The sequence below is a fragment of the Falco biarmicus genome, chromosome 7 (genome assembly GCF_023638135.1).
Source record: "Falco biarmicus isolate bFalBia1 chromosome 7, bFalBia1.pri, whole genome shotgun sequence".
NCBI lineage: Eukaryota > Metazoa > Chordata > Aves > Falconiformes > Falconidae > Falco > Falco biarmicus.
In genome coordinates, this window is record NC_079294.1 from 57860728 (window position 1) to 58149085 (window position 288358).

General features: G+C 41.5%; 1 protein-coding gene across 10 annotated transcripts; it reads left to right on the plus strand.

The window, feature by feature from the left end:
* Positions 1-44961: 44961 nt before the first annotated feature.
* Positions 44962-184963, plus strand: SEMA6D (semaphorin 6D). 10 transcript variants are annotated; one of them, XM_056346453.1, is made up of 19 exons: positions 44962-45040; positions 171017-171173; positions 171560-171671; positions 172222-172282; positions 172394-172456; positions 172547-172648; positions 172865-172955; positions 173233-173352; positions 173811-173899; positions 174695-174912; positions 175022-175153; positions 175349-175504; positions 175587-175760; positions 176495-176635; positions 176737-176814; positions 177631-177722; positions 178067-178123; positions 179935-180102; positions 182228-184963. In XM_056346453.1, the coding sequence occupies exons 2-19, from the start codon at positions 171065-171067 to the stop codon at positions 183529-183531; spliced, it is 3267 nt and encodes a 1088-aa protein (XP_056202428.1). In that variant the 5' UTR covers positions 44962-45040; positions 171017-171064; the 3' UTR covers positions 183532-184963. The 10 variants fall into 10 exon arrangements, with proteins under 10 accessions (XP_056202428.1, XP_056202431.1, XP_056202435.1 ...); XM_056346456.1 differs by having other exon boundaries at positions 177661-177722; XM_056346455.1 differs by lacking the exon at positions 44962-45040 and adding an exon at positions 154728-154747.
* Positions 184964-288358: the final 103395 nt, after the last annotated feature.

The following is a 288358-nucleotide window of genomic DNA, read 5'->3' on the forward strand; positions in this document are numbered from 1 at the left end:
TATTTTGGTGGGTTTGAGTTTTTAAATGAAACATAAGGGGAGGACACAAAGGATGGCAATACTTGAAAGCATAAGAAAAATAAGATGGGAATGGAGAGAGTTGATTTAATTTTTCTCGCCAATTTACTCTTACTCTGTGCGAGTCCTTTTGTCTCAAAAGTTGAAATTTCCTGTTTCCCCCAGAAAGCTGTTATGAATTCATATTATTGCTTTTTCTTTTAACAATATTACCGCCTTTCTGGAAGTCTACCAGCATCCTGATAACATCACAGCTTGACACCCTACCAGAATGATGCATCAGTGATGCAGAATTTTTGTAACTTATTTTATTACATGCAAATAAGCAAGCAGTGGAAAAAGAGGCAGCTGCAAACACTACACAAGCACTCCTGTCTTCCAGAAATCTCAGTTTGCAACATCCAGTTCCCAGGAATTGCTTCCAAATATAGAGAATAATACAGAGAAAACTCTTCTATCTGCCACCGATTTTACACTAATAACAATAATCTAAAAAAAACCAACCCCAAAAAACACTGAACAAAACCAGCCATTTGTCTTCATGGAAACTAAAAACCTGTTCACACTGTGGATGAACTCATAGACCTGTGTATAATAGTACTTTTTAAGTTCCTTAAGACAGAGATATTGCTCAATATGATATTAAATAAGGACAGCTGTATGGAACCCCGCTAGAAAATTGCATCTAAATTATTCAGTATTGTAGCCATGCTTATGCTCTTTCAAAGAGACAGGAAAGATCCTGATTTTAAATTTGCTTACTGCTTTGTGCCAACTATCTTTTCCTCCTTACCTTTAAAAACACATCACACGCTTCCACGTTGCCCTCAAATTGCACTCCTCAGACGTGCACCCACATAAAGCATTTTATCACTTGCATTTTGGTGTCGTGCCATAGCTGCCTAAATAATTTGAAGTGCTGCTCAATGTTGGCACTGGTCTGTAATCCAGAAAGCACTTGAAGGGAGCACAAACCAAGAATTCCCAGGGTTGGAGGGAGATCACGGCTGTGCCACGAGCAGGGACAGGGCTCTCAGTGTGGCAAATTCAGGTTGGTGTTGAAAACTCTCAGGGAAAGGCAGGATAAATGGAGATACCGGAATCTGCAGCAGGCAAAGGCTGTTGAACATAGCAACCAAGAGAAAGCCCCTTCCACCGCTTCCCTGTGCTCAGCAATTAGAGCGTTTTGATTTCGTGAGCTGGGCAGCTGGAGCTGATGAGGCTGTGTTTTCTTTCGTGTGTGTAGGCTGAGAACTTGTCATAATCTATACCACATTTGTGTTTCTTTAGCAATTCAACAGAGTGGGATAGGACATAAGACTCGCTGGGGTAGTGATGGAAATAGGAACTGTTTTCTCTTTAACTCCTTGCTGAAGTGGCTTATTGTAGAAGTAGAGATGTTAGGCTCCGTGGGGCTTCTGAAATTAAGTGTAGTGAGGGCTTTTCCACAGCTGAAGGCTTTGGAAAATACCAGATTTCTGAAGGTTTTATTTTGACATGGAAAGCTTCCACTAAGTAGAGCCTTCAATAGCCAGGAGGGTCACCTCTGTGGAACTCTTAAGTTCAGCACACCTGTAGTAGAACTGTGGAGGGGCTTGACACCTGCTGCGTTGAGAAGTGCAGTCCTCTACAACGCTGATTTGTGAAGCATTGTGTAGCTGAGCTCCAGACAATGCAAATCCACAGGCTGCAACCCACCTGCTATTCACTCAAGGTGTAATTAGTATGAGTTTGGAAAAATCAGCAGTGTATTAACCTCATCGTGAAGTCTAATAACAAGAGTATTGCCTGTCTACAAAATCAGAGGAAACATGGAGCATCTTCTGCTGAATAAACATCTGAGGCTTTTGTTTTTCTGCCCTTCTTACAAAGCTAATGCCTTTTCCAGGTTTAAATTTGCAATATCAAATAAGTTGCTATTGCCAGAAGTCCAGGCTGTTAAAGTATTCAGCAAGATCCTGTAAAATTATTAGCGAACAGTTTTTTTTAAAAATAGGTGATATGTAATGACTACATTACATTATTTACCCTTGCACAGGGAGACTTACTCTTTTCATAGATCAATCATTTATTTTTGTTTCCTTGGGGAGAAGAACAATGGGTGGGGTTGTTTTGTGGAAAAATCAGAACTTTCTCGCTCCCTGGGTAAAGAAAAGCTGATGCGCGCCAGATTTGTGACAGGTTTGGCCTTAAGTGGATAAGGACTCTTGGCTTTTTACTGGTAACTGAGAGAGCCCAGAACTAGCCTCCAAACCAGGTCCTGATACTGAGTGATAGATGATTCTGTCTGAACTGCCTGCAGCTTCTCCTCTGCTTTGCCTGCAGCAACAGAAAGAACATTAATTTTCTGTAAGTGTATTGCTGCAAATATGACTTTAATATAATTCTCAGATGTTTGAGTAAAACCCTAATGTCTTCCAGTAATTCTCTTCTATAATCCTGTCTCACTGATGATTGTAGACAGTGACAAATGCCAGGCTGTGTCTGATTGCCATTTTCTTTGTCTCCTGCCTCCAGTTGCCTTACTGGTTTGGATAATGGAATATTCGTTGTTAGGCTGTTCTAAGTTTATTACCCTTCATCTAAATCTGGTACAGGTGCTTGATGGATAGACATAATCCAACAGTAGATCTAGAGAGCTGCTAAGCACCAAGGAAGGATGGAATGAAGCTGGAGGCAGTGACCACTGCAGCTGAAGGTATAAATGAATGTGTGCTTGTGGCTTATATGTGCATGTTTTTCCCCCAAACCACTACTTTGCCAAAGCTAACCTTTTTGCCTGTTCCTTTCCCCTTCACATATATACTGCACAGATATCTTGGTATTGCTCTCTTGCTGAATCACTAGGCTTCATTTTCTTTATTTACACTTCCCATTACTGAAGTCCAAATCATGACCCATGTGCCTTGCAGAGTCTCGATGTCCCCTGGGTATCCAAAGCTGCCCTTGCATCTCTCTTCCTTCCTGTACATGTGTTTCAGCCTATGCTTTGTCTCCCTTTTATTCAGTGTCTGTAGCTGGCAGAGTGAATATAGAGGAGGTAGATTTGCAATGAGAAAGTTTATCTGCAATGATTCTGTTATGTTATTTATTTTTTTTTTAGCATCCCTGCTGGAGAAAAATACTCAGAAGTGCTGCATTTGTGGCTTTAAACAGTGTCCCAGATACCAAGAGAACATTCATGTAGTCACTGATTAGTTGCTACTAGCATAATTGAATTTGGATTTGTAGGAAATTTTGAAGGCTTTCAGGAATGGTAGTCGGCATTAAATTACTTTGAACATTAGAAATACAAGCAAGTGCAGCTGACCATTTGCCGTTATGAAATGGCTCTATAAGCAGTACAGCATCTGAGAGGCACTACTTTGTGGGGGAAAAAAAAAACCAAACCAAAAAAACCCCAACATTAAAGGGAACAGATTTTCAAATGCAATTGCTACTAATTTCTTAGCTGCTGGGCAGAAAAATAACTGGAACTAAATTTCTATACAATCATACTTAAAAAAATTTGAAGTCAGCAGCCACTGGGAGCTTATTACTTCAGAGAATTTAATAAATGCTACTTTGTTTTTGACCAATGAAAATAATTTATCTGGCTTAATAAAGAGTGCTTTGCACTTTGCTGTCTGTGAAGAGGAAAGAGACATTGTTTAGTTACTGGCTTGTGAATATTGACTGGGTTTCATTCATTATTGAATTATTAAAATAGTTTTGCTGTTGGCCTGTAGCATTCTCCAAATATTGTCTGTGTGGTTTGAGCTATCTAAAACAAATCATTAATGTTTATTTTTCTATATTGAAGAGGACCCATTGAGTATGCCGAAGTGCATTCAACCTGTTTTTAAATTGATGTTGTCGGAATACCCTTGTTCTCTGCTGGATAGGCTTGCATGTTGCCCCATCTTTTCACTTCGCATCCTTCTGTAGTTGTGTGGTGGGAGAGATAAGTAGGGAAATGTATTTCCAGTGGGCCAAAGGACTTGAATGGAAGGCAGCTGGAAAAGCTAAGTCATCATATTGCTGAACTGAGGCGTAGCTCCCCACTAACGTTGCTTCTAGGTTTTGTGCAACTTTTTCCAGTGTTGCTTTTTTTGTGTCTCTTTTCAGACCAGAAGAATAGGGGTAAAAGGGGATTCAGACCAGTATAGCCACCAAGGGCACGGGTGTGGTGCAAGAGGAGAGGATAAGAGAATACACAGAGGGCCAGATGCTCTCCAAAGATACTTAAAACACTGAGAATGGGGTTCATGCTGTTTGCCATTGACAGAAAAGATGTCATCTCCAGTCTCACATGCACACACATCCACCCGGCTCCCTCCCACCAGAGGCAGAGTCAAAAGGGCATACATGGGCCCTGGCAGGCAGAAGCCAGAGCAGCTCTGAGCATCAACTGTTGTCACAATGCTTCACATTGCAAACCTGTTCACAACTTGGAATGTAGTGAAGACTGCAGTTCAGTAAAAAAATGAATGTTTAGAAAGAATGAAACAGCTAATTAAATTTCTACTAAGGAAGAAGTGTTGCCTTACTACCTGTAAGCACTAACAAAAGAGGATGCTATCTTTCTTTTCCAGAATTCCTATGAATATTTCTAGTTTCATGACTTCATATTTTAGGGATAGGTGGTGCTTTTTCATTGGGAACTGGTTTTGTATTTATCTGAAAGGGCAATGTCTTTTTTTCTGTTCTTGTGATATTTGTCTTGACATCTTTTTGTTGTAGCACAGTGTCATGAGATTAAAGTCCATCACCTTGCTGTTTACTGTTATTCTAACACTGGCCTTGATATCTCCAAATACTTACGGACATTGTTTTCTTGGCATAGGATTGCTCTTAGAAAAAATGAAACGATCATGCCATGGCTGAATACAGGTTTCAGTCCCTTAATTTCCATGAGCTGGCAAACAACAGGCCTTTGCAAATTGAGATACGTTAATTTAATTCACAACATGCCTTCTGTAGAACTGACATGTACTGCAGCTGATCATCTTTCAGAAGACAGTTCTAGTGACTGTATGGACGTGTTAATGCTGTCACTATTCTTCACTGAATAACGTCATTTTATGTGTGTAGTCCTTTTGCTTTTAATTGAATAATTTGGTGAATGGGAAGGGAAAGAGCTTACTTCAGGAGGACTAAGATGGCAGCATCAAGAAAATGGATTAAGCAATGGTGCTTCAGGGAGGAGCATTAGCCCTTAATATTCCTGTTATTGCTGCTGAGATAAGTATCTTAGGCTAAATTCTCAAAGGTTTGCGAAGGATTTAACCACATGTGCCATTCAAATCAAGGGGAGTCACAGAGCTAAACCCCCATGTAATGTTTTGAGAATGTATCTCCTGGGTGTTAATTTCATCATCTAAAATATATAACATAATGGATAGTTGCTGCATGAATAGAAAGTTTTAAGTCCCTCTAGGGGTTCTGCTTAACAGCACAAACCATAAGAGTGTATCTGAGTTGTTTATGAACAGAAACAGAGTCCCAGGAGTGATACACAGCTATAAATTCACTCCAGTCTGTGCCTATCTATTGTTATTTGTAATAACAGAGAGAGCAGTTTTCCTCTAAAATTACTTCCTTTAAGAGGTTTAACTGAGGAGCTCTGCTGGAAAATCAGTTCTAGTAGCTGAGGAACTTTGCTAGAGAAAAGACTCCATTTTCTCTATCAGTATTTGTGATTTTATCACACTTTCATTTTGTCCTTCGTTATTTAGTCAGTTCATGTGACTGTGCCATTTATTTGCAAATAATTTTAAAAATGCATTTTATTTACTGGACTTTATTTGATAATATATATTCTGTTAAGCTAATTATATGTTTTGTTAAAATATACTATTAATGCGCAAGCTATAAAGATGTGCCTAAGAGACCTCTTTACACAACCAAAATGTTGTGCTGCATGTTCTTTCACTAAGACATAAGAAATGAAAAACCTTATGAACTTTTGGAGAGTTCAGTTGCATCCTCTTCCTGAGAGCAAACCCAACTTAAGCCCAGTCAAAGAAAAGGAATAACCTATTGGAGTGGAAAAATTTGATTTTTAACCTTGGAATTTTCTACACCAAATTTCTGACAAGAGTTTTTATGAACATGGAATTTTATAGAACTGATTTGTATTAAAATGAGCAAATGTGGCTGTAGCTGTCATTATAGCGACCTAAATAGTAGCATATTACTTAAGTTGTGTTATATGTAGATATTAAAAAGATACTGTATTTATTCAGTGTGTGACAGCGTGCAAGGGTGCTGCTTCAATTGGTAGTGCTGGCTGGTGGGTGCAGCTGTGCAGGAAGCAAAGCTGTGGTGTGTGGGGCGGTGGGCAGGCAGTGGGCAACACTCACCAGCGTTGTGAAACAGTGGGTGGAAAACTTAGGAAAACATGGAGTTCTAGGAGCAAGGAAAGCCTGTAATACTCATAATGATGCTGGTAACGAGTCCCTCAGAGAAACAAACGGGATGTTTTACACATTGCTTCTGTATTTGGTTAGTAAAAGGCCCCAATCTTTATTCTTATCCTGCACTGGTTTTGGCTGCTACGTGCAAGAATTTACCACGACTTGTTTGACAGTATTCTGGGGAGCTGTAGTCCTGATGGTATATTTTACTTGCTGCATATACAACACTGTGGATACAGTCTTGTCCAGCATAATTCTTCTGTTACAGCATTTGGATCACCAGCAACTGCTCTCCTGTTCATTTTGTACCCTGTTTTGTTTGCTTTTGCTTTCTTGTTTCCTTTCTTGGAAAGGTTACCGAGCAGTACTTTACACGCTCTTTGGGTGAGTGAAGAGGTCTCTCCCCAAACAGTCACAACGCTGAGACTGGCTCAGGGTTTCATACCTTCAGGAAGCGCAGCAGGTGAAGGATGCACCCCGAGGCTGCTGGGGCTGAAGAAAGCTGGCTGCCGGTGTGTGCCAGTCCTGCCTGCTCGCCGCCCCAGCAGCACCGGGCTATTTCAGGTTATCGACCTGCGTAAGAAAATGGGGAGGGTAAATTCCCACAGTACACTTACTGAAATAAAAGAAACACCCAACCAAAATGTAAACAAACAAACAAAAACTAAACCCCACCAAACCTGCAACATTTTTTGAGGTCACTAACTGGGATCATACTGTGTTTGTGTTCTGCCTTTTTTTAACAAAGAAATAGTCATCAGGCCCTGCCATCAGTAGATATAAGAGAGAAGGCTTTATTTTTTATTTTTAGGTCAGCAGCGATAAGAAACTTGCATGCTTTAGAACAGATATTATTGTGTTTGGACTTCAATTTCGTCAATACTAGAGTTTTTGGTAACATGTGTCTCTGCAGTAATTCTTGAAATTCATTTGAGTTATGAATCTGTGAAGTTCCTAGTTATCAGAACAAGCTTTCTGTTACTGTGAAGCTGCATAATAGCAACACTTCTGTTCAGGTTTTCTGGCAGTTGGTTTTGGAAACTAACTGGAAAGGGTTCCATTATCTCCCTGTTATTTCTTACAGAAATGTTATTCCACTGAAATAAGTGGGCCTAAAATACAATGTTTTTAAAAACTTATTTTGGACTGCTGTGTTTAGTTTGATGGAGATTTTTCCTAAAGAGGCTTCTGTGATAGCACCACAGTTGAGTACATGTTGTAGGGAGCAGCTCTTTTAAGAGGGAGACTTTACTGCGCACACAGCAGTCTTCTGTCTTCACCCCCACCCCCCGCCCCCCGTGAAGAACAGGGAATAGAAAAAGTATAAAACCAGTAACTGAAAAGGGCAAGTTGGCGTAATACACATTGCAGTCAAAAATACATGCAGCGAAGTTTTGTATCTATATATTCAGACTGTGAAAATCAGTAAAGTAAAAAATGTCAGGTTTTTTTCTTTAGTTTTTCAGACCGGAGCCGCCCTCTGCAAATTCAAAGTGCCTAAGCAACCAGGACAGGAGCCATTCTTTATGTCTTGGCTCAATCTTGCTAGGATCTTACTTTTAAAAATGTTAGTTATTCAAAGGAGGCAGCTCAGACCATTCCATCATCAAAGATGCAGTCAGCAAAAAAGAAATTCAAGTCAGCTGAAGTCTTCCCATGCACTTCAGTGCTTGTTAGATTGGGCTGCATGGCACTTGGCATCTTGCATTTATCAAATCCCAAAGGCAAGTAAATTTCAGGAACTTGTAGAAATCACATAATCTTTAAAAGTAAAACTTATTTTCAGCTATGCAGTATTTCTGCTTACAGCCTTAATGCTCTATTACGATGCTCTTGCGTGCTGGTTGTTGTAAAGGAAGCCTTGTCTGGAGGCCACCGTAGAATTTTTAAAATGTGTCTTGAGTATCTCCACCAGTGAAGTCATTTTCCCTCATTTCTGTGAAACTTACTTCAAGTATTTTTGTGCAGAAAATAAATATTGTGATACCAGAAAACATCTGTGGGTAGCAATATTATGTTATAATACAAAAAGTACTCAAAGTTGTCCTTGTTTTTTGCAGTATTACCGTGTTTGGATGAAAACTGTGTATTCAATGGGAGCGTTAAGGCTGCTGCAGTCTCTCCTGACACTGGAAGAGCAGCAGGTGACGGAGCCTTTCCTGGCTGTGAGTAGCCAGCCCTGCTGCTGCCTATGGCAAACAGAAAGCCCTGGTCTGCACCCTGGGTCAGGAGGCAAGCGGTGCTTGCCCAAACCTGCAGCTGGGCTAGTCAGTATGGAATGGGTTTTAGTGGTCGTGTTCTGTACTTGCGTAACCATGAAAATCAGTTTTGTGTTTCTTCTTTAAGAAAAATAAAAACAACAAACCACACCAAGACAAAAAAACACCAAAACAAAAACATACCAAGAAGCCCAAAAAACACCCAGCATCCTTCAGTATCTTCAGGGCCTGAGGGAGGAAGGGTCTGCTCAGTTCCTATGAAATCCTGCAAAGTTTGGGAACTGGGCAAAGCAAATAAAGTGGAACCTCTTTTTGATGACTCTAAGACCTGTGAAGCCAAAGTTGTGCAATTGATGTGTGACACTGAAATTTCATCTCTAAACCACGGCATTCAGATTTACTTCTCTTAATTTAGGCCATTAGCATAGTGAGAAAGGTTAAGCTGACTATTATGAATAGCAGATCTCAAGAACGTGTGTTCCAAAGGCTATTTGAAAGTCTACAAAATGTGGCTTAAAGGAGCCAATTCATAAAATATTATTTGGTCTGTTTCTATGGGATTCTTGAAGTATTTCCCACTGATAACCATCCTTTGTTTACAGTTTCTAAGACGGTTTTCACTCTCTTGGAGTTCTTCCACAGTCCTTTTGTGCTCCTATTTTTAAATAAGCTCCCCCACCACCACCACCTGTTTTTTGGGTTTTTTTCAACTCCTTTTGAAAGTCTGGGAGGAGACAACAGGGAAAAGTTTGCATCTCTTAGCATACAGTGATTTCTAACCACAGGGACGGAAAAAAACCCCCACAACAACCCATTATTCCTTTTAATTAAGTTTTTCCAAATTTTGCTGGCTATTGCATGATAACCTTTGTTTTGCACAAACAATTTACTTTTGAGTTGGTTAATGAAAGCTTGCAATAGTATTCAGTACAGTGACAGCAGAGTGATTGGCGTGGAGCAGGAAATGAGATTGTACAGCAGAACTAAAAAGTGGCACAGCATTTGCCAATATTCAGTCTTCTGATTCATCAGACTTAGAAAAAAAATATTGTTCTGCTCTACTGCTCATTTATTTCACATGACTAAAATCTTAGAGAAAGTAAATAACTCTTATACAGACTACAAAAAACCCTCTTCATGGTGGTGGTTTTTTTTTTTTTTTGTCTTGAACAGACATAGTCATTCACATAATTAATAGTATTAATAAAGCTAGAATCTAGATGGATAGAAACAAAATGACAGGATTTTTGAGAAATGTATCTAAGCATGGGAGCTCATTTCTGCAACAGGAACTTGTTCTGGAATTAAATAGTCTGAGGTATTTCTGTAATTTTGTAATTGAATAGAAAAATTACATTTGAGGAAAATTACAGGTTTTGTCCAGCAATCTGTAATAATGACTCATAGCATTCTATGACCTCTGTGTCAAGATTTTTATCTCTACTTATACAAACTTTTAAATGTAAACAAGGTATCTAACATAGAATTACACTTTACACATAAAATATGCGAAAATTTGCACATCTAAAAATTACACATTTTAAAGACCTTTCCTACCTTTTTTCTTATTTTTTTTCCAAAGGGGCACAGAAAGATTTACCCCAAATATATTATTTCCTGCTTAAGTGTTGACTGTTAGGACTTAATGTTACTTGCCCAGGAGACATCTTGTATGGTTGTCATCTGATATAAAGGCAGACAGTAGTTATAGTAAGAAATGGCTGCCTGCCATTCTGTTTAAAAGAAGAACTTGTGTGATTTTTCTAAAGGGCTTAAAATCCACATTGAACCAACCTCGAAGGCTGGCAACATCAGTATAGAAAAGGAAAACCAAGTAGGTTTATTTAACAGTTTAGTCTGCCTAAAATGTGTGTGTCCAATTGTCCATCTCCTTGGAATGAAAGTGCTCGGAGAACAGGTTCTGAATTCATTCTGGGTTTATCATCGAGATTCTGCACATCCCTTAAAAGCTATTTAAGCTAAGAAATAGCAGGAGTGAAAGCAAAGTTTGATCTGATTAAAGATGGCAAAGGTTTAGATTTTTCCCATGAAGAGTACCAGAATCTACCCTGATTTGCTAACTAGGGTTCTATATTCTTTTCTTATATGGAGAAATGATCTCAAATATGTGTAACAGGTGATAAAAAGTAAGTTTGCGATAAGGTAGACATTTGGAAAGGAAAAAATCTTGAGGTTTCAAATATTAATATTTATACAGAATTAAGTCTCCCTTGCAATTTCTATCAGTTTTAAGATTTATGGTACTCTTCTTTCTCCTCCCTAGTTCTCCTAGAACAAAAAGAAAACCATTTTATTTGTCAGTGATCGCTTTCCCACACTGAACAGTATCTCACTGTGAAATTGTCATATTGAAAGTAGAATCTAGCCTGAAAAATATGCAGTGAGAACAAGGCTGGAAAAAATCTATTTTTATACTTATTCTGATCAGTTAAAGAAGTATGACTTAATCTGTGATCCATTGATCATAGGCAGCCCAGTCCATAAGCAACAAATTCACTGTGTGGTTGTGCTTACAAAAATTAACCCTGTTTCTGCAAGTAAGCAAACCGTGGTGGAAATGGAAGTAATCGATGAATAGATGAGCTTAGGCTATCTTCACTGGGCTGTAAATGAAGACCGCTGTATAAAATGGTCCCAAAAAATTTTTCTTGTTACATAGACTACAAAAAACAGTGACTTGGCATATTCCTGCTGTTGAAATGTTTAGGTATTGCAATATTATTTAAGAATGAGAAAGAAAAGTCGTAAGCTTAAAAAATTGCTCATTCTTACAGGACGCTATCAGACTAAATGGTGATGGATTTTCCTGGTAAATTATTTTTGATCCACAAGTTTTGGTTGTGGTGCTGTATTGGTGTAGTAGTTTGGTTATCTCAGGATGCCACTACGTTAGCATTTTGGTTCAGAAGCACACTTTTGAAGTGAATCTGCCAGTCCTTCTCCATGTGCTTTGATTTGCTGACAGAGCAGCTGTGAAGTGCAAACAGAAGCTCTTCTGCATGAAACTAATCCGAGGATGTGCTGCAGGTGTAGACCTTATGCCTTCTGGCTTCTAGCTGGCCTTTGGTCCATGGGGCCAGGCTGTAATGGCTCAAGTAAAACAACTCAAAGTATACAATATGTAGATAATTAGGTTCTTGCCACAAAATTTAGCATCTGATGATGTGATTAGATTGTGCTTCCATGACTCCAGGTGCACTGTGGAATTGTTCCATGGTTGTCTTCCTTCTTGGAACATACAGGTACCAGGAAGGCCACACTGAAAAAAAGAACATCCATCAATTCCCCTGGCAGTGCCTGTGAATTGAATAGTTAAGGTTTCTTGTTTCTGTACAGCTTGAGGAATAAAAAGGGAGAGTAGGCTTTTATCAGAACAAATTTTGTTTTGATGAAAATTCAACTTAACAGTTTTACTGAATCTTTTTTAGCAATCCATCCAGTTACGTGTCAAGTTAAATCATGCTCAGATGCTGCCGTTTCATTGTCATTGCGCTAACAATAATAGAAAGAGTAGAATGTGTGCAGCGTTTCCTTTAACTATCTGAGGCTTACTGTGGAGACAGTGATTTGCATGAATTGTCCCGATTTAGGCAGTTCCCTGCCTTTCATAATGGCGGCATAGTTGGTTGCTTGGTTACCTATTTGAGATGACTGTATTTTAGATAATCATTGATGGAAACATTACCCAGAAGGTGAGTGAGCAACGTGATGCAGATTTTCAACGGGCCGCAAATGTAAAAATAGATCTATGCAAGCACAAAAGAAATTGTAATAGACATATGTAATTTACATATTTGCTGACACTTGCTGAACATGTTTACATGCTGTTTGTATATGCCATATCATTGTTGTTCTTACGTTCTTAAGCTAAAAGAAAGTAGAGATTGTGGAAGTGTGTGCTTTAGATCGGCAGGAATGGTGGCAATGGATTTCCCATAAGACGTTGAGAGGAGGAGTCGAGAAGGTGTATAGAGAAATCAGACTCTTATAGCTGATTAGAAATCCATTTATTCTGAAGTTTGCAGCAGCTCAACAAATCTTTATTTTGTAAGGAAAAGTTAATTTGTGTATAAAATATAAGAAGTGCGATCTTGAGTATGTGAAATAAAAGATTGTTAAAATATTATTTCCGATGAGAGGTGCCAGCTGTTGGAGATGACATGGTGCAGCAGATTAAGATTAAACCTGCTTAGAAGTAAAGTCATGCCATATAATGCAGTGACACTTAGTTCACATCTGCTTAATTACTTTGATTATTTTTTTTAATAAAAATATATAAATTTGCTAAACACAGCTACTAATGCAGCTGTTACAATGAAATTTCTACTGGGATGATTCAAAAGAATTAAGAAGAATGACACAGATATTCCAGGTGAGCATTTTAAACTGCTTCTGCTCTGTTAAACCTCAGAACACCAGCGTGGTCAACGCTTATGATAGATAGCTTTTTCTCCCTGAAGCTTAGTCTCATAGGTTTGAGCAAAAGAAGTTTATCTCTGATGACTGAATAGAAGGGCTTGAAAAGACAAAATGTGACCAGAGGACGGAGAATTTAAAAGAAAATAAACTCAGAATAAATATGATAAAGGCAATCTCAAAACTTTTAGAGATATCTGAAGATATCTCTATTTTCTCTCTCTGGCCCATTAAATGTCCATTAATATTTAAACACTTTGATCCTCAGATTATTTTAATCTGAAATTAATTTGATTGACTTTATTTTTTAAACTGCGATGGAAATATCATTGATTTTTGCCCAGAAATACTGGTCATGAATAATTGGAGAGTCAGAATGGCGATTTCCAGTCCTTTCATGAGGGCTGACTGTTCATAGTCGCAGGCTCCGTGTTCTCCGTACAGGCCCGAGTCTCACTGCGCCAAGCACTGGGACAGTATCTAGCATAAAGACACTCTTCCTTTAAAAGATTTTACCATGTGATGAAGACTAAAGGCAATTTATAGGCACAATAAACAAAATGGATATAAAAGGGAAAATAGGATAAAATTCTTTGTGGTTGTCAACATCTTTGATTTTTGGAAGGGAGAGTCACCAGAGCATGGGGGAGAACCGAGCTATGACGACAGGTTAGTATTCTGCAATACTTCCAGAAGAATAAAGCTTGTTTTCTTGTAATTCTGTGTATTCAAAATAGACATTATTCCCCAAATTACCAGAATTTTGATGTTTTTTTCCCCTCAGGATACAAGGGTTTTTTTATTCCAGCTTTTGAGCTTTTAGGGTGTGCTCTGATTGTTTTCAAGCTTTTGTCTCGTAACTACAAGTGCAAATAACTCTGTGTTTGGCTTTTTCTTGGATGTTTAGGGGGGTTTTTGTTTTGTTTTTAAGAAAACAGAGGTTCTCATTTAATCACTTGTCTCCAGGATCTTGAGATTTCAGAAAAGAACTAGATACTGCAGACCTGGCAGTTAGAAACTAGAATTTAACAACAGAGTCCGACTAACCTAAAATCCATGAAAAAAGTGTTCTGGAAGAGGGTGAAGAATCAAATTCTAGGGGTGGCCTTAGGTAATATTATATACGAGGTAATAGTATTACATCAAAACTGGGATGTATATTTCTTTGAGCCCAAATTTCTTGAACTGTGGTTAAATCAGACGTGTACAGTTTGATTTTGTCACCCACTGGGATTGATTGATTTTTTTGTTGGCAATGTTTCGATACTTCATGTTCACATTCCATTTCAGGAAGGGATGAAAACAGAAGGTGGTAGAAGCTGGAGCTGAATATAGCCAGGACAATTCATCACCTTCAAATACACCTAAATCTTTGTGACCTACTTGTGTTATGTTAATCTTTTTTCTTCCTTGTTTAAAAACACTGTAATAATCTACTCTTCTAGTTGGCATGTGATACCTTGCTTTGTTTTCGGTCTGTACCAAGGTAGGAAGAGATTTCTGTTAAAAACGCGTCTCTCTAATCATTAGAAACCCTACTGCCATATAGCAGCTGTTTAGTGTTTTAACTGCAATAGTACTTCTGCCTTATGGGTCTTTGTATTGATTTTCCTTGTGGGAAATTTAACCCTATAATTCAAAAGTAAATGGTGGAATCAGCTGTTTACAGTGAAAGGACAACTTCTCCACCAACACTGGAAAGGGCAGCATATGTTGTGGCTGGCCTCCTGCTAGTTTTATTGATACAGTTTGGAGAGTGGTGGCTTTTAGTGTGGATATCAGGGCCAGCAAATAAAATGACTTTGCAAGTGCATCTGACATGCACTTTGCATTATTACATGACCCTGAGTATAGTTGTGGTATTGGGCAGTACTGCCACTGGGGCAGGTGCCAGCCCTGCTCCTAGAAGAGTTTGGTTATATACCATCTGTGTATGGACAAAGGTAGCGTGTTCATCTTTACTTGTATTTATGATGCAAATTTCTGATGTGTAATTTTGAATCAATTCTTGTTATCTTATTACCATTACATAGCTAATCCAGTTCCACAAGTGAGGCTGGGTTTTTTTGTGTTGCTTGTTTGGGGGGGGGGGGGGGGGGGGGCTGTTCTTCCAAAATGTTCCTCATGGGCTGTCCTCCGTTTCCAATCTCAGCAGTAAAACACTGACTTTAGTGGAAGTAAAGGTGGATTGATATCAAGTGCTTGCTCTTTACTAAATAGACCGTCTCTGTGAATCAGTAGAGTGGCAAACTTCTGCAGTGATTTAACAGTGATAATCTGCTTACCGAGTGAGGAAACATAAAGGACAGCAAATCTGAAATCACATTCTCCATCAAAATTCTAGCCCTGTAGCAAGACTCCTGATTTTGGCAAGCATCTGGAATTGTAAAGGGGGGTCCTGAAACTTTTAGTTGAGCAAATTCCCATTGATTATGATAGAGCTGCACTTTGCTAGCTCTTCATAGAGTTAGGATGCTCCTTTTTTGGTGCTTTTATATTGGAGATTACCTATATGCAGGCTTCCAGACTTAAAATATTTTGCCTTTTTATATTGCATCAGAACATTTAACAGATATGTCATTTGTTTTCCACACCAGTGTGATAACAAATGGATGCCATCATTTTTTACTGAAGGAATATTAGTATATTTATGTATGTGTGATATTAGACAGAGCGGTTTTGTTTTAGCAAAAGCACACTTCGCTTTTGCCTTAAACTCTTACCTGATTTTTAAAGCCTGAATTTACCCATCATTCAAGTCATCATGGAAGAGACTTTACCTAGGATTTGAGTCCTTTGGGCTGTATAAAAATAGGATTATAGAACATCTGGCAGCACAGTAGGAATATTTCACTCTGAGGTACAAAAATAAAACTACAAAAGATAGAGAGAAAAACATTCCTGGCAAGAAATTATTCTTTCTTTATGTTTCTTGTCTCCATCACGCACTAGCATATTAGAGTTGGAAGGTAGGGAGGCAATGAAAGAAAAATGGAGAGCATTAAAGAGCCACACCATATCATTAATACTTGGGCAGTTTTGACAGCCCTGAGTAGCAATGAAAAACGCTACTGTTTCAAAGTCTGCAATCAACAAGGAACTCAACAGGTTCTCGAAGTCAGGCCCGGAGCAGAAAATTAGAATGATCAAATGTACTTTTGAAATAACCCCCAAAGAATGTATTTTTACAAGTCTATGACTAGAAAGGGGAGGTGTTTAAAAAAAAATAAAAAATGATTTTTTTTCTAAAAAGTCTGACTTTCGGGAGTCATTCATTCACATTTTTAGTAATTCTCTGTGTCTTATTTAAGAACCTAAAGGGAGCATATACTGGAGCTGAACAAATATTTTTATGTTTTGCTAATCATGAAGATATCGCAAGGTGTGGTCTGCTGTATTTTCATTAAGACCTCATCAATCCAAAAGTAACCATTTGTGACAGTTGTTGATAGCATAAAATGGTAGCTAATGTCTTGAATATTACTTAGATATTAGTTATATGGCAATGGAGCAAAGAACCATGTTAATAATTAGAAAAATAATTGCTTAGTTCCAAGATAAAAAGCATTATAAAGATGTGAAATATTTTAAGACTTTTAGTTAAAACCTTGAAATACCCATTTGAATTAAATGAGTGGTATCTCTACATTCTGACTATATCAGCAGATATATTAGATATACGAAGAGATATATAGTATATTTCATGATTAGGAAGGTATTTTGCACCTCAGAGTTGCACAAAAATCTGGTCAAGAAAGATGAATTTGCAAATGAGGTGTACTTAAGATCATATAGCCTAATAATATCATATAAAAAACCCATTGAATAAGCAATACTTAAATAATTTATTTTAAAAAAAAAGGGCAATTCAGTTTAGGGAGAAAAAAAGCAAAACAAAACAACAACAAAAAACCCCACACCAAAAGATCCCCTAGTACCCTTGGTACATCTGTGTCTTTGAAGTTGAGCTCAACAGCCCAGGCTGAAGACTTGTTGGCTTGAGACATAAGAGCAATGCAGGGATTAGCTCCCTGGTACGTATTTTGTTGCCTGTTGGGATGACGTTTGCCTCCTTTAGCTGGTATATGTATTTAAACTTCACATTCTGAAGCTTCACTCGCAGACAGGCCGCTAGTTGTGCTATTTCCCCGTTGTTTTCTGGCTGCTTCTGCTGTCTGTGTAGCAGAGGTTGAAATGCTGTAACACAGTCTGATGACAAATGGCAGCTCTTTTTCTTGTAGAAGTCAGTATTTTCTGTGTTAAGGCGCTGCAAAAGTGCAGTATTAGATGATGACCTGCTTTGAGTTTCCTGATACTCCAGAGGCCATGATCAATTATTACCTGGTTTTGTAGCACATGGAATCTGGTCCCCTCAGCATCTGTGCCTGCACACTGCTGGCTGGTTTTACCTATTGTCTACCCTGAACGAAGGGAGATCAGAAGCTATCAGCAGGAGTCTGTGATGGTCTTCAGCGCCTGCATTTTTAGTAAGCGGGAAGCTGAAGTCTATCACATTCCTCTCGTTTAATGTCCACGGTCTTCAGGGAAGAAGGAATGTTTCCCAGTTGTGTGTTGACAGCACTAATATCTGTTAAACATTTCAATTAAAATAAGTTGAAGCAGCCCTATGTTTATTTCTGATATTGCTGGTGACAAGCTTTTGGCTCACAACCAGTTCCATTTGACAAAATGAGACCTACTAATTCCAAGAAAAAGAACCTGCAGTCACTCGACGTTCAGCTTTCCTGCATGGTTACGTTTGCTGTCTGCCAGCAACTGCTTGGGCATAATTCAGGCTAATAGGAAGGCTGCAGAGAACTTCAGCAGAGACAGCGTTCCTCTCTGCACGGTGATGATTCTGTAGGACAAAGTGAGACTTCAGCAAAATGCCTTGCTTTTTTTTAGGCAAGCCACTGTTACTCCTAGAACAGATAGGATCTTTTAGAATTATAAGAAGATTTATGTAATTTCTTTCAAATTGTTTGACATCTTTACAATGTATTAAAGACTTGTTAAGGAAAGACAATAATAATTTGTAATAGATGTAATACCTTCTTAGCAAATTTCCTTGCCATATATTTTAATTTTCCATGATGTTTCACCCACACTACTTAGAGAGCAAAATCTGAAACTGCTGTTGTAGTTTTGAATTCTTTTCAATTGAAGTTGAAAAGGTAGCTTTTTTTCTTCAACACTAAAAGACAGCAATTATCTTGAAACGAGGTTCAGATTGAATCTTGCTCATTATTACAGTGATCAGACTGCATTTTAATGCAAGCATAAAAGTTAGCATATGAGAACACTTTTTTAAATTTTAAATTTTACTGATGTCTTAAAACACGCTAAACAAGAAACAGAAAAATGTCTTTTTTCCTTTTAAGATGGGTAGGTTTAATTATTAAGCTTTTTCTTGTTAGGGGCAGTCTAAGTCTTAAATAGTCATTGTACACATTGGCTTTGGATGTGTGTGTAGATATGTATTGCACCAGAAGCATTTGCAATACCCCAGTACAGTGATGGGGGGAAAAAATGTGGGTTTTTTTCACTTATCCTCTCTATATGAATTATTTTCTATATTAGATATCATTATAACCTTACCTATTCTAACACTAAGGGTTTCTCTGCCAGGGAAGGCTGTGTGGAACAGGTGAGAGCACAGCCATTTCCCAGCTGATTGCTAAACTGTACCTGCTAAACTACCCTGTATGAAGGATATTTACTGTAGACAGATTATTATATGGGATTTTTGTGCAATTTATAGTGCATTGTAATAGTAGTTTATAGTGTGTGAAAAATTTATTAATTCCATGTTAACTATTAGCTACTTAATATAGACAAGCTTTAGTTTATTTTTAACTATTTATATTACACCTCACAGAAGCCTGTCTGGGATTGGTGTCCAAATGACCTAGATAACTGTGTGCAATTGCAGTAAACTATGATCCTCACTCATAATTGCTTAAAAGGTAAATGGTTCGTAAAGATAGATGGGATACAAAGATACCAAGTGACCTGTTCAGAGTTATACTGGAAGCGTGTGAAAAAATATCCAGTGATAGGATTTTAGATTCCAGTGGTGTAGGCAGGCTCCTCTTTGCCCTAGATACAGACAACGTAGCACTGGCTTGTGTTGTGTACCCACAGCTTTTTGCAATGGCAAACTGAGCCTTGTGAAAGCATGCTGTCTGCATCTGTCTGTCTCTCCTGCTGCCCTAGTAACTTCTGAACCAGTGGGCCAGTTTCAGTAAAATTAAGCAAAGATGTGGAGAGCTTCATGATAAGTTCTCAGTTCTTCAGATGGGGAAAAGAGAGACTGTGACACTGAGTGAAAAGCTGCGGAAGGAATTCCTGCTCACAACTCTGAGATGTCTGTTCCCTAAGTTCTGTGCCCTAACTTATGGGAGAGATCAGTCAGCACTTTGCACCTTACCAGGCAGATAAAAGCTGAAGACGCAAATCTGCAGAAAACCAGATTGCCTTAGTTCAAATGCTCAAAACTTCTCTTCATTTTTAAGCAAATGGAATGTATACATTATGGACTATTTCGGCCAGATCCTTATGCAGCAGCAGAAAGGAAGCCTGGGCAAAGGTGTATTTCAGGTCATGGCAGGTCCAACTGTCCCTTATCTTGGGATAGTAACCAGGGCACAGGCTGTGCCATCGTAATATTGCATGTAAGGAGAAGTAGAAGTTTCATCTTCTGGAGTTCATGACAACTCCAAGAAGAGAAACATGTGGAAAACATGTAGCATGGAATAAAGGGGAAAAGGGCACATGGGATTACCTTAAAAAAAATTACTCAAAAAGTAATCCAACCAAAATGACCAGTCATGAAGCTCCCATTAAACCAGACATATATAGCTTTCTAGAACAGAGCCACAGTTTCATATTCCTATAATGAGAAAAAATTCCAATGATAGGCATATATTAAACAAGTGATCCGTACTGTGGTGGAATGGTCTTGGGACAAATACTCACAAACTTGCTGAAGTGCACTGGAGCTAAATGAACATTTTCCAGAAGAGGATCTGTCACATAATTTAGAGAAATAGAAACTGGAACTGCTCAGTAAAATAACCAAGGAGACTCTTAATGCCCAACTTGTGTTCCTGTATTCATTTTTTCCAGTTTCTGTATTAATCTAGTTAAGTGAATATCCCAAAGAACTATTTTACTCACTTATAGAAGTAATATTAATAGGGAAAATTTGTGTGACTAAGCAGGTAATAAAAACATGGACTCTGAAGTAGCTTCTTCAAGACAACCATCTAAATTATCATTAACAGCTCCACCATTTCTGTTTTAAGTATTTTTCAAGAAAGGCTTTAGCATCATATAACTGTGTTCAATTTATTTATTTTTATCCTCTGCTGTTATTTGCAATTAAATTCTAAAGAGAACAGACGTTACTGTTCGAGGACTGAGTGCTAATCTTGTATTTAAAAGGGCTTTTTTCCTTGGCAATTGAGTAAGTTCAGCCAGACGTAGGATGCTGTAAAATTTCCAGAGCATCTACTCTATGACATGGGTTTTTTGTGTAACTCTGCTTTTATGGATTTTAAACCTAGAAATGACATGTTTTACATCAAAGAAATTGCACAGTTTGGGGCTATCCAGAATACTAAAAAGAACTTGCTGCAAAGTTGAATACAGGCTGCAGACTGATACTGCAAGTTTGCTAAGTGTTGGGGAAAGATCTGTTTATGAATGAACTGGTTATCTCAGTCCCCTGTATTGTTCTTTCTAATCTCTTCATCAAAACTTTTCGTAGTCATACCAGTGCCATGTTTCCAGCCTGGCTGCAATAACCATCACATCATAGTATACATGTCTTCCAATGCTCATGTCAGAATCTGTTTATGGGCATAGTTTTGCCTTCACTCTCCTTTTGTCTTCTGTAGAGGCACTATGCTATTATATCTGTGGCCATCCATAATTATGTGAACTGCTGTTTCTAGTTCAGCTGAAGTATCATTAACAGATATTTTGGAGATGCCTAAAGAGTGGCATATAAGATTTTGCAGTTACAGACTCTCAATCTAACATAGACCCGAGTGGAAAATTTTGAGGGACTTAATTTGCTGCCAAGAAAGAATTTTTGTGACACACGTGCACGTGTGCGTGTGCACACACACCCCACCCCCACCCCCCATTTCTAACCAACGTAGATCTGCTAATTTTGGAAGCGTTCTGTGGTATTTATGTCTATCTTGAGGCTTTGGCTCTGCAGCGAGTTACTCAATAACAACCATTTCTGAATACTGGTTGCAATCCAAACATTTTGGTTAAATTGGGGCATTTGTGAAAGAGTAGGAACAGGCTACAGGCATTATTTACAGAGGGAGAGGAGACAGTGGCATCATCTTTTAATCTCTGCAGAAGAGAAAGGATGGCCTGGTAGCTTAGGAACGAAGACAGTAACTTCTCATAACATCTGGACTTCAGCATCCAATTCTGTGACTGTTTAAATGTTTTGTATGGAGGCAAGTGCCTTTCAGAGAACAGCTGGAGGGCGAGGGGAAGCACAGTTTCTCTGTATTTTCCTAACACAAGGTCTCTGGACTGACCCATACTGGGACAATCCCAGCAGAACTGGAACAGTCTGTGGGCTGTGTTAAGTTGTTCTGAGCTTGCTTTTAGTCCTGGCACGGAGGACTGTCAGGCCTGCTGAGTGCCTACAGGACATGGGAAAGTTGGTGGCACGTTAGCCGCTCAGGGCGTTGCAGACCTGCAGCTGTGGCTGGTTAGCCCAGCTGCAGGGCAGCGCTGTATTTCAGAAGGGATGCATGAGTATTGGTGTTGAAACTTGGCTGTTGTCTTTTCTTGTTGCAAATATTTATTGTTATTAATGTTGCTAATATTGATTACAGATATTCTTGTTTAATTCATAAACATAACTGTAAGTTTGAATATACAAATGTGAGCCCATAAAGCCCTCAGCTGAACATGTTTAGTTGCAAGCAAACTTTTTCTTTTTTCTGTGAGGAGGTCAGAGATGCAGTAATCCCGTTGTTTCAGAAGCTATGCCAGATCCCTAGATAACGTCTGCCCGCATGAAATGCGAGATGAATCTGAGCAGGATAACAAGGAAGCGCAGCAGAGATAAAGAACTGACATTGTTTGAAAGGGGTATCCAGTATCATTTTCTAAAAGACTAGATAATGTTAGCTTCAAGCCAAACACAAAAGATAGCAATCTTTTTTTTAAAAGAGGTGACCATGTGTTTAACAGCTGATCAATTCACTACAATACAAAGAATTAGTGGGAGGAAATTAGGAAGAGTCGAGAAGCTTTGTTGGATAATCCATGTTCTTTTTTTGTGCCTTTCTAATTCAGATTTCCATTTTATATTACTCTTTATTTCTAATCGGTTGCTCTTTACTGTGCTGTTACCTTTATTTCAATATCATTAATTCATTTTGATCTTGCGCACAGTTGGTTGCAAACTGCTGTCTCTCCGTTACAAATTGATTTGTCCTTTAAATAAAAAGGGAGAGAGACAGACATGTCAAACTTGTTTCACAACGGAAATGTTGAACATAAGAGTTGGCTCCAATACAGCGTCCACCCAGTGGTTCTATGAATAAGTGTTTATAGATTGTACTAAGCTTTCAAGCCAACTCCTAGTGTCTCCTCTAATTGCTACTGGAGGAAACAAAAATGTTAGTCTGAAAAACCAAACTCTTCATTTGAGCTGTGTAAAGCTATTATTCTACTTTATGTGTAGTTTGCTAAAGGACAATAAATTTACGTGTTTAAAGAATACAGAAAAAGGATTGACTCACTGCAGATTTCCTTCCAGCTCCATTAATGGTTGACAATAACACTGGGGTTTACTTGACTTATTTTAGGGCCCTTTTTTGGTTGGGTTTGGTTTTTTTTTTGGTGGGAGTTGGAAGGGGCAGTCCATATATCCATCTTGGTGTTTTGTAGGCTTGAGGTTATCTTTTTCTGTTTTTAAAAATGTTGTGGGCTTTTTGGTGAAATTCTTGTTTTTACTCGAAAACCTTGTATCATCCTCTCTGTGTCTACATGCATTCTTTCTGCTGTTTCTCCTGTTGGTTAAAAAGGTAGAGAAGAAGAAATTACAAAAAAAATTTTAAAAATCAGAGAAAAATTGTAACAATATTGACAAAAGTAACCATTTGCAGCAGGCAAAGTAACCAGGAACAGCTATAAAAGGTCTGTCTATCTGATAAGCATTGGAAGAATGTGCAAAAACACATACTTGTGTCTAGCATACACCTTCACACAAGTGATGAATTTATATTTTTCATCATTTGCATTAAGCAGGTGCACGTGAATTGGTCCATATTGCTTTAGCTGATTGATATTGGTAATTGCCCTTTGAATATATTAATATGGGACATATACTAAATCTTTCACTAGCTCAAAGTTGTTATCTCTAAAAGTAAAACAGTTACTAAATGGTACACGGTCACTAAAAACTCTGAAATATATGCTGTAGAAGCTGGCATTATACTACAGTGCCGCTGCTGCTTTTTAAATAAGATGGGTCCTATCTAAACACACAAAATGCTGTACAGTAAAAAGAGGGGAAAAAAATAAGGAAAAATTGTATACCACCTGCTGATGTGTGAATTGGATAGCAATGCAGGAAATGACATGTGTTAAATTACTCTGATAGAAGGAAGAAAAGTTAGAAAGTAAATGGTTTATTTTAAAACACTGAATTAGAACATAGCATGTGTTCAATTTGAAATACAAAAGCTGAATTCAATATAATATTGGTCACTGACATTTAAAGTTTGAACAAATGCAGCAGTTCTAAAATTCAGAGATGAAGTAATACTCGGAGCATACTGCTATAATGTGTGCAAAGGATTAAAGATTATACTTTATTAAATTTGAATCACAAGTCTGAAAGCCTCTCAGCCTTAAAGTCCATTTGTGTAAGAGTATGCTTGCATGGATGAGTGTACTTGTACATACGAAACACAATTCGAGTTTTCTAAAGCCCCGTGGACAATGCACTTGTGCTTTCATATGCCAAGTGTCAGATACAGATCTTTGTGCTATACTTTTTATACACAGAAAAGGTAAATTTTTAACTTTACCATTTGTATGTGCTATTCAGCACAAAAACTGGAAGGTTAATTCCAGAAGCTAATATACTCATTCATGTAATATGATTCTCTCTCTTCATATGATCCTTTAATTGAGACATACTGCTATGTATCCAGAATGTCAGACTCCTATTTTATATTAGAAATATTAATTGCAAAACTTAGCAGCTTCTGATATCACATCACTAAAGGAGGCAGTCTTGGTCATAAAAGAAATAATCTCTCTTCAGAGTCTCTTTGACAACAATTTATTATGGGGAAATTGCGGGGGGGTGGGGGGGTGGTCAGGATGACACACAACAAAAACAAGTTTAAACTGGGGCTTGCTTAGGAAGAATGCATTTAGTGGCTAGAAAAAACCCAAGTGTTCTTTTAAGAATGAGGGAAGCTTTGGCTTAAAGGCTACTCTGACTTGGCACTGGAAGTAGACTTGACGACTGGAACTAATAAGAAATTAATAATAAACCCTGTAACAAAGGAAAGAAATTATAGTAATCCATATGAAGAAGCTGTGAAACAGAAAATTGAAATGGAAATTTAGAGCTGTCAGGACAACAAATTTAGTTGCTACAGCCACAAAAATTAAGTAAGTTATAGGACCAGATCACATTCTACGTGTAGTTTTGACCTGCTAGTAGACAAGGGTGGCAAGATCACCAGCAAAATGACCAAGACTGAAGTGTTCATTTACTATTTGTATTTTGTACTGAGAAGGATGCAGGATAACGTACTTTGATTACACAAAGAAAGTAAATTGTCTGAAGTCACTTAGTAAGCAAGGAAAATATTAACCATTAATTAGGTCTAAAGAATTTATACAACATCTGTGGATCCACTATTTGAATGCTCTATCCAGTTCAGAGGCCCAAAATTTTAAGTGATGCTGATGTATTAAGGAAGGTGCTGAAAAGAAGGATAAGGTGATTATAGTGTTTCCTCTCCGTGAGAAAGGCTCTTTATTCCGCGTAGTTGTTTCATTCAGCAGGTAAAATCATAACAAGAATAATCACTTAGAAACTGAAACATAATAAATTCAAATGAGAAATCAAACAGAAAGTTAACAGTAGTGCTGATTAACCTTGAACAAACCCAAGGGAGCACGGAGGTTTTCCAGCTCTCAATGAGCTGAGGTCAGGACGAGGTGCCTTTTTGGAAGATCACACACAGGATTTTAAGCTCAATATTGGAGCGACTAATGAAATGTAATGACCTGTGGTGTGGAAGAGGCCTCATGAATGCCTTTGACTTTAAATGTTCAAATTTATTAATCTTGGAGGGGTGAAGGAAGTTGAAACTCTGTGTTGGTCCCTGTAAGACAGCGGGCCAAAGCCCAGAGATCCGCCTCAGGCTGGAAGCCTGGTTATGCACAATCTGTTGGAGGGGGGCTAGCATGGGGGGCTAGCACGGGGGGCTGGGGGCTGGCAGCCCAGGGGCAATGCCATGCCAAGCTGGCACTGCAAGGACAGTAGGTAGCTGGCATTTTGAGGTGTGATCTTCAGAAGAATTTCTTTTGGTGGCTGTCCCTCGAGGTTACTCGTGCTCCTCTGACTGCAGCTTGCGGCACACTGAGGGAGCTGCTGCTCTTATGCATAGTCAGAGTCGTGGAAAACTTTAAAACAAACGTCTGCCAGCAACACATCATTTCCTGTGGTTGTCCTAGCCTTGAATTTTTCACATTGCTCTGCCTTCCCTCTTACACATTTCAAATCTCTGATCACGCTTCTTTCGCCCCTTTTATTCACTGGAGTCTAGGTTAGCTTTAATGTAGAGACCAGCTTGCACTGCTGATCGCTGCACTTTTTTTTTTCTTTTTTTCTTCTTTCTATTCTTCTTTCTTTTATTTCTGAACTGTGTGGAAAGACTAGGTCAAGTTGTTACTCCTGCGCTGGCTAGTTATGCTCAGTATGTGACATTCCTCTACAGTTGTTCTGATTATGCCCCGTCCTACTTCATTCCTTAGGCTGTGTGCAGAGCCAGATTTGCAATAGTCGCTTTTTTCCTATTCAGACAGGCAGATCTGCCCATCTTTTTAGATGGTAAGTACTGACATATCTAGAGCACTAGTAATCGGGCTTTTTACTGCTGTCAGCAGCTAGTATCATCTAACACTGTTGTGCTGTGCACCCAGCAATAAGAAAATGAGGAAACCACAGAAATACAGCTGTGTTCCAAGTAACTCTTGTTTACTACTGTGCATAAACACGCATGGCTTTTCTATTTAGATATGCTGTCTGTCTCTCCAGTGTTCTGGTAGTTTCTACAGCAGATCACAGGGAGAGCACTTTGAATTGTGTAAATAAAACTGGTTTTTCATTTCTAGCACATGAAACGATCCAAAGTGAAGATTATTTCTGACAAATTGATATGTGCATTAATGTATTTTTGCAGGGCTTTTTTTTTTTTTTAACTCAAAATGAAATGTTTTGAGGCATTTGTACAAAAATGTTTGGAAATAAACCAGAATCTTCGACTAGATTCCAGTTCTTCTGGAAAAGTGGTAAAGAAGGTACTCTCCACCCCACTCAGCTCAGTGATTCGATGCTTAACCCACAAAACAGAAGGAAAGTACAGTCAAAGCAACTGTGAAATTCTGTTTACACAGATACTGGGAGCAAGTCTAGGATGGGTAGGAGGGGGAATGTGTTTGGTTTTGTGGGTTTTGGTTTTTCTTTTTTTTCTTGGAAGCTTGTATCTGAGAAGGAAAGATGGGTTGAGACTGAGAGAATGGTGTACTGAGGAATCATAGCCCTCTGAAGTATTGCGCTCTTAGCACGAGGAAGTATAAAGGCTGCTTAATAAACGGAAGGCAATGGGAAACACACAGAGGAACAAACAATTGAGAAGCAGGTAGACCAAAACAGTAACAATGACAGTGCTGTGCCAGGGAGATGGAAAAGCAAATTGTGATTTTGGTCCCACCACAAAATTAGTGAAATGTCTCCAGAAACAGTGATGGGTTTGGTGGCATTTGGAGTTTGGTTGGGCGGGGGGGGGTGGGGGGGGGGGGTGTGGGGGGGGGGTGTTGGCAGGGGGAGTACAGAAAATATGAGAAATTTGTGAGTCATGCAAAGGTTAATATTAATCCACTGGTTGTATTGATGGTTTGAAAAAGTTATTACATGTAGAGGCTTTTATTGAGAAGGTGATGAAGTTACTTCCTACAAAATGTCCGTGTTTCCTTTTGTTGGTGGCAGAACACGTGGGGTCCTGCATCACAATGCTCTGCTCAGGAGGGGGCCTGTGCTTCTTAATTTTTTTAGTACTGTAATGATCCAGTCTGAGATAGCAATACATGTTTAGCAATTCTGATTTAATTTACAACTCAGCTAGAATATAATTATTTTCTGATTATACTTTAGATTTTGTGGTAAGACAGATTATTTTTGATGTTTGCAGGAAGAGAAAAGAATCATAACTTTCTTAACATTTATTTCTAGCAAACTGGTTTTTCTGCTAATGCAAGTAAGTAATGATTTTTTTGAGTTTGATTTATTCTAATGTCAGAATTGATTCCAAACTGAAGATAGGTAAGGGTTAATGGATTTCTTTATTACAAATTTTAAATCCTAATGGCTGCACAACAGAGTCCTGTTAATTTGTACTGATGACTGAAAAATTTGCAAATTGGCTAGTAAATATGATTAGAAAACTCACAAAATTATGCGCCATAAATGTCAGTATTCATTGACAGACACTACATAGGATTTGGGTATTATAAAGCTGCTGTATTAGCAAACAAAAACTAATGAGACACCAGCTTAGCACCATGTTTCTACTTCAAGCAGTTGTTATATTCTTGTACCTCTACTAATGCATATGTTGTGTGGTTTTTCTCTTGAATACTTGCCAGGAGTATCCCTGAGGGACACATTCAGCCTTATGGACTTTGTGCATCATACAGGACACATGGAAGGCCAAGCGTGCCTCCTGTATGTCAGCTCTCACACATCTCCTTGTCCATGCCTTTTACCGCCTGTGTCAGGACTCTGAAAATTCCTTTGCTGTACTGTACAACCTCTCTCTTCATCACCATTAATTTAATACATTTAAATATATTCAGTTCCTTTCTTTCCTTCCTAAATCTCATTCGATCTCTGAATCTCTGGTAGCATTACCAAGGCCACAAGTCTTGTCCTTTTGAAATGGCTGTACCAATTCAAAGCAGATGCTGTATGTATCTGTAGTTCTTGGAAGAAATATGTATCCCTGGTGGTTGAATAGCACATTTATCTGCTAGGCAGGAGACATCAGACAAAACACTAGAACTCCTCCACTGGTTTCTCAGGAGTCAAAGGTACAGGCAGAGGTTTATTATCTTATAAAAAGCCTGCATCTGCTCTGGTATACTGTGCATCAGTGTGGCTGAGAAGTCCTCATCAGAGGAGGTAAAGAGCAGGGGGATTTTTGGAGACAAGCCCTTCTGAATTATTCCTCTTCTGGGGCACAATTCCCCTCCTCACATTCTGATCCTACCGCTGTGTCTCTGTCCCACGTAATTCCTGGGGGCTGGTGCATGCTGCAGTGCTAGGAACTGTCACTGCAGCTCCTTCTCTGAAGCAGTAACCGCTGCTGGCACAAATTCTTGAGATAGCATAGACTCTTACGAGACTCTTACGGAGTTGCTTCCTCACTGCAATCATAGTCCACATGTTGGCCTGCATAAATGAGAAATCACAACACTGGCAGATGTGTTCCCTGCTCAAAAACCTGATTCCGTGCTGCTCTTCTGGCTTAGTCTGGCCTCTGATGCCAGGGTTGCAAGTCCTGGACTAGCAAATTTGTATCCAGCCTTGTACACCCTCTCTATCTGCTTACTCTCACAGCTGTCTTGAGGACACCCACATGCACCAAGAGCAGTGACTTCCCTGTTGCACTTAAAGTGAATTGGTTTTGACAGCTATCACTGACAAAAAAAGATGGTGCAGTTGCTATAATGTCACTTCAGGTTTTTTCTTCTTTAAACTGGTGCAGTTTCTGCATTTACTGACAGGATCCCCGCATGCAGGACAAGAGGCAGCAGTGTTACTCACCAGGATCTTGTTCATCTCAACACCTCCAATACACTGAGGTTCCCTGACCTGCAGGGTCTTAGATGACTGTGAAGCCTCTAAAGCTGATGCTAGGTTTGGTGAAGAGGTGGTCCTGTCACTGTGGGGACAGCTCTATACCATTCCAATTACCAGTAGTAGAATATGCATGTGTATACTTACTCAATAGTTAGGGCACAGTTATTTTTAATAACTTGTAATTTCTGCAAGAGATATTGACTGCATACAGGTAGCTTGGGGTCTTTGGCACATAAAATTTCTGCAGCTGAAAACAGAAGTAGGTTTACAGAGGCATTGGTCATGTATTTCACCCTTTGTGATCTCAGGGGAAAAAAACCCAGAAAACAACCAAGAGAAACCTTGGGGTACGGCTAGTCAAATATCTCTGAGTTCCAGTATGAGAAACTCATGCATGTATATTTAAATAATGGCACAAAAAGAGTAGCTTGTTATTGTAAAGCTTTTCTTTAAGCAGGGAAAAGAGAGAGCTAGTTTTGGGGGGACAATTATTTTATAGCAATAAATATCTGAGTTACCTGAGGCACAAGTTTCCTATCTTTTGGGTCACTGAAGATACTTTAATTATATCACTATATTGGGTGCAGGTGGCAAGGTGCTGGACGCTGGGGGGCTGCAGGGGCAGCCTCTGTGAGGGGTGGGCAGCACCGCCCCGGACACAGGCAGCTCCCCAACAGCCCCACTGCCAGCCACAGCTCAGCCCATCAGAGAAGCTGGTGGTGTCTCTCAAAAGGTATTTAAGAGCAGGCAAACCCCCACACAGGTGGTGAGGTGTGAGGAACAGCCCTGCCAGCACATGGGTGTAGAAGAAAAACAGGTGGGGAGTGGTGGAGGTGTTGGTAGTCTTTGTCTTTGTTTCTTACCATCCGACTCTATTTTAATTAGCAATAAATTAAATTAATTTCCCCAAGTTGAGTCTCTTCTGCCTGTGATGGTAATTGGTAAGTGATCTATCTCCCTGTGTTTATCTCAAACCGTGAAGTTTTCCATCTTTTCTCCCCATCCTGTTGAGGTGCAGAATGAGAGAGCAGCTGGGCGGGCAGCTGGCAGCTGGGCAAGGTCAACCCACCACAACTACTTTGATGTAGAGCTCTAAAACATTCTGACTCTGCATCAAATATGTCCATGGTTTCTGCTGACACTACAAGGAGTCTTTGGGTTTTATAACTTCATTCAAAGCAACACAAGAGGAAAACGAGTACAAATGGAAAATCCTTACGCTGCTGAGCTGTTTGGGGGTGAGGGATCACAAAGGGAACTACCCCGTGGCTCGTGTAGCTGCAGTTTGCATAGAGGAATGGGTCTGTCATATTGGTTGCAGTCCATGGGGGAAATTGCTGTGTTTGAATCTCGGTCTGCTCTGTTAGAGATCAAACCACAGTGTGTCTGGGAATAACGCTGGCAGGCAAGCGTTTAACAACAGAGCTAGCTTTTGTCAGCTATGCTTGAAATGGAGTCAGGGACTCCCAGAGATAAAAGCAAAAGCTGTTGCACCCAAAGAGCCACATTTATGTGCACTAACAACATACCTTCTCTGTGAACTGGTGCTGAGGGAGGCTTGCAAGACACACTAATGGTTTCCTCCAGCACTCTCACCTTCTTGGTCTGACTGAGTTCACTGGTCGCTTTGCAGTGCCATACCCGGTTGCAGAAGCTGAGAGGCAACTTTAGTCACAAGGATGAAATTCACCCTTGTGCAGCACCCTAATGGAATTTGAGGGCTGTCTTCACAGAGCCGAGCTTAACCCTGAAGGAATAACAACTTCACAGATAATGCCAAATTTCTTTTGATTCCCTCCCCACCACCACCCCCGACTATACAGTTGGTATAGGGAAGCGAAGTAGTTAGAAACTGAGGGATGAAAACAGCAAGCTACAGGCATGGGTATTACAGAAAAATGTAGTTAATAGTGTTGCTGTGTACATGAGATACAACTTCCTGATGACTCAATAGCATAATCCCATATTTAGTTAATAAATATTTGAAGAGTATTATAATGTTTTTTGTCACTTGCAGTCTTCTACTAGCACCCTAGAGATAGGGCAGCTGGTTAGATAAGCAGATCTTCCTCAGTTGGGGCCCAGTTTAAGATCAGTATTAGAGCTTCGGTGTTGCAGATATTACCTGTGCAGTTCGACCCATGTAAGGAGGGAATGCCGGGTCTGCATGTGCTTCCTGCTGATTTGCATGGGGAAAAAGTGCAAGGGTTAGAGAGAAGACTTGTAGAAATACTTTACCATTCATGCAAGCATCTCAAATGTCTTAATTTATGTATTTTTTATAGATAAACTTGATTAAAATCTTCAATGTAGGACTTTGAATCATATAAACAAGCAGATTTATTAAGTACATATTTACATATTTTAGTGAAATTAATGTCAGTGGGCAAAAAATATTATCACCTACAGTTGAATACATTACTCTTTTAAAATGATGTTTGTTTTCAAAAAAGAAGTGGAGCAGTAAGAGATGTGGTGTTAGAAGCTGGTAGATGCTAGAGTACCTTTTATTTCAGTAATGCTAGCCTTTTCTGCTTCCCCTGTTTAAAATGGTGGAATTAGATTAGTGATGTCCCTCAAAGGATACCTAAACTAATCAGGAAATATCTGAAAGAGCTTCTCTTCTCCCAAAAGGACCTAGTAGGGCTGTCCCATCTGCCATGTATTATTTGCAATAGCAAAAAACTTCTAGGACTACTTAATGAGAAAGGATAATGGAATCATATATATTAATGGTCAAAGCCTGAGTAAGAGCTGATGCCCCGTAAAACAAGGTCTGAATATGTCCTTTGGGAAATGTTTCCTGCATAGATTATTTTTTTAAAATGTATGAAGAAAATGTACCAGGCAGTACCACTTCCAGCTTTAAGGGGCTCACATGCACGTGTCAGCTAGTGAAGGCCAAACCCTAAGACCTATTAGCATCCACAGTCCACAGCTTGTACCCGTCTCATTAAAGGCAGAAGGTTTCACTCCAGCTAGATGACCAGGTCGGATATCCTTATATATCATAAATCACTGCATTCCACTTGGTTACAGCAACATGAGTTTTAATAGGTTTCTTTAACTGAAACAAATTGCTAAATCATACCCAATCCAGTTTGCTAGTGAATGCACCGCTCCTCCTTACGGTTTCTGATAGGCAAGAAAAAGGGAGCTGTATTCTCAACTTTAATCTGCCTTGTTTCAGCTTCTAACAATTAGTTCATGTTATCCCTTTCTTCACGGTATTAAAGATTGTCTTTGTAACAGGTATTCTCTCAGTTCCGGTCACTTCTCAGTCTTTTGTATAAACTTCAGCAGATAGAACCCTTGGAACACTGGAAGCCCAAGACCTTCACTCGAGTCCTCAAAACATTTTTCTGGTTCTCTTTTGCACTTCTTGATGAGTCAGGGTTCCTTGACAAATGGATTCCTCCTCTCTAAGAGGAAAAATATCTAATACTCTTTTTTTTTAAATCAGTCACCTCAGACTCCCACAGTGGAGATTTACTGGAACTGATTATTGTTTATGTTGACTAAACATAAATGATTTTCACCAGAGAATAGAGTATCTAAACCAAGAATACTACTCTCATAGTGGATGTTTCATGATGTTTGTTCGGTCCCGTTCTTCTAAAAACATTTTTAGGCAGCAAAAGAAAATCAAGATTGCAAAATCAAGCACTCAAAAGGTAATAGATGCTGAAACAAAGGTTGCCTCTTCTTCTCCTCACCTCACTCACACCTAAACCTGCTGCTTCTCCTGGCACTGGCGGCCAGCGCTACCCTGGCTGTACATCTGGCACCAGTTCTACCCAGGCCCCTCACAGAGTGTCCCCAAGACAGCCTTTCAGGACATGCTCAATGTATATATCTTCAGATTATTTAGTTTCCGGAAACTGATTTGTCTCTAATGATCTTACACAAATAGAGCTTTCAAAGTTTTTTGTGTAGCCAAACTTGCGTTCCCTTAGGAAAAACAAAAGGTACATCCTTAAATGCAACTTAAGTGGAATGTTCCCCGTACCACAGCTCTTAATAACTGTTTGAAAATGTATTTATATTGTGACATATTCAAGCAAAGTATTTTCAAAAAAAAACTCAGCTCTGGGCATAAGCCCAGCATAGAAAATTTCTCCTGTTTTCCCAAATTCAAGGAGCAATGAGTCAAAGACCTGGATTGCTTGGCCCTGCTGTACTAAGAATCAGCTGCATATTTGCAGATACAGAACCATAGGCAGCAAGAGAATTTTAACACCTGTGAAATTTAGCATTTTCCAAGATAACTGACAGCTGAATGATTTTTTTCAGACTTGTGTTTTGGGAGTAAATACCAAAGTCCTTTACGGATTTTGTAATAATGTCCTGAAAAAAATCTCAGAAATTCTCAGAATCAGCATTTTAATGAAATTCTTGCTGATAAAGTATGGATGATTCAAGGTTTTTACAAACCACTTGTCTTCCCACAGCTCCTTAGTAATTCATTGTAATTTCATAGGACAGGAAAAGAATATTCTTCACAAGGGAAATAGTAGATGGAGTCCCAGATGAAATACATAATTAGAACACCCATAACATATATAGTCTTCTCTCTTTTCACTGTTCATCTTCTTCCAAATTGCAGTTGGTTAGTAAAGTTATTTTCTTTTCTTAAGTGTGTTTTTTGTGCTGTGGCTGTCAGCTGTTTTTTCACCTTTCTTTCAGACAGGTTTTAGTACATTTTAACTCTGACAGTAACAGGAGTTCTCACAGAACATTTTAAGAAATTATGTCATTCAATTAGTCCCAATAGCCAAAGAACGAGAGTCTCAGATCAGTGACCAGGTTTGTAGTGTAGCATCAAAAATATAAAAAAACCCCAAGTTTTAAACAGGGATGTATTTTTATTAGTTCTATCAATAATTTATCCAGTGATTTCCATTACAGATGGGAGTTGTAAATAAAGAATTCCAAAATTATTAAGAAGTAACATCTGAAAATTAATGAGTGAAATTATGTATTTTATTAGAGGTTTCGGAAAGCATACTTTTCATTTACTTGTTGAAACTTATAACCAATCAAAAGGCTTGATTTGTCCCCTTACTGAACATCCTTTTACAGAGGAAGTCAAGAAAAAGCAATTCTTGGCATCAGAAATCTGGAAATAATGGAACTGTGGAGAAGGTTTCCTTTCTACAAGCTGTCCCTGGGTATGGGTGTTAGACTGCCCCAGTGCAGAAAGTCCTGTGATGATCAATGTAGTTGTGAGGTATGTCCAAAACACGTTGCTGCTCTGCCTTTGTAATTTGCAGTATCTGCCAAGATTTTCTTTTGCAGTTAGTCCTCCAGCCGTCCAATGATGGACTAGGTGAAATATGGCAAACTTCTTTTTTCAAGTTTTGTTTCCCAGGCCAGCATGTGACGCTTCATTTTCACTGTCTTGCAAATGTCACATACATTTGTTTCTTTGTGTAGCAAATCTCAAGATTTACATAAGTCAATACTTGCAGCATTCTTGAAGCCACAACAATGTACACATGTGTTGGAAAGTGGTGAATTAAAAATTATATTTGACTGTCCTTTTGTGAATAAAGATTTAAATGACTGAAAATGTTATTAATGATATCAGTGTAACGTCTTCATACTGATGTGATTAGGATGACAGGTTGACTGGTATATTTAAATTTTTGTCCCTTATTTTTAGTATTAGCTTCTCCTGAAGAAGTTTGAATTGGGAAGAATAGAATGAAGCAGAGATGTTGTCTGCGTAGTGAATTTACCTAACAGATCAAACGTTTTCAGGAGAAAACTTGTATGGAGGCAAGACAAGGTGAAGGCTTTTGCTTAGAGCAAAATGTGTCGGCAGAGTTTTAGAAAATCTGTATGTATTATCCCTTCCATATTTTTTTTTTTCTTCAATTCTACCACCTTCTGTATAATTGCCACTAAACTGTGTTTTATTTCAATCAAAAAGGTAGCTTGGGATTCTAGCTTAAGTTTCCTAGCCTGATTGCAAATACATATTGAGAAAGTCTAATAAAAATGAACTTCAAGGTTCTCAATTCTGGTCAGGTCCCAGCAGTTTATCCTGATGATAGGTAATGGTCTGGCATCATTTTAGGGGTCTGAACCAGCCTGACAGCATTGCAGGTTATTTGGTACCCTTGGACTTAGCACAAGTGTGATGAGCCAGGGTAGGAGTGTGCACATACAAGTGATTTCAGTGGTGTTGCAGCCTGAGGTTCTCTCTCTGGATACCCCTCTGCTGCTCTGGTTGGGCAGAAAGAGGAGGATCAACCAATTCTATTACTAGTGCTTTCTGTGTCCTTAGCTGAACTGCAGTGCCACCATAGAATCATAGAATGGGTTGGGTCAGAGGGGACCTTAAAGACCATCTAGTTCCAATCCCCTGCCACGGGCAGGGACCCCTCCCACCAGCCCAGGTTGCTCCCAGCCCCGTCCAGCCTGGCCTTGGGCACGGCCAGGGATGGGGCATCCACAGCTGCTCTGGGCAGCCTGTTTCTGTCTCGCCACTCTCGCAGAGATGATTTTCTTCCTGTTATCTAATCTAAATCTACCCTCTTTCAATTAAAGTCATTCCCTCTTTTCCTATCACTACATCTGCAAAACCAGTAGAGAGCCAAGGTATCCCCTGGGGAGGAAACTGTTGTGAGACACCCCGGACTCCTCCAATGGCATATTTCCATAAGGGATTACTCAAGACACTTGATTCTTACTCCGAACCTGTTGTGATTGTATTTGACAATGTCTGTATATCTTCATATTTGCACATGGGAACCTTAAGACCGTATGTAAAGATACAATATAGCTACTGTTAAAGTTTTCTTATTGGGTGAAACGTCTGCTACTACCTGATCATCGCATTTGTCTGTTTTCCTCCTGCCTTTCTGGCATGTATCTCTTGGGTTTTTTTGTCTGTTCTTTATTCTTTAGAAGGTTATTTTAAAAAATGATAGCTTTAGTGGTGCTCAGAAGGCACCTGTCACATATGGGACACTACTAGGTGTAACATGTAATCATGATAATCAGCCCCAGAATTTGAAATGATGTGGTAGTAAATGTGAAGCCTGTAGATTCACAGTTCCTCTGAAACCTGTCAGTTATCTTTAATCTTTAAGTAGAAGAGCTGAACTGTAAAAAGAGCTTCATGTGAAAGTTGCAGATTGAAAATGAATGCCTGGCTATTAAAATTAATAGGTGTCTAATAGCCAAATTATTTCAAGCATATGAAAAAAAAATCTGAAAAATACTGTTTACAAGTCCATTTTAGCAAAATTGTCTTATTTAAGCTTGTGGTACTTTATCGGTGCCATAGATGCTAAAACACATGCAAATGTGACCCATATTATGATTTTGCTAGTAATTATTTTCAGTTACTTTGTAATTATATATAGCCCTTTACCTAAGCACTTTGTAAAAATAGAGATCTTTGAAAAAGCTGAAAACGTATCACAAGGAATAAATACATCATTCTGCCAGTTCAGCTTTTAACGTAATGTGGAAACCATTGGATTAAAAGCATTCGGTATCACAGGTCAACTGCACTTACTAATCACTGCCTCAACAAAAGAGATTGACTTTGTTGGTAGCTGGCTGCAGTAAGAATAATAAATCTCTTCATAGATTGTATCTATTCAGTTCACAGCTTGATCACTACTGTTGCTCACCTTTCCTCTGAAAAACATTAATGCTCTTCGCTTTGTCCAGGAAATAGAAATTGCTCATGGAATCTCCTATTTGTTTTAAGTGAACGAGCAATACAGCTTAGGCACAGTGGTTCCTGAAATGAAGCATTGTCAGCGTGGTGGTTGCAATGAATATTTATACTGAAAATTAGAGGGAGGGATTTTTGGTTGGGGTTTTTGTGGCATTGTTATTTTGTTGTGGTATTTTTTTAGACAGCCTCTGACAGATGATTGTGCTGCTTTATGCCTTACAGTTTCTGTACTTTGTTATCTGTGAAGACTGCCATAATATAACTTTGCAGGTAGAACTGCAGGCAGGCATCTTGTGAAGGATGAGCCTCCTGGGATACTGATTGCATTACCATGCTGAACAAAATTGCTGTAACAAAAAATGTTTAGCCAAATCTCCATAGAAAAAAGTGACGTTCATTCAAATACATTTTCAAAGGAAATCTTCTGAAATAGAGGAATTACCTAAATATGTCTTTGAAATAACTAAGTATGCAGATGGAAGATGAAAAATCAAGTGTTTGCTGGCATACTATTTTGCTTTCAAGCTGCAGAGTTTTAATTTTATTAAGAATGAAAGTGATGCCCTGAATACTTATTGACACCAATATGTCTCTGTGCCAAAAAGAAAAGTCTGTCTATCTAGAGCCAGGTTTGGAATGATAAATTTGGAGGAAAAATTGGGCCTAGAGCGAAGCACTGACATGCTGGGGCTGAGGGGCATAGAGATGTAGGCATGTTCTTGTTGAAGCAAATACCCTTCTCCATTGACTTCATTGGTTCAGGCTTATGTCTTACAAAAGGAGAAAACTGCTTCAAACGTGAGCTACAGATGGTTAGTTCCGTAAAACCAAGTTTTGGAGCTGACAGTATACCCTTTTGTAGCCAACACCTAGATAAAAATAAGTTTAAATGCTTTGCTTTGATTGTGGATGTTTCTTCTCTAGCTCACGCTAGTAACTGAGTTGTAATTTGAATGTGATTATTATCATCTAGTTATGTGACCTCGCTGTCTTGTAAAGAGGAAGAAATGGTTTGAATTCAGAAGTGTTCCAGCTTACAAAATGGGTCTTGGAAGGTGCTGGATCCTTGCCTGCATAAATATTTCAGATACTGTTAACAGAGTAACATCCTGCTATTAAACAATGAAATGAAAGGTTTATGATAGTCCTTTGTAAATCAGTGGCAAGAAAAATGAAAGTACAACAAACGCTGTTAATTTAAGTCAGTTTCCAAAACTATGTCGCACATATAGGTGCATTTAAATGAGCATGTTCTAGACATGCAATTAAGTTGGTTGTGGTTCAGCTAATGAAATACGGGCATTGCTTTTCACATACATCCTCCTGAGCATTCAAACTTTAATATATTATTGTGCTTAAGGCAGGTTCTTGAAACACGGGGGTGGGGGGAGTGTTATTGCCTGTTAGTCTCAAATGCAGGAAAACATAATATTGCTATAAAACGCTAAGGATATTTTGATACAGAGGTGATAAAAGAAAAGCTGTTCAATTAGCTATTATTTTAAATGATAAATTATAGCATGTCATTCTTCTAAAATAATCAAGTAATAGCCATTCATAAAAGCGTCATGTATCATTGTTATTGGGTTTTCCATGCCTTTTGAAATAGCGTACTCTTTGCAACTACCTTTTCAGCTTTCTTTTGCAAAGAGGTTTCTCTGCCTTGCTGCTTTAGTGTACTTCCAGGGTCGTGACCGACTGGCCTATGAGTTGCATTAAATTCATGTATTTAGTCTGAAGTTTGCATCCTTCTGGAATAGAGGCTAGGTGGAGATGACAGCTAAACAAACTGCATTATTTTGGAAAGGGCTAATTCTTGGAGAACTGGGGACAGTTATGTCATGGAATAGACTACTCATACTTGAATGGAAAAGAATACAGCTTCAAATAGGTTCAGCTGTACCTGGCCTGGGCTATTAGCTGCTTTATGGTGACAGAGAATGTGGGCATTTTACCACATGCATCTGTAGTAGATGAATCAAATGCTGGAATAATTTATGTGGCAATGAATAAACATCTATTTATTTATATATCTCTTTATAAATATCTATATATAGAGATACAGTTATATTTACGTGGTTTTTAAGAATAGCATGGGACACATGCATAGGATGTTTACAATTGTGTTATAATGAATATTGAGACCGCGATTCCTACACTTTCTTGGGGATCATTAATAACTCCAGCCTAATAAAAGCATGGCCAAGGAAAGAAGAGCATCCTTGGAGGACAGAGGCAGACCTGTGGTCCTAGGCTCGTTTCCTGCTGCTGTAGGACGTAGGGGTGCTGAGGCAGGGGAGAGCTGCTATGTGAAATCATGTACCTCGCTGGGGAAGTGTCTTTACAGGGGAGTCCAGATGTTCCTGTTTAAAGCCTGTCTTTGAAAACCACCCCTTTTTCCACAGTGGGATGATAACCACAGCCAATAAAAACCTTTGTCTAAAGGGAAATGGGGAGCTTACCGCTCGCAGGGCGGGAAGAGAAAGTAATCTATAAAATGTTTCCATGGTAGTGGTTTTCTATCTCTCTTCCAGGCCTTCAGAATATTCCAGTTCAGTAATACCTATTATCTGCTTCTACTTCATTTCTTTAACTAATGTGCATTGAAAATGTTCGCTTATCTACCTGGGCTGAATGGAGCTTTATATACCATATGTATTCCTGTTAAAGGCTGAACGTATTTTTATATTACTTCAGTTTTTCAATTAACCTTGCTTCCACGTATTTTACAGCATTAAGAGCGGTTTAGTGTTAAACAGAACTCGCATCTCCTCACAACTAGTCTCCTCCCCCCGTAAATGCAGCTTTTCTATGCTGTATGAAACCTTGGCATAGCTTAGTTACATAACCAATTCAATATTGGATTTACATTATTTCTAGGAAATAACAACAGTGGTAATTTTCCAGTGTTTTACTCCACTATTAGATATACTAGCAGGTGTTGCTGCACTGAGCTGCATTGCTTCTTAATAAAGCATGGACATCAATTTTTATTCAAGGTGGATAGGTAGATGCAGCTTTTTAATGTACCTGCATACAACTACAGAAATAAAAATTATTATTATTTTGGAAAAATCTATTAAATTCGGTGCATTTACATGGCAATAGGTGAAGAATAGATTCATGAAGGAGAGGAAAAATGGTGAGTAATCTCAAATGTATTCGGTACTACTGGACTTCTGTTGTGTCACATAGATTAGTCTGTGTAAAATATTTAACTGATGTGTAAATTAATGAGTATTTTATGATAATCCATTCAGACAAGTTGACTACAATAAGATGTAAAATCAAGCATTGGGTTCATAGTGAATTATAGGGTATTATCAGTTCAACCATTGGTTACTCTTCCTCATCTCTAAATTTTTAAAAGTGCTTGTCAATGTTTGGTCAAGATTAATGTTTCTCTTGCTAAGGTCTTTCTCTTTGTTGTGCTTGATACCATCTGTGACATGTTGTTTAGCAATCTGATGTCATGGGTGCCATCACAGACCATGGTGTTTCACAATATAAATTTCACATTTAGGTAATCATCAGTTCTGTCTTCTCAGCTAATTGTTCCCCTCTGAATGCACATTTGGATTCGTCTTGAGAATATGTTTCTTTTCAGGCTTTTTAACTTAGAATTTTGACTTTTTTCTCTCATTGTCACTCTATCTTAACTACTGACTTTGCCAAAACAGTATAAAATTTTATCCGAACCATTAATAACAAAATATCTTCCTCAAAAAAATCTCCCTTCTCAGTGTCTTACAATAGTTTACTTTTGCTAAGCTTTCTGGAACATAAGTGCTCATATTATCCCCAAGCTCTCCTTGCTTCCCAGGACTATAAATTTGCCTTATATAAATCATAACGTTAGTATTCTCAGACATTGTATCAGCCATTTGTCTGCCAATGCTTTGAGGGGCTTGCTACTGCCTCTGCTCAAAACTGTATGTTCAAAAATCCTTCTGGATTGCCAGAAATATAGTAGGATTTCTAGCATGCATCTTTCTATCCCTAGAATGGACTTGACTGTGAAGAAAACAGAAATTTGAACCCAGATTATCAAATGTTCATGTCCTCACACTGAAACGTGTCCCATGAACACGAAATACTTCATATGTTTTTCCTCAAAGTACAAATCATAGGATTTTTCTGAGGTAAAAAGCACAGTGGAATAAATATCCCTGTGTCTTTTAGCCAGTTTAGACTTTGTGTCTGAATGTAAACCAGGTATTCAGAGACTTGCAGTCATTTTTGAAGTGCTGCAGCTCCATGGTAAATTAAACTCATCCACATGTCAAGTTCTATTCATCTGTGAGAGATACCACAAGTTTTTAAATAAAGATCCGATTATGACTTGGTCTAGCAAGGGTGGAAAATGCCTGGTGACTTTATTGTCTCTTCTCCCTTGGTCTCCTTGCACAAAAGCAAGCGATGTTCCTGAATTGATTGAGTTCAGCATCTGCCTTCTCTCGGAGTCTCTCAAAGCCCTCAAGACCACTATTCTTACAGATACTTTCTCTGCTTGTTGCTTTGTGCAACAAGGCATTTCTAGTGACCAAGCTGCCTTCCTCCATGGTACAGTCATTCTTTTTTCCCCTCTCAATTCTGTCAGATGCCTAGCTACTATAATTGAAATCTTTACCCACAGTGCTAATCTCCTCTTCACCACCTTTGACTCGTTCCTCAAAGCCTCTTCTCCCACCATAGTTTCTTTCTCTGAGAAGGATCTTGACAATTGCTTCCCAGTGAAATCTAGTAAATAGATGATCTTCATCTTCCAAACTCCTCCTTTCACTCATTGTTCATTCCTGACGCAGTCCTCTAGCCTGTCACAAGTTATGAAGTTTTCCAGCTGCTAGCCTTCTCTGCTCATCCACTTTATGGAGTGGCCCCATCTTATCCCTTGTTTCCTCCAGTCTGTCACTCTGTTCATCCTCTTTTCTCACACAATTCAAGCTTGCTTTAGCCTTTCACTTCTTCAAACTGTCCCAGCGTTTACCCCACGCGCCCTTCTAAGAAGCTCTCATCCCTGAACACCTGGAGCACACTACGGTCACTGCCATCTGATTCCCGTTCTTTGCAGTCAACAGGAACTGCTCAAACCAGTCTGTAATGATTTTCTCCAGTCCAATCAGAGAATCAGTGCTCCCCCTTGGACCAGGTGAACCGATCAGGTGTTTCAATATATATTTAACTTTGATAATCTTACTGTGATCCTTTCTTCTTTGGGCTTCCATGACAGTGCCCTTTCCTCCCTGTGCTCTTGGTGAAGCTGCCTTATCAGACTTTGCAGGAGTGTACAGGAAGGTCAGGTTTTTACTTCCTTCCTAGTTTATCCTTGAGGTGTCCCCCATGAAAGCACAAATTCAGCTACCATGTTAATGAGGCTTATTAGGAATGATATGGACCTCTGTACTTCAAACCTGCCTCTTCCTACCCAAACTAAAATCTGTTTCCGTGTGAATATTGAAGTAGTATCTCAAACCAAAACTAAACTCGTAACTAAAACTCCGGTCCTTATTCTTTCTGCAGAAGCCCTCTCAGTTACTCTTTCTCATGGTGTCTGTTAACAAGATGTCACCTCATCTGCCACCCAAATTCACTCCCTGAGCATTTTCTTCAACTGAGATTTCTCTTTGCCACCTCAAATCCAACTGGCATGTGAAGTCAGACACGTCGTCCTTCCTGGCCATCCATGTTGGCTTTCAGACCTCCTGCACTGTAAATTTGTTTTCTCAGATCTTGACAAACATAATCTTACCCAACTCAAATAATGCTGTTAGAAAATTCCGTTTCCTAGTTTATTTTTTTGTTTTGGCCACATTGCTTTCTGACCGTAACACTCAGGCAATATGCAACTCTCCCTTTGCTCTTTTAGGCAGCTTATTTGTCTTTTTGCTGCTTTGTGCCATCTTAGTCAGCATGAAAACAACAGCTTCAACCTCAGTTTGAGTCATGATGTCCATTTCCCCCTCAACTCTCATTTTCAAGCCAGCACCTTCATGCTTTCGCCCATCAAAACTCTTAAGGCACTTCTGCAAAAAAACCTGATTCTTCAAATCTTTCCTCAAAATGTGCCTTTGCCAGGCTGCCTACAAAAAGTACTGCTTGACGTAATGGCTATTACCTTCTTTTACTTCATACTGACCAATTGCCTTTTGTCCTCAATCCAATCCACTGTATAAATTCTGAGGAGTTTTTTTCACTGTGCATTTAGGTAGGGCTAATGCTGTAAGTCCGGGCCCATGAGCAGGACGCAGAGGTGCTGTGGTAAACAGCACTGAAGGGACCAGTAAAGGCCGGGAGGAGCTGAAGTCATGGCTGTATCCCTGCAGAACGGGCCTGGCACACGGTTCTAACAGTTAATATTTTTTGGCAAAAACACAGATATGGAAACTATGTCCGTGGCCAGATGTGCACACAGAGAGCTGCCAAAACAGAGCGGTATACTCTGTAAGCCGTGCTGTTTTCCTCAATAATGTACGCAGAGATGCTGGTCCTTACCTTGGAAAAAGTGAAACACTGAATAAACTCTGGGATCTGCAGCTATGGTTCTGGGGTGGTTTAAAGTATTGTGAACTGATGCTTAACCAGCTAAGCCATTCCCTCCAGCACCCTTTTGTTGTAATCTCTCTCCAAAGATATTAAAAATACAGAAACCTTGGCCAGGTTGTAGTTGATCTAATTTATAAAACATTTTCTGGGTATTAAAAGCTAGGGCAATGCACTAGCAGTTTTTAAATTGTGTTAAATATACTGTAAACTCCCAGAAAGAACCTTTCATTGAAGATTATTGTATGAAGATTTGAAGATTAAAGTGTCTAGATTAAAGATTAATGTGAAGTGCACTGGGAAATTGTTTGATGTATAAGGAGCTATATAGTATATTAATCGTGCACTTTTCAAAACTGCCTGAGGGATTTAGACACCCAGTTCTCTTACATGTCTTTGAAAATCTCACTCTTAGGAATTTGTTGTTATATAGTGAAAATGGTAGTATCTTCATTGGGAGCCTAAGTAAAAGAGGAAAGGAAAGGTGTGGGGACCCCCTGTATTCATCTAGGGCTTGATGCTGGCTCCCTTACTGTTCTTCCTGTTTTGAATTTGCTCTGTTGTTGTATAGAGGCAACTTGGATTTGAGTGCTATGACTTCATAAAACTGGTCTGACCCAAGAACGCTGCACCACCTGCCTATGTATTTCTTGTCATCAATTCCATTTCTTTGCTTTCACATCAAGATAGTTTTTATGTTCTCTTAAATAGAAGTAATTGGAATAATTTTTAAAATAACCATGTAAGCATTAATGAAACAAATGTATATATATGTACATATCTGTATTTACAATGTAGGATGTGTTAATTAAAAGTCAATAGCAAAAATAATTCTATGTTATACATATATTTCATAAAATAATCCTGGTGCTGGAGTTTCTCATTTTTTTTTTAATACAGAAATTTCAATACTTTAATGAAAGAAACGTTCCACATGTGGTAGAAATTACAAGTTTGCTTGTCCCTGAACTGCTGCAATACAAATAAGCTGTTAAATGCCAACTCTGAATGTTATTTTTCAGATGTTAAGAGAGATAATCCTGTATAAAACTATTAGGAGGCAAATTTATTTGAGCTTCAAAACCTCTTTGATCTGAAATGAAAATGAACTGTGCATGAGTGTATGCTTCATTAATTTGGGGTTGGCCAATTGTGTGCATTTTTGTTTGTTTCGTCCATGAGGCATCTTACTAATGCAGTTTATTAAAACAAATACTGCAATAGAATGGTTTATTTCCTGGTAAAATCTGTTGCATGGCTTTCATAAAAGGACAGTTTCTCTATAGAAAGTACCAAAATACCCTGTGGGAATCAATACTCAGGTTCACAGTCACTTGAAAAGCCAACGTGCTGGTGTGTTGCGTTCAGATCTATTTTAATGGTCTTATCATTAAACCTGTAGTAGGCATTTATAAAGTAAGGCTTCCATGGGTACTGGGAAAGTGTGATTAAAAATAATCATCTGTCTGATGAATATTTTCCTCTGACTTTTGGCAGGATCACTCAACTGAATTCGTGCCAGACTACAGGAACACTGATGCCAGCAATTTGAGGATCTTCACATTTGGTCTCAGTGGTAAGGTCTAAAGATGCCTTAGCAAACCACATTAGAATATTACCGTTTTCTGTTATTTTACACTGAAACTGTGTGAAAAATGAAGTATTTCCTCTTGACCAATGCAAGGATAGAGGGATGTAAGAATATATATTGATCTGCAAGGGATTGAGCTCAGAATGCAAGTTCTGAGCTATTTTCATCAAGCTAAAATCGGAAAGGCCATTTTTATTGTCCTCTCTACTAAGTAACTCCTCTCAGAAGGCTTGACATTGTACATTTTGAAGAATGTAACCATTTACAGAAGGATGGTGGGCAGGCTCCAGAGAGAAAGTAAAATGCACAAAAAGGAAATTCAGTGGTTTCCTCTTGCTGAAAACTGAGCAATAAGTTGTAAAATTACAAATTATTTTCCTCTCTAATGCTATCTTTGCGGTAACTAGTCTGATTGCTCAGACCTTGAGTCAGATTCTCAAATACTGCTGTGGAGCCCTTGTGAAGGTATGCAATCTCTCTGCATCTTGAAGCTCAGAATTTCTGGTGCAGAGATAAATTCTCAGCTTTGGTTAAAGAGAAAAGGAAGAGGGAACAGCTGAGTCCTGCCATACTTCTGCATCAGTTTGGAATAACTTTTCAGGAAAAATGTTACTGGGTAGTGTGGGGTAGTTCTTTAACAGGAAATCTTGTTGGTTTGTAAGTGTTCAGCTTTTGGGGGAAGAAAGTTGCAAATTTTATATTATAATATTGTCTGTGCTGATATTTTCTTCAAAATTATTCTCACCATTATGCCACATACTGCATTAAATATTTTGGGACCTTGGGGAAAGTGGGAGGGCAGAGGAGGCATACCACTGCGCGCTGTACTCCAATGGCCACTGTTAGAGGCAGGATATAGAGAGCCCTTCGACCTCACCCTGTCCAGTCATGCTCATGCTGGTTTTAGATCCCTGTGATACACATATGAAGCATCACCACTTCCAAGTCCTGATGATTCTAGGCTATTGAAGTATATTCAACCGCAAAACCTAGAACTCTTCTGATAGGGGAAAAAAAACCCCAGTATTCAGCATCCCTCTAGCAATTTATTATCATTAACCAAGTAGTTCAATAAAATCTCTGCTTCAGTTTAAAGGTGTGTTCAACAACTATAGCATTCCTATCCGATCATGCTCTTTTCATAAAAAAATGAGCATAATAATTTGTTATCATGATTCCTCAAGACAGATTACATTTCCTTATTGCTGGGTAACTGTTATGATGTTGGAATGTGTTCCTAATAAAGGACAGTATCTCCCTCAGAGCATACTGTACTAGTAACGCACTTTATTAGAAATAAAAGAATACAGCATTCATATCATGTTACTTGATCACATAACCAAGGTGCAGAACAATGGACTATCAAGGCAGTTTTGTAAGGAAATAATATGATCCTAATAACACAATTCTAAACTTTTCAAATGGTTGTTTGACACTAGTAAGTTCTGTGTGCACTCATAAGTTGGAGAGCTGAAAGTCAGTGCTGTTCTGACAGACAGAATTCCTGGAAGCTAGGAGTGACTGGTACTGAACTACTAGATCTTTTTCCCCTGGAAACAGAAGACACTAATGACCCAGTAAAGGAAAGCAAGAGAGCCTCATTTGTTCTGTCTTAATGAAGGCAAACGAAAATCCATTATAAGTCATCCAAGGCCCAGCCCTGTGACAAAACCCCTGTTCACTTCAGCAGGAGCAACATGGGTAACAAACACATAAGCACTAAGAAATACAACTGGTTTCAGATAAAGTCCTTTAGGACCTAGGAGAAAAATTTGACCAGCTATAAATACACACAGGGAGAGAGAGAAATTTCCATGTTCACGCTATCAGTAAATATGTAGCATATGCCTCAGAAGGATTAATGACCTTCAGGGCATACAGATGACCAGTTCACTTGTTCCGCAGTTACAGAGTCAAAAAATAGTTTATTATTATGTACAATTAAAAAAAAAATGTGTGTATATGGACGTGTGTTGAAGTGAGGAAAGAAGAGTGTTACTTCTTAGTGCATTTCTTTATTTGACCACCCCTTCACACTTCGTTTCAGCTTTTATATGTTTTTTTGTGTTCATACTTTATTATATTTTTTGAGGCAAGAAAGGTTTTCAATGAGTTGATGAATGTCCGTATTAAATTGGATCCCCTTTTTTAATTAAGTTCATCTAAATTTAATTTTGCAATTTTACTTCAGTAAACTCATCCGACTCCAGATGTTGAATGTGCTTTTCCTATTCCTGCTCTCACATAATTGTACCTGTAAAAGATTTATGACTTAGAGAGGCATTTCTGAACACTTTTGAGTGTTTTCAGCATATGTTTCATGGATGGCTGGTAACATGACCAATTAGCATCCAAAAATACTGCTCTGCACCCAGGCTTTCTTTTAATAGGATGTTAGTTTTATTAGCTTGAACTTTAAACAAATAATCAGTTTAAAAGAAACATTATCAAAGCATTTCAAATTATAAAGGGATATTGTGTTCAACAGACATTTTAAAAGTGAAAGAGGAGTCTCCAGAAGCTGCAGGATGCCATAAGAAAAAAATATAACCAAGAATTACTCATATTGATTAAAGAAAACCCCAAGCAATTTCTGTATGTTTGGGCCCCTTCCTTTCATTACAAGTGTGGTGGTGAATTATTCGGTGCTGTCAGTGTGTTACTTGAACTTTGTAACCATGGGAAAAATATACTTGTTTTTGGTCTTATTGGTCTTAAAAATTTCAAAATGCTTTTACTGATTTTGCTAATGCGAGCAATGACTTTGCAGACTATCACCACATACTTTTCATATTCTGTCATGTCTTCTGATCAGTGTGAATGGCTCTTATTCTATGATTTACTCTGAATTTGCTCCTTAAATCTGGGCATATCCAACAACATTTTATGCAACACATGAGGCATTATATTATGAGGCTGTGGTTCTCGTCAAAGAAACAGATACCCCAATTAAATTTTCAGGTAATATTGAAAAGACTATTCCAATTAGAAACAATAAGATGGTTGTATTCTTTTTTTTCTTCAAAACAGAATCACTTTCCTTGAGTTTTTTTGCTGATGTAAGCCCTTTTGATACATTTATTTGAAATATTTATCCATGCAGTAAACAAATCCAGTTTGAACATTTGTGTCAATTCAAGGCTCATAGGATGCAAACTGCTCTAGGCATGATTGGCAAACTGTCACTCCAGGATTGTTTGGAGGTTTCCTCAGAACAAGTAAAATTACCAGTTCCAAGCATCAGTAATGGTACTATGAATTACCTTCTCTGGTGGGTTTGTTTGGTTTTTTTTCTCTTTTATATTCTTACAAGCCTTCATAATATAACTTGATACTTACTAAAGAATTCAAAGAGTTGTTATAATTGTAGCTGTGGTCCATGTGTTAGGAAAGGGATGGACTAAGTGACCTAGTAGTTTACTCAGGAGATGTCAGTGTCAAGGCAGGCTATAGAGCAGTGTCTTTGATGACTTTCTGTAGGCAGTGGAGGAGGGCAGTCAGGGAGCTCCCTCAGTCAGAGCGGCAGCCCTGGAAATTTGACTCTTCTTTTGTGCTCAGGTTGTATCTTTCCAGTGAAGGTCAACCTTGTGGTGAAAATCTCTTCTGTGAGGGTTAGACTTGGGCATCTGTCTCATAACACATTTTACTACCGTTATTTGAGTTCATCTCTGTTTCCCAGAAGGACTTTTCTCCATTCATGAATAGAATGTGCGATTTTGCATCATTTTCATTTCCCCCGGAATTCTTGGTGGTGCTGGGTTAAAGTAACTGCAATACATAATGTGAAGCAAGTATACACTTAATGGAAGTTTTAGCAAAGCGACTGAACTGGCTTATTTAATTTCCAGCAAAATAAAGAAACAACAATCCTCCATTGGGTGAAGTGCCTCTGAGCTTGAGAGGCTTCATGTGGAAGTCTGGATGAGACCCAAAGAAGGAACCACTTAGAAATTACAAAATGACACAGTTTATGTTATTGTTAAATTGTCAAGATTTGCTATATATTTGTTGAGATGGTAACCATACAGGGTGTTTTCAAAGACACTAACTAGAGAAGGGTATGTTAAACCTCCAAAGTCTAAAGAATGCCTAATGACTGCCTGCCAGTACAGCTGAATCCTGCTGGGTAATGGGGGAATGCCTACCATGTAGATATAAAGGGGGTTATTTAGGAGACCCAGTGAGCTGTGAATTATTGCCTAGGTTGTCACAAAAAAAAAAAAAAAAGAAAAAAAAAGAAAAAAAAATGAGTTGTGAAGAGGAAAGAACGTGTACTGAGTTCTGAATAGCTTTGTGATACTTTTTTTGAGATAGATGAGGAAACTTATATACACTCTCTGCAAAAAGAGATAATCTGTTTTGTCAGATTGCAGATGCACCAGCCACCTAGATTACTGTGAAAAACCCATTAAAGAAACAAAACTGGGTTATTTTTATGCCTGACAAATGCATGAATCATAAGAAAATAATATTTGTCCAATAACTGAATTTAAGATCTGTATTGATCTGGCTTCCACTGAAGTCAGTGGGAACATTTCCACTGGTTTTAATGGGACTTGGGCTGAAACCTGGGGGAGTTAGAGTTGAGAGCTGGATTGACAGGAGAGGTGGTGGGGAATACCTGCCGAGCCCGCTTGTATTGTGCAACATTAGCACAAAGCAAGTGGAATTATAAACTGGGAAATACTTTTAAAAAAATTGTCACATAGTGTGCTGAAGCTCATAATCTGAATCCCAAATGAATACTTGGGAAAGCTATACTCTGTACTTATAGAAGGTTACATATATGCAAATAAATTTTAAAAAATGGGAAGAATTTCACCCAAATTATGAAGCTCGTCTCTCTGTTCCCCTCAGGCATTTCATCACAGACTCAGGGTAGCAGGATCTAAACGGGCTGTTGTTTCTATTATATTAAACTCATACAATCTCTGAATTTTCTGTTCCATTATATAGTAACAGGCACTTACATACTGTCATCTTCTTACCTCTTTAAATGGAGTATGTGAGTTTGCAAGTGTGGTGAAAGAAAGGGCATAGGAAATGAAAGTAACTTACATCAGCTGTGTTTAATTTTTTACAGCTACTTCCTTTAAGCAGATCTAGCTGGAAATATTGTCTTGTTTTTCAAAATTGTAAATGACTTTTCAAATTAAAGCTTTTTCTTTTTTAAATCCTGCTTTCAGCAGAATAAGTAATATTTTGTACAAAGACTGAATAAAAGGGTGAGTCTAAGACCATAGGACTGCTAAGACCACAGGAAAGAGTATTTTTCAAGGGGTTGACCTTATTTTTCAATAAAAATGTTTGAGATTTTATTGTTGAAAATGAACAGCTGGAATTAACAGGAAGAGTAAATGTTTTTTCATCTACATTTGGAGGTGGAGTAGAATTCTTCAGCTCTCTCTGTAATTGTTGGTAAGGACTTTCTCTGCCGCGCTGAGTGATTCTAATTTAAATGATTTGTTTTTCAATATGAATAAGATTTGCTTATCAGTCAGCTTACATGTAATCAACTTAAATGCAGTTTTAGAAAGAGATGAACCATGTCAATGTAATTCCCAAGATGAGAAATGAATACCTGATGAACTTCATTCTTCTAAGATAAAAAATAATGCATTCCTTTAGGTTTTTGTCTGGGGTGGTTTTGTTCCTGGGGATTCTGTTAAGTGGCAGTCATGGGGTGGGTTCTTGTTACAAAGGGAATATTCTCCACGTAATATATACACATACTTACTTGTCTTGTAACATAGTTCCATTAGTAGTGAAATATCCCCAAATATTTTAGTTTTACCAACAGATCTGTTTAAAACACAGAAAATAAGCATGACAAGTCAGGCTAGCCAAAAAGGAAGATTGGGTATTGAACAGAGGCAGTGGTAGTTCAATGTGAAATATGGGCACACACCTTGAACCATTTCTTATTTCTGAACCATGCCTTACTTCTGTAGGTTTCACCTGACAAAGGTGAATGAGAAACAATGGTCTGACAGTAAAACCCGGGCCCCAGAGAGGAGGGAGATATTTATAGCAGTAAGACAAAGTGAGGTAGTAGGGAGGATTTGATGTTACGCTGAGTTTCCTTAACTAGGCTGTGAGCTGAGATTGCAGAGTCCATGAGAGATCTTGGAAGGGGCTGCAGGGCTTTGGGTGCCTTTCGTGCAGTGTGGGTTAGTCCGTAACTGTAGTCTTAAGAGAAATATAAAAAATGGTGTTTGGGAAAGAGTATAGCAAAAAGGCAGGGCAGTAAGAAATCTTACACGACACTGTGGTGCTTCATGACTGTATGTTACATGTCCAGCAAGGTCCTCTTCCAAAATTATTCCCCTTTTTGCCAAGGTCTGAGCTAACAGCCCTGTGCATCTCTGTGTTATGGAGTGATGGGACCTTACTGTATCCCATAAAAATGGAGTAATTCTTCATTCATGAGACTTATTTAATACACAGCACAATAAATTCATTAACTAATTTCTTATTTTATTTTTTTTACTCAGTGTTCACAGTTAAAGTGCAAACAATAAATAGCAATTTAAAAAAATAAAATAAAAATAATAATTAAAAAAAAAAAACAAAACCAAAACCAAAACCAAAAACAAACCACAAAACCCTGCTGGTCCTCCAATTGTTTTTGTTACATGCTAGTGCAGAATTACTAATGAGAACATATTTAGGTATAAATAAATCTTTTATCCTCATTATAACTCCACTGTGTTCCTACAGTGAAGTCATCCACACAGATCTGCTTATGGGTTGAAAGCCTCAATAGCCTCTTTTATTTGTAATAAATATTGCATACTAATGTTAACAATGTCATTGTGTGATGTCTCAATAGAGGATTATGACTTCATGTAATGTTAGCTTGATGTCTCTTCTCTCCTGTAATGGAGTCAATTTTCCTTACAAAGGGGATGAGAATCACTTATTCAAGAAACCTTGTAACAAATATTCTATGTTAAGGTGGCACAATGAAGCTCAAAGCCTGTAAACACAGAGTTAAAGTTCAGTGCTTAATCTTAATTTACCCCTGCTGGGTACACTGAAATACACTTTAAAGTTAGAAACCCGTATTTCCCCCAAAATAGCATTTGAAGTTTGAATTACTGCATTTTCAGGTGTAATTCCACATATAGGTATATGGAATATTCCTGAAATGTGCATGACTATAAATAACATAATCATAAAAATGATTCTGTGGCACATAGCTAGTGCAAAGAGAGGATAAAATGTATTTATATTAATAAGCAAAGAGTAAAGCAATCTTCCGTCATCTGCCAGAGACAAACGGCACGTTGGGGAATAGGGCCCCAGCTCAAATGGCACTTATGCACATGCTTAACCTCAATTATGGCATCAATGGGACTTCAGTACGGTCTTAAACACCGGGGGAAAAGGGAGCTAATGCATTGGCATAAAGACTCATATTTATATAATAATGCAAAATATTAAGTAAACTGTAGCACAGTCATTTGTGATGCATGAATATAGATATCTTGTAATATTAACGTAATACAATTGGATGCTTAGCTCCTGAACGCCTTCAAAATAATTTATCTGAATGCTCGTGAGAGAAGTTCAGGCTAAGATGAAAAGCATAAATCTGCCTAACAGCTAACAAATAATTCACATAACTGTCTGAAGACATGTTCAGAATACAGGATTTTATGAAAACTAAAGGGCAGAATATTACAGCTTTTGTGAAAATACCAGCTCTTACTTGTGCAAGATTGCAACTTAACATGAAAAATAAAATTAAACAAGACTTATCCTACAACAAAACTCAAACAGAAGCTGAATCCTTCTTAGTAGAACAGGACACCTCTCGTAGGAAAAGGTTTCAGAACCAATGCTATCACCCCAGTTTTTCACATCTGTACAAAAAAGATATGTCACATTGTATAGGCCAGCAGGTACTGAAATTACATGGATACTTCTTATGGAGAAAAGAATGTGTGATGCTTGAGAAAGATAAAAATATTAGCACATCAGATCTCCAGACAAATCAGGCAGATTTACACTGCAATTGGAAGTGTTATTCTGATGAAAATATAGATGTGGGATTCGTTTAAGTGAGAAATTATTCTATGTTACGAATATGTTATTTGAGAGCTATTATTTCATTTAGTATAGTTAGGAACTGTTAGCTAGATTGTCTTATTTCTGCCAGTATAAATTTGAAGATCTTCCACTCATGTCAGCAGTCAACTTCACATTTACACCAATATTTCTGTACAGGATTAAGCGTTTCCCCTTTAGTCTGTTTTCTGAGTTTTAACTGCATATTCATAACTTTATATTTGGAGTTTCCTTTTATTTTCACTAGACTATGTACTAACTAGGAATGGTTTTAAACCACCTAGTGATGTGGATTGTGTTGGAGTGAACAAAACAGAGGATGTGTACATGATTTAGATTAGATATTAGGTAGATTTAGATTAGATATTAAAAAGAAATTCCTCACCGTGAGGGTGGTGAGGCGCTGGCCCAGGCTGCCCAGAGCAGCTGTGGGTGCCCCATCCCTGGCCGTGCCCAAGGCCAGGCTGGACAGGGCTGGGAGCAACCTGGGCTGGTGGGAGGGGTCCCTGCCCGTGGCGGGGGGTTGGAACTAGATGGTCTCTGAGGTCCCTTCCAACCCAAACCATTCTATGATTCCATGACACCCCTGGCTGAAATGGGTGATCCGTTCCCGTGTGCACAAAGGAGATCGGTTAGGAATCACCAAATATTTTTTGCCTGTAGTCACTGGGATGACATGAGCATGGGTTTGACATGCCTGTGAAATGAGGGCAGCAGTGAACAGATGTAGTTTCAGCTGGTTGTTGACGAGGTGGGTGTCAACAAGTACCGTTTCAGGGACAGTGTGCAGTGCTTTTGGTGCTCGGGTGCTGTAGATGTGTTTACCTGTGGGATGTTACCTCTGTGGTGATAGTTCAGCAAAAAAAAATCTAGACTTTGTTCAAGAAACTCCAAAAATACAGGCTTCCAAGTCTGTGCAGGGCTCACTGTAGGATTCGTGGAGCCTTAAAAATTCCCATTACCTCTGACTTTATTTTGTGTTACTTTACTTCAGTGAGGACTGTTCACCCGCTTACAGTCCAGCATGTCAAACATGTCTGCAGGGTCGTCGCTCTTTGGGACACTGCTCAGCGCAGGGGGGTCAGGCATGACAGTGCCTTGAAGTTTTAGCATGATGTAAATATTCAAGAGAAATGTGAGGCTCTAAGCTTCAGCTAGCTTTTGGATTATCTTAAATGTATTTATAAAACAGGAAAAGCACTATTTTGATCTCATTTTCATAACAAAAAAAAACTAAGGGGATTTCCTTTGAACTTTACAAATATCTGTGGAAATCATGTAACAGCTCGGCAGGAAAGCTGCAGGTTTTGAGAATTAAAAATGAGTGAAAACAGGGATTTTTGCTGAGAACACATTTCCAGTTCATGGGATGCACTTCCAACTGGACTTCAACCTGTCATAACAAGGGCCAAAACTTTCCCCTCTGTGAGGGAACCCCTTGTGCATGTTCAGTCTGGTCATCTTGGTGGACATGAAAGGAAGAAGCTGGATGAAAGGGCCTGGAGCTGTTGTTCCCTGGGTCCTGCCTCCGCTGGGGGTCCCTTCAGGGCGCCCTACAGAGCAGTGCGGTATGTGCAGTAGCCTCCTGCCTGGCAGCAGTGTCAGCCCTGGGCTGCGACTACAGCCTGCCTGCACAGCCTCTCTGCAGTGAAAGCCATGCATTAAAAGAGTCCTTGTAAACAGATAATTAACTTCATGTTTAATTATATGTCCAAAAATTGTCTGAAAATTGATGTTCCAAAAATTAAAAACTAATTCAAATTTTTTTAGCTGCTCTCTCCATATTCATTAGGAAAATCCTCCAAAAATTGTCTCTTGAATAAATAAGCCTCCACTTACATAAATAAAAGAGCTATATTTAGATTCCAGTTCAACATGCAGGAGAAATTTGGCAAATCTAATGTTTTCAAATCGATTTGATATGTGTTATGAGAATAATGTCAGTGGAAAGGTTACTTTTTAATTTTTTTATCTTTAAAAATGTGAGGGAGGAGGAAGAAAGTTGGCTTTGATAAACAGAAAGGCAATGCTTTAAATAGCTGGAGCAGAGATAAGGGAAAGAGCTTCTAAATAAATGAGGCGTGATTTTTTTAAAAAAAAATCCAAATGAAAATTGTGTATTCGACAGAACAGCTTTAAATTTTGTGAAACAGGACAGTGATATATTTTAGAGTTTCAAGTAAGGAAGCAGAGAGTCTTGCCATGAGAGAATATGTACTACATCCATGCAAAGAAGACAAATAACAATATCTAAAATACTTTCACCTTGACTAAAGAAATTCTATAAGATAGAAGTAATTTTGATTATGCCACAATAAAAGAACATCAGAATTTGGAGTTTGATAAAACTGTTCTGTTGGCTGGGAAGTTTGCCTTTCAACTGTGTTTGATGTGACGTTTGGTTCATTTTGCCAAAATGTTCCATGCCAAGTATTGCTATTAAATCTTTTATGTTGCAGAGATTTTTGTCAACAGGCACACAAGGATAGGGTTTTAAGTGGAGTTAATCATTGAACTTGGAGAAGAGAAACACTGGGGAAGTACTTCACTTACACAAACCAACCATCATGCAAGCTTCAGCCATTTCTGTAATTACTACCCTGTTTTCAGAATCGTGTAGGTAAAACATAAAATCTGGATCCCCCTCTGATCTCTACTCGTGTTTGTCTTGTAGAGCCTATTAGAAGTAGTGGATTATTAAAATAGAAAAAGCCATGTATTTGCTGCAGCTGCTGGTGTATCAAATCTTTTGAAGTCTACTTATGCAGTTGTGTCTGAGCACTTATTTTAGAAGCCTAAGAAATAACATAGAACTTTCTAAGGTATCATCGTTTTCTGACTCATTTCTTTGCAAGTATTATATCATTTTAATGACAGATTAAATGTTAATCCATTTTGCCTTCAAAAAACAAACCTTAAAAGGACCCCTATAGAATAAAGGCGCGCCTTGCCTTTTTCCCCCTGTACCCTTCAGTGTCTTCAAAACAGTCACATTTTCAAAAAATATTTTTAGTTGGTGTTCGTGGTTTCATCTTACTATTTGATTTGCATTTGGGCATTTCTTAAATGCAATGGTAAACATATGTTGGCAAGGTGTGGTTCGGTGGTTTTGTTACTAGTGTGGACTCAGGTATATGTAATCATTGAATGTAGATTAGCCCTGTAACGAGAGCTGCTAATAATTGTAGACATTTGGCAAGTGATCGCTTTCCATACCAGAAAGGAGAAGTAAGGACATACTCATACATGGGTTATACTGAGTAATGTTTAGCAGATATTACTGTGGTATTACTGAAACTCTAACTTACAATTCTTAAAGCAAAATCTACCCTCCATCACCAAAAGCAGCGAGGTGTGGTAGTCAATTATGATTGGTATGTGGGAGACAAACTCTGTGGCACAATCCAATCTAAGAAATAGATTATAGCCTGACAACAGGGCAGCTCTTGCTACCTAATGAAGCAATAGTTCCTAATGAGCTTGTCCTCCTGAACCATACAGGATAATGGATATATGCAATTCTGGACTCCTTTCCCCATTTTGCAGAACCCAGGTCCAGCTGGGAGGCACTATGGTGTAAAAGGATGAGTGCCATTTTCCATTGCTGACTCTTCGGTTAAAATGATTTGTCCTTGGGTTTCTCATTTTCCATAGCAATCACCACCGTAACTCTGCGTCCAGTGGCATTTGACTGTGAAAGTGACACCCACACTAGGGAATATGTCTAGAAAAGGAGCAGACATGACGACTGTTGCTAAAGTAGCATCATCCCTGATGGGTTTGTAGCACTCTATCCCAAACAGGGACAAAAATTTATGACATGGACCACAAAGTCAACAGACTCAAGCCCTGCACTCGCCAGGGACAGCCCTAGTCTGGGTCTGGTCAGGACCAGGGAGGGTTGCAGTGCCAGGTGGAATCCCAATCCCAGGTATTGTTTAGGAGCTGGTGGCAGGGTGTAACAAAGCCTGCTGATGTTCTTTGCCTTTCTTTTGGTATGCTAATGGATCCTCGATAAAGCTGGCATGCATTTGAGATGGCTTTGCAGTGCAACAGAAAAATCCCAGTATGGATGCCACGAGTAATCTTTCTTCCCAGATGATGGGAGTTTTACAGGAACTGTGCTAGTCCGATCTGGCAGCACCCAGAAATCCCAGTTTCCCCCGCTACGCACTTTGGCTGCTGCTGTTCCCACTTCACTTATAAGCCAACATCTCAGACAGAGCCTGCACCAGTGAGCTCGTTATAAAGCCGCAGACAAAAGTCAGGCAAAGAGTAATCCCAGTAAGATGCTGGTTAAGAAATGCCTGTGCCACTTGCACAGCTCCCTGGAGATACCAGAAGAGACATACCAGTGACTCTTACAAAACATATTGTTCCATTTCTTGTAATTTTAAAGAAGGTGGCATGACTACCTTAAATTTTGGAAGTGTGTATAAAAGGGCATAAATAACAGCTCTCTGAGCTGTGTTAAACCTTTTAAAAGTGGTATTAATCAGAAAGAATTTCTGTTTAAAAAATAATCCTTCCAGTAGAGACATGTCTGTTGCAAGTACTTAAAAATAGATCCCTTAACTGAAATTTCCAAATTAAAAGTTTTATTTCAAAATAAAACATTCTAGCACATGTGTTTTTCTGAGGAAACTGATTAATTAGACTTTCTGCTAACCTGTTTCTGCTGTAAAGGCAGTGATGGTGTGGAAGGGTGGTTCTTCCCATGCGGTGGGTGGCTCCAGAAGATGGAGCTGAAGTGCAGCAGGAGGAAGGGAAAGACCCCGACTCATCTGCCCACCCACTAACAGGAGCTGTGGCTTGTGCAAGCCCTGGGGCTTTAGTTTAAAGAGTATTTTTGTTGAGGGAGCTACCCGTGGACTCCTGCATCCCACGTTACTTTGTTGTGCACAGAACGACTGTTTGTGTGGCCTCTGTTAAATAGAAGAGCCTATGTATTTTTTTAAAAAAGGAGGAAAAAGGTCCAGTTTACTGCTCAGTCCCACAAGCATCTGTTCTGGGGACAGTGCAAGGGCAGAAATAAGGATGCAGAAAATACCTGGTTATTTTTCAGCAAAGACCTTTTTCCTCCAGGTACACAATGTGGTCTTCGCTTACTTCAGCCCAGCTGGGGAGAACACTGGGGTACGGAGGCAAAGCATGTCACCGAGGCTCCTTCAGCGGTCACTGCTGTGGAAGGAGACACTTGTGACTGTAAACATTCAAGTCTTGAGAAGCCCAAACAGTCCAGGAGTAGCTAGGTCTTGCACCCTTGTGACTCCACAGAAATCAAGGCTTGAGGGTATCGCCAAGACCTGTGCTGTTATTCTCATTTTTGCCTGCCTTGTAACATATCCAGATGTCTAACAGATACAGCAATGCCGTGCTGGCGGAGATGGGTAAGGAATATTTTTCCAAACAGAAGCAGAAACAGCTCCTCTGTAATGGCTTTGACTTACCTCGAAACAAGAGCCAGAGAAAATGCTATGTGTCGCTTGCCTATACGGTCCCTCTGAGGCTTTAACTTCGTGCACATTAAAAGGTTTTTACATTCCAAAAATTACTCCTCAGTTAAAAAGAGGGAAGATGCCCTTTGCTACTTTTGCCTAGAGCCCAATATCCTCCAACATTCCCGAGCAGCTGTGGCAATGCTCTGCTTAATGCAAAGAACATCTGGGCTGCCTGCAATTCTGGGGAGAGAAGTGTCAAAAGTGTCATAGACATCCTTGAGCAAAGAAGAATCTTTGCTTTTATTACACGGAAGTGTCAAAAACAGCATTATTGAACACCAGGTTGCAATTTGGCATGCAGAATATAAGCCTGAATAGATGTGACAAAACCCCTTCTACAAAATTGCTACTTAACATTTTTTTTTGTAGTTTCAAATTAGCATTTAAAGAAAAAGAGCAAGCAGGGAGCAGCAAGGTAGCCCTGACAATGAAAGATCCTGTTGTTCTTTTTTTGGTCCTTATTTCACATCCTCGCTGCTGTCCACTGAGTGACTGAGATTGATTAAATCATTGTCATCATCAGTGAAATGCACTGCATTGATCCAGCCTCGCTCACAAAGCCAGCCTATGTGACGCAGCTAATTTGGCATAATTGAAAGTTCCAGCTCCAGAAGGTCACTGAGCTGGATTCAGGATACTAGTTATCGTTTTGTCCTTGGAATAGGGTCACCTTTCCTGATCAAATATGATGGTGTTGTGTTGCACTCTTAATTGCTTTTTCATGGTTTGCATAGGATAAATCCAAGCTTTCACATTTTGATTGAATTTTTGTGGTGGACAGGAGATAATTATCACCTTTTTATGCTAAATGTGTTTTTTTTAAACTCTGATTAGACCAAAACATGGGATTGAGCTCTTGTTTTTCACTCAACTACAATTCTACTAAGAAAACCCTCAGATCAGGACAGCAGATGTCTTTAGATAATGATGGCAGTGTGATAAACATCATCAAGTATTTACAAAGGAAAATTTGGCACTAGTTAAAAGTTTGTTGGAACAGTGTTGAAGGTGATGTTCCTCTCTTCTGTTACCACATCTCTGTTTCCCACATTCTCCTCTTCATCTCTGTTTTCTGCTGTTCTGTCCTGCAGCGTGAATGCTGTGGTTGGGATCTCAGGCTGAACCAAGTTTGAGACCGTGGAGTTAAGTAAACTCCAAGGTCACACACAGAGAACAGAGGAGCCGCATCTGACTGGGTTGTCAACTTCTTAGTAATGCCAAGTGTTTCAGCTGAAACTCCTCTGAACAGGGTCCAGTTTCCTGATGAAAGGTTGTGCCTTCAGGAAAATGGCCATCAAGCCATTTGCTTCATGCTTTAAGATGGACACCAAAATCCCACGCCACTTTCAAGATGTGTGGTTGATGTAAGCAGTGCAGTATGAATATGCATATGTAAAAACTGTTTCTCATAAAGAAAAACAGTCAAACACTGAAGTGTTTGGAAAAAATGTTTCTTTGTACTTTACAGAATCCAGTGGGCAAAGCTAGGAATTTAGATAGGTCTTAAAAGCTGTGTGATTGCTTTGTTGGCCCTTTGCTCACAGCGAAATTAGCAATATCTCGTATTTCTTTCCCTGTGTTCACTGTTAAAAAGTCAGCATATCCCAATAGCTTCCATTGCTTCCCATTCCAAGTGCAGGTCAAAATGCCAGCTTTCTAATGGTGAATGTCATGTATAATTTATCATAGAAAAAAGTACTTGATAAAATCTCTGCAATACTTTCTTCTTGCTTTTTTATTCAAATAAGGGGTTTTTTTGTGTTTTGGGGAGTTTATTGGTTGCTTGCGTTTTTGGTTTTTGTTTTTTTGTTTGTTTTTTTTTTTTTGGGGGGGGGGTTGGGGGTGGGGGGGTGGAAGCATGCCTCCTATCAGCTATAAAGCAAGCAACAAAGAAAATGCACCAAAATGCTAATGTAGTGGTAAATAAGGTAAAGGACAACTGTGGTACTCTTGTGGGATGCTGGCTTGACACAACATTTTGGTAATGGAGTAATATAACTTAATTTCTGAGTTGTTCAAAGTGATTTGTGAGGGATTTTCATAAAGCAAGCAACGTAGAATTGTTATGAGTTTGGTGATACAACATTTTTTATAATGATGAACAAAACAGTGACTAAAGATAGTTGGCTTATTGAAAGAATTTAAGATGTAAAAAGCCAATAAATCTTTCTATAACGTTTTTAAAAATCTAGTGTTTGGACATATGCACAGAAATAGGAGGTAGATCCATCTCGAATACGTAACTCTCTTCGAAAATAAAGGTCTAATCTAGGCCAAAGGGAAATAATAAGCCATAATGCAATAGTTCTGATTGTTTTATGTTTTGTAAGTCTTTCAAAAGTTTCGTCCTAGCAGCTTTTATAAGAAAACTTACAATCGACAAATCCCAGTGGGCTCCTATTTATAGTATCCTAATTTTCAAAGAAAGCAAATCAGGCAACAGTTTTTAACATGAATAATATTGCTCCCAGCATTCTGCCTGCAGCCCACACATTGTGTTTTTTGGCATGATTGTGGCAATTAAAAAAAAATAAACAGATCTTTTTAATATTTTTTTAATACATAAACCATTGCAGTCAACGCTGACACAGCTGGCAAAGAAACTCAGTGAAAGGTAAACATTCTGCTCAGAATGTAACATAACATATTGTTGCATTTGGTTGTTAAAATGTAATCTTCCTAAAATAATATTTTAAAAGTAAGTTTGGGGGTTTTATTTTTTTTACAGAGTTTCTAGTGTATTGCTATCTGATTAAAAAAAATAACCTTTTAAAGAATGACACTTATAATACTGGATATTTCAGTCAACAGCTTATTGAATTTTTTAAAATATTCTTACCAAACAAAAATCAGGAAAGAAAATGAGGTATGATGTTTTATCCTTCAGCAGAATGTAATAGTCTGAGCTAGTAAAATCAATTTCTTTTAATAAAATTCTGTCAAAAGCAGGAAGTTAAATAATAAATGTCTTCAACTATTTAAAAGGAAGAAAACTTCCAACAGAATGAAGATTAGTTTGTGACTTGCTTCAGCAACAACAAAAGATTGTCTAGTTCCTTGACCTAATTACTGCGAGCATGTATGAGCTGAGGTTACGGACTGACATATTTCACTAGGGAAAACATGCAAAGGTGTTTCTTTTAGGTGAGGGCCATAGGGAAATAGTTAGCTGTTGCACTGTCTAGAAGTTCTCTAATTTATTTTTATTTTATTTTTAAAGATCATGACTTTGTGTGATCATTTATGATTAAGAAGCTGCCCTCCCACATTTTATTCCCTGTTGGAGGCAAATGCAGGGGCAGCAGAGTGGGGCTGGGTGCACACAGGATCCTGGTGCTCCCTGCAGGGCTCAGGAGGATTCTTAGCGAGAGCCAGGGGGTACCTGTGTGTTGCAGACCCTCCAGGTGTGCTGGTGCTCCCAGGACGGCTTCGTGGGAAGTGTGCATAAACAAACTAGCGCAGAAAGCACTCAGTATAACCCTGTGGAAACTTGTGGACATGTTGAAGCTACACGCACCCCATGTTGCGTGGCAGCTCCGCAGTTACTGAAAATCCTGCTGATGTTTGCTGGCCTGGCAGGTAAGAATATGAGGTACGCTGTTTTGTGCTGGCTGGGCAATGGAGCAGTGTTCTGTCTCTAGCCATCTGAGTGTCCACCACAAATGGTGTCCTCGTCAGCTTGCCTGTCACACTTCAGTTACGCTTGAAATGAATTTTTGAAGAGATCAAACTTTTCCTTTTACTCATTACCGGTACATCTTTGGTATTGAGGTCTTCCAACTCCCAGTTGTTTCTCCTTTTCTCAGACTGAATTATAAAAAGGGCAGGTGTCTGCAAAATAGGTATCTGTCCTTTTATAATCTAGTAAATAGCCCTCTGGGTACAGAGTTGGGAGTATATGGATTTTATAAAAGCGACTGAATAGTCATTTTTAATGTGTATGACATGAGATGAAGAGAAGCATTTAAAGTTTAGAGCAGTCTTCAGTAGAGAGGAAGATTATCTGGTGCATCCTATTGTTGATCTTGGCATGTATTTCAGATGTTAGTTGTGGACTTCACAACACCCTCGGGGCAGTTAATAACAGCTAAACAAGCATTGACTCTCCCGAAGTCAGGGGAGTTCTATCGGTGTGAATCCAGGGGGTTTGTTGTCTTTATGTCTCATCACAGGATAAGTTAAAAATAATGGTGCAGTAAAAGCAGTGTAACAGAAACGTTCTGAGGTCTGGTTCTGCCATCATTCAGATCTGTTACACCAGCACAATTGTGAACCAGCGCAACTGAGACCAGGACAATTGTGAACCCAACTTGTCCTCCCTGACTAGGACAAATACCATGCCAAAGATTTTGATTACAATAGAGATATATTTTTTTTCCATTGGAAATACCACAATTAAAGAGGAAGAGAACTTCTGGGGTGCAAGGGAGAATCCTGGAATTTTTGTCTAACTAGACTTTTTAACAACCTGTGCCTCACTCTGTCCATGGAGATAATCATACCTGGTATCATAGCATACAAATAGCCAAAGACTAGGAGCACGATGTATTCCGTGTGAAAAGTCAGTTGCCCTGATCTGATCCTCATATAAGAAATGAAGGAAAGCTTTTCCAGATTCAGCAGGTTTCAGTACAGCCTGAACTGTTAGCTGTTAGAATAGGAGTATTTGGGGACATCCCACATCAAGTTTTCTGTTGGTTTCTTAATCTTGATAGATCAGCCCGCGCAGCTGTCCCAGTGTGCATGTTGGTGGATTTGAGAAGTCATACGCTCCTGACTGGGGTCAGTCTCTTGCTGCTCTTACTGAGTTTCAGAGGAAGCTCCTTGCCGAACGCAAAACCCAGACTTGATGAGTGAATAAAGTGAACTATGTTGTATCAATCAATTATTAAACTATAGACCTCCAGGATCAGAACAGATGAAAATTTCATGTACCCCTGTCTATGATTGGCAATACTTTTGGTTCAGGCTTTCTGAGCCATTGATACGTGTCCATCTGCCTTCTGCTGGTGTTCTTGGCAGCCCACATAGGCCTGTACACAGCGAAAGGTCATCTCTAGTAGGTAGAGTTGAGATGAACAGATTCTCACCTGTAGCTCTTCCCTGGGAGTGTCAGCTGAGCAGGTTGGGGTTCCCAGTGTGGCTGCTGGTGTGCACATGCCCGTGATGCACAGCAGGCTCTGCGCTCCCAGTCCAGCCCAAAGTCAATAGGAAAAGAAGTGCCATGCGATGAAAGAATTGAAATCTTTCGTGATATACAGCACTATGATTGTTATTGTGGACCCTGTATTAGGCCCATGTAAAATGAAGTTGTTGATGTTAAACACAGAAATATCCGGGATAATTTTATGTCCATTCAAAATAAAGAGGTGGAAGGGGAGGAAAAGAGGAGAAACACAAGGGATCGGTGTTTGCTTAATAGAAAAAGACAGCATCTGTAGGGAGAAAATTATAATTCTAAGTTTTTTAAGACTATTACAAAGAGTAGAGAATAAAAATCGAGTGAGCTGGAAAAAGTAGTAAAATCTATAAACATTAATTCATAGTGTGCTTTTTTGAAGTATATGACATTTTTTCCCACAAACCCGCTAATAGGGTTCTAAATATCAGTGAGAATAGCAAATTGCTTTTTCCATCTCTGGGATCTATAGCTTCACCTCTACACTTGAATAGAAACATTAACCAAGAGGCAGATACTTCTTTCTTTTGTTTATGCTCAGCCTTAGGAATTTTTCTACTGAAATCAATTATTAAAATGTTTATTAGTAAGTGTTAGATATTATTATTATTACATTATTATATGTAAGTGTTAGAAATGCAACTCTGTTAAACACATACGTATATATATCTTGAATTCAAGTGAGATATTTTTGTCCAGATTTTTTTGCCAGGTAACAGAATTTGGGAGGAGAGACAATGTATAACTTCATATTTACTCGGTAGATACTGTATTCATTAGGACATTCAAATAATTTGATATCTTTTAATTTTCTTTACATAAGAGAAAGCAGCAGTTGGTTCTTAAGAAGAAACAGGTTCACACAGGGTTTATTTCAAGTGTTATAGCAAGCATGGGGTTTAATGTAAAAGCTTCTAAAAGATCACAGAAGAAATGTACTAAATGATTGCAGGAAGTAGAACTCCTGGTGCAACCAGACTTCCAAACACTCTTCTGAATGAATATAGGTCTCTGATTAATGAAAAATATTCATAATACCTACCTGAGGTTTCATATGTAGTTTTATATATGCATGTAGAACAAGACAATTTGGGTGTGTATTTGAAGAGAGAAGACAAGACCTTAGGATTAAAATATGTATCTTGGCTTGTAATGTCTCTACTAATGTCTGTTTCTTTACTTCTTTGCTATTGTCTGCTTTCTCTATTGTTGTCACTGGTGCTTAGGAAAGAGAAGTGTTATTTCAGAAATTTCAGAATGAATTAGCTGAACACCATCTCTGTGTCAGATGTGCAAGGTATCAGCACATGGACTGATGTTCACACCAGGTGTTTTGAGTGCATGTGTTGGACAGAAGAGGATCGAGTGCCCATAGCACAATACTCTGCCTTAGAGGGGCAAAGGTTAAATAGACCCACACTTCCGTGCCTCCTTTTCCCATGGCGCTCTGGCCAGGAATGGCTTTATTCCTAAAGAATGAAGACACAGGTCTTGCTTGTTAGGCTTTTGGGATCATAACACCGAATATAGTGAAATAGGCCTTAAGTTTTTGGAAGCTGGGAAGATTTTCTTCAGACATCTTCCTGTCTGAAGAAAGGATTACACACCAGAGAAATGTAAATCTGTTTTGGTTTTTCTTCTTTTTTTTTTTTTCAAATTTCCCTTAACAATTCCACCATATCAATTACTTTGCTCCGATGAAACAAAATGCAGTTTCCTCTTTCTGCTCCCTCTGAGCATCCCTAGCTCTGAAGTGGAGCTGCCCATCCAGCTGGCAGGGTGCTGACACGGGGGTGCTACTGCTCCAGCAGTAGCTGGTACCTTTGCATTCAGCTGAGATCCCCTGGTGACAGCCAGTCAAGCTCCGCTGGATCCTTCGTCCCAGATACAGACCACAATCCATGAAGCAAAATAGTTCAAAATACTGTGTTGCCCCTTACTCTTTTCCTTACACCAGTGGTGCCAGCTTGGAGTACTTCATTTTCATGTGCATCTCTGTTTTTCACTCCATGGCTTGTCTAATGAAATACTTTAATGAACATGTAAAACACTGCTCTTCTGTGTCTCTCTCTCTCCTCAAAGCGTCGTCTGCTGTGATGTCACAAGAAGTCACTCACAACCCGGGAGAGCAGGGTTCTGTGATAGCCAGAATGAAAGGTGGAGATTTTTGTTAAAAACTTTCAGATGATTTTGGAATCATTGAAGTGTGAAATAGCTATTTCGTTAGCTTACGATTTTTCTACACATAACATTTATTCTTCATCATTCCCTGTTTTTGCTTGTCATTGCTATTTGTTGCATCTTGCTTCAGATGAAAGTGTAAACTCTGAATAAGCCTCATATCTTCTTGCTCACTGACCTAGCACCGTAAAGCCAATGGCAACATTAGTGGAAATATTAGTCAGCCCTCTGAAAGAAGGCATAGGCAAGCAATACCCTTCTCAGTATGAACAGCCACCTGGCATATAGGTATGGTTCATACTGTAGTCCAGCACATTTCTTAGGAATTATATTCTGTGGAGTGTACTTTATTGTGCATTTCTTAGAATAAAGCTATTACCCTATAGGCCAAATTAATACATCCACATTTTAAAAGGAAACTAATCATTTTGATTTAAACCCTCTGGTTTGTGTTTGCAAGACTGGAGAAAATTGAGTCTAATATGAAACGCATGATTATAAATCCAGTGTAATAAACATTAACAACAAATTTCTAAAGGCTACCCAGAACTTGCAGTAACGCCCTCTATTTTGTTCTCATTTATGGCGATGATAATACAAACAAAATCCTTACAACCCTGTGAGTGGGCTTCCTCTGGGCTGTGATCAGAACTGGGGGTTTTGTTTGCATTGATTTTTGACCAACAAGGAGCTCCCTGATGTTGTGCGAAGGCCGGGCGGACTGAAGGCACGCTGTGCTTCTGCAGGCAAAGGCACTCTGGAGTCAGTGCTTCCTCGGAGCAAGCAGTGGCAGGCTGAATTTTGTATCCCTGAATTAGCTTCTGGGTAGATCTCTGTAAGCTTCTGGAAGGATAAGTTTTAAATTACGCGTATTTTGTTAGAAGCTGTGCATGCCAAAATACGCCCTTCTCTTTGCTTTCTTCACTGTTGCAGTTTGGAAATAAGTAGCGCAGCTAAAAATGTCGGCTTTTTCGAAACTGATAAAGGATAAGTATCATGGAAGAATAAGTTTATCATTTCTGTGTGTTTTTCATTTAATTGCCAAAACATTTAGCCAGAATGAAGGAAAAATATTCATACCGTATGGAGGCTATGAGATGAGCGTCATTTTAAATACCCATCCCCTCTTTTTCATCTCGGCTCTAAGGAACAGGCGTAGTGTAGCAAAGGAAAGTGCAAGGCTGGTAGGCTCAGCTGTATTTTCAGAATACTGGACACATTGTATGCAGCCTGGCGCATAAGCAAAACAACAAAAAAAAAAGTGAACAGACATTCTAACAAAAATTAATAATTCTCAGCCAAGGGAAGAAAGCGTATCTGGTGAAACTACAAGATAGGAAGGATATCAGTATCCTGCTCTGCCAGATGGAAGGAAGATGGGGTTTGGATCTACTATGGCTTTCTATACTTGGCCTGGAAAGTGCAATGCTGTGTGTGAAACTGCCAGTTTGCTGGTGCATTCCCATGCCAGAGTCTCTCTTGACACTACTCAAAAAGGAAGACATTTATTTAAGTGAGAATAAGAAGAGAAGACCCCAAAGATATGGGCAAATCCCCCTATATGTTAGTCTAAGTATATTGTAAATATCACAGGATCTCTTTAGAACAAGAACCATCTCTTTTTTTTTTTTTTTTTCTTCTTCTTTTTTCTTTTTTTTTTTTTTTTCTTTTTTCCCCCTGCCTCAGTACAAACCTTGGGTGAGGGAAGGTTAATCCTTAGCGTTGATGCCCAGTTTAGAGATACCACGGTAGGGAGTGGCTCCTTCCAACCTAATTTTGTCTAGATTAGCCCAAAGGGACTTCTCTGCCCATAGACCTGGACTGCTTCTCGTCCAGCAAAACTCAGTTAAGTTTGCCGATTCGATGGGGGAGGTACTCCTAGGGCACTGGTCAGGACTGGGACTTTTCAGTATTACAGTAATACAAATAAGACATTATGTTAGGAGGCTTTGAAAGAGAAATCTTTGACTGTATTGAGCAAGTAATGATGTTTGATGTACCTCCAAGGTGGCAGTCAGTGGGTGAGCCTTGCAAAACTCAGCTGCTTCTCTCTCAGCAAGTTTCCGCCTGGTAAACAGTGCCTTTGTTTTCTGTTTATGTGGGCTCTGACGCCTTAGATTTCCCTTTGATGTATGAGTGAATCCAGTGCTTCAAAACAAAACTCAAACTAGAGCTGGAAAAGCATACAGGGAGAGAAGAAAGAAAGGAAAAGGAAAATGTAGTTTTGAGTATCGCTATTAATAAAGCTGGTGAAATGATCTGTGCGCAGGCAGGATGATGGCGTACTTGCTGATTGTGGCCATTTGGGGCAGTTGAGGCTTGCGGGTATACTTGAGGTTGCCTGAGGGTTTTTCTGTTTGCTGGCATCCACATGGATGTGAGCAGTGGCAACATAAAACTATAAAAATTATGGCCACTGACTCACTGACCAGAAACAGTCTGATTTGCACTGACTATTTAAAGCGTGCAGTTGCGCGGACGGTGCCTGAACAGCCTGTCTGTCTGTAAGCAGCTTGAAGGCAGAACTTTGTTCGCAGAAAGTGTCTGTTAAATCACTGAATGCAGCAGCTAATTCAAGTAAAAACAGTCATCTGGTTGTGGACAAACCGCAAGCAGACAAACGGGTCAAAGACAGGGCTGCCTGTGCACGGAGGGGGGCAAAGCAACCTGACCTCTCCTGGCTGGGAGAGAGGAGGCTTTTTTCTTTGCACCTGTCCTTCCCGAGGCTCTTGACCTCCAAGGATCCTTTAATGAATTGGTTATCCCATACGGAAGGGGAACTGGGGGGATATGCCCTCTGCTGCTGTCACATGTCGGTCTGAGACGGAGAGGCGAGGCGGTTCCCTGGGTTTGGGGTCCGGCGAGGCAGGACAGGCTGCCCTTCTCCTCCATGGCTCAGAGCTGTGAGGCAGAGCCCAGCTGCACCGGCCTCAGTTTGTCTAATAAAGTTTTGTACTATAAATGGATCAGCCAGTTGGGACTGGAACCACGATCCTCGGGGAAGCTTTCAACAAATCTGCTTTGAGTTTCAAGTTGCGGTGAAATATGAAACGAGGTGGGTTTCGTGCAGTTTCAGGTTTTGTTGAAAACCTTTCAACCAGCTCTAGTCGGTAGCTGTTGCTTTTTCGGTTTCCTCCCTCTAATGTCGCTGCTATTTCCAGCTGAATGCACCTCAGGTTAAGGGGAGTTAGGAGAAGGGGTGGAAATAAAAGCCCCTGAATGTGACTCCACACGCTGGGAATGGAGAAAGAGTTCAGGAGGTGCCCTCTCCCTGTTAAATTCCTCTTTTGGTCCCCCTTCCTCAAACTTCATTTTCATATGGAGATTTTTGGACTGTTTAGCTAACTGTGATAATAGCCCTATAGATCATCTCCTAACTGGCTGGGGCGAGTGGAAAAGGAGCCCTGCAGACTCTGTTTGGCAAGTGGACAGGAGACCTGGAGAAGCAGTCGGATTCCCAGCTGGCCCGCGGCGCTCGCAGCCGGGAGAGCAGCCTGCGTGCTGCCTGCCGCGGGGCCGGGAGGCGAGGAGGTGCTCGGCTTCCCAGCTGGCGAGGGGAGCGCGAGGCCTGCAGAAGTGGGCTGCTTTCCGTTTGGCTTCACAGGTTGAGCGAGAGGCCAAGAAATGAGGTTCAGTTCCCATTAGCCTGTCTGGTTCTTGATTTGCTTCCTTTAGTTAAAAGAGGCAGAGAATACTGATGATGTTTTGCCAGGCACAGGATTGAAGCTGAGTGGCATGGAAGAATAGAGACTTAAATAAGCACAGCTCGCTGTCTCCACTTGCTTTTGTCAGTTCGTGTAACAACCTTGCTGCCAGCAACCTTCCTTACTAAACGGAAGAAAAAACAGGGGTCACTCAGAGGTGATTGTGCAGTTCTTAGGGTTGTTTTAAATTATTACAGAACCCTTTGCATCAGTAGAAACCCATTGTTAGCCTAAGCAGTGCATTGGTGGTTTAAATATTTAGGAAAAGATTAGAATTTAGTGATTCCTTCCTAGGTATGTTGGAAAATATACTCTAATAATTTGCCTGTTAAAAGTTTATTTTAATATTTCACAGGTATTTTATGTGCAGACAATTTAGGCTTCATCCCCCCTGAAAACATATTTGTAGCATATTATTTTTTTTTTAATACACAGTAGTTATGGGAAGGACAACAATAGGTCTTCTGTTAATATGTGGCTAGCTCCATTGTAAAACCTGATTTATTTTTTTCCTTTCCCTTCATTGCCTGTAGTTATTCCTTTGGAATTTGTGGTCTGTTTTTTAAAATCATTCCTGATTTCTGTGCCAGTCTTCACTGGAGTTTGTAATAACACACTGTAATTTAGGCAGCTCTCTGAAGTCCCATGTGTAAAGTTATCTGTGTAGCGCTTACATGATCAGAATCCAAGACAGCCCCATTTTCATTGAGTGCAAGATATTAACATTTTAAAATGACTTCAGATCCGTGATTCAGTAAAAGGCAGTGGAACCTGAACTTCAGGGCTCTCCACACTGCAGGCAGCAGCGCGTCTGTTACCTCACTTTTAATGCAGTGCTAATAGCCAAGGCAGTGGCAGCACATACTTCAGCTGAGAAGCACCCAAAGCCTTTGGAAGCTGTGAGCAGCCTGGGTTGAAGTTTGTGCTGATGCAGCTTCCCTTTTGATGTCCGAGTTGGCCAGTGAGCCTCATCCAATAATGCCTTCAAAGGGGCAGCTTTCAGTACCCGTCTGGTCCCAGTGCAGGGACAGCATGAGTTGCTTTTGAGTTTTCCTATGGCTTTTTAGCAGGTAACTTCCATACATGTACATAGCCAGGGCTGCTCTTACACTCAAACGCCCTTTATAGTAGATGCTCTTTGACACTAGTCTCCCAGTCTCAACACACCACAGCCAAAGCCAGGGCCGTCAGTGAACTCACAAATGCAGTCAATTAGTGGGACACTCGTAATCTATCAGCTCATCTTGGGAACTGTGTGTACCTAAGGACATGTCCCCAGGGCCCAACACAGGGTTCCATGAAGATAATCCAAGCTAGTTCAGTTACTGCAAGCAGTATGACCAGCTTTCCCTGGCAGTCCCCCTGGGCTCATTAATTGTGTTGTTTCCTGTGGTCTGTGGGTCCTGAGTGGGCTACTGGGCCCTCATCTTGGGGGATGACTCACTGGTAAGGACCTGCGAGTTTATTCATCAAAGCCCAGTGTCCTGAAGCAGTTTATCAAGGAAAGCTGATCAACCAGCTAGCATCCTCTGAACCATGGAGGGGGGTTGCAGAGAGCCTCAAAATGTAACGCTATGTGGCTGAGACAGAAGAAAGGCAATATACTCATGACCGAGTTATGGCTGGAGGCCCAGTAATGAGGTTAAACCACAGTCCAAAACAGGCACTCTCGAGCCTTCATTGAACCCCATCAGCATATTTTTATTGAAACATATCACACCTAAGAGGTGCATGAGCAACTTGCTCTTTGCTGATGACACAAAACTGGGAGGAGCGGCTGATGCACCAGAGGCTGCGCTGCCCTTCAGCGAGACCTGGGCAGGCTGGAGGGTTGGTGGAGAGGAACCCCATGAAGTTCAGCAAAGGCCGGTGTAGGGTCCTGCACCGGGGGAGGAACAGCCCCACGCACCAGGACAGGCGCAGGGCTGACCTGCTGGAGGGCAGCTCTGTGGAGAAGGACATGGGGGTGCTGGTGGGCAGCAAGTTGCCCATGAGCCAGCAGCATGCCCTGGTGGCCAAGGAGGCCAACGGGATCCTGGGGGTGCGTTAGGAGGAGGGTGGCCAGCAGGTCGTTGAGGGAGGTGATCCTGCCCCTCTGCTCTGCCTTGGTGAGGCCGCAGCTGGAGCGCTGTGTCCCGTTCTGGGCTCCCCAGTTCAAGAGAGGCAGGGAACTCCTGGAGAGGGTCCAGTGAAGGGCTACGAAGGTGATGAGGGGACCGGAGCATCTCCTTTATGAGGAAAGGCTGAGAGAGCTGGGCCTGTTCAGCCTGGAGAAGACTGAGAGGGGATCTTAGCAACGTCTACAAATACCTTAAAGGCAAGTGGCAGGAGGATGGGGCCAGGCTCCTTCCAGTGGTGCCCAGCGACAAGGAGCACGAACTGAAACGCAGGAGGTTCCATCTGAATATGGGGAAGAACTTGTTTCCTTTGAGGGTGACGGAGCACTGGAAGAGGCTGCCCAGAGAGGCTGTGGAGTCTCCTTCTCTGTAGATACTCAGAACCAGCCTGGATGTGATCCTGTGCAACCTGCTGTAGGAGAATCTGCTTTAGCAGGGCGTTGGACTAGATGATCTCCAGAGGTCCCTTCCAACCCCGACCATTCTGTGACTTGAAAGCATTTGTGGTCACCTTTTTTCAGGAAGCCAGCTCCAATGGTATTGCAGGAGGGAAGAATGCATTACCCTGGTTTTGCTCCACTGGAGAACTGGTGTCCTTGCACCACAAACACAGGGAAAGAGATTCCAGGGGAATCGATTCACCAGGTTCCTACTTTACCCCCTAAACTGGACTCCCCCATCCACTTGAGGAAAATGGGTTTGTATATCTCAGCATGTTCTCAGTGCACAGCTCACCCGCATAAGGAAACATGTAACTGGATTGCCTTTACTGTCACAAAATTCCACTTTTTCCATAATCAGTTTTAATCATAATATTTATAAGTTGGTTCATTTTACTTTTTTTTTTTTAATAACAGTTGATTGCCACATTATATAGGCAATAACCTATAAACTGGAATTGTTTTACACTCATAAAGGCTTAAAATAGCAAGTCTAATTTGTTTATAAAAAAGTGATAAAAACCAAAGACAATGCCCCACGCTGAGACTTTGTACACCACCTTTCATTCTGTAGTACATCTTTATGGCTGCGTTATAAACCCCTCGTAAATGGGTTTTGTAGTAAAAGTGCTGACACAACTTTAACTATAGAATCTTGAACAGCAGCAATGCAATAAAAGATCAAACTGTAACGCTAGAATATAAAGACAGGCTCATGATATGCAAAAAAGAGCAAAAGGTTTTCAGGAGTGATGGATCCTAATACAAAGATTCTAGATTTGGACAAAATAATCTGACAAAGTCTTAAACCAGCCCTTGGAGCATTTATCACTTGGCTCTTAGACTGCCTGCCCGGGAGGCACTGGGCTGTTGGCGTACATTGATCATATCCAGAGAACTGCTGAAGCTCAGCTCACTCTAGAGGATTTCTGTTGTCCGCTTCTGGCACGAACAGCTGACTGTTTGTGAACAATGGTCAGTTTGCACTGCACTAAGCAGTCAGTAAACTAGTGACCTGAGAGAAAAGTGCTTCTGTAAGGGGCCTTTAGTGAGGCAGATCCAGTGTAAGATGTTCCTGCAGCGATGCAAGCTAGTTGCTGTCCATCCATGTTCTTGACAGCAACTAAAATGGCATCCAAGTCAATAGCAGCTGTCTGTGTTACAAGAGAATCCTTCTGGGGTACCATATGCCAAACAAATTTTTACTATTGCTTCACATTTGCCAGATTAAAGGTCTGTTTGAATTAGTGGAGATCATGAGAAAAATTAAGAGCTTAGCCAAAGAAAGATATAGACCAATTGCGTATTGTGATGGAAATGGCTGGGAGGCCCTTTTGGAAGTGGTCTGGCTGTGTCAGGTCACTTTGTTGTTGTTCAGCTTGGATGCACCTGTAACGCAGTGTACCTCACACAACTGAAAATCAATTTGTTCTCTTTCAATTCTAAGCTACCTCTCAAATTAAGCCCTATAAAACATTTCAAATAGAACAAAGAAAGCTGGCTGAAATAATATTTCATCTTCTGAAATAAGGATTTGTCAAAGCCAGTGGCATTACACTTGGCCAAGGAGGACACTGCTCATTTGAAAGGCTGTTGAGAATCTGAGAGCTCATAAGTTCAAGTCCATCTGCTGCAGACTTCATGCACTACTAGCCATTACAGTAGCTTGACAATAATCTCAGCATCATCTTCTATTCCAGTCACAAAGGGCTGTCAAAAACCAAATAGTAGGAATTACTATAAACAGCAATGATTCAGTCTCAATGGCAATGGCTCTCTATATTCTAGCAATGTAATCTACTGCTCTACCCTTAAATTGGATATAGCATATGAAGTCCGTCAGCCATGCAGAAAGTGAAAATGTATATTGTCAAGGCCTTTTCTGTCTGCGAAACTGCTGATGAAGAGTCACAAAAGGAGTTGTAAATGCCCTAGAAGAAATTCCAAGTAACATTAAAGTCACAAATAGCAAATTTGACAACTCCCTCTGGACCAAGAAACTGCCTTCAAAAGTTTTATATTAGCTTCATGCATCATTGTTATAATTTATTAATGTACAATTTTTAGTTTTTTCAGACTGTATGGCTGGGGAATGGTAACTGTAACTTCTTTTTCATGATAAACAGCTGTTGAAAGGTTTGCCATATTCCCTCCTCTTATAATTAAAAAATGCATGCATTGCTTTTCATGTTCCTGTTTCCCCAAAAGCATAATAAGATACTATATTTATGATTTAATCGATGAAACCTGTTCTCTGTGGATATTACTACATTGTTTAGTTTGCTAATGTGCATATTTGCACCTAATCTATTAAAAATCTGATATCGTGGCTGCATTAGGGCGTATCCTGGGTGTAAGCCATCTTTAACTCTTTGGCTTTTTCAGTATTCAGTAATTCTCTGGCAATTCCTGTTCATCTTTGATTACAATCTCAGGAGCTTGGAAGAAAGAGAGAAAATTGATAGGCATTAAAAATACAGAATTTTGAAAAGGTCACCTGCTAGCAGGATTAAAACTTTGATTCCACCTGCTCATTATGAAGACTGTACCAAACATGAAGTGGTATAACTTGAGTCTGTTCTTCCAGCAGCCGTTGGTTTATTTGACTAGCAAATGCCTTATACCATTCTTACGGCAGTCTGTGTGCAGAGAAATTTTTGCCCTGGCTGGGTACTGAGTACACCAACAGCTGATGCATGTGCAGTTCTAAGGAAGGATCTTTTAGATTGTCCAGCCCCTGTAGCTGCTGAAATTTGCAGTGCAGGTCTGTTCCTACCCCCTACAAGTACAGTACGTGTCTTGCAGTTTTGCATCTGAATTTCTCCATGACCCGTAAGAAGACACTATTTCCAGTGCCCGTAGGTGTATAGTCTGTGCTTGATTTTTTGTTCATCTCCATTTAGCACCACAGCCAAAAGACCATGGTGTTGTTGCTATGAAATATGTTGGAATTATAGGATCCTTAATTTAATCATACAATAACATTCAACACTGGAGTTATTCGCAGCATTCCTTCAAAAGGAAACCATTGTTCAGTTAGAGGCCTGACTGAAATAATTTAAAAGTTAATTAAACGTAATGAACTTCTTAATAGCTATTATAGGCAAATTCTTCATTTAATCTTAAGTAACTCTCTAGGGTAGATTCAAGTAAATGGTAGGGGAAAATCTACAATTTTCTATTGAATTCCACCCAAAGTATTGTAAAGGCTAGGTAGTGCATGTGTTAGATTATTCCCACTAAATTCAATGACAAAAAATCTTGATTTTATTTCATCTTTTGTGTACCAGTTGTTACGAACAATCTGCTTTTTGGTAATAGTTATTTGAAATCCTTATCTCTCTTCCTGAAATAGTGCTGTTACTGGCAATAGTTGATCCATGGTACAGTGTGATTTAGCTACTGATACAAAAATGTAACACTTTTCTGCTTCCCTGCATCACTGCACATAACGCTTTCTGCTTCCTTTTGTGCCTCCCTCAAGGATGGATTCTTGTACCCTTGCAACCCCTTACTAGTGTAAGGAAGTTCAGGAGATAGCCTTGAGGATTCTTGCATTACAAACCCTGTTGTTTATATACAAGCTCACATTGCCCTCAAATAGGGAGCGAAATTTATCAGTATCAGAGAAGTGTTAGAGAAGAAGGCTTCAAAAGATAACTGAAGGAGAAATGGAGTCACTACATAAGAAAATATGCAGTGGGAATGTGTGTGAGATATGATAGGGTGGCAAATGTTTTTCATGTGCTTGTTTTTAAGTAGCTTTCATTTCATGATATCATTACAAAAACAAAAGGTGGAACAAGCCCCGCTTTGGGGGTTTGACATTAAGTCATTGTTCTGTAAAAGCAGTTAACTAATATTACCATCCACAGGCTGTTCCAGCACATAGCATTACAATGATACTGGAGAACAAAGATAGAAGTCATTTTGCCTTCTGTTCTACCATAAATGAAACAATTTAAAATGTCTTGGAATGTTTGCCCAGTACCTTAAATCAGCACAGTAACAGCAACTATCTTAATAATTTCCCAGCGACAGATAAAATAATGGTACAAGCAAACGTTTGCTGTCTAGGCATTTAGGCAATGGTACTAGCGAGTTACGATAAAGTGAAGTAATATTACATTTTGTTTTCATGGCACTGGCCTCAGGAATTGCTGTGCACCCTGCAACTCCATCCTCTACCTGCTCACTCACCCTAGTGCAGGGGTCCTCAAACTACAGCCCACGGGCTGGATACGGCCCCCCAGGGTCCTCAGTCCGGCCCCCGGTATTTACAGACACCCCCCCACCGGGGGTTGCGGGGGGGAACCCAAGCAGCCGCAGATGACTGCCTGCCACTTCATCCACGCACCGGCCCCCTGGTTAAAACGTTTGAGGACCCCTGTCCTAGTGCATCAGGTCTAATCATCTGGCGTATGCAACCGAGACACGCTGGCATTGCTGGCCATAGTTCATGTTCTATTTACACTGACCCAAATTTGAGGTAATCCCATTGATTTCACTCGCCCAACAGCAATTTAAACTGCATGAATCTTCCAGAAGTTTATCTTCAGATCAGGGGCCTAGCAATGTTGTCAAAAATCTTTAAGATTTATGTGGATGTTGCACACATTTAGGCTGTGTCTGGGACCCAGCAAATTTTGGTTATCCTGAGAGCTTAAAGTGAGTAAATGGGAGAAGCAAGATACCGTTTCAATTTTACATGACTTCATAGAGACTGTGTCTTGGGTGAGGACTACCCAAGTCTGAATGTAGCATGGAGATCATAAAGGGTTTTAATTATGTCACTGTAAAGCAACCTAGTCAGAAATAGGATTCTCCTGACACTCCAGCTATGTAAGAAATCAGTATTTTTGTTTTCTTGAGTATTATGGGTAAATCACAGAGAAGCTAGTAGAGATGCACAACTGAATTAAGACAGTTTGGCATTTTCTTTTCCACATGTTTTGGATGTTTATTGTCTTGGACCTCATCGCTTCCTTTCTTCTAGCATCTGTTACTACTTCAGAGGGGCAGGAAGTACAGTCTGCTTTGATATGAGCTCCATTCTGTCTTTATTTTAGAAATTGCTACATCACCAGTGGATACAAAAGAAATAAAGGTCATAATCTGTTCACAATTGCAAGTTAGGTAAAATGACTGAAAGTATTCATATAAAAGAAGGTGGCTTTGGCCCTATAATGAAGTAATAAAAAAAAATAAAGTGGTACAGAGATTCAGGTATTTAAATGACTATCTAGAATTTTTATCTGAGGAGTAAAAAAAAAAAAAAAGTTTCATCAAATCTATTTTAGTGAAAATAGGATGAGACTCTGAGCTCAACTGACATGAATTCTGTAATCTGTGAACTAAATTATTCCTTTACTGTCAAAGGAGCATCTGACCCTGCCTCCTTATTTCACCTCCCACCACCCTCCACCCACTTCCCAAGTGAGACAATGCATAGCTCACACCTCTGCATAACTGGAGGTGCAGAACACATCAGGAATACCCCAGCGCATTTCTAAAACCCTTTTGTAAGTATCTGTCATTCTTTAATACATGTATCCTTTGCTGATGATCGCAGAACAAATAATTAAGTGCACTAATTGGTATTGTGATGATGCTTTTGTTTAAATATTTAAAAAAATAATAAGTAATGCTTTGAAGTTCTCCTTTGGTTCTCCCTGTTCTTCTTTGCCCTCTCACTAAAACCACTTCTGCTGCGTACTCATCACTTATTTTATTCTTTTCCACAGTGCTCAGTCTCCTTACTGTCATTCTCCTACCTCCATCCAGTTCACTTCGAGGGTTGCTGCTCCTCCGTGTAGACTGTCTGTGCTGTGCTCAGGGCAGGCAGAGCTGCCGTACTTTGGCAGTGCGATGTGCACATTTGCAGTGCACCCCTTGGGAAGGCCAGGATGAACTGTATTATCTATCCCAGGCAGAACTGGGCACATTTTGATCCAGTTAGCTGGGTGTCCAGCCTCACAGGGCATTTGAAGGCAGAGGAAATTTTTACATCAAACGTGCAGGCACTCTCAATGATAGTTCTGGGGGAGATGAGTTTTCTCAGACAGTTCCGTCTGCCATTCAGCTTCTCAGTCCTGCCCGATTGAAGTCTAGCCACCCATATGGTATGAAGATGTCTGGCTGGGCATAGTTGCACACAGCTGGAAATTGGTTTGTCTTTTCTCACCTACTTTCCAGAAGTTTCATCCTGATAATGAATAACCTGGGAAGAGTCCTGGACCAGGTGAGGGCTTTGAAGGTCAAGAAACAGATGCTCAGGAAGAACCCTCGTTAAATACAAACAGAGCAAGACTTTTCGATGAATTAAATTAAAAGCCCACGTAAACATCAGGGACTAATTAATGGTGCAAGAAACACAATAACTGCCTCTTTGCACATGTGTTGCAGAGTGCAACCGCACAGCTCGCAGCATCATAGCCAAGGTCCTGCTCAATGAATCCAGCGTTCAGTAAGAAACTTTAGAATAATCCCTGCTCTTGGCTTTCCACATTAAGAATTTTACTTGTGTGGAGCAGGCAGCTGAACCTATCTTTGGGCACTTTTCTAAGCTTGGTGTCAATGCTACAGACAAGACAGAGACTGACCACGCCACTGGGAGGGGGTCTGGAGGGTGACGTGCTGTTTTGTTTCTAACTTGGTAACGTATCACTTTCCCCCCACCTGCACTTGGGTGCCATTGCAAGCAGCTGAAATGAACAGGCTGATGTCAGATTTCCAGAGCTAATTTGTGGAAATACGCAGTATAGTCTTGATTCTGGAACATGAATCACACAAGAGAAAATATGATCTCTCTCTTAACTGAATGTTTTTTCTAAGAACCGTGATCCAGAAAGGAATATCACCCAGTTACCGAGCCGTAGGGCTTTCTTGGCTTACATCTCATGGTCTCCCCATCACGTAGTGATGTGAGCCCATAAGCGTGGTTTCAAAAGCTGTATGATTTCAGAGTGCTTTGTTCCTTTCCCTATGGTTTTATTCTAGGTGAGTGCACATGAGCAATTACAATTCTTTCTGCAGATAATTGGCATTAATGGTGTTCTTAGTTGTAATTATGAAACAGCACTTTGACTGCTCATACAATGGCTGTAGGTACAGTAGTGTCAAGATCCCCTAATCTGGCTCTAAAGCCATTCTTTCAAGCTGAGCTTTCATAATTGCTCTGCCGGTACATCATTTTCCCATATTCTACCCTCTAAAAGAAAAGGAAGCATCCACTGGACTGTGGTGTTAGTCATTCACGGAGTAAAAACTATTTATTCCTCTTAAATGAATGTAGTTCTCATATTGGTTTACAGTATACATTACTCTGACTGTAACTGCTTTACTACATTTCAAATGCCTATTTCAGTAGGTATGAATCACAGAAAGTACTGACAACTTGTTAGAATTGGGTCTATAAACAACACTTTGGTTTTAACCAGGCCTTTGGAGGAGAAGATACAAATAATACAGTGCAAACCCTTTATACTTCTTTCTCGATTTACCCTGAATAATGCCCAAACTAATATAACTTCTTATTATTTCCAGTTGTTTTACACAAAGGCTGTTATATTTAAGGCCAGAATATGTGCAGCATATGTTAAGCTATTTATAGATTTACAATTACCTCATCAGACAGAATCAGGCAGATGGTAAACATTACTACTAGGCATAAGTACATTTAGAATCAGACATTTAAATAAATTCAGATCTGTCTCAAGCTTATTTAAAGGGTTTTATCTCTTAAGCCATTTGAGGTGTCTGGTTATGCTGAGTATATTTGTATCACGTTCGGATATCAGGCTGTATGACCAGCAGCCTATAGATAGCTGTAGAAATCAGTTTACATTAATTCTTGTTTTTTGAACCCGACACAGGCAATTGAACTAGTAAGCCAAATTAATGTGAGAACAAAGAGAATAAAACTTCTAGATTGAAAATGACAATGGCTGACTTCTTTTATGGTGTTGAAAGAATATACAAGCTTCAGGGAACGTCAGTTGGTCTCTCTCTAAAGCTGAAAGACTTAATATAGAGATTAAAAAACTGACAAAGATACATGCCAGAAGGCCAAATTATAATCTTTCAACTTCAAAACCCCAGGCTATGGTGGCTTTTCACATGAATCTTACAGGAGAACAAAAATAAGTGTTTAAACTAGATCTGAGAATTGAGTGAGCACTTTAGTTGAATGTGATTAAGGTTCCCCTGGACAGCTTAAAAACATCTTTGGGTTTTTCACATTGTTATTTTTAGGCAATTTAAAAGTATATGTACAGTTAAATGGTGTTGATAAATGAAACCAAGCAGTCAGAAAAGCAGACTTTGTCATTTCAATTGAGCTACCTGGGTTTTGGGGTTCTTTTTTTAACTGTCAGGACTCGTTTTCTGTGTTTCTCCAAAACTCTTCATCTGATGCACTGTGATACAAACCTGCTTTTTCTTTGGATGGCAGAGAAAGAATACCATGATCCAAATTCTACCCTTTGTTACTACAGTGCTAATCCAGAGCAATGCAATGGAAGTCAAAGCAATTCCTTCAGAACAGCTGCATTGTAGCTGGAAACAGAATTTGGCCTGAGGTCTCTTCAAAACAGTCTGGCCCAGGGGCCCAAAAATGCAAACAAATATGAAATGATGTATCTAGAAAACCCCTCTGTTAAGGTAAATAGCATCCCCCCGAACACTGGCTGCAGGAAGGACATGCAGGACTTCCACGTCAGCGCTGCTGTACCATCCTCAGCTGTGCAGCAGCTCATACAGCAGTGTGAGCGCGGTCCCGGGCAGTGGAGCCTGCTGATGCCCTTGGGCACGGCCTTGCAGGCTGCAGGGGAAGAGCCCTTCCAGAAGGGTCCTGGCACCCGGCAGGGAGAAGCTCACAGCTGCTGGTCAAAGGTGGCTATACCAGTAGTCCCAACCCCAGCCAGATCCAACAAGCTACTGACACCTGCCAGCATCTGTCTATAACGTCAGTTTAGGTTAATCTACAAGGTGCTTCGAGCCACTGCCGCCAGGCGCTGAGTAACGGAGGCGCTCCGAGCGAGCCAGGAGGTCCTCTATGCTGCCAGTACTGGAGCATGGGAGAAGGGTTGCACGATATCCACCTCCATGAAACAGTTCTTGCAGTTATGTCTGCTGTGTCCATCTGTGCTGCCGCAGACACTCTTCTTCGTCTGCCTCAGATAATACATTTTGTGCTGGTAGCTGCTCTATAAAATGGACATCCACCAGGACATGCCCATGGGCTGGAGGTATATTTAAATGAACATTCAAGTCTCCCGGCCTTTCACCCACTGGGGTTTTTTCAGTGCTGGACTTCACTGGTAAGTCCAGGATGAGCTCCACTGTCTAATTGAGGGGTAATGCTTGTACATGTCTTACTTCAGGTATTTTCTGGGACTCTAATTACTCTTTGAAAGTACCCCAGAATTCTTAGGCACAGAGTAATTCTGCACCTAGAAGAAAAGTAACAGTGATGTATTTGCAACCATTTCTAAAACAATTATGGGAATTTGCCATGGTAATTGCCACATAACTACTAGGGTGTTGGATATTTCTTTTTCCAATTTGCCATGTAACTGTATTCCAGAACCTAAGCTTTTTCTGTAAGTCTAAACCTTTAGCTTTAGCAGTTGACAAGTAAATCTTTGAAACACTAGACATATCTAAATGTCTGAGAAGATAGTGAGCACTGTTGTGGTTGTACAGGGGTATGTCTGAGAAGGGTGATGAGGAAGAAGAGCATGGGTGGGGACACCGCTCTATGATACGGCAGTCCCTGCATCTCTGCACTGTCCTGTGCATACCTGCAGAACATTACTGTGAACAGTCATACAGAATCATAGAACAGCCCAGGTTGGAAGGGACCTTGAAAGACTGTATGGTCCATCCAACCTTGTGCAGGAAAGGAAGCCAAGATAAGATTTTCTAGCACCCTGTCCAACCACATCTTGAAAACCCTCCAGTGATGGGGACGCAACCATGTTCTGGGGAGGTAGTTCCCATGAATGATTGCTCTCACTGTAAAAAATCTACTTCTTATATCAAGTTTGAATATATTTGTATTATATATTGATACAGACTGCACAGGACACAAAGCCATCCTAAACAGCCTGTGGACCTGCCCATTCAACACCAGATACGTATTACCATCACTCTTCCTGTATGTTATGAGATAACAAATAAGATACATTTATTTGGTCCATGAGTATGTTAAATCCTAGACAGAATTGAGTCTGAATACAAATAATCTTCATACTGCAGCAAGTGATAAATATAAATTGTTTGTCCAACACTGTCATATCTATCAGACTCTATTGTTAAAAATACAAAGTTGAGTTAGTGTGGAACGCACTAATATGTTTAGATGTTATGCTTGATTTCGTTAAAAGACTTGCAGGTCTGTCTTTGGATATATGGAATTGTCTGGGGACTTTAGACCATTTTATTCCATACAGCATTAACATGCTAAACCTAATCTCTGCTGCCAAAGATGAAAAGTGAACATAACTCTTATTGCAGGTGGCTCAATCCTCATTCCTTGTGTGAAATTCACTCTGGTCTTGTATTGCTGTACTTCGAAACTTCCCCTTCTTCTTCCATTGCCTTTTTAATAACTGAAACCATATCAGGAGAAGCAAAAAAAAAAAAAAAATTAATAAACTTCTGCAGATAAAAGAAGTAATAATAAGCTTACCTTCACAAAGCTGTCTGATAGCACAGATAAATCATTGAGAAATAGAAAGCATAGTGTAGTCTTGTTAATTATAAATGAATTAATACTGCGTGTAGTCAAACACTAAATATTTGGGTTTGTGATCACAGTAAAATGCAATTACTGCTACTGCAGTTTGTAACTATGGAATCAATAGGATCACTGTACAATGTTCAGAAAGCTTTAAGAGATGTAGTTTAGAGAGTCATATTTTATAGTGGTCAAGTTATTTCTGATAAGAATGCTGTGTTTTCTTTGCTGGTAGGAAAGAACTTGCTAAATGGCTAAACTATCGTTCCTTTCTTCATGTAAATATGATCAGCTCTAATTTAGAAAAAGCTGGTCAGTAATGTGCAGTCTTGCTTTAGTAAGTTGTCAAAATAATTGCTAAATGTAATTAATCATTTAGGTCCTTGATGTGTTTAGCCTGTTTCTTATTAGTTGCTTTGATTTGTTTTTATGTAGTTAAGAGCGGGCTACTTTGATCTGAGATTGCTCTATTTCATTCAGTATCTTCAGCTTCTAATGAGTGTAATTTTAGCGATAAAAGCGGTTCCTAGCCAAAGTGTTGTATCAAAGTCTTTATAAGGAAATAAAGGAATGTGCTGTTTGTGAAGAGAGCTAATCTTAGTTTTCTTTATGAATCTGGAAGAGAAAGGGGGGAAGTTACTCTAGTTGTCAGTAAACTGCCAAGGGCCATTTAATCTGAGCTTTTGAATAAGAACTCTGAAGAGTACAGAAAGGAAACTTTCTGTTCATAGACTCAGAAGTTTTCTGAGGAGTATAGAAAAACTATTCATGGAGAAACTGAAGGAAACATTTGTATTTTATCAAGTAATTATAAATACTTAGAGTAGCGTTGTGTAGCATCTGGACTATATTCAATACAATATAGTTTTGAAGTGTCCAAACCCAATAACTGTTTTCAAAGGCGTTCAGCTCGCTTCTAGGTCCTTAAGTGAGTGGAAAGTTTGGAAATCTGGCCAATGGTGTCACACTGAGAACTTCAAGTGGCTAAATGCTTTGAAAAGTCTGTCCTTCATCTTGTGCCAAATGGGAGGTGAACTCTTTTGATAATTTGGCCTAGGGTTTTGTAGTTAAAAGTTTGGTTGGAAGTCCATTTGGAAAAGTGGCCTTTAATGAATTTCCTAAACTTACTTCCTAAGTTTTCTCTCTTACCAAATGCAGTGATGGGAGCAGGAAATCTTCTCTAATGCTGAGTTTTAAAACTAGGGATGTTGAAAAAAAAAAGCTGTTTCTTTTCAGTTTTTCTTACAAGATACACACTGGAGACTAACTCTTCCAGTGGGGGCAGCAGTAAGATGCTGTAGGATCATTTTCAAACAGTGTACATTACTTTCTGAATTTCAAGGAAAACTTATTTTTTTCACAATTATGCTGGCTCCATGCAGAGCATAAAGCATAAATCAGGAGAAGAGTTCGCATATTTCGTGTGTCAGCTGCAGACATGTGCAAGAACAATTTACAGCAATTCTGGGACATGAAGCCAGAAAATATACCTTTTGCCTCCAGCAAAAACGTTTGATTCTAAATGAAAATTGGTGAGAAGAGATGAAGGAACAAAAGATCTGTGAGCAATCTCTTCGCACTCTGTCTGCCACAGAATCTAGGGAAAGTCCCTGGAGATACAAACAGATATTGCATGTCTTTGCACTATGCACAGCCTTTTGGTTGCTGCTGCTGAAATTCTTGGTGCTATCTTTTTGCCAAAAAAGGTCTTGTACAATAAAAGTGGCTTACGGCTCCTCTACTCACCAAAAGTAAGATTGCTTAATGCTGGCAGGAGAAAGCTGTTGCTGTGCCATATAGGCGCCTCACATATGAATTTTGTCGTATGCATGCAATACAATGTAGATGATACAACACTAGCTGTGTGCTGGAAAGTGTAACATGGCACACACATCAATTTTTAGCAAAAAAAAAAAGCCTGATGCTGTTCCATGTTCAGATGTAATAACTCATTGTACAGGTGCAAACTGAATGTTCCTAGTGATAAGCAAACCTGTCCTAGTTTTCAAGGCTGAATGGTAACTTTAAGATTAACAGCAAGTCTATCTCCTGAATATATTTCTGTTTATCTTGATATTTCACTGATGATACTGGAGTCATCAAAAAAGGGGAACATTCAGCCTGCCGTAAGGAAAAATATGTGACAGGAACATGTCTTGCAACACAGAGATTTCACAGCTGAGAAAAGTTGAGCACAGTTCCCAGAGGCATGGCTTCTTTTCAGAGGCCTGAAGACTACAAGACTACTGCTTCATGTCCCAGTAAGCTGCACATGCAGCAATAAATTCAGCCCTAGGATGGGTGATTCTGTTAATTGGGAATGGCAGGCACAATGGGGCTATGATCACAGTCACGTTAAAGTGATGCATACTGACTGGGCTGAAAAAACACCCACATCAGGACAACCCCCTAGTGACATTCCTCATTTTTAAGGATATCTGAGAGGACACCAGTAAATGTGTTCCTCTGTTTCCGTCACGATTACTAAATAAGCTAATTAGAAGTATTAGATGTAGGCTATGTGATTGCTAGAGATTTAACAGCACCTGCAAATAGCTGGATGAATAGAGGCGTGTGTTGGCCTGCCCTATGTATACGGTAAACAGTAACCAGAAACTTTGCATGCAGTATGCAAGCACTGAATTTTAACTGGATCAAGAATTAAAGGCTGTGTTTAAAATGGTCATCAAGGAAAACATAGACTGGTTTGGAGCCCATTTCTTATGTACCTTGTTCCATGAGGAAACCTGAAATGTCCTGATGGTTAGAACAGGCTGCCACAGCAGAGTTTTTCCAGTGCATTTTTATTTAAAACTTGAGCTACTGAGTGGTGACGCAAGCAGATGTCTGTAGAATTTCTGAAAGGGTGGAAATTGCAACACCAAGGGCACGACTTCATGATGATTCGGGAGAGGGGGAGGTGGGAGTCTCTGAAGCCAGCCATGCCTGTGGAAACACTGTCAAAGGCCCAGTCTGCGGCTCAAAACGAAGTAGTTTGACATTTGAATAATGCATGTTTCACTACTCTATCCTAATACATCTTGCTCAAAAAATTATGATTTGCAGAGGTGAAAACAGTAAAACAACAGATAATTTATTTGCAATGTAAGGTAAAAACAGTGAACGTATCATGATATTTAGGTAAGTATCATCAAACTAGTTAGCTGTGGGTCTGTACAGTAGAGCTATGTTACAGAATTTCTCTACAGCAAAAAGTAATTTTATAAATAGATCGGTGCCATTTCAGGGTTATTACTTGACAAGTGCAGAAATTTGCAGAGCAAAGTGGTAAGTTCTCAAGTGACAGCAAGTCCTGCCTCCCTGGGAATGTGCGTTACAGCAGGCACCTTGCTGCAGGATCGCACCGTGACCCAACCTACTGGACAATGCTTATTCTTACTCTTCCTCCACTCCACTTCTGTAACTTTCAGTTGTGCATAAAATTAGCATTAGGTGGCCATGGCGGCACCCAGGGCTTTGTGAACAGGCTACCACCGCACATCTGACTGTTCATACTACATGATGAACCGGCCACAAGATGAGCCCCAATGTCAGCTGGTACTTGTAGGTGGCCACAGCCCCTCAGACCCAAGTACGCTCACAGCCAAGGTACGAGTGTTGTTCTGGGGATAAGGATGCCCAAAGGTGGGTCAGAGTAACAAGGCTGGCAACTAAGGGTATAGCGCGTACGTAGTCTCAGAGGCCATCTGTCAGTGAAGTGGTGTGAGACCTGGGATCCTTCAGCAGGTTCTCTGTCAAGCCCAGGGACCTACAGTTCTTCCCACAAGCAGGGAAGGACCCCAGCTTCTGTAACACAACATGAATGCGTTAGTGGTCTTTTTAGAATTGCAATCGCACCACAGAATAAATTAGACTGCATTGTAAATTGATCTCATGCCTAATTTCAAGCACATGAGTAATCCCGGTGAAGAGTTCCGTGCTTTGTAGAACTGGTGTCTTATAAGAGGTTTGTTTTTCTGGGAAAGTTTCTGCTGTTTCATCTGTTAAGTTAGCTAGATTCATTGATGCAAAAACAATGGAGCAACTATAACTTCTTCCAAGTAAGGACAGCAGTGTATAGTGCACAATCACAATGTGATCTTTAAACGCCAAAGCAATTGTGTCAGGAGCTAAAAAATCAAGATGTTCCCATCTCTCCCCCTCCCAAAGAAGGTAATTCAAAAGAAGCTGGATGGTTTTGCTTCTGCTTTTCTCCAGGCTATGCCAAGCATGAAAAATTTCAGCATAAAAAGTTTTTGAAGGTGTTTTAGAATGTGCAAAATGACAAGGTAGAATGAAAGTGTTGTCTCAGTCTTAACTCTCAAATCTTTATTAAGTTACATCTTGAATTTCTTTTTAATTTCTGGTAACTGCAAAGTGTCAATGTTGGAGTTTTAAATTATAAATAAAATGTTTGGTTTGACATATTTAATAAGATCTCATATCAACAGCCTGTCTGAATTGTTAATAGTTACCATAGCAACTTCACAATTTTTCTCTCTATCATTATTTGCAGCCTTTGGTCACATAATTTTAAAAGTTTGGTTTCTGTGATAGCATAGCTTAGTTGCAAATTTATTCATACCATTCCTTTTTTTTTAAAGGGCTACCCATTTCTGTCTCTCTGCAGAAGTGTCAAAGTTCCTAGCAGTTAAAAGCAAACTTGCTGTCACTTTTACAGCATTACACAGGCAGTGGCTAAAATAGTGGTTTGGGACTAAGCAGGAAATGAGCTGAGTTTGTGGTGTATAACTAGCTTGTGGTTAACTTTGATAACCTTCAAAAAGTCCCACGTCTGAACTGGGTGATTTCCAGGTTTAGGGTTTAATGTCTGTAGATTTTAATTTTCCATCTATAAATATTTAAAGAAACAGATAAGTCTCTGTATGGATAATTGCTTTTTCCCCCTTTTCTCACTGTTTTATATGTTAAACTGGATATTTCAGAGAAAGAAATTATCTTCCATATGTAGGTATAGCACCTACATCATGTGGTACTTACCTCCCCTCTGAGTCCCTCTCTTGGTTCTCCATCTATCAACCCAAGGTCCACATACCCAAGAAAAGATATATTTTTTTCTCTCTCCATGATGTTTCATGGATGTAGAGATAATTTTTGGTACTCGGGACAAATTATCATATGTGATTAAGGGGGAAGATTTTGCAGTAATTAAAAACCACATTTGAAGAGGTTTTGCTAAGCTGCTTTTGTCTAAGGATACTTGTTTCATGCCACCCGAGAGGCTTCCAGTTAGTTGACCTTTATGGGATGTGTCATAGTCAAGCTTTCTTTTTCTGGGCTTTTTTTAAAAAAAAAAATAAAGGAGTAGGGAAAGGTGGTGGTTCTTTTGTTTTGATCTCTTTTGTAGGGTATTATTGGTAATTATGATGCATTGATTGAATAAGAAAGGGTTTAAGAATTAATCTGTGAGATTCACAAATTTTTCTTTGGACACACGCCAACAGTGAATGGATGGCTGTAACTGAAAGCAAATATGTGAAGCAAATAAATGGCACAGTCAGTAAGTTTTGCTTTCTATTTCACCTCAAATGATCTTTTTTTGGCTCTATTCCACTCCTTGGGGTGACAGCACACTCAATCCCTTTAGTTCTTACATTTTTCAAACCCCATACGCCCCCAAATGTGTCAGTACTTACATCTAAGTAAGACAGTTCCATTATACATACTGCTTCTGGCATGTCCCACAAAATCCTTCTGTATTAATTTAATCTTGCCTTTTATTCTGTGTCCTTTCATCTATGCCTGCCATCTTCCAATAATGACCTCAACATCCATACACCTCTTACTTACTCCATCCACTTCTCTCCCAAGTATTTTTATGCTTTTGGACAAAATGATCACAACATGGATGCATAAAGTCTTCAACTCAGCCACGTGGGCAATCTTATCCTAATGATGCCAGATTTTCTTTAAAGCTTTGACTTGGCAATGTTTAACCATTTTTATAGGTAGCAATGTATGAAGTCCATAAATAGTTATAAAAGCATCATATTTTCTTTGTATTTTTCCTCTAGACATTTGTCTACACAACGATCTCTTGTTTGTGAGTCTTAAGGTAGGATTAAATCTTTTAATAAGCAGCAATTGCCTGGCACATTGTGTCTTCCCTAAGACACAGAAATAGTAAGAAATATAAATACATTCAAGGCACCTTCTCTGCTATACACAATAGCGAATATATGTTTTAAATAGTCCTAGAAGCATTTGAAGGCAACTCAAAAGTCCTGCATTAAATGTTGTACTTGTTAGCACATGTTGCAATAAACTTTCATTGCCTAGCTGTTTTTTACTGGCCTCCCACTGAGACATTAGATAAAACGAAAACCGAAATGAGTCCCACTTTACCAAGATTATCAAGATTGAAGGAATAGTCAGGTACTGCTTCTTAGAAGGGTACATTGCTGGAGGGAAAAAACCCAGAATGACCTTGAACTGCATTGCCTGTTGCTCGCTCGTTCTGTTCCTCCCCTGGCAGAAGTCCATCTCAGCATCATTGCAATCTACCAGTGGGTGCTGCTATGGACACCAGCAGAAAAGAACCAAGTGTGAGATAGAGAAAAGGCAAAGACAAAAAAGGGAAACCCTTGACTGAAACAAAGAGCAAAAATGTGATGGGTGCTATGGGTACTAATGGAACAGCTCTACAATTTCAGTTTAAGTCCTGCCACAAACAAGCGTTTCTACTGCGCTTCCAAATGTGTTGAAAAAAAGCTCTAGTCTTTAAATAGCTAAATGTTACATCTGCAAATCATCTGTGGAAATAATCCATCTGTATTTTAAAATGGAGAAGTATTACCCTCATATGTTTCAAGAGCTCAGGCTTTAAACTGTTGTACTCTACAGCTGTATTCTCCCAGTCCTCCAAAAGAACAGCCAAGAGTGGAATGAGACAAATGAACTCAGGTTTGCTTTGCATGTATTTTGTGAAGTGCTGCTCTGAGCACAGACACGGAAGAGTATCTGAGTATTTTAACAGATCTGATCTTTTTTCTGAATATCTTCATTCTTACAGCTGCTTTCCCTTTAAAATCTTCACATAGGAAATACTTTCTGTGTCCGTTGAAATCTGTTTCCTTCTGCACCCTCACTCACAAGCCCTTTAAAGGATTTGTTGGTTAAAAGACTATGCAGTAATTACTTGTTGATAAGATAGTGTGATAGATGAGACTATGTGTAGCTCCCATCCAGATTTACCACAGAAAAGTACAGTTCATGTTCGAGGGCATGTTGAAGATTGTTTTCCAAGCGTAAAATCCCACAGAGCTCCATGTATCGAGTCTTGTAATTTCATGTCTTAAAATAGCTTTGACCAAAAAAAAAAATTGATGTGGGTCAGCTGGCCTGCACTACACAGAAGAGGACTATCAACAGCCTGTTCTCCTCTGCCCTCATGTAAGAATAAAAAGATGGGGCTAGATTTGCAAGACCAGTCTCAGCTGCAGATGCAGGAGCCATGGAGATGGACTCAGCAATCACAGAGTGGTTGAGCTCTGTGAGAACCTAATGGTGGTGGGGTGGGTGTGTTGGGGTGGGCAGGAGGGATGAGGGTAGCCTGCGGTTTGTCTCTCGTTCCGATCTGCCTGCTCTGCAGTCATTTCTCGAAGCAATAAAGTTCACATGTTGCAATTCCAGCTCATCCATATATCCAAACTCCTCTGTAGTACCAACATCCCAGTGCCAGGCAGCATCCGGGGCTTCCTCAAGGTGAATCTGCAGGCAACAGTCATTTCAACACTAACGTCTTGCTAGTGCTAGTGCTGCGTTTGGGCTTCGCCAGCTTCTCCCCAGGGGACTAACCCGGCGCACAGCTAGCGCTGGCTCTGCCGAGCTCCAGCGTGGCAGGAGGCAGCGCACGCAGGCACGCACGACCTGCCAGGGGCTGCGCGGTGTGGCACCACATGGCACAGTACTGGTGCCTGCTGCCTGTGCCACAACAGCCTGATGCCTGCTGGCTGCCACAACAGCCCAGTGCCTGCCGCCTGTGCCACAACAGCCCGGTGCCTGCTGCCTGTGCCACAACAGCCCGGTGCCTGCTGGCTGCCACAACAGCCCGGTGCCTGCTGGCTGTGCCACAACAGCCCGGTGCCTGCTGGCTGTGCCACAACAGCCCGGTACCTGCTAGCTGCCACAACAGCCCGGTACCTGCTGGCTGTGCCACAACAGCCCGGGACCTGCTAGCTGCCACAACAGCCTGGTACCTGCTGGCTGCCACAACAGCCCGGTGCCTGCTGCCTGTGCCACAACAGCCCGGTGCCTGCTGGCTGTGCCACAACAGCCCGGTGCCTGCTGGCTGCCACAACAGCCCGGTGCCTGCTGCCTGTGCCACAACAGCCCGGTGCCTGCTGCCTGTGCCACAACAGCCCGGTGCCTGCTGCCTGTGCCACAACAGCCCGGTACCTGCTGGCCGTGCCACAACAGCCCGGTACCTGCTGGCTGCCACAACAGCCCGGTACCTGCTGGCTGCCACAACAGCCCGGTGCCTGCTAGCTGCCACAACAGCCCGGTGCCTGCTGGCTGCCACAACAGCCCGGTGCCTGCTGCCTGTGCCACAACAGCCCGGTGCCTGCTGCCTGTGCCACAACAGCCCGGTGCCTGCTGGCTGTGCCACAACAGCCCGGTACCTGCTGGCTGCCACAACAGCCCGGTACCTGCTGGCTGTGCCACAACAGCCCGGTGCCTGCTAGCTGCCACAACAGCCCGGTACCTGCTAGCTGCCACAACAGCCCGGTGCCTGCTGGCTGCCACAACAGCCCGGTGCCTGCTGCCTGTGCCACAACAGCCCGGTGCCTGCTGGCTGCCACAACAGCCCGGTGCCTGCTGGCTGTGCCACAACAGCCCGGTATCTGCTAGCTGCCACAACAGCCCGGTGCCTGCTGGCTGCCACAACAGTCCGGTACCTGCTGGCTGTGCCACAACAGCCCGGTACCTGCTGGCCGTGCCACAACAGCCCGGTGCCTGCTGGCTGTGCCACAACAGCCCGGTGCCTGCTGGCTGCCACAACAGCCCGGTACCTGCTGGCTGCCACAACAGCCCGCTGCCTGCTGGCTGCCACAACAGCCCGGTGCCTGCTGGCTGCCACAACAGCCCGGTGCCTGCTGGCTGTGCCACAACAGCCCGGTGCCTGCTGGCTGTGCCACAACAGCCCGGTACCTGCTGGCCGTGCCACAACAGCCGGGTACCTGCTGGCTGTGCCACAACAGCCCGGTGCCTGCTGGCTGCCACAACAGCCCGGTGCCTGCTGCCTGTGCCACAACAGCCCGGTGCCTGCTGCCTGTGCCACAACAGCCCGGTACCTGCTGGCTGTGCCACAACAGCCCGGTACCTGCTGGCCGTGCCACAACAGCCCGGTGCCTGCTGGCTGCCACAACAGCCCGGTACCTGCTGGCTGTGCCACAACAGCCCGGTACCTGCTGGCCGTGCCACAACAGCCCGGTGCCTGCTGGCTGCCACAACAGCCCGGTGCCTGCTGGCTGCCACAACAGCCCGGTGCCTGCTGGCTGTGCCACAACAGCCCGGTGCCTGCTGGCTGTGCCACAACAGCCCGGTACCTGCTGGCTGTGCCACAACAGCCCGGTACCTGCTGGCCGTGCCACAACAGCCCGGTGCCTGCTGGCTGCCACAACAGCCCGGTGCCTGCTGGCTGTGCCACAACAGCCCGGTACCTGCTAGCTGCCACAACAGCCCGGTACCTGCTGGCTGTGCCACAACAGCCCGGTACCTGCTGGCCGTGCCACAACAGCCCGGTGCCTGCTGGCTGCCACAACAGCCCGGTGCCTGCTGGCTGCCACAACAGCCCGGTGCCTGCTGGCTGTGCCACAACAGCCCGGTACCTGCTGGCCGTGCCACAACAGCCCGGTACCTGCTGGCCGTGCCACAACAGCCCGGTGCCTGCTGGCCGTGCCACAACAGCCCGGTACCTGCTGGCTGCCACAACAGCCCGGTGCCTGCTGGCTGCCACAACAGCCCGGTACCTGCTGGCCGTGCCACAACAGCCCGGTACCTGCTGGCCGTGCCACAACAGCCCGGTGCCTGCTGGCTGTGCCACAACAGCCCGGTGCCTGCTGGCCGTGCCACAACAGCCCGGTGCCTGCTAGCTGCCACAACAGCCCGGTGCCTGCTGGCCGTGCCACAACAGCCCGGTGCCTGCTGGCTGCCACAACAGCCCGGTACCTGCTGGCCGTGCCACAACAGCCCGGTGCCTGCTGGCTGTGCCACAACAGCCCGGTGCCTGCTAGCTGCCACAACAGCCCGGTACCTGCTGGCCGTGCCACAACAGCCCGGTGCCTGCTGGCTGTGCCACAACAGCCCGGTGCCTGCTGGCTCTGCCACAACAGCCCGGTGCCTGCTGGCTGCCACAACAGCCCGGTGCCTGCTAGCTGCCACAACAGCCCAGTGCCTGCTGGCTGTGCCACAACAGCCCGGTGCCTGCTGGCTGCCACAACAGCCCGGTGCCTGCTGGCTGTGCCACAACAGCCCAGTGCCTGCTGGCTGCCACAACAGCCCGGTACCTGCTGGCCGTGCCACAACAGCCCGGTGCCTGCTGGCTGCCACAACAGCCCGGTACCTGCTGGCTGTGCCACAACAGCCCGGTGCCTGCTGGCTGCCACAACAGCCCGGTACCTGCTGGCCGTGCCACAACAGCCCGGTACCTGCTGGCTGCCACAACAGCCCGGTGCCTGCTGGCTGTGCCACAACAGCCCAGTGCCTGCTGGCTGCCACAACAGCCCGGTGCCTGCTGGCCGTGCCACAACAGCCCGGTGCCTGCTGGCTGCCACAACAGCCCGGTACCTGCTGGCTGCCACAACAGCCCGGTGCCTGCTGGCTGTGCCACAACAGCCCGGTACCTGCTGGCTGTGCCACAACAGCCCGGTGCCCGGCTCTGCGAGCTGTCCCGAGGGCGCAGCTGTAGGGGCTCAGCTGTGCAGGTGGGGCTGGCAGTTCCTGCTGTCTTTCAGGCTATTTTGATCTGAAATTGATTAGTGGTTTGGGGGTTGGGGGGATTTTTTTATATTTTTTTTTTCCAAAAAAAGTGTAGGAAATCGATTTGCAAATTAAGGTAAATCAAGCTGGCCTGCTACATTATCCATCATTTTGTGAATAAAGTAGACATATATTGATTTACATTGTATCTTCAGGTAGCTCTTTGCAACTCAAAACTATGTGTGACTAGATAGTAGGTGTCTTGTTCTTGAGGACATAAGTTCTTCCTTAGGCTTTTCATATCTTCTTGTGTTGTTGATTGCCTTCTGTCACATCCCTTCATGTTACATCAATTCCTGTGCCAATGTGACTGAAGGTCAACAAAATAATATTACACAGTGGTAAAACTAGAAGGCAAATACGCCTGTCTTTGGATGAAATATTGTACCTACTATCAGCTCAGATAGTGAACAGTCAATCCCAGTTTAAGGCAGATAGTTAGGATTCTGTTATCTGCTAAAAGTGGGTAATTTTCTTTAACCTTGAACCCTCCATGGAGACTGAATACCTGTCCTCTCTATCTCTAACTGGTACGCTGCAGCTGTGGCCAGTAGTTTTGTACATTTTCCCCCATCAGAAAAAGATAAAGGAAAAATAGTTACTGCATAACAATAATCATCCCACCTCCCAGCCCCAGCTTCCCAGGAAGGGTCCGAGCACAGGTGCAGCATAGCCCAGGCAGCTCGAAGAAGCCTTAGTGCAAAGGAGGGGGAAATCTGTCCCTTTCTGCCAGCAAAAGAACAGGAAATTGGGCAGAATGGTTATCATAAATGCATGCTGGAAATGGAAAACAGTTTGCAATGATGCTTCCACCATTAGGCCTCATTCAGGAGCAATCTATAGCACAAAAGTCATTTTGGATGATTGCTTACTTATTTTTCTGCTGTGTGTGCATTAGGCAGAATTTTTAATGTGTGCGTGGTAGGTTCTTTGAGGTTGGGTTGTTATCTTTGTGTTCTTGCTTTGTTTTGGGTTTGGTTTTTTTTTCTGGAAGCGGGAAGGTGGTTGGTTTTTTTGATGTGGCCAGTGCTTTAAAATAATGCAAACAAGCCTGGTGGACTTGTTGGTAGTATACATAGGTCCCCATAACGTAGGGTGCGTGGGTAGCCCCCTAGCCCAACAAGATCTAACACCGCACCTTCAGGAGTCAGGCTATTTTTCGAATTTAGTACAGTCTAGTTTCAGCCCTTTTTTTCTCCCATCAGCCAAAACAGGCTTCAGAGAAGCCCCCCACTCCACGTGCAGTCCCTCAGCCTTTATAGGAACCACCTGACCACTTCCCACCCAGAGCTGATCATTGAACAGAGCTGGCTGGCCCCAAGCCCTGTGGCTCATGAGGCAGACCACCCCTGATACACATGCCTGTTTCTCAAAACAACATACGTTTTTTGGAGGGGGAAGAAAAATTTAAATGAAAGATGGCAAACGCTAGAAAAAATACCAAGCTCCAAAAGCATGTATATATTTTTAGAAGCTGTAAGCCCTTGACGGATGTTTTTGGAAGGTAGACACATACAGCATCTGTGCATACATATCTGTGCACAGACAGGCACAAGTGCATGACGACACTGGTCAGGTTCCCATGAGGAGACACCAGGTGAAAAAAAACCAGGAATTGTGTAATCCTGCTGGTGTTTGAGACATATAGATATGAACCTGCTCATCTCTTTCCATTGTGTACTGCTCTAACACAACGTCATGTGTGGGTTCAGAGAGATGGAGTCAAAATAATGAAAATTTGCTGACCTGTCCCACTCATTCCCTCTGTTTCTCATTCTTAGCACTGTCTTTCACAGCACCGATATGGGTTGGGAAAGCTGCTTTTAGGTACTAAGAGCACAGTATCACCTTCCTTTTCCTAACCTAGTGATTTTCCCATTTCAGCCTTAGTGTTCTCCTCTTTGTATGGATTTTCATCCCTATGAGGAAGAAAAAAACCCAAAAAACCAAAAAAAGCCTATAATTTCTGTATATATTTTGTAAAATAGAAACATCCACAGTTAAGAAAACTGTCAGAGTGGTTCTAATACTGGTAATACTCCACTAAAACAGCCAGGAATCTGAGAAAAGGACAGGTTTAACAAGGCCATTTGCTAACTCTAAGAAAAAAGAAAAGGCAACTAAAAGAGTCAGTTAAAATTACTTCCAAAGTGCAAAGAATACAGGAGGTCAGTAGTCAACAAAATGACATTTTGGCTATAAAGAGTCTTTATTGCACCTTGCTCCTGCATCACATGAGGAATGATAAGGGCTCTTTTCAGTGGGAATGTCAGCTTCGCTTCTCTTTCTCCTTTTTTCACCTTGTTTTAAGTGCCTTTCTGCTGTGATTCTTCCATGGAGGGGCCTTGAGTTGTCCCTGGTTACTAGCTGATACAACTTTGCAGAACATCATTTCTTTTTTGGACTGTGAATCCAGAACAACCTTGAGGCTATGTGTGAAGATTAAAAGATTTTTCCCATCCTTGTTCCCCTTTTCCAGTAATCTAATATTGCATAAGGCCTTATGAAGGTATCACAGAGCAGACTTCATCGGGGTGTCTCTCTAAGAGTAGTAATTGCTAAGAACAAACTGGTAAGAGAGCAAGTGGGGAAGTGACAGAGATCCTGAGGTAACCCATACTGGAACATCTTGGTTCTTTTTGCTGGCAAAGTCAACAAAAGCCAGTTGTTCCTTTTTTTTTCTTTTTTTTTTTTTTCCCCTTTTTTTCCTAAAGGAAATTAAATGTAAAAGATACGTTAGCTCAGCCTTAAAGCTGAGATTTAGACATGTTTTCCAGTGTTACGATTCCCACAGCAATTGTAATTCGACTTCACTGCACATTCTACTGTAAGGCATAAAAATTAACATCACACTGTATACAGCAGAATATATTACCGTAGCACTCTGTGAAATACTGTAGCAATTTGAGAACGGCATTATGTTGTGTCTACTCCAAACTCTTGAATAAGTGTGGAACTTCAAGCATTAATATAGAAGTTATTTGGTCTTGGCTTATGTTTACAGTCCACAGTCCCAGGTTAGCCAGATTTTGTACTTCCATGTAACTTGCAGCACATGATTTTTGATTTTTTGTTTCTTAGGGATTACTCAAGCCATTAAAATCACATGCCAGCTTAAATACCAACCTCCTGGGACCAAGGCCATTTCAACTCAGGGATTATTTGGGCAGCTGCTTATATCTTTTGAATCTTTGACTTTTCAAGCAAAAATTTCCTGTCCTTGGTGGCTTTTTTTTTTTTTTATTACATTTGAAAATTGATTTTAATAAACCTTGAGTAAAAAATGGTTCATTGTTTTTGAGAATGAGGTGAAGCAAAAAGGTCACTTTTCCCATTATAAAAATTGCATGTGACTGTTATTGAACAAGTCGAAAGCCACAGCAGTTGGGCTAGGAAGCTTAAATCTGGCAGGGAGACAGGTGTCTGGGGGAAGAGGTGCCTTCAGCTGTTCCGGTAAAAATGTGTTTTGCTTTGCTGAGCGCTTGGAAACCATTGCTCACTCACACTTGGTAGTCCTTTAACAGTGGCCTTCATTCTGTGCTGATGTTCCAAAAGCAAATGGGCTCCATGGCTGGTGAACAAGAAGACAATTAATCTTGTAGGGAAAAGATGATAAATTTATGTACTGGAAGAAGTAAAGATGCATGTCATTGCACCCACTTTTACTGCTTCTTCAGCTCTCCCTTACACTCAATCTACTGTGACATCAGGCCTTATGCTAAGTATGATTTTACACTATATACCTGCACCTGGCACGTCGCTCCCACTAAAAAGGTATAAAATACTGTAGAGTGGAAGTTTCTTGAGATTTAAGCCGCTACTGTACTGCTCTAAAAGACTGAACTTAAAAGTATTCTTTTATTCTGCATCAGTAAACTGTGTGGTGACTCTGCTGGTTTTGTCTGGGACAGAGTTAATTTTCTTCATAGTAGCTGGTACGGGGCTATTTTCTGGATTTGTGCTAGGAACAGCGTTGATAACAGAGGGATGTTGCAGTTCCTGCTGAGCAGTGCCGACACAGAGCCAAGGCCTTTCTGCCTCTCACACCCCCACCAGCGAGCAGCCTGGGGGGCACAAGAAGCTGGGAGGGGACACAGCGGGGACAGCTGACCCCAGCTGAGCCAAGGGGTGTTCCAGGCCATGGAACATCGTGCTTGGCCTACAAAGCTGGGGGAAGGGGAAGGAAGCAGGGGGATGTTCAGAGTGATGCCATTTGTCTTCCCGAGTAACCGCTGCGTGTGATGGAGCCGGTCTTTCCTGGGGATGGCTGAACACCTGCCTGCCCATGGGAAGTGGTGAATGAATTCCTTGTTTTGCTTTGCCTGCATGCGCGGCTTTTGCTTTACCTATTAAACTGCCTTTATCTCAACCCACGAGTGTCCTCGCTTTTACCCTTCTGATCCTCTCCCCCATCCCAGCGGGTGAGAGTGAGCGAGTGGCTGCGTGGGGCTGAGTTGCTGGCTGGGGTTGAACCACAACACTCAGAAGCTGTAGGCAGTTTGTAGACCAGTTAATGATTTTGTACTTGGTACACAAGATATGGAAGCCCAGGTTTTCAGAGCAGAGCCTGTTACTGCAGCGTGTGGAGCCAGCTGGTGCTCTGCTGAGAGGACTGCTGGTTTCTGCATCTTTTATTATCACAGAGTACATATTGTAGCCAGAAACACCCCTGCCTGGACTAACTTCATTTATCCTTCTGGCCTTGAAGTGTGTGAATATCCTGGGGGATGCATACACATCGCAGCTAAGACCGCTGTACATGTGAGTAACACCTGGTTGTTGATCCCGGAGTCTGTTCCTGGTAGCACTGGCAGGGGCCAGCAGTCTCACTGAACCTCTGAAGGGTTTCCCCCCGCCCCAGCACCACAGGGATGAGCCCTCCTGAGTCAGCCCAAGGCCTTGGTGACTCTTGAGGACACAGGGGGAGCACACCCTCTGGGAAACCCCCTGCCAGCGGGTTTGCCATGATAACCTCCCACAGCCCTAGCTGCCAAGGCAAAAGATGAAGGAAGGAGCACAGGGGTTTCTGCAGAGGGGCTTGTTGCAGTAGATTCAGGGCTGAAAGCGCAACGTGTGGGAATTGTTGGGTCTGGGTACGTGAGCCCTTTTCCATTTGCAAAAGCATCTTCCTCCATAACGATCACCAGCAAACAAATAATTCAAATATTTCTTCATGTGTTGTCTAGGAAGTTAAAGCATGAAGCAAAACTATGAAATGGAAAAATTAGAAGTTTCCAGTTAGGTTTCTCCACTGAGAAAGAACAGACAAAGTGTTTCAGCGGTATTTTAGCCCCCCAGTGAACCTACAGACTGCAGAGTTCATGAACAGATGAACAAATAGTGCTTTTCCACAGTGGAATACAATGTTTTTGGAATTACAACAGCATATGAATTTAATGTCTCTAAGAATAACACATTTTCATGACTAGGTAGATATAGAGAATCTGGATTTTTCAGAAAGGGCTGAGAACACAACATAGTATAAAAGAACAGGCTCAGAAGGAGGTTTGTAGCGCTACAGGCAGTTTCCTCTGGAGACTCCTCAGAGCTTGCTCCTGACAATAGTGGTAAATACGATATGATTAAATAGATGCCAGTTTGAACTCTGCTGAGGCTGATAAAGGTAAATAATTATTGTGATTTGTGTTGTTCGCAGTCTTATCTGCAGCAGGCAACCCCCAGCCTCATGTGCCAAACGTCTGTTTAAAGAGCCAGGTGCTCCGAGGGCTCCCAGTGCTCGTCGCTGGGGATGAGCCCAGCGCGTAAGGAAAACCTTTCCAGGGGAGCTCTCGCTGTGGCACCCATATAGCAAAGACAGGAAGGCTCTGGCTTGCAGTCAGCTTTCTGGGAACAAAATCAGAAGAGATAATTATCAGAAGAGATAAAATAGTTGTGGGTCTAGATGATAATAGTCGACAGCTTTACACTCATGTTTTTCTAACTATTCTGCAGTCTCTTATATCTGCCTTGACTGACAAAAAATTGTTCGATCACAATGTCCTAGATGGGATTAGTAACCCACTTCTGAGGTTGTTTGAGCAAGGAGTTACCACATCATTGAAGAAAAAAAAGTTATGACATTTACACATTTATCCTAGATTTTTGCACATTTCTGATGTTTAAGCTATTGTTCCCCTCTCCAAACTAGTATTGGGAAATCATGACCAGTAACACTGTCCAAAAAGTCATGTGAGGTTAAAATTGCATCTCCACCATGTCTTGACTAAAGCTGATGAAGCAGAGTGTTTGGCCATGTGTAGCAGTTCTGTTACAAGCCAGAGTACTTGCAGGCATCTACTACTAGTGCACTTCTGTGGGTTAGGCATTGAACTCAAGTCATACCTCCACGTTGTGGTTGTGAGTCTTTTCCCTAGAAGCTTTTTTGACATCACCTATTTTTGAAGGGATTCCATCTGAAAGATTTCTTCTAGCAGCATTTATACTGTAAATCAGTGTTAATTCCGTGGTGCTCTAAAATGCATTGGTATATAGTATATATAGATTTTTCAAATTTGTATTTCTTATTAGTGTTGGAAGTGCAGTGAGTGGGGCAGACACAGACTCATTAGATTTAGGGAGTCTTCAGTATTCAGACCCCTGAATAAACAGCTGCGCTCTTCAGCAGATTATTATAATAATAAATACAGTTTTATGGAACATCTGTGCCCAAAGGCCTCTTCAAAAGCACATTTAAAATGTTAGCGTATTGCAATCTCTTCTGCTTCTCATCACATTGCTTTAGCTGAATTGGGAAAGAACTGCCCACAAAACAGTCCTGCCAAAATGTCACAATAATCAGAGTTTACAGAGAAAATGGTAAGATAAGGGAATAACAGATGAAATATATATGATTACAGAAACTTCTTGGTTTCCATATAAACAGCACTTGATCGACATAAACTGCCCCAAAATATTGCTAATGTAGGCTTGCAGTTGTGGTGTACTGCTCCTGCCTTGCTGAGGGCAGGACAGCTGGCTGGAGAGCAGGCAGGACAAGGGAACTGATCTTCCCCTTCTACTTGGCATTTCTGAGGCTGTGTCTGGAATACTGCAGCTAGTTTTGGGGTGCCCGAGGACACAAAGCGCACGGTGGAGAGCCACTGAGATAGTTAGGGGCTGGAACATGCAACGGATGGGGGAGACAGGTTGGTTTAACCTCAAGAAGAGAAGGCTCAGCGGGATTTGTATCAGTCTTTCCCTACCTAAAGAGGGGGTTACAGAAAGGATGGAGCCAGATCCTTCTCAGAAGTGCGTGGTGAATAGGCAAGAAGCTATAAACACAAGTTTGTACAGGAGAAATTTTAGTTGGACATAAGGAAATAATTTTTCACAGTGAGAGCAGTGCAGCCAGGAGCAGGCTGCCCAGAGAGGCTGTAGGATCTCTGTGCTTGGGGGGGTTTAAAACACAGCTGGGCAAATCCTTGAGAAACATGATCTGACTTAGAAGTTTGACTTGCTTTGAACAAGACTTTGGGCTAGACGACGATCCGCAGTGGTCCCGTCTAACAATTTTTCTTTTCCTGTGGTTCCATTCAGTTAAGGTACAAACTGACCATCTTGGCTGTGTACTCTCTGACATCCCCTGAAGCTCCCCACAAATTGGCCAGTAAATGAAGTGTCAAGAATTAGAGAGGGAAACGCCATGAGCAACCACCATTGCACACATTGTCTCGAGTGCCTGCGTCACCTGCACGCGGCCAGGGCTCCCTGTAGCTGGCTGGGAACGAAGGCTGAGGTATTCCTGTCGTGAAGGTCTGCGCTTGGTGGCTGAGTCTGCGGCGTCACTAGAGGTGCACAGGATTTTTTTCACTAGAAGACTGGCAGCAGAATGTGGCCCTGTTGGAGAATGGTTGCTCTTGGGCTTAGCGAAGGGCAAGGTGGAGGGCAGGGTGAGACCGAGGAGGGGGTAAAGCCAGCGAGGCGGGGGTGGCGTCAAGGGAGCCGGCTCGGCAGCTGGGCCTTTGAAGTTCTCACTACCTGCAGCTCAGGTGTGATGTAGTAAAAGGATGTTAGACTTTATTGGCACTCATACTAAATGGTAAATATTTATTAGTTCCACTGTTCTATGCTAAATGTTGTGATACAGATTTAAGGAACTGGGGGAAGAAGTTAAGAAATCTGAAGAATTAAGAATTCTAACTCTTTGTTGCCTGATGTCAAAGATTAAAATTCAGAAGTACGTGATATTCCATGAGGACTTGTGGCACACTAGCGAGCCTTAATTTTGTTGTAATAATGATTTGGGGTAGAAAATGTAAAAGATAGATGTAAGGGAGTGCTTCAAACCCATGAGTCATGCCTGGCTTTATTCTATCTGTTCTGCTGCTGTAAATGAATCTATAGTTTTATCATGCTTCAGATTGCACTTGTGTAGCTTTCTTTTATGCATATATGGATGTAAATATTTGGTTTTCTTTGAGATTTTTCTGCTAACTACCTACCAGCTAATTCATTTGAATCTTGACATCTAAAAATATTTTATGGCAAGAATAGCTTGGTGGAATAGTGCAACCTATCAAAGTATTTGGTTCATAGCAACATTTACTGACTTTTCATTACTATTTTTGTGCTATACCCAAAGTTAGTAACATAATCACAGAGCAAGCTTAACATCTTATCATTAGAATAAACTATGCCAACTATCATACTTGAGACTGAGAATTAAGAACACATATAAAAAGAAGTGATTTTCTAGCAGTCGGTTTTAACTGACAGTAGGGGATGTTGCCTGTTTTCAAATGTCATGTCCAACAACGAAGTATAACTTCAAATTATTTTGGAATTTTCATTGCTAAAACAGAGTATTTCTGTTCAGCAGTGAAAGGTGTTTCATTATGCATAATTCATGATGCATATGCCCAAGCTAGTGTCAAGCTAACCAGATATGACGTAAACCCAAAAGGGGCTCCAAACCCAGCCAAGGATTTGTTCCACTGCTTGTTAAATATCCCCCTCCGCTGCCACAACACTACTGTTGGAAACGCCAGTAGCCTAAGCGATCTCATATGTGATTACATTAAGACCAGTTTACAAAGTTTCTGTCAGGCAAAATAAAGATAAATATAGTATGATAATGCATCTACATTGCCAACATTTTTAATTGAGGAGATGATGTTGGCTTTAATCAAAATATTCATGATTTGTGGAGTCTCTGAGATAAAAAAAAAGTAATTATAAGTAAGGCTGGATGGGCCTACCTCCATCAATTTGCAGATCCCAACTCATCATAACAGTATACCTTGTAATCTTGCTGAAATAAATGCATAGGGCTCTCATTCTGATCTGGTAGCCTTTGACATTGGTTTGTGCATTAGGATGAATAGCTGCAGTGGCAGGGGGAGTGATGAGTTAGTCTTCCAGTATGTTTTGATGGACTGGAGTTACAGGGCCATTAAATCAATTAGCTCAAGAGCTTCTACTTCACTGAGATATCATTTACTTTAGAACATAGCTAGGTGAAACTATTGCTTAAAATTTTTAGTGTCCACTTAGCTACTTCACCCAGTAAATCCCTAATAAAATAATCACAATGTGATATGCACAAGGAGGAAAAACACAGCTTTCATAAACACAGAGAAAGAATCAAGATATCCAGAACTACTACTGTGTGGAAGGCTTGGGGGTGGGGGTGGCAGTGCTGTTGTTTTTAAAAAAAACACAGCACATTCCGTGTGGCAGCCTGGCTTTTAGGAAGCAGTATTGTACCTTCCACTGCAGGATACAATATTTTCAAACATTCGGTTGAAAGCAAAGAGGGTCTGAGGATCTGCTGGCTCATGAAATCAGCTGTAGACCTGTAGATAAGCTTTTGCTTAAAAACAAAGGCATGCCTGCTGCCTCATTAACTATAGCTAGTATAAGCACTGCATTAACTGACTAATGCACAGCAGAATGCCAAATGGAGTCTAATCAGAGTGGATTCCAATTTATAGAAGAGATGAGCCAGCGACTTGAGGTTGCCCTCATCAGAGAGTGCTGATACTGTCATTAAATCTTATTTACTCATCTCTGATATTAAATTATAATCTGAATGATGTTGTTTTCTCTTTTTTTTTTTTTGTGAAGGGAATCGGATATGGTTGGAAGGTACTTACCAGTTTTAATTGTGCTTCCTTGCTGAAAACTGAGCTTATGAACCTCTGATCACAAAACAAAAAGCAGCGGCTGTAGGAACTAATGCAGGTTTCTGCTTTATTTACATGGTTAATGCACTATGTTGCAATTAACACAAGGTACATGTAAGCGTGCACGCTATGTACATACATTAGAGAGTATGAATGAAAGTGAAATGTCTATAAGCAGAGTGCTGGAAAGGACCACAAACGTGACACTGATTTCAGACTTTATTTTTGTCCTGGTGTAGTGTTACCAGTCACCCAAATTCGTCAGTTCATAAATGGTCTCTGTAGCCACAGATGTTGAGAGCACAGAACAGGTCACGACAGGCTGTCAGTTTTCCAGTAGGAAAACTTGATTAATCTCTTTTTACATGGCACATTATGTTTGCATTAGCATGAGCTGTTAGGCAGGCTATGTTGTTATTGCCCTCTTGAGCTATTACTCAACAATATATTTAGTGCATCTTACACGCAAACTTTTACGACTTGAGCTTTACCTTTCGTTGAAAAGGTCATGAGTTCATTTCCCAGTGAGAATGACTTTTCAACCCACTTACCTGAAATACAGTGTTGCCATTTTTAGCTGCATTGCTACTTTCATTCCACCAGAGAGAAAAACATCTTGGAAAAGCACTTAAAAATAAAACAAAGGGCTGACCTTACCATATTCTGCTTTGTAGGGGCTTACCTGGTATCTGTGTAAATGGACCCTATAGCCACAGCTACTGAGAGCACAGAATACCTCCTAATGGGTCACAACAGGCTGTCAGGTTTCCAGTAGGATGCTAATTGATTATACAGCTTTCAGACTCACAATATGTTCATCCAAAGCCCAGCACTCTACCTTTTCTGCACTGAGCGCTTTTCAGCCACACTGTGCTGATTTTTATGGTTTCAGAGCCAGAAAACAGACAGAGGTGCATTTCAGGATTTTTAAAAAGTATATATTATTTGAACCTAAATTACGTGTTTTTACAGTCAGCTGCTGTGAAACTAATTATAAGGAGTCTATGTGCACTCAGTTCTGCTTCTTTAAACATGCAAATAGCTCCCTTGTCATGATTATGGTTCAGTGAATAGGAACAGGGGTAAGGAGGGAGTTTAGCTATTGATTTTTGTGGGGCAGGAACTTCACTACAGAGTTCTCACTTTTCTGACTTGGGTGGAAATTGTGGAAGACCATGACAGTAATTATTCTCATCTCTGCTACTTCAGCAGTGTTTAAACCCAGGCTTCAGGTTCTCTAATTGCAAAATGGGGGCTTAGGAATGACGGGCAAATTTTGCATACGTGCCAATGGTTACTACTTAGGTGAACAAGGTGAGCCAGGACACTTTACTACTGCATGTGAAACGGCAGACTGTTGTGTTCTCTGAGTAGCTATTTCTTAGTAATGTGGTGTCAATGCTATCCCTCACCACATACAATCAAAAGATGCTGCAAATCAAATACGATCATCGTAGCAGCCACAATCAACTGACATCAAGTTTCACGTTTTTCTGAGAATTTATTCTGGGCATTTTTATTTTCAGCAGCACCTAACTTTATCATTAATTCCACAAGCCTGGCATGGAGCAGAGTGCATGCAGAATTATGGCTAGCCTCTTAACAGGGAAGCAGGCAATGGGAACTAAAGCCTATCCCTGGCTGAGATCCCACACCACAGGTCTGCTCCCTCAGCTGACCCCTTGCATTTTTCAAGTGTTGGCTTTTCCAGTGTGAATTTCCTCATACCAGAATGGGAGTTACTGACCAGTAATACCCATTATTGGAAATCAACGGAGAACCTTCAGTCATGCCAGAGAGAGAACTGATACTGCAAAATATCCTGCCTGGAGCAAACCTTTAATAAAAAATGCATATATTTTTAAATCTGTCTTGTAAACTATGTATTTGTAGTGTCGACTGTCACATTTCTTGTAGCACAAAAGCATGTGGCACCCACGTTTTCTCCATCAGGAGGGAAGGAGCCTTCCCTGACCCGCTGTGCAGGGAGGCAGAGCGTGGTGCAGCCCTCGCTGGTCCAGTGTCCCTGGGTACCAGCCTAGCTGCCCTAGCACAGGGAAGCTGTCCAGAGCACCCACTTGCAGGCCAAAGGCAGAGCAGGTTGTCCTAGAAATTAAGGATTTGACTCCCTGATGGCTAACTACCAAAGCGTATAAGCACAGGATAAGTTCTGATTCAAAACAGTATAGAAATGCTGTAGTGTACAGACACTTAAGGACTAGATTTCTTAGTGACCATTTTTTCAGTGCATCAAGCTAAAGGAAAGTGAAAGCCTGGTGGGAAATATACAATCCAGAACAACAGTTAAACCTGGATAATAAGACCACGTGTTTTTTCTTTGAATCTGTATTACTGAATGTTCTTCTGAGCTTTGTCTTTTGCATCTGTTTATGTCAGCTGTGTGCTATTGCCTGAAGTAAGTTTGATGTGACATTAGACAATGCAATGTTCATGTCACCTGGTAATGTGCTCTGAAAGTGACCCTGATTTTTTTGAATGTGTTATACTTGGAGATTGTTAATTGCGATGCATAGCTGCTGTATTGTTTTGCAGCTAGTCACAGCTGTAACAAAAGCATCCGAGATTTTATGGCTAGTACAGTTCAGCTTTAAATTTATACATTCTATAAATGCCATAATATCGTTATTTTAATCTGTAAATCAGATTTGTCATGAGCTTGACATTAAAAATGGCTCCTGTGTCCAATATAACTCCTAGCAGCCCCAATTTTGGTAGATAAGTGTTGATTTTAAAAGGACTCTTGTGCCCTGAGCTCATCATACTCCTGACTGCCACAAAGCAGCCACGCTATGGAAGATCAAGAGGGAAAAATATTTCTGTTACTGAAACATTTATTCTTGGCAGGCATTGAAACTTAGCTGGATTTTCAGTTCTACCATTCCCCAGAACCAAGACATCAGTCTTGTTTTATAAAGCTGACACAAGTTGGAGTGGTGGGACCAGCCCAGGCAGTTCTGTGCTATCTCATGCAACAACTTGAGATCCTCCACAAGGGACCATGAGGCTGCAGACATGCCACAAGCACCCCCGGGCTGGCCAGTTGCAACCCAGCTGCACTCTGAAAGGGCTAAGCAGAGCACTAAACCCAGAGAAATTAGCTTTATGCTAAGGCTGGCAAATAACCAGTATTGTGCTGGTACGAAGCCTCGAGACCAGAGCTGGCCTGAGTGCAGCCAGCCCACAGCGTAGGGAGCGCTGGCCTGAACAGAGTGACATGCAACAGCAAAAGAAGAAAATCACCCTCGGTAATTCCGTATGAACACGGGGCAGAGGAGAGTCAAAAAGGAGCCCCACGCCACAGGGACCTCCTGTGACAGAGCTCACAGGCAGAGGGTGAAAATTCACCCTCCGCTTGCAAGAGCAAAGCCAAGGAGAAGAGATCTGGATACAAAAGCTGGGGATGAGCCAGGGAGCACAGGTTAGCTCAGTTTTTACAAGCTGGCTTCAAGCCTTGGCACGCAGTGTGGCCACAGGTGGCTGCCCAGCCACAGCAGTCGGTGGGTGAGCATGTTGGCTGTGTGCTGGGAGATGGGACCCGACAAACTGAGGCTGAAGACCTGCTAGAGAGGAGGCTGGCAGGAAAGATGGCAAATGGGCAGGTGCAGGCTGAGGGTGTGTGTTTGCTGTGTGTTATTTGTGTTACCGGTCCTTAGAAAGTGTGACATCCAGGGATTGCTGATGACGCTTCCTCTTGGTTCCTTGTTTTGGCCCATCATTGCCTTGACACCGAGGTCAAGCTGAAGAGCAGTAGGCTGAGGCTTCTTGGCTAAGTTGGATGTCAGTGGGAAGCGAATCACAGTGTGTGATCCCTACACCGAGGCATCAGTACTTCTTGCCATCAGACCTAGGTGAATATGTCAACAGTTGTTGTGTTTCTTTCAGTTGCCTCCACAAGTATGTTAAGATGCTCCTGAATTAATTTTACATTCTGTCTGTTCAGAAGAGAAGATTGCTTATGAAAACAGGCTGGTTCATGGTGAGTTGGGATGAATCAAAAGAAGTATTGATGCTCATAGATGTGAGCTGATCATATACTTTCAAAACTTTCAGGGAGCCATGACTTTTGGAAAACCTCAGTATGTCTTTTTCTGTTATTAATGCTACTCCTTCTCCTGTCTCATCATTAAACAGCAATTCCACCTGGTCAGACCAGCGGCTTTGCAATCTTTTTTTTAATGGAAAAAAAAGAAAAAAAATGCTTTCTAGGTGGTGTTTTTTTCAGATAAGAGTTACGGAAATGCAAATGCCCTCACTCCCCTGCAAAAGGGGATATTAGGGAACAAAAATTAGTGTAATTTTCCCTTGATTTCCCAAGTTGTACGTGGCCTTAGTTACTAGGGAAAAGTTCCACTTAGCCCGATTGTTTCCTTCCCTAGAAGGACAAAGAAGTGTTTTGCAGTTGCTGATGAATGTTGCTCTGGTCACAGTTGAATAGAGCAGGACACCATTCATTTGAGCAGCGAAGCTAATCCTGTTATTCAGGACAAGGGCCCTTCATCACTAGGGCTGAAGGAAGATTCCCCAGACCTTGATTCCTCTCCCACACATACTCTCAAAGCTGGGGCAGTGGCAGCGACAGGGCTCCCTGGCAAGGGCTGCTGGCACCACACCTCAGCCAGGTGCTGCTCCCCATGCCCATAAGTGATTCAGTGAGAAGCAGTGGGCATGGGACCACCTTCCTTTCTGCAGGTCTCACTAGCTATTTTCCATTCAGGCACTGTTTTCCTGGCTAAAGACAGAAGCACGTATTTCTTCCTATATGATTTCACCAGTTTTCCAATTTAGATATAATTTCTGCAGCATCGAATGCAAAAAAGTAGCACCTTTGGGGTAGCCTATTACTGGGAAAGAAACAAAACCCTTGTTCCTAATGCAAGACAGATTTTAAATGTTTCAAACTAGAAAAGAACCTGAGTTACCTCTTTGTAACACATGGAAAAATAAAAATCTGTGCCTTTCCAGTAGCCTGCATTTGCAAAGGTTCTGATCATAAGATGTGGTGGTAATAAAACAGATTGTGCCCTGCCGGTGCACCCAGTTCTCGAATGCTTTATGATTGCTGTGCCTTCTGATGCCAGCATTCCTTAACCTAGAAATCCTTCTCCTCCATCCAGATTTCAGATCAAGATGTAAAAGGTGGTAGCTACACTATTAACTCTACACAGTAGTTTCTCCTTCAGCGTTTGAGTAAGAAACATGCGCATCTATTGTGTGGTAGTTAGTGAAAAATTTTGAATGGGTTCATGTGGTGTTTGGCCAGAGAAGAGAGTGAGAGTGAGCATAAGTGCCAAAAACCCAAATGTGTGCATGCTGGCTCACAGTGTGAGGAAGCATGTAACCTGCACTGCTCTGCTCTGTAGTCGTTATGGTCAAATCTTGTTCCCTTTCACATAAGTATAATTAACAAGAGCAAAGTTTGGCTTCTGAACTGCAGAAACCCATGTGTCGTAGTGTTCTTAAAAACCTTCCCATATCTGTATTTGTGGATAATTTTGACATTTTAACACTGTATATTTCTGTGCTCCATTACTGGAAGATGTGTCTGACCTTAGCCCTCTAATTGTGCAGTAATTAGCATCTAAATACCATGCAGAACTCCCTGCAAATGAACCAATTGGAATATTAATTCTTAATCTAAATATATCCTAAAAAAATCATAGAAGTGCAAATCCAGTCAGTAGAAAACTGTTTTCTCTATATCTGGTATTTCTGTGCAACGAGATGGTTTGTATTTTGAGTGTATCCATAGAGCGTGAGAGATCTGATGCCTCCCTCTGGTCTCGTGGGTTTAGGCTCAGAGCCCCAAATAGTGTTATTCTGTATATACACTCCAAGCCAGAAAATCAAAATTGCATCAAGTCAGATCTTAGATTCCATTATTATTGACCATAACCATATGGCATATCACAAGTCTTCTTTTGATTTAGTAGAACAGCGGTTGAGGTAGCAATACATTTTATCTAGACAGCTTTGTGACAAGTTAGAGCCACTAGTACTAATCTCCCAGGATATATCCAAGTAATGAATAATTAAAACTAGGACTCCTCATCTCACAGAGCATGGCAAGGTTGGCATGTCCTTCCCACTACCTACCCAAGAGCTAGAGGAGCTCTCACCTGGTGGATGGCCTGGCTCCTCGTATAGGCTGGATTCAAAGAATGCCACATCTGCTTTGTTTTAGTACTGGAAAGGCAAAATTTAATCTACTAATTTTATGAGCAGATAATTTAAATTCTGCATTTTAGTTTTGATTTTTACAGAGACAGCCTTTTCAACTGTTCAGACTAAAACTATCAAACATACTGGAATGGCAAGGTCAAAGAAAAATGAATCACAAAGGTGAGTGAGCCGCAGAACAGATAGTGCCTGAGGGAATTTTCTTCATTGAATGCAAGGTTAATTCAAAAATCCACACTTGAAAATTAAGAGAAAAACCCACAAATGTCAAACTGTAAATAAGAATATTCTTTCCTATTTGGGGCACATGTTGCTATTTTGTCAGGAGACATGCCTAATATTCATTAGCATTTACGTAAATATCCCTCCTCCTCCTCCCCCACCCCCGTGCCCCAAGCTGTGCAGATACATTGATCTATATGTACATTATGATAATCAGCGAGGTTTGGGAACTTTGGTCACTTTAATAATGTTATTGTATTTAATATATGCAAGACTGAAAGCTTTATGTCGTCAGTAGCAAAACATGAAATACTATATGAATTAGGAAAAATCCAATAACAAACAGCAGGATGCTCCATGCATACATATCACTGTTGTGGTTATGAGCAAATACAAGACTGTACATGATTAACCATGATTTATTCTTACTATAAACTCAGCAGACGGATGCAGAAGACATACTATAATTGCATACACATTTCTTCCCAGAGCTTAGAACCAATAAAAATATGGTAATTTTTGTGTAACTTAAGACACATTGTTTACCATTTTTAAATAAATAATAGGGTTTTAACATCCTTCCATTGTTTGCTTTTTCAGGTTTTGAAATAAACGGTGTTTTGAATGCTGATGTGTAATGAATTAGAAACAATATTACCTGCAGGGACTCTGATATTGTTGTAGAGAAAGATTTTCTGAATTAAACTTGGCAACATATAGTTTTTTTATTGTATGCAGTCCTAGTTATTTTAACACTTTCAGGTTTATCAAGCGTGCAGAGTTTTGACTGAAATGGTTGGGGTTTTTTACATTACATTTTGCCATCTCCAGAAAGGATATTTTAAATTGCACAAAGTGTCTCTGAATAAAGACAAAACAAATATCCAAGCCAAAATCAGCTTAGAAAGTGGCTACAAATTTTGACAGTAATTAAAACTACAGAAACATCAATTGTCTTGGTGTTATTTTAAACCAAACATTTCTATACAGAGTCCAAAAGTGTAATAAGAGTATATCTAAATATACAGTTAATTGCATCAAAATAGCACATCCATCTGTGAGCTTTGTTCTAGCTTCCTGAGCGAGTTGAAAATACGGAATGTGATCTGCAAACCAAGCAAGTTACTAAGTAGCTGTGGAAAACTTATCTGAAGAAGTTCGTTTGCTGAAGTTTCCCATTGCAGTTCTCACTGCAGCTGTAATGAAGCAATTCCAGGATGGGTCTCAACAAATCCAACCTCTACCGCATAAGTTATTATATGAACTTGACCCTCTGCCCTCTCCTTTCCCCTATCCAATTTCCTTGAAGATTTTGTCCGCTCTGTAAGGTAAGCACCTCTTGAATATTCATTGCCTTGGGCCAGTGCAGATGAGAAACTTCCATCAGCCATCCATGTCTTTCTGCTGTGACAAAAAGCATTGCTTCACAAGGCATTAATGCAAGCCTTCAGGAGTCCACAAAGTTACTTTTTTTTATTTGTGTTTGCAAACTGGGAATCCAAACAAATAAAATGGAATGTAGTTGCTGAATACTCAGATCTTGAGCTGGAGAAAGCCAGGTTTTGTCTTTGGTTTTCCAGCCTGATTAATCCTGTTATGGAACTGAAAGCTGCTAACCTCTGTAGCTGGCTCACATGGCAGCGCTCTTTTGTCCGCCCCTCGAATGCCGCAGTGCACCTTCAGGAAAGCCTGTTCTTCAGGGAGGGTTAAAGCAAGTTGCCTCTACAGATCACTGTAATGTTATATTTTAATTACGGTTTGTGGTGCACTTCAGACACTCCAGCAGGACTGCCTAATTAACAAGGTTGTTCAGCTTTCACATAGTATCAATCAACTAGTTGCTGAAAATGTCTTGATCTCATTTTCTGAGATTAAAGTATAAACGAAGGACACTTCGCTCCATTGTTACTGAACTAAGGCACTACCATCTGGTTTGCAAATGTGATATCAAAATCTCTGGTAATATCTGAGGCCCCAACTCAACAAAGCAGTAAGCACATGCTTACCTTTGAATATGTAAGTGGAACCTTTTATTTCAAGGAAATCGCATGCTTAAGGTTTAATGTATGCCTGGGCATTTTTTTTTTAATCACGATTCCATAGGCTCATTTTGAAATACAATACCAAACTTTTCAAAACAGACAGGAGTGAACTAACCTATTTGTAACATTAGGGAAATCATAGCTTAAATAGCTTAAATAAATTGAATATACCCAATAGCTTATATCGTATAAGGCTCAGTAACAGTGCCTGATAAGATAACATAATTTTAATTCAAAAATCTTCACAGCGTTTTATGGTTAGGGTCAAACTGTTAAAAAAAGGTAATTGCAAGTTATACACAGAAAAATGAGTGAAAGAAAATGGCTATAATTAGAAATCGCTTTTATCCAGAATATATGATATCCAAACATTTACTTCTTCTAATATCTATTTGGAACAGTGAAACTGTGCTGTGGATTGTTATTACACTAACATTTCTGTGATGCTTTAGGCAGATTCAATCTAGGTTTGAGCTGAACTATAGAACTTACTTCTCCCTTCTCCCCTCCAAATTGGCTACATTATTTGGAAAATTCTTACTTGTGAAATAAAAAAAAAAAATAGATTCTTTCCCCAAAAGCTGGGGACAGTTTGTGGATTTCCCACTAGGCCCATGGGACAGCGCGCTGGATCCGAGGAGCTGGGATGATGCAGGAAATCGCTTGAGTTCCCGACGCTTGGTTGCTGTAGCGGGGAGTTCGTGTGCACCTGCCTGTTCCTGGCACAGGTCCCCCTTTGCAGCAGACCTTGCTGCAGCGAGCCAAAGCTCCACACCAGGCGGGCCAGGAGAGGAGCTGCAGGGTCAGTGGCAAGAGTAGCAGCCTCCTGCAAGGACCACTCTGCCTTTCCACTGTAGGGCACTGCATGGGGAGCGCGCGCCGTGGGGCCAGATGGTGCTTGCCTTCTCTGCAGCGCCATCGCTTGCCACTTGCAACGGAGAATGCGATGGCGACCCAAAGGCAAACCTGCGGATTTCAGTACTAGAAACTCAAATTCACCCCTCTGCAAAGAGCAGAAGCAAGACCCTCATCCCCGCTAACATGCCACTTCAGTTCTGTTGTGATGGCATATGTGTGAGCTTAAGTGGTGCTCAGGGACAGATTTTACTCATAAAATCATAAATGGATTTCATTAAACCCACATGGTCCTTAATATATCAGACGTAGTTGAGCCTCAGGAGTTAAAGAAAAAAAAAAAAAAAGAAAGAAAAGAAGAGAAAAAGATATATTGGTTCATTCCTCTGTCCCCCAAACGCAAATCATAGATATTTCTAAATCAGCACTGAAAAATAAGCAAAATTGGAATAAGAGCTGCATAAAAAGCAAGGTGAAGTGGCCTTCCTGGGAAACAGAACTAGTTAATACATACTCGTATATACATGTGGTTTCGAATCAGTGACATTTTTAAACCTAGTTAAAGAAATATATAATCCTCCCTCTTCGGAGCTCTCAAGAAAAGCCAAAACAGGAGTCCATGATGACAGAAGGCTGAGTATTCAGTGAAGCAGAATACAATATTGTCTTTAATAGTTTCACTAGTTTTGAAAAATAAATGTTTCAGCATCCTTTTACCTTCAAACACTTTTTTTCCCTTTAAGTTGCATTCATTGTTGATATCTTGCAAACCTAAAGCACAGGCCAAATGCATATAGTTTCCTTATTCTTTCTCCTTGCTCTTGGAACAAGCTTTTACAGACATAGTGTGTGTTTCCATATTACATTGGACTTTAAAGAATTATTCTTATATTTAATGCATGGTTTTGAAAGCAGAGCTTTTTTCTTATAAACACTGATATTTTATTAATGTTCTGCACATAAATATTGGAGCTAGTACTGGCAGTTGTAATGTGCTGAATAGCTAGCAACTATTTAGGTTAAAAAAACCCTTCTGTGTTTCTATAGTGTGGTTATCTTGAAAAACCACGTAGCGGTAAAGCTTTGTGGATTAATACCTTTGAATCAGCAAAGCTGCTTCAGATTAACAATTCTTTTAGCTGGTGCCGTATTTTTTTATTCCATATAATAACAAACATGATTAGCACAGAAGTACTATGCTTTCCATAACCTGTTTGTAACTGGGGGAATCTGCAATATATATTCTACAGTCCGGCTCACACTGAAGATTGAAGTGTAATTACAGTACAGGCAATCTCATCTATAGTGATTACAGCTGTCACCATCGATCCAGTTAACCAGGATAACTAACTCTTCTGAGCCAGAGTTGACAAAGCTTACTGGCTAAACACATGTTGCTGTATAAGAATTTTTGGTGTGGTTTTGAGACTTTTTGATTGACAAAACACTGGTGCTTGGAAATGGAGATAACAAATGCTGCGGATTATGGATTAGGAAGCCAAAAGCAAAATCTGACTTCACTTCATTCTCAGGATTGAAACTTGTAAACACACCTTGCAAGGCAAACCATGGAAATGCAAACCAGACCCTTGCATAAATGAGCTGGCTGTAGGAAGGGGCAGGACTGCTTCTTGCTGTACAGGTCAGGGATGCGCTTGGTCCCCCCAAGGATAACTGGGTGCAGAAGAAGAGGGGTGGCCTGCCGGCAGGCATGGCTGCAGTGTCCTGTCAGGGGTGATGCCAGCAGCCCCTAGCCTCAGGGTTGGTGCCTTGGGTCTTTTACAGCAAAGGCCTGTCACAGTTCAGCGGCAGTGTGGTGCCAGCATCGCCAGGCAGCCTCCAGTTTACACGTTAGCCTAGCCTTACTCGACAGCACTGAGAGGCAGGAGTGTGCCAGCTCAGCTAAGCAGCAGACCCAGGATCACTGCATCCTGCTGCAGCCCTCAGAAAAGATGTACATGCCTGTTTGATGCTACACCAACATGGAACCCTTCCAGGCTTGCAGTGGCTGAGAGCAGAGTCTGGTCCAATCCATGGACAGATACTACTTCTCCCTTCTCTCTCTCCGCACATGGATTTCTTAGAGTTGCTTTCAGGTACTCGTCAGGAGTACACCACGGTCTAAACCATTTAAAGGAGAAGATAAACTTCCCTGGGTAGGTCAGAGTCCCAGGGTGTAGGTCTTAAGCTTGGACAGAGGAGAAAAAAACCCAGAAGACTTCTCAGTTCTGACCAGGAGGGGAAATATTCAGACACCCCTTCAAAAGCAAATGAATATTTTTCAGAAGTATAGTAAGAAGGGTACCACTTCCCCCACTATACTGCAGTAGAATTCTTTCCTTTTCATGCTATAACGCAAAGGCTGCTGAAAACTTCCCTACGTGCAGCTTGACTAAGCCACTGCTCTGCACTCTGCTGTATTACAAACATTGCCTTGCCACCTGCTTGGTTGTTGGTGCTCCAGGTTTAGGACAGGATTGTGCAATTTTGTGTAACTGGGTAACCCTTCTTCCACAAGTGTCCGCAGCGAGTTCACTGGGACCACCTGAGCTACAAAGTACTCTTCTGTGGGTCTAGACTAGATTTTCGTTAACGGAGGAGGCTTTCACATTCTTTGTGTCAGGCACTTTTCCAAACCCAAGCTGGACTGTTAAAATACAATGTAACTAGGCTGCCTGACTTGTACAAACAAGTCACGAAGATGTAAGTCAGGACCGAGGTTTGATACTTGCTTCTTTCAGAGGACTCCACAGTATTACTCTGGTAAGCTAAAGGCTTCAGTGTTGCATGACTGTGCCTCTGGATTTTTAGGAAAAAATACAGGTTTTTGAGGTGGGGGTCTGTTTTTTTCTGTTTTCTAGATTTTTTCCTAGATGCCAAGACTACAACTTGACAGAAGGTTTTGAGCAAAACAGCAATTTACTGTTTTTCTCACACGGTTTTGTCTAGATCTTACTTGACCTTAGCAACACTCCAAAATATGCAAAATGGCCATTATGCCAGTGTTAGCAATGAGAGTGAGAGCTGTAAATTGTGAAGCTGGAAAGTTCCAAATATAGTTCACCATCAGGCTTAACATGCATCAGGAACCTTCTTTCTAAAATGTCACCAGGAGAAAGAAGAAGAAAGTGGCAGATCTTACTAAAGTTTGTCTTCACTGCATCCCAGACAGGGATAGCAGGGCAAAAAACGCCATAGTCGTAATTGATGCCTTAGAGAATTTTTTTTTAAAACACACTGACCATGGAGAAATTCACCTTTCCATGAACAAAGACACCAATTTATTCAGCGTGCTGTAAGAGAGAATGAATCCACACAACCAAAATCCACTGAAAAGCCCTCACTAAAGCAATATATAGGTACCTTATGTGCAGTACTTTGCTTTTACTTGTATTTATAGCCCCATCGAAGAAAAAAGTCTATTGGATGTAGTCACCACGGGACCATATATACTCCAGCATCTGAAAGGGATATAAAATTATCCACCAGATGCAGTGACTGGCTGTGCACTATGCGTTCCTCTCTGTGTAATGTCAAAAAAAGTAAAATAAAAAAAAAAATTGTGAAGCCCTGTCCCATCAATAATACAAGGTATTGTAGAAGGACCATAAATTGAGGGGACAGCTTGTTGGTTTGGGCTTTGGTTTTGTTTTGTTTCTTCGGTGAGCATGTTTGTCCAAGAAAAAACCTTGCAGTGAATCAGTGTTGTGGTGTTAGCTCTTTCTTAAGAAATGTTTTCTAGCAGTTCTCTGAAACCCTAACAGCTGGGTTTAATGAGTAGGCGTTTTAACATCCGTTCAAGTCTTTTTGGTTTTCTACATTCGCATATACGCTTCTAATGAGAGGTACACCTCAGCGGTGTGTTCGTTGTCAGCTATAAACCGTGCAGTCCCTCCTTCCCCTCTTCCACCCTTTGCTGTATTGCTGTAGCATCAGTCAGTGGGTCCTGAAGTCTTTGGGGAACGCTGATTAATCTTACCAGATGAGAAGGCAGGCAGCTGCTAAAGCACAGGAGCTAGTTCTGCTCCCATGGTAGTCAATGGTAAAACTCCCATCGACTTAAACAGAAATTGCGGTACGCTTAGCACGACAGGATATCCTCTTCCAAAACCAGGCGCATCAGCTTGGTCCCTCTCTCAAATGACTGCACAGCACAGGGATAGAATGGGTGGAAAAATCACATTTGAAGGATGTGAACACAGAGCTGAACCCGCACTGTCATACTTTAACTACCGTCTCTTAGAGGTCTCCAAAACAGGTCAACTCCAGCTGGCTTTATTTCCTCTGCTTCAGGTTCCCTTTGTTTTACATGGGCTAACACTCTTCAGTGGCAAGTTTTTCTCATGCCTGAGTGTTTGCATATGCACCTGCATCTTAGATCTTTTCGGGTACATTCACTGTTTGACGTAATGTTAGTGGAGCAGAGCTAGCACATTAAACTGCCTCTGCAATACCATGCTCCGCTGTTTGTGTTTTCTGGCTGTAAAGCTTAGTATGCATGTTTTATTAATATTCAGAATTAGATCTGTAAACATCTTAACAAATTCTGGGGGAAAAAATGTGATCCAATATCTCTTTGTTCAGGTTTTCATTAGAGAAAAATTCTATGACTTTCCTTTCTCCCAAAATGTAGATCCATCGCCTCTGTGAAAAAATACTGTCTTTCCCTGTTCTGCACAGCTCATTAGCACTTCCCTCTGTACACTTATTTCTGGTGCCATTTATTTCTTCTGATATCATATTATGCAAATGTAGTATGCAGCCTCGCTGTATAAATAAGAAGCCTTCCTTAGCACTTACTCCTTTTTTCAAGCTCTACAAAGTGCATTTCATAAGCACAGTTGCTCTAAAACAATTGCACGAATCGGGTAAGAGATTAAAAATATGTGTGAGAAGAAAATCCCTGAACAGTTAATCTTAAAGGTCACAGACTAAAGTAGTTTAACTTCATAAAATGGGACCCTGTGTCCTGAAGGCTGGCCAGGAGAACCTTGGAACATCTTATGTGAGGAGAGGTGAAAATCTTTGCATGTCTAATGGCAGATTTATAGCTAGACAAGCTCTAAGGAAGTCTGTGGTTGTTTTTTGTAATCCTAAACACAGCTGTTTTGTTAATTGGAAAGACCTTTTAATAAAACTCAGTGGTGGGTGCTTTTCAAGTAACCCAGTTCAACTACTGCATCCTTGCTTGAAAGCTGAAGCAACAATGCTGCTTTTCCCAATAGTGTACGTATTTGGAAACAATTGTTCGGGTTTGTACATTTACCAGCATGCCTCAAGATTAGAGCTGAATTTTTCTGCTCATATCTAGCCTAGAAAAAATATATTTAAATGTCAGTTTCAGCTGACTCAAAACATTTTGCCTGACCTGAGACAAAGAACTTTATTTTGTGAGAGGATTATTTACCCCTTTTTTTTTTTTTTTTAATCCCAAGAACCAAATTGGTCTGTCAGTTTCAAAATGCAATGTCATTTTGGAACAAAAAGGCAAAATTTTCCACCTAGAAAATGTCGAAGGATAGCATTTATACTTCTCTGGTTTTACTCTTTTGGCCAAACTATTTTACAACATGATCTGACTTTCTGAATACTTTAATTCCTTCAGAATCTGCACATCCGTAAATTTTATGTACCCTGAAAACATTTTCAGCCTCCTCTAGTTAACACGCAGGTACTGCTGAGACTTGCATCACTCCTCAAAGGCACATCTTTACGTCGTAAGGTCGCGCTCAGCCCGGCTGCCCATGGGGCCGTGGCGGAGGGTCGTGGTCAGCCCAGCTTGCCTGCAGCCGGGCAGGATCGGGCCCAGGCGAGGACCTTTTCCTTTCAGAACACATGTGCCAGCTTGCTGTGTGACCCTCATCCTGTTATCTCCAGCCAAAGGGTCGTCTTCACTCGTATCTACGCATACCTAGGGCCTTATCGTGGAAATTCCTGCTTATGCCAGTAAATCCCTTTGAAGGCAAGGCAACTGATCCCAATATGCCCAGAAGTCAGTGCGGACAGGATCAGGCCCCCAATCAATACACAAACACTTGTGCAGTCAAACATCGTATTTGTATATGTTAATCTTTTACAACGTTAAGGAAGTGGTGCTAGAAAAGCTCATTTTCCCTGAAGATTGTCAGCCTTAATAAGAACCAAGAAACTAGAACAAAGTCATCGTGAATTCTAATGTATTTGAACATATGGCCCTAGGACCTGTTATTACCATATCAGTCAGATAAACTGAGTGGGAGAGTGGTTGCAACAGCACAGAAGGAAAAATGTTAACACAGCAAAAGGATAATTTTAAAGAAATACTCAGTCTTTGAACGTAATTTCCAACTTTAAAAATGTCTTGTGTATACTATAAAGTTCTTACAGTTCTTGTTTAAATGGTATTTTTGCCGTTTTTGTTGAAGCATTCCTTTTCTGTTTAAGGTTGAGGTTTTTCTGTAAATCTACCTTTAGAGTATGTGAGGGTGTTTGAAATACTGTATTTGCTGGTGGTTCATGGTAGGCTGGAAGGGTAAGTAAAATAATCGCAAGCAGAGGGAAGTGAATTCAGGTCAGAGTCCATTTCCAAGGCACATCTGAAAACCTAATCAGTTCATTTAGTCTGTCCTCCAGCTCTCAAATGTGTATCAGCATAGGCAAACGTACGGTTCCCAGGTCTCCAAACAGCAATCAGCTGATTCTGCCAGTTGCATACGTGTGTGCGAGAGAGAGAGAGAGAGAGAGGGAAATGTATGAAACCATTTAATTATATGTATCTGGAGCAAGACCTGGACCTGGGGTGGCCACGAGCTTAATGCAAGGTTTCATCAGGTTTACCTGTAACTCAAGATCATCTAGAATTCCAGACCATTTTAGGCATGTACAGTGTGACTTCTTGCTGGTAATTCATTGTAGGCTTCATGGTATTTACAGATTTTTTGAGGAAGCAAAAAAGGCTTTCTGATTGCATTTGATAATTGTATACATTTTGCCATAAGTGTGGATGCCTGGCAGCAGGTTAGTGAGTCAAGATAAGAGGTCTGGGTGAGTTTCATGAATGCAGATGGTGCAGAGCCAGGATGGATGGTAGTGTCTTGTGGTGAACTACTACCGCCGTGTTCCAAAGCATATTGTGCCATCTGGATTGTTATCATTTGAAAATTTCTTGGTTTATATGTCATTAAAACATTTCTAAAGCTTTACTTTATTTTTATACCAATCTTTCTGCTAACTTTACAGCTGAACAAATATAGAAACATTTGGATAATTGCTTTTAATACTTGCATTAGCTTCCGTCCTTTTTTTTACAAAGGATTTTTCTTTGACAATGTCCCAGTGTCTTCTATCTTTCCTTCCACAGATACTTACATAAATGAGTTTGCTCAAGATAGGTAGATTTTGTCCTGTTAGAAGTTTAGTTACAAAGTCTGTATCATTTAAGTACCGTGTTTGTCTTTGAAATAAACCTGGAATGACGTCTTAATGCAGCTTAAGAGGTGCACAGGCTTTGAGATGGCCTTCTACACCCAGCTGTATTTCATCCAGCTTGTTGTTAAGTAAAATTCAGGTAGAGCAGAGCAAAAAGTGGGCTATTGCCTGAATCACTGGTAAAATTGAGAAGCTTGGGGTAATTTTTTTGACCAATGACAGTCTCTTTACATAAGGATGCAGTGGCAAAATAGGAATATTTAAGGCGCCTGTAATTATTTGGGAAGGGTGCATTTAGGGTATTAACATTAATAGATTCATATTAATGAAGTCTAGCGATAAGACAATTACTGCATTGTACAGCCAAGAGCAGCCAGCAAGCAGTGTGGTTTTAGTTGTTATCCTGACACCTTTTAAGTGTTCATATTGCACCTTCTGCAGAAGAAAGCAGAGGATGAGGCAGGAGCCTGGGAAGAGCAGCAGTAGTCCTTGCATGAGAGCTGCTTATCCAGCAGCTACAGCAGGAGGGAGAGGTGATGGTGGAGCCTGGTTCTGGGTTTGACGTGATTGCTGGGGACTGGTGTCTGGTATCACCCTGGCTTTTCTAGTGCAGCCACCTCTGACACCAGAGAACATAACTTTTGCATGGAAGTGTGCTTACCCAGTCCGCCCTAGCTTTTGTCAACAGGATTTTCGGTCCTAGCTTTTGCCAATGGGATGTGGGTTGATGTAGTAAGAAACATGATTTTAACTTGGGAAGGGAAAAGATGAGTGATTTTCTACTATACTGAGGGTTACACTGAATAGATAAGCACTTTCTTCTGTTAAGATTTAGTCCCATAGGATTCACAACAGGCTGCAACCTTGCTCTGGGAAAGACCTTTAGGCTACAAGCCTGTCTTCCTGCTTGTGACTCGGTTTTTGCAGTTAAAACTTAGTGCAATGGCCATTGGTTTTGTTGGGCCTTCCCCCCCCCCCCCCCCCCCCCCTTTGATGGCTACTTCTGTAACGTACATTTCTGCCTTCATAATGTTTTAAGGAAAAGTTTCTCATTATCACACAAAAAAGCCAGGCAGCAACTTCTGTGGAGTGCTGAATATGAACAAACTCGATACTAACAGTCACCTAGTCGAAAGAAAGGGATGGAGGCCTGTGCCTCAATGAAAATTTGTTAACACTTCTTGAGACTTGAATATCCCAAAGACCTCCTAAAAATTCACCACACACAAGTATAGGATTATTTGCCAAAATGCTTTGCCAAAAGATTTTGAATTATGAATGACGCAAAACAAGCTGTAAACTGTTCACTGACAGATCACAAACAGAATGAGAGGCTAAATTTGTGCACTATAAATCCGCTATAATTTGTTTACTCAGCTTCAGCCAGTTTATAGGTTGTGCTGGAAATCTGCCAGGTCGTGGTACAGCTGAGGCTCCGTAATTCAAGAAGAAACCTTGTTACCGCTTATGATAAGAGGTTCTCAGTACTCCTCGTGATGGAAAGTCAAATGAAATGAAAGTAGATCTTGATATACTCCACACTGAATTTCAATACTACTTGTGGGCAATTAGGTCAAAACATCGTCACTGGATGTGTGCCACCAACACAGCCTGCAGGCCAGGCTGAGGGGGTAGTATCCTATGTCAAACACTAATGTCCAGGAAAGAGTGATGATACCCACAGAGAAGCCACAGAAGCAAGAGCTTGACAACAAGGAGCGGATTGAGAGGTTTCCTAGAAGATTATTACGGGGCCATGTGACTCAAGAAAGTCTGTGACCACAGACTGTTGAGAAATTTCTCTTTATGCCCTTGAATCGTGCCTGGCTTCTGCACATGCTGGAGAACAGATTGCTGATAACACAGCAGAGGGCAGCAATGCAAAATGACCCTTTGAGATTCCACGCTCAGTGTATTTTGCAAACAATAAACAGGCACAGGGTAAATAAAACATAAAAAGACCAGACCAGAACCAACCCTGAATAGATCCTCTAGGAGTAATCCTACAAAAGCAGAACATTCAGGCAATGGTACAACTTAGAAAATGTCAATGTAAATATCATCCTTTTCTCCTTATTTTCAGCCTTAAGCAAATCTTCTGCTAAAAGAGTGGAGGTTTTTACTACAGACATTAGGAAAAGGGGTGCCACAAATCAAATTGCCTTGGGGCACCTGGAAGCCCAGCAGTTTAGTATTGTGCTGTTGCATGAAAAATACCCTGTGGAAAAGACTGTTCATTTCCATTGTCTAAGCAAAAGACATTCATAGCAATGAGAAGCAGAAATTCAGTATTTAACCTCCTTGCACAGTAATTATTGAAGAAGATGTTAACACAGATGACCAGCCGATGCAGCCTCCGTAGCTCTGGTGGGTTTTGTGGCCATTCGCTAGGAGCTAGCCCTGTGTTGTTGCTGTGCCCTTAAAAATCCATTATTTTTAATGAGACAACACCCCTTGGTTAATTAAAAGAAATCAAGTTTATTCTAACAACCTGACAAATTTTGAACTGCTAAAGTTTCAAAACCACTCCTGTGTCTAAACCCCAGTTTTTTAGGGTTAAACAATTTTCCATGAGTCAGCTAAGAGTAATCTGCTACAATCAGAACTCTGGATAATGACTGTATTTCAGAGGTACATTATGTGCACTTTAAGCAGATAAGTGTTAGAAAACTAAGTTGAAATAGCCTTCTTGTGAACTGTGCTAATACAGAATGGGAAGGGTGGTCTAACTGTGAAACGTGAACAAAGGGGGAAGAGAGATCATTGGAAAAGCTTAATTCTGAAATGGTAAGCGTGCGTGAGGGACGCAGGAAGACAGAATTATTACTGTGTCCGAGCACTTCATGCCCTGCAGAAGCAAAGAGGGTAATTTGGATCCATTTTCATTTACCAATCATGCCTTTTGAAGTGATGGAGTTTGGCAAGGTTGTTTATGACTTGTTTAACAATTACTAAATGAGCCTTTCTGGTAAAAAAAATCAAGCTGCCTGTGAAATGGACTCGCCTTTCTCTCAGACACGACTGCCGTTTGATTGTACTGGATTAAATGATGTCTTGAGACTGGCATAGCCCTCAGAGAACTGTCATTTACAGTATTTAACATTTATTCAATGAACAAAGATTATGCTGATCTAGAAAACCGTAAGCAAAAAAATCCTGGGTGATTATAAAGATAAGCATACCAGTATTTGATTTGGAGAGCTCTGATCTGTCTGCTCTGACATGCAGTGGAGATTTACACTTCTTCCCCAAATGTTCTTTTGGAGATATTTACTGTACCTACAGCAGGCTTTGCTGAAGCTGCATTCTGAAGGATACACGTAATGTGATTTGAAATCAATGAGATAACTCCAGTGCTTCATTTTAAAGATGAAACTTTATGAATTTTAAACAAATTCTAAGTAAGATGCACTCATGCTGCAAATGTTTTATAAATTGTTCCCAATGTTATTTTGATTGGATGGCAACTTGTTAGCATCAGTATTTCCCAATACATTTGTTTCATAATCATATGATGACAGAGGCAAATGATGCTTGTTAAATATATACATTGATATATTTTACTTTCTGTTGCTACTTGAGATAATCTTAAAATACATGCCTCACCTTCAGATGCAACAGCTGTTTTGTTTTGTTTCTTTTTAAGAGCTTCAGCCCATATTAGATTAGTCAGTCGCTGGTGTTATGCAGAAGCTGTCTGTATTTCAGGTTGCTAAAACAAAGAGTATCTTTTATTTAGCATATTAAAGTCAGCGTATTAAAAAATCAAGCACAATATAATCTTTACAATATAAAACGTGTGAATCATTTGTACTTTTTTGCTGTCAAATGATGTTTGACAATCATCATATGATAATGAAATGTATAATTAATAGTAAAAATGCCAACATCTGTTGGCTTGCTATTACAGACTGATTCTAAGTGTACTACTTGGAATATGTCATCATTAACTTAATTAATATTAAAATCCTTTAAAAACAATTTGTTTTCATTAGTTGCTAATTTAGGCAGGTAGAAGGCATAGAGAGGAGGTTCTGGTTTTTTCCCCTTTGTCAATGACTAAATTTCAGGAACGCTTTTAAAACTGCTAAATTAACGGACATTCCCTATTAGCTGATGAATCCAGCTAGATGCATGCAGCTGTTCTGCTGCGGTGGAGCCAGCCTTCGCCTCGGCCAGGGGTGCTGCTGCAGGGGGGACCCCACTCCTGGCATCCTGCTCACCAGCCTCTTCAGTCCTTCCTTCTGCTGTCTTGCTGCCAAAGTAAAACCCATCCAGGTGCTGGTGTAGTCCGTAGCTGCGATCTGCAGGCCCTTGAGCTAATTTGGTGCAGTTGCACCGTGTACGTTTGTACCCTGAGATGCTCCTTCTGGTTGAGGAGAAAAGGTTCTGGGGTCAGGCTCCCCTGGAGGCCTGAGCAGAAACAGATGCCTTCACTGAATGAAAAAAATTATGTACGCTTATGGAAGATGTAAAGCATATATATGTATACGTACACATACAGAAGAAATTCCTGTTTCTGCTCTCGTGCCATCTGCAGGGAGGTTGTCACCTATGGGACAAACTGTGAGGGACTGCAGGAAAGCAACCCAGAAAGCAAGCCTGCCTATCTTTTAACATGCAAATTAAAGTTATCCTCCAGTAGTCTGAAAACGCCCTAGGGATTTACAGAGGCCAGCTGAAAGCTGCTAAACTGCTCAGTAATGGGGGTGAAAACATCTGGCCCTGGATGAAGATCTCCCAGTAACATCCGTTCCTCTGGTCACAGCTGAATTGGGAGGCATTTTGTCATTTTGGGGCTTGGAGTCTGTTGGTGGTGTGTGTGCCTGTAGCCTTTCTCTGAAAAGTCACGTTGTCTATTGAAAACAGCAGAACCAGCAGCTCAGCACAGAGATGCCGTTTGTCTCGCCGCAAGAAATGTAACTAAATGTTTGTGATAACTGATAATTGTTTTTAAATAATCCCTACATTTTTGCAAATAATGGATATTGCAAATTTAGAAAACTTGCAAATTTCCAAATCCAAATAGTAGGAACAATGCATACAGCAGAGATTGATTACATTCTTCTTGTCATGCAATTAAAGCTGTCTACAAAAAGTGCCAGGTTCTCTGTTTTCTGCCTGGGAAGGTCTTCAGCTGAATTAAGTGAGAAGCCACATTTTTTTCACATCCTTTTTCTCTCGTTAGATTCTCCATCTCTCATTCTAAGCAGCTCTGCTTTAGTGAATGCAAGAGAAAGCAACTATTGCTGGGTTTGTGGAGTTACAATATACAATTGACAAGTTAGAATTAACAGATTGTAAAAATACACTAATTATAAAAATGAAGGAAAAAAGGAAAACAAGCGTTTATGCTGACATCAGGGATAAGACAGCTTTCTTCAGTCCACAGTGATGTTAAGGAAATGAACATCATCAGTGAGCTTTTGTACGTAATTTAACAAGAAGAGCAGTGCCATATTTCAGTATGATCTGTAGTAGTTTGTCTTCTCTAGTACCTTCTTTTTTGTAGCCACCTTCTATCTGCAGCAGAAGGAGGCTGATACCTGCTCTGGTATGAAGATGAAACTTTCCAAGCTAACCTGGTTCACATTGGTTGGCACAAATTTGGGATTGCTCCCAGGTGTAGCTGAGCTGGCTGACCTGAGGGAGCAGCAGCCTCCAGGGGAGGGAAAGGACCAAGAGGTGGTATGGGCTGAGGGCTCCCTTCAGCCAGGAGGACTGGGACCTATATGCCTCCCAAATTCTTTCAACTGAATGTATCCATCCAAATGCCTATGGCTGAAGTTGGGTGAGATGAATCACATCGTTTGTCTTTATCATTCATGTGAAGAGTGACTCATTTCTTCGAACACCACTGGGAGCTGCGTGTATGCAGCCAAGAGAAGTTTAAGACCCAAATAATTTGTAACGGCTTTTGTGAACATTAAAACAGCAAAAAAAAACCCAAAACCTGACACTAAAAACAGACAAAAGAAATGGATGCAACAAGCACCTTGCTCCCAGGCTTTGTTTTCACGTGAACAGCTTCTTTGTTGTATGATTTGTATGTGGCAGTGGGATGAAATAATATAGTATTTTCAGGCAGGCTGGTGCTGTGTTCTGTGTTATTAGCAGCAGGCCAGAGGTTTGGAGTTGGTTCCACTCCAGAAATTTTTAATACTGGATCGTAATTCAGTCCTGGATATAAAGATTGCCTGATTCAATGATTATTGAAGCTATTTACTTTAATGAACTTTGGAGTGGAGTTTTTATATAAAAATATGTAGAAGGAATTTCTTCTTTTTCTCTTCTCCCTTTTTTTTTTTTTTTTTGCATTTAGTTTGGTTTTTTCCATCCTGATTTTTAAAAAATCACAATTCTGGGCACATATTCTTTACTGCCTCCAGCAGTTTGTTACAGCCTGCCTGCAAGAACTTACTGTTCGCTCCAGGCTGCCAGTTGAACTGCTGTGGCAATGCCTCTCTCCTTCCTTTCAGCCAAAGTAAATCCTCGCTATGCAAAATGTGCAGACTTGAAGGGTTAGAAGTGAGAGGCAACTGTTGAAGCTCAGCTGGCTGATCAGAGTAAGCCATTACCTCCTCAACCAGCAATGGAAACCTGTCCACACCTAAGTGAACAGACCAGAGACAGGCTGAGGAGATGCGATTCTCCCTTTGCCAAACCAGGTTAGTCCCTTTTCCCTCGGGCTCCCTTCCATCACTTCATTCAGGTGGGAGCAGCTTGGTATGCAGCAGTTGATGTTGGGATTACTATTGTTCCAGTATATGTATAATTTTTAAAAAATGGAGAAACTAAGACTAAAATTTGTAAAACCTCTGGTATTGCTAAATATACTTTAGGCATATTTGATATATAACCCTTTAAACAGTTTAGCCTAGAAAGCATGCTCATTTCTAATGAAGATGAGCACCTGTCGCGACGGAGGGAAGACACAGTCACTCAATATGAGTGATCAGCAGACTTCGTTTATTGTGCCTTACAGTCACCTTTTATGCCTTGTTATAATTAGCTCATACATATTACAAAAGTTAAGCTCATTATTGGTTAGTTGCCTAAATACCAAGCCCGCCCCTAGTTTCTCTTCTGTAGTTATCTGTTCCCACCTGTAACATTCTTTTCCCACCGCGATCTTCCTGTTATTGTGTAACAAGGACAGCCAAGGATAGTGTATTTTGCTTTACTTCAGATAAGCTGAGAGCAATGTGCATTTTTGTCCAGCCAGCTGGACTATGTCTATGAGACCTTTTTCAGCTAGCCAGTTATCCACAAGCACCCTTTAGCTGACCACATACTTCATGCAGATGAGATCAACAATATTTACTGAATTGCAAAAACTGGATAAAAACAGTATTCTACAGACAGATTGTACTGGGACTGCACCCTGATACCATGGAAGTCAAAATCAAAATATACTGATTTTAATGGGAACAGGTTCTGACATTTGAGAAACAGGAATAAGGACAAGGCCAAATCTTCTAGGTATTCTTCAAAGTATAAATATTATAAAATATAACACATACTGTAAAAGATTAAAAAGGTAATACCATTCCTGCCACAACTGTATTATATGCTATAGCAAGTGGAATACACTAATGCAAATACAATACTTCCAGTGGACCATGTATTCTCTTTATCTCACGCATACAAGAACTGCATATGCCTAATAATCTGTGCTTTCTTAGTGTGAGGGAAAATGTGTATGGTCTGGCTTCTTTTCTTGCAGAGAATCTATCCATTGCACTTCTGCCACTATCATTATTGCTTGTCTATCAAGTTCCCATCATGAACAATGCAAGCAAAAGGGCTTTTTATTTCTACATTCTATATACAGAACTCTGCACCCTCTACTCTTTTCGTAGTCCAGTTAAGATTGTTATATCAGATACTATTGTTTAATCAGTGATTGAAATGTAAGTAAATAATTTTTTTCCTTTGTGCTGTTAATGGTTGTAGTGCATCTTTGCAGAGAGTTTTAGCATTTTAGAAAGCCAACAGTTTCTGTGCACAAGTGGAGCATTGCACTTTGAGGAGGTATCAATAGAAGTCTGAGGATGCGTTATAAAGCTTCCAGGAGGTCTGAAGGAGAAAGACCGTCATCTTAAAGGTCTTTCCCAACCTAAACAATTCTGATTCTATGAGGGACTGTAGCCAGTTGTCACAGAAGGAACAGTTTAGGTCAGGTTGCTTAAAGAATTGCCACCAAAGGGTTTAGTGAAACAGGCTTAATATGAAGTGTGTGGAAATGTGACTATACAAGATTTGATGGTAAGGTTCACTATTACTTACTACATGGAGTAAATGCACAGACATAAATCAAGCTGAAATCAAGCTAGAATAGAGTTGGAAACAGCTTGTAAAGATCAAAGGCATAAAAGGGTAAAGGAGATTTCTCCATTGAGTCATGAGGTTTAGAGTAGACCCCTTTGCTTTCTATATCCTTGCAGTGTTTAGGTGCAGCTGGATCCAATCTTAGTCTCAGACCTGGTCAACCGTTTGTTTCTAATAGGAGAGATACAGAAAGTGGGGTAGAGAATAAGGGGGGCCCTTCTGCTGAGTCACGAGGTTCAGAATAGACCCCCTTGCTTTCTAAATCTCATAGTGTTTAGGTGCGGGTGGATCTATTCCTCGTCTCAGACTTGGACAACAGATTAGATGTAAAGTGGGGAGAGAGAGAGGGAGTGTTCACAATTCACATTTATCCATAAGATTTTAGCAGCAAATCAGTAAAATTTGTTTTAAGTCACAAAAGTTACCTAATTAACCTAACTACTTCAAGCTTGCAATGTCTATTACAGCAAAGGTATATCTATTAAAAGATCCCCATAGGTTCAGTGAAATACTCAAGTCTAATGCCTTGGCATTCTGTCAGGAGCACTCTGGGGTTGTCAGGAAATAACTGATTGTCTCCATTCTTGTTCCCTGCTTCGACCAGGCAACGGGAGTTCCAGTACGGACAGAGCCATTCTCTGCCTTAGCTGAGTAAGAGTTACTGGTGCAGTCAAGGGGTGCTTAACCGCCCAACTCATTACTCAAGGCACCAAGGCCTTGCTGGCAGCTCCACGGGTCGTGGAACCCCCTGGAGAAGGGGGAGCAGTGCACCACCACACCAACAGGTCAGGCTTCATTTGTGGGTGTTTTGCAAACTGCCTCAGATCTCCAGATTCCAGTGTCCTGGCAGTTCCAGATTATTTGTATGATTGTTTTATTTTTCTTTTCTGCTGCCTCATACTGGTCTAAGATTTCTTACTGTCTATATATATACTCATACAACCAAAAACCCGTCAGTGTTCAGATGGAATCATCCAAAAGCATACATTTACTGAGAATTCTCCTGTTTGCCAAAAGTTTTGCTAGGGAGCCAGACATTCAGGTGAGTAGGGCAAAGTGGACAGCCGTGCCATAGGAAATCTGCATTGCCTCTATAATATCACATTCCATCAGTGTTTGCAAAATACAAACCATTTGTAGCTCTGTAGCTCTGCCCTGAACACACAGCAATTCCCAACCAATGCTGTAGAATAAAACGCAGCAATGGACTAGCAGCTAAGATTAGTAATTTTGAGAATAACTTCACCCTGCAGATCTTTCCTGTAAGATTTTCAGATCGGGCTCCCCTGGAGGCAAGTTTGCAGTATGATTGTGGTTTTCCTGGTAGAAACTATGCAATATTAAATTAAAGGGACCCCCAAATGACCCACTCCCACTCTTGGAATGCCCCATTACCCCATCCTCTTCTCTCCCTCCCAAAGTAGATGCAGCTCATATATTTCTAATGCTGAAGGTATTCAAATTGACGACACCAGTTTTCTAGGGCTTTTAGGAATTACCTGTGCTCTGAAAGGAGTCAGATCGAATGCTTAAGTGGCAAAGGTCCAGCTATTTTGAGAGATGACGCCAAGTCCTACAGAGAGGTGGATGTGAACACCATCAGGCAAAGCATAGGCACATCAGGGAGATATGCTAGTAGCAGGCAAAGTTTCTATCTGGCATCAGCAGTGTGTGTTGCCCCTCAGTATCTGGGCTCGAGGAATGAATCTTAATTCATCTGGTAGTTGAAAGACCCCCCTTTGATCAAATTCTGAAAACCACAATCCAGTAATAGCTGTGTGGGTAGATGAGAGGTTAGACGTGCATTAAAATAAGATTTCCTGGGTGTTTTGATGTTTCATAACAAAAGCAGCAAGTGTAGCAAACCACATCAAACTTGTACAGCTGAACCAATTAAAAACATTGGCAAGTCATCTGTGCACTAAAGTCCCTAAAGGTTAGTGAGGTGAATTATTTCCTCCTGGGCTTTAAGGACTACCACACATTGGAGGACGCTGGTCGATCTTCATAAACAGGATACATACTAAGGATATTTTCTGTACATCTGAGTTGGCATGGCAGCACGGATCTGAAAGCAGAGGCAGGAATAAGGAGTAACGAGTGCCAGTATTCATCACTGTGGATTTATTTATTGCTTTGCTAGGCCAATGCACGCCCTTCCCATGAAAGTGGGAAGCATTCATCATCTCCTTTGTTTGACAGAAGATATGAATCTGGTCTAAAAACTGCTTAAAGGAAATTATTTTTGAGGATTAAGTAAAAAAAATATCTTGGTTTGGTTTTCATCAAGGCCACAGCTATGCCCACAAATAGCTAAGTAGAATAGCGTTTAATTGGGCTGTAACTGACAGCACATTATATTCCCCTCGCTCCAAAGCTGCATCTTGGGCTACTTGCTTCTGATTCAGTCACACACATCTAGCTTACGATTGCTATTCAAAGATCAGATAAAACAGGTAGCATTGCCGTGGTTTTTGAGACTAAATTTTGTGATTACAGTTTTCCTGAGAGAGTAATATTTTCTATGTAAAGTATACTTTACAATGTATTGGAATTTAACTACAAAGATATACACCTTCATAAGTACAGGCTATTAAAACAATTTACTAGTATGTCAACAAGTACCAATATGTACATAAAAACAGAATAATTTGGTTTGTTTTAATGCACTGAGCCAATCCAGCAGTGTACTGTCAAGTGCTGTTGAGAATCACTTTGCACTAACAGGATGACATGACTGGAATCACATTCACTGCACATCTTAGTTCTGCTGAATGATCCAGAGCTGAAGTGAATGACTGACACTTTGTGAATAAAAGAATAAAGTGATTGTGCCATTCACACTGCACTGAGGGTGAAAATTTGCTTTCATTATATTGGGTATTAAGATTCACTATATTAGAGTTCATTAAAGTAGGTGGGAGAATGGGACTCAGTGAATAATTAACAATAAGTCATTCATCGGGGAAATCTAGGTTTTCCTTCTGCTTGTAGAAAATCCATAAGCGGATCACAGCTGTTTCAGAAGCACTTGCTATTCAAACCTATCTTAGAAATAGGATTTCCCCACACACACACACAATTCTTAGCAGTTTGGATTGATTGTGCATTGTCTTTGAGGCTATAAAGTACTTCTCAGTCATGTAGCATTGATTAGGTATAGTTTGTCATATAGGTACGTGATTATCTGTCTCCCTCCTAGCTGGATGTGTTTGCCTACTTTTCCAGAACAAATATTGGCATGCACACATGCGGATGTAATTTTTTCTTCACCAAAATCTCTTCAATGATGCTTTGAAGGCCATTTACCATAAGTACTGGTGCCAAAAATAATGAGGTTCCTTGATTTTCTATGAAAGGTAACAAAAAAATCTGGCATACAAGTAAATCAGTTTGAAATAGTGACAATATTGGCAGAGTGTTTTTTGCGGTATTTCACTTTCTTTACTAGGTTGTATTGATGAATATTCAAATTTGAAAGAAATTAGATAGACAGAGAGACCAAACAGTCAAAAACAGCAAGTGTGGCACGCAAGATAGGCAACAGATAGCAAACATCCGCAGTACAGTTTTCAGTGCTTTGCTGCAAAAGGCATATTTTGAATACTGAGACCATGGTGGTACTTTTCACAACACTTTTTTGTGTTTATGGCTCCACTGAAGTCATTTTGCCATTAAGTGCTGTGAGATCAGTATGTTGCCCAATACAATTGACCATTGTCCTTTGTACCAGCCCAGTGCACCGTGTTGTGCAAGCTTCCTCCTTCAAATGATAGGATCCCTCGTGCCACATATTTAGCTTTCCTCTAGTAGTAAGTGCCGCTGTCTGGTTTGAGATCAGTGGATTAAAAGCTTTACAGGAGTGCTGAGAATTATTATTATCTTAGTTATCACTATTTTTCAGAAGTATTTCCCAGGAGTGCAGAAACTCTGGGCCTCTAGATTGCAGGGTCAGAGAATGCTGAGTGCCTGACACTATAATAACAAGAGAATTCATTCAAATAGAGATGGTGGTGGCCTCCTACTAGTTCTGATAGCACTCAGGTAAAGGAAGGATGTCAGAGGATGCCTGTGGGAAGAGAGCCATCGCTAATCAAAAGCCATCCAAAAAGTCAATAAAATTAATTTCTCATTCACAGCCGATAGAGGGAAAGGTGCATTTACAGTAAAATACAGATAATGAATCCCATTAGCAAAACAGCACACACCTTACCCTTAAAAATACATAAAGCTGCCTTTGAATGCCTTTTCAGAGCTCATGTTGCCGACAGTTACGCCTTAACCCTTTGGTGTGACACACAGGCTCGCACACCTGGCAAGTAGCGAGCGGGCTGCAGGCGGGGGGGTTGGGTTACAGGGAGCGGGCAATGCCGGGAAGTCTCAGCAGGGATGTCTGAATTATTTTTTTAAGAAGAAAAGCTTCAAATGGAAAATGTAACCCAATGCTTTCTAAATGCGGAGGCACGCTTAAAGAGCAGTGCTATTTGGTTTCTCTCTACTTCAGAGAAATGTAAATCCTCAGTAAATAAACCCTGCTCTTCAAGTGCCGAACAAATGAAAATGGCCGGATCAAAATTTGGAGAAGTTGCCGCTTGCGCTTTCCAAGAGCAGGAGGTATGGGGAAAGAGCCAAACTTGCTGAAGGAGAGCTAAAGCTCAGCCTCTGGCACCAGAGATTGCAAGGAGCTGAATTCTGTCCTTGGGTCAAAGTCGGTGGAGCCCAGATAGCCTGGGCGTAAGCTGAGAGTAGAGCCTCACCTTCCTGGAGGAAGATCAGAGCCCAAGCGAACGGGCACTCCCCTGGCAGCGCTGCCTGCAGGTAAGGGTCCCGGGGGCTGCACGCCTGGCGAGCGGCGGCTCGACAAAACCGGGCGAGGGGAGAACGCTGGAAAAACAGAAAATCACTGGGAAGATTTTAAAGCACCTAATGCATGTGGGAGAATTCTTTGATGTTCTCGTGCAGTTGCGATCCCTAAGCGCAGGTGTGAGCACAACACGCTCCCCCGCAGCGGGGGCCGTCGGGAGGGCAGGGAAGTAAAGCTGCTGGTGAAACGCTTCAAAAACCCTGCTGGCTGGGACGTGTTCTTGTCGGGCTGTTTGCTGGAGTGTGATCAGTCTGCGGTCAGAGAGGTAGCAGGGGTGTGGGAGGGCTTGTGCAGAGCTGGTCAGGCCTCTTTCAACAAACAGTTTGGTTTAAAGTTTCTTTTTTCTTTTTTTTTTTTTCTGGAAAACTTCAGTCAAGCAAAAGCAATCCCAGCCCAGCAATTCAGCCGTGCCTGTTTGCTCTGAGGAGTCATTGGAGCAGAGACTCAAACCTGCATCAGTGACACCAAAGGTGAATGCTCAGACTTGCTGGACTGTAGAATCCATCTCTCATTTAGTTCAATGAATACTTAATTATTCCTACAAATTGGAAGAGCTCAGGAGTGACAGAGAAATCCTCCTGTGGAGTGACCAGTTCCTAGTAGCTAGAACACACACGTGGGATGTAAAAGTTCAGGTTTCACGTCCTCGCTTTGACCCTTTCTGGGCAGACTTGAGACTACATGAAGCTTACTGGCTAATTCACTGTCAGACCTTTTCTGTGCAATTTTAGGCAGAAAAAAAAAAAAAAGGGGCGGAAGATACATTCTTCCTCATACAGTAAAGGATCACTTGGAATCTCCCAAATATCTGATAGATAGAAAATCTTTTACACTCCCCATGCTCTAGGCAGGAGCACGAGTACATATTTATAGCAAGCACAAGTGCTTCAGGTGCAGGGTGGCTAGGACAAGTGCAACATCCCATCTTGCAGAAACCCTACTTACCTCTCTGGGAGAGACTCAGCCTTGTGCAGAGGGCTCAGAAAATGGCTTCTCTACTATTTGCTTCATCTTTAAAACCAAATAGGGGTTTACCTTTTTCACAGCAAGATTTTGCCCCCCCATCCCTTGCCCCGTTTTACCTTCAATAGCAATTCTCTTCATTATTTTATCTGCTATCGTTGTTTAAGACAAAAGTAGTTGGGGATTAAGACTGAAAAAGAAGATGCAGAGGTATGTAACAGTGCTACAAGGCACGCACAAACTGAACTTATTTGCATCCTCTTATGGTGCTTAAAGACTATTGAAAGAAGGCCAGAGGATGTCCCACAAGAGTAAGGGGCCTTTAGTGTATTTTTCATGTTTCTCCCACAGATAATTTGGAAGAAATACAGTGTACTTTTGTATGCCCCCGAAGTAAAATTACAACCAGCTGATGGAACTATCTCAACAGCAACAACAAGAGTCAACTCAGAAAGGCAGGGTTTTTTGCCAAATAACACAGATTGTTTATAATGAATATAAACAATTACACTGCTGACCAGATTCCCAGTACACTTCCATCCACAGAATATACAAAATACTGCTCTGGCACTGGTCTCCCAAATATTTGCCATATATTGAGCATTTTCAATGAATGAAATGCAACAGAGGGAAATCCACACCATGCTGTTCCTATTTGCCAGCATTTTTTGCTCCACATACTTATTTTGCCCTTTGTATTATAATCCTACATAAGCAACATGCTTCTTGATCCACCATGATCTTGCCCTAATTCTTTGATCTCACATTGATTTTTCTCATCTTCTCATGTAACAAGTCTAACATTGAGCACAGATGAGAAGGCAAGGGGAGATGTGGGAGCAGACATCATCACATTGCAGCTTCCTTGGCCATACTGATAAGTCTTGCTGGTTTTCTCCTTACCTCTTTCTCTGTCACATCTCGGTGCAGATCTTGACAACATGACCCGTCTTTCCAGAGCTGAGATCATATGTAAATTGGTGATAGTACAGAAGAAAGGCTTTCCACTGTAACATCCACCCAAGTGGACTGAGCCTGGACACCACCAAGCATTTATCTGAAAGCAGAAACTTAAGAGCTTTCTAGGGCACTGTAAAATTTAAACCCTCCTATGGGACAGTATTGAGGGAACAAAAGTATCTACAACAAACAAGAGAAGAATCTTGCCAAAGAAAACTCCTTTCAAAGGTCTAGTGATAGAAATATATTACGTATGATGTTAACACAGGTAATTTGCCAGAAAGGTCCATAAATCATCATTTCAATGGGTCATGAACTTCAAACTGTGCATTCAGCTCAGCAATTTCATTAGAGCAGAATAACCTTATTTCCATACAAAGAGCAGTCACGGTGCTAATTCTAAAGTAACAAATTGTTCTTTTGCTTCAAAACTTATTAGTACCATTACTGACAGATATAGGGGAAAAAAACCAAGAAAAGCTGTTGTCCACAGAGTGGAAGCTGAAGAATGATGAATACCATGGCCAACTCACTGCAGTTTTCTGATGGTGTCACAGGAATGTATTTTGCTGGCAAAAGATAAGTTGCATTATTTATTACTGGAGTCAAAAGCAAACCCTATGTATACCAGTTTGGAGCACAACTTCTGTCAACTGCTTAAACATTTCACTACTGTAGTTCCTGAACCACACTGAGATGCAGACACCCATCGGTCAGTAGTAGTCCACACCATGTCAAGTTGCATTATTCCTTACCCATAAATGCCCCTGACAAAGTTTTATAAAATAAACAAGCTGATGTTTCCCAGTTGCTCCCTGTATAAAATAATCATAGAATCACACAGAAGAGCTGAGGTTGGAAGACACCTCTGGACATCATCTAGCCCAGTCCCACTGCTCAGAGCTGGATCAGCCAGAACAGACTGTCAAAGGACTGTATCCAGTTGGGGTTTGAGCACCTCCAAGGACGAAGGCTCCACAACCTCTCTGGGCGGCCTGTTCCAGTGTTCAGTGTTTGACCATACTCACTGTACAAAAAGAGTTTTCCTTATGCTTAAATGGAATTTCTGGTATTTCTGTTTGTGCCCATTGCCTCTTTTCCTTGGGCACTGCTGAGAAGAGTCTGGCTCTGTTTTCTTTACATCCCGCTCATCAGGTAATTTATACACACCAGTAAGATCCCCCTGAACCTTCTCTTCCCCAGGCTGAACAAACCCAGCAATCCCCATGTCTGGCAGATGCTCAGAGACCTTAGTCATCTTCTCACTCCTTCACTGGACTCCGTCCAGTATGTCTATGTCTTCCTTGTACTGGGTACTCCAGCACTGGATACAGCACCCCAGACGTAGTCTCATCAGTAAAATACATCTGCTAACTACTGTGTTCTTAAATTGTATTCACATATAGTCCCACCTATCTTCCTTTTCTTTGCCTTAGAAAGCTGCTCTTACCTCCAGAATGTTTTTCTTGTAAGAAGCAAGAATTAGTTTAGCACAATTACGCAAAAGATAGCTTTTTTCTGTGATTTCCTCAAATCACTCCCACCAATTTTATCATGAGTGATAAGGATATATCTGACAGGTAAGTTCTGGATTAAAGCTGCCCCTGTCTTTATAGAAAGCTGTATCTCTGATGCTGCCCCATCATCCTACCCCTCTCCTTGCCCATTTCCAGCTGCCATCCCATTGGGGTCAGGCAGCCAGAAACAGGCTCTGAAGTTCTGCCGCTCATCTCAGCTAAACTCACTCTTAATATTGAAGAGGTTTCCCCGTTTTCAAGTTTTATTGAGTGCAGACCCCGCTGTGCACTTAACTAGGCTGCTGACGTTGACACTGACTTTCCCAGAAGCAGGACTGGGCCTGTGACGCTTTGATTAAAGTTTCAGCTAAAGACACAAACTCTCTTGAAAACAATGAGCTGGCAGACAACATTGAGTGCCAACCAATCAGTCAGGTTATTTTCTTGGGTTCCCTGTTCCACTGCACAGCCTTGGCCATAGCAAATATGAAACTAAGGATAAAGTACGATGCATTTGAATCTAGCCCTGAAAATCTGCAGCTACTGCAGCTGTGGGTGCCTTACCCTAACTACATCCTGTTTATAAACAGCCAGCACAAAAATGTCATTTTTCTGATTTGAAGCCATTTGCTGTAGCCAAATATGTATTTCACAACAAAAGCATCTCAGCCAGTTAGAATTCATTTCTCTACCCCTGCAAATAAATAGTAATCAACTTGCCCATTGGTGGCAGTTGCTCAGTTTGTATGTGTGGCTCCGTCTCCCTCCTGCTATGAATATGCAGATCCCTCCACTCTTATTAGTTTCTGAAATGCCTCTGCTCACCCTGCTTGCTGTAGCTGGCATCTCTGAGCTGTTTGGGTGACAATACCACAGCTTGTCACCCTCTGCTGAAGGCACAGATAACTTTAAAATGTACATACAAGAAAAAAAAAACAAAAACAACAAAAACAAAAACAAAAACGGTGCCACAAGTGAAATAAAGCTGACTGTTGAATTTTGTGTCTTAGCGATGGATATTCAAGGCTGAGAAAGAGTGGTAAAGAACACACCTCTTGCCCTTGTCTGTGAGGACTGGCTCAGGCAGTAACTGTCCCATGCCAGCCAGCCCAGCAGAGTGCGTGTGCAGGGCTGGATCTGAGTAAGGCACATTCTCAGAAAAGAAGTTTATTCAGTGTACGTGCACAGGCTCTTGCTCTCAGTATAATAGTCTGGCCTTCACAGCACTGGCTGGTGCTATGCCTTCTATGTTGTTCTGGTTTATTTTTTACTAAAAGATAGTTTAGCAGACTGCATTAAGTTCCAAAAAACATATTTGTGATTCTAAGAAAAACCTGAATCAACAACTCCTTGTAGACTTATGTGCAGGCTGCATGAGCAGGTTTGTGAAGGGTGTGTACATGCTGATCTTGCAGAGATTTACATCTGAGAGTAACACTCCCCACCCCCTCTCCTCTAGTAGTCCCAGAGAAGTGGCCGTAAACCCACAATATCAGTTAACAAAACCATTACTGCGGTTTAGGACATCACTGCTTTACTTCCCCCAGTTACCAGTCCAGTGTCAGAAATTTCCCCACATGTATTCAGCAGAATGGTCTCCAAGACCTCTCCCTATTTTTCCTCTAGGCTGTGATGGATTTAAAACTATATTAGGTTTAAATCGTTTAAGCAGGTGGTTAAGCCGGCTGCCTGGTTTTGCCCAGAGAGTGCAGGGACGAGGCACGTCGTCTGCTCTGCCGGCAGAGTTACAGGGCAGCAGTGGTTGGCAGAGGGGCAGTAAAAAGCAGCTGTGCCTGGTAATGAGCATCAGCAGCAGGAGGGGCTGCGTCTGCCCAGCCTGAGCACCTGGTCCTGCACCAGCGCTGGTGCTGGCAGCCTGCTCTGCCGAAGCAGAGCCCCAGCGGCTGCCTGCGACAGGTTTGGAAGTCCCCTGGTGTATCTCATCGTAGGTCTGGAAACTCTGGTCTCCATCAGGAAAACTGCTCAGATCATTAATAATTCTAGCCTACGTCAGTGGGCCTTAAATGCATGCTCGAGGCTTAGCCATCTGCAGATGGAAGGGAACATGTCCAGGGAATTTAACTGAGCCACAAGACTTTGCATTGAAGCAGCTACTGAACGCTCACACGGTCTTCTCCATCCACTCCTCGGTGGGACGCGGCGTCTGACAAGCAGGTGGTAACAAACAGCTTGAGGAAATTGATGCATCTGCTTTGTTAAGTGAGCATGTGTCTGAGCCCTGAATCCATCTTGCAATCAAGCTTTTAATAGGAAAACGTAATCCTGAAGATGATACATCTGAATGGGACCCAGTAAGAAATAGATTGAAACGTAGGCATGGTTTAGAGTGAAATCAAAACAAAAAATCAGTCAAAGGGCTGTGAAAAAGTCACACAGTGCTGAAAGCAATCATAATTGCACCAGTCAATTACAAAACTGTAAATTGAAGTTTGGGACTGGCCAATCTCCTGTCTAGTTTCACTTGCAAGGGTGAGTCTAGCTTGAACAAAGAAAATCAACAAGAAACCAAAGAAAAACCCTGGGAAGACATGGATCCAGTGTTTACATTGCCATCCCTCTCGCTGAGCTGTGACAAGAGGGAGACTAGAAAAACACGAATTGTAAAATACAATCTTCTCTTGCTATTCCCCTTTCAGGATTGATGAGTAATAAAAGCAATTAGCCAGAAATGTTTTTAAAACTTGTCAAATACATTATTTGACAAATATATTCATAAATCGTGTATCTAGTCACAAACTGTGTGAGCTCTGAAAACTACCTCATCATTTTAAAACAACTTGAAAATCTCATTTCATCCATTGATGAATCACCTTCCCACATTAGCAATAAACTGGCACAAGCAAGACGGAGACATTTTTATCCTTCACATCATATGAAGTGCATTTCAGGACACTTAACACTTTGCTGAATTTGAGCAAAGGCAAAAAAGGCGTATGTGTGCGTGTTTTGGGACGGTGGATGCACAGACGTAGGTTTGGGGCAATTCTCTACATCTGTGCAAGCTCCCGCTCTGGTTTCTCTGCAAGGACCCTCTGCATGGGGAGCTCTGGAGGCCCATAGGCACGCAGAAAGCTGAATCTCTCCTCTCAAGTGTTCCCCAGCCAACCTGCAGCTTCTGAACTGGGAAAGACCCCCTTAGTCCTTTGGGCACCTAGAAAAATGACCTGGGTTGTTTGGTTTTTTTAATTATAGGTCAAACTTTGCATTCGTATCAACAGCAACTTTAATCTTAAGTGGTCAGGTAGATCCCTGCAGACCGCTCATGCAAAGAACCTGTGTCACCAACACAAATGCATCTCATTTAGAAGAGGGTCCTCCCTCCACCCACCCAGGTGGCACTCATGGGGACTGAGAAGCTCATTGCCCTCCCATTCACCTCCCTCCCTCTTGCTGTAGGCCTTGAGAACAGCTGTATTTGATAAAAAGTGAGAAGAACTTTAAAATCCGTATTTATTTAACTGTTTGTGTAATTGTAAGAGTGCTTGCCCTGCACAGTTAACTGGCAGCGTTTTTCGGAGCTGGTAAATGCTTCATCTGGCAACTGGGGGCTTTTTTGCCTTGTATACTGCTCATGACCATGCATTGTCACTTAATTAGGCTGAAATTAAATAAACAGATCCAATCCGGTTCTCCAGGGTTATGGACTTATGTCTGTGTGCTGGACTGGCAACTCATCAGTGGTTGCTCTGTACTGCCAGGGGATGTAAACGGTGTGCTTGGTTTGGTGCCTACATGGCGTGTACTGAGCTGCTGCGTGCTCCTCGGGGAGTCCCTAGGCTGTGGCCAAACCCAGCTTCACCAGGTACTTCTCTCCAAGATAAGTTAAATTCTCAGTTCCTTGCAGTCTAAAATACAGTCATTCATGCTACATCTGGATCACGGTCAGTTCATGGTGCTTCTGTTACCCGTTCTCAGTAAGCTGGTTATACTTACGTGCTTCTTTTTGCTCAGAGTCAGTGACATTTGCAGGTGAGCTGGCTGGACGTGTGATGTCGTGGTGAGGGAGAAACAGTTCACAGAGATGCACTGGTTTTCACAGAAATTTCAGCTGGACAAGATTTTGATGTAGGAAGAAGGGAAAGAGAGGAAGAAAAAAGGAAAAGAGGTCCTTTATTCAAAACAAAATATTGGAAAGCATTGGGTTTGGTGCAGAGCTGAGTGGGACGCACTGCTAGCCCTCAGACGTTGCTGCAAAATGGAAGTATTGCCTGCTTAACCAGTGTCGCCATGTCACAGGCTGAGAATGTCAGGTCTGAGATGAAAAAGGAACCCAAGGCTTCCCACCAAGGTACACGCTCACTCTTGCTTTCTCCTGAGCATTGTTCCGGCTCATCTCCATTAATTCACAAGAAGCCATACTATATATATATATTAATAGACGACTTGGACTTGGAATTTATTTTGCAGGAGATTTTGTTATTGCCTCATAAACACAGAGCTCCCTTAAATTGTCATCAAAATACATCACCATAAAATTACTGAAGCAATAGAAGAAAAAAACATACAGCACTCTACACCAAATCCTGCATTGAGTATTACGCTGCTCTTCTGTGAAATTCACCGTTCTTGCAGGGATCTAACAGCTTTGCCATATTCTTTCACTGATACGGGTAGCCCAAAAGAAGCAATCATACTTTCAGCAAAGGTAATTTAATTTCCGTGGGACTGTGGGCTCCAATCTAATAGGACCATCTTAACTCTTCTTATATGCAGCCAGCACTAACTTCTGTTCTTCACTACTTGGCACCTTAGATAGACATTTATGTCTGAGTAAAGTAGCTGTAATTTACGTGTGAGCAAAGCAGGGCTCTCCATTTGGAAGCACTTTCCATGGGTGTAAATGACAAGCCCAAGGCAGCAGCAAATCCAGCCCAGGAGATACCGTTAGTCCATTTCAGGGAGGTGGGGAAAGGAGACTTTGATTATTGTGATCAGTACCGGGTAGATGTTAAAGGCTGTGTGACACTTTGCAGGAAAGGAAAACGTTGTCTGTGCTGAGCCGCGGTGCCTCGTTGCTCACGCCCGGCGTGCAGCACGCAGTGCGAGCAGGGAGCCCTGCGCACGCCGCGCCTGGAAGCGCTTCCACGGGGCTTCCTGCACCTCCCTTGGGAAGGGCTTGGGGAACCTGCCCCGAGTGCAGACACAGACCGTGTTATGATACGAGCGCTGCGATTCTCGGTAAATAAACTGTTGGGAAGTGGCAATACCAAATTAAATGGCAATAAAGCTTTTGTTGTTTCAGTTTTACGCAGGTTTCAAGACAGAATCTGTGATGAATGGCATTGTGTATGCTTGCACCAAAATAAAGAGGGTAGCATGGCATATAAATAAGTTTAGCATTAGACCGGTATTTTTTTCAAATTATGGCTCCCTAACAGAGTTTTACAGAAATTTGATTACGATTTTATTGCATGGAGGACTCTTTTGCATCTGTTTCACAGATACCCACCTTTTAGATTTTATTTAATTTGTATTGATTTTTTCCTGCACTTCCATAAGCAGGCATCACACATCTGAGCACACACAAAAATGATTACTTAAGTGATGATTTAAAAATAATGGATGTACATTAGCACATGAATGATTAATTCCTTTTTCTGAGTACAAGCATCCAGGCTATGGCTGAGTAAAATATTGATGGTACAAAGGAAATGAGCTGTTTCTTAATTTAGTTTTGTTCTGGTAATGTGTAACTAATGTTGTTTCCTTCTAGCAGTATGCATTTAGTGACCCTTTTAAATTTTAATACCTAGTGATAGCTAAACTAATAGCTTCATGGGACATATAAGAGGGGATTTTGAAAAGATGCAGATAGAGTTTACATGCATTAATTTGAGACTGTCTGTAACACATTTCATACAAATAAGTACTACAGAAGAACCTAGATAAAGTCTCCACGCACAGGCTGGCATTTCACTCGAAGGCTGAGGCTTTTTTTTTTGCACAGGACGCATTGAAAGGTGGAGATTTCATCGTCAGACTCGTCTCCTGAGGCTGTGGCATACAAATCCCAGTTCATCGAGGCCTGATGCTCTTGTGACGCACTTGAGAGTGCGGGGATTTGTGAGACTAGTACAAAATGAGAGCAGGATTGCTCTCACCACCTGATACTTGGGCGTATGTTAACACTAAGTGTAGGGGGGACCTGAGCACTGAGATTAACCCTGTGCTGGACTCCCGCAGCCCAAGTCAGAGATACCTACATTGTGGTTTCTCACCGTTCCCACAGCTGCTGAGGTGTTTCTGGAAGCTTTTGCCACGACTACAGCATTCTGAAGTGTTTTCCCACATGTTTGCTGGGAAATGCCACCGTGGGGAGAAAGGCACTGAAAGACACACACTACTCACGTGGTCCTGCCCACACCTTCATCACAGAGAGTGGCAGGCCAGGCTCACCCAGCCAAAACTCAGACCTGGTGCCCTGTCGAGCAGAGCAGTATGGGCTCAACACCAAAGAAATATGTTTTAAATACTCCGTAGAGGTGGCTGGGCAGCAATGCATGTAAGGACACAGGTTATGGTAGAGCACAGCTACAGGCTTTGACGTTCTCAGGTGGGAATACAACCTTGTTACTCAAGGTTGATCTACAGGCTGAATCCCTGGCATTGCCTACCCACTGCCCATCTGTTAGGTGGCACTTTGCCCACCGACATGGTAACGCGCCAGGTTTCATTTGAAGTAGGTACCTTCTAACAATGGGTTTAGAAAGCAGCCTGTTGAAGACAGCAACTGACACTTCTTTCTTCAATAGGCTATTTTTGGAATGAGAACACTGGCTGGCAGCAAGTGCAAAGGGCCTAAATCGGCTTCTGTTAGTCAGCTGCAAGAAAAAAATCCCATTTGCCGCAGTAACAGAAGGTTTGGGCTAAAAAGTAAAGCGATTCCTTCCATTTGCACTTGCTGGCCTCACATGGGTATGTTTATTGTGGCTACTTAATCCTACTTCACCAAACTGCATGGCAATTTGCAGGTGAGAAAGGAAAAGGAGGAAGAGGGAACAGTGTATTGCTTTTGAGACAGCAAAGGGTGCTTTTTTGTTTAATTTCAAACCATGACCCTTTGATATTTTCCACTGCTGCAATGGATATTATATGATAAACCTGCCAGGACATTTTATATGTAAGGAAGAGTTTGAAAAATACATTTCACTTTTTTGTTGTTTGTTTGGCAACTGAGAGAAAAGAGCGTTCTTTATGCAGTCCCAACAGAAATCAAGGCTTTCTGTCATCAGGTCTTTTTTGAAAGGGTTTTGAAGATCCTAGGGAGAACATAGGCTTTGGCTGTGTTGAAAGTCTATGAAGGGGTGTAGATCAGAGAGCAAGTTAGCGCATGCAGGTCTCCCTGGTGACATGCTGGATACAGGATGCCTGAAACATGGGCAGGGTGTAAAACCACACGGCTTTAGGAGCAGCCCAGATGGCCAGCAACCCCAGGAACACATGCACACGTGCTATCCTGATCCTTCTAGGAAGGCTTTTGAATCTAAATTGTCAGCCTGACATCAGCGCCATGACATTACTGATGGGCAGGAGTGATACACAATCCACCTCTCAGAGAGCTGCTGGCTTGGGTCTTGTAGTACGAAGTCGTATGGCCTAACATCCCTCTCCTGACATGTCCAAAGCTCACCTGAGCTTGCGTCCTGGCAATGTGACATGATAGGAGTCCGAGCTTGACCTCGGCTCTGACCTGCTCTTAAATTACCTGTCACCTGGCTGAGCATTGGACCATCTGCTTTCTCCCCCCTCTGCTCTGGTGTCTTCCCCCAGCTCCACTCTCTTCTCGTCGCTGCCAGGACAAAGTGCTGTCCCACCTGGCAGCACGCTCCAAGCCTGGGGCAGAGCCGGGGGACTTGCCAGGTGGCAGGGTGCCAGCTGAGCCTCTGCTTCATGCAGCCGCATCCCCCCTACCACATATGGGGAGTGTTTCTGTGTGGTCTGGATACAGGAGGATGCAGAGACGTTTCGGTCCCTCTCTGGTTTAGTGTTGAGCTCTTGGCCTGATGCACACGTGTGGCTAATGACGGCAGGGAGAGAAGGCACCAACCAGGCATTCCATGCCAGCATGCCAAGTACATATGCACAAAATAAACAGGGTTCTTCTTAACACAGGAAGTTCTTCAGGCAGCATCTGAAGTACTCGGATAAAATACCCAACTCTGAAACAGCTTTTGATAGGAAAGCTGAGAATAACCTGTAGTTATCTTTGGCTACTGGACAGTAGAGACTTTATTATAAAATGATTTATTTGCAATAACAGGCTGCTAAAATCCTGGCACCTCATTATGCAACTAATTTTAAAAAGTCAAATCTATAAAAGGAGCTGGAAAACTTTGGCTGGAGCCACAAGTGCTGTTTCTTCCATTGCTTCTCAGATAAAGAACCACTTTTCGCACCCTCTGCTTATCCACAAAGACACAGAAAAGGGGACATCTGTAGCTAACAGCCACGGCAGCCACGACTGCATCACTGCAAGCAGCAGAGGGAACAGAGTGCCTGCAGCAGTCTCTGGGCTTGAATGGAGATGTCACGGCTTACTCTTTTTTTTTTTTTTTTTTTTTTTTTTTTTTTTTGGAGCCACGTCAGATAATAGTATTGGCGTTCCTACCTGAACCTGTTTTTCCAAGTCAAGCACCATCCAGGGGATTTAGTAGTAACTTGATGATCACTGGTTACTTCTTTGTTGTATATTTTTCCTATGTTAATTCTTCCAGTATGTGCTGCAACAAGATTTTGTGGGATAGAATAGGTGCCACTGCTAATTTATATTGCCTTGGATCCAAAGCGCTTTCTACACTTTTGACCCCACACACCCCTCCTCTTCTAGACCAAGCCCCCTCCCTGACAGCTCCTTTGCATGACTGTTTCCTGCATGACTTGTCACAGACAATGGTATTTCCCCAGACTCCCTGGAGCTTTGCATCACTCAAGATTAGTGGGCTGACATGCATAGTCATACAAGCAGCTGGCAGACTGTGATCAGTGAAACAACGTGGGGATGACATGGGCCACCTAGCTCCTTCTCACCTACCATCACCTCAAAGGCGAAAATATGTCATTTTACACCCATGAAAGAAAAGTAGTAAGAGATGTCCCAGGATCAGTAATATGAGGGTGGCTCTCAGACATGGTGCCCCATTTCAAATGTCTGTGGGGGGGAAGGAGTAGCAGTAACTCCAAAGGATCAAAGCCACCTGCACTCACTTTCACCGCTTCGGTTTGATAATGTGGTATCTAGAGAATAATAATTGTTTGTATTCACTCACTTTCTGTAAGTGGAAATTTTTCTTCTGCACTAACATGCAAAGCACAGAACAGAGAAAAGCAAACCTTTCATGGATGGCTCTGTTATGGTTATTGAATAGAAATCATGGCTACTCCGCAGATTTTTCAGCCCACAGCTAGCACACGAGAGTACACCAGATCTAGAAGTCATTTTTTCAAACAAACTGCAATATTAGATAAGGCCGTAAGTGTTGAAAAAATAATCAAAGGTGTCCACCTATGCCTCAAGAACACAATATCGTAGGCTCAAGTCAGATACTGAGATGTCAAGGGGCATACGCTAAAAAGAAACTCAAGTTAACGTGCCAAGTCCTGTCATAACTGATGGTGTGTGGGCTGTGAACTTTCTGTGTGTGTCACAGAGGTGTAAGTAAATAGTTTGATCATCTTTCCCCAAACCCAGGATAAGAGTCCACCCCCTTGCTGGTCAGGAATGCACAGGGGAAACGTGGTAAGGCTTTATTTCAGAGTTCGAGCAAACACAAATTTACAAGCAGTTTGTTTACCTTTCTATTCTTAGTGATTACTGGCATTAACTATTTTCTAAGCACCCTCCCTCCATCAGCCATGAACAATGTCTGTCTGATCCTTGACAAGTGTTTTACTGTCCCCCAGATGAGGCAGGTTTTTGGCTCCTGAGCTAGCGTCAGGCTGGACAGCTGCTTAGCTGTGACAGCCCAAGGAGCCACCTCAGGCTTGCCCAAGGGAGATTCAGACTGTACTAAATTACATTCTTAGAGTCTTATTTAAGGCCTTAATCCAGGGAGTTATATTTGGTGGGACAGCAAAGGAGCAAGGCTTACGTGTGTCTGTGGATGTGTCTGTGTAAGCCTACACATGCACGCATGCCCCATTGCTTGTTTTCTGTGATACTAAAACCTCCACAACCATAAAATGTCATCAGCCAGTACCTGTGGACTCACCTTTGTGCAGGATGGGATTGCTGATACACGAAGCCAAGCTGATTCGTGTTGAATTTTATGGACTCTGGAATGAGTAATAAGATACCAATCTATAGATAAACTAATCTGTTGGTATTTATAACCAGTGAGCAATTGCCTCACCCCTTAACTGCAAGATTTGAGATGTGGCAGTTACAGTAGATAGTAGCTTTACTGTAGCTCTGAGCTGTTTGGGAACCTGTATGATCAGCTGAGTTTCTAAGGGACTACTTGATTTACCTTAAAGAAAACACCAGTCTTGTCCTTGGTCATTCTTACTGACAGGGAGTCATTTTTCTTCTGGGCCGGGACAAAAAACATGTAAAATCTGAGCCCAGTGAAGTAAATAAAAAGATAAAATTATCATCTGTTCCCATCCCACATTATCTTGTAATTTACACATAAATAACAGTGAAATAATGGACTGTTTTCAGGCCTGTCCCTGTTCTGAAGGTCACTGGGTCTCCATAGGACAAGGGGGACTCGTCACACAGAATCAATTACAGGATTAGGTAATCCCCTAAAATGGGACTGAAAAGCGATTTTGTGTAACAGTAGGTGCTATATATAACATAAATAGATAACATTAAGTGTCTTGTCGTCTTGCGATTATATGCCATGAACATAGATTTGTTACCAATACTTCTTTTCCTCTGTCTATGCCTGGAAATGGCATCATATTTTACTACTAGTGAGGAAAAGTGTAGGTAAACCCTGCAGACGGTGGAGCTGTACTGAGTAGCAGTATGACAAAAGAAATTTTGGAAATGAAAATTGTGGGCTGTGAGGAAGATCACCTCGGAAGTGTGCCATTAAATCCAAGTACAATATTTTGTTGATAATACCTTAGATGTCTGAAATTAATCCCCTATCAAAAGATAGGTGACGTAATATACCTAGCCCATTGTACAGAAAATGGCGTTTTCTTGCTTTCAGTGATCCTGATCCTGCTCTCAGTGAGCGCTGAGGGGAGCTGGCAGCACCCCCCACTCCGTGCCAGAGGGCTCCATGGCAATGCCTTCCGCTTGGCTCTCCTGTTCCTAGCTCTGCCCTGTACAGCTGTCCCTCTGTGGGATCAGGTTTTTTACAAGATTATTCTTTTGCAAGGACCAGGAATTAATCACATCCTACCATTGCCGTGACCTTTGCAGGAGAGCGCCATGGCCAGAACCGCTGGCCTGAGCGCCGGGTTTCAGCGTCGGCCCTGACTGGGAGCTTGCAGGCCGGAAAGACCAGTTTTACAGGCCTGTGCCCAGTTAGTTTATTGCTTGAATCCCTTTTCTTAACTTTGACGTACAGCCATCCAGATTTCACTGTAAGCATGTTTCAAGTAGGAAAATACACAGGACAGCACATCACAAATATTGTGTCTGTGTCTATTTCTTCCCACCCACCCCCCCCCCCGTGGCTGACATGGGGCTCCGCCAGCCCCACAGCCTCTGCAGAGGGGGAATTTCTGGCCTCAGGTTCATCCGTGCAGGATCCCACATGATCCCCGCTGGCTGACCCCCACAGTATACTGCCAAGGCATTTAAAAAAGTATTATTTTCCCAATTATTTTTATTAATTACTGGCACATCTCCTTTACCTCCCCAGAGGTAGATGGGAGGAATTGGAGAGCCAGTGTATTGAATTTCAGTCAGACTTTTGCCTAAGTAAGAACTGAGAGCAGCTATTAGATTTATCGCTTAAATATTCAATATAGTGTTCTGTACGCTTCTCAAGGTAAGCTGATGTCAGGTGATCGTGGGTGGGTATGGCATAGCAGTGTGGACCCATTCCTTACACCAGCTGGAGAGATAAATGACGAGAGTGGAAGCATATGCACATGCTGATCCTATACAGAGCCAGGATGAAGTTGCCAAGTTTGGATGCACAGCCCATCAGTGTTAGCAGAAAATTATCACTACGCCTTCAAGTGACAGGCATACAACCTGAGATTTCTACACATCCCTCCAAATGAGGAGGCAGATTAGAAAGATATATGAAAAAGAGAACAATGATGATAAATTGAAGTTTTGACAGTCAGAAATTCTTTCAAAACGATTCTCAGCACAGTACCCAAGAAGATGCTAAAAGAAAGCATTGAAACTGTTTTGTGTCTTCCTACATTTTACAAAATGCTAATCACTTTTAAGTGCCTCTTATTAATTTTCTGACAACTGGCAAGGGTGATTTTCACCTTTTGTAGGTGAAAAAGGGGGAGTTGCACATCATTTGGAAAACAGGAGAGAATTATTTTCTTTCCTTCAGGTTTTATGAAGAGCTACACTTAAGTGCTACCTGAATCGGATACTCTTTACAAGGATCAAATTAGGATGTCTTTTCTTAAACTTACCACCCTTGATACAGTACTTGACTTATAAACAATTACTTGCCTGTATCAACACAGCACAGCCTTGTTATATTAACAATTTGCTATTTTTAGCCTATTGGTGTAAATCACAAGTGACAATGTTCTGAAATGTCACACTTCTGACTTGCATTGATACTGCTACCAGCTCAGGACTTCAGGAGAAAGAAAACAGTTGGCTCAGTTTTATCGTTTTGCCAGCCAAACACTGGGATTTTCACCTGTCTGTCCCCAGGCAACAAGGTTCAGGGTGATGGAACAGGGATAGGATCTAAGTGCACTCCAGGCAGATTAAAGACCCATCTTCTTGGGATCTAAACCATGGGGTACAGGGGTGAGTAAGTGGCTACAAATAGGCAATAACTTCAGCAAGGGTTTCATGGAGGCTGGATGCTAAAGCCAGGAACAGTAGGCATCCATCTAACAGAGGTAAGCATTAGAAAACATGTAATTCCGCATTGTCCAGGCGCACGGTGATCGCAATGAGCGATCAGTTTCAGCTTATGCGGCTTTAACCCTGTTCCAGTGATGAGCTGCAAAGCATTTTAGCTTGAGTTTCCCACTTTCTACATTTACGTTCTTAAAAATCCAAAGAAGAGAATTCTTCACTGGTCAGTAGGGATGAAAAGGGAAATTGTTCTACACTTATTCACATACTATACACGCCTGCCCTGCCCCGTGCAATGGCTCCCCAGATATTGAGAAGGCGCGAAGGCACATAAAACCAGAGCTGTATGAAAATAACTTTTCTAGGTTGTTAATAGACACTAATATTATCAGGCAGGCTAATATTTACCCCTGCTATGGGAGCATTATTCATTGAATAGCACCTTAAATAGTCGAACAAATTTTATGCAGTTATAATAAATAAATTCTACTCTCTTTTATTATCAAACTTAATTACAGTCAAGGTAAGTCATAACATCCGCACTTTGCAACTCAGATTTAAGGCCAGTGAATATAAAACCTGTGCATATCTACTTCATCGGAAATTATATATCTGACGCATATTAAATTATGTACCTATTCCTCTATACAATGTCATGCCATAGGCAGGTGTCTGTATGCACTGGCGAAATGTGGTGCCTTTTTGCAGGAAAAAAAGAGAACGGAGGAGGAAAATATTTAGCTAAATTATAATGACTCTTAGGATATAACATCAACGCCTCCTGGCATTACTGTGATTTGACCATCCTTCTGTAACTGACGTTTGCTGTTTTTATTGGAAATGACACAGCTTAAATGAACACGTCCTCAAAATACAAGTTTCATATTTCATTCAGAAGCCGTGTACTGTGCTGAGTCACTGGTTCAGCTCTGGCTCGGGCAGGGGGAAACCATCCATACCATTCCCCTCAGCGCTTGGTGTTTCCTAGGGATGCACCGTTTGCTTACACTTTCCCAGCCAGTCGTGCTGGGAAAGTGTTTCCCAACGTGCAAACTGCCCTGCACTGCGCGTACCAAATCACCGTGTGGCTGAAGCAGTGATTGTAATGAACGCTTCTGCTTGCTGAAATCAATTCAGCCTTGGTTATAAACCCAATGGAGGCATTCAAGCAGAATGAAATGTCTGGTTTAAACACATATTAGTTTAGTATTATCTGTATTTTAATGAAGCAAAAACTCAATTTGTTGTTCTAACAGATGGTGGTTCTTTTATCTGTATGTAAATTTTGAGTATTTTGCTTACATTTTCAAATTCATGAACGAGTGTTGCCTAAGTCTGTAAAACACTTAGAGGGTGAAAAGTACTTTAGACAATAGGAATAATCCATAAACTATACCTGTGCGATAGGTGAGTAAGTGCTCTCATTACCATCTCAGAGGGAGGGACAGGCGCATGGAGCCAGAGCTGGTCCTCCAGCGTTTCTGCCTCCTGGGCTGACACTCGCTCCATTTTATCGTGCCTCTGTACTTTCAGATTCTGCTGATGTGTTTCTTTTACAAATCAATCATTCTAGAGGTAATTAACATTTAAAAGCCAGGTTTCTTTTAATTCCATTAGTATATTTGTGACAAGAACTGTGTTGGCAGAATCCAAAGGTTAAGAGTTACAATGAAGAACAAGTTTTAGGATAAATGAAAGTTAAGGCCCGAAATAGCCTGACAATACCCCATTAATCTGCTCACTATTGACACAATAGTGCTCTGTTGTGTCAATGAGGATTTAAGAAGCTTTGCAGCACATGTTACTGATAGTTTATCATATCAATAGGAGCCTGCATGTATTTGTGTTTAAAAACCTGTGGCTGTGTAATTCCCTGACTGCACACGTATTGTAAGTGCACATGCTTTAAAGCCTTACATAAAGTGGTTTCTAGCCATGCAGCAAATTTTGAAACTATAATAAACTACCATATTTAAATGCAGACACAAGATATTAGTCTTGGCTATGCCAGAATCCTCTAAAATGCTGTCCTAGACTGAAACCCTCTGCCCTGCAGGAACGCGATCAGATTCTCAGCGTAGTGTCATCTGCCTAATGGAAGCAGAAGGAGATTTAAGCTGTATTAATCTCTCATCCTGATATATGGAAGCCTTGAGTCAGCTTGCGGCTGGGATGTATAGTGGAGAAGAAAGGTCTGTTCCCACCAGCTGCCCCTCTCGGAGCGGAGGGGAGTGCGCAGCCACGGCCCAAGCAGATGCCGCAGGCTGTGCCGTACCTCCGTGCCCCAGCGGTGCAAATGGCCAGGCCCGTCACAAGAACCGTGTCTCAAATGAAGAGGTGGGTGGCTTTTCTAGGACTGCGTTTTTTCTGGCTGGCACCACCAGCAAGCATTTCAAAATCCAAGAAGCAAACCCCAGCTGTAACGTCCTGGTGTGGGTATCTTGCACCTGGGTGCCCAGACCCTCCATAAATCCACATGGCGGTGGGTCTGCTTGGTGTTTGACTTCCAGCGAAAAGGCCACGGAGCTAATCTGTGAGCCAAATCCTCCTCTTTGAGGCACTCTTAAGCTTTTTTGTCCTCAGGTTGCAATCTGATTCCTAACCGAGCGGGTAGGCTCTATCGCAGCATTTTTATGCACTGTGCAGATTTTGATGGTTTCCAGATTAGGGCTGTTTTAAGGGAAAATAACGAACGTCCTTGCACCTTTAACCAGGCGGCAGCTCCTGGGGTGCAACATAGCTGTGCTGTGTTTGCTGTGAGGAAGCCCGTAATGATCTCGCCTTTAGCCTGTCACCACTAGGAAACATCAGAGAGAGACAGCCAAGGGACGGAGTTGCCAAAAACGTCCTATTCCCATGGCCGAGAGATTTTGTTGGCATCATCTCTAAAGAGGATTTACTATGGGCCAAATCCTGGCGCCCTTCCTTGGATGAATCAGTTCTCAAGAGGCAACGCTCCCGCTGTGACTGCTGCATGCGGAAAAACCTGCAGGATCAGCCCAAAAAATTGGGAGTACGAAGTGCCAGCCTTCCGAGGCTCGCGATGGTGGCAGCCGGTGGTGGCAGCGTGCGGCTCGGGGCAGGGACCTGGGAGCCACATGTGAGCCACAGGGATGTTTCCCCGGCAAAAATGGTTTTTACTCAGATTTTTTTCTGATTTCCAGTCAAACAGGCACAGATGATACAGTTTGGCAACTAAGCCTATTTATTATTTTTTTTCCTCGCAGGGGCATCCAAAATATTTCGTGGCACTGTAAGCCTTAATTAATTTATCTTTCATGCGAAGAAAAATGAATTAGTGACAGCTATTTCCTGGACTTCATTTCTGGGATTAAACCCTTTGTTTCTGGACTATCTGTGGGGATTTTGGAGAGGCACTTAGAAAGATGTCACTTCAAGGACAGCCACCCCCACACCCCCCCGAAACACTCCTCCGCAAAACTGAGGCTCGTTACCCCGCGCAATGGCATCGCTCGCTGGGACTTTTTCCTTTCCAAGTAGGAATGACCGGCGCTGCGCGGCGGCACCGCGGGTGCGGAGCGGGGTGCCCTGCCCGCGGCTTCGCCCCGCGGTTCCTTCCGCGGCTGCGGGGGGCGCAGGGGGCTGGATGGGGGGGCGGGGACTGGACGTGGAGGGGGCTGCGAGTAGGGGGTGCGGGGGCTGGAGGCGGGGGGGGCAGGGGGCTGCGGGCGGGGGGCAAGGTTTGGCCGAGGTGGGTCGGCAGCGGCAGAACTACAGGCGAAGTTTGCGGCGGCTCCGCGCACGCAGCCGCGGCCGGGAGCGGGGGATGGAGGCGCGGGTCAGCGGCCGGGGCGGGGCCCCCCCGCCGTGGCGGGGCCGCGCTGCCGGGGGCGCCGGGGGCCGCGCCGGGGGCGGACGGACACACCGGAAAGTTGGCAGCGGGCGCGGCGGGGCGGGGGCGCTGTTGGCGCGGCGGGGGGGGCGGGGGGGGCGGGGCGGGGCGGGGGGGGGGCGGGAATCGATACATTAGAGGCCGGGAGGGGGCGGGGGGCGGGTCCTGTGAGGCCCCGCCCCCGCGCTGGCGCGGCTCGGTCCGGAGCGCAGCGCCGGGATGGGGCGCCCGGCGGGGGACAGCGGGCGGAGGAGGCGGCCCCGCCGGCGGGCGGCGGCGGGCAGCGGCAGGTACGCGGGGGGCGCTGCCGAGCGGAGCGGGCGGCCGCGGCGGGTGCCGGCGCTGGCCGGGCCGGGCCGGGCGGGGGGGCGCCGCAGCCGCAGCGGAGCCGTTCGGTTTGTCCCCGGCGCGATCACCCCGCGGCGCTCGGGGTGAGTTGAGGCAGCGGCGGGGAGTGATTTACGGGCTCCCCGCAGCAGCCGGTCGCAGGGAGGCGGCGGGAACCGTGTTCCGAGCTCCCCATCGGTTACGGATGGAAACGAATCGCGGAGGCGGCCGGAATTGCCCTCGCGCAGGGCCGGGGTCGCCACCGCCGCCGTGCGCATCGCGCCGCTCAGGTGCGGAGCGGAGAAACTTTGTGGGGGGGGAGGGGGCGCTCGGGTGCTGCAGAAACCGATACAGCGGCTTGCAGAGAGCAATTAGGAAGGGTTTAAAGCCGCCTTTATTATTTATAAGCCCGGGATGAAAAGGGAAGGTCACGCAGCTCTGTCTAGGTGGGTGTTACGCGGGGGCTGCGGGGGCGGCCGTGCTGGGGTCCGTGTAGCGCCGTGCCCGTGTATCCTGTGAGTAGCAGAGGGCGGTGCGGCGCCTCAGGCCGGGGTTGCCGAAAATCCGGGCGGTCCGCTGGAGATCCTACTTGTTCGGTGGATACAGCTGTTTTTTAGTGGGTTTCTGCTGGTCTGCGAGTTGTCCCCCACTGGCGGCCGGGATGCTGCTTGCATGGCCGGGCGGGTCAGGGCAGCAAAATTCAGCCCTGGGTGCGTAAAGTCACTTGTATTTGTGTGTGTGCGTGGCGTAGAATGCGTCTACTTCTGAGCATAGCAGCGGCGGTGATGGCTCGTAACGCTCACATATGTGGCACTTGCTGTGCAGATGGTATTGTGGCTCATCCGTGCACGCACACACACACACACACACACACACACGCTTCACACATAATGTGCCGGAATTAAAGCAAACTTCCACCAAAATGCCGTTCTGTGCTCTGTAAATGGGTGGTGGGGGTTTTCCCTGGTTTTATTTCCTTTGGGGAAAAACGTGCGTCCTTATCGGGATACCTTTGTGTTCCATATCGTTAATGAATCAATAAACATTCTTAAGAAAAGACTTAAGTATTATTTGAAGGAACAGCTTCCTTCTGTCTTGGAGGCTTTTGCTGCTGGTCTGTTGCTCTCACATACAGATACTTTCACACAGAATTTTCTGAGGTTCTCTCCTTTTTCCCAGTGCAACAGGAAGCCCATTGTAAAGCTTTGCAATCACTTTTGTGGCAAAAGAGAATAGGCGTTTTTCCTGCTTTATTCATACTGTAAAATTCCGTGCACCTCCAAAGTCTGCTTAAGTTGCTATTCAGTAAATTAAGCTGTATGTAATCATGTTTAATGTGGTAAGTGACAGGCATATTTTGTTATGTTGGCAGATATTGTATAAACATTTACTCTGGCTTAGATAAATAGAAATTGCCAGTTGAGTGCTCTGATTCCTTTTCTATATAATCATGAACTTTAACACTTCTTGTAGTAACTAATATAAAGCTCAGTTGTTTTAAAAACAGGAAGAAAAAGTTTGCAGTAAGAATTAATTAATGCTCTGAATTATGTAGCTCAGGACAGCCAAAAAAGTATAACCTAGAGGCTCTAAATCAGTTTATTTAACTAGCTTTTTGCTTCCATCCACACCTTTAGTTCTAGGGAACAGCTACCTTCCTTCCCTCGTATCCCGCAGTCTGTCACTACCTGTTCTCCTTTACGGTCAAGATGCAACAAAGATAACATCATTTTCTAAACGTGCTTTGTGTGATGCAGGAGTGTGTGCCAGGAATACGGTGATGGCCCTGTCAAAGCTTGACGAACCAGCTGTGTGGCTGTGGGTTTTTCCCCTGCCTGTCGCGCCCTCGGAGCTGGACCATCTGAGCATCCCCATCTCCCCTGAACGGCCAGTCTGAGCTGGCTATCAGAGCAGATGCTTTAGCCCTTGGAGCCACCGTAACTTTGATGTAGACTTACGAAGAGCGCTCATTTAGATAGAATGCTTAATTATAGATGCAAGTAATTCTGACTAAATTGGTCTTTGATCTGATTGGTCCTGTCATACGAGATCTGTGAAGGTAAAGAAAAGGACGTCATAGCAGCTCACTTCAAAGCGTCTTTTAGGCATTTGTAATAACATATCTTCTGGTCTTACTTCAGTTGGTCACATACAGGATTACAGCTCTTGATTTTTATGGGGTTTAAGTTATTTTAAAAAAATTACTGCACTTAACACAGGATTCAGCATCCCTTGAAGTTGGTTGAAGCCCATTTAGCTGGACAGAACCAGTACAGAAATGTTGAAATGCCTTTGTTATGCTTCTTTCTGGAAAAAAAGAAATTTGAAATCTGAAGTCAAGTGGAGATCCTATGTGAATATGGTCATTTTTCATCAAGTGTCATAGAAGTGGCACGACAGGCTGTTTCAATTCTAGTCTTTCTTTGTAAGACAAAGGAAACAGTTGCATCAGTAGCTTCTGTGCTCGTGTAAGCTTACATTAAGCTGACTTATGTTGTGGTCTGATGTTTTTCAAGGAATACTAGATGTGTTTGCTTTGCTTACTGAACAGAGAAGGTGGTGGCTGATTACATGCTCATGTCTTAGACCTATAATTCCAGTTTGAAAAAAAAATATTGGATGTCTTTCCATTGGATGAAGTGATAATTTACTCCACAAGTAATTAAGAAAAGATGGAAGGCATATTACTTGCATTGGGTAGTACAAGTTATTTTCAGTCGTAGCAGCTCTGTATGTAATTAAAACAGTTCAGATGTTGCTTTCGTCAAAACTGCTGTTAGAACAGATGATCTGTTTTCTTATGCATCAGATAAGCTACTGCCGTTACCGTTAAAATCCATCTAAGCCATTTTATTAAGTTGTTACTTGTTCTGTGAATAGCTGCCAGCCTCGAGTTCAAAAGAAAGTAGGTTCTGGTTTGTTCCCATGTCACATGGAAGAGGTGTGCAGCGAAAATCGTGTTACTGCCCTTCTGATGCTGTTTTCCGGAGCTCTGCATGTTGTCTGCTGAAGCCCTCTTTCCTTCCTCATGGCTTGACAGTAATTACAGTACAGCTAATATCAGAACTTGATTCAGTTTATTCAAATGGGAAGACTGTTGAATTGTCCCACTTCCAAAGTCAAATGTTTGTGTTAACCACAGATCAAATCTGTAATGCACATACATAACTTTAAGTAGTGTTTATTTCCCTAACTTTTCTGTTCCATTCAGCTTTTGTTAACTAACCCAGATTAGCATTTTAACAACCCTGAAGTGAACTTCTGCCATTCTCCCTGCTTGGACAGTGTGTGTAGACCATCCATCATTCTGTCCTTGGCCACAACAGGCTACTGGCTCCATAACCATTTGGAGCTCCACAGAAACCATCCGACTGTGAACAGCACAGCTGGCTACAGCAATTTTTTCTTCCACACCACTGGCGGCATTGTCTGGCTATGGTAACTAAAGTTAACATCCAGAACGTGAAGTTTCTTTAGCCTTGGCCCCCCGGCCAGCCCCCGGTGCCGCTCAGCGGCACACCTGCAGAAGGGCTGCAAGATGACTGGGGCAGCCACTGGGCTCCTCTCTTCAAGGCTCCAGTTTGGAGGCAGCAACCTGTTGCTGGGAGTGGGATTGCGTTAACTCCGAGCTTGCTGAGGAGGCAGCTTGCTAGCTGAACCCTGTGCTCGCTCCGCTTGCAGGTCGGGGTGTGCTTTGAAAGCCGCCAGCTACAGAAACAGAACTCGCTGCTTTAACTTAGCCACGCAAACTGCCAGAGAGCACAGAAAGGAATGGAGAATTTCGGCTGTGTATTTCACACATTCTTGTAGAAGCCTTTTTAGTTCCACAACGGAAACCATGTGATTTCACAGGATCTGTGCCCAGACTCTAATACTTGCTACAGATGCTTTCCTTGGTTTGTTTTGCAGATCTATGAATGCAAAAGGAATGAAGTCCTTGCAGGATTTATTGTTTTAATTCTGACGTGCGCTGCAAATGGCAGGTAACTGGCAGGTGAATCTGCCTGTGGCTCTGTGCTAATTTTACTTGTTGAGTCTTTCGCGTGATTTAAATAAATTGGCCTAGCGTGGCTGGCTGTCATGCGTGAGCCGCAGCTTTCTCGCTAGAAGAGAACTCTTGCTTTCAAGAGCAGGGGAGGCCGCAGCTTTCTCGCTAGAAGAGAACTCTTGCTTTCAAGAGCAGGGGAGGTCAGGAGGTGCTCCCAGGCAGGGAGGGGCTGGATGGAGGTGGAGGAGCAAAGAAGTGCTGGTGGAAGAGGAGGAGCAAGGAGCTCAAGCAAGCAAGTGACATTTGTTCTGTCCGGCATGGTTACAAACCTTGCAAATGAAATCAGTCCCTGGACAGCTTTGATTTATATTCTCACACAGGAGATTGGCCTTGGTCCGCCTGACCTTGGTAGCATTACAGAGGTCGTATTTGCACACAGATACTCTTGCAAAAGGGGTTGTTGTTGCTGTTACTTCTTTTTTTAACCGTTGCATCCAGGAGCCAAATGGCAGCCCAGGTTTCTAATTCGATGGGCGCGGGATAAAGGCAGAGTGAGAAGGATGATGCTGTTCCTGGTGGTGGATGGTTGGAGCAGAGCTGGCAGATGGGTGCAGCCAGGCAGCGGCCCCCAGGAGCAGGGGGTGCGTTGGCCTGCAGCAGCAGCAGCATGCTGGCGTGCAGGCTGCCTAAACAGAGCCGAGCTGCGTGTGTCGGGAAGGGGCCACAATGCTTGTAGGCGGCAGGGGCAAGAGAGCGCTTTGAAGAGGGCTCAGGATGAGAGCGGGGCGGTAATCGGCAGGTGGGTGCTGGGAGGCTGTTCCAGCGCAAGGGGACAGCGGGGAAGGGGCACAGAGGTGCTCACCGGAGGGGATGGGCGAGCAGCGGGGACCAGCATCACAGCCTGGCTGCCCACCCGGGGCGGGAGGGAACCTCGCAGGGGATGAGAGGCGAGCAGCTGGCTGCTGGGCTCGGCTGTTCCTGCGACAACGGGCTTTTCTTAATGTGAGTCACAAATGGCCGTGACAGCTGGGCCCCTGCTTTCCCCAGCATCACCCAGGTGTGGGCTCGCACCTCTGCTGGGCAGGACCTTCCGCGGAGCTTTGTTGTGGTGTGAAACAAAAGGCATTTGTTCCCCTGGAGTGCTGCCGCCGTGTTCCCTGGTGTGGCTGTGGGTGCCGGGGCTGCGGCAGGGACGCCACTGATGGAACGTGTCGCTGCTATTTCCGTGCGTGCCTATCACGAGAGATGCACTTTGGGGTCAACAGAAAATTCTCACGCTTGTATTTCAAGCCCTTGTTTCTCTGTCCCACATGGTACCTCCTTCCCGTGCTGTGTGAACACTTGGCGTGCCCTACTGGGCCGTGTAACCATCCGGGTTTGGAAGACTCCAGAGAAGAAAAAAAGTGTATTTAACTGACAGGAGCCTTAGCGCGTAGTTAAGGCTACAGAATTAACATTTTAGATGGGGTTTGGCTGTAGCCCACTGTTCGCGAGGGAGCTGCCACTCCGCCTGTGTGATGGCCGTTAAACCAAGAGCGCGGTCAGCAGCCTGCGTGGTCCCCCAGCGATGCAGCACCCCGTGTTACACGTCAGGGTGCTGCCTGGCTGGGTCGGGGGGCTCAGCACCCTGCGGACGTGACTTGACCCGGCCAGGCTGCGGGGCAGGAGGGGGCCCTCTGGCTTTCCAGCAGTTGTCCGAGAGCCTGCACTGGCACCCCCTGCAAATACAGCTCTTTTGTGTGTTGCCACCTGGAGACAAGTGCGGACGAGGAGGGTGAGGATAAGGGGGCAGAAGCAGCGGTGTGAAAGCTGTCAGTGGTGTGCGAACAGTGTCCCCAGGTGTCTTGTGAAAGGAGTCATAAGGGGGGGAAGAAAAAAATCATCTTGCAGAGTTGAATGGTTCCTTTCAATTTGCAAACTTCTGCTCTCCATGACAGTTTCTTTAACCCAGCACGTGTTTATCGAAGATTAACACTGAAAAGCCAGTAATTTGGTTTTGCTCGGTAAAACATATTTTCTTCGTAAAGTAAATGCTGTGGGGATATTTTTATCATTATGTACTTTTTTTCCTTAATGGTAACCTCAGACAAAACATGCTTTGGGGATTAATCTGATTCCCTGCAAGTGTACGGCTAGATTTTTTGTTTTTTTGTCTTGTGTGCCACTATACAGGTTTTGCTGTGAGAGTGGATTATGGCTTTTCCTCCCCTTAAAGCATCAGGTTTTCATCCCTGCCAAAGACAGGACAAGCACCGCTCTGATTGCACAGTGGTCTGACGTGGCAAACTGGGCCAGCACAAACCGGCATGTATTTGGGGCAGCTGTGGAGGGAAAATAGAACTGCAGAGGTACATGGCGTGTGGGTCCGATGTGATTAGTTATGCTCTTACACTGGCCCGATATTACGGGTGATAACATAAGGATTTAGGGAAACATTGTAATTGTATTGGGGATCTTGGGAGGCTGGTATGGAGGAGAGAACGGGACAGGCTGTCATGTAAAGCTTTAAAGCCCTAAGTCGCATTCCCTGATTTGCCACAGATTTCCTTGTGACCTTGATTCAAGCACTTGCAGTCCATATGTTACTGATTTCAAATTTTATTATTTTAGGTTTTTTGGGTTTTTTTTACTTTTAAAGGTCTGATCTGTGGCTTCTTTGTGGCTCGCTAGTCAGAATGCCAAAGCATTGTGATGCCAGTACTCTCCTGCCTTACAGGGGGAGTGGGATCATGGGGTGATGTAGCCCACGTCAAAGAGGGGAGGGTGGTGCCCAGCTCTGGCTGAGCCCTGTTCCAGGTGAGTGCCGAGCGTGGCTCTGCAGGTTGTGTTCGGCCCAAGGAGAGCGGGTAGTTCTGTGATGCAGAGAATCCCCCACGCGGATGGGATGCGGTACAGGGACATGCCCAAGCTCAGGACCTAGAGCAGGATAGCCATGGCTGCACGCTGTACCAGTCCTGCTTCCCACCCCAAGCTGGCAGTAGTACGGGTGTAACTTACCTACCTGCATTTGTATCTGTTTAGTAACTTCAGCAGACTGCAGGGTAAAGAATCAGCTGGATCAAATCCTGCGCTAATTTGTCTGATTTTAAAAAATAAATTGTTTGCCACCCTCTGTGTTCTTGATAAGCCAGGTATTCCCAGTAGACCCTCAGCACAGACACCTCTCAAGACGTACCTCTGCCCCTCCAATGGTCCCCAGGGTCTCGCAGCATGAGCACCATTGCTCTCCCCCATGGATATATGTATATACATACATTTACAAATACTCACTCGGAGACTACAAAAGCAACAAATGTAATAATGTGATCCAACTGTTCGGTGCTAGGCTAGAAAGAAGTATTTTTCTGCCATTATGTGAAAATTTAGCGTGACTGGAACAGAGTCTGCATTTGATTAGGCAATTTAAGAAATGTAAGAGACTTCATACTGTAGGGCAGTGCTGCAAAACAATTGCTCGGAACATGTTCTAAAATTGGTTTGCCTTCACCAGATTTCCATGTGTTTCTGCACGACATCTCAAATGAAAATACAAGCAGTCACGTGGCAAGTGACTACATTTTGCTATTATGGTAAAATAAAGCAGCAGTTTAAACAATTATTCCAAATTCTGAGTAGGTTTTGAGATGAAAAAACACGAAACTCTCCCTCTATTTACTTTCCAGCCTAGGAAAGACATTTCATAACACATCCTTTCACTGGCATAGTTAATCTTTAATGCTTAACAAGATAATAGTAAATGTTAACTTTGCGCTCAGGCTTCCTCCAGGTTTTCATGCCTGCATTTTGTACATGTAATTGATTGTGCCCAGGAAAGTGGCAGAGCACATGCTTTGCATATACAAACAGGTTAACTGGGCGGCCAGCTACCAGATTTGTCCGTGCAGGAAAACCAAGCCTAGCTAAAACCCCGTTGTTCCCCCGTCTCCACGGGCAGTACTCCCGCAGGCGAGGCGCTGCCCGCTCCAGCCCCGAGAATGGCACACTGCTAACACCGGCGCAGTGCTTGAGATGCTGTGATGTGTTTCTTGCCAGTTGACAGTCTCCTGCCTCTCTCCTGGCGTTTTCCAGCAGCCATTTACTTTCTCTTTGAAGTGAGAGCAGTGGCATGCAGCAGCCTTTTCCCCAGCAGCAGCAACCGAAGCCAGCAAGCCCCATGCTTGAGCAAGGCACAGTGCTGAGATGCTGGAGGGATGTTTATAGCCGAGGAGAGCAGTGGGTGGGAAGAAGTGATGCTTTCTGGAGTGAGGTTGACAGCAACATTGTCTGGAGCACAGCCTGTTGAGCAGTGGATGTGCCTGCCTTCTCCGCAGTGCAAATCCCTGTTTTTTCCTTCAGCTGGCCTGCTTGCTGGGGCGTGTTCTTTCCCCCAAACCTCCCTTCCATTTCAAAACAGCCCGTTCACTTCATCGTGTAGGCAAGCCCTGACCTCCTGGGCTCCAGCCAGGTCTAAAATGGGCAGTGCTTATCTCGGGGATCGGGGCTGGAGCGCAGCTGGAGGTGAAGGCTGCTCTCTGCGCTGCTGGGAGGTGGCAGGGCTTGCAAACAGAGACCCAGGGGTGCCGCCAGCAGCTGGCGGTGGCGTCAGCTGGACTTGTGCAAGTTCTGCCCGAGACCTTCATTATGGCCTCACCTGCGAATACTGGTTTGTACCTGTCCCAGAGCTGCCTTATCAAGATGATGCCTAATCATGCCGAAACGTGGCAGTTTTGCTATGGGATGGCGTGCTCTGGGCGTGCAGGAGGGACACTTCTGCGCCTGGGCTGCTCACCCAGCGCGGCAGCCAGCCCTCCTGGAGGGAGGGGAAGGGAACGCTTCGGCCAGGGGTTGGGGCTTTTGTTTGGGGCCACGGGGGGTGGTTTGGTTGCATCCAAGTCTCTACTGTAAGTAATTAGATCTTCATCATCATGGGTTGAGACTTCTCTCTAGTTTCCAGGATAAAAGTGTTTCCGACTGAAAAACACGATGGAAGCGCGGGGCCGCCCTGCCCTGGCTGTGAGCTGGAGGCGCGCGGGAGCTGAGCTCGCCCTGCCGCCCGGGGCTGCTCTCCCCGGCACGATGGCATTGCAGTCCTGGGCTGGGGGTTGGGGCAGGGATGGGGGCTCCTGCTGCCGGTGTTGCCCATGGCCAGGAATTCACGGAGGGTCAGCACTGAGAGCGTAGAACAGCCCTGAACGTCATTGCATCGACATTCTCTGCACCGGTCCTTGGGCACTTTCACAGACAAATTTAGTATTTCCTAGGGCGGTCTCAGCTGGGCACGAGCAGTTTGGATGCATAAAACGCAGACCTGCTACAACGGGGAATCCAGAGCCCGGCGTCGGTTACAGAACCTTGCCCTTTATCACCGATAGCTCGACCCTGGCAAGCTTTCAAGGGGAGCATGTCCTGCGGGAGCTTTGTGAAACGGAACCGATTCAGCCATAGATGTGAGCTGAAATCAAAGGTTGGTTTCAGCTGGAGGACTTTTGTATCACCCTGGTAAGGGAAGGTAGTTAACATTAACTCTCAAAAATTAACTTAAAATAAACATAATTGAAGCAATCACTTAGAGTTTGCTCAGCATTTTATTTCCTTTCCTGCTGAAACTACCTGTGTTCGAGTCAATTTTTGATCACAGGAGAATTTAGCCCTCAAAGTGCATCTAATCAACCACTAAACATTTGCATCGTTAAAAAGTCACCCTATCCATTTTGCAAGCGTTCTGTCAGCTTGTTCCAGAGCAAGAGGGGTGTGCTTTCTGCAACATTAAAAGCATGCAAACAACCCAAGTGTAGCTAGCACTACCATAAGCCAATTAAGATGAAAGCTGTGATGCTCAGTGGTAGGGTTTCATCACTTTATTATTAAACTATCTTTTTTTACTTAGGCACAGATCAAGAGGTGTTAATGCAGAATCCTTAAAAGTCGTCAAGTATTATCTTAAAATAACAGACCTGTTATTTGCACTTTCATGCTCAATTAATATCATGGCTCCAAATATCCTAATTTTTTTCTTCCGAGCTGCAGACTTTAAAGCTGTTATAGAAATAAAGGATGGCTAGATACTGCAAGTTGAAATTTGACGTTTTTTCTTATTTATTCATGCAAAATCATGCTCTAAGTTTCTAAAAGGGACTACAAGAATTAAGTATGTTTCTTTTATTATAACCACAGGTTTTCTTCCTGTGTTATTTGATAATTAGCTGAAACAATCTGTCACTGAACTCCACAATACAAATTTATCACATCACAGACAATCTCTGAGATTTGAATGTACACTAAACCCCTGTGTCAGGCATTGCCTTCAGGAACTGAAGTCAGCCTTCATTAGAAGCAGCATGCTTACGCTGGAATGCCATTTGAAAAAAAAAATATTAAAAAAATCACACTTGTATTGATGCTGGCTGTTGTACCCTTGTTTTGGGAGGACTTACTACACTATAAAACAATTGCATCATTGGAAAACCTATGTATAGATATGACCTAAAATGGGAATCTGATCCCCCTGCTTCTCATCTAATAGATACTGATGCAGATTTTTAAGGCAAATGTTGCATTCTGTGTGGAATACTTTCTGGCTTGTAAGCAAATGACTCATTATACCCATTTCATGCAGTGAGACATAGAAAAAAGGAGCAAGACTGGAAAAAAATGGAGGTAGGACAAAGGGTTGTTTGCTCCTTCTCTAGAGTTCAAGCCACCAGACGCGGGGCCATGCTGGTCTTATATTTTGGCATGGATGATAGAAAAATGCTTTGTTTTTGTGTTTTGATTACCAAAACCCACTTTGGCCTGGTTCCCCTAGTGTGTGGCTCTGCAGTAGTTATTTTGTTCCACGCACAGCAGAGATAAGGTGCTGTTCTGAGTGAACATGCTGGTGCACCCATGGTTGCCACCGCATACGTTTCTGCAGCGGGTCTAGAGCACTGCTGAAGGCGGCCTGTACCACCTTCATGTATTTTCTTCGAAATGTTTTGTCTTCTGAAAAGCTTGACCTGCTTGATAGACCAAAACTCGGCAACAAGGTACCTTTCTGTACCATGCACTGGTGAAGTGCGGCTCCAGCCCTTGCAGCAGCACCAACACCTCGCCGGCAAGCTGTTCCCTGCACCTGGCTCAAGAAGCTGAGCTTCTCCCACCTGGGAGCAGTTACCGTCAGCAAGTAAACTCCGATGTGAGTCCTACCCCCGCAGCAGTCGCTGCCAGCACGGCTTTTAACTTCATGAAGCCAAGAGTGGGAACCATACCCTTTTCAGCTAGTGTTTTTCAGCCTGCAGCTAGTGTACCGTCGGTGATTTGTACATCAAGCGAGAATCCCTGAGGCCATAGTAAACAGTATTTTTAACCTTTTTACACCAGTCCTTTACATCCAAAAAAAGGGGGGGGAGGGGAGGGGTGTGCCTTGTGTTTGACGCAAGTAAGTTCCCGTTTGGAGACTGACGTGACTTTTATTTGGTTGCAAGTGCAATCTGTGACTTGCTGTAGCCCAGCCAACAGGTCTGTGTTGTTTGCGTGGTCTTCTGGTTAAAGAGTTTCGGAGCACTGGTTTGGGCAGCTGCTCGGTGCCCTGCAGGCACTGCCCAGGGATGCACTGTGACCCTCACTGGGGCTTGTCTCAAGGGCTGAGAGGAATGGAAGTTGCAGAGGGTCTGCTTTGCTCTCCATCAGGGAGAGGAACAGCAGCCTCAGCTGTAGGTCCCAAGAAACCTGCTGAGCATCTCTGAACAAACAGCAGTAAAGGACTTTTTTGCTTTAACTTTTTATCTTATTATTAGAGTGGTTTCATGCTTAAAATTTCAGAAGATGCTATCTCAGAAATGCACTAGTTAGTGCATTTGCACTAATTAGTGCCCTCAGGGAGCCATTTGCATGCAGGAAGGAGCAGAGGACAACAGGGATTTCCCGATCTGCTGAAGTCCAGTCACTTGGGGCTGTGGGAAACCGCAGCACATGAACTGACTGAGCTCAGCGCGTTGCTAATCAGTCCTGCCTGTCCCCCCTCGCTGTCATGGTTAACGCGTACCCCCAAGCCCAGAGGAGACCCTTGATCTCACCTAACGGCCTGATTTGCCCTGTGTCTGGGGGAGAGGGAACACCATGTAGTCATTTCAGCCTTTTCGTGTTATGTGCCTGTTTTTCAGCTTTTATTATTGCAACCTTTTTCTCCTTTGCCTCGCCAAGCTCTCCACAAGTGAACTAACTTTTAGGATATATCTTTTGTTCTGACCTATCTTGAACTTCAGCCTGGATTTGCTGTACCACACTCCTGTCTGCGCTTAGCATTTCGAGAAGCATTTATTGTGTTAAGGAGATTTTTTAAGATACTTTTTTTTTTTTTTTCGAGTGAATAGAAGATATTGCATCAGTCTGGTTTGAAGCTATTTTATGTGTTGCTTCTTTCCAGCTGGCTGAATGCCCTTTCCCTTCCCCCCTCCTCTTTTACGTGGTAGCACACGGAAAGATGATTGATGGAGTGTCACCAGCGCGTTGTCAAAGGCTGGAGTAGATTAATGGGCAAGAAACACCAGCCTGTTCCCCTTCATGTGTGATTGTTTGAAGGCAGGCTCATATTTTAACAGAAATGATACCCTGCTCCTCTGGATTCCCCCAATCAGGAATTGAAGGATGGGATTCATATGTGAGATTGAGAGGTGCCAGCCACAAGGAGCCAGTTTGTGACTTGGGACAACCACCTGCCTTCCACTTGACCAAGAGCCCTGGCCTGAAGGCTTGCTTCAGTCAGGCTGCTGTCCTCTTCACCGGTGTGGATCTGTGCCACCAGTTAACATTTACACCTCCCTTTCTTGGTGTTTGCAGACAAAAGTAGTTACGGCACAGACCAAATGGCCCGGAGATCTTTGATCTGGTACTGCCTTTTCCACCCAGTGGCACTGGCCCGTTCACGTGTGCTGCAAGGAACGACCCCCACCAGCTCAGTGCCTTTGCAAAGGCTTTTTTGGTGGTTGGCCTCAGTAACAAATTCGCCCTTGATCTGTGCCTCAGTTCCCCAGCTGCAAAAAAAACAGGGATAGTAATATGGTAATTTCCAAACATTGCACTTGCCATGAATTATTTCCTAGCAGAAATGCTAGGAATGCAATTTATAAGAGAAATTAATCAGACTGGTCTGAATCCTGGCTGGGGAAAAATAATCAGGCCCAGAGTGTGATTGTTTTCTGCGTTTTCTTGAAGGTAGGCATTGCCAGCGTTTCATCATCAGCTGTTCTGGTCCAAACAGATACTTCAGCATTGTTATTCGTAGTCCCCAGCAGCGGCCTCCATTAAAAGGTCTGAATGTGGCAAGAATTATGTCTCTCGCAGCACGGTATCTGTGCCTACCAGAAGCATACACCTGGCTGTCATAAACGCCTGTTCCAAGGCCTAGATGGAGCCCATTTTTCTGATTATCCAGGGAACAGCTGCTCTTCCAAGTTTATTCTCTTTTCAGCGGTTCTGATCTCAAGCCTATGTCCAAGCAGCTAATGCATTTTCTTCTCATATGTAGCTAGAAGTCAGGGCTACTCTTCTTGTAATGTTTTAACAAGAAAAATAATGAATAGATACAATTGCCTGTGGTTTGCTGATCTAGCTCAGCTCTGTCCGCTCTTCTGTCCTCGCAGGACAAGGGTCTGTGCTTCATGAGATGTAGGTGTTTGCTTGCACCAAGACTTGCGACAGGTGATGTTTAGTTGAAAGAGATTGCTGAACATAACTGTTCCTGCCTTTTATGTTCTCAGAGTTCGTCTCTGGAGTATGTTCAGGGGTTTGAGGGGTTTCTGAGGAAGACATCAACATGCGTTTGTTCCTGCTCTCGGTGCAATCTCCAGGGAGGCGCATCCTGTGTTTTTACGTTTAGAAAAGTTTGCTTTGGTTTAGGGAGTATGATATACACCCTGAAATTTGAATCTAATTGAGAGAACTCGATACTCTCTTTGTCTACCTGGCATTTTGGTTGTTTCCTTTTTGGTTTTGTGACAGTGTGGTTGTTGCGGCCACCAGGTAGCAGATTGCCCTTTTGTCCTCTGCAGCCATCTCCTCCAGTCCAGAAGACATTCTCTGCCTTTGGAAGGCAGGTTGTATTCAAGTTTTGTATTTGTTGCCCCAGTGAATTCCTCCTAGAGGGAATATTGGAAGGAAAGAGAGGAAAAAGGAAACTTCCTAATGCATGCCCGTGCGTGCTGCTGGCAGAACTTGTGCAGGCTGCAGGTTGCATGCATTTTGCAGCCAGGCCAGGGTCTCTTTGAGTCATGATGTGTGGGTCACAAACAACCTCATCTCCTGTGCTAACTGAAGCCTACATGCCTGGGAGAGATTCTTGCTCTTTGGCAATTTGTATTCATTTGTTCTCCAAGAAGATGAGGCTTCAGGGAGGACTTCTTCTAAGCACCTTACAGATGTTACTTTGCACTGACTCAACGTACAGTTTGTGTGCCTCCCCTTTCTCTTCTTCCACTGGGACAGCAGTGGGCTGGATATTTGGAGCCTGCTTTTCTTAGGGTGGGAAAAAAAAGGACCAAAAAAAAAAGAAAGATTGTGTAACCATTAATGATTTGTTATTGTGTCTGGGAGCCACTGTGCTGCAGGACTTTGCCTTAATGGTGCTTTCACAAGAAAGAGCTAATTTGACTAACTTTATTAATTCCAGTTTGTTTTAAGTTTGCTCATTAGTAATTTAACGCAAGATGCTTCAGCTGAAGGGGCCATGTCAGGACAAGGAAGAGCAGAGGGAAAGTGCCAGGAATCATTAGTGTTTATTAACCACTGCACTCATCAATCTTGACTAGGAGCACAGCCCATTCGTTCTGGACTGGTGGACTGAGATACAGAAATATCATTAACGGTGGAAAATGCTTCTTTTCAGGTCAGTCTGTAATGGACGGGCATTCAGACACCACCCTGTCGCCAAATGCTGGCAGCCTGTGAGCTGCTCTGCTCGCAGCCCAGCCTGATCCGCCTGAGCTCGGCAGCCTCGTGGAAGGACCAAGCCCTGCCCCTAGCCAGCCCTGCTATCAATTAACAAATACAGTATTTTCATCCTCAGTAAACATTACTGAAAGGTTAAGTGTTGTTATGAAGGGGGTTTTTAATTGCTTTTCAAATTATTAAATGATTAATACTTATGTGCTTTGCTGGATCAAGCCTGGCACTTTGTACTGGCAAGGTGTACCTCTCGCAGCGATTCTTGCAACATTAAAATGGCAGGGCTTCTGTTTTTTCCTGTTTAGACAAAGAGTTTGATAACCAATTTCAGCAACTGCAAGGCATTGAGCTGGTGACTCAAAGCTCTGACCTGCGAATCGGGCCTGAATGAATGCCTCCAGAAGGTTGGAGGAGGGAATAGTGCGATGTTTGCCAGGTTTCTAACAAGAAATCTGACCCCTGCCCGGACCACTTGTGGTCATTAAGGATCACATTAAGGATCACGTTTCACTTTGAGAAGCGTTTTCTTGCATCCTACCCAAATTGCAACTTGAGTAGTTACATTCTGCTCACTAAAATATCCCTGCGGTTTAATTGGAGAAGCTATGTTTCCCTTCCCCTCTTCAAAGCTTTGTTGTATAACGTTGTGGTGCTATCATAACACGTGCCGTATAACCTATAGAGCGCGCGTGCACGCGCACACACAAAAACACCCCACCGTGAAAGTCTCTGAAGTTGCCAGCTTTCTGCAGTAACAAACAGAATTGGGGGAAAGCGGCATCTTTGGAGCCCAGTCCAGCATTGTGCCCCCATTTGAGTCTCTTGCCGCCCTTGCGAAGCACGTGACAAGCACTGTCACAGTGCAGAGGCAGCATTTTTGCATTTACTATTACGTGTGTGTATGTCACTGCACCAGGCAACACGTCAAGTGTCTGGTCTTAGACATCAGGTCTTTTGCAGTGAGCATGTCAGGGTAGTGTTGTGATGGCACATCCCAGAAATAAGCAATAATTTTAAAACGTGGTATGGATGTTCAGACAGCTTGTGTGTGTCATGACTTTTTGTGGATCAGATTTAGGTATTTTATGGGGAAAGGGTTTTATTGGATGACAATCCGTGATAGAGAGGATGGAAAGAGATTGCAGTTTAATTAAAATTCTAATCCCAAGTTTGACAATTTTTCTTGCCAGGTCAGCAGCCTGCATGTTCTGTTTGTGATTCCCCTGAATTAAATGGGCTGACAGTCGACAGCTTCTTTGGAAATGCCTGTAAATCCAGCTAAAAATTAGCAAACATCAATATGTTTCAGAGCAGCTTTGCGTAGGGATATGTCACGCAGCAGTTTCCCATCAACGTACATCCAGGAGCCTTCCATAAGCACCAGTTTAGCCCACTGCTGCCAGTGCTCAAATACAAACGGAAAACCCTCCTGCCGTAGGAAGTCGCATGCGCTGCCAAAAGCTCACCGGCGCGTTCCTTTTCCCAGGTAGCTAACCAGTGTAGCCACAAAGGTGGTACTGACCTTCCACCAGCCATGAGGCTTCCTCTGCTCTGTGCCTCCGTGATGCTGATGAGTCTCTCCCAGTGCCGAGCTGTCAGCTTCCCTGAAGACGAGGACCCTATTAACGTCGTTGACTACCACTGTAAGTAAATCTGCAAATGGTGCTAACCGCTAGGGGAGAAGTTCTAATGTTGGGTTTTGTTGGGGTTTTTTACCTTAGGAAGTTAATAAAATAAAAATCAAAAAAAAGTCGGTTTCCTTTCAAATTGAAATGTGTTTACTGGCTTTGTATCTTTAATAGAACACTTAATCATTTTCTTAAAAAAAGCAATCAGAAATACAGCAATAACTTCAGGAAAAAGAACATTTGCTGACATTAGCCATCTTTTTCTCATTTATATTCAAGACATTACTCAAGGAATTTAGTTTAAACCCTTCTACACCTAGTATATACAGCTAATCAATGCCATATATTGATTCTTTAGCTCTATAATCCTGAGTGATGGTGTAGCCCATTTTTACTTGCAGATTCAAGGCAATATCCAGTATTTAGAGGACGCCCTTCAGGCAATGAATCTCAGCACAGACTGGACTTCCAACTGATGTTGAAAATTCGAGACACACTTTATATCACTGGCAGGTAATTTTCCCTCACTCAGTTCATTAGATTAAAATTCTTTTCTCTTCTGGTTTTGCATTTATGTGTAAAATTCATTTGGAAAAATCTGTGGAATATGATAAAAATTAGAACTGGGGGAGGACTTCCCAGAGAAATATACTGTATCTATGGCCAGTGCATGAAAATTGGATTTGAAGGCTGCAGTTACTGTAGTTATGCTAAAGCCAATGATCAAATACTCTTTTCGCTCTTTTATATTGCTGCCCTGGTAAAAACCTCTCCTGATCATTTTAAACTTGGACTGACACATCAGGGATGTAGGAAGTGAGGATAACACATTTAAATACTTAAGTGGACAGCGGGACACTGTGGGTGCTCTCCAAGGACCACACCAATAAAAATCAAAACCACCCCACGTTGCCTATGACCAGCCTCCTCCGATCTGTATTAAACACAGAAAATCCATGAGCATTTCATAAAAGTTTCTGGTCTAACAAAGCACTCTAAAAATAGATTTAGCTTATCAAAAACAAGGCCCAAATTTACTTGTGTTTTTACTCTTTGCAAACAGGGACCAAGTTTACACTGTAAACTTAAATGAAGTTCCAAAATCAGAAGTTACTCCAAGCAAGGTGAGTAGATAGAGCTGCAGGCAAGGGAGAGGTATTTTCTTAGGGTTTTAATTTTTTAAGAACTTTTCGTGGAAAGGAAATTAAATGTCCTTTTCTGGTTTGATTTAACAGAAATTAACATGGAGGTCAAGGCAGCAGGACAGAGAGAACTGTGCTATGAAAGGCAAACATAAAGTAAGTTTAGCATATACATTCTAGAAAAACAACACTAATGTTTATTGCATACCTAAAGTCTGTGATTAATACATCTTACTCTCTTTTCAGGATGAATGCCATAACTTCATTAAAGTCTTTGTTCCAAGAAACGATGAGATGGTGTTTGTCTGTGGAACAAATGCATTTAACCCTATGTGCAGATACTATCGGGTAAGAATATTGAAAATGTCATTGATCCGTTACTGGTGTTGCTTACTCTAATTATGCTACAGCAAATACATCTAGTGTGATGGGAGCGTGCTTCAAGGTGAAATAAAACCAGACAGAAGCCAATGTGCTGAATTAAGTTTTGTGGAAAGACAATGTTATGATTTTATGCTAGTGTACAAAATAGAAATGACGCTATCACCCATTTTTCTTCTCTAGCTGAATACCTTAGAGTATGATGGGGAGGAAATTAGTGGTTTGGCAAGGTGCCCATTTGATGCCAGACAAACCAATGTCGCCCTCTTTGCTGGTAAGAACTTTTGCTTGTAATGAGTCTAAATGATTAATGACGCCAAAGGAGCCAGAGAGCTTTTAAAGCAAGCACAGGAAAGCTAAAGGTGTCATGGTGCCCCTGCTCTTGAATTTTTTAGAGGGGCTCCAAAGGATTAGAAGCTGAGCTGTTAATAAATAGGTTACGGCAATTTGGGGAAGAGTGACAGTAAAGAGACGGTGAAAAATACAGGCTAGTCGGAATTCTGTAGATTATTAAAGGCCTCTTAATACCACGTTTTCAACTTCCGTTGTAGATGGAAAATTGTATTCAGCAACAGTAGCAGATTTCCTGGCAAGTGATGCTGTTATTTATCGCAGCATGGGGGATGGATCTGCCCTAAGAACAATAAAGTATGATTCCAAATGGATAAAAGGTAATTTGGGGGAGTATTTTCCCATCACATGACAAATGTAATTTCAGTGACACAGAGGGTCAGGTAATTCACAGCCAGCGTGCTTTATACGTATGCTACAATGTCAGCATATATGTGGCTTTCGATATAGTACGATTGCAATAAAAAAGCAGTTTAATACAATTAAAACAAAATTTTTGTTCAATACATGAATGAATGAATCTTCAGTAACAAAATACCTTAGCTGAAATGCAATTTCTGTGAGGTCTTTTCACAGTCCATTAGCCAATATTAAATACTTCAAGTTCATTTAAGCTCCAGTGCACCCGCATTTGGACATCCTAAAATATCCAGAAGACTGGAGCTCACGGTAGCTGGTATGGACCTGTGGAGAAGCCACCAAGTCACGCAGCATAGTGAGTGTTGTGTGCCCATTGTCTAATTCTGTGAAGTAACCTTCTCCTTGCTCTTTCTTACAGAACCACACTTCCTCCATGCCATAGAATACGGGAACTACGTTTACTTCTTCTTCCGAGAAATTGCTGTAGAGCACAATAATTTAGGCAAGGTAGGTGTTGTCACAGCGAGCTGTCAGGTAGCCATGAGTCGTAGCAGGATGAGATCATCCTAAAACAGCATCACTAACGAGCACGGTTTACAATATGAAGTGTGGACTGGTACAGAGTTCGCACAATTTTCCCATCAGTATATTTTATGGGGGGAGGGGTGGGAAGGGAACCAGAACAGTGGATTCTTCAACCAAAAAATTGTTTCTGGTCTCTATGCCTTGCTGTTAGGCGAGCTTGCTACTGGTATCTTTTAGTATTGCTGTTGCTGTAGTGTTGCTGTTCCCTTAACAGTTGTGGCAAGTAATGGAAAATCTGAGGGGTTTTTTCATGCTTATCAAAGAAACAAAAGAAAACAACACAAAAGAAGAGTTTCAAGGAAGTTTCTCTAATGTCCCTGGATATTGAATAATTCAGTCATGCCAGTACAGAGTATAATACTCGTGCCTCACCATGGAAGGATATTCTATAATAAATTATTAAATCCTTTACACATGGTTAATTAAAGTCTTTAAATCTCACTAACAATATGATTTTGAAGGGAAAAAAGGGCGGGGACAAGCTGCATTGTTGCATTTGCTTGGTGATACATTAAGATGCCTGTGCACGACGAACTAAACACCATTTGCTTTCATCCTTTCTGTGCACGTAAACGGCAGCTTCCTGTTAACAAAGTCATCTTTGGTATTTTATTAACAGCTCAGAAACAAGCACTGCTTTCCTTGTATCTCTCAAACCTTTCTCCGTTTCCCTTTCCCCCTTTTTTTTTTTTTTTCTTTTTCTATTTTCCTCCACAGGCTGTGTATTCCCGTGTGGCACGCATATGCAAAAATGACATGGGGGGGTCCCAAAGAGTCCTGGAGAAACATTGGACATCCTTTCTGAAAGCTCGGCTCAACTGTTCGGTTCCCGGGGATTCATTCTTCTACTTTGATGTTCTGCAGTCTATCACAGACATAATAGAAATCAATGGAGTCCCCATGGTTGTCGGTGTGTTCACCACGCAGCTTAACAGGTGAGAGATGAGCAACCTTACATCAAAGGCAGTTCTCTGGTTCTCTCTCACACTGAAATTGGTGCCATTGTAGTCATGAGTTTTCACAACTATTTTTCTAATTTTACAGCATCCCTGGTTCAGCAGTCTGTGCTTTTAGCATGGATGACATTGAGAAAGTCTTCAAAGGGAGATTTAAAGAACAAAAGACTCCTGACTCTGTTTGGACAGCTGTACCTGAAGACAAAGTACCAAAGCCAAGGTAAAAGGTTCTTGCTCATGAATGCCATAATATTGGCCTTGCAAAGAGCTACCTTAAATCAGCTGCACTCTTGAGTGTCTTGTCGGGTGAAAACCAAAGCAGAGCTTTACGCTTCAGCCATAAGGATGCTCATTAGCAGGCTGCCTTCTCATTAACTAAAATGCCAAGAGGAAAACAATGTTATTCTCCTTTCAGACCTGGCTGCTGTGCAAAACACGGCCTAGCAGAGGCTTACAAAACCTCCATTGATTTCCCAGACGAAACACTTTCCTTCATCAAATCTCATCCTTTGATGGACTCAGCTGTTCCCTCGGTCATTGAGGAGCCCTGGTTTACCAAAACACGTGTCAGGTATGACACCATTCAGAAATGACACGTGAAAAGGAAAACCAAGAAAATGCACTGTTAATGATATGCCCTTTGGTCTTGATAGATACAGATTAACGGCAATTGCTGTAGACCATGCTGCTGGGCCCTACCAGAACTACACAGTCATATTTGTTGGCTCTGAAGCAGGAGTAGTACTCAAAATCTTGGCAAAGACCAGGCCTTTTTCTTTGAATGACAGCGTATTACTGGAAGAGATTGAAGCGTATAATCATGCAAAGTAAGTATTACCATAACACCTAAGCTCTTCATCTAGTCCTTGGTACCTAGCTAAAACAAGCTATGGCAAACGAAAACCAACTCATTATCACCATCACCACTTGTTTGTCATTGCACGGTGTTCCTCAGGTTGAATAACCTGAAAATATTTGGTCACTTGCTGTTTTGCATGGGTTGAGTGAACAACCTAATTCCATTCCAGTGACATCAGTGATGCAGTCTAATTCTTCCGCAAACAGATAGCTTCTTCCCGAATATGAAACGTCAGAACTAGCCGCTGCTGTTAAAAAGGAATGATGTGAGCTTATCTTGAGGGTTTCTCAAGAGTGACCAATAATGTATAAACTGCATCTAATCATTTTAATCTTGTTTTTTCTGGCACAAAGAATTTAGGAATGGAAGCATTCCAATTAGACTGTACAGGTGTCCAATACAGGACTCCTGTTCTGCTGAGATATTTATGCCGACTGAGAGAACAAAGAAAATGGATTTGGATTTTTTCCCTACATAGTTCAGCAAACTGTTCACCTAGCTGTAAATAGGGGCCAGAAGCTGGCATTTGATAATCCATAGATTTGTTTAGAAATCGCTCAGCAAAGACCACTAAGTTACATTTCTATATGTAAAAAGTCTCTTTTCAGTAGCTACAGGGACAATAAAATGTTTGCAGTGTAAGCACTGCACAGAGTACGACAGTTACTAAAACTATGGCCTTCTGTTATTTTTGATGAACAGGTGTAATGCTGAGAGCGAGGAGGACAGAAGAGTCATTTCCCTTCAGCTGGATAGAGACCACCATGCTCTGTTCGTGGCATTCTCCAGCTGCGTCATTAGAATTCCTCTGAGTCGGTGTGAGCGTCACGGGTCATGTAAAAAGTACGGCCCCATTCCTGAACTCTCCCTTAAAGGAAGGGCACCAACATTTCTTGGGAAGGAAGTAAAAAATGCATGATTTCTTGGGGTTTTTCTCTTGCAAGGGCATGTATTGCTTCACGGGACCCGTACTGTGGCTGGTTAGACCACGAGGTGTGTGGAAGAGTGACGCCAGGCATGCTGTAAGTACCCCTTTCCAAATCGGCCTTGCATCTCTACGTATGCCCTAGAGACCACACGAGCTCGTATCCTGTTCCTCTCCTCTTGCACTCAATTAAGATATTTCCAGGTGGTTTAAAGGTGGTTTATCGGTGTGCTCTATGTCCAAGAGAACAGAAAAAGTCTGACCTAACTCTGCAGTCTCTAGGTGAAGACTCGCTTTTAGCAGGAGTTTTACGTATGTGTGGGAGGACAAGTAGACCTGTAGGAAGAGCAGTTGGAAGCAGGAAGGCAAGAAATTGCTGCCTGCAAAGCTGAGCAGCTCAGAGAGGACAGGACATAGCATCCCCTCCCAGGCGTGCTCACGGCCAGGGCACAGTCAATTGCAAATGTGAAGGCACGGGATTCACAGTGGGAAAAGAGTTAAGGTTTTGCCTCCATGCTGGAGCTGGGGTGATATATATATGCATACCAAAGGCATTTTGCAAAAATCAAGTCTGTAATATACAGTGCATTAGCAGCTGTATCTTAAAAGAGGCCTTTGTAGCAGGCCACTGCAAGCTTTAACTAGTATAATTGGACAGTTGTAACTAAAACCAAGAGCATGCCCAATGCAGAACACACGATGAAGTTGCTGAAAAAAGGAACATTTTTTTATTTCTTTCCATTTCCTGGCATAAGCAGGTACATAGAGTTTTAAAGCCTGGTTATAACTAACTTGTGCATTTTGTAAAAGAATTTTTTTGGGCCATACACCAGCTCTTGTATATGTTTCCATTTGCTGCTTCCAGAAAAAAAAAAATCACAATTTGTCTCCCTACTAATACTGTTAATTGCAGGTTCTCTTTGTTTGTTTCATACAACCACAGCACTGGAGGATACGTACAAGATGTTGAATACGGCAACACGGCGCAGCTTGGGGACTGCCATGGTAAGGCTGAGTCATGGCTGCTCATTTCTTATGTCTCAACAGTAGTCTGTGGCCACACCTCACTATGGATGTTAAATATGTGATGAGCTTTTCAGTAACCCGATGAACCATCACCTGGTGTTACTGCGAATGTTCACAAAGCTGAGCTTTTTGGTCCTGGGTGGCAGAGTTTTGTCTTTCCTTCACCAGTTTGCAACTATTTGGGGTCTACAGCAAAGTATTGAAGAATTTATTTTTTTGTAACCAGTAATATTTTAGTTTTTATTTTCCATTACTCAGGTTTGAGATCTTTTGCTTTCTTTTTGTTACTTTTTACTGATTACTTGTTCCTTTAATTCTTTTAGAAATTTTGCCTACTACAGCTACACCAGATTACAAAATATTTGGCGACCCAACATCTGGTTAGTTTTTTTTAATTTTTTTGAATTAATGACCTTTACTTTCCTTCAGTTCAGCATTTTCAGCCCTTTTTTCCTTCCTTTTGCACAGTTGGCAATCCTCCATTTTTGTGCTTTTACTCATGTTCCCACTGATGGTAAAGATAGTCAGACTCTTCTCACTCAGCACTTCACCCTGTGTAGCCGCATGTTAACAGCTCATTATTTATTGAGACATCTTTTATTAAAGAGCCTGATTAACATAGATGACATCTTCACTGCACGAAAGTCCACTAAGCTTTACTCTTTTTTTCCCCAGCCATGCATTTGTGAATGCCCCTATTGGTCATCTCTAGTAGATGAATGGCAGAATTTCATCATCTTCCTCCTTACCTATCCTTTCCTCTTTTCCTCTTTCCCAGCAAGCTTTTTGCACAAATACACATTTTCTAAAATGTGTATTTCTATATTTTTGAAATGTTTTAAGTAGTTTATGCTAATGGAAAAAAATTAACATCACAAACTGTGTAGCTGAATGAGGACTTGTGTAGACAAATGTGGCTTAGAAAAAACTTTATATGCATTGTTGCCAGATGGACTTTCACATCCTTTTCTCCTTTAGTGATTTTTCTAGTAGTGTTTCCACCGTCAGCCCCTGGTGCTCAGGGAGACGGGACCCAGTGCTCCTCTCTTGAATCCAAACCAGGACCTGTGTTGATTCCAACAGGAGCAAGACTGAGCCCTTATTTTCCAGTCTTTGCTCCTGGAACTTGGGTCTCTGCTTCCAAACCACGGGCACATTTCTGACTGACAAATACAAAAATAATACATTTGTGTGTATTGTAAGAGTGCAACAAGAATATTATTTTGTGTTTTGGTTTCTGATATTTGCACTTCTGTAACTTGACAAGAAGTAATGTTTGAGACTAATATTTTCCAGATGTATTTACCCATAATGTAAGTTAGAGACTCAGGAAAGCAAACCAAAACTGTGTTACGTGGAAATGCTGCCTTGCTTGCCATGAGTGTTTATCAGCTGAATTTTCAAAGTGATATTTTAGGACACAGGTACAACTGAACTTTATTTTCAAGTGTGCTTTTGAAGTACATTTCTCAGTCAGATCTTGAGCCATGAACTTTCATGCCTAAACCTACTGGGACAGCAAACACAAAATGCTTGAGTGGTGCAAAGTAGACATTGGATTGTAAACCCAAATTGATGTGTTTCCTCCTCGTGTGCCTTTTCTCATAGGCTATGATGGTTCCGTTCAGCAAATGTGCTACAGAGGAGCTAGGATCTATGTAACTTTGTTCCTTAGGAACCATTACAAAATAGGGCTTAAAAACATTCCTTTCATCTCCACCTGTAGAAATGGCTCATTCAGCAGTTCCTGGTATACCATAATAGCACTAATGGGGCTGATCTGGTTTCTCGGGCATAACCTGTCACGAGTGCGTATCCTTCCAAGTAACATTTTTTTTTTTTTAAGATGTTTAAAAGGCAGCCAACTGTGTTGTCTCCAGTGAAGAATATAGCAATTATTAAGTAGAAGAAGTTGTGCTTTTCATCTCCACCAGTTGCTTACTTTCACTTTTGCACTGCTTTCATGTTTGACTTCTCTGGCTTTTTGGCTAGCAGCTGTTGATGTTTTAATGTTGGGGTTTTTTTGTACTTAAAATTTTTGAACCAATTGATTTTAATCAGCCCACTGTACTTCTGCAGAGTGTAGGGGGTCACATTTTGCTCTGACATGTAACTCCCATTAAATACTGTCTCCAGCTATAGCTTAGATGTGCCATGAAACACGTTAATAAAAATCTGTTTGCCACCACAGACATGGAGTTCTCCTCAGCTTCCATTACCACAGTGGCAAGTATCCCAGTTATATCACCTAAAGTGATTGGTTCCTGGAAACCTAAAGTGACTGGCTCTCGGAAATTTGTAGTTCAAGATGACCCAAACACTTCTGATTATTCTGATCCGTTATCAGGTGTCCCAAAGGGTAAGGCCTTACCAGGGAATACATTGCAGCTGAATGGAAACCTGATAGTCTCTCAGCATTGTCTAAGGCTTAAATGTAACAGCCATGATTGTTGGGCTGTATTGTACACCCCTTTCCTGTGAATATGCAGACAGTGCAATCATGTTTTTCATACCTACTTATCTGGTGTACAAAGCACTGCTTAGAGCTTATAATGGGAAACACCGATAATAAGCTCAGCCTTTTATTCCTGGAGTGCTCCAAAGCTCCCATTAAAATCGGTGGGAGTTTTGGATGCATTAAAAAAAATTACATTCAAGACTTATATGCACCTTTGGTGGTTGTTTTCAGACTAGTCTAGTTTGGGTAAGACTGTTAGTCCTCATGAATGGTTGCTTACAAGAACATAATGGTTTGGGGTTTTTTCATTTGGTTTGTGGGTGGGTGAACAGAAAACAAAGCACAGCTCCGTGACAGATCCATGTGTTAAATCCATGCCTACCTGCAGCATGTTTCTGAAGAACGTGGGCCAGATCTGAGTAAGGATGTGCTGAATTTTTATTCTCTGGATATGAGCATCAATTCAGAGATGATCTCAGTTTCTAGACAGACACACACAGTTTTTAAGCCAAACACAAAAAGAAACACGTTCTGCATGTAATTCATCTTTCTGTAGCCATTCTTTCAGCTAAGTGGACCTTTGATTAGGCTCTTAACGGCAACAAAGACTTTAATTCAGTAGACTGTTGCAGTCAACCAAAGAATTGAGAAGCTTCCAAGCCCATAACCAAAACCTAAAACAACTCTTCCATCAGTACACAGAAGAGCCCCGTGACAGACATGTTTGCACATTCTGTATTTACTGAAAATCTCACCAGCCAAAACCCATTCGTGTTTTATTACCATTCACCAAAACATATCAGGTTTCCTATCAGCCATTATGGCAGTGCATTTGTCATTTTAATTTGTTGCAGTTGTTTTCTGTTTTGCTTTAAGTTTTTGTTACCATTTGTTCTTGGTTCTGAGTCACATTTTGTGTCATAGCTATTGGTGAACTTCAGTCGCGTTTTCTTTCCTCTTCTGCACAGTGCCATTAAAACCCATAACCCTGAACATGACCAATGTTCAAAGGCCTTGCCTCTAACAAAAGTGAATCTGTTCCTTCCGTCTTGCTCTTTCCTTTTAACATCCCTTGGGATAGTTAACACAATTACTTTCATTAAAAACTAATGTCTTAGCTGCAAGATGTCTGTGGTTGCTTTAAAAATCTCAAAAAACCAGAGGGAGCTTGTTGTTAATATACGAACAAAAAACATCTAATCCAATATTAGTTAATAATCCAATATTAATCTAAACTTCTGGGTCTAAACTAAAAGTTTTCTAAATTTTAACATTCTCTAATAACTTAACCTTGCAAATTCGGTTTTTTTCATGTTATGCAAGTATTTATGTTTATTATTGACTTAAAAAAAAAAGAAAAGAAAAATCAGTGCTCTAAGAAAATGACATAATCTTGAACTTCAAAAAATGTACATCTATATAATGCAAGGTGTGGTACTCCAAGGCTAGCAACCTATGGATGTATTAGTTTACAAGCTTTGCACCATAGTACATTAACGTGGTTATAACAATGCAGTATGTACATTATACAGTTTTACACATTTGCATAATCCTGTCTCTCTTTTGATACTGATTTATGAGTTGGGCAGAAAATTGAGAGAGAAATCTATCCATGAGTTATTAATTGCTGTCTGGCCTAGCAGCACCTTCTAACCTCAATTTTCCAGCAGAAATCATTAATGTTAATAGCATGCAGGCCCCTATTTGTGAGCCTTAAAGGAAATTTGGGGACAGGCTAAATGGAATGTAATATGAGGAGAGAAGCTTTGACAAGCATTCCTCATTATCAGAGGAAATGGACAGTCTTCATTTAGACTGGTCAATGCTCACACAGTCGTTCTTATTTTTTAAATTATTTGCATTCACCAGTGCTGTGGATTGCAGGATCCAGCCGAGTTGCACTAACACTAGACACAGAGCACTTACAGACACGGCATAGGCACTTCCCGGAGGGAGGCTGCCGCCTTCTGAAATGTGTCGGTATGAAGCGCATGTAGATTTATGATACACTGCCTGTCTTTTGCAGGTGTAAGGTGGGAAGTACAATCGGGAGAGTCCAACCAAATGGTTCATATGAATGTCCTAATCACTTGTGTCTTTGCCGCTTTTGTCCTGGGAGCCTTTATTGCGGGAGTGGCCGTTTACTGTTACCGGGATCTATTTGTACGGAAATCCAGAAAAATACACAAAGATGCAGAATCAGCTCAGTCCTGTACTGACTCCAGTGGGAGCTTTGCTAAACTGAATGGGCTGTTTGATAGTCCCGTCAAGGAATATCAACAAAACATTGATTCACCCAAACTTTACACAAACCTGTTGACTAGCAGGAAGGATTTGCCACCAAACGGTGATACGAAGTCCATGATGGTGGACCACAGGGGCCAGCCTCCAGAATTAGCTGCGCTTCCAACTCCTGAATCTACACCGGTTCTTCAACAAAAGACTCTGCAGGCTATGAAAAGTCAATCGGACAAAGCACATAGTAACCTCAATGCTTCACGAAAAGAGACCCCACTGAAAAGCCCTCAGTTTTTTCCTTCCAGTCCTCCACCCCACTCTCCTCTAAGTCACGGACATATTCCTAGTGCTATCGTTCTTCCCAATGCTACCCATGATTACAATACATCTTTCTCAAATTCTAATGCGCACAAGGCAGACAAAAAGATGCAACATATTGATCATCCACTTACAAAATCGTCCAGCAAAAGAGACCACAGGAGGTCTGTTGATTCCAGGAACACCCTGAATGATTTTCTGAAACACTTAAATGAAACTACTAGTAATCCCAAAGCAATTATGGGAGAGATTCAAGTGGCCCACCAGACTTTAATGCTGGATCCCATGGGAAATATGTCTGAGATCCCACCTAAGGTTCCCAACAGGGAGGCGTCTTTATACTCTCCTCCATCAACTCTTCCGAGAAACAGCCCCACAAAACGAGTGGACGTTCCCACCACTCCTGCAGTACCAATGACCTCTTTGGAAAGGCAGAGAGGTTATCACAAAAATTCTTCACAAAGGCATTCAATATCTGCCCTTCCTAAAAACTTAAACTCACCAAATGGTGTTTTGTTATCCAGACAGCCTAGTATTAATCGTGGGGGGTACATGCCTCCCACGGCAGGCACAAAGATGGACTACATGCAAGGGACGCCTGTCAGCGTTCACCTCCAGCCTTCCTTGTCTAGGCAAAGCAGTTACACGAGCAATGGCACCCTTCCTCGTACAGGAATAAAGAGGACACCCTCCTTAAAACCTGATGTGCCACCAAAACCGTCATTCGTTCCTCAGACTACTTCAGTCAGACCACTGAACAAATACAGTTACTAGGACATGTCTGTGCTAAAAACGAGTGTGGCATTGACCTGTACAGGTTGTGAGATGGTGGCATGGTAGACACATAAGACAGAGACTTGCTTGTTATTAAAGAGAACAAAGTGGCCAAAGAAACTGTCTTTACTTCAGCAACATCTGTGTCTTGCCACATGTAGCTATAGCAAGGCTTCAATGTACTTGCTAAGAGCAAACACAAAAAAAAAACAAAACAAAACAAAGGAAAGTGCTGGTCATTACATTTCTTTTGTTTGGAGCTAAGGAGACATGTAGCACAATGGGGTGGGGGCTACTTTACTGTTCTGAATAGCTAAGAGAAAAAGTTATTGGGAAAAAAATCAGTAAGCAAATACTTGAAAAATGGGTTCCATTTTAGACTGCCATTAAGCGTGGTCCTTCCCATTAAATGTGAACATTTTAATATGTATGCATTCACCTTGCCTCTTGCACAAATGTCAGAAAATGGTAATGTCTCAATGAATATCTGGGTTAATAATCAATTTGCTGGAATTCAGTCTCTGGCCCAACTGTAGCATTGGTTTTTTTTCTCTCCATGTGTGTGGCATTTTGTTTGTGCCACAGATAAAGCTGTGTGTGTGTGGATGTGCGTGTGTACTGTACACACTAGGATGTACTTAGATTCCCATTGCATCTTTTATGCTGTGGAATTGTTTACATTGAGCATGACTGAACAAACAGATGACTCTGCCTTCTGCAGCCCATTGGGTTCAGTTTGGAGACAGCTAATGATGAACTGCGCATCTCTGCCAGCCTTCTGAATGATAATGCCTTGATGAAATAGTCACCCAGTGAAAGAGTGCAGATTTGTTTAATTCTTCATAACTCTTTGTTACGCTGCTATTGATTCAGAGCTGTGCATTTCAAATCTAGTGTTTTGGGCTGGAACGGGGGGGTTTTACTGTGTTTCCACAGTGCCTCCATCCAATACCTGGCCACTGTGAACTTGAGCCCCTGTACTTCTCATCGAGGGCAGCTAATAATCAATTCATTTGATAAAGGCCTGTGTAACTAGAGGTTACATTTTTCTTGCATTTAATAATGCCCTACACACTGATTGACATTGATCTTGTCAATAAAAAAGAAGACACATTAATTGGCCTGGCAGAAGCAGTCTGTGAAAACTCAACAGTAGTGCAATCAATTTGTTTTTGTTGTATTATGTAAGGGTTGGTTTTTTTTTTTCCAAAGTCATGCAGGTAATGACAATATTCTGTAAATATTATGTGTGAGTTTACCTGAATCTGTGCATTTTGTGCCTTATTCATGCAAATGATAAAAGTACTAAAAAAGAAAAAAAAAATCTGTCAAGTGTTCTCACTATAGCACATATCTCCCGAGTGCCAGTTGTAAAATCTCTCAACAGCACCCCAAAAAAAAAAAAGAAAAGAAAGATAAAAAGCAAGAATAATTAATGGTAACTAAAGGCAGCCTACAATCCAAGACGACAGCAGCATTAAATCACCTTACCATGATAAACATTCCACTCCAGCTCTCCGAAGGATCAAACAGTTATAATGTGAAATCAAATGAGGTTTCTAGGGTAATGGAACACCTGCTAAAGTTGTGTAAGCTATTTAGTAGGTTTTACAGTATCCACTTGCAGCTGATGTTCAACACAGATGGCTATTTTAGCTTGCAAAATACACACTACCACATTGTTTATTGAGCATAACTATAGAAATAACCATGGCAGAGGAATATTCATGAATTAGCGGGACAAATAACTGCAATGGGTTTCAGAGACGGTGGAGATTTATATTACGTGTTCAAAGGGGAGGAAAGGTTAGTCACTGAAAACTGGATCTCTGTTACAGAACAATGAATAAAGGATAGAAGTAGTATTTTTTTTCTTGCAAGGCTGTAAGGGACATTTATTTCCTGAGACCTCTGGATCCAAAAATCAATGATCTCTCTTCCTAAACACTTCTATCTTGCAACTAAAACACTACAGATTAATAACTATTAAAAATATACTCGGTTGTCAAAAGACACAAACTGATCCGAATTCACTTTACAAATATTAATACCGACTTGTGTGAAACCGAAAGATAAATGTATGTGAACCCTGATAACCTCCTGTAACATTGTGCTGCCTTGTAGATGGTAATGTGAGTTCTCTCAGTATTTATGTTGAAATTTCTAACATTCAACCTAGTCCTTATTCTGTTAATTTAATAATAAAAGATGCTTTATCCATTTGTGCAAAGGTAAACGCAGATTGTATCTTTTTTAATGGTACGGCATAAAAAAAGTAACCCTTAAATGAAGCTGCTCTATACTATAGAGTACTTTAACATGTATAGATATCTTGTAAACTTGTATTGTGGATGTGTAAATAATACGTTCTTTGGGTTTTTAACACCGCATGTAAAGTCAAAATAAAATATTCCAATGTACCTAGTGTCTAATGTCATTATTAGTGAAGCCAGTTTTAGGTGCATTGTTGCTGGGGGTACAATAGAGGAAAACTGCTTGCCTTTAAAAGCTCTGTGAAGGCGGCACAGACATCTCCCATCAGACTTGCAGAGGTGGACGGTGACTCACACGGGTGTCCTTCATTTTCTTTGCAGCCACATGTTGACATGCATATTCTTGAAGGAGAGTGTCTGTAGATGACTTTCAGGCTCCTGAGTTTAAATATAAAACGTCAAAGGAGGAACTGGCATGCACTGTTAGAGTGTAGGACAGTCTGGGTTACCCATAGGATACACCAACAAGATGCACTGAATTTGAAAATACATGCTAGGTACCTTTACCGGAGCTTGATCCAGGTTTCAGCTGGGCACTGGTTCCTGCGAAACTTTCTTGTTAAGGTTAGCGAAATACCAGTTTTGTGCAAATACAATACAGTTTTGAAAGAAGATAGCGTGTTCCTTCTAAAATGTAGGCTACTAAAAGATAGAGATAACTCCTGGCAAAATTAATTGCAGACCCTACAGAGCAGGGCATTCCTAAATACTTGTTAATGCTTAATAATTGAAATTTAGGTTTCAGGCAGACAGTAGAGCCCAACAGAAATATACATGCCGTGTATTTAGTATGTGCCAACATCACATGTAATTTTAAAATAATCAGGGTGATTTAGTATCAGAAAACAAATATAACACATTCTTTTAATTAAAAGGTGATTTGAGATAATGGATAAAAATTATTTGTTATGAGATTATGCTCTCCAAGGTATTAATCATTTGAAATTACTGTGCACGTTGTAACAATATGATGGCACCTAGTTGTATCTTATCTGAAAAAAAAAAAAAAACAACTTTCAAAGGGCAAAGAAACACAGTGCTAAAAAAAAATAATCCCAAACCTGTAATGGCTCAATATGCATTTTTTCTAGTGCAGAAGCAAATTTAAACAACTTTTGATTGATGCAGGCTTCTTTCATTGGATGTCTATGTGAAATGAAGAGTCAAACACATATAGCTGTCCTATGCTGCACGCCTGTGCAGCCTTCCCACTTTAAGCTTACCTGTGCCCTTGACACCAGAGTGCCAGCCAGCGTGGCTAAAGGTGTTCCCTCTGGGGGGGGGGCGTACCTTCTGAAGCACGCCTATTGCTGTAATTTTCAGTCAGGCAAAGAGCTGTAATAAGAAATTACAAATATAAACGCGCATCTACAACACAAATATTTTTGTTCAGAAAAATATCTCTCTTTATTCTATCTGAAAGATGTCAAGGGAGCATTTCCCACAGTTACTTGTTTCAGTCTATTTTGAAGCAATCTTCTCTTAACCAGAGCGCGGTGGTGGCTGGATGGGGCTAGCCAGGGGATCATCTTTCATAACATGCTCTGCCAGGCTACATGGCAGGTGCAAACACCACAGAAGTCTATGAAAACAAATACTCACCGCTTTTGTTAGAAAAAATAAGCACATGAAAAACTCTCCCTTTACTAACAGCAAGGGAAGGTGGCAGCCATAGGTTAACATCAGCTTTCAAACTGTTTTTTCTTCAGTGACGATGCCAAAGCAGCCACCTACAGACTGCCCATTCTGAAAGGGAGCTGCAACAATAAGGAAGAGCTCAGCAAGTAAAAGCAATTAAAGCAATTTCAGTTTTTCTCCTCAGATGCTCTCCTGGGTCAATTGGTTGGTTTTAACCATCCTAAAGTCTCTCTTGAAGAACAATCCTTAGCCACAGCACTAGCTGATGGGTGCAGGAAGGGTGCTTGGTGCTCGCAAGGGGAGATCCAGAGCATGGAGCTGGCCCCAGTGCTCGGGGCTGGTGTGGGCACGTGAAGGCACCGGAGAGGTTCCTGCTCATCCCTGGCTTGTTTTGTTTTTTGTAGGAAAAAACAAAAATAATTTTGAACAGAACACAGACAGTACAAAAGATGAAACAAAAAAGGGTGGCAGGCCTATAGTAACGAGATGATTGCAAGAAAACCAATTTGTAAAGCTGTGAGTAGTTACCTCTATGACTGTGCTGTCAGCACAAACCTATGGCCTTTTAAATTGGGGTCTTAAAGTAATCAGAGTAGTTACAAAAATCAGGATGCCTCTGTCTTTGTGCCCTCTTGCTAATGACTCACTCTGACCCTGGGAACATTCTGCTGGCTTTATCCAGTGTAATGGATCCTCAGAAAGCAGTGTTCTTAGCTGGAGTATGTGCAGTTGGACTGTTTGTAACGTTTTTCCATTTTTGAAGGTTTTCTTATTTTTCCTTCTCCCTCTGTGATTCTGAGCACCAGCAAGGACATCTTGCAGGTAAATAAAGGGAAAGAGAAATCCCTTCCCATCTGGGAAAGGTTAGTATTTGCAGGAGCGGGGAGGAGTTAGCTGGTATTTCCCCAGGTGCCTATTAATTTCATAGGATGGAAAAATATTTTTTAGAAATTGATCACGAAAAAATACCTCATAAATGCAGCATCTGGACTTCAGCTGGGATGTGCAAGCTTTTCATATAAAAAGCGGGTACCAGGAGGCCAACCTACCAAGACTGCATTTGTTGTTCAAATGTCATCATATCACAGTATGAAAGAGCAAGAAACCAAAGGATTTGGGAGAGGGCGGAAAAAAAGACCAACATTAAATATTTAATTAGATTCAGCTTTGCTCAAAGAACTAGAGATTCTTGCTTTTTTAGTCAATCCTACTACCGTGCAACTGGTGTGAGGGCCTGACTCCGGACCAGCCATTGCTGCCTGCCTGCAAACGTTTTTGTAGACATATTGCTTTGGCCTGACACACATCTGAAATTGTAATCTGTCCTGAACTCTCGACTGAGAAACTGTTTCTACTCTGCCTGAAATTAAATTTATTGGAAGCTCTGATTTTATTAGTGCATTCTGAATTCAGTTGATGACCTGATTTATGGTCTGCTTGCTTGCTTTTTTCATACAGTCACCAACAACTTTTCTGAGCTCTGCTCATTAAAATCATAGCTAGATCCAAGTCTGTGTCCTCCAGTGAAGACTACTGACCAGAGTGGAGATGCGAGAGGGTCGCCATGTTTAAGTAGTTTGAGGATTCCTTGGGCTGCAATGGTAACGCTGTGTCGCCTCTGCCAGACTGGTGCTTCTGCCCTTCGTGTCAGCCAGGGAAAGTGTTGCTCAAGCTCCTGTAATACTAAGGGTAAGGAAGGAGAAGAAAATCTACCACATGGATGAGCTGTCATGACCATTTTCAGGAATGGTCCCTGTTTGTCAACAAAAAGGGAAGTTTACAACAGGAAAACTTGAATGGCCAAAAAAACCCCAACCCACAACCCTGAAACCAACCTGCCCACATCTTGCAGTCCTTGTTTTGCAAATCACAGGCTGCTCTTCCAGGGCAGAGTCTCACTGACTTGCACAAAAATCAGCAAAGAATAACAGTTCTCAGTGAAGGCCCTTCTGCAGGATCATACCTGGCTGTAATAGCTGTTTTGTAACTTTTTCCAGTAGCTGACCTTAAACACTGGCAAAGGCAGACCATGAGCTAACCAGTTTGCTTCTGTAGCTGTATGACAGCTTTTAATGTATGTCTATTCCTGCACAGAAATGGACGGCTGCCTAGTAAGAGAAGAAAGGTGGCAACTGGCTTTTAATTTGGGTCACTTTAAGCACAGGCTTATTTCTCAAATCTTTTGATTTACAATGCTGGCCTCACATGAGGAAAAATAATCAAAAGTACATCAGAGAAGATGAATCATAAAAGCAATGCACGAGCTAGCTGTACCTTCCCTTTCTGTGCAATGAATATCCATCTGATTACTCCGATTTCCTCAGGAATACATGTTGGTCAATTAACAGCTTGAGATTTTTTTTGTTACGGACTAATGGTAAATTTTTATAATCAGGCCGTGCTGTATAACCGTGAATGGCTATTAGTCACAGGTTATTGTGCCTCGCCAACGATTAGGTGAGCGAAAAGCACTTCCAATATTAATGCTGTATGTGAGAATTGATTTCTGTGAAAGCTTGTGCATGCAGCTCTGACATTCAGTCTCTGTCACTGTTAGCACGGGTGAAATACTGACTCCATTGAATGAGATGGCAGAGCTGCATGGGGCCAGGACTTCACCCTCAATCACTCAGACATTCCCAGAAAGCAAATGCTAAGGAGGTGTGAGCAAAGCCAAAGCAAAATGGGATGCGCATCTGCAGGAAAGCATTTGCTGTAACAGGACGCAGCCCCATCGTCATCTCTGGCCACATTTGTTTGATAAGGAGCTCGAGGTTTCAGAGTAAGAAAAATGCCTCTGTAAGAAGTGTCTGCTTTTTCTGGGCTTTGGAAGCTTTTCCAGCAGGTACTTCAATGGGAGCTGAACAGGCTTGCTTAGGCCAGCCAGCATTTTGTGTGTGGAGTCCCCTTGCCATCCCTGGACCACAGTGTGTGTAGTTGTAAGTTTGTCTGGTTTTAAATTCACTAGAAAAGCCCTTCACATACTACACTCAACTGGGACAATGTGCCAGATGCCAAGCTCCCAGGCACAAGAGAAGACCTACATAAAAGGTACCCACTGAGCTCATTGAGACTATCCTGTGGGGAGCTGCTGGTGCTAAGGGAAGCAGAAGAGGGTGCTTGTTTCATTTCTATTGGTAACACTCAAGTAAAGGGTATCAAAATACCAAAATCACAGAATCACACAATGGTTGAGGTTGGAAGGGACCTCTGGAGATCATCTGGTCCAACATCCTTGCTCAAGCAGGGCCACCTAGAGCTACTCAAGCACTGAGGAAATCACTGAGCTGAATTAGGACCCTGAGCTGACAGTCAGTAAAAATTATTACTTACCCTTAAAGATCCTTTCTAGTAGAACTTTCAGATGAAGCAGATCATTTTGCATGCATAAAGGTGAAGTCTTCCTTCTACCCACACTGAGGTGTCTGGATATCCAACTACTATTTTTACTGCAGCACTTACTTGTCTTTGAGAAGCATGGAGTGCACATCTCAAATAGTCCTTCACTCTTCAGATCCCAGAGGGTATCAGGTGATCCTAACGTACAGCGTACCACTCTCCATGCGAGCCTTTCATCTGAAGTGACATCATGATCAAAGACAAGGTTATCCGGCATGCAACGCACTGTGAGAAAGTCATGTGATATTTCAGAGCTGCTTCATTACTGGGATGGATAGCTCAGAATGTACTTGAAAATGACATTTTACTATACACAATATCGTCCATATTACAAGCATTCCTTGCTAGTTCCTGCTGCTTCAGTTAAACTGCAGTACTTGGTAAAAGGCTGGATTTTCTCTTCCACAGGAACAAAAATCCAGGTAGAATTCCTCCCCATACTCCAAAGGAGGGGGTATGCCTCAAAAGCCTCTAACTGGAAGATATTCCAGGCCAGGAGGGACTAAACACCACATAGGACACAAAGCAACATCAGTTGCCAAAAATATACATTTTGTCACATTTCAGACTAAAACCACTTAGAAACCTGTCATCTCAATTTGACAGGGGGCAGGGGGAGAGAAAAAGTTTGCCTGAAACTGGTTGACAGAATGGACAGCTTTATGATGTTGGCTTCTAACAACATCTCCCACAAATGCCACACAGCTAACAATGTCAGCAGTTTCTATCTAAATCCAGGACTGGATTTTTTATACTCCTTGTGTTCTCTAAAACATAGTCCTGCACAGGACAGTAGCTAACCTCTCTTGTTAATTAAACCTCACTTTAGTGTTTTAGTGCTCATTTGGTTTTTCATAAAGTCCTTCCAATGAAAGTGCCTCCTCTCTGTGGCTGCTGCTTCATAGGATATTCTAGCCCCACCCCCCTCTGCTTCAGATGCAAAGTCAAGTCAGGGTCAGAGAAGCCCAACTTCAAAAAGTCATACTGCACCTTTGTTACACTACCTGATCTCACCTCTGTGCTTGTCACAGCATAATGACAAGGCAGAAGCTTCTCCAGGATGTTTCTCTATTAGCTCTTTCCTATTGAGCATGGGGTCCCCCATCCCATCCGTGTAACTTTGGTGTTAACATTTGTACCTCTGAAAATTTCCCTAGTTCTCCATCAAACACCCGTGAGTAGCTTGTCCATAGCAGGGTCAGGGAGAGCAGTGGGGAGACAGACCCACACCAAACCAGGAATCTAAAAGTAAGTCTGGAAAACCAATAGAAACCAGCAGGAGATTCATGCCTGAATACCACTCATGCCTTTGAAAATCCCCTCAGCTGTTAGGCCTATTTAATCCTTGCTCTCTGTTCAAACATTAACAAAGACGCCAGCTATGATGTGTATCATTCACCCTGTAGGCACAGGGAAGAACCATGGCATCTCTGGAAAACATACCAAAACCCCTAATTCCAACCCAAAGAAGCTACAGCCACCAAGTAGCTAATACCTCTTGGTGAAGATAGTGTTTCAGTCCATAACTACCGACCTGTGAAGTCCCCAATACCTTATTTGAGTATTTCTGAATTATCCAAAATTGAAGAACATGTTTTCATTTTGGGGGTTATTTTTCTAGTTGAGTTGCTTTGCTGTTATGGCTGTTGTTTTAAAATAAAGCAATTCTGGAATACTAATAAGTCTGTGTAGATTTTTTCCCCAATAATATTACAGAAGTTGACATTAAATGTACTAGCCTGAACTCAGTTTCTGTCTGATTTAATAAATCCATGCCAACCAACCAGCAATATTTTTTTTTTAATTAACCCTGGAGGTTAAATGGAAGTTTACTAAAATCAGAATATGTTAAATGAATAATTTCTCTTAGCTTCTTTCAGGAAGTCTCTCTCTTACCCCAATAATCAGTTCAGCTGCAAAGAGATCAATAAGGTCTTTCAATTCAATGAGTAGAATGCATATATTAAAAAGTTGGTAACAACTGATAGACTGGAGAAGATATTATAGCCTATTAGGGGTTTTTTTGACACTAAATCTATCTGCTAAAAATTCTTGAGAAAAGGTTACTGTCCATACACTAATGTTGCCAAATGGAATAATTTTTTAGTGCTGGTTGAGAAGATTTTCTGGCGTTTATCCACAAACACAAGTCTTGTCTGTTAAATCCTCATTACAGAAGAAGCCAGACCTTTCATCCTGAAACTAAAAATAGCTTCAGAAGCCAACCATTGTTGGGTCTTCCCACCCCATAAACGGACAAAGCAGGTTCTAGTTTCCTAGACTGCACAATTCCAGTGAAGAATCCTCCCCTTCCCCATTAAGGAGACTCCCAACCTAACAGCTCACCAGGTGCAGGACGCACAGCCCCAGATACACTGCACACCCTTCTTCGCCGCTTTTGTGAAGAAGCTGTCTCCACAAAGCAGCTGGGGTTTGCTAGCCCAGTCTTTGAGTGGTCACTCAAGACAGTTCAGCACAGGATATGCTTGTGAGCAAAGAGTAAATTCAAGGTGATTTAATGTTATCTTGTTGAAATACAGGGAACAGTATAAAGCCCTCCAGTTATATCCTCTTTTTTGCTATAATTATACTGATAGTTTTAGATCATTAAATACAGCCATTATACACCTACCAACCTCTTCAGCCAAGCGTGCAGACTCACAAAGAAGTGTGATTTTAAGAGAGTCGAACTGCAGCAAGAACCCAATGACAGCGTCGGCAGCAGCACACTGGAGCTTTAGCTCCGCAGCTCCCAGCAGAGCAGGGAGAGTCTTTACACCTGTCACAGGAGGCAAAAGTAATGTGCTAGAAGAATATCATGCTGCAGAATCCCCTCCATGGATTTAAACCCCCAGAGAGAGAAGTGTCTTGGTTTATTCCCATGATATTTCTGTAGAACAGAAATCACCTGGCAAATTACTTCTGGTCATATTTGGCAGGGATTTATCAACAGCGGTTCAGTTCTCATCACCATCTCAGAGTTTTCCTCAGCGGCCCCATTCTGTTCTTGTTAAGTAAACAAGACTAGCACTCAGAAAAGTGCTCAAAGTAAAGCGCTTTATATTAGGTGCCTGACTGAAATAAGCATTTCAATTAGATTCATTAAAGAAGTTATTACTTGTTAATTGAGTAGCAACAGGCTGCTAAGGATCACTTATTGAGGTCTAATAAGTATGTAAGAGCGAAATCTACTCTTCATGTAATTCCATCAGCAATAAACTAGTGTAATTAGCTTCTTACTAACAAACTTAAATTGTGGGGAATGTTGAGGCAGATAATTGGCACTTAGGAAGATACCTATAGTAAGTTAGTGCGGTATCAATTAACATACTTATGAAACGTCAGTTTAAACTGAACAAATAATTGATACCAATGGGCTGCGGGTTACTTGGTTAAATGCTATTTAAATGCTTAAACTTTCATATCCAGAAAAAATTAAAACAAGTCCTCTCACTGCTCTTTTTAAAAATTATTACATATGCCTCATTTGCAGATGTATAGCCTATGAATTATCTGCAATAACCACCAGTAAGGACTCTGGGGTGCCGGCTATGCGTGCTGACACATGTGGGTGATTCAAGGATTTGTTTGGCCAGGCTGCTGTCTGCTCAGGAGCCTGCTTCCCTCTGACCCATCACTCCCTCACGCTGCATTCAGGTTATTTAGCAACCTGTTTTCGCAGAATTGTACTTTTAAAGGAGTGCGAGTCATCTGAAGTCCAGCTAACCCCTACTCCTTGCACTTCAGCAAACTCAAGCTGGACCTCACCTCCTTTCCAGTTTGATCAAATTAAAGCTCATACCTCATGACTCTGAAGTCTCGTTTTATACGTTGAGGCACTAAGGCAGAAACTTCTGCCAAAAGGTGATTCAGAAAGATCACAGTAGCTCTGGGATCAGTTCCTTCCCCAGGAGCTAGTACACGCGATACCTTTACATGCCATTTGGACTCCATAACCAGCCTGAGCTGATGGGACAAGGTAAACACTAGTTAATTGTCTGGTCAGGACAAGCAGCAACAGAACTGACCTTCATGCCTCCAGTCCTGTGATCTCATCACAGCTCAGTCTCTTCCTCAAAATATTCTCTAGATGTTCTGGAAAGGCTCTGCCTCCCTGTTTGAAACAGAAATCCCTCTGCTCTCTCTTGACTTAACATGCAGTTTGGCTGCAGGAAATGAAACATTCTGCAGTGGCACAGAGCTTAAGGAGGACTTCTGTTTGTGTAAAAAGCCTGAGCCCCCGTGCCCAACACAGGCCTTGGGGACAGCAGCAGGACAGGAAGGTAAGAAACGCACATTTGAGGGAGCAGAGCCAACCCCCGGTAGCACAGGCGATGGGCTGGAGCTTCAGTGAAGGTGTTTGGAGAAGAGGCAGAAGCATAGAGGTGGGATGCTGCCAGGGCAGAAACCAGGCAGGAAAACTGAGGACAGCAGGCAATAGTCCCCAGCTGGACACACCAGGGTGCGGGGCAGACAAGGCAGAAGGGAGGGGGAACACAGGGCTGGGGTCTTGAGCCTGGGCAAGGGCTGGAGGCCCAGGTAGTGGGAAGCTACTGGCAAGGGCAGTACTTGCCATTTTAAGGGTATCTGTGCAAACCAATTTTAGAAACTTCTATTTTAGAACAGGTTCACCCCTCCCCCTTCCTCATACACAGAAACACATGCTGATCCATCATGTGGAAATACTTCAGACTCATCTATTTAAAAAAATTGACAGCGTATCCCTGTCAGCTAGGAGTGTGATTTTATTTATATTTTTTTTTTCCCCAGCAATGCCAGCAAAAGCCCTAACGTAGACATGGCTGTAATATGAGCAAAAAGGGGAAAAAAAGTTTCTTTTTGCCAATACAGCTTCTTTTACTCAGGCAACTGATGCAAGCTATATTTTTGTAGGCTTTTTCCTAGTGTAAGCTTCTGCACGCTGAGTGACTGCACTGTCAGTGCAGCTATGCACTAGGTTTGAAAAAGGTCTCCACAAGACCTTAAATTGTGTTGGAGGAAGGACAGCACCTAGCACTGTGAAATCCTGTCAGTGCCTGCAGCTTGTAGGTATGGATGCAATAAAAATACAAAATAATAATGAATTCCAAGCCCAGCTTCACCACGCTCCAGAGTAATGGCAGCCAAATCCTTCTCACTTCCCCAGCCTTTCTAGTAAGCAGCTCTGAGCCACTACAGCATTGCAGGTGATCAATGTGTGGTTAGAGTAAATCATATCTCAAGACTTAGAGCTGACTCAGTGTCCAGAAAGCCCTGGAAAGTTGAGAAGTATGGAGAGGACTTTTCTGTTCTGTGTGAATGGAACAAAACTTAAGCATTTGGGGGAAAGGCAATCTCGAATAATAAATAATGCAGAGATCCAACATACCTTTTAAAGCTTCAGTCCCCTTATAATTTAATGTTTGAAATGCTATGCTATTCCTTTGGAAGCCTTTTCTCTCTCTACTGCTGATGATGGTCTGTCTCCTTAGACACTTGAATAATGTCTCTCTTCCTCCTGTAACATCTTTTTTGACTGTTCCTCATGCATAGTAATGCTAATAATCTTGCAGCTTTCAGCAACATTCTTCTTCCTTTAAATGAGTGCCTGGTTTTATGTGGGGCTTTTGTTCAGCACCTTGTTTCCTGCATGCCTGTTTCACTGCACAGTGTACCTGTGTACATACAAATGTCTATTTACTGCTGCCCATTATGAGCCGCTCATGTTCCATTTAGCAGCATGCAGAAGAATCAGACTAATTGATTACCTATATTGTATAAATTGTAGCAAAGCATAAATGATACAGTCAAGATTAGCTTGCTATTATGTTGAATATTGTACAAATATATATGTAAGCATAATCCCTCCCAAAAGAACTTATACCATCATTAACTAGGGACCTTTTGCATGTGAAATGGACTTGATACCCAGCAAATTATACAGTGGATAATGCTATGTGCAGTCATGCAGAAGGATATATTTTATATACTTCTACTACCTGACCACCACAGAGTTTTACAATTCTTTCCTCAGAGAAGATTAATTCAGATTCTATCACTTCCTAAATGTAATAATGTAAATATGGACAATAGGTAAGTATTAAGCTCATTTGTCAAGGGGAACTAGGCAATTCATCTCAGGTCATGAAGCAAGAAAGGATGAGAAATGCAAATAGAATCCAAAATTTAACTGTTAGACCAGTCCTGTAACCGGTAGGAAGCACACTAATGTGCTTTGTCCTTCTAAGTTATTTTTAAGCACCTTCTCAGTCATCATTAAATGTTAAAAGGATCTTGTATCTTTTGGAAAGGGTGCAGTTGAAGATCCTGGCTGTTTCCAAAGCTTCCTGAAATAGACATCCTCACGTGTAAATAGCCAATATAGGATTTCAAATGCATTTTATATAAATAATTCTGGTAGGAAACCTGGACTAAAAACATTCTAATGGCTTTGATACAAGTGCACAAGTGCACAGTTGGTCTATGAACTTGCAGCCACTGCAAAGAGTAATCACATTAATGTGAACACTATTCCAGCGGCAGCTGACAAAGAAATGAACACCAAACTAGTCAGCTCAGCCCCCTCCTGCTTATTTAACCAGTGCTCCTGCTGCACTTAATACTATCACTACAAAGTCCAGAGAGAACTCTTCTGCTTAAATACAGTCTTGAAACAAAGTCATACGCTGCATTCTCAGAAAAAGTCACACGCTATTACATGTAGGAAGCAAATCACAAGCAAGAGCTTAGAATAAAGGTGGAACACGCAGACACCTTCAGAACACGTAACATGATTACAGCAAATGCCATCATTTGCTTTTCCTTTGAATTGATGTTAACAAGTAAAGCATTTTACTTGTGTTTGTTTACCAGGAGAACATAAATACTGCATAAACTACATCTTCTTGCCAACTAAGCTTCGTCTACAGGCTGGAAGCTTGTTCTAACTATGTTTATACTTGCAAGGAGTTGAAAGCTCAGTGGTTGAGCAGGAACAATGTGGTATGCTACATACACGTGAATTGTGTTTTTCGTTAAATAAGTACTTGAGAAAACCTTAAACGTCTCAGCCTGAGATTGCCCAAAGATCTGCAGCACTGCTCAACAGCATCTATCTCCAACAAGTATTTCATGAAACACCTGAAGTGCTCTGGGAACCAGCATCCTAGTCAAAACAGCAGCTTCCTAAAGGATTTAGAGCCACCTTTCCTTGGAAGAGGATCACAAAAGCACTCAGGTCTTTGTGAGGCACTAATGCACTACTAGGCAATCCGGCAATGCCTTCCTAGGCTTTCTGTATGTTCCAGCTTCCCTAATTTTCCCTGCAGAAGCCCCTCTTGCTCATGTGCCCAGCAGCTGCTCAGAGCTCTGCAGACTCCCTTCAATGAGCCAGCTGCCCCGTACCTTGGTGGTGTAACACCAAACCTCACAGGGCTGGGATCCTGGTGGAGCCCTTCTGTCGTGGGTTTCTCATACTCCACAAAATACAGCGTAGACAGGCCATGCTGTATTAACACAGTGCCTAAGAGCTTCACAGGAACACACAGCTAGTTTGCAGAAATTTTACATGCAAGAACTTCAAGATGCCTCTGAATGCCAGCAAAGCTTCAGCACTAGGTGGGTATACCCTTGTGGATATTCTTGGAGAGCAAACACCAAGTGATGTTGCAGGAGAAGCATCTTGCAGTATTCTGTGCTACTTAGTGGGGATAGAAAAAAGCTCTGTCCTTAGTCTCCCACCAGGCAACTGTAAGGATTTTTGCCAATTCAGCATGAGCTGATCGAAACTTAACTGTTTCAATCTGCCTATGATGGGCTAGTTCTGCCTCCAAAGCTGCAAGCTGGCTGGAGACCCGTTGTTGGGACCTATGGATTGAGAGGAAAATGGAACGGTTTCCACTGTTTTTGTGCAAAGCCAGAGTCTGATTTGTGAAAGAAGTGACAGCACAGTCTCAAAAGGTATCTTTCAGCCAGCCCAAGGATGAAGTGTCATGGGTGCTTCTGCCTTGCTTGAACACCCCAGTTCTGATTTCCCATTTCACATGGAAACAAAACAAGAAACTGATATGCCTGTGTGTGGTTGATCTGTCTAATACAAACTGAGCTGTGCTCCATAGATTACTGAATGAAATATTAGCATCAAGTACCACCATGCAGCGTGCAACATCTGGAAAAAAGTTATGGAGCAATTTTCATTATTTTTATAGGAGAAGAGAAAACTGCAAATGGTAGATGGTATAAGAGGGAATTCTAACAGATTGTACATTGTAGGAGACTCTCTCTCCAGCTGTGGCAAACCTGATAATAAAACACACAATCATCTCGAAGTTCAAACATCAGCAGAAACAAGGCAGCCCCCATGGAGAGCTTCCATGCAAGACAGGCTTTCAAAATGGCAGCTCCCCACAGGTAAGAAGCAGTCTGGATGCTTTGGAGAAAGTCTGAAAACACTTAAAGGATCAAGGTATAGCCTTGAGTGAGATATTCCTTTTTTTGTTTCTTTGGGGGAGGTATTCCTTGTTTTGTGCATTAAATAAAAGAGTGTGCAGATACTTTACTTACAAGAAATATCCTTGATACGCATATATCCTTAGGAACATAAAGCAAAGATGATTAGAAAGCAAAAACAAAGGAGACAGGAGGAATTCTAGGGACAAAATGTTCTTGACTGGCTATGGAGAAAAAAATATCAAGAGCTGCAAAACAGCAGCCCCTGTTATTTGCAAACACGTACCAAGGAGGCTGAGAATAGACCCAATGACAGCTGCAGCCTAATTGATAGGAGACTCGCCTAACAGGTTGTCAGACTGCTGCATGGCTTCAGTCCAGGCCACGATGCTGGAGGCGCAATGTTAGAAACACTGACAAACGTTTACTAAAAATAAATAAAAAAATATTCCAGGGCAAAGGGAAATATGGCTCCAAGTGACTACTTGCAAAATTGCGTTAGATCTCTAGGAAAGAGGAAAGTAAGCAGCAAAACATGTAAGTCTCCCTGGGGCCTGCAGGACAGGCACAGGCAGCCTGCCAAGGCACTCCAGGATTGTGCTGCCTGTCAGGAGCATCGGCTCTGGGTGTGCTGAGAGCAGACCTCTGCAGATGCAACGAAAATAACTACCAGATCAGCAAAGAGCACAATCAAGAGAGTTGACTGGCTGCAAAAGAAAATTATATTTGATGTGTAGAGATGGATCTGTTTAATGGTAGGAAGGAAACCACAGGGGCAGGTCTCTGAACTGTTCTTTTACTTACCAGGAAAAGGATGTATGGCTTCCTCGGCCAGTGGGGGTGGGAAGTCCTGTGAGAGAGCTGGAAGTGGCTTGGGTACAGGTACAGCCCTTCGCTCATCCCATGCAACACGCTCACAGCCATAGAGTCACATCTGGGATTCTTTGAATGTATTCAGCTGCATGCTAGGACAGAAACCTTGAAAGAATCTTTCATCTTGAGCTCCCAAGTAATGCATCCAAGCAAGCTGCAGAGCAGACAGGTGAACAAGAGAAAGCTAAAGCAGAGGGAGGGGAGAAAAAGAGAGAAGCCATATGGATGAAAGCCTGTTAGGACTGTGAAGGCTGCTCTCTTTGAAGGAGATCCAACCTTGGTAAAGCTGAGACTATGTGGGAGGGAAACAATCTTCTGAAGGTAACACATAACACTGTAAGTGGCACCTAGGGCAGGGATATTACTGTGCATGCATGCACAGAGGGACCTTGAGCCGTGAGTGCACAGTCCCTCTGCATTTACTAGCACTACTAAACAGAGAAGTCGATGCTTGAAGAGAGCCCTTCCACAGCAAGGGGATCAGAGCAGAAAAAAACCAGCACTGGCTGAGCAGTCTGCCTTCAGCTGTTCTCCAGCTCTCCTCGTTGGCTTGAGGTTACTGCACTTGACACTTCTCTGTCACTCTCTGGTTAACGGTGAAGATGATCAGCAAATCAATGCATTCAAAATTCATTCCTAAAAATACTTCACTGATTTCTATAGAAAGGAGCTTCAGAACAAACCTTCCTTTACTTAGTCACACCATGATACTCGTTTCTGTCTCTGAGAACATCCAAAAAGGTTGTGAAATATCCATAAACAACGTTTTGCAGCACTAACCAAGTGATTTTAACATAACAAATAAACTCATAAACCTCCCTGTCTTCACATGCTGCAAAACAAAGGCAAAATGCACTGAGGAATTGTTTGCTGCTCTCTCCTTTATGGAAAAGTGCCATTAGTTCTTTATGATCCCTGAATTAAAACTCAGAGGGCACTTTTTTTCCACAGGAACATACAGAGGTCTAACACAGGGCCACCGCAAAAATTAATGGAGCAGCCACATGGCTAACTACTCTCTAGGGTACTTTCAATATATGCTCCTTAGCAAATCTATGGGTAGCTACAGAAGAACTAGAATATTACTCACAAGCCAGGGCAGTCTGGATGAGGCAAGTTAACCGTAGCGAAGGGTGCTGCTACATGAGAGTAAGACTGTCAGAAACAGGTTTCAGAGGTAGGCTCCTGCAGCATTCTCTGAAAACCCAGCCTGCTCATCACAATCTCCCCCTGAAGAGCAACAATTAGCAGACACTTCCCCTTTATTAGGTGAGTTCAGCTACACGGTTTCCAGTAAGGGGAAATAGGGAATAACAAACAAGAAATTCAGAGCAAGGATCATGAAACAAAAAGTTGCCAATAAAGTGAGCCAAAAATCTCAAGAGGCTTTTGCTTGGTGGATACATGTGTACATACAAATATCCAGTTATGTATTCAGGCAGATCAGAAGTTTTTCTGATAATTACAGCAGGAGGTGAACCTACTTCCAGGCTTTACAACCGAGCACCTCTGGATTGCACACGTTCTGGGAGTATCAAATTAAGAAAATTAAATCACCCAAAACTCTGCTACACATTCACAGCCCCAGATCTGGGTTAAAATATTAGTAACCTCATCTCTTATTAACTGTAATGAAAACCCAGTCCTTGGACTATGGGGAGTGTAAAATCCTGTTGAAGGTTAGCCTTCTGCTCCATAAGGCCCAGTACTCAATACAGTTCAAGGTGCTGTGTAGGAGAAAAGGCTGTAGACAGAACCACTATTTTTGTCTTGTTTATGAAATAAACTCCCTGAAGAGTATACTTGCATCGCATTACTGCAAGAGTAGAATTACTGCTTGTGCTGGAAACCAATTTTTCACACAGGAATTTTTTGCCCCCTATAAAAGACCCCAACCCAGATTGGGTGAAATTTAGAAGCATGTTCCCCGATTGACTTTAATAGAAACAGGACTGAGCTCTATAATCAGCTTTTATTTAAGGCAGACATGCTCTTTTGTACTGTGTTTTTGTAACTTCACTAGACCTTAGAAAGCATTAACCTGTTTTGAATTCACAACACTACTCCTTAAATACTGGACTCTTACCCCAGAGACTAAGGATACTGAAACACTGACCTCCTGCGTCCAGCAATTTTGATCATGAGTTTGCATCCCAGAACTGCAGGTCAGGTTTAGATCTCAGCTCGGTACATGAGCACATAGTGGGAGTGAGGAGTTATTTTCTAGGGCACATGAGTCAAATGCTTCATGCTGATAGAGAAAATGGTATGGTTACTGAATGTAAAGGAGTTTCTGCTTTTTTACAGCCAGCCCACTTCAGCAGAAACCTCTGCAGGAAATAATGTAGAACCACTTCCTTACTGAGCAAACCACTGAAAGATCTTGCTTATTGACAGGGAGCAAGAGATGGGAGATGGGAGACAGCAGAGCGCAGGAATATTCAAATGCGGTTTGGGGTTTTACAATAAAAATGACTTTCTGCTTTTAAATAAAACAAACTGTAGTTAGTCCATTTCCCCAGACACAAAAATCAGAATTTTTGAAATGCTATGTATTATTCATAAGTTGCGCTGGTGCCATCCCAAGAAGCCCATCTAGCCACAGTGTTCAAAATTCAGGAAAGGGCTGAGCACGTCAGAAGGGATCCAAAGCTGCACATGCCAAACTACCGTAGCAAACGTCAACAAAGGAGGGCACATTTGAAGCATCATCCCTTCTTGGAGCATAAATCCTGGGCAAAGGTTGCAGGCATCTTCAGCAGGGCTTCAGCACCCAAAATAGCACAGCCATCTTCTATATAGTTACTTGAGCTTTCGGGCATTCACCTGGACTCCAGCTATCTACAACCAACCAGCATTTGATTCGCCTTTCAGGTAAAGAAAAGTAGTTCCTACTCTGGTCTCAGTACTATGGTTTATAATTCATTTATAACTCAAATTCAAGTGATTTGTGTTTCAGTCACCATTATTCAAGACTGACATACAGCAGGCATCGGGACCATAGGTCAAGGCCATTTGTTGACCATTCCTGGTGCTCTCCAACATAGCAACAGAATTGCTCAAGAACATCCTCTTTGCAATTTGAGAAATGCAATCACCAACTGCATTCCTTTAACGGGGTCACATTTTCCTTCTGCTACAACAGTAAAACTCATCTCTGTGGGATACTATCTCAGGCAAGACTCTGCAAAGAACTCCCCAGAGCCACAACGCCTTACATCCCCACCGTCTGTGTAAAGCATATTTTGAGCATTAAAACCAAATCCCAGCACAGATGACAAGAGCAACAAAAAAACCCTGATTCTCTACTATAAAAAACATATGCAGCCCTCTATAGTCCAAGTGACTGTTGTGGGGAGGTAATACATGATACAATTAACTGTTTATGACAGGTAATGGTTTCAGGCACTACATGGAGGAAGGGCAAGAAAGCCATGGAGCAGAGCGCTGCTGCCATATCCTACGACATCACTAGCACAATGCTTTACCTCTGTCCTTTAGCATTTTTCAGGATCAATTCCTCAGGTTTTACTATGGCAAACTGACTGCAAAACCAAGCACAAATCAAGTCCCCGGCCACCATCATAAACATTTCCAGGTTCACACGCTTTTTTCCATCAAAGAGGAAGAAGCTCTGTACTACAAAGGACACCAAAAGAAGAGCCCCAGGTGCAGTGCTGACTGCCAGGCACCCCAAGCAGCAAGCTGCCCTCTCTTTGCACCACTGCAATGGCCTCAAAGACAACACTGGGCAGTGCTGGATCAGAGCCTTTCTTCATTCATCTACAGTCCCTGTATGCAATAATTAAAAGTTGCATATTGTCCGTCAGTATTTTGGCACCAACTGCAGGGCTGGAGTCAAAGAGCTTTTCTTTGGCTGCTGTTCACCACTCCCCAATTAGTGGTTTTGCTAATCATGTGAATAACAGTTGTTTCATCAAGAAACGTTTTTTAATCTCTGTCAATTGAAATAAAGACTTCGCTAATCCTCAAAGCCATGGAAAACAGGCAGGTCATAACTGTTTCAGGGGAAACTTTTATACTTCAATGCTTATCAGAATGTAACGCTTTACCCGAATTAGCCAGTATTGGACCTCTTATGTTCAAAATATTCAGCTAGGAACTATCTTGCTCACAGGTGCTGCAAAACCAGAGATTACAGGCTGGATGCAAAATTTCAAGTGCCACATAAGATATGTATTAAGCATAGGTGCTAAAAATCATTTTGTACAACTTAGGTCTTAGAAGACTCACCTAACAGCCCATTAATGAATGAGTAAATTGTTAGTGTTTACTGAAAGCAAACACTGTGATGCGACACAAAGGGAGATAAGATGTACTTCTTGCCCCAGTAAGTTGCAAAGATTTGATCACTTGGCTTCATTGAAGAACTCAAAGGGACTAATGAAAAAATGACTAACACTTACCGGAGACCATGCATGGAAAAATTCAACGGCAAAGAGCACCTTGGGAAGTTGTAAGGCTGTAAAAATGGAGATGTAACAATAATTTTTCTGCTGTAACCTTCAATGCATAGTAATTGTAACCAGTTAGACTTAACCTGATAAGAAATACGAAGCACTGACAAAACAACAAGCCTGAAATTTTGTGAGGAGAAAGAGCCCTTGCCAATCTGCCTGGTCCAGCTTAATTGCTTTTAACCTCCACACTTGTAAGCTTTTGTGATGGCCCAGGTTGACTGAGTTTAAGAAGACTTTCATGACTTAGGCAGACATTAGACTGTAGGAGAAGAGCAGTAATAACCATAACCACCTAGCTCCCAACGGGATCACCAGTTATTGCTTTTCCTTGTCCCTGTTTCAACAGGATCCCCATACAGAGGGGTAGCATGGAGGATCAGCAAACAAAAGATGATCAAGAAATCGAGTTCCTTTCTGCATGGCCTTAGCAAAAGTCCCTGCCCCTATGTGTGTTTTCATCCCCCATTGGTAAACAAGGGCCAACCAGAAGAGAAAGTGCTCTGTAGTCACACAGTAAGCAAACTGTCATTTTGAAGGTGTCCTGCAGAAGGAAGCACATTGCAACATACCCACTTTAACGTACAAAGTTTAATTTTGTTTTAAATGTTTATGTTTTTTCACTGTCTAGCTTAACAATATGATTATGGATCACCACTTTACCACATGAACAAATTCCATCACTCTAGATTACAGCAGTAACTTATGTATAGTATGACAATTCAGCCATAAGTCTCTGAAAATTACAACTTTATTTCCCAGAAAGATTCCCAAAGAACAAAACCCTGTTTATTATTAAAATTATTTTCTCTACATGTGCCAATTCACCTAATCTTGTGTACAATTCAGCAAGCTTTAATCCTTCTGCATATTTCCAGTTCAGCAATATCACCCTTTTAGCTACTGCGTTTGCTCTTAATAGAAATTTTCCCCTGTGGTTCATTTATATTCAAGAGACTATTCGGGTCACCCAGTGCAAATATTTTTGGATCATTGGCGATGTCATTGTCCAGAATCACATTCACTCTATTTCCTCAATTCCCAAAATGAATTTACTAGGTATGGGATGCTGAGAAAAGCTCTTGTTCTCATTCATCTCATATTTAACTGAAGAAGCAAAACAGAAAATAAATGAAGTCTGATTTGCATGAAATTGTGCATTCTGTATCCTAATGTTGAACAAGAGCACAGACATTCTTTGAGTTCTGTCATGTCTAGTTTCTATATTTAATTTGTCTCCTTGTCACTTTCTGTTGAATTAAGGGAATGATACAGTAAGGTTTCCATAACTTAATATTTGCCACTTTACCTAGCTACTAACCCCACCCTGATAATCCTACCTTTCTTCTACCTGCACATGCTGCATTAGTCTCTCTCAGTACTTGCAGTCCTTAACAACCAAATCCAACTTAACCTGTTGAAAACCGCACAGGAAGAGGGAAAGGAGAGAAACGCATCCTCCCTGTTGGCTTCCCAGCTGAGAGCAGCACTGCACTTGGATTTTGCAGCTCCTGCTTCAGACAGAGGACATAGTGCCCCTTTGGTCTCCAGCACACTTTGATCCCCCCGGCTGAGCAGTGCCTTGTTCAGCCACTTCTAGACTCTGCTACAGAGATAGCCCCAGAAGAGCCTCTCTCCAGGATCTGCCAAGTGACAGATCAAAGCCAGAAAATTGTGTTGTTTCCAATGCTCTTCCTGCATTTAACACTTTGCACTCTCCCCTCCAGGCACCCGAGAGGCCTCTCTGGCTCCTCTAAGTAAAGCCTGGAGCCTGAAGTCCTGTCGGTGGGAGAGGCAGCACTGAACAGACCCCTAAGGGCCCAACAGTCAGACTATGTGCCAAGTTACATGAAATTAGCTCCCTTATTTCTCTTAAAAGAGACAAAGGACACGAAAGATGCGCTCGAAGCAAGGCCGTGTGTACCCCCTCTTCCTTATCTGGCCCCTTCCTAGACATTATTTACAGCAGCACTGGGAGCGCTGGAGCCTGCCTTTCAGAGCTCACCGAGAAGTCGTCGTCGGTGGGAACCTCTCCAACCACTCTGTGGCCTTGCTGAAAATTACTGAGGTTTGGTCTGCACTCCCTTAAGGCTGCAGCCAGAGTACAAGTGGTGGGATAAACTGAAACTGCTGGGGGCCAGGACGGGACAGATGGACGGACGACAGGACACTGAACTATTCTCAAAGCTGAGAAAAATAATAATTTCTAACAAAGACTTCCCAAGCAGTTTTTGCAACTTTAAATAGCAGCTGCAGCTGGAGGGGTGCCAGCTGTGCAGATGCACTCAGCAGACACAGGCTGAACCATCACAATAGCTTTGGGTTTTGATGGTTTTAAGACCTGAGGAGTTGGAGGGTAGTCAGCGTTGCCTTTTCCAGCCCTTTAACCCTGAAGATGCTGCTGTATTTTCAGAGCCCTGCTTTCAGGATTGTTTCATGGCCCCAGGCATGGGCCGAGGAATACCCTACTACCGTAAGAAGCCCAGGTTTAATCCTAGTGCATCCAGCTCAGCTCTTCATCTCACACAGACAGATAACTTGAACGCCATGCAATTCACTGAGCATAGGCTGTTCAGACACCGCATTAAAAACTGAGTGGAATGGCTTTACGGTGTTTTTCTAAGTGCAGCGATTTGCTCTAGCAGTCGTGGGCTAGGTGCTCCCCTTTTCTCTGCTCCTTTGTAACATGCTGGATGAGGCAGTTGCCGTTACTGCCACGTGGCAAATTTCTGTGACCTATGAGGACAAAAACAGCTATATGAAGGTAAAATGACAGATAATCACAAATGCCTGTGATCTTCAAATAAAGGTGACACACAGAATAATACCACTTGCTTAAATAATTTGATTTTTATTTAAAAATGCAGCTTCTTTTCACCTGACACTGCTATTCAGATGCACAAACTTTATTCAAAGGCAACCTGTTCTTTGTGGGTCCGTGTGTGTCCATGTTTTTATCTTAAAAATACCTTGCTATGTTTCAGTATCCTGATATCACACCTCCTGGACTGAAGGACAGGTTGCCTGGTACCACTGTCACCCTGGTGTGAGCAAGAATCCTCAAAAATAGCTCTACAGGAGGAGCAGCACTGCAAGCCCTGCAGCTAGCATGGTCTTTAGCCACAGAGGGATTTCAAGGGCACTTTAATTAAGTCACTCCAAGCAAGGGCAGAGTGACATGATGCTGTGTTGAACCCAAAGCCTCTTCCACCCTAGTGAACACTAGCATGTGTTGCTGGTCTGGTGGGCTTCAGTGAAGTGTTAGGCATGTGGTTTGCCTACTGCAGTCAAACAGGAATAGTATTTCCTGTATCACCTTCCTCTGCTTGGAAGATGGCGTGGAAACTTCAGCTGCTTTTTCCTGATATGTAGAGAGGAGAGAGACAAGGAGGGAATATCTAGAGAGCTGTCAGAAGCACAGTAAGAGAAAATAAAAGCAAGAGTAGAGAAAAGAAAGCAGGTGTCCAGGGCAAAAGAAGGCTGTATGGCACAAACTTGCAAAGACAGTGGTCAGTAAACTGAACCAGGTACTGTAAGAGTCACTAAAAGGGGACTGGAAATGTGTTTTGAAACAGTTTTGTGATGTTAACACATGCAATGCAAGGCCCTAAAGGAACAGTTTTCTACAGGTGGCTTTATTTCCTGATTCCAAGGGAAACAGCGGAGCTCTGCTGGATAGCGCAACAAGGGAGCAAAGAGATTAGTAGAGCCTGAACAAAGCAAAGGATGGGGACTGGAAGAGAGGGAGATGGATGAGGAAGGGAATATTATTTTGTAGAGCAATACAGTACTTTGCTGGGTCACAGCCAGCCTCTGAATGCACCTTAAATTCTTATTTCCCACTCTCTCCCAGCTGGATAGATAATTGCCTGACTATAGAAATATATTAATCATTTTTATGTCTATGATCTCCAATGCCAGCACAAGGAGTGCTGTTAGACATTGCTGTGTCTCACCGTAGGCTACAAGAACAGAACAGGACCCCCTTCCCCTCCTGTATTTGAGATCAGTCTCTAAGAAAAGCACAGGAAACATCAGGAATTCTCAAGGATCAATGGGGTAAGATATTCCTATGGTTTCAGGCATATATATTGTATTCCTTCTCCAAGCCTTTCATATGCAGCCTGATTTATTAGCCTTAGTCAGCATTTTGTCTTGTAGACCTGCCAGAAAAGCACAGTGGGATGAAACATCTGGTAAATTTGCTCAAATCCTCTTATGAAATATCTTCAATCCAAGTTTCAATGAAAAGTAAACAAGTCATTGTCTTTAAAAAGCTATTTTCTTTGCTGTCAGAAAACACTGACGATCAGCAGTAGGCACTAGTCCTCTTTTCAGGGCTGTGAAGGAAGGATAGCTCCAGTTGTGAACCACTCTGGGCCAGGTAGAAGATCACACGTATTATTGCTGGTTCAGTGAAATCTGACTTGTTCACCAATGTCTGTTATCTCATTGCCATGCAGTGACATTTGCTTACATTTTAAGAGCACCCAGGGGACGCATAGAGAGTGTGGGACACAGCTGGCTTGCATCTCCCCTGCAAGGCAGGGTGCTGCAGGGACTCTCAGCTCAGTCAGCACTGAACTGGCTCCAGACCTGCATGCAGTTTAGCAATGTATGGGCACAAGCCTTCTCAGAGCCAGCTTGGGGATTTCTAACATAGTACAGCATGGTGCCTTGCAGATGTTACCAAGTGAGAATATGCAAACTGAGTTGGTAAACAGGTACAGCCTGTCGAGCTACAATCAAGAAAAGGAGGTACTTAACAAATGCTCTGTATTATATTTCTCCCTGCTGGCTCCACGCTTGCGCAAATCCATTGGCCAAAACTCCCACATTATCCTTCCATGTAGGGCAGGGGCCAAGGCCATTATTTCAGTCTCGAAATGGGAACACCACCTATAGAGAAGCTGCTCTTAGTTTCTGCAGGTGAATTCCAGCCCTCCTCAATCACTTGGGCTGTTTGTGGAGAGAGGTGAAAGTCCCCCACCAAAGGACTCTTCAGCAGTAGTTTAATTTCTATAGAAAGGCATTCTTCTTTTACAATCAGCACTTTAATAACTGGATGTGCTGCAGGAAAAGAGTCTATTGGTGGGTCAAACTACAGCACTTGACTGTATTCATCCACAGGGGATATTTTTTAATTGGTGAGGAGCCCTTATAGAGCCATCTGACTTTCATAGATACCTGTGGCGCATGGTATATTTGAGACAGATTTAGCTAGAAAAGGACAGAACTAAAAGGTGCTGAACACATTATAAATCATTACAGAAAACAGAACTGCACTAAGAACTAGTCCATCTGTGAAGGAGCAGATACATGCATTTTGGGCAGGTTGTGCACTGAACGATGGTATAGCAGAGAATATGCTTATCTGTGCAATCCACACAACACACTGTCTGCAGTCAACACATTCCTACGTGCGCTGGCTTGAGTCATTTGAAACTGATTTTCCATCTATGCCAATTCTCATCTTACACCATGCCAGGCTGCTGGAGCTTGGACACTGAACCAGGCAAATCCCTGCCACCCTCTTTGGCTCAGGGTGACTTCAGGACAACACAAAGTACTTAGAGTAAAACAAGATAAGACATACAGTGAAAAAACAAACCAATTAGAAGTGCCATCAGAGCTGGAATTTCTCTGGGAATGTGTGATACAACCAGAGAAGGTTTAAAACGTGCTGCAGACAGTAACGCGGCTGCCAAAAAGAGAGCAACTGTCAGAGCAGGGAGTTTTTTTCAGGCCAAGGTTAGTCCTGAAGAAGATGACATTTTTTGCAGTTCTCATTTAATCGGGGCAAAGAAGGCTGAGCAGGGAGAGGTAATACAGAGGCAGGAGTCGAACTGCAACCACAACAGATTAAAACATCTCAGAGACACGTTAAAAACAGAGTCTGCAGAAGCGGCTTCTGGCAACAGAGAGACATTTAGGACCAATCTAACAGGAAAGCACCAGCCTCGGCTGTAACAGGCACTTCTGGGAAAGCTGTTTGAACCTGCCAAGCAGAGGAAGTCAGTCGGTCTAGACCAGAACTGATGGGGAGAGGGCAGTCCTCTTCTGTTGCAGACAGGAGAGAGAATATAAACTGCCATGAAAAAAGAGACTGGAAGGGGAAAGGTGCAAGGAACTCATAGCTGGAGCTGACTGAAAAACAACACATCAAGCTATGGGCAATGCCTATCATTTGGAGAAGAGGCACAAGAGTGTCAAGGAGCTCATTTGAACAAGAGAACAGCATGGAAATCACAGCAGTGCCAGAAACAGTGACTTCAGCAATGAAAGAACTACCACAGATAAAAAGTAAATGGGTAAAAACTCCTCCCATTTACAAAGCAGGACCCTTCGCTAATCCCCACTGTGGGAGGATGTGAACTGCATGCTTGAATAAATAATGAACTGGGAAAGAAAGAATATGTGATAAATAGTACCATGGAGAAAAGTACACACCCCAATGGTAAAACACATGCCAAGGCCCTGGTCTCAACAGGGTGAACTGAGTGCAGGGGGGGAGAGCAGCCGTGGGAGCCGTGCAGGGCAGGCCAGCCGCTGCTCTGGCAGAGGCAAAGACCGGGAGGAGGAGGGATGAGATAGATAACAAAGCCACTGCAGGCTGGCTCTACAGGGAAGAGCCAGGGCTGGAGGCACACGGGTCAGCCAGTACACAAACTAGATGGAAACCTTTTACTTCTCCAGTGAAGCATGTAAATAAAGTCACCACAAAGTTAACAGAAAATGGGATTAGAATATGGCCTATTTCACATTCTAGTGAATTGTGTTTCAAATGAAGGGGGTTTTCCCCACAAAAAACATTACTTATTTTCTTGTAGAAAACAAGGAAACAACTGCTGCATCTGCCATCACACCTGTCCTGGTTTTGGCTGGGAGAGAGTTTTCTTCTTAGTGGCTGGCACAGTGCTGTGTTTCGGGTTTAGTATGAGAATGATGTCGATAACACACTGATGTTTTAGTTGTTGCTACATAGTGCTTACTCTAAATCAAGGACTTTTCAAGTCTCCCGTGCTCTGCCAGTGACCAGTTGCACGAGAAGCTGGGAGGGAGCAGAGCCCGGACAGCCGACCCGAGCCAGCCAAAGGGATATTCCATGCCATGGAATGTCGTGCCCAGTGTATGCACTGGGGGCAGCTGGCCGGGAGCTGCCGATCACTGCTTGGGAACTGGCTAGGCACCGCTCAGCAAGTGGTGAGCAGTGGTACTGTGCATCACTTGTTTTTCCCTTAGGTTTTATTCCTCTCTCTTCCTCTCCTCCTCTTCTTACCATTATTACTATTGTTGTTGTCATTATTTTTTATATATATATATATAAAATTTATTTTTTTAAACTTTATTTCAATTATCTCAGCTCATGGGTTTTACCTTTTCACAAGTTCTCCTCCCCATCACACCAGAGGGGGGGTGGATACCAAGTGAGTAACTGCATAGTATGTAGTTGCTGGCCAGGGTTAAACCACAACACCACTGCACTTGAATAATGTGTCCTGATCATCACACTGGGAGGCGGCAGGGCTCTGCATGAGCAGGCACTAGCTCCCTGCAAATGTGTAACATACACAGAGTACACTTTTGAAATGTTAAAATTAAACAAAGCATTATTGCCCTGTCCAAGATAACATTATTCCCTTCTGCCAAGCAGTGCTAACAGACCAGATCAGGCCTGTTACATACTTGCCCATTCTGATCCGGCAAGGGACAGCTGCAATCACAGTGCCCCAGGCAGACTGCAGGAGCCTCTCTCTCTCTGTCCCCTTTTCCTCACCTTTCTGCCCTGTTAGGAAGAAAAGGCCATAAGGTAAAGCAGCAGAAAGAGTACAAGCTGTCAGAGGCGTCCCTCCCAGGGCTCCCAGAATTCACCCATATCCAATGGATAGGCAGAAATCCAACATCTTCCAGGCTCAGAGACTCTTGGAAAGAACAGCAGAAAGAAGGAGATGGACACATGGAGGGGAGTGAATAACTGTGAGAAGGTTGGGAGCAATGGTGTGGAAAAGCTTTCTCCCGTGGCTCCCATTGATGTAGGAGCTACCCCCTCAACTCCAGTTGTCAGACTGGGCTCTTGCAAGCTCCTTCTTTTATTGCTTTCCATAGCTGCTGTCTCAACAGAACATTGTTTTCATTATTTTCCCTATAATGACAGTTTATTCTAATCAATAAAGCTAACAATGAATGATCAAGAAAACACAGTGGAGAAGAGAGGAGAAAGCCCTTTTCTACTCTGAATGGGCTTTGGGCATCATTGGCAGGCTGCTCAGGAGCCCAGCTCCAGTCATGAGAAAGCAACCCCTCAGCTGTCCCACACCTTCTACCCTCCACTCTCCAGTTCCTTTTGTCATCTTCAGCCCGCACAAACTGCCGGTATTGGGCTGCCATGAGTAGCGACAAGATAAGTGGATAAAGACAGGATAAAGAACTGAAGGGATGGGCAAGCTGTATTCACTCTCCTCTGTCCCTTGTAAAGCTACCATTGTCTGCTCTTTGTAATTTTCTTCCCTTTCCTCTATGACTTAGAAGCAGCAAGATTTGAACAAGAGGGGAAAATATTTTAAAATGTTTTAGGGGTATAATCAATATAAATTAATGGATTCCCCCCGCCCCCCCCCAAGGAAGCACAGGCTCCACACTTCCTTCTGCCTTTTCTTGCAGCCCCAGGCCTTTTGTTCTCTGGCAAAAGCTCACCATTGAAGTGCATGGCATTTTCTGGGCACTGTATCTTCAGTATATTCTTTGCAGCAGTGTAATTTTTTTGATAGTCACTTGAATAATCAGCAGTCAGTGTTAAAAAACAGCACTGTACATTGACACCCCTAACCCCCAGGAAGCAGCAGAAGATGAAGAGGGAAGACTGCAGTTCTTACTGGGCTTATTTTCTTTCCTTGAGAACCAGCTCTTTCTTTCCTACATACAAGTATCCCACACAGTTAAAGCCAGCCCTAGTTATCTATAGGCAGCTCTTGTTCCCTTTCCTAATATCATACAACTGGATTACAGGGGCTGTTTAGGCTAGTAAGTGAATAATGTGGGCTTCTAAAGATGTCGCAAAATGAGTTGTTTGCACAACAGCTCTCTGTGTTTCACCTGCTCAGATGTGGCAATACTTAAGAGCTGTAGAAATTTTTCATTTGCAGATCTAAGTTAATTTGTTAAACCTTGACCACGAGGCTAATAAAGAAGCTGGCTGCTTTAGGTCCTACCCTTTCCATATCAGGATGTATTTTATAAATAACTTAACAAGACAGAAGAAATTACGGAAGGAAATAGAGCCAAGCCTGAAGGAAGGAAAGACCGTTCTCTTATCACAGCTGAAACCGTTTACTTTTGTTACGTGTAGTTATATTATTTTTTAAGTACTCAGCTTTTTTAATGCTAATTCAAGCTTGCTGTTTCTTGCTGACAGCCAGCCATACGTGACCCTCTGTTCTTGATAAACATTGCACACCGTGCAAGACAATTACGTGGTTGCACACAATGGAGTTTTTTTCCTTCGTGTAAAACTAAATTCTATCAGCCCAAACCACTGTCTTGCTGTCTCCTCTCTCCTCTCCTGCTCTGAACTTGCAACATCAGAGGCTTAGACGTAAAGGATTTTTCTGTGTGTCTTACTGGAGGCTCCCTTCTGCTTCCCTGTAATTTCAGGCTGTTGTTTCATCCTGTCCTCTTCCAAAGTACAGCTGCTGCCACCAAAAGTTAAACTGAAACCAGGAGAGGTGGTTATCTCACCTGAGACCACATAATGGCTTTCAGAGGCACTATCATCCTCCTTTAGTCTTTCCTGCGTGGTAAGCAGGAACACTTTTGAAGTCCCCAAGCCATGCTTTAAGTAACTGCATTGCTGGAAAGTGTGCTTGTGGCCCACTGTGACAGCTTTTAAGAGAATATAAGTCACAAAAAGAAGCCATAGTGGCATTTTTAACTCGGGAATTTCCGGCTTTGCTGTTGGGCAAAGTGGTGCAGTTAAACAAGGGCTCTGCCAGCACATATAGGGGCCTGATCAGGAGAAACACTAAAGTATCCAGCAGCACAGTGAAACAGGATGCTCAGAGCTTCAGGCAAGACACTGCATACCAAGCAGAGGCTGACCCAGAAATCACAGGGATAAGGCTTAGGCTGAAACAGAGTGGTGAAACCAGGCCAAATGGAAGCTCTGTCTTACCATAGTCAATAGGTGCACTCTCAGACTCAAAGCAGAACACCTCAGGAGGGAGCGTAAGGGAGGAGAAGCAGCTTTTGAGAAATAAAACTAAAGGCAAATTGTGGGTTTGCCATGAAAGAATCTGGGGGAGTGACTGATAATTATGCTGCTTCTATTTCATAGAGCAGCCAACCCCCAGGAACAAGGGCCACCCTATGTCCTTAAGAGCAAGTGCTGCAGGTCAGCTTTAAACATGACAGTAGTTTCACTGAGGACAAGCACCACCGAGGGTCTACCGCTTGCTGAAACACTGCCAATCTTTCTGAAGGTGTTCCCTTTAGATATAAAACACACACCAAACCTTCACTATTTCATTTCTGTTAAATTTGTTACTTGGCCTTGGAAAAGCCAAAACCAGCCTAGAGTATTTTGTGTTTCAGCAGATTTAGAAGAATAAAGTTAATCTGTTGAGGTAAATCACTGGGAGAAAGGACACAGAAAGAGAAATGAATGACTATGTAACTAAAAGGTATGAAACAGGTGTCTGAGATGAGGTGGACAAGGAATTGCAGGAATAAACATAAAAGAATAAAATTTGGCTAGGAAAGGCTGAAAGGAAGAATGGAAAAATATTTTCAAGGAATAAAGACAAATTAAAAAAAAATCAAGTATATAAGCAGCAAAACGTCAGCAGGGCATCTAAGAGAGTGCCAAGGTTATTCAGTAACAGAAGATAACGACTGCAGAAAACTGAAATGACATCTTTACTGAGTGTTCCTAAGAAAGTATGTAGGACTGAGGTAGGAGAGAGAGTTACTGTTTCCACAAGAGGGGGGAAATACTCAAAGAACTCCAGGTCACAAGTAGAAAGAATAAATAAATTACAAATCCACATAGGTAGAGACAGTCCTCCCCCCACTCACAGATGAGGTGGGGAGGCCTTCTAAGAGTAAATTTTCAATATATCCTGTGAGAACCAGGAGCAGAATAAAAAATGGGTTCTTATTATATTCATCCATTTCACTCAGCTGTCCTACATGAGGCAGAAATCTATATAACCTCCCAATCCTAGGTACTGTGAGAGCAGAGATCATCCTCCAGAAACCACCCTTATGCTATTTTAGCCTCTCTGATGCTGCAAGGCTCTCACAGGGAAAGACAGGTTTTGTGTGTGCACACAATACTCACAGCTGGCCCTGCTTCATGCCCCAGAGCTGCTGTTGGAACAACCACCAACAGCTTAATCCCTTCTTAGTGTTCCTAATTCAGGAAGGGACAAGGTGGACCAAGCTCACCTGAGTACAGTGAGTGACTTACACTGGAAGCATTCACCATGCAAATAATAAGCAGCGTTAAGCTGCAAACAGAAAATCATGAGGAGCAAAGCGAGAAAGGGAGAAGCTTCTCAGGGATGGGAAAGGCTTCAGGAAAAAAAACAGATGGAACTTTATAATCAAACTCTACCCACTGTTCTTATTCCTTTTTAAACAAAAAGATTTTTTAATTATTTTTTTTTTTTAAATTTAAGGATAAGGTATTCACAAGGCACATAAGTATATGACAAGGAAAGGACCTCCACATGTGCCCTCTCCTTGAGAGAGTTACAAAGTGCCATGGCTGATGTGCTCTGAACAAACCTCATCAGGATGCTTGTCCCAAAGGACAAACATTGCCAAATGGCTGTCCAAAGCGGGCACTCTTTGAGCTGCCTAGCCCTTACCTTGTATTCAACCTCATACTTTATATTAGCTTTTGAAAACAAAATGTATGGGCATAGGGTTGGAATCAATGCAGCAGCTTGGGGAACAGTGAAGAAATAATGTGTTGTCATGTGTTGATGCTTTCCCTTTAAAATATTTTTGCTCAAATTTCACTTTTCTCTCTGCGATCTCTCCATGCTTCCTGTTCGAACACAAGGTGACCTTTCCGTGCTTAATTACACAAACAAAATACACAGAACATTAATGCCAAAAATGCCCCTTGCGCATTCTACTACATTTGCAGATGTTTGAAATAATCTAACCTAATCCCTTCTCTTTCAGGTTAGGGTGAATATGGTGTGAAATAACCAAAGAAAGTAAACAAGAGAAAGGAGGATGGACAAACACATGTTGACAAATAACAAGCTAAGAGATGGAGTCTGTGTGTGCATGCACAGTAAACTGTTCCCCAGCAGAGCTTTACTCTATTCTGAAACAGACGTTTGGTTATAGCACTTTGCCTTTATATAGCAATGTTCATGCAAGATCTCAAGGAATCCCTCAGTCACATGGCAATCAAACTACCAGTATAATCATTTTACAGAAGAGTAACTTGATTCATATGGTCTGGATGATTTATCCTCATTCACCACAAAAATCAGTGAAGAAGCTTGGAGTACAACATGGAAATTGCTACTCATGAGGCTCTAATTAGCATCTCTGCTCTGCAGTCTTCCCCCTTGCAGACTGCTAACACTGCGTGGTGGGAATTCCCCTGCTGCACACCTGGGGAGGATGCACTTCTTCCTTCACCAGGAGAGGACATCTGCCTGAACACTGCTTGGAGCACACATTCGCTGGTGCATCTTCACCAGCAGAGGCTGAAACACTACCTGCTCACCTTGCTACCTGTAATTTGTGGCACATTCAGCCCACCTCTGGTATTTGAACATTGCACCTACTGTTCACGTGATGAGGCAATTTCACATAACTGGTGGTTTAGCCATGGTGGCAAAGGGGCAAATGGGGCTCCAAAGCCATTCTTGCAGGCAGAAGTGAGACTGCAGGTACCCTGAAACCCAGCTGGAACCAGCCTGCCTTCATGCCACACTGGAATAGAAGAAATAGGAGCTATTGCCGTCCCATCCATGGGCTACTTGCAGGTTTCCCCATAACCTGGTTTCTGAGGCAGGTATGTGCCTTGAGGCTGTCAATTAAGTGAAGTGTTAGCTCACAGCTCAACACATCATGCAGATCTTCAAGCAGAGGCCTAAGAAAACTCTTTGATAGGCTAGAAGTACAACAAACCTCAGGCACACTTTGGAGGAGCTAAACTGTAGCAAAGAAAAGGTTAAAATCCATTTCCATATGAGGAGGCACTTAAGCAGTTTGGCCAATTAGACTGCTTGATTGGCTGACATTCCTAACACTATCATTTTGCACACAGGGTGCCTCATGCATGAATGAAGATGGTGTTTGAAGGCTTTGCTTTTTGTCAATGCTTTTATGTTTCTTTGTGGAATAAGCAAGTTCGTATTAATTTCGCTAGCATTTTGACTATAAATGCTCTGGGCACCTAATAAATTAAATTTCCATTTATTTAGTTACTGCTTGGTTATTTAAGAACTTAATAACAAACATATGTAGGGACCTGAACTTGAATTACAGAATTCCTCATTTGCAGTTCAGATATCAAGATAGAATAGCTCAGCTTCACTTCACAGCCCTCTAGCCTGGCACCCAAATGGACATAGAAGCAATTGAGATCATTCAAATGGAGATATCCCTAGGGTGCCATATGCATTTAGAGAGAACAATTGAGAAATAAGAGGAACATTTAATACAGGAGAAAAATGTCCCTTAGGCAAAGATTTCACGAGGCGCTAGAGACTTGTGGGATAATCCCTTTCCTGCACAAATGACAGGATTCAGTATTCAGCTCCCTATTGTGCAAGCAGCCCTAGGAGCATTTTTAAACCTGCCCTCTGTCCCACATGCAAGAATTAAGATGCTGTAATTATACAAATAATTTCTCTTGTCTTTCACTAAAATACTACTAAGCATTTACACAACATAGAATGACAGAATGGTTTGGGTTGGGAGGGACCTTAAAGACCACCTAGTTCCAACCTCCCTGCCATGGGCAGGGACCCCTCCCACTAGAGCAGGTTGCTCAGAGCCCCATCCAGCCTGGCCTTGGGCACTGCCAGGGATGGGGCATCCACAGCTGCTCTCGGCAACCTGTTCCTGTGCCTCACCACTCTCATAAGTAAGAATTTCTTCCTAATATCTAATCTAAATATACCCTCTTTCAGTTTAAAGCCATTACCCCTACAACATCCTTCAATAAAGACACTCAAGGCACATCCAGAGATAGGCAATCACCGCCTCTCTCTCCTGGATTGCAAGAGGTATGGAAAAGACAGAACTAAATTAAGAGTTACCCTTAGAGTTTTTATGCTGAATTCAAAATAATTAAGGTCACCTTCTCATTCCTAATGTAAACAAAAAGGTCTGTGTTTACTTAAAATCTCAGCCATTTCACAGGTGAATGAAAGCTGGCCTAAATGATGTATCCAAATTCCCAGAGGGTTTCTTGGGTACACTTCTACACACACACACAGATGTAACACACCTCCTCTATTTCTGCCCTGCAGTGGGTGGGTAAGAGCTTGATACAATTTGGAGACCAGTTCACAGTAGTTTCAACTAGTATATATTGCCCTGCAGCAGCACTAGTCACTAGTTCTTTGAAGAGTGTGATGTACCATGTACCAGCTAATGGCATAGCAACCTACATGAAGTACAGTTTTCCTCTCTGATTGGAAAAAGTCTTGAAAAACTTGATTGTTTCACAAGAATATAACCACAGTCCTTAATATATTCACTGGAGTGACATAGGTGTTAAAGGTGATGATAAATCTCTCCTGATCATTTTCAGATTATCTAGAAGTTTAAGAATAATTAGCCTGATTCACCTTGGAGTCAGTCCATTTCTATGTTGGTAAAAAGGCAGTGGCTTCAGTGCCACTACCATCTCAGAGATGGAACAAGGCAGAGCTCTTATCTGGCATAAATCTGGAATAATAAGGCATTTTGGGAGTACTAGTAAGGAAAAGCATTCAGTCAGCGGGGCCAGGATTTTAATGGTCCTCATCTGGGTCTCATGCTCTTTGAAGGATCAGAACTCCACAGATTTGTAGAGGCAGAGAGGACCCCCAGAAATCACATACTGCCCTCCTGCATGGCGGGACCAATGCACCTACAACATTCTTGACAGATGTTTGTCCAATCTGTTCAACACTGCTCCAAGCCAGCCGAGGACTTGGTCCTTGACTTTATCTCAATCCCCAAGATAAGTGAGAAATCAGGCATGTTTTCTGTATACAATGACGTGTCAGAGAAATTAAAAACGCGATGGCTTTTCATATCAGACTGTTGAGGACTAATTACAACAATGCTTTCCAGCAAACCAGTGATTGTAGGCTAATTTTCTGTTATGAAACAGAAACCAGGGTTAATGAGGCTAATTGTGTCTACCAGTGTTTCAAACAAAAAGGAAGCAAACTCAATTTTGAAGCGAGTTCTTTGTCAGGAACAAATTGAGGAAAATTGCTACAGTTGTACCAGCATTTCCTAAAATTGCTTAGTACCATGCTTGGGAAACTAATACTACGGAACACAAGGCTAGTGGTACAGAAAATGAAGCTTATTAGACAGTGACTATATTGAGTTACAAATGCATGGCTGTGTGACGTACAGTGATGGCTGAGCTGCTGAAAGCAATGCAACAAAGAGTCATTAATAAAGTGAGTGACCCTCATTCCAGCTCTACTGCAGTACTACAAAAAGAAAAAAAAATTAAGAAATCAAGGTGTGTAGCAATATCAGTCAAACAAACAAAAGCTTCAAGTTCTATGTCTCATCCATGACTGATTAATTAATTACACAAGCTGGACTAGTAAAAAATGAATGCATTACTGCAAAGAAAAAAATCACAAGCAGTTAGAAGTCCTTCAGAAGAAAAAAAAAATCTATTTAGTTTCTCTTGCTAGAAGCTGATAATTCTAATAATTACTCATAGAGTTGAGTGGCTTCAGTGACAAAAGACATAAGCAGTGTCTGCAGCATAGCAGAAGCAGCTACTGCTGGGGAAGCCTCATCCCTGCCAAACACACCTCAGCATTAGTGCCTGCTCTTCCCTTCCCCAGCCAGGCCAAACAGCAATGCTTCGGTTTTGCAGTGCAACCAACTGGAACTAAAATGCAGCCACATTCATTTGCACTCCAGACTGGTGTCCAAATCAAGCCAGTTTGTGGCAGAAAAAAGAAAAAATAGAAAAGGTTTTCAGCTGCAAAACACACCAGCACAACGGCTGCAGTTTGACCTTACTGCAAAATCCGGGTTGTCTTGCCCCTCTGTGTGCCCAAGGCAGAAGCATCCTGGGGTTTACAGGAGGGCCTTACCCTCCTGCAGGGGAGAGCTTATGTGGGAGAGATCTAAAGAAAATCTACATCCATACATATGTCTGTCCAAAGAGGAGCTCCTAAGGAGGACAGCAAGAGAAAAATTATAGTGTGCCAGACAGCAAGGACAGCAATCAAGAAAACAGACAAGCAGAAGAGGTCCTCTGGGGAAAAATGTGAAGCTAAGGAAGGAAGGAATTAATGTAATAATACATCAACATATGAGAGAATAAAAAAAAAAAACACTATGGAAGAAACAAGGAATCTAAAGATTAAGCACAAACAGGGAGACATACTGGTTAAAAAAGGCAACAAAAATGTGCATAACATTAAGGTCAGTAAAGGTCACCAAGTCCTCGGCCTATGTTACCTATCAGAAAATCAGTTCTGGGAGAAAGGGGGTGACGGGAAGAAAAGGTAGTCTCAAGACAGGGGTGGGGAGCATCTGGCTGAGATGTCAACTTTTATAGTGAAAAGCCCATTTGATGTCTTTCCATTTAAAGTTACAGCCAGCGGCTACCCAGCTCCAGCAGCTCTCCTGACGTGGGGCCTTTTGCAGACTGTTTTGTGTTCACTGGGATCGAAGCTTCTCTTTAGAAAAATGATTTCTGTAGCCCTTCTGGTTTGCCAAGATACAGCCTTCACTATGCAAATCAATGCTCTGCTGTCTTGCTGAATCTACAGCCTGAGGTATGAACATCTCCCATTCATCTTAATGGGGTGTTAACCTCAAAGCCTCATTGTGACTCTCCAAATCGTAGTACTATATTAAACAAGTTGTTTAACATACAAATGCTGGGTTTACGTCACTCACATTTGCACAGGAGAACTGGATCTGGCTTTGATTTTGCATCTGAGGACCTACAGAAAAATAATCTGAACAAAACAAATACCTGAATTTCCAGTCACTGGTCATCTCTGCAAATCAGTTTTATTTTGGTTTAGAGATGTAGGGAAGGACTTAGGTTTGAATGACTGCTGGGTTTCCCTATTTATCATCTCCAGGTAGTTAAGTGATTCTCCTGTCTGCTTTCACAGTTTCTATTCCCTCTCCCAAAAGTGATGTCAGTACTACTCGTGTTTACAAATCTTTCAATGCACTTTTCTGAGCCAGCCTCTGCCTTCTTTATTCATTTTCTCTGCCCTTGAGAAGATCTCAGTAAGGACATGGAAGGAAGAGCTCGATGATAAGGCACCGTGGGACTATCAGAAGGCACCAAGTGCCCTTCACTCTCACGCACAGACTAACCGTGCTGCCACATGGGCAGGGAGAGATTCAATGTCGTGAGGCACATGCCAGAGCAAGGCAAGCGCTCCCTCTTGTAGCGCACAAGGGGTGAAAGCTCTACTTTTCCAGAAGTGTCTAGCAGTTACCAATGATTCCATTGTTCAGTTCTCAAGAGGAATCACCTGAAAGTTTGAAAGCCACACAATTAAGTAACAAACATCTCTGGTCCCCCAAGTTCCCCAGTAACTCTAAGAAATCACAGGTAAGAGCCTTACCCAGAAGTCACAGTCAAGCTCCCACACTTTGGCCTTGAATAGATTTCAGCACTGGGCTTACTACCCAAAGTGAACGCACATCCATCAAAAAACAGATCAAAAGACAAATGAAACTGCCTGCTCAGATAAAGCTCTTTTCAAAAAGTTACAAGGGGGAGGGGAGGACCATGTGAAAGGATTTAAAGAAATGTCTGTTGAAAGATAAAATAAGCAAGACACTGTGATGAAGAAAGTGAACAATGAAACAGAATCCAGTGCAGACGGATCAAGTGAAAGAAAACCACGTTACTATTTACAGTAATGATCACTCCTCTAACATGTATAATTAGAAATTCACACACAAAGATAAAAGTGACCAGTGAATGCTGCTGTAATAAAAAAATAATACAGCATTGTATAAGTTTTTTAAAAAATCTAACACTCTCCAAAAATAGGAATAATGGGTCTCATTAATAGAGTCTTCATCTGAACTAAACAAGTTCCCTTTATTCACATCGTAATTTTTCCTAGTCTGCCAAAAGAAACCCTCACGATAAGTCGTTGCAGTGCAGCCCCCTCACCCCACACATCTGTGCCTAGCTGAAGTTTAGTTGCATACAGGACAATGATGCCCAAAGAAACCCATTCACATTTCAAAGACTCCCATTTTCACATAAACTTGTGTTGCTTGGGCTATATCTGAAAATACAGCACAGTACCTGGGTTTTTCTCTGTGCAAAACAATGACTCACAACACTTCTGCACTCCACTCAGTGTACAGACATATCTTTGGCTGAAATACAAACATTCAGTGAATATGTGGGACAACACACTACAGTGCTTTCTTGAGAAAATCTCAGAGTGTGAGGAGGTATTAACATCTCAGCAAAACTTGAAAGGCTTAAAATACCTGCTTAAAAAAAAAACAAACCCCACAAACACCAAAAAAGCGCAAAAAAAGCCCCAAAAGCAACAAAACACCCCAAAACAGACCCAAAACCAAAACAACATAGAACCAGCTTCCAGCCATGGAAGCAAATTCTTTTCTCTTGGTTACTTGGAAGTTTAATTATAATCTATTATTATTTGCATGCCAGTATCCCAAGCAGATGCGCAGTCAGAGGTGGTTGCTATTTAAAACTTTTAATTGATTAGAGCATCAGCCTTCCATGCAGGTGACAAGCAAGAGTCCTTGTACATAGCCGGAGTCCCAGAAAACTCACCAAAAATTCAGCCATGAAAGCAAGTAAATCTACAAAAGGGGACATGATCAGGTTGCAGCTCTATTATCGTAACACCAGAAAATTATAGCTTAGTATGTTATTTAATACTATTTCCAACACTGATAATATACTAACAATACCTTGTCCTTAACAAGGTACTCTCAAGAGCGGTTGTGAGTCCTGATTCTTCACCGTTCAGTCTCTGCAGAGTGAAATTTCTCTGGAAAGGCCATAACCTCCTGAGCCGGATTGTTTCTGGTCTCCCTGGACTGAAAGCCTACCACAAACAGTGTGAGCTGGAAACTTGTCTCTGAGCAACTGCCAGTTCTTCCTGTTGTGTTGCAAAGGACAATAAATATTGTTACATTGCCCTAGATTTATCCTGATTATGTCTCTTAGGAGCTATTTTGTGCCACTTGGAAAAACACTCATAGAGAAAAAGGACAGAAAAAGAAGATGAGAGATAAAATACCCAGTTTATGGATTTTAGTTTGACTTTACTCCCTATGCAGGGTTTGCAGGTTTTTTCTGGTGGTTTGGGTTTTTTTATAACGTAAGTGGCCAATTGTTCTGCAGATTCATGTTCGGGGTAAAGAGGATGTCAGTGCTCAACACCTCTGAAAAGCTAACTTACAAAGCTATTTCAAGTTCTACAAGTTTAATATTTCAGACTTACAAGGAAAAAAATAAAGGTGTTAGTAAGTCTCCTTTTCTTGTCCTAATTTTAAAGTAAACTTTTCTATTCCCCCTAAGTGGTAATTAATAATTGCATAATTAGTGCAAAACAGAGGCAAACATAAGACAGGAACTGAAGTCCAAAACTCTCCAAATATTATACTATATATTTTTTGTCTCTTATTAAATATACAATATACCCCAGGCACCCTCTCTCATTATTATTCACAAGCAGCCAGCCTCACAAATATTCACTGAATTCACACCTTAAAAATAAAAAAAAAAAAAAGAAAGAAAAAAGAGTAGAGAGAGGAGAGAGGCAGACAGATGGAATATATCAGTGAGTCACAAAAAGAGCTATCTAATCTTGAATCAAACTTCTTCTTAGTGGAAACAAAAAAAGGAGTTCTTCCTTTCCAAAACTGTTTACAGCATACTAGCACCTGTCAGCAGCCCTCCTGCCCAATAAGCCTTTATAAACATTTCCTTCACCTCTGAAAGTCTATGAGCCATCTATGGTGAAAAAATGATAAGGACAAAGAACAATAAGCAATATATGAAGAAGGGCATGGCAGCTTTATACAGTCACCTAATAGAAGGGTTCTACATAACTGAGTAGGAAACACCTAATTTGAATATATGCTCCAAGAAATATCATAAAATCTAAATAGTATCATATGCAGATAAAGGGATTCATACTTTTCTTACTGAAGTCAATAATTGTTTTACCACTGACACCAGCAGGAGCAGGACTGCGGCCAATAAATTATCATAGACACTCCTGAGAGAAGCATTCCCAGCAACAGCCTGTAGTGGTTTGGATGAGCAGCTCTAAAAGAAGACATTATTCCTCCAAGTAACCTGTCCTAAAAAGTCAAATACAGTATTTCACTAGGACAGGGGAGAAAAAAAAAAGCTCCAAGTCATTAAAATACCTGTCTCTAAACAACAAAAATCTGATTCCCTTTACATTCTTCAGAAAAAAAAATTATATATTTTAACAAGAAAATATTTCAGTCAAATTAACTTGTTAATTTTTTGTCATCACGATGAAACATCTCCCTATGTTCTGAATTTACACATACATTGTGAGTTTAAATTAGCATATGATCAGTCACCAAAGATGTCAAGTGCATTATCAAGATTAGTCAAGTATGAAATACTATGGAGGGAAAGCTATTTCAAAGAAGATGTAAACTGACCTAGTTTCACAGGCCGTTGTTCCAAATTATCAGGATTTCACTAACAATTGTACTTGTTTCATCTTGTCAGAATGACTTGCAGCTTATGAAGTGCACTGATCTACTGGTGAGAATTAATTGTAGAACCCAGTGACTTCTGTCAAAGTAATATATTTAGCTAAAACCTTTCTGTTGTATATCTTTCTTGGTGTCTCCAAAATTAAAATTCAAAACTTCACAAAAGCAGAACTCCCTAGGAATCTCAGAGCATCTACTGGAACTTAACAATTCTTCCTCATTTTGTATTCCACACTAAACCCAAGGTCAGTTAACAAAATATATTCTGTGAATAAAAGCATAATTATTGGTGTAATATGCAGTGCAAATGAAAGAAAATCATTACTGCCTAATTAACAGTACATATGTCAAGAATTCAGTAAGAAAAATACTTTGAAATAAAAATTTTTAAATCTAGAAGCTTTTTATCTTCTGCTCTGAACACTGTATGTTGCCTAATTTCTTTTATAAATAACTTCAAATTGTGGACATTTTCCATAGCAGACTTTTAAATCTCAAGAAGGCTTAGTGCAGTAAATAAGAGGAGCTTCATTAATAATTTTCTATTGCTTGAAGACAACTATGGCTTCTTGCTGAAAATTTTTTTTTAAATTATTTTAAAGTTTTGTATGAGAACTTTCAATAAAATCTCCTCTAAGAAGTCTGAGATAGTTTTAGATATTTTTCTTTGTAAAAAATGAGTACTTTTTAACAGAACATTTCCAAAAATTCTTTAAAATATAGCAGGATCCAATTCTAGTAAAGTCAGAGTGTTCTAATGGAAGCTGGACCCAACCCAGCAAGACTTCTCAAGTCATCGCTACACAGGGATTCCCAGTTACATCAGCAGGAGCTTAGGACAAATACCTGGTTCAGTTCAGGATGCTCTAAGAAAGCACACCGGGACTTGAACAGAGAGGGCAGCTTATTGTGCAGAGGTACAACCAGGCCGCCAAGTTCCACCCATCTGCTCTGCTGCAAAGCGGCTTATTTTCGGCATCGTTGCTCTACATGCCCACACTACAAGTGCCTTGCTTGGAGCTCCTGATACAAAGTGGCATTGCACCCAGCTGTCAACAAACCACACATTCATCATGGGGGGCAACTTCCAAAATTAAAGCAATTCCAATCACTGGCTTTTTCAAAACAGAAACAACAAAAACCCAGCTGTAAAATTCTGACACAAAGGACTAGTACATGATATGGCCCTGTAAACTCTCAGATAAAGAAATACGATCTGTCAATAATCTCATAGCAAAGAGAGTGTATTCAGGGTAAAACACACAAATCTCAATTTACAGGACCTGTCCCAAAACTGACATAATTTAAAAAACCAAACAAAAACCCCATAGTTTTCAAGAATACAAGTATGCATTCAAGAATCAAGTATGCAGCTGATTTCTCTGAAAACTTTTGGAAAATAGTGTCTTCATTTTTTTTTCCCCCAGTATCAGAGTTGTTCATGTGTAGAGATATACAATTTTAAAATTAAGATTTCCCAGATGCCCTAAACAAACAACATGAAGTTCTAGACTAAGTTGATACAATAAAAGCCGCAACTTATAGAAAGATATCATTATTACTAAGTTGGAATCAAAGTGCACCAGCAAGCAGGTGTTATCAAAGATAATCTATTCCCATCAGTGTACAAGTTAAGGCTCACTTTCCTATAATGTGTCCTAGGGATTCCACTGACACCGAGCACTATGGGGACCTGGAACACTATTACTGACTCCCCCACATAGGTAAACATGTGGATTTGGTTTTCTTTTTTTGTTTGTTTGTTTTGTTTCTAGGTTCCCCACTCAACACTGTCAAAAGCTTATACACAGAGTGTGAAGAAACCAGACAACAGAAAGCATAATATAACCATCAGTTCTGTAACAAAAGAAAGCCTATTTAAAACACCCACCCAACTTCACCATAACAGATGTGACATGCCACAAAGCAGGGAGGAGTGCAGACCGAGGGACAGCTTATTACAAACTGGCCTGAAGAGGCAATATCCCCTGGGTGAAACCACAGGGCGGCTGTGGATCGTTAAAGCCTTGTCTAGAGATATTGAACTCTTCAGAGGACAGACACGGCATTAGGAATAATTAACTGCATTAACATTCACTACACTGCCAGGCATTGTTCATCCCCTAGTAAAATGAACTTTGGGTTTTGCCTTGATTAGCCGCCACAATCAAGGAAAACATGTCTGAAATTTGCAGACAATTTTCATGCTTGAGGAGAGAGCACTGTCTTATTCTGCAGCACAAGTGCTGTATTATCCTTCACTTCTACAGAAGAAGATGTCAGTATGAGACATACTGTATGTGACAATTTAAATGCGTGCCCTAGGGCTTAAATCAGCACAGTGCCAAAGTCTAGAGATGCTCACAATCACAGACAGGCTGACCTCAACTGCAAGACTCAGAAAATAGGCTACATTTCCTAAATTCTGAGTGGGACAAGGCCTCTTTATAAAAGGTCCTGGGAATAAGCTTATTTATTTTTTAAAAAAATTGCATAGTCTGTCAATAACTTCGCAAAAGCTTGAAAGTAAACAGAAAATGTTGTTGTTTAAATTCATTGGTTTTCTTCTAATAAAAACTATACTGTTTAACAATTTTTTGTTTCTGTTCAAACAAGGTATAACATGTGATAATGCACATGTGACGTGCTCAGATACCGCGGGGCTGAGCAAGCACAAGAAGTGAAGTCCACCATTCAAACTTCTCCAAGGGGCTTTGGGGAGTGAGGATGGATAGAGATGTATACGTGAGGCCACCTGAGAAATTCAGGGCTGACCTTTACTGGTGTTAATGGCGAACTCCCTGCGATTTCAGCAGAAGCCGGAGTCGCAATCACAGCATTCAAGTGCAGAGGGATGGAGCCCCCTGCGCAGCAGCCCACCCTGGCAACTGGTGCTCACCACTGCTGCAGTGCAGACACGCTTTTTGTGGGAGATGTTTGCTTGGTCTGCAGACAGCCTCTCTACCAACTATTGCTATTGCAGTTAGGTATGCAATCTGGAGCAGCAGCGTCACAATGTCTCCCAAAGCGAAACAGTGCTTGATAGATGCATATTGATAGAAAAATGGCTTTAAGCCACCACCACAGCTCATTCTCCTCACATGAGCTCCTTAAGAGTGGGATCGCCACGCTGACACACAGTGTTATTAAGGTGGTACAAGCCCCTTAGCACACTTACAGCAATGTAGTTACTGCAATGTGCTCCAGCTATTACTCAAGAACCAGGCGGCGTCTCTCCATAGCAAAGCCTTCCTAACTCAGCCAGCCATCCGCGTCACATGCTCAGGTGGCTGTAATAAAATATTGCTCATTCTGCTTTGCATTCTGAATGGTACTTAGATAAACTCTTCCCTGTGTTTTCCTCATGTCTGTACTTGCCTGGACCTCAAAAGAAGGGATCTGTACCCACCCACGTTATTTCTGTCAGGGTGTAACATCACTTCCAACGTGCCAGTGAATGTGCCAATATCTGAGTCCCATGGTCATTCCCCCTGTGGGCTCTCCCTTTGCTGCCGTTTCACGGCTGTTCTCAAGTGCTTGTTAAGGAATATGATCTGGAGCCAGCAGAAGAAAATTTATTGTCATTAATTGGCTATTTTCAGCTCCTCATCTGTGAAATATGTACAGCACAGGGAACCACACTGGAAAAGGGCTTTTTGCCTTGAAAACAGCTCCTGGTACAAAACATATAAACATGCAAAAGTCTGTTTCAACACAGAGATTAAATCCATCTAGAACTATCCTTCAACCAGGTACCAGAGGCGTTTGGAAATCAGAACTCAGCACCTGCAGCTTTCTGACCACACTCTGCTTTCACAAACCCCCAGAGCTGTTTCTCATGCATGTGCCCATCTCACCAGGCACTGCAGGGACTGGCACGCGATTCTGCATCTGTAGGTTCCTCCCATGCAAACTTCTGCCACTGACCACACTTGTCCTTGGTTGCACAGCTATGTGAAATATCTATTACTGGGAGCTGGGTCCTTCACAGTGCAGTGACACTACAAAGCCAAAGTGCTCAGCACCTTCCAGGAGAGAGGCATTACTATTCCATTATTTTAAGACACTGTTGCTGACAGGCTTGGCCACTTCCACGGGCATGCATGTCAGCTACTCTGAGACAAACGGGCTGCCTGCACTGCATTCCTTCTGTTCTCACCATCCTCTGTCCATCATCTGTTTTCCATTTCATTCCTTTACCTCCTATTCTTTAAAAGTATCTGTAGGGTTGAAACGTATCTGCTGGCTTCCTGGTCTCGGTTGCTGGAAGCAGATTCAGTTTTGTTACTTGTTCCAGGGAGCAGGCCAGAAGCAGACAGCCAGGGAGAGCATCAAGCCAAGAGGTGGGGTTTTAAGGGTTCGTGCATTTTTTCCTTCTTGCAATCTCTGCCTCCTGCCCTGAGATTTTCCAAGCATACCCAGAGCCACCAGGCCTGGCCGTGACATATACTTATGGTTACACCACAGTATTCACTGTCACAGGCTGCCGTGAATCACTGAGTTGGGAATGATTCCCTCCTTCCTGCATTCACTGTTGCCCTGAATTCAGTTAAGAAATTTAATTGATTTTAATGTAAATAATGCAAACTCCTGCATGACACACTCAATTTAGTCTAAGAATACCTTATTTAGATTTACTTTATACTTGTGCCTAATTGATCAAACCAAAATAAGCCAGCTTCATGCTAGAATCAGTACATAGGTTTAACTAACGCAGAGCCAGTTTGTCCTTCCAAATGTGTGCAATAACAAAGAGCATACGAAGGCATGCAGTGAGTATTAGCTTGGACTGTGAAACACAACATTAATCTGTCACCCCCTGACCCGGCGCTGTATTGCCAATACGTCAAACATCTTCACTCTGCTTAGCCCAAGCACATTCCATGCACTGTGCTCTTTGTCAATACCGTTCAAATATTTCTCTGCCAGTAAAAGTCACAACATTTTCCTGCCCCCTCCAGCATCAGCAGAGTTTCTTAGCTCTTCATGAAAATTCAAATGAAAAATATCGACAAGTTTTCATTGCTTTTAAGCACACAGAAAAAAAAGGAACTCCATCTGCTTTTTCCCTTCCTTGCAAAGGGAATGCAATGCCTGTGGATTTTTAATTCCCCCTTCATCTTCAAGTCAGACTTGGAAAAACTGAGAACCTGTTTTTATGTGGGCTTTAAGAGAACGATTTCAGAGCTTCTCAACTGAATTTTGGTAGTCCTACCTGTGAACTGTTTTACGAAGAGCTTTACGATCCTTCAGTAGAGAAGATACTCTGCACACGGACAATGCTTATCATTCGCACAGTGCATGCACAAACACAAAACTAACGGAACAGATCTCTAACTGTAAGACAGGACACTACCCACTTCTGAAACATAGCTTGTCACAGCTGCTCCTCAGCACCTCTGCTGCCTCCTACCAGAGGACAAAAGATAGCCTGGGTGGGAGGGGTGGGGTTACCTTTCAGCATCTTTTGGCAAGAAAGTGCTTTTTTTTTTAATATTAGTGAGCAAGAGACTTAATAGAGAAAGAAACTGGCATAATCTGATACCTTTGCAGTGGAGAAACAGCAGCAATGGCCTGGTAGGATGAAGCCTGGTCCCAGCAAGCTTCAGACTGCAGAGGCATGTGTCTCTGGGCAGCTGAATTACTACCTATGAATATTAGAAACTGTAAAAGGCAAATCAAGGAAAGTAAATATGAGAATAGCATCAGAGCAAATTATTTGGGAAGAGGGCTTTTAGTGAGTCTTGATAGTTTTGTTGTTTGGGGGAAAGGAGAGGGAACGTGTCTGACTCTTTTTGGAAGTGCAATGAAACTCCGCATTCTCCACAGCCTCTTCCAAATGTAGTCCCATGTTATTTCTGGAACATTCTTCCAGAGGTATTTGGTTTTATTCCTGTTCTAGACCCAGTCCCATGACAGATGTCTACAAAGGCGTGCTTACTTCAGTGGGACATGGAAGGGGGGTATATGCGCTATTAGACTTTCCTGTGGGACAAAGATTATAGTGAATTATTTGCTCTACTAACACTATATATAGTAATTTCTAAGTTAATCACACCAGCCATTCTGTTCAAAAAATAATTTTCAATTGTAGAAACATTAATTCCCTTACACCTTTAGCACTCCCCTTGTAAAGGGACTGTTTCTTGCATTCTCTCGATACTTACTGCTCAGTCTTACAGCATGTTCATGGTATTACTAAATTCAAAAAGGAGGGAATAAAGTAATGAGGGAAAATCCACAAGTTATATTTCCCGGCACCCCTTGTGTTTTTATTTAAGTTCCCTTAACTCCAGCATCCTATTTTCTCAGAAAACTTCTTTTTGTACTTTTTTTTCCCCAAATAGAAAACCTCTTACAGCAGCTCAAGTAGCTCTGCCTTGCATGCTGCCCTAGAGTTTCCAGCCCTGGAATAACTTCTGACTAGCAATGATTTATCTGGCTGGTCAGAGGTTACTGTACACAGAAATGCAATTTCTTCCTCACACTCGTTCTACCCTTCTTTGGCAACTGCAGGTGTCATCAACAATCTGCCGCATGCCATTTTATGGCCTTTCCTGCAGTATCTTATTCAACTGATATCCCTTTTGCTGAGCAACACTAGCTAGAAAGGGCTAGAGCCCTTTTCTCTCTACACGTTTAATTCATGTAACTGCTGATCTATGTACTAAGGAGTTGAAAATTCATTTGCAATAGTTCTGTCCTTAAGATGCTGTCAGTGTGTTGCTTCAGCTTGACATTTGAAGAAAATGTATTTTTTATTCCTGACTGCATTCAGGTCTGGGATGATGTTCCTCTCTGGAAATCAGTGTTCAAAATTACCTGATTTCTCTATAGTTTCCCAATTTTGAGTTACATTAAATACCATTAAGGTTTTGCATTAAGCTTTCTGAGTTCTGTGCTTTGATGACCCACTTGAGCCTGGCAACTGACAATCTCAAAGTTTCCTAATTCTGGCAAAATAAATTAATTTTCCCATGCTTCTGATACTGTTTTAAACAGAAGGCAAGAAATCTGTATGAAATAAGCTTTTACTTTCTTTGCAAATCTGTTGCTATGCTGCTTCATCTCTTCTCCTGTGTTTTTTCTATCAAGACCCCACAATAATCTACAGCAAAGCACCCAGAGCAGATCATTACCTATTTCTGCTGCTTGCTAAGTAAACCTCACAGGGGGAAAGTCTGCAACACAGCTGAGTCTAGTCCAGAGGTAGAGAAAATACATGTAATTGTCTTTCTTTTTTAATTACGTTTTTAGAATACTGGCAGTGACAAGAACAAATTACCATCCTTTTACTTATCTTATTAGGTAATGGCAGTGCTACTCTGTCACAAACTTTTGAAAATATTTCTATCACCAGCCCATAATTTTAAAGATTAACAGGACTAGAGAAAACTAAAAGGCCATAAGAGATAAAGTAGATTTCATTAAATAATTTTAATTAAGAAAGACTTGAGGATTTTGCAGGTTATATAGAAGGAAGTTTCACCCACATACACGGCTATTGTACTGGCTATGGTCTAGACCTGTGTTCCTGGAGGGAATGGGAATCTTTAGTTATCTTCAATGTGAGCACGATCAGGCTCAGTGTATCAAGAATGCAGCACTGATCTATGATCAAAAGGGCAGCTCAGAGTAAGGAAAGGTATTTCCTCCAAAGGAAGAAGATCCAGCTTCTGGTTTTCTCACTAAGCACTCTAAGGTACTCCAAAGTCTGATTTATGGCACTCAAGATTTACAGCATTCAAAAATCCTGTGTACCCAAGTACCTTTTTTTTTTTTGTCCTTTTCTCCCCTATTTGAAACAAGACCAACATTTGATTATCATCTGCAGTAAATCTACATGCCAGTATTCATCAAATTAGGCCACTAGGTACACTGTTAACTCATTTTAAAATGCTTCCAGCTTGTGTTGCCTAGTGCTTTCACCAAAGCAGATGCACAATTACAGCTTCATAAGGCTAATTTTTAAGCATCAAGGATTGAAATTATTGGCCTAACGAAAACTCAGGAATAATATCCCCTGTCAGTTAGATCTAGCTGAGTAAGAATGAAGGTGGCACAAAGAAGTCAGCCAGCCAGTGATCACATTAAAGAACATGATCCTGTTAGAGGAGCGCATAATGGAAGAACCAGAAGCAGGCTCTAAGCCCTACTAAACCACTGAAGAAACAAGAGGTAATTCTAGCACTGAATATTATTTTTTTTTTAATATTGAAATTCAAGCAATTACTTTGCAGGCATGCTTCAATCTGACGTGTAATTTACAAAATATCTTCCAAGACGACAGAGTTTTTTCTGACTCTTCCCTAAGAGAACAACAGAGATCAACCCATGTAGTATTGGGCACTATTTTGCAGTGGTTCAAAAGAAAGTGAGAACACGAACAAAGGAAATGTCACAAAATTTATTAACTTCACAAGGCCCGACACATTAAATGTTTTAACTAAAATAATGTCAATAAATATATTCAGCAATACCTTCAACAACAAATCTACTCAGAAAATGGATATGAACAGCTTGCTTTACCAAAAACTCCAAAGATTACAATTGATTGATATCTAGTGCTCCAATTGCATGATCACACTTATCCTGTGGTTACTGTGGTGTCAAGGGAGATGCAATGCCTTTTAGTAAATCAGCTGCAGACCCCTACTAAACTCGACCAGCATCTTTATTACTAACTCTTACAGAAACACTTGTCTAGCTTTTGCCCCTCTTCTTTCTCTCTGTTTTTTGATTGTTAGCTTGAACACATGCAGCTCAGGCTGCCTGAGGAACAGAGGGCAGTTCCACACAACACACTATCCAAACCTTTTACTATGTTCACAGATAATAACTTCAGATTAACATTAAGCACATGATACATTGGCTCGCATTACATTACTTCAACTGTAGCATGTCACGTTATGTCAGCCAAGGTCAACATTCAATGTGACATGATATGATCTAACACGATGCAGCGTTATTGCCTCCTGTGTTAGGAATCTTATGCTAAGAAACAGAAATAGAACAAGCAGATGCACATAACAGATCACTTTTAATAATGATTCTTTTTCCCAGGAGTATTATAATGCACAGCAAATTTTGCCAGTATCCTCCTTGGTGGATTCAGCTGGGCCTCCAAGCCACCATGACATGTCTTTTTCTTTTTTTTTAAAGTAAGACCCAAAGTTTAGCATCAGTCAGCTGGGTACTTGGACCTCACCACAGGAGGAATTTCAAGTAACTCAGCGGGCTTCACAAGCTCTGATCACTCTGCTAATACTTTCTGCTCTCCTAGTGTTCAGTGACCTGTTTCATGAATAACATGAGTGACAGTACTGAAAGTCCCAGAGGATCTTGATTCCACTGAGTAATGGGGGGGTTTGGCCTGCAGAGTGACAATTTATAGGAAGGAAACGTTTAGCTGCTGTACCGGCCTCGGTCTGTATGAAAGAAGGAACAAACTTTAAAAGAACCGATAAGTTTTCTGGAGTTTTAACTTGTTTTCACACACTGTGTAGGTTCCAAGTTATAAGCTCTTTTCCCTCCTCAGTTACACCCACAGAACTGCATCTGTGCTTTGAGGACCGAGGGAGAGCAAAGTTAAACTCAACCATATGAGCCAAAGGGGCTGGTTGTATTAACGCAGCTCTGCTGTATGGCTATAACCTCCCTGATTTTATTCTTTGTGCCTACTATAAGCATAGCCAATATGTGCATTGTAAGGATGGTAGTATTCAGCTTTACACATGCAAAAGCCAGCCAGATTCCCAGAGAATAAAGACAGGAAATTCACATATTATTAGGTTAAAACTTTAGTTTTAAATTAGAAGTAATAAACTCTCATAAACTACAACAGAGTTATCAGTGGCCACTGAGATCATTTAGTATCTGGCAAAACAAAAAAGTAGAGCTTCAGGAGCCCATCCTGTCTGTGATAAAACACAAGGATGCAACATTTTTAGAACAAAGGCTAAGCTAATCACAGCTGACTTCACATTTCTCTTATTTTCTGTTTGCCTTTGTAAACATGAAGGTAATGTTTTTCTTTTTAGTATTCTGTGACAACAGAAAACACAAGCATTATTTTATTAACCTTTAAATGCAATTTGGTTGTTCTCCTTCCATTTCAGCTCTGGAGCTTTGATGTCTGAGTGACATTGGATATACCTTAAGGGCTCAAAAAAAAAAAAAAAGTTCAATAGGCTTCATAGCCTCAGCATAAAATACAGAATAGGGAGAGAAATATAAATAAATAAGTACATACACACATATTTCCTTTTTTTATGACTTTGAAAAGCCACAGCTGTCATTTGGTTCCTCACTCTTTCCTCAGGGTAAAGATCATTTGATGAGATAGGAATGAGCATGGTAGAGTCCTTAGACTGGATGCGGAGAAGCTGATATTTTTACCTAGTCAGCCAGCATGGTTGAAAAATAAAAATAGTAATAAAAAAAAAGAAACCCACTCCCCCAAAAAAGCCACCTCTGAAGCCCTCAGCTATATCCTCAGACATACCCACAGAACCATACCCCAAACTCAGGGAATGCTGACATCAGCACTTATCTGCACCAGCCACCTCCCATTTCTGTGTAGTCTCTAGAATCCAGAAAAAAAAAGGCATCTTGAGCCATGATGTTCCAAAATTGGGTCAATTTTGACATAAATTGACCCAAAACCAAAGCAAACATTAATTCAGACCAGTAAAATCAATCCTTAGAGTAAAAACATAAGGCACTGTTCATTGTTTTGAAACACCTTCAGCACCACAGTAGCAAACCTTAATCCTAAATCTAATCCTATAATTACATCGAAACGATGCACCAGTACAGAAAACAGAATATAGGTTTAGACTCCTGTTGATAGCAGCCTCTTCTACTGTTGCAAGCAATAAGCAGGATTCTTGACCCTTTCAATATCTAAGTCCCTAACAGAAATGCTAAAAAAATCCCAAACTTTTCAATTCAGAAGTGGGTTTGACCATACAACAAAACGTCAAGATGAGACACTGGTCTCCACTAACATTGGTTTTCCTGAATTCTGTGACCTGTGCCTTGAAGGATAAAATGAGCTCTGCCACCCTAACCCTCAGCATAACTCTTCATATAGGCAACAGACGTATTGCTTTTGCAAAAGCCAGCATCAAGCATACCAACACCCGCCCTTTGAACACATCCCCTCCTACAAGCTCTCTCTGGAGGGCTTTTTAAACAGTGGGTTTGTTACACAGCAGGTCTAGCAAAGATAAAAATGTCTATTTTTTTTTGCTCAACTAACAGATCTTATGAAAACCTGCTCAAGGTTTTGAATAAACATAATATTGCTTGTTGTTGTTATGGATTAAGGCTTGACTAGCAAGACTGTGGAGATGCCTCTTGGAGCTTACCATGGCTGGGAGCTTTGTTTTGTTGTCTGTGTTCCTGATATTCAAAACAGAGCTTATGTTTAGGATATACCATTGCATCCACCCCTACAGAAAACAAGTAAATAAAAACCTGGATCATGCCCTGCCAGTGGTAACTCATTTCATTTTCACAAATAGCACAAGCTCCTGAAATGGAAATAGCAGAGCTGCATAAGCCAGGATGGCAGGTGTCACTACAGAAGTGTCCACCACTTCATCGTTAAAACAAGGTTGCATCACTTAAGTTGAAGACATGAAACAGTTCAAGTGAGTTTGAACTTTGGTTCAGAAATGAGGGGCGAGATGGGGCTAAGCGGTGAGTTTATACCAGATTACCTGATTGCACTGACCTTCCTTTTCTTTGTATTGTGCTAAAAATTTTTTTCACTTAGATCCTGCCCTTATCAAAACAAACTGAGCCAAGTTACATATTGCTTGTACTACTCTGTCATTTGTCAGTGAGCAAAGGCAGAAAACAAAGCAGCAGGGTGATGTAGTGACTCTAACTAATGTTGCTAAATATCACAACTTTTTTAGCAAGTCTGGCTTCTCTTTTCAGTAAACAAGAGACAGTCACTGAGCTTGGTGACAATGAAGAAAAATCTGCTGCTTTGTGGAGGTGGGTGTATTTCGCTGCCAGAATTATGGAAGATCCAGTATCAGTGAGGTATTCTGATTTAAGCTAAAGGCAATTCTCTCCTGAGAGCTGGTAAATTCCCAAGTACTATAGACCCAAGCAAAAGCTAATGTAAAGGACAGTTCAATTTCTTGTAAGGGATTATAGAGAGGAAATGGACATTTACATTTCAATCCCACAACAGTATTCACTGCAAGTCTTTTCTGTCTTGAAAATAAACCTTATAAACACCACTTCTTCCACACTCCACCCCCCCCCCCCCCCAAGCTTCTACCAGATCTAAGCAGGCCATGATTTTTAAAGAGCACACTGAACCTCTAGAAATGCTTTGTAAAAATTTGGACTACAAAATACCGTTCAAGAAAACCACAGAGCTACAAGAACTCAAATTAAAGTGTAAATGGAAAAATATCCAGTAAAGAGAAGCTGCAACAGAGAGGCACAAGGGCTAAAAGAAGTAGCCATCCAAAAGGGAAAAATCCCAGCAGTAGTATTACCTGCATTGTTAGTCGAGCAGGGCAGTGTCAGTGCAGAAGCGAACAGGAACATCATTGTTAAGTGCCTGCCTGAACAATTTAGCATACTTAAAATACTCCAAATCCATTTCACTTTGAATTAAGAGCATTTTTTAACCTACAGAAAGTAGGTTATAATAATAATCATGGTACACTTTGCCTGCAAATGGAATTCTCTGGCTCATACACCACATACCCTAAATCTCTGTATTTTCTCATCTGTCAATCTTTATTATAAAAATTCCCATTCAAGCTGAATAGCTGTCTTCCAAGACCTCATCTGCTCATGGCATTGATTCCCCAATTGAAGCCAGGCCTCTGCTGGAGATGTCATCTGCACACCAAACTGCAATGTCATATGCAAAGGATTATAACTTTAGGTAGGAGACTGGAAGATGGTATAGATGCCTTTAAGGAACAGAAATTTTCTTTCCATGTAAATGCCACAGGTGAATGGACAGTAAGTATAGAGAGACACAGATCATATAAGCTAGTAGACGCAGAAGGATTTAAAAATAGATTTGTTTTTCAAAACTACTATGGAAAATGAGCAGTCTTTAAATATAAAAAGTGCTTGGTATAACATACCTTACTGCAAGAAAAATTTAGGTTTGGAGTTTTAAGATACAGGGTGAAAAAATACAAGAAAAATAAGAGATCATGTGTGATCTTGATGTCAATTTGGATGAGGTTATTGGCAAATAAATAAAGATACTTTAGTCTTGTGGAAGTTGGGGCCCTGTGCTGTCTTTCCAGTCACTAATTGTGCTAAGAAATTCTGATATTGGTTTGACTGATATTTGATATAATGATCTTCAAAGCAGGAAAAAAAAATATCATTCTTAACCACGGCTGCTTAAGTAAAGGCAGCATTGTCAGAAGATACGCTGCAAGGCAGCAACAACCTCTGGGTTATTTCACCTAATGAGGACCATCCCATAGCAGTAACTAGCCCGCAAAGTGTTGCAGCATTCTGATATGTCGAGAGAACAATCCTGCTGGCCTTGAAGCTGAAAAACTGAAGCAGTGTCATGGACAAGCCTTAGATTGGTGAAGGGGGGGCATGATGGGGGATTCCAAGAATTGGATTAGCTTTTACTAGAATCCTTTCATATTGCCAGGATAGATGTATAAGCAGAAAACCAGAAATTGGGTAAGCTCTGCCAAAAGCATCCTGCCCTAGTAGCAATCTACACAGTAAGTTTGACACTCCTGTTTCATCATACATTTTCCAATTCCAGTATCATTAAACAGTAATTGTTCTGCTCTGCTTCCTGTTTTGAAAAATGCTGCTTTTTGCTCTGCCTTCATAACAGCCTCTTAAGTCATTTAAGTTTTAATACTATCACAATGAATGGCTAGGAGAGGGAACCTTGCTGAACTATGTACATTTATTTCAGGACTTTGAAGATGCCATCATTTATATTAGTTCATAATTGTTGTAGCTGTCATTTCCAACTGCCTCATAACGTCTCCATGAAAAAGGGAAGTATTAAAAGGAAAGTTTTCAAAAGGATTCAAAGCTCCTATTGTGGTTGCTGGATACAGCCAGCTACCACATTTAAGTGGCTCAAGAAAAAGCAGAGAGCTCTTTTAAGAGTGTGACTGTGAATGACTTGTTCTCATGGACATCTGTGCCAGAACTGAGCACAGACCATGCATCCACACCATTGAAAGAACCACCTTTAAAACTCAGCTTACAACCCATGTAAAGTCAGGAAGAGCAATAAGAGCTTGTAACATTCCAGCATTTTATCTCTGCAGGATACAGGTTCCTTATCCAAGTTAAAAAAATGTCAAGCAGAGGTATCCAAATTCAAGTGAGGGCAATACTTTATGTTACAGAAAACAAAATATGTGATATATTCAGAGGTGGGAAAGGGAGAGGTAGGAAGCGGTTAAGAAAATGACACAATAAAAGTAAAACTGAGCAAGCAAGAGATAATTCTGGTAAGACGGGGAGGCAAGAGAAAAAGTAAGTATCCAGATGAATAAGCAATCTTTCACAGCCGCCTTAGTGTTCAAATACTCTCTATCTGCTGTATGTTTTGTATGTTCTGGTGCTATAAAGCAGGCTCTGTGATCTATGGTACACTTCCCCAGTGAACTCCACTGTGTACATGAAGGTGTGCACTTCTTTGCTGCACTTGACAAAACAACATTTTTGATAAATCCAATGCAGGGAAAAAAATTAAAATCAAAGAATCAGGCACAGCAATAGGAGGGAAAATGCACCACAGCTGCATTATGCCCTCAGTATTCCTCTGGTTGCTCAGCCAGTGTTTCAGAAACAGAACCAGAGCAGGAACCAGCACATACCAAAAGACTCTTCACTGTCATCCCATTTGTGAAGTTTAAACCACCTTGCAGCGATGCACCATTTATAATTGTGCCGCTTTGTAGCTGTTTTCTCCAGGCAGTATTGGGCAATAAGCACTCATCAGCGTGGCTCACCTCCAGTGAGGGAGTGACCATCGGTCCACCCAAAGCAAGCTCTATGCCTAGTGGCACATTTACTGCTGACCTTGCCAGCAGTTTGATCCCCCACTCACAAACTCAACAAAATCAAGCTGGACTTACTGCCAAGAGGGCTGTTTGACCCGCTTCAGCAGTGACATCTGATTGCTGGACTAACCACACACGTTTGACAGCAGTTGTTTGCTGCTCTATTGCTCACTCCCTCACCAGTTCTGACTAGAGATTTTGCAGCATCCCAACCTGCAGGTTTTAATAAAAAGGCAGAGCCCCCAAGCCCTCTTTGGTGCTCTTCCTGCAGAGCCCCTGGCTTGTCAGGGGTGGGTATGTAACACAAAGGGGGTTCACAAGCTGCAGAGAAAGGTAAAAGATCTTCTATCACAGCTGCCCTGCAGTCAGTAGAGAGCTCAAAAACTGCAAAAGAGGACCCATGAGTAGGACCGAAGGCTGCACAACCTGGAATAAGATGTGGGTATTTATTTGAAAGAACCTATAGACCAAAGGGAAGTGTAAATTCAGATCACCCCAGGTATTGCTTCAAATCTCAAAGGAATTAACAGCAGTGCATGTACAGAAACTCTGACCACCACCACAGCAGGCAATAAACCCCCCATGAGCTTCCAGAACAGGGTAATTACCTCAAAATTGGGAAACCCTGTCTTCAGCATGAAGGTCGTCGACATTGTGCCACCTTATTTTCTGCAGAGTGTTTTTAAAAACCTTTAGTAAGACTAAAAAGCTGGATCATACACTCTCACGTCAATGTGTTCATGCTCACCGAGACAAGGAAGAGTTGCTAAAAGCCTGCATGGTGAAAAACCTCTCTGCCTAAAGGACCTTCCCCAGAGGCTGGGGGTCACACACATGGGGATTCTGCAGCTGCCCTTCCACCCTTCGGCCAGTCCATCTCTCCCTTAGTTCCCCAGTACTGCATTTATCTGGCTACTAGTACTGGTAAGTGATGTCACTTGTCTTTATCTCAGTCCACAAGCTTTTTGAGCTTATTATCGAAGAGGGGAGCAAGAGAGCGGCTGGGTGGGCAGCTAGCTGGCAACAGACATGTCAACCCACCACACCGTGTTTAGTAATTCCAAGGGAAATAGTTAATATTTCCTGAGAGAAAAAGATGGAGGTGTCATTATTCCCACCCAGAAATAAAATTCATTCTAATTAGTTATTCCTGGAAAACCCAGTTCTGCCAGTGGCATTACAGCAAACATGACCTCCCTGCATCCCTGCACCTGTATGGTTCTTGATAAAAGTAAAATACCAAGCTGAAAGAAAAAGAAAATAGCTCCTAAGCAGAGAATTCAACTAAAAATGGTGAGAAGATAAAGGTGCAAGGGAAGCTCTTGCTCTGATATCAAGGGACCTAAAATTAATTCAATGTTCATTTTATTCTAATTGCTAATAACACTTTTTTTCACCAGTATCTCTAGTTGTTTCAAAAATAATCTCAGCCCTGGTTTTACAACAGAAGACTGCCCCAGTAAGCTATTTTACTTCCAGAGCGACTTGGACAACCAACATTCATTTGCAGCTACAAGCCAAATGTAACTGCTAGAGACAAGCCAGCAGAAAACACCTTCTGAAGGAGTAACAAAATTCTGAAAAAAACGTTTTTGTTCAGGAGACAGGCTGTCTAGATAAGACTTCTTAGGTGGGCAAAACTTCCATAGGCTTCCCCACCCCCCTTCTTGTGTCACTGGGGATGAGAGGAGGCAATGAGGCCCCTTATCTTACAGGGCAGAAGTGGAAGAAGGTGGTGCTGGGGGCTGCAGAGCACCTGGGCTCACTGTCCCTGCCATTGCTGAGGTAGAAGGTGATGGTAACTGCTAGAAAGGAGCTGCTCTTTCTGTAGTAAAACCACACCCCACGTTGCCAGTTCTTCCCCCCACCTTCCCCAGGTAGGCAGGAAGGGCTGCACAAGCCGAAACAGCCGGTCACCAGCTCATCCCCAGGCAGACCTGGCAGGCAGCTGCAGCTGACGAAGTAGGCAGTGGCCTGCTCTTCCAAGACCCAGAGCTGGCTCTGCTGTTTGCCTCTTGGAAAGCAAGTGCAGACACCCAAGTGTTAGCAATTAAAATGATGCAATAAATGACACACATCAGTCAGAAATAACCTAGCAATTGGATGCTTGCACGACATACTGCAGATAAGCCAGTGCTGATAATGTTTGGACTTTTATGTCTTACTGAGATATTTGCCACAACGTCCATTTTGTTCTCTGCTCATAAAAGTTGAGTTAGTCTTGTAACTGATCTCAAGACTCCTGTGTGGACAGAGGGGATTTGCCAAATCCAGGAATAATGCAACTTGTGTTTGAAGGTGCATTTTGCTGGGTTTTTTTTTCATTGATTTTGGAAGTTATGCAATAATATTAAAAACTGAGCCACGCCAAACAGCATGGTAGGGTAGACTAGAGAAAAAGGCACGATAATCCCTTCGGAAGCTGTTTTAAGAACTTGTCTCCACTGCAAACAATATTAGCACAACATTCAAACACCATTCAGGGTTCTGACAGAAGGCAAGAAGTTTGGTGGAGTGCTCAGCACAAGTCGGTTGCGATAAACTGCACTGTGAGGCACTGATGGAGACAAGAGTTCAAGCAGGTATGGCACCTGGCTGAACAGGAGAGCCAGGTGCTTTCACAGGTAGAGCCACGCTGCATGACGTGGGGCATGCAGCTCTTCCTTGCAACACCAGGCGTGTCTGCACAGCGCAAGGTGGAGCCAAGCAGAGAAACATGACTCAATCTCTGCACAACTCATTCACAGCTATCATAGGTCCTAAAAGCAACAGTCATGTTAACATGATGCTCCTGCCTGGGCATGGTTAATCGGCCTTCCCAAATATCGTGCAACGTAGCTGTTCTACTGCCTGTTCCACAGGAACCAGTCATACAGAGAGATCTCGTTCCCTTATTCTGCCTTGTGTTGGTTTAGGTCTGTAGGACTTTCAGAGAAGGTCACTGGACTGTTTAAGCGTGCCAGGTCCCAGCCTCAGGACTGTCAGCTGGATAAACCAAGGTAAAAGGCAGCCAGAACCCCGGGAGCACTTGGATAAGAGGAGGCTGAATGAGGTTTTCTTAGTTTGAGTATGGTTACAGTTACATGACCCAGAAGTTACAAAAAAGTTCAAAGTGATGCAACTGTAAAAAAGCATGAAAAAACTCAGATCTGCACATGAATAGAATGGACAATTATGCATTAGAAAAGCAAGTGGCTGAAGAGGTTTCTATGTGCTGTATAACAAGTGCTTGATTTCTGCTAGAGTAACCAACATAAAAATAGAAGTAAGTTCCCTCAGGTCATATTTACTAGTATTACCACTTCAAATAAAACACCCACAACAGCTATTTTTAGAAACAAGTTATCTGTACGTATTTGGTGTCCTACTAGTACTTCACACTTAGAAATCCTGGCAATACTTCCCAGTCAAACACAGTTACAGGTCTTACCCAGAAAAAGTCTCTGCATGCACATAAGGCTTACTCATGCTCAGTAGTCATGGATTTGAATGACATTTATGTGAGTTAAGGTTTGCCAGAAAGGATCTTAAATGTGGTGCTGGAGCAGTCAGTATTTTCATACCTAAATAAATTAATTTTGAAAGGTATATTTATGGACAGGATTAGACTATTATTAATACAGCAGATTGGAAATGGAAGCATAAATTTTAATTATCAAGGAGCTATTGAATAGGGTTTAGTAACCATATAAATTCTGTACTTTGATCTATCACATGCTGTTGGGGTCGGTTTTGCTTTTGCTTTACCTAGGTCAACCAACTACATACCATGCCTCTAGCAAAAAGTAGCCATTGAACTGATCACTCCTTAAATTTCACTTCCTAGTCACACTTAATAACTGTCTATCCCCCAGTCCCTGCGAGGGACAGGAGAGTATCACAGCGATACAGAGCTCACATCAATTTCTATGACACTGGCTTGGGTACTGCTGGCGTTAGAAATGCTCTACTTTCAGATGATATGTCTACAAGCCCTGAGTACAGTTTAGGGAATATAAGATTAATTAAGAGAAATCTGGGGAACTGGGACTCTGCTTCTTATTCAGGCACTTTTTAACTTTTTTTTTTTTTTTGGTCTTTTTAACTGTCTTCAAACACAAATATCTGGTATTTTAAAGATACAGATAACAAGAAGCCGAGAAAGGAGCGTTATTGCTAGATGCATTCAATACTTACACTTCAGGTATTTCATCAAATTCTACAAAGCAGATTTTGGTTAATCTAGTCGCATGCACAACTTAGATTCATCTCCTTCCAAAAGGAAGTAAATCTAACACTACACAGCTTGGAGGTGGTTTTTAATGCATTTTATGAAGCCTGCTTATTAGGAAAAGGAAGTGAAACTTTCATAGTCCTGAGCAGCAGACAATGCACTTTGTTAAGGAGAAAGCGATGGCTTTGAAATGAATTTTCTCCCTAATTGTTTCTAAGAAATCATATTTTAATTATTGAAAAATACCTATCAATTAAAGTAGAAACTACTGAATATCTTCTTCTAACATCGTAACAGTGACTTTGCTACAAAACAGAACAGCGAGTCAAGTGTGTCCAGGGAGCACTGGACTGCCTTCAAACAAGTCTGCTGGCAGCTTAAAGGCTTCTGAACATTATGATGTTAATACAGCTGTATGAGCTTATTCACATTAATGAAACATGTATGTAGGAAGGTTTAACTCTCCGCATGGCAAAGTAGTTCTGCCTCCTTGGTTTCCAATGGGACATTGTTTTAGGTTCAGTCCTGAAAGATCAAAGTTGGTGAAAGCCTCAGAGTAGGCATTCAGTGCCTGATGGTGAGCTGTGCTTCCAGCTGCTGTTGCAGAGAAAAGGCATCTTGCAAAGAATTGACACTGTATTTCACCAATGTCATTCATAATCCTTTTTAACAGATTAAAATTATGGGCTGTCTAGTTTTCAAACACAGCATCATCCAATTTGCATGGTCCAGGTCCTCTTCCGCAATGAATGATGGGCTCAGTAAGTGATATTTACCAGTCCGTCATGCCACTGCACTGCAGCTAATATGCACTGAACCCTCAGAAAGGCAGCGTGGAATTAATTCTCAGAAGCAATCAACATTCATTTGACTCTTTTCCTATTTTACCTCTGCATCTCTGACTCCAGTGATTTCACATCAGGAGAAATAGGCACACCCTTGAGCACTCTCAGCAAACATCAGAATGTGAGCTGCTAGAAGTCTATAGGGAGACTGCCAAAGGCACCAAATGGTAGCCAGGAATTTAACTTTCACTGATGATCCATGATCCAGAAGTCAGCAAGCATGGGATAACTTTGCTGGCATTTTTATTTTCAAAAATCTCCCCCTGTGGCTACTTACACGTGTCTACAATTTTTGCATTGTAAAACCAAATGCCATTCTAAAGTGTACACCCATATAAAAGCACACATTTGCACATGTTACACAGACTCACAATATAGATCAAATGACTGGTTTTGCCCTCCAGGAGTTTCAAAGGCCTTCAAACTACTGAAATTATCCCTTGTCTTCCAGTGTAATCAAGCCTGTAGTTTTACAGCGCTCCACAGCATCTAAGACAACACAACTATTTAGCTTCCTTAAAATACTGAGGTTTTAGAAAGACCACTTCAGAATCCACATCATAAACATTCCTCATGACAACGTGAGTGTATCAGGAACACATGCAATATGTAACAAAGAAACCATCACAACTCGTCTGATGTTAACATCTGCCTGAAGGATCTGTGGATCCTATGTTGTGCTGAAAGTGACATTTATATAGATATGTGTACATCTAAGTTTTGCTTGTTTGTACACACACAGGTAATATATGCACTGTACTCCCACACACAGGCTTCCCTTTGGAACCAAAATATTACGAATATAACTGCCATTTCAATGTCAGTGGAGACAGTTGCTTCCCTGTGATATGTCACACACTGATTCTAGTCCAAGGCATCACCTGCAGCTGCCCTAGGTACCTGCAGTACAGCCCCGATGCAGCCTAAGCTCTGGGAGTCACAAGGCGGTGGCCATCCTGTCCGCAGGTAATTCCCCAGGCAGGTGGCAGGGGAGGCAGGCAGTACACTGCCATGTGCAATACCGATACTGACATTTCCCACAGAAGGGAACTTTTTAAGCAATCTGTTGGAAATAATTAGTGCCACATTTACATAATTTTAGAACATGGTTGAGCCTGAAAGCACCAGCTCCCCAGTTCCAAAACTCCTGGCTCAGCAATGACTCCAAGTGCTGTGGAGTTCCCTGTCCCATCAGCCCAAATGAACCAACAAGGAGGAGCTCAAAGTCCTGGGAGCCCTAAGAGAGCAAGAAACCACACAGCTTGGAAATCATGGCTCCTACACTTCCAGCTGTGTGACACACTGCTCAGAGGTCCTCAAAGTACCCATGGCGTATGCCAGGTCTTCAGGGATATCCAGAGACATCCAGCATGTCAAGGCTATCCTAGAGACACAGACCTCACAGCTCACCAGGAGCCATGGCATCAGGCGCGAAGCCTGTCAGAACCCATCCCATGTCTCTGCAGAAAGTCACTAGAACTAATGCTTTTGCAAAATATGTTGGGATCAATAAATCTGCCTATTCTGATGGAAAAGTTTTGTCAAAAAGTTCACAGCTAGCTCCAGTCTGTTGATCACTTAGGGAAGTTAAAAAAAAAAAACCACACAAAACCACCAATAAACCAATATATCAGTAGAGCTGCTACACTAATGTCCAAACTTCTTGTACAAAATTATTCCAATAATTAATTAAAACACACAAAAAACCAGACTTCTGTTGAAACGTGCAGAAGACACAACTGCCCTGTAAATGAGGTGCTAGACTGGACCTGCATTTCATTCTCCACTTCACGATCACGGGAGTGCATTACCTGCAGCCCTGCTGCGCTCTAACATTTTCCTCTTCTTTGTCCTGACTACAGGTTCTTCGAGGCAGGGGCCTTTTCCTGACACACACCTTGCGCAATCATGTAAGCAACGAGTTTATATCAGTAGCAACCCTGGCATTTTCTGTTTCAGAGGAGTGACCTCAGCAGTATGGTTCCAAAGTGACTTTGTCCTTTAGTACCAAGTAGTTGAAAGGAAATAACACTGCCTATAAATTTAAGAGTATTTTGCATAGAAAATGTTGTCTTTCAAGGTTCACCAGAAAATTCTCTCATGTAAGGTCCTGGGCTCTTTTAAGGCGCAATTAGGAGTCAAGAGAGGGTGTTTTGATAAAATGAATTCCATTAATACAACATTTCACCCTAAAGTAAGGTGTTGCTTATTATTAAACATGAAATGGATGGTTTCCTGTTGTCACCATTGCACTATCATTGACTATATTTTGCATTTTTTCTATAAATGACACAGACATTCAAGCAACATCAGGTAAGAAAACTCCCCCCTGAAATGTTTAAGTAGGACTAGGGAAAGACATTATTCTTTTGTTCCAATGAAAGTCTTAACAAAAAGTCTAAGCAATATATTCTAAGCCCTGTTTTTTCCATACAAAAAACATTTAATGCTTTAAGTAACATCGCAGCGTATTATTGCAAAGCTTACCTAGTAAGCCTAAGCTACATAAACTAGCTGTAATGCTTTTAATTTGTCTAAAGAGACAATTAAGCTGGATCAAGCATACTCAGGTATTACAACTCAGCAAAGGAGCTTGGCAATTATTCCTTTGAGAAAATAGGAACTGCACTAACTAGTATCACTTTTGTCTCAAGTGATCCAATATGCAGTACCTACTGCAGCAAAAAGTAATTTGGCCCATGTTTTTAGAATTCTTAGAATTTTAGAATAGAATAATTACATTTTTAGAATTTTATTATTCTATTTTTAGAATTTTAGACCAATTTGTCCTGCTTTACCTAAATTGCACACAACAAAAGTTTGCCATGAACTCAAATCCATGCACAAAATTACTGAATTTTTTTTTTTTAATGTAACTTATTCATGCACATTACCTGAAATTTTACTTCTCTTTCCAACTTCCTGCTGAATTGAACTGGAATAGCATCATTTGTTATGCTAAAATATTCATAGTTCAAGAAGTGAGATCAGTTAGTATTTTATAGCCTCAGTCACCTCCTCCAGACAATTCCTTTCCAGGCAGGAAGACTGAACTAATAAAAGCAGAGAGTTTCAAAACTACTGCAGAGTCCAAGGTAAAAATCCACTGAAACGAGTTGTAGAAAATTCATCTGACTCCCAGAATTTCAGGTGTAGACTCAGTAAATGACCTAGTAACCATAGTTTCCTATTCTTTTTAAATTTAACATTAGCAGTTGGATACAGTTTCGCAAGATTTATTTTGACAAAAATCTTCTTCAATTTGTTGGGACACAAAAGAGAACAGGGAATCTAATCGGCTCTTGCAGAACAGGATCCCAACAGCTACTCTGTGGCCTGGATTTAGCTGAAGTCTCCAGCAAGACCTGAATAGCCACATTCTTGTCGCCATCTGACAGGAACTTCTGGCTTGGTATACACCTACAAGTGTTCCTTGTTTTACAGTTCAGAATAGGTTCTATATTATTTACTGTAAAGAACTGACAATGTACTAACAAGAACCTTTGAATTACATGCACAATGTGCTTTATCATAGGCAGCAAAATCTTCTTCAGAGTCCAGCTTAAATGACTGGCAATGAGCATCTGTCGAAAGCTACCATTTCTTTTTTCTTCCAACCTGATAATGAGTTTTGTTTCTACTTTACATTTCAACCCCTGACTTAAATGTATTTGAAAGACAAGCAGCACTCATATATTACAGACAATGGTACTACACTACCTATATATTAAGCACCAACTAACATACTTACAGCCTTATTATCAAGAGATTAATGATTTTAACCATAGTTAAACAGCAGCAAGCAGCCATCACTGCATATTGTACAGCCTGAGACAGTTTTCCTGAGTCCTTCCAGTTCCACACCTATACCTTATGGCTGCCTCTTGTCACATCCTCACTTGATCTTGTACACCACCTGACACTGGGGTTATGGTCAAGAACCAGGGCTTTTTGTTACTGCTAGACTACCAAAAAATTAAATGCATCATACCAGGTTGATGTGCAAGCTTCTTTCTATGGAATAGGATTTATAGTTTGTTGCTATTTTCATTTTATACTGGTTGGTAAAATTTTTGTCAACTGCAAAATCTTCTTAAGAAGCAACAGCTCAATGAAATGCTGAGTCGACTACTCATTAGAAACCACAGAATCCCATTTGGTATGAAAAAAGTAGTTTTAAGAATACAAATAAGGGGATCCTTCAAATCTTAGCCATAAAAAGAAACCTGGCCATATTCTGAGCTGCATAAAATCAGTATTTGTAAAGTACATTAGTATCATAGTCATAATTTAAGTAAACACTCCCCCAATTCAAAATCGTACTTTTCAAATACATAAATTGACCAAGTATTCCAAAGATTAATACAAAATTTGCAGCTACAATGCTACTGGAAAAATAAATATAACTCCAAACATTGTAGGTAAAGCCAGTAAAAAATGCTGCTAGCTGTAGTACTGCATACTGAAAGAAAAAGATTATACTGTGTTAGAAGAATTAGGCTTCTTAATGATTCTAAAATCTATACAGCAGCATACGTCATACAGAGCTTTCCACTGAATTTAGTGACTGGAAAATTTGATCCCCCATTTAATTTGATTTAAAGCTCTGGAACCAAAGCATTTGTGTGTGCAACTATTTCCAACCCTTTGTTTTGATCAGTTTTTAGCACTTCTTTCAACAGCACCTACTTCACAATTGCAATTCAGTCACTGACTTGCAAAAAGACATTTAATTAAAAATGCCAATATTAAAAGAGTGCAGAAACAGCCCATTGAAAGTTATATTATTTGGGTCATTGGTGCCATTACAGATACTTTCCTGTTTTTAAACAGGTTTTATGGAGCAACTTCATGCCTATACATGGAAACCACAAATCAGCGACTTCTACTGATCAATGAAATAGGAGCAGATGTTTTCAAAGCAGCAGAAAACACAAAGGTACACATAGAAATTGAGTTATCCTAGCCTACTGAGATCTATTCCTACACTGTATAGGTTTGTTTTCTGAGAATTTGTCAGCTGTTGTACTGGCCAATACACGTTCACTGCTGCAGTGTCCTGGATCTGTTTTCCTGAGTGAGAATTTGACAGCTGTACAATTATTTCTACTGCAGAACAAGGAAATGCCCTGATTATTGCCTTCATCTTGCTTTATGAAATTCAGTTTCAATACGATGCAACATAGCTGCTATCCATGCATGTCAGCTACTTGCTGGAACTGAAATTTGGCAATGAAAGCACAAAAAAAGATAGGCCTTAGGTTAACACACACACAAAAAAATATTGTTAATTATCTGAAAGACTTGGTTTTTCCGTCCAGGCAGAACGAATACAAGAATTGCTCCTTTTCTGGAAATGAGGCTAATGTGACCTCAGTCCAGTGGATTTCTTGGTAGTATTAATGTTCCAATTAATTTTCTGAATCCCCCCAGCTCTTTACTGGTAATGCCCCTCAGAGACTGTTTGACCAAGAAATGCATCTTTCCTATTCTCCAAGAATTGCTTTGCACCAATTCTTGAAACTACCACCAAAATATCTCTCTCAATCTCATGCTCTTCCACCTCTCCTCCTCCCATCCATTCTCCTTGGTTTTCTTAAAAAAAAAAAAAAAAGAAAAGAAAAGAAAGCTGGGGGGGGGGCGAGAAAATTTGTGTATTGTTTTGTTACTAGTTTTCTGTTCTCTGCAGTGACTACTCCCTCCCTCCCTGCCACGTTCTCAGAGCCTTTCTCTCACTCAAGAGGAGCGGCATGTTGCAACTGGTGAAACTCTGGTGTGGTTAATGGCTGTGCCAAGGGCTCTGGAGAGAAGAATAGAAGCTGAGACTGGCAGGAAGAGGGAAGCTGGATGATTTTCAAGATGATGACTACCGTTCTATTCATAACAGAGAAGAATTGATTACAGAGTAATCGCCAGCTATGTGGCTTTTCCCAGGTCCAAAACCCCACTCAAAATACAGAACTGGATATTTGCGTAGTGTTTCTAATCCACAGAACTCATAACAAATAACATCACCCATTCACTTAGGAGGAAAATCATGTCACGGAAAGGTTAGATGATTTTCCCATACAGTAAGGCAAGACCAGAGCCCTGGCTAAGATCTTCTGGTTCCCAGTGTCACAGTGACCCCACAAAGTCCCTACAAGTTTCCTCTGCTGATGACAGCTCAGAGCAAAAACATCTGTAGCATAGTCACGGCAGCACAAAGCTCCAGCACAAGCTGAGTGTCTTAGCCGTCACCCCACTTCTTGGCAGGACTGACCGTAACCTTTCTGATGGGCAGCCTCTAACACAGCACTGAAATGCACCAGTCAGCTCCGACACCAACAGCATGAACCAACAGAGAAGGTGGCAAAGCTAGCCAGGCTCCTCCCTGCACCAACCCCAGCACCCCAGCTGGGCTGCAGCTCTCCAGTCTGAAATCTCCAGGGAACACACACATAAGCACTGCACTGCTGCGGGACACTGCTACCCACATGTCAACTGAGCAGTTTCAGGCCCATCCTGCTGAACGCACTGCTGTAATATAGAGGTTTCCTAGATTTCCTCTTGGGAAAAGATAAGAAACTGCAACAAACAAATAGATTTCCCAGCTCACCAGGGTGACTCTTTTCTAAAGGATTATTCAGGAACTGTCATCAATTTACTGCCTGCCTCTATCTGTCTTAAATTGTGCATGATTACTTTGTTTAGTTTTGCTGACATTTGTGTTTTGTTTAAGGGTCTCTTTGTGCAATCTTTTGTGTCTGCTTTAAATAAACACTCTTTCCTGTGCTTGTAGCAGCATGCTTGAGTTCAGCAAGATGTCTATCACTTAATAACCAAATGAAAAGTTTAATCACCCAAAAGCTAGCTTTCAACCTGCAGTTAACAAAACAGAAAAGCTAAGGGTGTTCCATATGCATTTTTCTATTTCTTCTGTTATCACATCTGCTAGTCCAAGCAAGTTTGATGTTGTGTGTTTAGTCCTGTAAATATCAGCCTAGCATGTAGAAACAGGCAGCATTTATTCTTACTTTGCAGTCAGAATCAGTCCAATAAAGCAAAACAATTACTCATTGCAGTTGTTCAAAAAATAGTTGTTTTTTGTTACTAATCATTGAGAATGTATGAAACAGAAAGAATATACACTAATGGCTTGCTGAGCACATCAAGTGCAGAAAATTGGGCAAGCATATCTGAGCAAAACATGACATGGAAACCAAACAGGAAAAATACAAGTCATGCCAAGGTGTCATTTTTACAAAGTGACTTTTTTAAAAAACCAGAGAGACAAGTTAATGTCCCAATATGGGACAATAAAGCTATCTTAAAAACACTTGCCATTAACAGCCATCTGCTCTCTGCAATTTGGGGGTAATTTTTATGTACAGCTGACAGCTTTGCATCATCTTTCCTCCTTCATGAAGGATTGTTTCTGCCTCCAGTGTACAAAGCCACTGAGAAGCAGGATCTGTCCGTTAAGCTGTAGCTTTCAATAAGCTTGTGCTGATAATAAACATGTACCATTCTGCACTGGATTTCTGAGAAATCAGACCCAAGGCGGGGGTGAGAGAAAAAAAAAATATATATATGCACACTAATAACATTCCAGTCCTCCCTAATAGTATTCTGCTCATGTCAGCATTGCCTGTAAAAATCAAGAGGCAAAGTGTGCTCACTGCCCTTGACATATTGTGATGGTAAGAAAAATCAAGACTGCTTTCTTACTGTTCTCTGAGTACAAGGATAGATCTCTGCTTTAAGCATATCTTTCTTGATCAAAATGTCTCTGGTGTCCTTACACCTTTTCCTCCTGTTTGAACTTGTCTCTTCAGAATATTTAGTAAATACAATTCATGTTCACACCTAAAGTAAAGCTACCTTGTTTTGTTATGTGTTAGAAGTCTGAAAATACACATGCACAACAAACAGCAGGGTCACACGTCCCTCATTTGCAAACCTTGCAAAAAACACTTATGCAAGAAAAGTGCAGAGAAAATAAAATTCTATTAACATTCAAATCATACTCCAACTACCATTTCCATTCCTCAGATCTGATATAACTTTAATATACATTAGGAGTAAAACCAGAAAAAAAGAAAAAAAGAGCAGCTAAAAGTGATTTGCCTATTGCCTTGTAGTGCCTCCTTCACTACGCAAGAGATGGTAGTCAGATTCTCCCACCAAATCCAAATCCGTCCCATAACTGTATCCCACCAACCAACCACCCTGTAAACACCAGGCACATTTATAGAGTATCTAACACTGGACTACACAAATCAGTCAAAACCTCTATGCTACAGTCACGAGCTGTTAATGGAGCTATAGTCAACTTGATCCTATTTCGTGTGTCAAACATCCCAAAGTTAAGGGGCTGGTTTTCATGCACTTGAACAAAGAGTACAATTTTCACAAGTAGCATTCAGGGTCAAGTTACAAACATCTTCAGCTACCAAAGACAAGCCTTGAGTATTGGTTCATCTGGACCCACTTAAAATGAAGCTAACCCAGCACCTTTTCCTCTCAAAGAGAATGCATCTGCTTAAATAAGTCCCTTGAGTAGGAATTTAGACTTGTACATACACACTCTACGTCTATTTTTGAATTGAATTTTCTTCAGCCTGTAGCGATCTACAAAATAGGATCCACATCATCATGCTGGTTTTGTTTCATGCCCTCAGCTTCCTTATGCCTGGGTCTGATCCAAACGCAGAGACATAACAATGGAAAGACGTGCAATTTTGACTTGAATTGGCTCCAGATCAGTACCAGGATCTAGTATTTTTCTTGTGTGTCATACCTGAACATTGGTGCAGATGACCTAAGAGGAGGTTTCACAAGGTAATTCTTCATGTAAACTGGGAGCCTGGTGTTCAACAACTGTGAAGCAGACAGTTATTACTGCCTGTCACATCACTGAGAAGGTACACAGCTTAACTACAGCACACACCTCAGACTTGAACCTTTCCTCAGGTAGGTTTTTTTGTTTCACTGTAAAAACAGCCATTCCTGTGGTACAATCCATCACACACCTCACCTCTGAACTACATTGCAAAAGTACTGCAAATGCTTCTGAATCGTGACAATACCACTCCATAAGGTCTCCTTTATGAATATTTTACCTTCCTAACTCTACATTCTGCTTATAAGAATCAGTCTTACCAAGATTCTATCATTTCAGGTAAGCCCTTATTCCCTTACTGCTTTGCTAAGGGTTCTGCAGTAGCCAGTTTCATGGGGTGAGATTATCATCACATCACCGCCTCTCAGCATGACATTCTGCAGCTTCCAAGTGCTCCTAAACCACATCCACCATTTAGTCTCTGTGCTGGATTTCCTTAGCTCCTGCACTGTACACGACCACAGGATTCCCAGCACCTCTGCATTTGCTCTGAAGTCTATCAATGATCTCCTCATATGGCTGAGCCCCACGTGAATTCCAGTTAATGGGGCTGAGCATTGTTACTGTAATTGCTCCGTGCTCTTGCATGGCAGGCACTGAGTTATACCATTTTCTGTTTAAGAATTGCAGGTGATTTCAGCCCTGGTGCTTTCCCCCACCTAATCACCAGTATAACACTGGCCTCTGTTGAGCTGATCCTGTAGTCAGTGCTCACCTCCTTACCGATGGGCTGGATCCAAATTACCTTCAGCTCATCTGATTCTCATCTCTGTACTGTTGCGCTTGGAGTATCTACCACAGGTAGTAAAGCATAAATGGCATAATTTATGTTTCTTTTTTTTTTTCCTGTCTCCTCCCCAACTCTGATTTTTCAAATAGCTACTAAACTTACCTTAAGACCACCTTTCTCCATCTTGATTCCCTGCCTGTCTTGTCTTTCCTAAATGTTATAGCTTACAATATAGTGTTTTATCCTCTGAAACGTTTTCATTCAGAACAGAAGAAAATCTGTGCTTTGCATGTCTGTAGGCATAGAATAAATAAGAATCATGCATGTGTTTCACATTAGGCTGCTATGAATATTTATTTAGTCATCCATTCTAGCAATCCATCTACCTTACTTCCTTAGGTCCCTTATTAACTATCCACTAGAACTGAAGGACTTACTACTTTTCACTGATGAAAATTACGTATTGTGTTTTAGTGCACCATTCAGTTCCTGTCTCCTACTCCAATCAGAAACATTAGAAACTATTTTTTACTAGATTCGCAGCACACAGAAAATTTCAAATGTCTTTGCAAAGCCCAAGACGAGGAGTACAGCTGGTACACACAAACCATTTAGATTTTGCAAAAAGCTTATCAGCTAAGCTGTGATTCTGCAGACTAAACCAGATCTGAAGTCCATTGAACCTAGACAGAATACCCTCTGCAGTTTCAGATAGCTGACTCATATTTGGCCCTTTTTTAGTTAGAATTACAAGTGTAAAAATGACTGAATTAGGTTAAAAAAAACAAACCTCAAGCTACTTCTTCCCCAGAATTAATCTCAGAGTTTACATGTCTATTTTTCATGAGATTTTCTTACTGTTCTCATCAGCTTCTTCCTGTGGGGCCTGCAAACACACTCCAGGAAAGAAGCTTGCCAGGATACAAGAGAAATCTCACGAGAAATTCTGTTGTTGGTTCATTTCCAGGAAAATTCTGCAGACTCAAGACACACGAGTAAATTTCTCCAAACTGGGGAGACAATACCTGTTATATCTCCAACAGCAACAGTGATCACTTCCTGAAAGTTGCTTGTAATAGTCTTATTTCTCAGACCCCGCTTGGATGTGAAAATGTCAAAATGTCATTTCCAATCTGAGCAGCACAGTCATAACCAAAACTTAATCTAAAAAAATGAATTTGTTTTGAGTTCTACAGGGGACTGCAGATAGCTCACTTGGAATTTAAAGAAAATTTGAGGAAGAAAAGCCTTTACTGTTCCTTCTTCCCTTGTTTTCTTGGGCATAAGACTCAGGTGTTTGTGGGTGTAGCAGAAACTGGTTGTGCTGCTTGGACCCAAGTCTGTGGTTCCAGGAACATTTCTTTAGCAACACCATCAACCTAATCAGCTCCTGCACTAGGAGGAAGGTATGTTTCCTGAGACACTGTATAGGGACTAACAATGGTCTCAGAAAAAACACCACACTAAACAGGGACCACTTGTGCATATTCAACTAGAAACCCTGTAATACTAGCAAAGAGGAAATGGAAAGGACAGGAAGGCAACTGAAACCCAGGAAAGCTTCCCTCAGGACTGAAACTGAAGTTAAATATCTGTTTGCTTGTGATCCATAGCTCAGAATGCTCTTACAACACCAGAATGCCATCTTCCATCTCAACAACACCTACCTTAAAAAAAAAAAAAAAAAAAAAGACTACCAACATTAAAACGGATCGTTATATAAAATTCCCAAGTCATAACCTCAACTTAAGTTTCCCTAATGCTAATACCAAGACACTGTCCATCCCCTCACACTCCATCACTTTACCTAACAAATTAGACTATACGCCGACATCCTTTTCTGGATCTAGCTGCATCAGGGACGAAGTTACTGTTCACAGCTGCTGTTACTGCCCTCCCCACTATCACCACCTTGGTTCAGCTTAGATTGCAGATGATACCTGAGACCAATTAGAAAATATTCCCATGAACAGCTCTGTTACCCTCATCGAGAACTCTGACTTCCTTAGTGCACAGACAGCATGCTCAGCACTCTCATTGCACGCTACATGTGCTACAAACATCAGCCAAAGTAGGCTGCTCAGGGGAGGCAGATGGAGGAATTCCACCGTCTGCTCCTGATCACATTTGGATAAGTCCTGCATAGAGGACTGTTCTGATTTGGAACTTTCTGGATGTTTACAGTGCATTTCAAGAAGATCAGGAATGTCAGTACTAAAAACGTATTCCTGGAACTGAGGCAGTTCTAGGGCCAAGAAGCAACTGCACTGGATCAGAGTTTTTTCTTTTTATTTAAATCCAATTTTGGGCACTGACACCTGTTATAAAATCCAGTTCCAAATCACACACCTTATCTGCTATACTCTGGTAAGGTGAGAAAAATGCTTCCTTGTTCAGTATTCTTAAACTATTTGCATGAAATACATGTTGAATAATTCAGAAGACTGATTTATAAAAGATGAAGTTTTTACAAATAAGAAATGCTAGAAACAGAATTCATGGAAAACAGTCAGAGTCTCCTAGTTTTTCTGCTGTTGAGCCCCAAAGTACTCTTTTTTTAATTATTGCCATTCAAGGAAAAAAAGGGATTTTCATTTCTGAGACAGGTACTAATCTTTCAGAACACATCCCTTGGATGGACACAGACACACACACACACACCCCTCAGTACACCAACAGGCAAACAAGCTCAAATTCTTCAATCTATGAAACATTTTCCTTGCCTTTAGTTGGTGATTTTTGCCCAGTTGCTAGCTCTAAGTGTAATCCATCATTTCACTTTCAGTGGTCAAAACACAGAATACACTCATAGTAAAATTAGCATCTGACCTAGTGCCCACTGAAGCCACAAGAAAGAGATCTTCCCATTTTGGTGGGGTGGGGAACCGAGCAGATAGCAAAGTGCTGTGCAGCTATTTGCTGACTAAATCCTAGCAGTTTGAAATACATACACATTACTTCAGGGGGTAATTTTATACTGAATTACAGAGGCTAAACGTTTGATACAATCAAACAAAGGCAGCTTATCCAGATCAACCAAATCACACAGAAGTTGATTTATGAACTATAAACTAGTGTGGCCAAAGAGTATGATGAATAAAGACAAAAATGTCAGCCTTTTACATTCTCTTTTAACTTCTTTAAAATTGCCTTTTGTTGTTTTATAGTAGGACAACTATTGAGTTCACCAGGCCAGAGAACCATATGAAGTTGCCAGTCTAACCCTAACTCCTGGAGCCCACAGCCACAAACACACAGTTTCAGCAACTGAAAGCAGTTTGTGTGCAATTCCTGGTGAAAAATTCACCACAGCTTTGCAGCCCCCGTGCTCTTGGGTGTCTGTTTGTAACCTGGATCTTTGCAAAGGGTAGTGATCACATTTCAACAATAAAACTTCCAGAGGTAATTTGATTTTATGCTGCCAGCCAGCACTTCATCGCTAATACTTGTGATGCATTATATATTTGTTTGAGAACATTAGTACTCAGATAATTAGCTCTTCTGCTGGGTGTCCGGTTTATGCTTTTCAGTGAAAACACACTGCTCCCACAGAGACCTGCCTCACATATAAGCAAATCTAATCCCTCTATCTCTTATGTGGTCAGTAAATTAAAATCTAGGTTGTAACAGTTAAATGAATTCCATTTTCACTCTTTTTTTCTTCTTTTTCTGGCAAAACAGTTCATATACAATCACTCAATGGCTGGAAAGTAGGCTTGGCAGAAGGAGCCAAAGCTCAGCATGGCTCCAGTCAAGACAAATGGCTGAATTATTGTGACGTTAGTAAACAGGTAATTAGTTTTGCATGTCATTGTTCACCATCTCAAGCTCATTACCAAAGCCTTACAACACTCTCTTTAAAAATTCAGACCTGTTTGAAGCTGTAATATACCCGCTATAATGCATTTCAAGCACTCATGGATAAAGTGCAATCTTGTCAAACTGAAGACACCTGCTCCCAGCAGGAATGCTACTTATGAACTGCCAAGTCTTTTGTTACAGTACCTTGAGATGCAATGATCTTTCCATCTGGAATAACCAGCATCAACTTGGCTGCAGCCACTGTAAATCAATCTTTGAATATTTATTACCACATGAAGTACGTACAGGTATAAAAGCAGGATGTACACAAATGCAAAAAGGGAGAAGACTGTTCATGATAACTTTTGCTGTGTGCCACACAAGTTTTTGAAAATCATTTTCTTTGGAAACCAGCTCCTGGCAGCAACCTCCATTCTTTTGTCTCTACCACCAGATCTGTCAGAATGAAGTTCGTATGAAACTTATTTTACAAGTGACAAAATTAATTCAACATATCTCCCCTTTCTACTACTCTTGTGCCCATATTTTGTCAACTGTTGCGGATCTAGGGGTGGATAATTCACTGTAGGGATTAATCAGGCTCTGTCCTTGCCTCTCCCCCAAAGCCCCTGCTGCAGCCCAGCACCATACCCAGCATGGCACACTGCTTTAGGCTCCACTCTGCCAATGCTGTTTAAAGCTACCCCTACTCCCTCCTTCACAAGCTGTGCAGAAGAGTGTATACTGAACTATTTTTCCTTGCTTAGGTTTTTGCTTGATCTCATATCTTCAGCTATTCGTTCTCCTGGATAGCGGTCTGTGTTCCTCAGTCTATTCCTGATTAACAGCCATGTTTAATCCGTTTTGTTCCAAGAAAAGCACTAGCACCAGATAATTCTTCCCTTCTCATCTTTATTTTGTGAGGGTGCAAGCAGTAATTTAAGCTAATTACATTTTAGTGCTGTGGTTATTAAAAATCCAGTAAAAGCACAGTCTACGGCTTGGGTGAAGGTATCATAGAATTCAGGTTTATTTCCAGCATTTTCTTTGCTTCAGCACCTTCCACAAGGGCAACAAAAAGCCTGATCAGGAGCTCAGCGCTCCTCAGACTTCCAAAGGCAGTTTAATTCAACAACACATTCCTTGCTATCTTCCCTGCTCCTAAGAAACCTCGAGCAAAGTCCATTCTGCAGCACTTAATCATATATTTGCAAATGTTGCATTTAGAATTTGGAGCTCACTGTGAGCCTATTTTTCTTGAGCTGTTATTTTAAAATGCGCTTTAAATCAATTTTGCAGTAAACATGGGGTATGTTTCAGTAACAACCATTTTTCTCCTGATTAGTAAATTACTGTTGTTTCCAATGTTTCATTCTAACTACTACTTGCTCAGAGTCACGGGAAAACAGAGCACTTAGTCAAGACAAACTTCCCTTTATTTCCATCTCAGCAAAGCAAGGTCTAGATTACTTTTGGAAAAACAGTTTTCAGCTGACAAAGTGAAGAATGTTGCAAAACAGCAAACTTATAACATGGTAAGAAAGTTTTAATAGAAGGATTACCACTTTCTGTTGTAACTAGTTTAAAAGTCCTTTAAGACTTTCTGCTAAGAACAGATGATTATATTTGCAGTATTTATGTAATTTCTATTGGCTAACTGTGTAATAATTTATGAAAGTTGTGACAGCACAGTGCTTTAATACAGATTAAACTATACTGAGAGAAGAAAATACAGCAAAATGCCAGTCTGCTACACAGAATACCAATCCCAGGATCATCTAGCATTTTAAAACAATTCAGTTTGAAAATATAAATTGTGTTTTCCCAGCCACTGAACAATCTCTGTCAAGCACATGTTTTTCTGTGCAGGTACAATATTACATCTATCTCTTCACATGATGTTATCTGTATTTCAGATTCTCATTATACAGGTTTAGGGAGACACAAACAAGTAGTTCGTATCATCTTCATCCAGAGACAGTACTATCCTTAGCATTATATCATTGTGCATTAAGCATGGGCCATGGGTCTTAAAACTGTGATCAGTGCTATTTGTATGCATTTTCATTTGTAAAGCTGGGTGATCATAATGCAAGTCTTCGAAGAAGATGAAGGTTTTAGCTTTCTAGTTCATGGCAGAACTGTCCAAAACAACTTCAGTCTGTACAGAATGACTGTGATTGTACTGCGGGGGAGGGGGGGGGGAAAGGAAGAAAAAAAAAAAAGTCTGTCCTATTGGATAGCTAGATCACATCTCTTTTCAATGACACTCATCTCTTTTCAATGCTCTCATCTACAAGCCTGATAGGTACTGAAAACAGGTTTCTAATGGAGGATTTGTACTTAGGACATTAATCGGAAGGTAAGTTAAGTTAGGTTTTACTTTGGTTTGAGACTGGCCAAGACCTTTGATGTCCAGGAGATCAGTCAACAGATCAGTGAACTGATCAGAAGTAAACCAAAACTTAGTAAAGGAAAAAATAAAAGCGGATGACAAAGCTTTCATATTTATATACCTGTGGATGCACATGAAAACGTACATGTGAGCAAATAAAACCTGTAGATCTGCCTTTCGCATTTGCAAAGTTCCCATTTTAATTAACATCAACTATAATCGTATGGTAAACTAGGCATAATAACAGTAATTAAGACCTTGGCCTCTTAAAACACATCAGACACACACAAGAAGGCAAAATCCAATTTGGAGAAATATATGGAGCATTCAAAGGTCAGTATTGAGATTCTATCTAGGTTACCTAAATAAACAGGCGAATCAACCCTATTTAACAATGGAAGTGTTTTTCTTGAGATCTCAAGAGGATTTCCAATTATTCACAAATGGCTAACCGTGCGCTCCATTCCCAGAATTATAAACAAGTCACCAGAAAATAGCAAGTTTGACAAAATTGTCCAACAGCCCATTAACTGTACAACTGTGCTAAATAGCCAGAGACAAGTCTAAATCTGCCAGAACCAGCATCTCTTGAGTCTGCCGGGGGATAGATATTTCAATTGCAGAAATATCCATTTGCAGCTTGCCACCATCTGGACCTTGCAAACTAAGCACTGAAGTGATGGGCTGGCACAATCCAGTTCAGGAGTGGCCCTCTAGTTTTCTTAGGAAAATCTTTACAGTTAAAGATGGTCATACTGAAAGGTGGTCAGGCTTGCTTGCTTGAGATAGATATTTGTACTCACAAAAAAAAAAAATATTTCATTACCTGTATGCCTTCAAAGTCTATTTGGTATGTCATTCTAAAGATTAACTAAATGTACTGACAGTTTTAGTTGTTTTCTGTTAAACTTTCTAAGGCCCAGCAACAGGAATTTTTCATATGTACAGGCTGACAAATAAATTCACCTCACCTCATCCCACTGAGTTCATTCACCCAAACTATGCAACATACAGATCCAAACAGATAGTCTGGAAAGAGGCCTGTGAACAGTTATATGAAGTTAGACTTGGCACATGGCAGAGACCCGAACACAATGAACATGGACGTGACACAATGGGTCAGCAACCTTTTACTCAGGTTTCAAACAACTCAGCACACCCATTGATGCTGTAACTCATGTAAAAAAACTGACCAGAGTAGGTCTAGTCTGCAACATGTTCCAGCTAGTAAACAAACCTAAGCATATTTTTAAAAGTAAAAATTTCAAAACTCCACTGAAGCTTTGTGGAAAAGCACAACAAATTGGTTAAGTAGTCTCTACCTCTTAAAGCATTTGTTTGCTGCAAGTGAGGAAGAGGAAAAAACCCATCACACAACCATGATTTTTTGGAAGAAATTCTAATGCTGCATGCTTTAAGTTACAGCAATACATAGGATTGAAAAAAAAAGGGACACAAGGACTACAGCCTGTATTAAGAAATACTGCTATAAAGGAATTTTTACCAAAAAAAACATTATTGGATATTTTTAGCAACACACTTGTTTGCTTTACTGCTATGAAGATAGGATCATGAGGCCACGCTTATCTCCTTCTCGTACTGGCTGAATACAAATAACTTCTTTGGAACAGTGTTGCACCCTTCAAGTCCAGAGCTCTCTGAAGCTTCTCCTTTTTTGTGATACCCTTAGAGAAAATCAGCATACAGACTATTGTTTTGAGGTTACACTACAGCAACGGGACACACTTGACTTGTGAGTCTGCAAATTGGGTTTTGTTCATCTAATAGCAGAACCATAATTGATGATGAATTGTCTTACATCAAAGGCTCCCAGTTGTCTTCAAGCCATCAGAGAAGGAGCCATTACCATCAGCAGCAGGCATGCTTAGAGGTCTTCTTCTAAAGTCTTATGAATCAACCTACTTCTGCTTTTCCCCTGAAAAAGCAGAGTGTTCAGTCTCCTTTGAGACTCATGCTTAACCCTGACACCAATGAAAGCAGAAGAAATCCTTCAGTTACACCTGAAGTTTCTTCTCAAGCCATCAGACAAATCCTACGTATTCTCTCCAGAGCTGAATACTATCAGACACCACCACTTATCTCTGTTCTCGAGGAGGCATACCTGAAAACATGAGTCAGGCTTGCAAATTCAGGTTATTAGCTATAGAAATATCATCCCAGGTTTACTTCCTTGAGCTCTAGGTCTTAAGAATTGCCATTAGAGTTCTGGGAGTGTTTCTGCATCTCCATTCACTTATTTACAATCTATTCAGCATTTTTTAGTCATGTAAATCCATTAACCACTTCTCTGATGATGCCTTTCTAACAAAATCTTAGATTCACACAGTTTTTAGGAATCAATTCCCAGATAAATCCTCAGGACTTCAAACTTTTGGAAGCAGGCCATGGCCTGGAGAAGGGCTAAGGAGAAGATTCTATGCCAGACAATAGGCACTAACACAATGGCTAGTCTATATGTAGAGTAAATCTTTTCCTGACTTTCAGCATTTCTTTACTTATTGGCAAATGCTAAGCAGTGATTGAAAGGAACAGATACTGCCCTTTAGGGCCCTTTGGCCTTCCTCTAAAGACATATTATCAATTTCCTTAATTATCACAGTGACAGGAAAACTTGGTGAAATATTAAAAAGGGGAAAGGAGGAAAACACATGTTTATGTTCATTTAGGGCCACTTGAAAACAGATTATTCTGAAGATGGAAAGAGAATCATTGGACATTTAAATAATTAATTTCAGCAAATCCATTAAATGGGAACCAGTGTAACATTTTGACTGATTCAGCACAACCAGCTTTCACCGATCAGCTTCTAAATTGCTGTTTCCAAATTGCCACTTGAAGGAATTTTAGCATAGCACAGTGTAAATCACTAGTCAGTCATACGCCCCATGTACCAGACAGGGGACTAAGATACAGTCTGGTGACAGCCGGGCTATGATAATTAGATAAAAATCATGCAAATGAACACAGAACTTCTATTATTTCCATCTCTGTGAGCAGCTCCACTGTTTATAAAATATTAAACCCTGGACATTTATTTTAGATAGTTAAGATTTACAGCAAATCTTCTGACATATTGTTGAGCACTAATAGGATTCTGCAGCTGAAAAGCAGAAAGCATAATTTCTCAAGCTTCATTGTTTTGCTAGAAGATGAAAAAATTAGAAACAATAGTCTAGTTAAGACTGCTCTTACCAGTATCTTCATCAGAGCAACAAGGCAGGATGAGAAGCAGCTTTTGCTGATTCAGATGAGCTGCATCAATTCTCTGCTGCAGAGAGCATAAAGAGTCAAAACCAGGCAGTTGCACAAGGTCAAAAGTAAAAGAAGCAACTTCTTAAAAATGAGTCAACATTTCTCCATGCTTGATTTTTTTTTTTTTTAGACTAAATGTATTTGTAAAACGTTTTTATTTTTTCTAAATGTAAGTGATATTAGACATGTGACTGCAATCTCAGTCAAGCTGAGTAAGGTTAAAGAAGGGAGCACCTTCCAAAGACATTGCTGCTCTAAGTGCTCCACCCAATCTGGTAAGCAGCACTTTTTTGTCAGCGATGTAACTGTTTAAAATGCATGGGGTTTGTGATGTTATGCTGACAAACAGGCAGTTATGATTCTTCTATATGAAACATTATTTAACCTGCATTCCAGCAAATTGCTTGTTCCTGGAGTTACAATTTTTCACACAAGCCATAAAGGCATTTCTGAGCCTGTAAGTTCAGACCCCGATTCACATGGTACATTGTGTGGGAAAAGAAGCTACACCTCCCAGTTTCCTGCCAGGTCCCAGCTGACAATTACTTTCTCTCTGACTACATTCTCCCAGGGTTTTGAGTTTAACATTGTGTTTTTCCATTTTCATTTCTATCACATGTTTTGTTTCACTGTGTTCTGCCAAACAGTGCCCTAACTTGACAGAGCTGATATGATCTATATATAGTTTGTATATTGATTCCTGTAGTACTTTGAGATCCTTCAGGTAGAAGATTATCACAATATACGGTTCCTTCATCTGTCGTTTAAGGTAACGTTTAAAATGGACATATTTCGGTTCAGTCCAGATGTTTATCCAAACTGTTCTAAATCTCTGATGCCTGAAAATCCAGAAGGAACAGGTTTTTTGAGAGATCTTCAGTACCACTTAATAGCAATTCAGACAAACTACCACATCATCCTGTCACTGTAATCACACGGGATGCTAATAACGCCTACCATTCCTGTAGAGCTTTATAAAGATGAATCACCACAACACAGTCCTTTGCAGTATTATCCCCATTTTGTTATTGAGGAAACAGGGTGTCTGATATTATATTATACCATTAAGTGACCTGCTCTTTCAATCTAAAAAGAATAGCAATGAAAGATACAGAAACTATTACTGTAACTTTCCCAGCTTTTGTTTGGTGAAATGCTGTTTAAATATTTAGAGCCCACAAGTTCTTTTACCATCATAGCACATCGTAAAAAAAAGCGGGCCTCTGAATAATCAAAAAGACATTCTGGTTTGACTCTGCTGTGACTTAGCAGCAACATTTCAATTTATTGCAATTTTGATCATGGTAGAAAAGTTAGCTGAATGCAAAAATAAAAACACATGTCACTGTTTGCTATTTACTCATGCAGCCTTGAATGTGCAATCCTATCATTTAGATAAGGCATCAACTTCTTGAAATCAGAACAATTCTCCAAAGAAAAATAACAATGTATGTATCCATTATGTATGTATCACAGGCTGCAATACAGTCCGTTATTTATTCTATAAAAATACTTCCTAGTTCCTGGTTCCCATGAAAAGTCAGTGGTGCTGGAAAATTGGGGGTGGTTTTTTTGTTGTTTTGGTGGGGTCTTTTTTTGAGTTTTGTGCTCTTTGAAAAATATCAGCCTTCGTGACTAACACCATGGGTACTAAAGAACCTTGGGGAAAGCACTGTATGAAAAAAATCTTTGTACCTCTATCAGAAATTTTAGGGACCTAAACCCAAAAGGTGCTGTGTTAACTTCACTAATCACAGAAGCCAGAAAGAATAAACAAAACAAAAAAACAACAACAAAAAAGTGTTCAGTATCATCTTGGGCTCACTTCCAACTGAACATTTGTGTGTCATATAAACCTAACTGTATACAACCCAAAAAAATATGTCTACAGGCTCTTCAGAACTAATTGAGTGCTATTTGTCCGTGCTTCACATTCAGCAGTCATCTAAGGAGACACTGTTGAAGAAGAACCTGCCACAATTACATTTCTGACTCCCAGGAGTCACAACCTGGGACTTATCCCAAAATATGTTGGTACTGGTTTCATATTAAGTACACTTTAAGTTTTGAAAGACACAAATGTTTCCCTACCTGCAAAGTATGACTTCCTGTCAAACACTGATGGAACCATCATGGTTCCATGATTATTATTGCCAAATCGGGATTTTCTGGTGAAAATCTCAAAATAGTCCTGACTGAAAAGCATTTACTTTCTGGAAGAAAACAATTCACAAAAAATGGGTCTCCACATCCCAGTTCTGCCCTCTGCAGCAAACCGGAGAGGCGCCAAAAGGGACTTTCATTGTACCAGTTCTGTAGCCAGACAGGGAAATTAGTGCCATGTGTTATAAACCTAAATGTAAGTGAAAAGAAATTGCACGTTTATCTGGATTTTATCACAAAATCATAATTCAGAATTAATTCACATGACAGTTGATCAATAACAACTAAATTACTGAGTATTGTGTCACACTTCAAAAAAAGCGTTATGTATAATTAGTAAAGAAGCAAATAATACGAGGTTTTCTACAAGATCCTTCTATTTTAGATATAGTCACCACTTTAATAGTAACAACTCTGAGATCAAAACACAGCAAAAACAGGGCAGCCTCAGCCTCATCAAAGGGTCTGGCCCCTCCTCACATCTCAACAGTCATAGCAAGAATAGCTTTTTTCCCCTTTAATTTGAATTTGTGGAAGACAGGCCTTATCAAAATTGGGCACTCTTACACGAAAGCATGCGGTTTGTGTATTCTCTTATTTTGTATGTGCAGAGATGCTGCTATGCATAATTAGCAAATTAAGCCTGGGGGAATTCTATACATCACAAGAGAAGCAGAAAAGTCACAGGTGGCAAAGTGGGCAAGGTAGAATTTCATAGCTTCACTGGCAGGATTTCATGATGCAGTAGCCTATGGCAGCAAAGTACTAGATTCCATGGAGAAGTCTGGTCTAGCTGTTCCTACTTTACATCCCTTTATTGAACCTTTTAATACAGCCTTTATTCCTCTTATGACCAAACAGTTTCATCCTTTGCTCTCTACTCAGCATTGATGATACAAAGGAACCAGACATGGACAGTGATGTTCAAATAACCAAAGCTTAGTAACTATATCCATCCTTCAAGACTTCTCTGCATGTACACATACCGCTGTTCCAGGATACTGAGAGTTTTGAGAAATCAAGATAGAGGTTGAAGATAAGCCTTGCAGAATCTCCAATTCTAGTAGACAAATAATGAAGGATTTTGCCTGTTAAAGATAACTAGGAATTAATCCATAGTAATGTTTGGTCCTGCTTTCTAGTCTGAATCAGATCATGACAAACTGTAGCTAACCCTATGGAGTCCCACTATTGAGCATCTTCACACACCTACACAGTGAAGAGATGCATCGTTGCAATGTTACTATGTTACCATGAGACCAAGCAGGAGACCAGGCTCTCCAGCTCCATTTTCCTTAGAGAGTCATTAAAGTGCCTGGAGGGGTTAGCTTTTGACAACTGTACTAACATGACAGGAGAGAGTTTCATTTTGTCAAGTGCCTTTACACTCACCTCACCACCAAACAGGAAAATGAGTACCTCTCAGTTTCTTTTCTGTTCTGGAAGAGATACCCATAATCAGTTTATATATAAGGAAAAAAAATGCTTTGCAAACACAGAGCAAAGCAAACCCTCAAATGTCGCATATGGTATTGTGTTAATTTCGATGTCAATTCTTTGTGGCAGGACACATCCCCATGTGTAATGTACTTTCTATGCAACAATACTAAAACCTGCCAGGGGTATTATTTCAATTTCTAGAGAGGCCAGTTGATATAGACGAGGGTCAGTGCTGTTAGCAGAGGAGACAGCAGCACTGACCCACACATTTTAACAAAGACACATGCACACGCAGGATAATTCTAGTAATTCACATCACAGTTACATGCACAAGAGGTGTGGAACAGGGCAGATGATGGTAATTGAACGTGAAGACTACATACAGCAGAACATTTCATAGCATATTTGAAGACATTAGAACAAGAGGCTTTAAATACCTGGATGGTGAGAGAGCTCCTATTTTAATCACCCTCCCAAGGATTCTACAGTCTGTGTCTGAAGCCAAATTTCAAATCCATTACACCCCAGACTGACTTGCACCAGACAAAAATGCCTTCTAGCCACAACCAGTGTTTTGTTGCATACCATTCAACTTCCTAGCGGGCATGGCACTTGAATTTTGAGGGCTGAACTTGTGTCACTGTCAAACATACTGTCATGTCCTCACAGCATGAACAACGGATTTTGAATTTTGATCCACACATTATGAAGGAAGATGAGTTAGACGTCCAAAATTGTGGCATTTCTTAGCTTCATCTACCAGAAGAAAAGCTGTAGAGGAGCATTATGGATCCTTTGCACAGAAAAGGGGTACTGTTTACATTCCTTTTGAGAAAAGATTTAGCATGTATGAAGCAATCTGCGATACAGGTATAGAGAACACACATGGGCCTCATTTTCCAATACAAAGGGCAAATCTAAAGATGCAGTCTGATATCATTGCCGAGATAAGCAGCAGTTACTGGACAGCAGCCAGGCAGATAAAGCTACAGTATTATCCGAAGCAATACTGTAGTGTCCTTCTGGAACAGTGACTTTACCTACCACCAGTAGAGAAACACAGTAGATTGAATACCTCTCTAGCTGCTTCATGTACTGGAAGGCTGCTCTAATTATGTAGCTGTGAATCCTCCGTGAAAAGGGAATCCCTGGGCAGAGAAAAGCAATACAAGAGACATCGGACACCTGCTTCCATCTCTTTTTTAGCTGATTGGGTTTATTGCGAGTCGTCACATGAGCATCTTTCCACCCTGTCTCTGGTCATTGCCTACACCTGGTCCTCTTGCAGACTCCGATTTAACTACCCAGCAATGAGGGGCAGTAGTCACCCTGTGTCTTTGCTAGAAGATGATCCTTATGAGAGTGTGCCCCAATGCTACAACTATTATGGACTCTCCCTACAGAGCAGCTAGAGATCTGATTTGATGTTTTAATGAAAAAGCAGCCTAAATTCAATAGTAGTTAATGTAGTTAATTTTTTTTTTAAAAAGAATAAATTCTTGTTCCCCTCTCACTATTTTCTAGAACTAGTTCTCTTACCATTCTGATTTCTCCCACTGTTTTTTCTATCACTCTGTTGCCTTTTTATCTTGCTGGAACAAATTTAAGACTCTTTTTATTTAATTGTGCTTATTAATATTCACATATTAATGCAACACATTTATTATTCAAGTTGATAACAATGTCTCTCTCCTGACAGCCATAATTCAGAGAACAAGGATCCAAAGGAAATCAGAATGACATTCTTAAAGTCAAAACATTAAGTAATGTGTTTCCAGCTATTTTGGACCTTTTCGGGGTCCAACAACATTACATGTATTTGAACAGGAGTAGAAACAATGTAGTTTTCTCAATACCCATTAACTGCTCTTCCTTACCAAGTTGCCAGTATGGCATTTCAGAGAGCCCTTCTCCAAGTCCCTGGTTCTACCTCCAAACAGACTTTAGACTTTGGAAGTCTGAGAACAGAGTGGAGTTAAATACAAGAAGAAAAACTGATCCAGAACCAAAGGGAGGAGCCATGTTTAAAGCGAATGGAGAAAGAACAAGCCAGTCTGTCAGAGGTGTCAACAAGCCCTGCCTTACGTTTACATCGTAGAAAAGGAGAATGTTTACCTTAAAAAGGGGGTGGGAAGATCTGGCTTTTAATTTTCAGTTCCCCAGTCACACTGGGAACCCGGGAACTGGCCACCACATCCCATAGAGCAGGAGGATGCTGCCACCTGCAGGTGCGAGCGCCAGGAAGGCACGAACCACAGCCAGCGGGGCCCCACCGCGGGCACGCACGGCGCAGCCCAAATGGCCAAAGACCCATGGGCACATGGCACTTGCCACAGGGATGCTTCATCCTGTTTCTCAGCCTCCTTTCATTATTTCTTTTGTTCAGAGTAGTACAGGGACATAAACCAGAGCCTTCTGCACAGAAAAAAAAAAAAAAAAAGTGAGGTCTTGCCTTATAGCCTTTAGAGCACAAGGATCCAATGCAGGAAATACAAGACCTCCTTGAATCCTCACTGCATGACACTTCCAACTCCAATGATGCAAAGATTAAAGTAAGTTACTCTTGTAAATAAGTTCACGAATCTTGATCTAAGACCATCACGTTTCTATTCAGAGAGGTCAAAATACCTTACACGGCTGTGCTTTTGGCTTGCAAGTTACGGAAATTTGTATTTTTAGCTTTACGATGCTAATTCTTCGTTCCATGGTGGGTCTATAAGTATAGTTCTCTATAACAAGAGCTCAAGAAAGGGTAAACTGAGAAAATATTTCAGTAGAGGCTTGAAATAATACAAAATAAGCTGGGCACAGTGGAAGAGGAAAGTAGTCCAGAGCCATGGTTTACACAGAATCAGGGGTTTGGCATGTAGCTACCATACTGAGGGAACACATTTGGAAGGATTCCATTTTACAAAGCTCTCGGTGAAATATGAAAAGTCTCATCTCTTGCATCCAGATAGTTGCAAGTTTATATTCCCATGGCCATGCAATACTAGTAGTAAATACAAAACCAAATAAAACAGGAAGTCTTGGAAAAAAATCCAGTTCCTTTTACAGAGTCTTTTTTTTTTTTTTTAATCAGAGTGCAAAGACTGTATTATGTTTATTCAACAATACTCCCATCGGCATGCCAGCCAGCACAACTTTTTGACTAGGGACACGGTAAACCTACAATGTCTGCCAGACTTTACTCCCTTATGATGTTAGGGGGTCTTTTGAAAGTAGCTGTGCTTCGAACTTGCCTCACTCCTGCAGGTTCTGTCTGATTAACTGATATTTTACATAACACTAGTAACCTTCACTACCGGGAAAGAAAATAAAACAAGTAATCTACAATTGCAGAGGGCACCTTCTTCCCACATTGCCTCTTTCCAACTAACATGGCCAAATTACTCCGTCCTGCGTAAATAGTGATTGAGCTAGGACAGCCACTGGAGCTTGATCTGCTACAGCAGCCACACTTTTTGCTCCAAGACTTCGTTTTAAGAAGCAAACAAACCTAGCCCTAGTCCTAATTTTTATGGGTGCAGAGAGACTCTTAAGGTTGAATGTGACCTACCTGCAAAGACAGCCTGGTCTTTACAAGCACGCCAGAGGCTAACAACATTAACAGCACTCCTACAGGGAGACGGACGTGTGCAACAGCTTGTTTGCCTGCATGCTGAGCTGGGCAAACAGCAGCCAGCTCTACTCCAAATTCTGCAGATGCTTAGAGCATCCTACAGATGATCCTCATGGGTGCATCCTCAAAACGGTCTGCACAAATGCCAAACATCAGTTGTGTATCAGTTTGCAACACGCTTACTTTGTGTTTACTGGTTTCAGTTCACTACTGCAAATGCTGAAGTAACATCCAATAAAATACATTTCTTGTCCCACACTTCAGTGTGCTCCTCTGTACACTGCTTATAAAAACATCTAACACTAACAGACAACTGCAACCCACACGCAGCACACTGGGGATCTCCACAGCTAAAAGCACGTCATGCACCAACTTGAATAGAGCACTAAGGCTTGTTTCTAGTAGCTGTAATAATTCACACCTTCTGTATCAGACACAGAAGACTACCTAAAATACATTCCTGCCAGTGGACTACACATGCAAATTACACCTTGCTGGCCAAAGAAATTAAGCCTACAGCAGTTGTGGGTGTTTTATACTCATATACTACATCCCACTGCATTTATCAAGATCCAGGCAAATGCATCAGTGCTATTAATACACTAGCAATGTGAATATATGCATTCTAGTAGGGAAAAAACAGACACAATGCTGATTCTCATCAAACTAATTACTGACAGATGAATCCTGGGCTGAGTGAAGCTGCCAGTTATATTGGCATGAAGTCAAAGAAGAATCAGGCTTGATGCATAGAAATGTAACACACTAAAATTTAGGATAGCAAATTCTGCCTTTAAAAATCTAGTGATAGTTTTCTTAATTTAAACACACCTATACTGTGTTGGAAAAAAAAAAAAAAAACAGCAGCTTGCACATCAGCAATGCTGAAAACAGCTTACAGATTTGGGTAAGAAAATTCCTACTTGGATGCTATTCTCCTCATCTTGTCCAGCTGAGAAGAGCTGGAAAGTAGCTCTGCAAAACGAAATGCAAGAAAGTGAATCAATTCATCTCAGCAAATATAAAAATACATCACTATTACACTGGTCAGACTTTCCCCCATATGCAACAAGCTATACATTCTATTTTCAATCTAGAGGATTTACTTCCAATTATGGAAGACAAAATGAAAAATACAGGTCCTGATATTGCAAGCAGCTCTATGCAGACAGACCACTGTGTGTGCATAAGTTTCCTGCCAGAATCACAGTCAAAAAGTCTGACAGAAAGAATAAAACCAGCTTTGACATTCTGAGCTAGGATGCCTGGGACAAGAACATCTCAAAAGACATTCCTGTAAATTCACCTAGGTTTAGAGCTGCAGCAAAACAAAACAAACCCCCACAAATACACAGTCCCTCATCCCAGCTCCCCTAGAGAAAGATATTTTATTTTGCTCCCATTTCCACAAACACCACATATTCAGATGGACATAAGAATTCATCATTGGTCCAATTCATTGCTGTACACCACCGAGTGCTTTCATCCTTCATAACCAACTGTAGAAAGAAAACATCCTTGTTTGCTTCTCATGGCACCTATTGTAGCCAAAAATCAATTGTTCTTGATCCCAGCAGCCAGTCAGTGTGTGAACTAAAGCTCCAAAGAGCTTAACCATTCTTGCTTTGTAAGTTCAGCAAGAGACGCTTGAATACAAAACCTTCTTTATTCTGTCTATCATTTAGTACCATTTAATAACATGGGACCATCTAAAGTGTTGTTATTGTACTGAAAGATAGAATCAGCATTCTTTCATATAGTGATGTCCCATCGCTAAAAGATTACCACTCATCCCCAGCTGAGCAGCAAACTGTATGCTTGATCATGACTGGCCAAGATTCAGCCTCCCCCTTTACAGTTTGGCATCTTCTGAAATACAAGACTGACACTTAAAACACAACCAGAAAACCTCCATTCATACAAACTTTGGAAGTGCAGTTAGGAAGTCTCAGCAGAGTGAAGGGGTTTTGAGATGCAAAACGCAATCCAACCCTAAACTTTGTGGAAGAAAGAGGCTTCCAGAGTTGGGGGAGATCTACGTGAAGTCCAGGGCTGTGTCTGCATGAGCACTGCAACAGCCTACAACACACACCAATGCATCACATTAACCTTGTACCTGTGGACAGGTGCAGAGACGCACACGTGACAAACTGGCCAGGCAGGGGCTAACTCAGCCCTGAAAATTATTGAGATGCATTCAGGGGGGCTGCGCACAAGCTAAACAGCAGCAGCTTACAGCTGCTGATGCTTTCCTTGGACAGTTTGCACAGATGCCAGGGTATCTGCTGCTGCTGAAGAGTCAGGTCTTTAGTAACTAGAAAGCACAGGAAGTGACACTATTTTGATTTAGATTGCTTCAACATTTAATCAGTACCAATTGTCCTTAAAAGCCTCATAGATAAATAGCCAGAATCTGAAGGCTTTGGATTTTAAGCTCTGGACACAGCTGGGGGATAGGGGAAGTATTCCTACATTCTTTTTCTTCATACTATCAGCTGCTAAATTTGAGTATTCCTTGCACTCTCATGCAAAACATTTCTACTCATCCCTCCCCAGCATACACCTGGATCAAAGATGACCTAACAGAATTATCCCACAATTGTATATGTGGAATCTCTCTGTTCTGTATGTGCATTTTGCAATGTGACTCCAGCTTTCAATAATTTGCCCATAATGTCCATGCCAGCTGATAAATGATTGACTACTTGGACAAGAGGGAGCGGCATGAAGAGACTTATTGTTTTAATACTGACGCTGTATCTTGAGACTTACATGGTCTGAAAGAGGTTTCATTCTTGCAATAAGAACAAAATTTAAACGCTACCTTACCACATTTTTCAGTGGACAGAAGTAACACAGCAGATGAAGTCACAGCAATACAAAGCACCTCTCCAGTGGTGCTTATTCACCTTATAGCTATATCAGTAAAATGGAATAAACCAGCCCCTAACACACCCTTAGGTAAAAGGCAGGGAAGTGATACTGAGAAGTCTCCAGCTGGATCTAATAGGTCCCCAGGGAAAATCATCTGCATCTTATCTTTAATTCAGTTGAACCATAAAACGTGATGAAAGCAGATCTGAACAGAAGACAGATTCTGTATCTAAGCTGCTTGTTATGAAATCCTGTTACAAAATTTCAACATCAATTTTTGTGTCAATATTTTACAAAATAAAGAGAGCTAGAAGGAGGCAAAAAATGTAACTCAGCAGAGATCAGAGAAAAACAGCTGCTAAAAATGAGGTATTCCTCACTGATTTCATTTCCACAGCCTAATCTTCATTAAAGATTTTTTAAAATTTAAGATTTCAAATATCAAGTTCAGGTATATCATTATCAGTAGCTTTACACTGATTAAAATCCTACTAATGCTAGGAAAGAAACATAATTTTACACAACTTTCAGATTCTCCTTACATGAATCTGCTCAAAGTCTGGAGTTCAGGGTCTTGCTTATATGTGTATCTCCTCAGGTACAATTTTCCTGCTGGGGATCCAACGGCAGGTTGCATCATGTAATACTGTCCCAATTGCTCTCCCATGCAAGTTAGATCATGCAGGTTAGGTCTTGTCAAGTTAGATCAAGAATATGCTATGTCTCCTTCCCTCTAAAAGGTACAGTTGGGGTTTTTTGATGAAAGCTCTATAGTGGCTTCTCTGCCTGCTGCCCTTACACCAATCATTAAATGATCTTATTGTCAAATGTGCCTAAGTGAAGCCAACTTTGCATAAAGAACTTAAATTAAATGAAGCTGTCAAGCCCAGAATTTTTAATTACATTACTTTAGAGCTCAAAAATAAGGACTTAAGTCTAGAGATGTATTTAAATACACCCCCAAAAGCACAGTATATCAAAAGAACAAAATCTGAAAGCAGTACTCGAGACACTTTCAGAATACTCTTTCCCCAATTACCCTTTTGACGCAATACCTGGTGATCTCTAATGAAGACTATTACTTCGTTGACAAATTGCCTATATATTGTGCAACCAACATTAAGTTTTTCACTTTTTGTTCATACTGTTGAAAAGAAAACTTCTTCTGATGCACACAAATGAGAAGCAGAAGAATAAGTTAGTACAAACTCTGTCAATAAATACACACTTTGAAAAATGGCTTCCTAGTTTATAGCAGATTTATAGTTCTTATCTCAAGTTTCCAAAGTTCATCTGAATCTCCAATACAGGGAATTTCAATGTATCAGTAAATCTTTTAAGCCATGAAGAAAACTCACTCAAAGAAGCAATGTCCCTTATCAGTGGAAGAAGTGATAAATCTGAAATAATATATAATTCATGATGACACATATCAAGACATTACAGCAAACACTGACACAAGACCTATTTATGGCATTGCTTTGCTAAGTGTATTCCCTACAGAACCATCTCCTCTCTTATTCTGAACCAAACACCTGCTTTGGTAATGCACATCCCTTCAGAGCTGGGGGAAAAAAGCAAATCTAATTCAGCAACCATTTCTCATGATAGAAAACTAGTGGCCCTCAGCCAGCAACACATAAAAGTAAATGAAAATTTAAGTGCAGATCAAAAAGAAATGTGACACAGTATGGCTACTTTAAAAAATTTATGACCTCAGACATCAAGCTATCCATTGTCTAAAACATGCTAATATGAACGTTAAACTGTCCTTGGCTGGGGAAAAAAAAAAAGTTTTAGTTTGGTTCCTTCACAACAGCTTCCTCAGTCTGCACAGTTTAATATATACACAGATTCACGAGCTCTGAAGAAATGAAGAGTCTTCTCAAATCTTTCTAATACAGTCCAGAGAGTTAAGGGTCACAGATGTCCTGTTCAGGAGGCATTTACATTGCCACCCTGAAATTCAGAACCTGGAAATACCCTGCGAATATGAACTTGAACTTGCAACACCCTTGGGAGCAAGGTCACTACCAGACAAATTTGAAAAGTGCGTTAAATTCAGTGACTCCAGGTGACATGACTGGCATAGCATATCACATGATTCAGTATCACAACCCTTGAATAGTGCAAATGGTTTTTGAATAGTTAAAACATCACTCAATAAAACTACCAGAGATAATGTAGAGTTTGAAAAGAAAGCATAGATAGATATTCGGGAAAAAAACAAACAAACAAAAAAAAACCCCAACTATTTCCCTGCCAAGGCCATTACTGCAGTTCACCTTTGTATTAACAATAAAGTCATTTTAAAAAAGCCCCACAAGTAACTTTCTTTGCACAAATGTTTCCTGAAGAACCCAGTAGAACAGACACCATATTCTCAAGATACAGAACAGGGAAGAATATTTTCTCCTAATCCTACCCACATCACCAAACCTTGCCTCAAGCATTAGCCAAACACACCCGCAATGGCTGGCAAATCAGAGTTAAACTAAGAAGAACCCAGAATTGGCACAGATGTTGCACAGGCGTTTCATGCTGTTTCACCAATGATGTTTTTTCCTCTAATCTTTTTAGTTGAGTCATACATAATAATCATTTAAAATGTTAATACATTTGGTCTGAATAGAAAAAATTATTCCAAGCCTGGCTGTGGTACAGTCGAAGCAGCACCGTAGTCTGAACCCACTGAACAGCAGCAGATGTGTTGTTTACAAAGCCTGTTCAGACCAACCTCTGAGACACCAGGACATTAGAAGAACAGACAGGGCATTTAACAAAGCGGACAGGGATACAGTTTAATGAAATGCTGTCCGAGATATTTTTTAAAGGACAAAAAGTGCCAGGGTGGGTGTAGGTTGATGAAACAAAGCAATAAGACATGCAGACAAGAAAGGTTTACCAAAAGTTTCCAAGGAGAGGAAAAAAAGCAGTAATATACTTACTGGGTAAACATCACAGTAGTTATACTGAAGTGTTACAGCGGGAAGCACTATAATGTCTACAAACAGGAATAGAACAATAATTTTATGCATACATATATTTTATATATACATACACATACACACATACATACACACTTATCGAATCACAGAATCATTTTGGTTGGAAAAGACCTTTGGGATCATCAAGTCCAACCATTGACCCAGGACTGCCAAGCCCACCACTAGACCATGTCCCTGAGCACCGCATCTATGCGTTTTTTTAAATGCCTCCAGGGAAGGCAACTCCACCACCTCCCTGGGCAGCCTGTTCCAGTGCCTGACCACCCTTCCAGTGAAGACATTTTTTCCTAATACCCGATCAAAACCTCCCCTGGTGCAAATTGAGGCTGTTAACTAGCGATGGGACAAAAGGAATCTGGGAGAAGAGACAGACCCTCCCCTGCCTACAGCCCCCCTTCAGGTAGTTGAGAGTAATAAGGCCGCCCCTGAGCCTCCTTTCCTCCAGGCTAAACAACCCCAGTACCCTCAGCTGCTCCTCATAAGACTTGTGTCCAGCTTAGTTAGGTTAAGGGCTGATTGAATCTGACAATGCTTCTCATCTCTTACCCACCACCACAAACAAACAAAAAAACAAAAAAAAAAAAGCATGAAAAGATGATTCCCCAAAGACATGCTACAAACACAACGAGCAGTCCAGCAACTCAGCATGCCTTGCTCTACATCAGACTGCCCCTGTGAGGGTGATTTTTCACCCATCTTCTTCCTGAAGGCATATGCAAAACAGAAAATCAGATTTCTGCATGCACTGAGCATTTCTGTTCAGTGCTCTAGGCTGCCTTGAATGCAGGAATCAAGGAGGAGCAAAAAGCTCTGTAGCATCCAGTGTAACCCTGCCCAGTTTCCCCTTAAGCTTAGTAAAAGCTTGGTCATTTTTGGCAGGCTCCTGTGACACACCTTTGACTAGCATGGGCCATGCTGATTTTTTTCTAAAATAAAAAAGTGAATGGAATGACAATTCTTTGTCACTTTATAGATCAACCTGCAGTTTTGGGGACATCCAGAGAAAAAACCTCTGCATGAAGTTTCAGTCATGGTATGGAAAACAAAAACATATTACACACACGTCGCTATAGCAAGAAGCACCCTGCACCTTGTTAGGGTAATGTAACCAGATGACCCCATCCTCCTGGCTGATATTACAAAATTAGGCTAGACGTGAAGGGTCCTCACCAGACGAGATGGATATTCTGACATTCACAAATGTGTACTCAGGTTCAAGCCTCTGCTACATCAAGAGATCATGTGGCTGAGACTGAGGTCAAGGCACTGCTTAGACCATGCATTGAAAGTTTCTAACTCAAGTGCTACTACTTGACAAAGAAAGCTTAAAGAAGTCAAAGCAACCTTCCACGTGGGACCACTAGACCTTGGCTCCCCAGTCACACTTGCCTGTAGACACTCTAGGTCAGACAGTTCCAATCACCAACTGCTTTCCTGCATTTAAATTCAGTATTAATTGGCATACCTAAACTATTCAGACTTGGCCCTTAACCAGTCAAGTGATCCTGCTTTCCATCTTTATAATGCCCTCGCAAACAAATGGTAAAAGCAGTCCATTAGTAAGTGTGCATCATTTAGATTCCGTGATAATGGAGGTTGTATAATAAAGCTAAGATAAGAAGAGGCTAAGACATATGACAGCAATGAAACTGTCTACCTCATTCAGAAACAGAAAAATCTCTCAGCTAAGTATATCAGATAACTCTCACTAAAACCCAAAATGTTTTCCGGTGCAATTTTAACAGTAAATTACAACTCATCCCCTTCCATTCCCAGGTGTTCACAGTCTTAAGCTGGCACAAAATGACCTGTATCAGTATAACCCATTCTATTTGTGTCCCTGAACCATGAATAAAGGGGAACCTTAAAGTGTAAAACCAAAAATCAGGCCAGTAAAACTTGTGTAAACCAGCCCATAACCAACCTTAGAGGGGAAGGGAAGGTATCTGCCAGCATCTCCAGCTAATCTTAATGTGTCCCTGGGGAAATTCACCTTACTGTCTTCTGCCTTAGTCAGCTGAACAATAAAAGGAAAATAAAGTTGCTCCTGAATAAAATGTTTTCTGTATTCAGGTTGCTTTATATCATTTTAGGAATTTTAAATATGAACTATGCATCAGCATATTACAGAATAAAAGGAGCTGGAAAATGAGGAAGAAATATTCATCTGGCATCTATAGGAACAGAGGATCAAGTGACAGATGGAAAGGGGAATCAACTCCAAACAGTGGATAACCTTGCCTGCCACTAGCCTCAGAAGCACAACCTGCAATTAAAGGGTTCTGAACAGCAAAAAAAAAAAAATATTTTGCACTAACACATACAGTTTCATTGGCAGCAATAATTTTAAGACAAGGACAACACCCAGCTTTACTGATTCTGTTCCTCACATGCATTATTCTATTCCTTCTCTTTTCTTACAGAATAAACAGAGTCCAGAGAATCACCCCATAAATTACTCTTATTCTTGAGAGAAAAAAACAGCAACTATTCTCTTGATTTCCAGCAATAGAGGATTGACTTCTTACACATGTGTGTGCATCTAGTTTATTTAGTATACATTCGTGGATTGAAACTTCACAGATCTTTATAAGCCAGTTATATATGATAAAGAATGACTACTTAACACCTTGCCTTTTGAACAACACTCTTTTTAAGGACATTAAGCATGTCCAAGGAAAACTGGGAAGTGGTGGAAAAGACATTTCTGAGAGCTCTTATCACTACATTTATGACTGAAAAATCATCCTTTCATGCAAAGTTCAGGTAGGAATGTCTTAATGATGGGATATAGGAAGTGTTGTCCACTGGTGGTTTTAAAATCCAGAACAGTTTTGTAAGGCAGTAAACATTACTGAGTTTCAAACTAGATGTTTTAAGGCCTTTGTCAGGAGATAGCATTCCCCATCTCTCTCAAAAAAATAAAAAAACCTGAACACATAAAACCTCAGAATAATTTGGTTAAAATGAAAGAACATCACCACTGAAATCGCTATGACAGATTTGAAATATAATGCTCTAAACCAGCTTAATTTTCAGCAAACCTTGTGCAGATGCTACATAGATGACACATTTCTTACACCCTCGTAAAAATGATAAAAGGCCCACAACGGAGATATTCAAACAAACAATAACAAGAGATCACCTTCACTAAAGGCTAGGAGAGACTTTTCTTTTTTGGACAGCTATTTACATGCAAGCGAATGAACTGAGAACTAAACTAATATGCAATAGTTTTGAGGCAAGTACCACACTAAACAGTGCAAAGATATTCAAGCCATTTTCCTATACCTTCACTAATGTGGAATGCTTCTCTTTTTCTTATTGACTTTATTGTCCCTTTGATATAATAGAATCACACTAATTCATGCTAATGACTAGGAGGCCGATCGCAGATTACCAGACCTTGCAAATTAGCAAGTAAGCAAACAAATGCTATTAAAAAGCCCAGTCAAGGGTATCACAGCACATCATTTACTTTGTTCATTTATTTTTCAAAAGTGTAATTTAGTCTCCTAACATTCCACAGCATACCAGTGAGTGCAGCAGCACATGGAACAAGCACAAAAGCCCCCACCATCAATGTCTGTTTATTGGGTTGCGCAATCTTCTCCGCTCAGCCTGCTTGAGGAGCTAAGGCTGTGGCCCTGGAGACATTCAGGAGAATTAAGAATCACAATGATCACAAATAAGAATCACTGCTGTGGGCTGGAATCTGCACATCAGCAGTGCAGGCACACTGAGTGTCTGCAGATGAGTAAGGTGCCTTCCAGTTCACAAGCAGACATCAGGTGCCCTGTTCAACCAACAGCAATCAGTATTTGCTGCAAACAATGAATTAACTTAGAAGTCACCATAAAGAGTTTAGACTAAACCATGGCAGTATAACTTATCTGTTGATTAATCCTGATGGTGGCCAAGTCTATAAAAAGATTAAAAGCCCATTTGCAGATGATCTGCAGCAGGATGACCAGGACAGATTCACAATACCAATGGCTAGCTGCATCTCTCCGGTTCTGGCAGCAGCATAACTGTAAAGGTAAATATGAACACTCTACTGCATGTAGTTATTAAAACTGCAGAGAACTGGGGCAATTAAAAAAGGGGAGGCTGTTGAGACCCATCAAATTTGCCATTTTGCAGTGCTGGAGGCATTTCCACGGTATGCATTTTGCATCAAGGATTTAACCTGTACATTAATCTGTTCAGGTAGTTTTGTTCTTACTTCTCTTCCCAGCTCTCTGCTGGATTTTTTTAATAGTAAGAAGCTATGACAGATGGTACAATTTCCAGGTTGGTATGTTTGTCAGCAAGATGGCTTGTACTGCTCAGCTCTGACTGCAGGCACATATATACTGGCAGTGGGCTAAAAATTTTAGCTGCATTAAGGCACTGCTGTACTGCTTCAGGTCAAGTGGAAAATCTTTTGCCACCTCTCCTGTAGATGGGATGGAGGAAGAAAGAGCGAGTTTTTCCTCTCTTCTGGTGAGCTTACATGGCTACAGTAGCCATTTTAGACATCTGTTTACACCTGGACCTTGGAAACCAAGTTGGTGTAAATCAGCCCAGCAAGCAGCAAAAATGTATTTTTTGTTGAAGACCTCTGAGCTGCAAGTTAACACCTGGCTTTTTAGAGTCACTTCCCCCAACTTGTGTTAGAACCCAGGTCTCAGCCTCTCCCTTGTTCTGCCTTTTGCAGCTACTTTGTTCCACAGAAAGTTATTCTTCCACACACATTTTCTTTATGGAAGAGCCACTATAACGTTTCTGCTTTTCTCCACTTGCAGCATGGAGCATCTCACCTGAAGAATCCTACAGTGCACACTTTTCCTTTATTACCTTTCTGTTCGGGGACCCAGACCAAGACCCTGGCTGGTTTACAATTTCTTAGTCCCTCCTAGGCAGGAGAGGAGCTTTCTTATCTGTGTTCCAGCTTCAGGAAAGTGAAGAGGAACAACTGAAGCTAAACTTTACTCAATTCTTTGTTGTCTCACTCATTTGTTTGGGTTTTATTTTTTCACTCATTGTATTTTCAACATGCACTTTTTCCTCTTTTGACCATTCCCCTCTTTTGACCTTCCCAGAGTAAAACAGGAGTTATTCTATCATCTTAGAGCTTTCACAGTGCCCACGCAACTCAGCCTGCCATCTGTAGCCCCTATTAGAACAGGCAACTCTCTCCTTTCAGTCAGCTTCCTACCGTTTGTCTTAACTTTTTAAGCTCAAGAGAGCCACCAGGATGACTTGTGAGCCTCATATCTCCTGGTCCTTCCTAACGCATGTTGTAATCCTCTAATAGTCTACTGCATAGATGCTAAGTATACTTTAACATCTATTTTCAGAAAACAAACTTTTATAATAAGTGTTTCCTTTGTGTCTCCCTTCTCCTCCTCAGATACTCCACTGCCTTTGGAGCATGTAGCATTAAGATTCAAATTAAAGCATTTTAACACTGATTTTCACCACCTCCAGCAAAAAATAGCACCTGTAACATGCCACCTCATGTCCACAAAGCAAATAAATCTGAAATTTGTAGAACTGAGGTTGACAAAACAGTATTTAGCATTGCCTCAAGTGAATTAGGTGGGGGTATAAAGGTTAATCCCTCCATCAACACAATCCAGTGAATTACTCAAAATGTCTTTTCCAAACTGATAGTCTGGCTAGGATGCAAATGACTGATGCAACACTAGAACTCCCAAGCAAAACTACAACCCAGGAAAATTTTTTGTCCTTTGGGTCTTACTCTAAAGTAACTTTCCTGTTGAATCAGAGTGGGGTGGTTGTAGCTAGAAAAGCTCTTCCCTAATCTCATTATCCATGAAATCTGATCACTTTCCCCCTACTCTGAAGTACCTTACACCAAAACAGAGTTGGACACAGGCCAAGAAATATAAAACATTAATGTTATTTTGTATGAAAAACTCTCCTGGTTCCATCAAACCCAAAATTTCAGCATCCTTCCTGAGATATTCTGCAGCAGATCCTCACTGTTTATGTGTTTAAATAATTTTTTATTATTAAGAATAAAATAAAACAATAAAGTGGTCCTGAATATGCCTTAAAATTCAATCTTCTTTCTCAGGACTTGCAAAAGAGCTGTTAAAAAAAAAACCAAAAAAACACCAAAAAAACACCAAGCAGCAAAGGCAAATGCTGTACCTTCTAAGCCATTCCAGTGTAAAAGTCCTCCTCGCTCAGTATCTGGTGGCATATCCTTAAAACAAGCTGCCACACATTTCCTATGACATCTCTTGTACAAACACGTTCCTATACAGTTATCACTAAAGCCCTGCACACTTTCAAAATGAAACAGCCCTACATGATTCTGTCAAATAAAGTCTCTTGCTATGATCTTCCAGCAGTTGTTTCCTGTAGCTTAAAAACATTCTGTCTCCCTTTTTTTTATTATTTTTGTTACCTCAAAAAGAAAAAGACATTGCTTTTCCCGCACCTCTTCTACAACATCTAGTCATATTGCAGGGGCCCACATGGGGAGCTGGCAGGAGGAGATCCCTTGCCCACATAGACTTCATTCTCTGGAACTTCAAGTAGATGTGAAACCTGTTTTTGGTGTTCCTTGAACTTTTAAACCTGTAAGCTTCTAGGCTTTCTTATTCCTCAGAAGCCTACCACATGTCAACAGTGTTTTCTTCTTAAAACGCACCCAGGGACTCTACCTGGCAGCAAGGACTTCAGTAAAGAAACAGTAATATAGAGCTATGCTTCCTACCTCCTCACAGCCCTCTGAACTCTGTTGTGGTTTTGTGCAGCTGTAAGGGGAAACAAGAACCTCTGGGTACTATGATAATATAAATTAGTATCATCACAAATATATATTTTTTAAAGTAAAATCCAAATAGGGATTCCACTTTATAGAGGGGAGTTAAAATTATAATCAGCAGCTTATGAACTTTGTGATCAGTAGGTAATACAGCAGAGACATGCATTTCTGGAGAAAGTCTTAAAATTAGCATGGTTTGTCATTCCAATTTAATTGGGCGAGATCCTTGGCTGGCATAACCTAATACAGCTGTACTGTCTTAAATTAGTCAATGGAAATGGGCATAGCTTCAGTTACTCCAGTGCCAGAAGGGGTCCATTATACGTGTCTAAGTCAGTTCTTTTTTATGACACATGCCTGAGGAGGACATCTATTAATTCCTTCATCAAGCCAAATAAAATGTTCTTATACTATCCTAGAGTCTAGCTTACATGTAAGGGGTACTAAAATTCAGTTTAAAAAAAAAGGAAAAAAGAAAAGCCATTTTCCCAGTTTATGCAGTGCACTGCTCGCAGTGTTTAACACTCCTATCAGGGAAGGCAAAGGAGACAGCAAGGGCTCCCTGCCTAATCCTTCCTTTTCTCTCATAACGCTCCTTGTGCTATTCACACGCCTTCTGCCAGCCACTCCTGAAAAGAGAAAACAGCAGTCTGCCACAAAAGGAGTCCCAACTGAATGAACCGTGACTTCATTTCACCACATGAACTACCCAGCAGCAGTGTAGCTGTTGCGTGATTGTCTAGATTGCTTCTTAGGGGACGCCCATAATAGATATTGTTGTTTAGCCATTTCTGCAGAGATCTTAGGCTTTGCTGCACAGTTGAACTTGCTTTGCAAGCTGGCTATTATATCCCCCTGGAAAAAGATACACTGCAAAGGGAAGCTCAGGATGCACAGCACCTTCCAGCCCCTCAGCACTACAACCAAGGCAGGACAATTGGGGTGCAGAGCACACAATTTCGTTCAGCTCATACAGTAAATTGAGTCAGGTTTAAGGAGTGGGGTGGTTATTTTTGGAGCAGATGCTAGGAAGATAGTGCAAGTCCTGCCTGTATGTTAAAGTCTGACCTATGGGTCTATCTTCGCAGCAGTATATTCATCCGACATGATAACAATACTGAAGTCAACCAGGGAAAGTTTTTTTTAAATATATATTGGATTCCTGATATCCTTGAGGAAATTATTTTGACCTTATATTGCTGAAAGTTCTCCCACAGTCATACCGCCAGAGCTCCTTTGTGGCATATAAGTTTATTAAAAAAAAAAAAAAAAAATGCCCGTTGCAGATTTTCTGATCAGAACCTAGTAATGCAAGTCAGAGGCTTCTGTTCAGCTGATTCAGTGATAGCTCTCTTCAGTAGGGAGAAATTACTTTTGTGTAAGAAGCAATACCCAGCTTGTTTCAAACCTCAGCCTCTGGCAAATCTGTCATAGCAGGAGACATTCCCTGTTTCTTTGACAGATTGCCCTGCGGCTGAAAGTTAATCTAACATGTCAGAAAAAGTATACAGTAGGTAAAGAAAAAAGCCAAAGCTAACCCTCTCAGCATTTTACATCAGGGCATATTTGAAAGAAACACTCATTTATAGACAGTAAAAAATATTGCTTTAAGTCTTCAAATTAAAAGAAAAAGAAAGCATAAAGATACACTAGCAATAAAAAAAAAAAAGCTTACAGAATGAACAGACCAGAATCCGTAACCTTCACCAGGGATAAAAAAAAAAAAAACAACCACGAATTAAGATCCAAGACTGTTCATTTTTGCTATTACAGATCAATTTTCTTTCTTCTTATCGCTCAGAGTGCCAAATAAATAACTGGTTTCAACTATCATGATGCATAAAAGCATGAATTCTGGCTACTACAACAATAAAACAAAAAAAATCTCACCTGGCAATGCTATATGTAATTTTGTTGTTGTCATTCTTATATATATCACTCCATCAGCAGGCCAAATTTGCTTCAAGTTTCTCTGTTCTTTCTTGTTGACAAGGTCCCTGAAGTTATATAAAGCACCATTCTCAGAAATGCACAAACATGTAAACACACTGAAGCTTTTGCTTTAAATGGTACCCCAGATCTTAGGCAAAGTCAGTAGGATTGCTGCTGGCTAGCACTAGTCTTAGAAAGCCAAAGTGAGCCAGAACTACATTCTCTGTTGGAAATACAGTTTTATCAAAAGCCTAAACATTTTGTAAGAATAGTTCAATGACTGAACTCCCTTGACAAGTACTGAAGCAAGAAATGTTTGTTATTTTTTCCAGTGATGTGATTTTCAGTTGTACCAAAACTGTAAGATTATATTTATGTTTTTACATTAGTAAAATGAAAAGACTGAGTGTCTCAAAAATTACTTTCCATTTAATGAAAAACCTGAGAACTGGGGGGAGAGGACTGGTGAGAAGAAGGGTCTGATATAGAATGAAAATACATTTAACAGTGTGAGATTTTCCCAGGGGGTTGTATTTCCAGGCAGCCACATCCAGACCATTAAAACAGGATGAAATACTGCATGCTTACTGCTATTCTAAACATGTAAGGAAAATTTCATAAAAACTTCTCGTGTTGCTAACTTTCTTAAGCAAAGCAACACTCCTGATTCATCTCTAAAGTGTTTATATTAAATCACCAAAACTGTGAGAAAGGACCATGATAATCTTTAATCTCTGTATCATTTTATAAGCTGAAAAGAACACAAAGAATGAAGCAACTCACCAACCAGTCTACAAGTTGTATTAAAGCTGTGAATGCCCTTTCTCATTGTCACCTGAAGCATCATTTTCCACTTTTCAGGTCTTTAACTTCCTGTTCCAATACTCTGACAGTTTTTCTCTTAATCCATTAATGGCAAAATAAGGGCAATTGCTAAAGCAAAGCGTGTTTTGTACCAGAGGTCTTTTGACATATTTGGGCTATTTTTCATTCCCCTGTGCACCACAATGGAAGGTGCAATGGAAGGCACAATGGAAGGCCAGCCCGTCCCTACAGCTCTGCTCTCTGCTGGACACTCCTGCACTTGCACAGCTATGGACAGAGCACAGTTCACATGCAATTTTTGTTCTCGTCACAAATCATTATCTGAAAGAACAGAAGAAGCAGACCTGGGCAGTATCTGGAAGGAGGCAGCAGAGCCAAGCCAAGAGATGAAGTAGCCAAGGCGGCAAAAGGCAGCAAGAAGTACAGGGAACATCTAGAGGGGAAGGCACCACCTCAAGCCCCTTTACTGCTTTTTCCACCCACATACCTCCCAGCTTGGTGGCACTCCAAGTCCCTCCTGACCTCAGTGACAGAGCAGCTGCCTTCCCCACCACCTGTCCCTGCTCCTTAGTCCCAGGTGAAAGAAAAACTGGAAAACAAAGAAAGTGAGTGAGTCTAAAGCAAGAGTGAAAGCAGAACTTTTAGCTCAGGCAAGCCTGGAAGGCCACTTCAGACCCCCCAGAGACAGGGAATCAGGCCAAGCTGGATAAGGAACAACACTTGGGACAAGCGTGTAACATCCCTCTTCTGTAGGGCACCTTCTCTCCCAGCCAGTCCTACCACCCACAGCAACATCTGCCTTGCCACCTTCTCCTAGTGGCTCTACAACAGTGGACCAGTTGGGCACCTCCCACAGTGTTCACAAGTCTCAAATAAGGATGACAGTGAGCACAAGGACAAAGGGAGAAAGTTTAAACTGTTTGAGAATCAGAGTCTTACTGGTTTCTACAA

Excerpts from the sequence above, each read along its gene's own strand:
- SEMA6D (XM_056346453.1), top strand. The coding sequence starts at position 171,065 with ATGAGGCTTCCTCTGCTCTGTGCCTCCGTGATGCTGATGAGTCTCTCC. Across the intron at positions 172,649-172,864 it reads CTATGTGCAGATACTATCGG|CTGAATACCTTAGAGTATGA; the intron begins GTAAGAATATTG and ends TTTCTTCTCTAG. Across the intron at positions 174,913-175,021 it reads TTCACCACGCAGCTTAACAG|CATCCCTGGTTCAGCAGTCT; the intron begins GTGAGAGATGAG and ends CTAATTTTACAG.